At 38.9% G+C, this 288358-nt stretch overlaps 5 protein-coding genes and 1 long non-coding RNA gene across 14 annotated transcripts in view; 4 read left to right on the top strand and 2 right to left on the bottom strand.

Annotated features, from left to right (window-relative positions):
- cdh13 (cadherin 13, H-cadherin (heart)) overlaps positions 1–79343 on the top strand; it is a 419656-nt gene extending 340313 nt beyond the window's left edge. The window contains exons 10-15 of the mRNA XM_053677941.1: positions 17864–18046; positions 18447–18700; positions 41432–41574; positions 61874–62107; positions 63385–63603; positions 78210–79343. Of these exons, the coding sequence (XP_053533916.1) occupies positions 17864–18046; positions 18447–18700; positions 41432–41574; positions 61874–62107; positions 63385–63603; positions 78210–78217 (1041 nt within the window). The 3' untranslated portion in view covers positions 78218–79343. The remainder of the gene's footprint in view (positions 1–17863; positions 18047–18446; positions 18701–41431; positions 41575–61873; positions 62108–63384; positions 63604–78209) is intronic.
- Positions 79344–112762: 33419 nt separating this feature from the next.
- Positions 112763–120755, top strand: LOC108264192 (uncharacterized). The gene is made up of 3 exons (XR_008393873.1): positions 112763–114172; positions 118362–118438; positions 119858–120755. It is a non-coding gene; the product is annotated as an uncharacterized LOC108264192 (long non-coding RNA).
- Positions 120756–129945: 9190 nt separating this feature from the next.
- Positions 129946–150340, bottom strand: mlycd (malonyl-CoA decarboxylase). Its single transcript, XM_017465636.3, has 5 exons — positions 149694–150340; positions 142212–142324; positions 141919–142075; positions 141651–141803; positions 129946–132580 (listed from the first exon to the last, which is right to left on the bottom strand). The coding sequence occupies exons 1-5, from the start codon at positions 150258–150260 to the stop codon at positions 132035–132037; spliced, it is 1536 nt and encodes a 511-aa protein (XP_017321125.1). The 5' UTR covers positions 150261–150340; the 3' UTR covers positions 129946–132034.
- Positions 150341–150753: 413 nt separating this feature from the next.
- On the top strand, positions 150754–208199 carry zgc:173742 (DNA topoisomerase I, mitochondrial). Of its 3 annotated transcripts, none has more exons than XM_047152805.2 (20): positions 150754–150942; positions 151901–152007; positions 155223–155295; positions 167232–167284; positions 168214–168324; positions 171653–171740; positions 174572–174699; positions 174775–174890; positions 178874–178995; positions 186142–186264; positions 186824–187011; positions 188711–188855; positions 190223–190366; positions 191608–191793; positions 192818–192886; positions 202573–202687; positions 206054–206181; positions 206485–206579; positions 206879–207028; positions 207878–208199. In XM_047152805.2, exons 2-20 carry the CDS (start codon positions 151916–151918, stop codon positions 207978–207980), a joined length of 2229 nt encoding a protein of 742 aa, XP_047008761.2. In that variant the 5' UTR covers positions 150754–150942; positions 151901–151915; the 3' UTR covers positions 207981–208199. The 3 variants fall into 3 exon arrangements, with proteins under 3 accessions (XP_047008761.2, XP_047008759.2, XP_047008760.2); XM_047152803.2 differs by having other exon boundaries at positions 151863–152007; XM_047152804.2 differs by having other exon boundaries at positions 151860–152007.
- A 1515-nt stretch (positions 208200–209714) lies between these two features.
- On the bottom strand, positions 209715–213625 carry hsbp1b (heat shock factor binding protein 1b). Of its 3 annotated transcripts, NM_001200938.1 has the most exon segments (6): positions 209717–210038; positions 210162–210285; positions 212236–212302; positions 212479–212532; positions 213058–213119; positions 213221–213307. In NM_001200938.1, coding segments are annotated over 5 exon segments (327 nt in total). In that variant the 5' UTR covers positions 213246–213307; the 3' UTR covers positions 209717–210038; positions 210162–210166.
- Positions 212482–274005, top strand: si:dkey-246g23.2 (solute carrier family 66 member 2). Of its 5 annotated transcripts, none has more exons than XM_017465639.3 (5): positions 212482–212967; positions 217569–217880; positions 218034–218167; positions 247630–247846; positions 269456–274005. In XM_017465639.3, the coding sequence occupies exons 2-5, from the start codon at positions 217576–217578 to the stop codon at positions 269628–269630; spliced, it is 831 nt and encodes a 276-aa protein (XP_017321128.1). In that variant the 5' UTR covers positions 212482–212967; positions 217569–217575; the 3' UTR covers positions 269631–274005. The 5 variants fall into 5 exon arrangements, with proteins under 5 accessions (XP_017321128.1, XP_017321127.1, XP_017321126.1 ...); XM_017465638.3 differs by having other exon boundaries at positions 212482–213128; positions 217573–217880; XM_017465637.3 differs by having other exon boundaries at positions 212482–213128.
- Positions 274006–288358: the final 14353 nt, after the last annotated feature.

Below are 288358 nucleotides of genomic sequence, written 5' to 3'. Positions count from 1 at the left end.
TAAAATAAAGTGTAATAAAAATTGTAAAACTTTAATTGAAGATTTCCTACAATGAGCTTTAGACCTTGATAAATATTGAATTAAAATTCTTTTCACTGGGCATAAAGAATAGATGTAATTGTATGTTTTCTTTCTTTCTTTCTTTCTTTCTTTCTTTCTTTCTTTTAAAATAATTTCTGTAATGCTGATAAATGTTTTATGAAAACACAAAGTAAATACCCTTGAAATAAAAATATTGCCAAAAACAATAAGATATAAAGCTTTCGGTGTGTTTTATGGGAATTTAAAACCACTTTTTGTTGAATTCCTATAATTAGCCCCAAGCACATTCAGGGATAGATGGATTTCCAACTCCCAGACTGAACTGAAACACAGCCTAGTGCTTATTGTGCTTATTGTACTCACATGCAGGAATGCTCTCTGGAGTACCCTTAATAATTTATCAAAACAGAGCTACTGGATGTAAGGTGTATATTACGGGTGTATGTATTGGGACCCACTGTTTTTGCATGGATTAAATGAGTGGCTGATAATTTATTGAAATCAAGCAAAAGGGACTATTTCTACTTCCTCGTGAGTACAAGTCGTCTCTTTCTTGCACCCTTAAAGAGAGATGGAGTGAGATACAGCCTGTATCTCACTCCACTTAAAAAGACTTATAAAGCCTGAAAATAAAATAAATAAATCTCAGAATTAGAAATCTTCCATAGCACATTCTGTTCAAAGAGAAAAGTTGTGTTTAATTTTTTATATTTTGTTATTTCTTTGCTCAAGTTTATTGGATTATATTTGAAAAGATTGTATCATATAGTATTGTGGCTGAGCTATAACTCACAACTCACACCAACTTCACTCCAACTATTTCCATGTAATATATATTGCTATTTTGCTCATGTCGTGATACTATGATAAGAATTGTGTACAAAAGCTCCACAGAAATCATAGCATTATTTTTGTAACATTATTCTGCGTCTATATTATTGATTTGAGGTGAACATAATGTTTATTTTATGACAGTTCTTCCCCATTATCTTTCCTGCTCCACTACTTCATTTTTCTTCATTACCCAAACCTGTCTCCAAGTTGCATCATGATGATCTCATCCAGACAGAAATCACCCTAACAGCATCTCGCCTTACTTTTTTTTTCTGAAACTTTCTCATACCCAGAATAGCTTGTTCTACAATGCTATGAAAATCAACTTTGGGGAACTGCCACAATAATTAAGCATAATCTCATTTTTATGAGGTTGTCAGAGGAGAAAAGCTGACTCAGAATCTCTTGACATGTTATTCATTTTCACTGCTGCTTAATATTAGAAGTTTAATGGCAGCATTGATGTGATCCAGCATCTCCTCACTATTGATTCTGAGTTGTATAATGTTGTTTCGTATTGTATATATTTTGTCCATTATTTTTTAACTATCAGTGTTGGTGTAAAAGGCATATTCTAAATTTGAAAAAAAAAAAATTAATTCTTTACTATATTTAACATATAACTGCTTTACATAGGTAACATTGTCATCTCACAGCTCCAGGGTCCCTGGTTTGATCTTGAATTTGCAGAACTGTCTGAGCACACAGTGTCTTTTACGTGTTATTCTTGTGTCTGTATGTTTTTATTCTATAAATATAAATATAAATTCTATTAAAATTTGGTTGTTGGATCGAGAACACAAGTGTGTAAACTCAGTGTTCCAATAATCAGTGTTCCGATAATATTAGCTTCATCCAGTAATACTCGGGTGATTCCAATAATCATAATCAATATCTATGGCTATGGACAACACACAGGCAGATAATATAACACAATGATAATATGTAATCAAAATACAAAAACAGTTAAGGGACAAAATCAGGAAACATGGAAACAAGAAACAGAATGGAACGAGATGAATAGCATGATAAGACAAAACCAGGGTAGATATAACCCTGTTTACTAATCAATGTCAGACACAGTACAGGTGAACACATTAGGGTAATCAATCAGTCACAGGACCGGGGCAGAGACAGTACTAGAACATAAACAAAGGTTTATGACATGAACCCAAAGCAAAATGACATGAAAGCAGTGCTTGTCATGGTCAGAATTGTTTCACGCACTGAGAGGGGGGAATTTGTGACAGGTTTGCTCCGGGTCCCAGACTGGTGACTCGAAATTACCACTAGGTGTGAATGAGTGTGTGTGTGTGTGTTTGTGTGTGTGTGTGTTTGTGTGCATGCGTGCGTGCTTGTGCGCATGATGCCCCCCTGCAATGGAATAGCATAACATCCAGGGTGTATTCCTACCTCACACCCAGTGCTCATAGGATAAGCTCCAGATTCACCATTACCCTGACCAAGATAAAGTCCTTACTAGAGATGAATGAATGAAAAATTAAAAAGTGCCAAAATAAGGCGTTCTATTTAAACATAAACATGCTTTTGGACACCTATCATCAACTCATTATCACAAATAGCCTGCTCATAAATAAAGCAAATCATGTGGCTGCAACTGTCAAGAATGAAGACATCAAAAGGTCAAGCTGTTTGATTAAACAGCAGAAGGCTCATGAAGAAAATCTGTGACTTTCATGGTGGAAGTATAGTTGGTGCCAGACATTGTGGTTACAGTATCTCAGAAATAGATGCTAAACTGTTTTCATGCAATGTCATGTTTACAGTTTAAAGGAAATAGTATAATAAACTAAAAGAGAATTAAGAAGGTAGCAGTTCTGTGGGTGAGAACATTTTGTTAATGATAGAGGTCGTACGAAAATGGTTGGATCTTTTCAAGCTATGAGAAAGGCCAAAAATACTCAAATACATAATGGTGTACAGAAGTACAGAAATTCATGTGAATGGGATACAGAGGTAGAAGATGATACCAAATTCCTCTCATGCGAACGTAAAATATGAGACTATAATGTGCACATGGTCTGATGAATCTAAATTTCTCATGTGAAAGTTGTGAGGGGTCGAAATGTATCCTTATATTCATTAAGTCATCCATTAAATCTGTCTTATGTTAACAGTACTTGTGTAAAGATATGTGGAATGTTTTTGGCACATAAATGGGCGGCTGTGGATCAGGTGGTAGAGTGGGTTGTCCACTAATCGTAGGGTTGGCGGTTCGATTCCTGGCCCACATGACTCTACATGCCAAAGTATCCTTGGGCAAGACACTGAACCCCAAGTTGCTCCCGGATGGCAAGTTAGTGCCTTGCATGGCAGCTCTGCTACCATTGGTGTGTGAGTGTGTGTATTAATGGGTGAATGAGACACAGTGTAGAGCGCTTTGGATAAAAGCGCTATATAAGTGCAGACCATAATAAGATCCTTAAAAATATTTAAATGAGTAAGCATTATGGAATATCATTGGTGCATTTTATGGCTACAGTGTATTCGTTATTAAACAGATACTCTTGCAGTCCCTCCAGGATTTTGTGATTGCAGAAATTACGGCAAAATCAAGCACACTCCACAATATTCCAAGGTGTTTGCAATTTTTTTAAATTACCTCAGATTTTCCGCAGATCTGGGCCAAGATGTGTCATGTGACATATCTCTTAAACAATTTATGTATATATTTGGATCTCACTTTAAGAATGTTATAGGAGGTGAAGTTGTCAGATGAGACTGAAAATCTGTAAAAACTGTGACAGTACAATTTTTTAAAACTTTGACTTTTCTTGAAGTGGAAGTGGATCCAATTACCAGTTAAATGTAACACTGTAAAGTGACATTTGAGTGTATTTAAATACTTTTACATAGCGTTTGATTTCCATTACCGAGCAAATAAAAGCTAATTGTAGAACTAAATACAGGTTAGAAGGCCAGGGTTAAGTCATTTATTTCCTATGGGCACCATTCGGAATATGTCAATTACCTATGTGTTGTTTGCACCTCTGAGTTTTTTTCCTGCGTAGAAGCAACGAGACGGGTTTTCAATAGTGTCTAGACTACTGCTTTTAACACAAACACTTGCCTTTAAACCTGAGAAAAATCAGGTATAGACAATGCAGACTGAAAAAGCCAGATGGTGTTTTACATTAAAGTACTTTATAATGTAAACTTCCCATGAACTCCTAGGAACTGTCTTCACCAATACTTTTACTCAAGTGAATTATTATCACTCAAGTCAGAATGATTCTTTCTACCAGTCAATATATCTTCCATGAAAAGGAGTTACAATTTTGAGAAATGCTCAGAATGTTCCTCAAATCCATCTCTGTAGTCTAATCCTGACTACAATGCTTGTGCTAATCATCAGAACAAGGCCCTCAGAGCTGTCTTTGTTTTCACCTGACATTTTCACAGAGTAATTCTTTCCACTGTGCCCTGTCTGTGCATTGATGCTCGACATTTCTCTTCCCAGATAAAAGATATGTACAGTGTGTGACAAGAAAACGAGTCTCTACATAGTGATAATTCCAACTGGGGGCAGTTTAGCAGAGTCCCTGAGCGATAATAATATTATTAGGATAATGTCAGACCTATCTATCCTTCCTTCATTATCACTCCTTCCTGTGGTCACCCCACAGACTGGTGTTCAGGGTTTGGTTTGATGTAGTAGGGAGTCCTGGGGATCTGATCTTTTCTGCTCTGAGTATGTAGGCTCCCACCCCTGGCACCTCATGATAAACGCTGATTTATTTCTGATGAGCCAGTTCAATATGTGGGAGCAGGCACTGATCCTGCTTATCATGCCTGTCACTCTGGGAGAGTGACAGTTAATCCGAGCTCGCCCTCTCTCCTACAGTAACAACATGAATTTTGCTCCATCAAAATGCTAATGGCATTAACAATGATAACTACAACCCATAGCCTAAGTGAATTCCTGGCAACCATCAGTAAGACGTATTGATCAGATATGCTTGTTTAGGAATTGTTTATTAGTCAGTGTGCTGAAGTTTGCCACCAGGGGAGTAGTATGTGGTGAAAATTAATTTATTCATGTTGCTAAGGTGATTTATGTTTGTTTGATTGTTCATTATTCTAATGAATAGCAGATATGAAGTTGGTTACTTGTAATGAAGTGACTGACAGAGCTGGCCATGCATGGCCATACAAACTCATGTCAACATCAATGACTTGTGTCATTCAAGCCTTTCCCTCTATCCTGAGAGCTGTAGCTCTTCTCTCTTAGGTGCTTAAAAGAGACTGCTTTATTCAGCAGTCTTTCATTAGCCAGTCAATGGATCAAGTGCTACTTTAAAGGCCTGTAAATGGCTGCTATCACATTTGACCTTCTCATAGAATAAGTTCTGCCATGGAAATAAGTTCAATAAAAGGTTATAATCCCAAATGTGCCTTGTGCCATGGCATGGCTGGTGAAAAAGAAAGAAAGAAAAAAAAACAAGCTCTTTCTCAATACTAGGATGCAGAGGACAGATTTTTGGCAAGGGTGCTGATGATAGAAACCCACAAGGCAACATTGTCTCACCTTTGCAAATTTGTAACAATTCACATGACATATGCAAAGGTGTAAATGTTAAGGCTGTGATAAGCTGCCCCTAGGTGAAAATTAATGTGTGTGTGTGTGTGTGTGTGTGTGTGTGTGTGTGTGTGTGTGTGTGTGTGTGTGTGTGTGTGCGTCTGTGAGTGAGTGTAAGCATTTTGACTTAAATTCATCAGATGATGATGACAAGGAAGAATGGATGGCAATTTTACCGGCGAAACTTCAACAGGAATGTACAAATCAATGAGCTAAATTAAACATTTGTCCATAATGTGTCCAAAATGTCACTCACTCGATACTTTGTACGGTTTATAGAACTGTTGTATAAAATCAATATCGCACTCGCAATCATGGAGTTATACTGAATATTGGCTCAGCTGTAATTCAGCTTTAGGTAATAGTAGTAGTAATAGTTGTAACCGTACTCTTGCTCGTAGAAAGTTCACAGTAAAATCCCTAGTGTTGAATTAACACCCAGACTGTTCATTTGCGTCCAATGGACTTATATAATCATTGTAAGGTGTAAATTCAACACTCTGGGTGTTAAATCAACACTGGCGATTTTGCTGTGTACGTGTATTACATTCTAGCTGCTGTATTTAAAGCGCGACACTGCGGGTGAGTAGGTGAAAATTTAAACTGTGATGATTTTATCATGAAACAATAAACTATTTTTTGTATTACAAGTTTTCTGAAAAAAATATGTTTAGATATGCAAATAAGATACAATCTGATTAAATGTGCTTTAAAACAAAAAATCTAGAAACCCAAAGTCTAGAAAACAGTTATATTTTAACAACATATCAGATTTAAAAGCTTTTACAGAACAGATTTCTCATTTTTCATTTATAAAATCTCAATATACTAGGCACATGTTTTAAAACTTGATCAGCGCTATGTTTTTAATACAAAAGGGTGTGTAAATCAGGCAGTAAACATTGTGTGAACAAATCCTAATAATCTTCAGAATATAATTAAGAATGAACATGGAAGGTATAGCTTATGTAAGTGCTATACAAGTTGAGATTTTTGGTTCAGTGTGTTGAAAAAAAATCATTTTGAGAATAAGATATGGATTGCAGAATTTCATGTTCACTGATTAGAAATAACACTGTTTATTTTGTAACAGTAATTCATTTTATCATTTCCACCAAAAAAATCTCTTCTACACAATTGACTGTATATAGAGAGGAGAGCACATAGAGGAGATATTCCTATCATTATTCATCACGTATTTTATGCCTTGATGAACTTGATGTTTTGGCAAACAGTCTTTTTTTACATGTGCTTTCCTTACATATTCGAGTTTTGGATTGCTGCTTAAATCCATTTTTTATGCTTTTGCATGAAATCTCGGTGTTTTCCTCATCTCTTTTTACAGTATTGATGTCTCTGATGTAAGCTAATGGAGCACATCATGTGACACATTTTGGCAAATCACATAAAAGAAACAAATGTTTAAAATAAACATTTTAATGTGAAGATCTGTCTTTTTTTATGGTATCAGTGTTAAATAAGACATGTTCTAGGAGCAAAATATACCAATATATGAAAATTGACCAGTATGCACAAAAATGCCTTTTTTGACTGCTGTGTCTCTCCCTAATAGCCAGTGGACCTTGGTTTAAGATTCAGCCGGACAAAATCGTACTCTAAGTGAATAACTTAGTCTTGCTCTCACTGTTAAAGTGAGTTGCATCCTGATTCTGTGAAAGAGCAGCTGTATAGAAATATGGACATGGAAGAGCTGATCTGTAATAAAACTAAAACAATCACATAATATGCACTCAAAAATGCCACACAGTATATTTGTAATCAGCCATGGATCAGGTAATTGACTTCCGCAGTGAAACAGGAACATGGTTTTAATACATTTTAGCAGTGATTACACAAAATGAAACGCATTTAAAAAAGAACATGGCTAATGTGGCGTAAAAGGCATATTAAGAAGGGAAACATTGTGAATAATATTATGTAACCCCCCCCCCCCCCACACACACACATTAAATCTGTGAGAAAAATTATATCAGAATAATGTCTGTGCATGTATAGGCAGGATTTATAAGCTGTGGATATAATGAATATGCACCGTGACAGGATGTGTATTAAATGTATTTCTTAAAGACTACATGCACTATATTCCTGTGTATTATGCTGCAATTCCTATAGCGCTAAATTGATTATCAAACAACTGTACATTTATCATCCCTATTTTCGTTTTGTTTTTGTCTTTTTTTCCTCCTGTTGAATATTTTGTATTCAATTTGAAAGTAATATCCACTAGTGTCTGAATTAAATCTGTGCCAAACATTTCTGTTTCTGTGTCCCAAACACGTATTAAAACAGGAAATAGCACTTTGCCTTCCTGTAGAATACCAGTTGTGTTTGATATTGCAAAAACTAACAGTTACATTGTTGTTGAAGTGTTTTAAAATACACAGAAGGTATGTTAAATAGCAGACATTTTGCTTGGATGTCAAAATCATACGTTCCTAATCTGTTTTGGGTTTCCCAGAAGTATTAAAAGACCTATATTTACCAAGTTAAAGAGAGCTGCTCAACTCAACAATTTATGCCAATATAGGCAAATAAGTAGTATATAAAAGTACCAGACTAGTTCCACAAGACTGCAGTACTTATTAAGATGTAAATATAATTGCAATGACTAAAATAATTTAGGTAAGATAGATTGAAAACATAAGGTTGTAAACTAGCAGTTAGCTAGTTATCACAGTGCTCAAGCTAGTCCACAAAACAAGCAGAATAGTATCTGAAGTTAGCAGCTAGCAAAATTTCTTAGCTTATGCTGGCTAGCAATAGCTATTGGCACACATTCCAGTTTACATCAGAATTCACTAAAACAGATAATGTAAAGATTAATATATATTTATATTTTGTCAGTAAAAATAAGATTTAGCATTCACTCAATTAAGTTTTGGTGCTAGTCACTGGCTGGCATGCTTGAGTAGCAAACACAAGAAAACGGATTGAACCATTCAACTATATATATATATATATGACTAAAATTGTGACTAAACATAACATCTTAATGTCAACATCAACATAACATCAGTTAATGTCTTTAAAAGTGATGATCGTGTTATTTTTTTTAAATGTAGAAATTGCTAAAAGTTTAAAAAATTAGGAAGGGGCTTTCTAGCTAAATATGTAGTTGTGCATGACCATCTTTTACTAGAGCGCAGAGCATGGCTAAAAAGAACATTTTGAAAAGAAAGTTATAATTAAATATAACCCAATATAAAGAAACCCAGCAAAATGAAATATTTTGTCTTTTGTCTACAAGTGAAAGCTGAAAAATATATTCTGAATTGAGCATTCAAATAATACCAGTGCTTATGTTAGTGTTGGTGGCTGTTTTTGTAAGGTTTAATTAATATCTCTGTATTTAAATTTGCAGTATTGTTGTAATATAGCACTCACAGTAAAATATTTCTTATATTGTAAATGGCTGAGAATACTAAAATAAAACCTAAAGCAATAGAAACCCTAATAGAATTTATCATTTTTAATGCTTATAATGGGAATTGTACTGGTTTTTAATGGAATGTGTAATGGTCCTTGCGGTTCTCTACTAGTCGTTTGTTGCCTTCAACTGGTGGGATGGGATGTCTAGTGGATTCCATTAATGATGAATAATGGTAATGGTAATAATTTTAATGGTTATTTAATGGTTTGTAATGATATTTGTAGAGGAAACCATTAGAATTTCTGTAATGGTTTCTATTGTGTTGTTGTTGTTTATCAGCAGGGCTGTAATAGTATATTGTTAAATGTGTTACACATACGATGGAATTGAATTGAGTATGACCTGAATGGATCATTATGTAATGTTATGGAAATGTTCTTTATAGTGATACTGTTTACTAATACATTTCTCCTGCTGTGCCCAAACCCTACCGGCACAACAACGAAATACAAGTGTTATTCTTTGAGGAAGAAAAAATGACTAATCTAATCATATTTTATCCCCATCTTTCAGCCTGAAGTGCCTCTAATGACTCATTTGTTCGTAACATTCTCTGCGGTCTGTTATAAACTCCCAATTATAGAGTGCAAGTGATAACTTGGAGACACTTTTTTTTTTACAAAGACCATCTGTCCTATGTACTCATTACCCACTATGGAGACATCTTCCAAGTCTGCCTGATGTCATCGTAAATAGAAATAGTTTAGTGTATGTTTAGCACTTATAAGCCATTGAAATGTTTTAGGGCACAAGTGAAATTTTAATGATGTTTTTTTCCCTGGTGTCTTTAAGTTTTACTGAAAGTTACATCAAGTATTTTTGCAAAACTTTTGCAAGGTCACTGTATGTAGTCTCTGTATTATCTAGGGAAGTGTTGAGAGGTCATCTGGTTTGTTTCCCTTCCAACTCATAAGCGGATCTCTCTGCATACACTCACTCGGCTTTAGGGTTTGGGTGAATGTCCTCGTCTGTTTAATGTACATCCTCTTGAGCCAGTGCTTCTTATTATCTCTCAGCTTCCCACAGTGCTTTTAAAGCTTTTCTGAGTAGGGATGCAAGCCGGGAGGTACATGATCCTTTCTGAAATAAGTACAAGTAAGGTCTGATGTGGCAGTGTAGTCCTGGTGGGGTTTCTCAGTGTTGATGGAGAGTCCTCAGTCAGAGGGATGCCTCACACTGGGAGAGAGGAGAGAGATAAATAGATAGATAGAGAGAGAGAGAGAGAGAGAGAGAGAGAGAGTTCCTCATGAGTTCCTCCTGCTGCACAAAACTTAGCCTGTGTTGTGTTTCTTGTCTTTGTCTTGGTATATATTATATCAGATATTTTTGACAGTTATTTCTATAATTATGGTCCCTGCCAAGACATAAAACATGTGCTCTTTTACACTCTGAAGGTAAGGTAAGAAGGGCTACTTTGTTTTCTTCTGATGCTGTGTCCACAGATAATAATTTGATGTCACTAAGTGAACTTAGAGGAACTCATAGATAAAAACACTACCTCCAGTTACCAAGTAGGAATTATGAGTTAAGGGGGCTTTTTTTTTTTTTTTTTTTTGGCTTTTTCTGGTCATTGTTCAAGAATGACAAGTTATACCGTCTTGTCAAAGGCGACATAAGTCTCTACGCCAACAGGCCTCAAGTAAAGCTTATTAAACACTCCCCACACTATGTTTGGAGGCAGTGGTGGCCCAACAGTTAAGTTAAGGCTTTGGGTTACTGATCAGAATGTTGGGGGTTCAAGCCTCAGCACCACCAACAATGCTCTTAACCGTATTTGCTCCAGTGGCACCATATCATGGTCAACCCTGCCATCTGACCCCAGCTCCATAACAAGCTGGGATATACAAAAAAACCCAAAACAAAAAGGGATTATATATACAAATAATGGATTCTTCTGAGAGCATTTAAAACTCTTTTTTTTTTAAATAATTATTTCAATTAAATTTTACTTGTATTTGTACTTTTAACAATAGACATTGTCACTAAGCAGCTTTACAGAATTCCAGATGTAGGTTTATATCCCTAATGAGCAAGTCAGAGGCAACAGTGGAAAGGAAAAACTCTCTGAACGACATGAGGAAGAAACCTTAAGTGGAACCAGACTACAAAAACTATCCTCTTCTGGTTGACACCAGATAGTGGGATTATAAATCATTATTCTTGTATACTGTCAAACAGTACTAAAGGATGAAAGGATGGCTTTCATTTGAAATGGTCAGAATGCTTGGAAGTACTTTGGTGACTTGCACTAGAAAGAAAAATAAGTTCAATATGCAGTGTCACTTTGTAGTTTTGTTTTGTCTTCGCAAATATGATGAAACAAAATGAAGACAGTTCTGTGAAGTGTTTAAACGTCTCTGATTCTCGGATCTCTGAGTTCTTCATCACCATCATCATCTTTGATTCTTATGTTAGTTTAACCTTATTTGGCTCGTCACAATGAAGTGTAGTATCATATTCTGGAGGTTGTTTTTTCTGTCCAGGAGGTCACACTGTGTTTTTTTTTTCACAGTACAGGGAGTTATAAACCTGGTCATTTCCATCCATATCTCACACCACTGGTTACTTTGTGCACGCCAAGGAATTGGGGTTTTATCAGTGATATGGCAGCGGATTGGTATCAACAGCCTACAAAGATTGAATACATCCATCTGACCGCTTCAGTGCCCTGGATGATTAAATGGAATGTGACTGTGTACTAGTCTGCAGAAATATGTGTCTTGTTCTTTTAAAACCTCCTCTCTGTTTTTGTTCACTTCATGGTTTCATGTTCACTTTGCCCAGCTCATAGAAATCAAATTGTAAAGTAAATTATTCATGTGATTTAGTGAAATTGGGACATGTTTTGTATCCCAGCCATCACTTTTAACCCCTAGTTCCTATTTTGTTGCAGACACGGTACACATGTTCTGTGTACAAAATAGTGTACATGTTATTACATGGTAATATGCATGTTATTACACAGTATTATACCACAATGCTGTTGAAGTCTCAAATCTGATTGGTCCGAAGGTGTTGATTAATTTTCTATAACGGCAGCTCTGACAACATTGGCTGCTGTAATTCAAATCATAGGTTTATATTAAATATGCATGTTCTACTATATAATGATAATGAGTCTTTATTAATCACATATACATTACAGCACAGTGAAATTCTTTTCTTCGCATACCCCAGCATGTCAGGAAACTGGGGTCAGAGCGCAGGGTCCGCCATGATACGGCGCCCCTGGAGCAGAGAGGGTTAAGGGCCTTGCTCAAGGAACCATCAGTGGCAGCTTGGCAGTACTGGGGCTTGAACCCCCAACCTTCCGATCAGTAACCCTTAACCGCCAAGCCAACACTTCCCCATTATATTACTGTTTCTATAGTAACGGCTCATGTAAAGCAGACGCTTCACTTCAACCTAAGACTAGTAATAAACATGTTTAGAAACATATATCACACGTATAAGTGTTGACATGGTGACGTTTTCTGTATAGTTACTATTTATGGAAGAAGCTCAGTAATACTTTGTAATACTCAGTAGGTTTTCCACCATGGGAGAGTCTTCAGGACAGACAACTTTGCGCTTTCCAGTGTCTCAGAGACTGAAGAGGGAATAGCTGCTGTAATGTAAATAATAACAAGAACTTTTAGAACATTAAGTGTAACTTTAAATGGATTTAATTATAATGTGTTGTTCCTTAATTCATGAAAATTGAATACATGAAAAATTGGTAAAATGAATAAAACGCATCAGGATGTGCTACTATAGGAAAATCATCCATTTTCATGTGATAACAGTAACAAAGTATATGCATCAGGCCTCATCACATCACCCTGTCCTGTCTTTGATTATTTTCATTAGATTTTGATTATAACAACATTCTCCATTGTGTTTTTTTTGTCTGTTTGTTTGTTTTATATATATATATATATATATATATATATATATATATATATATATATATATATATATATACTCTGCTGCTGGTATGCTACTGCTGGAAGGATTACTGGTCCAAGTGCAGCACAATAGTGTGTGTGATAGTAAGTGCTAGATCATAAGAATTAAGTACAGGATACTACATACCTCTTTGGAGTAGCTGATCGCTAAATAGAGCAAAAGTCCTCCTATTGATGTAGAAGGCACTCAGCTTTGTTTTGTTGTGCTCAAGGCATTTTTTACAGCAACATTTATATGTCAAAAAAATATTTCTTATCTGGGAAGGTTCTTTGCTCAATTAAAATACCCCCACATAATAAAAGGACCCAGTTATAGTAGACCCATTTAGTTTTATAGCAGATTATGGGACTACGGTGCTGCCTTGTAGTACTGGTTGACAGTGACAGCCAGTAGCCAGTGGTCAGCATAATAGATACAATTGCTTTCTGTCATTGCCTTCTTCCTTTAGAGTAGTACATGACACTGTATAATATAAAACTGCATGTGATGGCTGAGGGATAGAATTGGTAGCCTTAGCTCTGGTAATACCCCTCCGGCTGTTCACAATGCTCCTTACTGCTCAGAACACTGCATAGCTGATATGAATCTAATTGAAAAAATGATAGAATAAAAGGCCAGAGAAATTGGAAATGAGAAAATAAATTGTTTTTTTGGAGCAAGGCACGAAAGCAGGGGTGGGTGGAGGAAAAATAAAATAATAAAAACAAGTAGGATTTTTTTTTTTTTTAAATGAATTTTCCGGATTGTAGTCTGCCATAATCTCAAATGTACATTTCCTGAGGCTCTAGAGTCACAGTATAGGATGTGCTGAGGGTAAAGAAACAGCAGAAATGGCCACATTCCCTCAAGGCCTGGAGCTGCTAAGCTTTCCAAACTACAGCCCACTGTAATGCAGCTCCCTTTCTGACCCCACACTTTTCTCCCTACATTAATGTGATCCACACTGCACCCACCCAAGCGAGCAAGCAAGCACCCCTGGGACCTTGGGCCAGTGATCACTTCACACACTGTTGAGCTGAAATGATGTGGGGCTGATGGGGAACAGAACTCATCTGGTCTTACTAAAACATTTCTGCTCCTCAACCAGGCCTGTGACATTGAGGTGGATTGAGGAATGGCTCCAGAGCGTACTGTCTCTGAAAAGAAAGAGTTTTTTGCACTAGAGGAAAAAAATAGAGAAAGAATTGCTTCACACAAACTCCCTCAGCAGGGACACAGAAAGAGAGACAGCCTTGAGTAGATTTGCTTAATGTTTTATTATTTTATTTATTTATTTATTTCGTTTGCAATATTAAAACCAGTGCAAATTTAAACTATGTTCACACTAGCAGGTGATGAAGTTTCAGGCCACTATTCAACACAGTGACAGTTAACAAAGCAACATGAACTGGGATTTTCTCAATTATATTCCCATTAGGTATCATGCAGTAATGCAACAAATGAAAACAATTGTTTTAAATGATTCCTTTGATTCAATTTCTTCAGTTTCCTTCTGCACTGAGTTCTAATTAACTATCTGGTGCTCAAAAATGGAAGAAAAATGGATAATCATGTTTTCATCTTATGCTGCTATAAATGTGTTTAAAGACCATAATAAAAGAACAAAAGCTTGGAAGGAAGTAACTAGTACAATTAGCTTGCTTTGCTTACTAATTTTCCAGCAGACCTAATACAAAGCCTAGCATGTAACTGTAACTGTAAATCAAACAACAAGTTTTTACACTGATTTGTGTGATTGAATTTGTGTTGAAAGCTTTGTTGAAAAATTTTTAGTACACCTGGGTGACCAGGAACAGGAAAATTTTCAACCATGACTTCCTGTTTCATAGGGGTATGAATATGAGGTAACATATGGACCAAATTCACTTAGTTATTCATAAAAATGGGTAAGGTGTGGCAAAAGGTTGTTAAGCTTCACAAAATAGGAAGTGGCTATAAGAATATAGCACAAGCATTGAAAATGCCCATTTCCACCATCAGGGCAATAATTAAGATGTTCTGGTCAACTGTATATGTTATGAATCAACCTGGAATTGGACATGTGTCTATATTGTCTCAACGCACTGTGAAGAGGATGGTTCGAGTGGCCAAAAAAATCTCCAAGGATCACAGTTGGAGAATTTCGGAAGTTAATTGTGGCTTGGGGTCAGAAAGTCTCCAAAACTACAATCCGAATTCACCTACATCACCACAAGTTGTTTGGAAGTGTTTGAAGAAAAAGCCTCTACTCTTAGAGCTTTTTGGCTTGACATAGAGCTTTTTGAATATATGAGGTGACAGCACACTAAGACCCAGATTAACAAGGCCAGAGGAGCTGACAACCCAAGGTTGCTTAAACTGTGTGCAGAGCAGCTGGCAGGAGTGTTCGGGCATCTTTTTAAGCTCTCCCTGAGGCTGAAGAAGGTACCTAAGCTCTGGAAGACATCTTGCATTGTCCCTGTGTCCAAGAAAAGACATCCCAGTACTCTTAACGACTTCAGACCTTAACGTCAAATGTAATGAAAACCCTTGGTTCTGCAGAACCTCAGGCCCATGGTACGTATCTGCCTGGATCCGCTGCAGTTTGCATACCAGGCTGATATTGGTGTGGAGGATGCAATCATCTACCTGCTTCAAAGAGCTTACACACACCTGGAGAGGCCAGAAAGCACTGTGAGGATCATGTTCTTTGATTTCTCTTGTGCTTTTAACATGGTTCAGCCCCTCTGGCTGGCTGTGAAGCTTTCTGTGATGCAGCTGGACCAGGACCTTGTGGCCTGTATTACAGACTACCTCACTGATATGGCACAGTATATCAGGCTGTAAGGTTGCTTGTCAGATGTGGTGACTAGCAACACTGGAGCACCCCAGGGGAACTGTACTGTCTCAATTTTTGTTCACCCTCTACCCTGACTTCTGCTTCAACTCGTGAACGTGCTACATACAGAAGTTTTTGGATGACTCCTCCATTGTTGGCTGTGTCACAGATAATAAGCAGGAGGAGTATAGAAATGTTATCAAAAGCTTTATAAGATGGTGCGACGACTACATCCAGCTGAACACTGGGAAAACCAAGGAGCTGGTGGTGGACTTCTGGCACAGCAAGCCCCCCCCAACCCTTTTGGTATAAGGATGGAGGGAGTGGAGATAATGGACACCTACAATTTCATTGGGGTACAACTCAATAACAAACTGGACTGATCAGAGAAAACTGAGGTCCCCTATAAGAAAGGACAGAGCAGGATGTTCTTTCTGAGGAGGCTCAGGTCCTTTAATGTGTGCACTAGGCTGTTTTACCAGTCTGTGGTGGTAGTGTTATCTTCTTTTCTATGGTGTTCTGGGGAGGTGGCATTGGGACTTGTGGTGCCAACAAACTGAACACGTTGGTGAATAAGGTCAACTCTGTGGTAGGGATGAAACTGGACAGGGTGGAGGAAGTGACTGAGAAGAGGATGAGAGGAAAGCTGAAAGCTATCATGGACAATCCTTCTCATCCTCTCTCCTCAGGAGGAGCTGAGGTGGCTCAGGAGCATATTCAGCCACAGATTCATCCAGCCACATGCCTCAAAATGTCTGGGGGGCTCTTACTTGAATGATTCTCACAGAAACACACGCTCAACAGTTAATTGTCATTTCACAGATCTTGCACATATATATAAATACTGAGGATATTGCACATGTACATATACAAATAGAACTCTAGCATATGTACATAAACACAGATGTGTTTTATTTTTTCTATTATTTCTATTGTATAAGTATTTGTGGAAATAATTTTCTTTATATCTTTGATGTTACTCATCCTACTTGTGCTGCTGTATCAATTTGAATTTCCCCTACGGGGATCAATAAAGGTACATCTTACCTTATCTTAAACCTTTGGTGCACACAGAGAGGTAGCCATATGGAAAAGTACCTCATGCCCACGGTTCAATATGGTGATGGCTCATTAATGTTTTGGGGCTGTTTTTCTGCCAGAGGACCTGGACATTTTGTTAGGATAAATAGCATCATGGACTTGATCAAATATCAACAGATATTAAATGAAAACCTGACTGCCTCTGCCAGAAAGCTTAAAATGGGCTGTGGTTGGATCTTCCAGCAGGACAATGATCCAAAACATACATCAAAATCAACACAAAAATGGTTTACTGATCACAAAATCAGGGTCCTGCTATGACCATCCCAGTCCCCTGACTTGAACCCAAATAGGAAAACTTATGGGGTGAACTGAAGAGGAGAGTCCACCAGTGTGGACCTCGAAATTTGAAGGATCTGGAGAGATTCTGTATGGAGGAATGGTCTCAGATCCCTTGCCATGTATTCTCCAACCTCATCAGGCATTATAGGAGAAGACTCAGAGCTGTTATCTTGGGAGCACAAAAGGACAAAGTATTGACTAAAAGGGTGCCAATAATTGTGGCACACATACATTTAACAAAGTTTTTTTTTTTTTTTCGATAAACCTGTGTTTTGTTTACAATTGTTTGATATCCATGAGAACACAGTATTTTTATGATTTTTTAAACAAAATATCAAAAGGTTAAACAATAAAGACAATTTATCACAGCCTTCTTCAGTCATATTTACCAAGGGTGCCAATATTAATGGATGACACTGTGTGTGATTATATATGTGCGTGTGTGTGTGTGTGTGTGTGTGTGTGTGTGTGTGTGTGTGTGTTTGTGTGTGTGTGTGTGAGTGAGTAAATGTTGTACTCATATAAAGCTCAATAATGTCTCGGATGTTTCTGACACACCACACTGCACTTAACGCTTTCTGAGAATCAAATATTTAAAGCCTCACAGTCCTCTCTAAGCGGAGATGACCTTGAGAACTGAAGATTTCTTTTTAATTGGCATAATTGCCTTGATTGCGACTAACACTTATCTATTTGAACTTTCTTACTACTTGACTTTAATTTCTGGAAGAATTCCTGAACTAATCAAGTATGTGCTAAGAGTAACTGTTGATTGGTCCTTTTGCTGAGCTCTGTCTGTGTGTTGTAGTTCCAGGCATCAGTGGATGAAGGCTCTAAAGGCATCGTGGTGAACCTGACAGTGGATGATCGAGATGACCCTGCCACAGGAGCTTGGAGAGCCATCTACTCTATCATTAACGGAGATCCCAACCACAACTTTGCGATCCACACCAACCCAGACAATAACGAAGGCATGCTGTCCGTGGTTAAGGTACAAGCTCCTTCCTGTCATTGTCTTGCAGAACAGTAGTGTTATACAGTATGTGGTTGTCATATCTGTTTGTGCTTTCTGCCACTGCATATCTTATTTTGCCAATTAGAACTACCTGCTGGAATTTACTAAACTATGTTGAAATGGTGTTTTTTGGCTGTAAAAGTGTGTTGTGATGCCTTTTGGAGCAGCATAAGCAATAGTTTCTATATTTATTTTATGTCACGGATATGATGTCAAATGTGCAAAATATCTTCATTTGCATGCACATTCTTAGCAGCTCACCTGCTAATCTTGCCAAGTCTACCAGCACAAATGGTATCTTGAATGGTTCTAATTTGCACTTTGTTTAGTAAATGGTGCATTAACTTGATTCTTCATCTTTTTTTCTCTCCTCCAGCCTCTAGACTATGAAAGCAATGTGTTTCATACTCTGCTGATAAAAGTGGAGAATGAGGACCCTCTGGTTCCTGATGTCATGTATGGCCCCAGCTCTACAGCCACTGTCTATATCACAGTTGAAGATGTGAACGAGGGGCCGGTCTTTTTCCCTGATCCTCTGGTGGTCACTAAGTGGGAGAACATTCCTGTAGGCAGCTTTGTGGCTATGCTCAATGCCACTGACCCAGACTACCCTCAGGTCCAGAGCATAAGGTAAGCTATAGAAAGAAATCTACTACGCACAAGAAATAACTTAAATTAACTTCACGATAGACAACAGTGAAACAAATACAGATTTGTTTTTACTTCATTTTCAAACATGTCATGCCTTTTTCATTCAGAAGCTCTGCGTTGAGCAAGTAAATGGTCTGCATGGTTAAGCTCAGTGGATTACAATGACACTACAAATAAATCAAAGCTGGAGCTGAGCATGAAAGCACAGCTTCTGCTTCTCAGACATCTCTCCATCTGTCACTCCTCACCTCTTCATTTTTCACTCTTCTCCTGACAGTCTTACTGTTTTCTCCAGGTAAACATTAGCCCATTGCTCTGCATCAAAGGTTTCGACCATCTGCTTGATCTGTCATTTATTTGCCTGCCTATACAATATCTTTTAGAGCTTTAATCACTCAAATAGTTTCTGAAGTCCTGGAATGATTGTGGCATTTACTGTGAAGTTGGGGAGACCATTATTTAACTATGATGGATGTAGGACAGGCAGGGAGAGATTATTGACTGGGTGTACTGGGAACATGACCAGGGGCCACTAGGGGCCCTCGACAAGCATAGATTTGAAGTGACTGATTAGGTCATTACTCTGTCACATATAACATGTAACCCCTTCCTGGCACTGGAAGTGTAATATTAGATAAGGTTACTACTGTAAAAGGTTTTAATTAACAGGATCCTGAGTACTTAGCAGTTGATGGTGAATTGGCTAACCTCTATTTACCAGTAGATGATGTTATCACATTCATAAATGTATATACATGATTTGATCAAGAAAATAACAGTGCGGTGCCTCCACTGAAGAATTACCTCACTCACACACTATGAGATATATGGGTATTCCACAGAAACAAATATCAAATTTAACTATGTCAAATATTTACAAACCTTATTAAATGAAAAAAGACAAGTTCAATGCAGCCAAGTAATATGTATAACAAAAAAATGATAATTTCCCTATATCCTTTAACTAAAAAAACCCCTCAAACTGTATGAATGTATACTAGACAAATTTAGATCAGAAAACTCAAATACTCATTTCCTCCACACAAAATGACATACCAGAGATAACCAATGCCTCAGATGGTTTTAGCTTAACAAACATTAAACACCACAAACCATATAGTTTGGATTTAACAACTTAAACCCTTTTTTGTTAAATGTTCAAAACCTTTACCAAGCACTTGGGTTTTCTGTTGGGGCCCATGAGTTGGTGCACATACAAAAAAAAACTCCTTGGTTCATTTAATGATCAGCTACTAAAAACTCTCCATTACTCACGCTTCTGAAGAGAAGAATTAGCTGACTTGGAAACGAGCTGAGTGAATGAATCTGCTGCAAGTGATGTTCCAGCAGGCAATAGTCGATTCAGCGATGCAGGTTTGGCAGTAGATTCCCTCCTTAAACAGGCGTAGTTACCATGCTACTTAGCACAGTTCTCCACAGTCCTTGTCCCTTCAGCTTCACAGTGAAAACTGCGGCTGGCGGTTACAGCTGTCCGTCTCTCACGACAACATTAGCTTAACGTTTACGACCTACAGTTTGTACTTAGCTTTTTTTTCAAGCTGTGCAAAACAGCAAACGTAGATAACCTAGCTGCACTTCACTTAAACCTATGGTTCACAAAGTTACCAAACTGCTAGTTGCACACGACTATGATATTTGTGTCACTACTGTAACAGTACTTTAGTCTACAAACATCGTCACCTCGGCGTTAAAACTACATTTTCTTTTCCCGCTCTGCTCCCGCGTGTCATTCCTTCCAAGTCCGCTTCACCTGTCCTCCCACTCTTTTTGCCACTCCCCAACAAAGGTGATCTCTGATTGGCTACGAGTGTAATTAAACAGGAAACGTATTGGCGTAGTCTACTTCACTGAAAACTAATTACAACTCACCCTAAAACAAAGGATTATGTGAAATGTAGTTTTCCACTGAATTTACCCAAATATGTAGCAAGCACGCCATTTATTCAGTTGCAGTCTTGGGAGGTACCTACAAACATAATACATAGAACCATACTGAATGAACATATTGAATGTAAACTCAAAGAATGAGCAGTCTGTTAGGTCCTACACTATAAAAAATGCTGTAAATTTGACAGTTTACAGTAAAGTACTGTAATGGTTGGGCAAGGCTCTTAACCTTCAGCTCAGATGTATCCTGCATTAGCCAAATGAGCAAATGTACTGGGTTATGTGTTATTTTATACCTTGTAAGATATTACAGGACTTTATTGTAAATATGTTTTACAGTTGTTTACTGTAAATTTTACAGAACCCAGGTTGCCTGTAAAATCTACAGTAAATCTTTTACAGTGTAACCCTTTTTTTTTTTTTTTTTTTAAATCTGGAGCTATATTAAGAAGAAAAAACATGATAGATAACCATAACTCATAATAAGGAGAAGCCAGAGAACGTTAAAACGTTAATTAAAATGAATTGTAAACTAAAATGGGCCAAAGAAGATAAAACATCCTGGTCACTGAGTTGGAGCTTGTTAAAGAACAGGACTTGGATGATTGTTGGATAGGTGTGCAAGCAGAAAAGCAAGAAATAAGATAGTTATCTATCTCTTTTTTTTCTTTTTTTTTAATCACAGAGGCTTCTCAAATATTCATAACGCTTGTGTAATGTAGTTATATATGCTTTTTTTCTTCATGTGTTGTGGGACATTGCAGTCAGGGTTCACTGTGTGCTGTGAGGTGGGGAGGAGTGGCGGGGTTGCAGTGGGGGTTGAGGCTTGCAGTGGTTTCTGCCTAGGCCCCTGGGATTTACTAATCTGTCTCTGAGCACAGGGAGAGCTTTTCAAATCATCCATGTAGATCATTTATTTATTATAGCTCAATAAAGGGGCTGTTATTTTGTCCCAACACAGCTGTATGATAGCTGTTATTGGTACAGACTTTTATCAACATTAATATTAAAATATTCACAAGCTACTTAAGGAAGTTTTGATTATATCATGTTTTGTTCTTTCACCTTTTAAGTCTTTAAGATACACATAAATGTGTATAAGAATGACTGTTAGTGATATTAATCATGCCATAAATCCAAAGTATTTCAGTTATAATAGCTACAAATGATCGGTAACTACTTTAAAACTGAATGAATGAATGATCTATTTAGTTATGTATAACACCCTCAAGTAGAGGAAACACTGTGTGTACAGGAATGGCACTGATTACTAATGGCTCACCCAGTATACAGTGGTGTTTGAAAGTTTGTTTAGAATTTTCTATATATCTGCATAAATATGATCTAAAACATCATCAGATTTTCATACAAGTCCTAAAAGTAGATACAAAAAAAGAACCCAATTAAACAAATGAGACACAAATATTATACTTATTCATTTATTTATTGAGGAAATTGATCCAATATTACATATCTGTGAGTGGCAAAGTTTGTGAACCTTTGCTTTCAGTATCTGGTGTGACCCCCATTTCCGGTAACTGTTGATCAGTCCTACACATCGGCTTGGAAGAATTTTAGCCTGTTCCTCAGTACAGAACATGTTGTTTATGATGATGTTGTCTGATGTTGTTTTAGGTCATATTTATATAGAGATGTATTCAATTCGAAAGGGTTCACAAACTTTCAAAGACCACTGTACGTGTAAATATTCTTGATTTTAAGTTTGCAATTTGCTTTTTAACGTAAAAGACACTTTGTCATTCCTAATCTCATGTGTAAATACAGAGGCAGTAAAACAAAATGATAACATTTCCTGATTATTTAATAATTGCTGTGTATTACAGGTTGAAGTTCAGATAATTAAGCAGTTCTAGTAATAATTTATCCAGTGAAAGCCAGTGCAGAAATATTGCATAAGAATTCTGATCCCTTAAAATGATGTCACTGGACAAAAAAGGTTGAGAACCCCTGTGTTACTTATTAACCTGTTCATTTTTCGTCAGTCCAGCTAAACCTTCAGCAGGAGTGACACTATAAGAAGGGTGATACAAATGTTTTACACCTAAATCCTAACTCATTGTCATTTCCCTAGCATGTGTTTTTGAGCTCAGTGGAAGTGGTTCTGTGCTTTATGGAGTCAAAGAGTTTTGCAATATTAACAGAGCAGTGGATGAACCCTGGTGTGATCCTGATCATATGTTTCAGATGATTCTAGTGGATCTGTGCCCTTTGTCAGGGACAGTGCTCTACATGTGTACACCATGTGCACTAGCTCCCCACTTGTGTAAATTTGTCCTGTGCCTGTGGCAGCGTCACCTCTTTTCATCTACTTTTGCCAGTGCAAGTGTCTTTGAAGTGGCCTATGTTATACCTGAGGCTAGGGACTGTGAGAGATCAGAAAGAAGAGGGACATCGAGAAAAGGGAGAGAGGGGAGGATTTGAGTTCCTTCAGGCAGTCTTCTTAATTCTGGTTATGAATATGTTTACTAAATCATGGCTCACAGAAATGTTCTGTAGCATGATCATGGCTGAACATTTGTCAGGTTCCTTTACAGGTGTTAAATACACTCATTGTCTTTAATAGGAACACCTGTAGACCTGTTCATTTATGCAGTTATCCAATCAGCCAATTATGTAGCAGCAGCACAATGCATAAATTCATGCATATACAGGTCAATGGCTTCAGTTAATGTTCACATCAAACATCAGAATGGGGAAAAAATCAGGTTCAGGTTCCACTATCAGCTAAGAACAAGAATCATGAGCACAGACTCATCAAAAGTGGACAGTTGAACATTAGAATAAAAATCTTTTTCCAGTCTTCAACTGTCCAGTTTTGGTGAGCCAGTGCCCATGACAGCCAGCCTCAGATTCATGTTCTTGGCTGACAGGAATGAAACCTGATGTGGTCCACCCACTGCAATGTTTGATGTTTTGTGCATGCTGAGATGCTTTTCTGCTCACCTCAGTTATTACAAACCCCTAATTTAAAAACTCGTCTGAAAGGGGTAAGCAACATAAGAAGGACACAGGAAGCGAGGTGCAAGATAACTGACTACATTTATTATAGACCAACATAACAAATGCACACAAACTCACATATCTTGAACAAAAAAAAGAAAAGACTAGTTGAATAAAGATTCAGATGAACCAAAACAAACCAAGACTCTCAATAACTCACAATAAGCTTACCTAAAAATGTTTGAACCATTAAAGTCCAAATGGTTCAACCATTAAAGTCCAACGCATCAATCATTGATTATGATTATTCATTTCACTAAGGAAAACCAACGGATTATGATCTGTATAGACAATAACAGGAGAAGAGATAGACCCCACCTAAAAATCAAAACGTTGCAACGCCAGCAACATAGCTAAGGTTTCCTTTTCAATTGTTGAATAATGCAACTGATGACAGTTAAGCTTAGCAGAAAAGTACGATACTGGGTGATAAATTCCATTAGCGCCATCCTGTAGCAGGACAGCTCCAACTCCAACCATACTGGCATCCACCTCAAGCTGGCGCACTACAGAGGAGAGACTTTGCAGACAAAAATGCCTGTTGGCACACATTAGTCCAACTAAAACAAACTTTATGGCTATATAGTCGAGTTAACAGAGCAACCACACTAGAAAATTTTTTGCAGAAGCACAGATAGTAGTCGACCATCCCTAAAAATCTGCGCAACTCCCGCCTCGTAGTAGGTACAGGATATGAGAGAACAGCGGTCACTTTTACATCCAAGGGATGTACCTGACCAAAATATGTGACAGAAGCCTAAGCAAATTCACACTTTGTGAGATTTAAAGTTAGAGATGCAGAAGATAAACTACGAAACACCTCGTGTAGGGTCAACATATGTTCAGCCCATGTAGACGAATGAATGACTACATCATCCAAGTAAATAGTGCAGTTAGGAACCTCATCTAAAATGATTGACATTAGTTGCTGGTGCGTTTTGCAGGAGTTACGAACAGAATTAACTTTTCTAAAGTTAGTACAAAAATGAAATGACCCACCGGCCTTCAGTAGTAAAACACATGGTGAGCTCCAGGGACTATTAATTTGTTTAGCAAAACCATTCTGCATGAACGTGTCGTTTTATTGGTAATGCACTACCTACCTCGATGTCATGCTGGATGACAGAAGTACCAACAGGAATGTCATTAAATAGGTTGGGAAAACTGTCTACCAACATAATTACATCTTGTAAGTGGTAATTCAGTAGATAAGACAGTTGAGAAGAAAGCATTGTCAAAACTTCTGGATTTTTTAAACAACCCCCATTGAACACTTCCATAGATACTTTTAATCCATCATCCCCATCATCAGTAGGCAAGGTATGTGTTAGCAAAGAAACTTTCTCCGGCTTTAACTCAGTTGCTGGGTCACAAACGGAAACATTAGTAATCTAATTTTTTAGTTCAGCACAGCATAAGTATGGTTTCATCATAATCACATGATATAAACAAGTCTTTTGTCTTCTCTCTGGAGTATGAATTATATAATCAGTCTCACTCAACTTATCCTTGACCACATAAGATCCCAAAAAATGTGTAGTAAGAGCAGATACAGGTGTAGGAAACAACACCAAAACTTTTTTCCCCCGGCAGGAAAGTATGCAGAACTGCCTTCTTATCAAAACAGCTTTTCATCTTCTTCCGCGAAAGAGAAAGCGTTTCAACAAGTAGAGGAGACAAAATCAAGAACATTTGTCTTCTCAGACAGACCTGTAACGAGAAATTCATCTTCCAGCATTTCCACGTACATTATGCCCGAACACCAATTCTGACGGACTAAACCCAAGCGAGTCTGTCGTGCTTCATGAACAGCAAATAAGACTAATGGAACTCCATCGTCCCAATCATTCCCTGTCTCTATACAATACTTACGCAATGCAGATTTTAACATCTAAGGCCTTCATTGCCTTATTTTGTGCTTCATAATGCGCCACACATTCTCAAAGGGAGACAGGTCAGAACTGCATGCAGGCCATGCTAGCACCCACACTCTCTGCTTATGCAACCATGCACATGCAATTCTGGGCAGAATGTGGTTTGGTGTTGTCCTGCTCTGGATGGCAGCATATGTTGCTCCAAAATGTGTATATATTTTTCTGTATTAATGATGCCCAAACAGATGTGCAAGTTACCCATACCATGGGCACTGACACACCCCATACCATGACAGACGCTGACTTTTGGACCTGACGCTGATAACAGCTCGGATGGTCCTGCTCTTCTTTGGCCCAGAGAACACAATGCCTATTTTGCCCAAAAACTATTTGAAATGTTGACTCGTTGGACCACAAAACACAATTCTACTGAGCTACTGTCCATTTCAGATGAGACCGAGCCCAGAGAAGTCGGCGGTGCTTCTGGACAGTGTTGATGTGTGGCTTCTGCTTTGCATAGTAAATCCTTTACTTGCATCTGTGGAAGCAGCGGCAAATGTTGTTGACTGACAAAGTATTCCCAAGCCCATGTCAAGATATTCATTACAGACTCATGACGGTTTTTAAGACAGTGAGGGATCAGAGATCACGTGCATTCAGGAAGTGGTTCTTGGCTTTGTCCTTTACTCTCCGAGATTTGACCGGATTCCTTGAATCTTTTCATTATATTGTGCACTGTAGAAGGTGAAATGCCCAAAATCCTACCGATTTGTCTTTGGGGAATGTTGTTCACAAAGTGCTGGATTATTCACTGACCCATTTGTTAGAAGATTGGTGAGCCTCGACCCATCCTTGCTCTTGAAGGACTAGGCCATTTTTTGGAGGCTCCTTATATACTATGATTAGACGATTACCTCACCTGTTTCACATCACCTTCTTATTTCAACTCGTCACATCACTATTAGTCCTAAATTGCCCCTGTCCCAACATTTTTGGAACGTGTTGTATGCATCAATTTCAAAATAAGCATTTATCTTTAAAAGAAAAAAAGGCCCCTCTTACTAAGACTGTTAGGGTTACTCAATGGTGTCCTTTGTTTATCCATAACCCAAACTAGCTGGTACCAATCTTGACAGAGTCTTTGACTTATGGTTTGAATGGTCTGAGGGTGTACGTTTGGGTCCCCTAAGTGGGATATGTCTCATTGTTTTATCTCTTCCTGTTACATCATTACTGCCTGGTTCGCCCTGAGATCCTACACTTCAAACAACACTGAGCTGTGAATGTGAGATTCTTCTTTCTCTCATTTCTTTAATCACATTTTTAAAAGCAAGGTGGTTTCACATATTTTAAGTAGCAAGGATGAACACATGGCCACATTGATCCGTCTGAGTCGCTTTTTGTTGTGCCCTTTGATAATTCTCCAGGAGAATGGTTTTACAAGATATGTAGAGATAATTAACAGTAGCGCAGATAAATCTCCAGGTATTCGCAACTGGATATGATGACAGAATGAATATGTTCCACATGAACAGAATAGCACTGACTATGTAATGAGAAAAACTATATGAATCCTCGTTCACTGACATATAATATAATTTTTTTCCCCTAATGTGAGAGAGGATTGTGAAAGGATTAAATATAATAACTCAATAGGATTTTTTGAGTGATATTTCAGGATGAAACCGTGATTTGTGTTGCATTCATGTAGGCAGCTGTCTAATTAGACGTACCATGTTGTATCAGGCAGCAATTAAAAAAAAGAAATTAGCCACAGATCACATTTGGGACACCATCGGTGTCATAACTGGACAAATTCAGCACACTGGACATATTTGTTAAGCACTAGTGCTTGCTAGTTTAACGGTTTACCTCAAATTAGTAGAAAATGAGACATCAAATGGGTTGCAGCCACCAATAAGAGTGCCTTATAGTGCAAAATAAATAGGTTGCACGCTTCAATGAATGTAACAGAGCATAAAACCAGATCGTCAGTTCTTGGCCAGACTCTGAGGTTGCCTTTTCTGCTTTATTCAATGACTGTAGATACAAAACCTTTTTCATTTTCCATTTTATTTGAGTCAACCATAAATAGCTTTTATTTATGGACACACTTTACACAGATAATAAAAGAAAGACTAACATATGTACACTAGTTGATTTCTATTGGCTTTCTGCCTTGTCTTTGTGCTTTCTTTAATTTACTTTATCCACTGAATTCTGTTAATGATGTGTGTCATGTACAGTATGTCTGCTGTACAGCTGCTTTGTTTAATAGAGACAGTTTACAAGTAAAGTACCTTGCTATATTATGCTGATAAGATGGTTCCAGATAAAGATGGCTGTATGACAGTGATATTTTATGGAAATATTCCATCATATGTCACTTTATGAGTTTATTGGAAGGTCTTGGCATGCATGTGCACTCAAGGAAGAAGGCAACTAGGTGGGTCTCACTGCTTCTGCTGGTTATTCTAGTCTTCATAGAGCCACAGTTATGTAACAAACATTTTAAAGTTCCTGTTAATAAGGCTTGCTAAAGATTTTTTATTAGTACCATATTGCAGCTCAAATCATGTCTGTTCAAGCAGTTGGGGTCGAGCAGTTCAGATGCCAAGGCATTGAAAAACTCTGCCATGCAGTCTGTTATGGATTATGGCATAAAGGCAAAACCAACCCCACTTGAAAGCCAGGTCTGAGATAGACTCCATTGTTCCTAATTAATAACATATTTCATTATCTGGCCATGTGGAAGTCAAACGCTTTTAAAGAAAGACGGAGAGGAAGAAAAACAAGAAAAGAAGAGATAAAAGAGTTTGAGGAAAATAATTTTAGTTTGGAGATCACAGTGTGGTGTGAATGACTTTGCAAAGGTATGATATCATGAAGGCTGGATCATATATAAAATTGGGATATGGGACATCCTGAGTCCTTTGACTTCAGAACATCAGTCATCTTTACTGTGGTCAGCCGTAACAAACTCAACAGAGAACAGATGATATTTAAACAGCTAAGAGAATAAAAGTTCTTCACTGATTTTACATTGTCTAAAAATGTTATACACTCCTCTGTGCACATCTCTGTTAATGGTGCTATCAAAGTAATGAAATGCAGAACATGCTGAAATCATGTTCGATATTAAAATCTCACTCCTTTCACTCCTTTCCATTGACCTTTATTATGACTCACTTAGCTCTGTACAAGATCCGCTTTTTCCATCTTATCTCATGTTCATTATCTCCTGCTGAGAGCTCCATCACATTTCATTTGTAGAAGTTCAGCACTCATGAATTGAAATGATCGCACAAATGATTTTGGATGCTTGTCAATGTACAAGCATTTAAGTAGCTTTAATAGGGATATTTTTCTTGTTTGTTTTCTAACCGTACCGCCTGCAATATTGCAACATGTGTTTTTAATGAACTTTGCACACATTGCATGGTATCCTGATGGTATATGCATTCATACATATTTAAATGCATTCATATCTTCAGGACGCATTGACCTCTTTAATAATGCACCACTGTATTAGTTCAGCAATTTTGCTCAACTCTGGCCAGCAACACACTTCTCAGCGACATCAATGTCATGACCAAAGCAGTCCTTAGTAGTTCTTGAAAGTGAAAAATATCACACTTTTCTCCAGCTGTGGAGGAAGAAAAGAGAAAGAGAACATAAAAACACCAAGTAGGGCTCAGATCAGCCATTCTGCTATGAAGCAATTTGAAAGACAGGATTAGCCAGAACATTTAAAACAGAGACATTCTCTGTAGTCCTCTGTTCATGCCATTAACAGTGTGGAGGCAGACACTAGATTTGTATTCTCACATTTGGGAACTGAATTACCAGGCTTTCATCACGATTCATTGAAGTATATCTAAAGACTCGGTTACACGGGTCAAACTTTGAACTCCATTGCTGTGAGTCCATTACCATGTTTCACATTCCAAGAAAAAGTCTCAAAATGCCAAAGTCTGAAAAAATATCTGGTTTATTAATATGAAGTTTTAGCTTCAGGCATTCAGTGTAAAAAGCTGTTGAAAAACGTCGAAGTAAATTTTGTAGTTTAGACTTGTGTAGTTGTCTCATTGCCACATATAGTTTGTGTACACATATATACAGTATACATTGTGTCAGTAGAACAGGAAAACATCATTGCAGCTCTCCATCTCTCCACATGATACATGCCTTGAGTCAGATGATGTGAAAAACAAATTTGCCGACTTCAGACTTAAATTAAACAGATAAAATTGCCTGACAGATTGGCTGAAAGATTTGACGGAAGTGAAGTAATTTCTTCTTGTTAGGCTCCCTCTGCAGAAGCCTTACTTTACTCCTGAAATATGATTAGTTCACATATACAGTCATCAGCCATGTTAATATGAACACTTGTAGCCCTACACATGACAGCAGCACAATACATACACATATTCATATTTTATGGTTTATCAAAAAATATATATATCTTTGTTAAATATAGGTTATTTAACAACAATTATTGGCACCCCTAAGAATTCACATGAGAAAAACATATTTGAAGTATATTCACACTGATATTTGACATTTTTTAGTACACCTGGGTGACTTGGACAATGACTTCCTGTTTCACAGGGGTATAAGTATCAGGACACATATAGGCTAAATTCCTTATAGGTCATTCATAACAATGGGTAAAACCAAGGAATATAGCTGTGATGTGCAGCAAAAAGTTGTTGAGCTTCACAAAATTGGAAGTGGATATAAGAAAATAGCACAAGCATTGAAAATGCCAATTTCCACCATCAGGGCAATAATTAAGAAGTTCCAGTCAACTGGAAATGTTATGAATCAACCTGGAAGTGGACATTTGTCTATATTGTCTCGATGCACTGTGAAAAGGATGGTTCAAGTGGCCAAAGATCTCCAAGGATCATAGCTGGAGAATTGCAGAAGTTAGTTGCATCTGGGGTCAGACAGTCTCCAAAACTACAATCCGAAGTCGCCTACATCACCACAAGTTGTTTGGAAGGGTTTCAAGAAAAAAAGCTTCCATTAAAAACCTCTCATCCAAAAACAAATTCAAGCGTCTTCAGTTTGCCAGACGCTACTATAACTTCAAAAGGGATCGGGTTCTAGGGTCATATGAAATCAAAATAGAGCTTTTTGGCAATAAACACCAGAGGTGGTTTTGGTGCACACAGAGAGGTAGCCAAAATGAAAAGTACCTCATGCCTATAGTTAAATATGATGTTTTGGTGCTGTTTTTCTGCCAGAGGACCTGGACAATTTGTTAGGATACATGGCATCATGGACTCGATCAAATATCAACAGATATTAAATGACAACCTGACAGAAAGCTTAAAATGGACCTTGGTTGGATCTTCCAGCAGGACAATGATCCAAAACATACATCAAAATCAACACAAAAATGGTTTACTGATCACAAAATCAAGGTCCTGCCATGGGCATCCCAGTCCCCTGACTTGAACCCCATAGAAAACCTGTGGGGTGAACTGAAGAGGAGAGTCCACCAGCATGGACCTCGAAATTTGAAGGATCTGGAGAGATTCTGTATGGAGGAATGGTCTCAGATCCCTTGCCATGTATTCTCCAACCTCATCAAGCATTATAGAAGACTCAGAGCTGTTATCTTGGCAAAGGGAGGTAGCACAAAGTATTTATTAAATTAACTATATTTAACAAAAAAAATATATATATATAGACACCTGTGTTTTGTTTTCAATTGTTTGATATTTTGATAATTGTTTGAGAGCAGAGCATTTCTGTGAATTATTTGAACAAAAGATTAAAAGGTTAAACAATAAAGACAATTTTTCACAGCCTTCTTTGCTCATATTTACCAAGGGTGCCAATATTAGTGGAGGGCACTGTATGTTTAGTGGTTTATCTGTGGCTTTAGCTGAATTCTGGAAAATTGGCAAACATGCCTATAACATACAGTATCTTGACAGCTTACCTTTAAGAGACTGTGAATATATGTTGACAAAATGATGACAACATGAAATAATGACTTTTTAATCTTGTCTTTATCTTTCTGCAGAGGTCAGGTTGGGGGAGAAGCCAGTTTAACAAATGCCGTACATTGTAAATACAATCTGCCTAAATATGTTTAAAACTTTACTAAGTGTAATTTACTCACACAGTGAATGACAAACTTTTATTTGGAAACTTTTTTTATTATTATTATTTTAAGTTTTTGGACAGCTTGTAATCAGATATCTGCTGTGAAAAATGCCAGCAATGCTCTCTGGATTTTCTTCCTTTTCAATTTTGGAAGACAATAAAAATGCTAGAACTTTAATTCCAGTTGAGATACATATACAATAGAACTATATTTAACTTCAGGAAGGTCTGTAGTATTCAGTACTATATATAGAAGAAAATGTCACAATTTGGCTGTGTGGAGGGTTTTCCCAGGCCATCACATGTTATTGTAAATGCTAGAAGTGTTGCCCTTCAATGTATTTGACTTATGCTTATCTGAAAGCTTATACCCTTCACAACAGGATTTTGATCCATGAAGGGGTAATGGAAATGCCTCATGTTGATAAATCAGGTGAGATGGTTTCTAGTTCCCTAGTAAATGGAGTTTGTGTTTTTTGACTGGGTGATATCATTAGGAAGGTGATATCAGTAGAAAGGTCCGGTTTGTTGGCATTTGGACAGCTTAAAGTTTTAGTCTTAAAAAACTCTCAAGTGAGACCATCAAGGCAGTGAGGCAGCAATTTTTCTATTCAATCTTTTTATACAAACTATGGAGGTCTGTCCTCCGAATTGTGCATGTTGTCAAATTTCCAATGTTTTTTTTTTCCCCCAATGTCTTGTAATGTACATCAGAGAGCCAACATTCTAAATGGATCTAGTAGTAGATGTATGATGTTAGCATGTGAAAAATGCAAGCCAATATATGTTAAAGTTGGAAGCAAGGTAAACAGCTAGGCTATGAGAAACCAAAAAAGACGTATGTTGTACGAACTTGACCAAACTCAAAAGGTTCCAACTGGCATCTCACATTCTTCCTGCAATTTCATCGCTTCCTGTTTCAGTGAAATCCCAACATTTCAGTACATGATGGCTGAATTACAATACATTTAGTCAAATAAGTTCTTGCCCTGCGGTGTCAAGTAGCTATTTTTGGCTTCGGATTATAAATTAGTTAGTGGGCTTTATAGTCTGGAATGCCAGTGTGTGATGAGGAGGGGAGGAGACGCTGGCAGCCATGATGGGTTTTGATAATTAAAACAATTCAAAAGGTGCCAAGAGGAAGAGCGCTAGAGTGGCATGGCCCCAGTGAAGCAGTGATAAATTGCTTTTCTCTGTGTTAATTACAGGGTTATAATTTTCAACTGATGCAAAGAACAGCTTTTTTGTGCCTTATTATGATAATAAATTTGATTTTATGTGATTGCTTTGCTGAGGCATGATAATTTATGGAAATTATCTGCATACTGTGATTTCTGTTAGCGCCATTCTACAGTTAAACTGGTGAGCTTACACACAAAGCAGAGTGCTGAAAGAATGTGTTTGCGTGTGATTGGTGTTACTGTGTTTGTATGTCCGAGTGCCTGAATGTTTATGTATTTACATTAATGCTGATACCCCACTTGGCTGGTTTAAATAACTCGAGGCTTTGACTCTGCTCAGCTTACTGTAATTGGTAAAACAATGATTTGGCAGACTTTGCTCAGCTTGTCACATCTTTTGCTTTAGAGAGTATCTAGTCGATATACCACTAATTTTTCTTAAGGGCCCTGGCACCGGACCATGTGCAGCTTAATTGCCCCTGTCGAAAAGGCCATAGTTTCTTGCTGAGGACCAGGTGATGAAAGCAGTTCCCTGGAATTCATTAATGAAACACTTGGGGAACACTATCTCAGTGCAATTTTTACAATTTTTAAATTTACACAATTTTCCTGTGATCCTAAGAATCTACATTGTTTTCCTCTTTGTTGTGGTTTGTTTAGGCAGGTGAGAATTACATTCAGGTACAGAGACAGGTGGTCTCGGTTTGATTCCTTGTGAACTCTCACGTGGTTTGATCACAGTGAGAAATCGATTTGTTTCTGAATTGACTGCAGGAAGTGAACCAAACCTGACATACTGTATATTTAGGCTTGCAGGCAATTTTTTTTTCTGCTAAACTGACCCATGAGGCTCAAACTGAGTAAAAATGCTGCATAAATGTGTTCTGGATATTTGGACAGATAAACAAAATGAGAGTATAAATGTTGAATGTGATACACAATGTTTTAAGCAAGTAATTTTTATAATTATCTAGTAACATACTGAACACATACTGTCTCCATGGGGGGCACAGTGGCTTAGTGGTCAGCACATTTGCCTCGCAGCTTCGGGGGTTAGGGACTTGAATCCTGCCTCCTCCTGCACGGACCCCTTGCTTCGGGGGTTTCCTCCAGGTACTCCGGATTCCTTCCCCAGTCCAAATACGTGTGTTGTAGTCTGATCGGCATTTCCAAATTGTCCATAGTCTATGAATGTGGTTGTCTGTTGGCACCCATCACAGGGCCCCAAGTTCCCTGTGACCCTGTGTAGGATAAGCAGTATGGAAAATGGATAGATGTACTGTCTCCATGTTCTTCACGCTTGGCTTGCCTTATTTCTAACCAATGAGTAGATTTTTAGACCTACACACCCCACAGACAATGTTTTTGTTTATGTTGTTGTTTTTTTATTTTGTTCCCAGTAGTAATCAAACCAAAAGTGTTAATTTCGCTCTGATTCATACTCGGCAAAATGACTAAGCTTGGTGTCTGACATTTGTGCCTTCAGTTTTGTCCTTGTTAGTAATAAGTAAGCAAAAGTTTGTAGCTGTCTAAATGATCACGTACTTGACTGAAAATCCTTGTTCAGTTGTTAAGCTGATTAGCACTGTATGACACATTATTGTAAACTAAAAGATGTTGCAAAGCTAAAAACAGTTGTATCAGCCAGCTCAAAGCCCGAATTATTTTCTTCATAAGCACATCACGCCATGCACTTTAGTGTTTAAAGGCAGAACTGGTCGTTAAAGTGATTTGGATGATAATATACTTCTGGCCTAAATAATGTAAGTCTGTTTAAGTTGTAAACCTAGTATAAGCACACGTCTTTCTGAATGAATGCAATTTTCTTAAAAGAGATGCTCATGCTTAAAAAACATATCCACTTTCCCTGCGAGCTTTCAGAATCAGATCCTGTATGATCGTGTGAACACTGACAGATGCTTGTATGAAGCCTGTCAGAAAGCTGCAGATCAATGGGAGACAGTTGGACAGCACATAATAGTGCGAACTTTAACAATGAGGTAATAGACAGACGGTCCTTCTTTCCACAAATCCCTCCAGAAGTCACATCAGACGCTGATGGATGGGCTGTCTTGGAATGTTTACATTATACTGCCTGACTGCTGCTTATGCTTTCAACACACAGCTTTTCGCTGCTCGTACCAAAGGTGTAAGTGTAACAGTGAAATTTTATCTGACATTAAAGGAATACCGCACCGTTTGTCATCTATCAACAGCATCTGTATTGCATGTGCAATTACCATGGGCAAGGATTTCCTGTACTAGAAAAATATCAGAAAACCTGTTGATTCAAAACTTGTTCATAATGGAAGTCTAAGGGTAATTGTTAAATAAATGTTTAAAATACATGAGTATACATTTACCTCTGTGATGGGTTGGCACCCTATCCAGGGTGTCCCCTGCCTTGTGCTCTGAGTTCCCTGGGATAGGCTTCAGGCTCCCCTGCAACCCTATGTAGGATAAGCAGTATGGAACATGGATAGATAGATACATTTACCTGCCACTTTAATAGGAGCATTATCAGCCAATCATGTAGCATTAGCACGATGCATAAACTCATCAAGTCAAGAGTTTCATTTAATGTTCACATCAAATGTATTAAAAAAAAGAACGGGGAAAAACGTGATCTCAAGGACTTTAAGCATGGAAGACAGGTTGGTTTGAGTATTTCAGAAACTACACTGGTTCTGAAGCTGGAAACACCTTGTTGGTGAGATGAAAATGGCTAGACTGGTTCAAGCTGACAGAATGGCTATGGTAACTCAAATAAAAACAACCATGGCGAGCAGAAAAGCCTCTCAGTAGCCAAAACACATCGAACCTTCAGGTATATGGGCTACAACAGCAGAAGACCACATCAGGTTCCACTCCTGTCAGCACAGAAGAGGAATCTGAGGCTACAGTGGGCACAGGTTCATCGAAACTGGATAGCTGAAGATTGGAAGAACGTTGTCTGATCTTTTGTAGAGACAATCCCCAGAGATCAACAGTTTCTGAAATACTCAAACCAGCCCAAAACTACAACCAATGCAATCTAGCGAACAATAAAGGTCTTGGGATGAATTCTGTTACTTACATTGAATTCTGATGAATTCAATGCTGTTACTATGTAGCTTTGTTTTATTATTAGCAGTGGAGCGATTTAAATTTGTGAAATCATTGTGCAAACACATAACCACAAATACATATTCAGAGCTTATTTAGCGCCTATGTTCAAATACCTTCGACTGGAGAAGCCATGAAAACATTCTACCAATATATACCTTACTGATAGACATCATACCTTAGTCTTCCATTATAAGTAAGTTTAGAATCAACATGTTTCTCCATTTATTCCTCAATAGTCTGTGATAATTGGCACATACATGAAAATGCATGATACCTATAGATTAGGTTGAAGAACTCTAGTGTATTTCTTTAAATGGTTGGTGCTATCCAAAGAACACATCTTGGATTTATTTATCTCCAATCTCATTTCTTAAATGTATCATTCTCAACACATCAACCTTTGAACCTGTCCTAAACATTTATATTGCATTCTTACATAGGCACAAGGACAAAATGAGTGATAGGGATGTTGGCAAAGATGAATGCCAGTGTAAAGAAGAAAGTCAATGTACCTCAGTTATTTTTAGTCTTAGAGGATATTGCCACCACCTTTTCATCTTTATGTGTCTTCAGTCGAAGCCATTTACAGCTTTGACAGCCGAAGTGAAGCGTGCAGAATTTCAATGGCTGAGGCAAATATCCTAACGTCTGCCCTCGAGCGCTTGCGTCTCCTGCATGAGGTGCTCTGGTGGAGAAAGTGGTTAGCTCTCTGATGGGAGAACTGAACGTGCTCTTGATCATCCTGTGAGCTCGTTCCGCTGATTTTTGAGGAGGGTCACAATAATCTGCACACTTGTTTACAAGTACACATCTGGATTTGGGATGGTGCAGTGTGCCGCAGAAGCCCTGTGGCCTCCACAGTAACGCTCTAAGGTATTTCATTAGTCGCTTTAGCTCTCTGTAGCTGTGAGGATTGGAAGTCATTTGAAAAGCAGCGAGATGCCATGCTACAGCTGCTTCTCCTTATAGAGGAAAGCATATGCGTTTCATCCTCTCTGTCGGAACCACAGCAGCATAAATACACAGCACACTCCTACGCCTTCTTTGTGTCTAACACAAGAAGACATAAGAAGAACGAAAAGGCTTAATAAAAGGTGCATGTGTGAGAAGAGATCCTCGTCCCTCGTGTCTGATTGGGATGAATTGGGGTGAATGAGCAAGCTGTTCAGAGGTGTATTGTTTGTTTCGCTTTTCTTGATTGTATTTGAGTGCGTGAATATGCTGTCGAGTGTACACCCAGTGCTTTCAGGTTCAGTTCAGTGCCTCGGTTCAACAGCCAAGGCGATGTTATTACACAACATAAGTAACTGTATAACAAAATAAGTAGCTGACATATGTAGCTTCGCTGTGTACTTGAGATACTTCATTGTAGCATTGCATATGTATAGATTGTCACATCTTACAGAATGCAGTCTCACAATACAGGAATCCAAAAGTATTACTACAGAAATAATAATAGATTCATGTTCATAGGAGTGGAAACACAGACATGCGTAGAAACAATCGTGAACAGACTCGTCTGTAACTGAGCTCTTTTTTATTTGTTCAAGATGGATTTTTTTTTTCCCTGCAGAGGAGATCTATCATAGCTAATGTCAGATGGAAAAAGAACTGTGTGCAGCTCTGGGGTTCTCAGGGTCAGATCCGGACTTGTCTTGCGGCGCAGGCAGAAATTGCACCACTCAAGCAGAAATGTTGGCAAATCACCTTTCTGCTGCATCTTTCCCTAAGCCAGCAAAACGTGCAGACGACTTTTTGCTACAAGGTCTTTGTGTGTGTGTGTGTGTGTGTGTGTGTGTGTGTGTGTGTGTGTGTGTGTGTGAGAGAAAAAAACGAAAGTGTGAACCCACACGTGTTACATATCCGAATATGAACAAATGTCTTTGCTTATTTAGTGATAGTCCTAATTATCAAGTATCCCATATAGATACAATATCAATTTGCATAATGTGGATTTAACGAGGCACTAATGACCTTGACAGGAGGCTAATGGACCAGAGCAGTGTGTGTGTACAGAGGGAGGTGGCTTTCTTTGGTGTGTATATCCACATAGCCACTGTGAACCAGTATGTGAGCCAGTATGTGAGTCCGTGTGTGAGCCAGACTCCTTCCATTACACCACACTTTGATGAGCTAAACTCTGCATGCTGCAAGCTTTCCTTGTAATTGTAGCTCGATACAGTATAACGAGACAATGAGGATATGTGTGTGTGTGTGTGTGTGTGTGTGTCTGTGTGTCCCCAGAAGAAGAGTTTACGTCAACTTCTCTCTGAATTCAAATTAAAGTCACACTCAGCTGGATTCTGGTATCATCTGTATAAATCATTTTGTTTTGTTGTTGCCACCTACTTCAGCCATATAAAAAAGAAACCCACTGTAGCGGGCTACATAGCGTGAATTTTATAGCTTTGCTACCGCTCATGCTGGAACGGAAAAGATTTCATCAGTGAATAACAAATGAATTTGCAAACAACTCAGCAGCAAGAGAGAGAGTTATTTGTGCCCAGAGCAGCGTGATGATAATCTCACGCTAGCTTGTTTCTCAAAGACGAGCTTGTCCTCGTGTATATGACCATATTTCCTCAGGAAGTGTTGGAATAAAATGTTGATAGGTAGAGACGCATTGCAGGAGATGTGGTTTTGTTGTGGAAAGAGAGAGGAAATGGCAAGGTTAATCGCCTGTGAGGGGAGTACAGCTGTAATATCCTGCATTTAGGATTGGAATCTGAGTAAGTGTCCTAAATGACATGTTTGGGTAATAAACCTTACACAAAATGTAAACATTTCACCTATGTTTCATAAATTTTTATGCTGGACATGTGTAGTGAAGGTGGTTTTATATGCCCATGTTATTGGTTTTTTTTTTTTTTTTCCATGATTCATTTGTTTTTTGCATTATTTTTCTCACATTTAGGTCATGTGCTTTTTTCCCCATGTGATCGCATGCTATTAACATGATTTTACATATATATTGCATTATCATATGCAATTTCAGGGCATAGCATGATGAAATGTACCTTCATGTATATTTCACGAGGTCACATTATTCACAGAATTACAACATGTCACATGTTTTGGTTCTGGTCCTGTACCTGTGCTGTCATTGGTCTGTTACCCATTGTGTTCACCTATATGCGGTTATCCCTTATTAAGGCTATGTCAAATATAAATCCGGATCGATCTGAAAACTGTATTTTTGTATTAAAACCTTCTCCGTCTACAATGGCATTTTCAAACGTTTTCCAGAAATTGCATGTCTGAAACATCTGAAAAAAATGTATATAGTGTATAGTACACTTATATAGTATATAGTACTAAAAATATGTCATCCTTGTTGAATATCTCCATTTTCTCAGTCCATACTACAGTGTGAAAATGGCATTTTCAAATTGATTCAATTCAATTTTTATGTATAGCACTTTTAATAATGGACATCGTCACAAAGCAGCTTTACAGAAATAAATACATTCAGGATATAAATTTTAAATGTATGAATTTTTTACTTGGGAAAGAATTTTCGACTGCGTTTTTCACTGGACAAAAACACCATCTAAGTGTGGACGGAAGGCCAAAACGTAGCGAAAAAGATGGGTTTTCAAATGATTAATGGGTACGTAGCCTTCATTTGTCTATTTAAACCCTGTTGTTTCTGTATTTGTTGTGAAGTCTTCTCATTTATTAGTGTAGTATTAGGCTACGTCCACATTAATCCGGATATATATGTAAACTGCATTTTCATTTTAAAATGCTTTCCATCTACACTGGCTTTTTAAAAAAAATGTTTTTCAAAAATTGCTTGTCCACACTGAAACGTCTGAAAACACTTCATCTCTACACTGCGTTTATTTAAAAATGCAATCTGAAGGTTGTACAAAATGACTAATCTTTAACAACTATGAAACTGGACAGCAGGCACAACAACTGCAGTGCAACATCATCCAGCAGCATGTTTGTTTTCAGTTGAATTGGTCACGTGACTGTGTCACATGACTCAAAATACATCAGCGTTTTGGACTATCTCAGTTTTCTCAGTCCACACTACAAAGCAAAAATGCTGTTTTCAAATGAATCCATGTTTCCATGTTTTGTGTTTCCTGTGACCTTTTTTCCCTCATTAATGGATCATCCCAGTTTATTGCAGCCTACCTGTAGTTTGACCTATGCGATGGACTACAGTTATTGATTTGTAGATTTGCCCAAATAAAGCAGCCTCACACTCTTTACACACACGTAAAAAACAAATGATCACATCTATGTGATTTTTCTATAGGAAAAGAATAAGTTGTCTTCTAATCTGTGGTAATATTCTAATGTTGTTGTTGTTGTTGTTGTTGTTGTTGTTTATTTTCAATATTTCTTTTTCCTCACAATAAAACTGTGTGTGTGTAATTGTAAGGGAAAAAAATCCTCTTTTGGGAAAACAAGAATATGGTCACCCTAATAGATATAGAATTTCAACTCTAAAATATTCCCTAAATGCTCAAATTGGTGCGAAAGTGTGATAGATTTCCATAGCATAAGGTGTGTTAAAATAAAAGGGGAAATATCAGTGAGTTTAGTGAGCTGTTCTATATAACTTATGAAAGTATAAACTGTATGCTCTTCCGGTTGTCATGATGTAATGGTATCAACAACACACACATGCACACACGCACACACACACACACACACACACACACACAGTCCTCCTGCAGTCGTCCTCCAAGTTTGCACTTTGATACGCTAGCCCTCAAGGGTGCATGTCTATAAAAAATGAACCTTAGGGACACAATGTCTTCACAAACCCGCTGTGTCATTACTCACTAAAATGCTTGCGCTGTGCAGATGCATGACGATGACCAGTCAAACGTTTATCATTTTTCATTTGAAGATAAACGAGGTTCAGCCACAGTTCATCCATTCTTATACCAAAACAGAAACACAAGATCACACTGACAAATACAAATGATGCACTGTTTTGAAATCAGCTTCTCATAGCCTACACAATAACGCCATATCAAATGGTGTTGATTGTAGATGAAATGATCATGCCTAGTTTGATCGCATAGTTGATCTTTTTCATTCCACATCAACTGAGAACTTTTTGAGGCTCAATGAATGAGTTGAATGAATGAAAACACACATTTGAATATATTTTTTTCTTGTCAGTTTTGCATATTGTGGATTGCTGTCAGCATAGCCATCTGCTGTGATTGGTCCTAGCCAGTATTGCAAGGGGTTCTGGGTAAGGGACCAGTGAGGAATAAATTAGTGTTTCATAATTAAAAATATATATAGTCAGAGTTGGAAAATTGCTGTGGTATAAAAGCGATAAAACACTTCAGGATGTGCTTTTACTGGAAAATAATCAGCTTGGTGGTGGTAATGGCATCACACCACCCAGTCACTGATTATTTTATATAGCAGCTATAGCAGCACTCTACATTGTGTTGTATTCCTTACACGGTAATTGTAATTGTGTGTAATTTGTATGTGCTTTCTTGAATTCTTCTCAGGTTTGCAGTGCTGAGAGACCCAGCAGGTTGGCTCAGTGTAAACCCGGTGAAAGGCACAGTGAACACTACAGGCACGCTGGACCGTGAGTCTCCCCATGTCCACAACAACCGGTACAGTGCAGTCTTCATGGCCACAGACAATGGTAAGCGTGTCATCTCACGCTACACAATTACTCAGCTCTTTGTGCTTTCTGAACTCTCGGCATCGACAGTGGTGCTTAAAAGTTTGTGAACCCTTTAGAATGTTCTATATTTCTGCATAAATATGACCTAAAATATCATCATGTTTTAGGTCCTATTTATGCAGAAATATAGAAAATTCACAAACTTTCAAGCACCACTGTAAATAACATCCCTCTATTGGCCTCCTAATGATAGTGTGTGATTGCTCTTCTAACAGGTTTGGCAGATATTAATAAATCACAACAGCATGCTTATTATTTGATACAGGATAAATTCTAGTACAACCCCAATTCCGAAAAAGTTGGGACAGTATGGAAAATGCAAAAAACAAAACAAACAAAAAAAACAGTCATTTGAAAATTCAGTTCACCCTGTACTATATTAAAAACACATTATTAACACATTATTTGATATTTTAGTTTGTGAATTTAATTTATTTTTGAAAATATACACTCATTTCAAAACTGATGACTGCAACACACTCCAAAAAAGATGGGACAGTCGACTGTTTACCACTGTGTAACATCACCTTTTCTTTTAATAACACATTAAGCGCTTGGGCACTGTAGACACCAGTTGGTTACATTTAGCAAGCGGAATTTTCCCCCATTTATCCATTATGCATTTCTTCAGCTGCACAACTGTACAGGGCCTTCTTGCCTTATTTTGTGCTTCATAATGCACCACACATTCTCAATTGGAGACAGGTCAGGACTGCAGGCAGGCCATGCTAGCACCCAGACTCTCTGCTTACGCAACCATACGCTTGTAATCCAGGCAGAATGTGGTTTGGCGTGGTCCTGCTCTGGATGGCAGCATATGTTGCTCCAAAATGTGTAAAAAACATATCTTTCTGCATTAATGATGCCCTCACAGATGTGCTTATCCATACCATGGGCACTGACACACCCCCCATACCATGACAGATGCTGGCTTTTGGACCTGACGCTGATAACAGCTTGGATGGTCCTTTTCCTCTTTGACCCAGAGAACACGACGGCTATTTTGTCCAAAAACTATTTAAAACGTTAACCACAAAACACAATTCCACTGTGCTACTGTCCATCTGTGCTACTGTCCAAATCCTACCGATTTGTCTTTGGGGACTGTTATTCTCAAAGTGTTAGAATATTCAACGACACATCTGTTAGCAGAATAATGAGCCACGACCCATCCTTGCTCTTGGATGACTAGGCCTTTTTTGGAGGCTCCTTATATACTATGATTAGACGATTACCTCACCTGTTTCACATCGACGTCTTATTTCAACTTGTCACATCACTATTAGTCCTAAATTGCCCCTGTATCCAACTTTTTTGGAATGTGTTGCATGCATCAATTTCAAAATAAATGTTTATCTTAAAAAAAAAAAAAAACTATACAGTTGATTATGTGAAACAACAAATACCATGTCTTTATACATTTTTTGATTAAAAACAAGTCAACGTATATTTACAAAACACTCCTCTTTGTTTTTATTTATTTATTTATTTATTTATTTTCGGAATTTCGGTTGTATATAGGGTGACCAGACATCCTGCTTTGTGTCGTAATGCACAGCATTTTAGTCCTTTGTCCCTCATCCATTAACTTGAGGTGACGTCTTGCATTTTGATTGGAAATAAAGAGTTAATAAAGAGTTAACTCAAAATATCTGTGGAAGCAGTGGCGTGTTCGAGTGCCGGTTTATGAATGAAGGGCAGAGCCAGAGAAGGTAACCGGTAAGGATTGTACACCTGCAGGGAATTATACTATTAAATGTTCTGTGTTGCAGTGAGCCGAAGCGAGAATAAAAACAGGGGCACCTCAAAAGACAGAGAGAGCCAACCAGCACGGTGTGTGCACATGTGTCTATAAATAAAAGCACTGAAAAGCGAAAGTGAAAGATAAAGAATATAGCACCTTTCGAGTTGTTCCTAGCCTGCCTCCAGCTTCCTCCCTACCCGAATCTGGGAAAGTGTTGCACTAAGGTTTTATTTATTTTTTCCCCTCATGTTTCTATGATAAAATTTCAATAAGTTATATACTGCAGTATATGGAAAACATTGTCCCCAGGGGGCAGGAACAAAATCTGACATTCATACAATGGCTGTGAAGAAAGTATTGAAGCCTGTCATCAAAGGACTGTCATCTTTCACTCAAACTGGGCACACATGACGTCAAGCCATAGAAATCCTTTTTTTTTTCCACTTAATATTTTTATGCAGTAATGTTTTTCTTTGTTGTATTGTTTGATACAAACGACATAAATATAAATAAATATAAATGGGTAGACTGTACATTGTGCCCTGCGATGGACTGGCACCCTGTCCAGGGTGTACCCCGCCTTGTGCCCGATGCTCCCTGGGATAGGCTCCAGGTTCCCCATGACCCTGAAAAGGAGTAAGCGGTAGAAGATGGATGGATGGATGGATGGATGGGTAGACTGTACATGTACATTCTTATTCAATAAGATAGGCATCAAAATGGTAGGCCTTTGGGTGTCAGAAATATGTCCACATTGTCCCACACAAACGTACTACTTGTCCCACATTTGGCCTGTTTGCAGCTAGTCACCTTAGTTGCATAAGTGCTTGGTGAGTATTTTTGAAGGCATTTTTGGTGCATCGTCTTGCTACAAACACATAATTTCAGTGCTGTAATTGGCACAATATGTGTTTAACTCGGACTTACTAGTGGAATGAATTGGCACCCGTGTCATAATTGGCCCTGAACGTTTGAAAATGGCAGAGAAGAATGTCATGAATACTAAGTGGTGACTGCTTTGTCTTTTAAATTGCAATCAAAACCATTGCCAGTATCACATTGGAACCCTTTGGAGAGTTATTTGTACAAGTCATCAGTGTAGTTTAGAGCTCAGTCAGGGTCGTGTATTATCCTCTCAGCGCAGAAAATTGCACCATCCAATGCACAGAACGCAAAGCCTCAGTGCATTCTCAGTGATCGCTGGGTAGTGTAGTTATTCCTTTTGCTTGGCATTTGTGGAGATTAAATTAAACTGTCGATGAGGCTTCCCTAATTGTTTCGGTGGGTTATTCCAGATGAGAGCAAGGAGAGCTAATGTTTGGGAAGAGGGTTGAGCTGAGTTGTCATGTGTGTCAGTCATTCGGGCCTTGCTCAGTTTCTTCACCTTGGAATCTTGCTACATCTCCCACCCTTTTTGTGAGTGAATGTAGAGGAAAGATGACTCTTTGCAAGTGCTCCATTAACAGACGTGTGATATTGCTTTAGCAGCAGGAGTCTGCCAGTGGCATGGCTTGGTACACGTCTGAGACAATGAAGCAGGAAAGAATCATCTTTCTCACCTCATCTCTTCCTATCACTCCTTCTGCCACTCTTCCCTCTCCTACATGAATGCATAGATGACATGAGAAGTGATCTTTTTACAGGTTCTCAGGTGTTTCCAATGTCATTAACCCCCCTTCTCTGTACATGTCTCTTATGTCGAATAGTGGGACTAGACAGGACTCTCATGAGACATGCTTTTAATGTCCTCATATTAGAAGACAGAGAGCAGCCTGAAAATCCAGAGGCAGAGAAATGAAGTATTGTATGCAAGGGCCGTAAATGATAAGCGGGCCTTGTCAGTTTTGGAAAATAGCCTTTCATGTCCAGCATATTGCTCATTATTTACCACGTATTATTTGAAAGTTATCAATTTATATGTTTAATAAAGTTCTAGCTGTGCCATTTTATTTCTCTTGTGAAAGCACCTGAGTAAATTGGCTCTGAAGATGAGGGACTTTCCTTGCTTAAATATTGATGTAATTTTCAGTCTTAAGTGGCCAACTCTAAATCTAACCATGGGGACAGGTGTTAGTGACAGGAGTGTATATGTAGTAGTGTTCCATCCATTATCCATCCATCCATCCATTTTCTAAACAGCTTATCCTACACAGGGTTGCGGGGAGCCTGGAGCCTATCCCAGGGAAGGCGGGGGACACCCTGGAAAGGGTAAAAACTCATCACAGGGCACAATCACACACACAGGACAGTTTGGAAAATGCCAATCAGCCTACAATGCAAGTTTTTGAACTGGGGGAGGAAACCGGAGTACCCAGAGAAAACCAGAGGAGAACATGCAAACTCCATGTACATAGGGCAGAGGCAGGAATCAAACCCCAACCCTGGAGATATGAGGCATGCGTGCTAACCACTAAGCCACCATACCCCTATATTGTTGTTATTGTTGTTGTTGTTGTTTTTTATGACGATGATGGAAAAATGACCACTTTGCAGAGAAATACTGTGTTCTGTTTGCCATCCAGACATTGAGAGTGGCATGGCTAAATATTGTGTTTATGGGCCTTCCAGCCCAATATTTGTGTTCATTCTCAAAGGTCATTACTGTGTCCTCTGAAACAGAGCAGGGATTTCAGGCTGGGATCTGAACACTGCATTCACCTTTAATCTGTGTGAGGTCTATGTGGTTTTGGTGGGTGTTAGCGCTTGTACTGGCTGATTCTTTTTTTCTGTGGTCATCCCCCCCCAATAACGCATAGTCTATAACAGATGCCCTGGTCTGCTTTGAGCTGTCAGATGATTGCATGACACGAGAGTCCTTCTGATCACTAACAGGTTATCGATCGAGTACAGTCTGTCATGTCTTTATTTGGAGAGCTCTGATGATGAATGCTGCTGCTCCCCCGGTGACCACAGAGGGGGACAGTGCTGACGGCTGACAGAAGCTGGGTAAATACAGCAAAGAACAAAGCAGGACAACATAGATTAAACCAAAAAAGAGAAAGGAAAGATTAGGGTGAACGAATATGTGAAGCTGTGAAGGTGTGTATGTATATGTGTGCATGTGTGTGCAGCCCTACAGTTCCCAAAGGTCTGTATGACACACACATGACCTTTTTCTAAACGCAGAAACAAATGGCTCCATTTTGCACACATTGTGTGTGAAGCTGCGGCTTTGTGTCAGAAAGTCAGAGCCGATTCTGTAACTTCACCAACACTTGCTCATATCTCATCCACAGAGGCATCTTGTTGGTTCAACATCGGCACAGATTTCATCGTGTAAGTGCATAATTCTGGTCTGAAGCTCAGACGCATTTTTCTCTAGCTCCTTTATTCCCCACTGAACCAGCAGATGTTCATTCAGACCATTCCTCATTGAGCGTGAGTGAGTGCATGAGTATGTGTACATATGCTCATGCGCTCATATTCGTCTTATGCGATTATGTGCTCGAAAATGTAGTCGTTATTTGCCTCTTCAGTTTTTTAACTCGAACCTATTTTTACTTGATTTGTCTTATCTTTAAGATGTCTTGTTTGTGACAGAGATGAAAAGTCAAATCTATTGCACATTTCCACATTATTAGATGTGCTTCATGGTCACTGAAATTACTCTGAGACATATATCAGAGTGTCTCACTCGTTGAGAAATGGTATCTGCACATCTTGTCTTCTCCTGCCACATTGCTAGTCAGTGGCTTCTTAATATAATAATAAACGAATCCCCAGTAGACTGTGTTTGTCATATAGAGCAGTGATGTTAGCTTACAGAGCCAGCAAAGATTCCAGGATATGGTGTCACTCTGCAATTCATTCATCGTTTACTTTTAATAAATGCTTTATCTTGGGAGCACTGGGAGTGAGGCAGGAACACATGCTGGATGGGACACCATATGCAAACACTCACACCTAGGGGCAATTTTTGTTTACACCTAGGTGCAATTTAGCTTAGCCATTACACCTACTGGTATGTTTCTGGGAGGTGGGATGAAACCGGGGAACATGGAGGAAACCCACTCAAGCATGGAAGAACATGCATAGAAACTCTATAGAGACAGTAACATGAGCTCAAATTATTCATTATTATTATATTATAAATTATATTATTCAAATTATTAAATTATTCATTCAAATGACTCTTCTCAATTCAGAGGAGCAGCAGCTCTAGTCTAAGGCTCATCCAGGTTGTCAAGCCCCTCACTAACTAAACAAAGTGATCCTTTATTGCATTGAAGTGCCTTGCTTTTTCTATCTATAGTATATAGAGCATGCTAATGCTAACTCAAACGGTGCTAGGCAAAAAACGGATATGGAACATGTTGATATGAATATCCAGCAAAGGAATTTGTTGGAATATAGATTGTACAAGGAATAATGTGATGCTTTTTTATTATATAGTTTTGCTATGGCTAGTAATCATCTGTGAGCAGGAAATGACAGTTTATGTGTAGGAGTTAGTTGTGTGTACATGAGTTCGGGCACTGGTAAAGACCCTGGTCACTACACATTGGGATACTGATAACTCCAATTTCCAGTGATATGACTACATACCCATGTTGTAAAACTTCAAAAATGTCAAATATTTAAGTTTTACACATCATAGAAATTTGTTAGCTTAATTGTACACATTTCTGTCATGCATAGCATTGACATGCAAAGCAGGATTGTAGACTAGATAGTGGATTTTTTTCTTTTAAAAAACACTTAAAACAAACCATCAGATAGAATGTCAAATAAAGTTACAAATCGCTAACGTAAGTAATCATTTGAGAGCTACAACACAATAACAAGCTACTTACATTTGTAGATGGAAGTTGGCTGAGAGTTCGTCCCCCATTTCTTTCAAGCTGAAAGGCTTCAGAAAACATGACATCATTTCCCGTAAAGGAACATAGTGAGCATCGATGCACTCTGGTTTTTGCAGTGCATTGTGGGATTTTTTTAAGGAGTGAATGTTCCAGTGAACTGGAAGGATTTTGTGATTGAGACAGCCCTTAAAATGGCCGAGCCCCTGATCAGTGCGCCGACTACTGAACTACTGTAGGGAGACGGCTCAGTGATACACACTGACACAAAACAAAGACACACTCAGAAATAAGAGGGTATAATTAGACCAAGTAATTAGGGAACTAAGCAGGATATAGGTGAAAATGATTGAAATGAAAAAACAAAGAGGTGGAAAAAGGAACAGGAAGTAAAAATGAGCAAATGTCATAATAAATGCATTGGTAAAAGCACCGTGCTCTGAGGGGATTTGTAACACCTAGCTTTTGTAGAAACCCTATATTCACATGTATTTCCTTTTCCGTAGTACCCACCAATATCTGCTTATTTCCATCTATGTTCATTAGAGCCTACATGCTGGAAAGTGTCTGCACCCACTGTTTAGCTCGGCCCATAATTAGCTTCTCTTCAGTCAACAAGCCACAGGTGATTACAGTAGCCATGTTTTTCTGCTGGCAACTACACCTCGAACCAATGGCTTTTGGGCAGTAAGTGAGCAGGAAAAAGAGGTGTATGGGAGCTATAATTATTCTTCTGATTGTAATAATGGTACAGTATTATGGCTACATCCATACCCCTGTACTCAGGTTTTGTGTTTTTGCTCCCAGATTTGTATTATTATCTCACCTGGGATCCACCCCTGGCCAAAATATGCTTCTGTATCTGGAACTCTAAAGCCAGGATATTACAGGACCTGTCAAAAAAAGATGGTGTGCTTTTACAATGAAGGAAAATGTGAAATGGGTTTAGTTGACTGTTTTATTCTGTCAGGGATGTCAGGAGGAAAACCCCATGTTATCTATACTAGTGGAACATTTGATGCTTCTTTCACCTGGACCAATGACAGACAAGACAATTAAAAAACAGTGGAAATCAGTGTGAGCTTGTGGAATATGATTCAGCTCCCATCAGGCTAAATAAATGGTGACCATCTTTCAAAAATGCATTATTTGGCTGTTTATTTGACTGTACCTTGATGTTAGAAGGCCTGTCATAAGAGCATCACTGTCCCCAATAGCATACAGACTGTCACGTTTCTGTTCCAAAGCTTTCAGGAAGAAATGGAGTTTAATCATGGTTTCTCTCTATGCATTTAAGAAAACTATTACTGCCAGCTCAAAGTCAGATCTAGCGGATGGGCTGATGAAAGTCACAGCTTGGTGTTATTGGAGCACAAGAGAGAGCGAGAGAGAGAGAGAGAGATGCTCTTCAGCAGTGCCAGTCTGTCTTTAAAGGGGACACAGGAGGCTAATCAGTCAGTTTTGTTCTGCAGGGAGTTGCAGGTTTAATTGGGTACTTGTGCAAGTTCCAGCCAATTCTCTAGAGAAAAAGCAGGACCTGAGTTTAATTGCAGATCAGTTTTCTTTGTTGCTTTGAAGCTGTTGTCTGCTGTGAGGTGGAGTCATGTTTATTCGAGATATGCATGAAGCCCAACAGTGAGCGCTGATTGAGGAGCATGTGAATAGTTTTTTGTTTGTTTGTTTGTTTGTTTGTTTGTTTCTTTTTTTAAATCAGCATGCTAGACCAGGCATTTTGCTCCATAGCTTGTTAAGCATTAAGGCTCCATTTTCTCAATACATCCCATTTTAGTGTCCAGGCTCAGAAAGCAAATCATCAGTACATTAACAACAGCAGCAATATGAGTTTTAGTTTTGGTTCGGCCATCATGAAATGAAAAATCTGCTCGGATTGTAAAGTCTTGTGTAGATTAATGGATGAAGACAGGAGGAGGGAAATTTCCCTATGTTGTCATCTTAAGCATCTTAAGCAGTACTGCATTTTTTCCCCCTAAGTTTTTATGCTTGTTGTGTGTGATACGCTCAAACTTTATGACTTGACTTGAAGGTTTTGTAAATGCCTTAGCCACTATAGCACAGAACAGTTTTTTACATTTAGATTATAACCTTTACTGTCTAGCTGCCAACATTTTATAGCAAGTTAAACATTTTGGTACAGTTATCTCATTCTGTACTAGCTCTGTCACGTCATCTGTCTTTTTAGTTCCTAATAAATGAATCACTTTTGCCGAACATCATTATGAAAGACTGATGTACAATGTGAACATTCATTGATTCTCAGGAAGGCAACACGATAAATTAAGAGACAGGGGTGGGTGCAATTTTGAACAGCATAATTGGTGTAAATTGATATTATTTTGTCTTCTGAAAGGCAGTACTAAATAAAAAAAACAAGATCTTTAAACAAAATAATAACAATTTATACCAATCATCTTGTTCAAAAGTTTACATCCCCCTGACTCTCAAAGCAGTGTGTAGGGCTGCACAATTAATCGAATATTGATCTCGATTACGATTTTGATCCCCCATGATTACATGAACATGATTGACTGCGATATTGACGTTTAAAGTTCGTCCTCCGCTCATAGAAAACTCAGCTGCATATCAAATCAAGCGCCTCCTAAACTTAAAGCCAGTCACCATAAATTGGCGCAGGGATGACGTCATTTTGTACACCAAAACCCGGAAACGAGTTAGTTTTTTAGTGCTCGCACTGCGAGCTGAGCTGTGTTACTTGCGTTACAAATTTATTGTTAAGACAACAATATTAAGTAAATTGCATTTGCACCAAAGATTTTTTGTTTAGCCCCGAATAATTCTCCACTTGGAGTGGTTTGTCACTACATAACTGAGCATCAGTAAAAGAAGACTGCCTGTAATTTTATATCTTCAGTGAACAGAGGTGAGAACAATCAGACAGGGTTTACAGGAAAATACATGGAAACACTCGTGTCTTATTGGCTGACAGATCTCATTTCTCCCAAACGCTAGCTCACACAGTCAGTGTGTGAGCCGTTTTTTTTTTTGTTTGTTTTTTGTTTTTAAATCCAGTAAAGGGATTGAAACTGAAACACTAACATCCTCTGATGCTGAGCAGGAAAACAAGGTGTGTGAGTGTCTATATGAGTTCCAGTTTACGTGACCATGATACTATATGAGCAGAGCATAAGGTCAGATAATGCACTCTGCATGGCACTGTAACAGCTAATACCATACAGTGATAGCTTAGCTGTACGTCCCCTTGGCTAGCGACACCAAACTAGCCTAGTTAGAAAAGATTTATATTTTATCGGTCTGGTATTCCTACAGTGACAACACCCGAGGCAAGTGTTATGATAAATCCAACTTTTTCTGATCATGTCATACATTGACGCGTGCTAAAATTAATGAAAGAACTATGAGTTTCACTTTGTAGTGTATTTTTGTAGGTTTGATAGGTTTTGAAAGTACCGTGAAAGTAAAGTAATTAGTAATCTGATGACTTTTTGCATGCAGTAATCAGTAGTGTATTCAAATTACAATTTTAAAGTAGTAATTAGTAATCTGTAGTGGATTACTGTTTTTTGAGTAATTTACCCAACACTGATAGTTATGTACGAGTCCCTCAGTTTTCCTCAGTGTGTCCTCAGAGATGGATCTCAAAATCATATAGTCACTGTTGGAAAGGGGTCAAATATGCAGAATATACTGGAAAAGTGAAAAATGTGCAGGACCTGGAGAACAGTGGGAAGTTTAACTGCTCAGGACAAATAAGGGACTCATGAACAACTATCGCTAAACATAAAAACAGTCGTTTATCATCCAGGTACAGCACACAGTATTAAGAATCAAGCGTATGTAAACTTTTGAACTGGTTCATTTGTGTAAATTCAGTTATTATTGTATCTTGTGGACTATATGTAAACATCTGTTATTTGAAATTATTCAGGGCAGGACTAAATAAAAACACAATGCCTTTTTTATGATGCCCCTTATTATTATTTTATAAATTATTAAAATTTTGCAGATTCTACAAGGTGTATCTAAACCTATGACCTCAACTGTAACTGGAAATTTTCATTTAGAATGTGCAATAAAATGTGCAGTATTCCTAACAACTTCATGAAGCAAATGTAGGAGGGGGAATAGCTAATAGTTTAAACAGCTCACAATCATGCACCTTTTAATGACTCTTAGAAAGGTTTCTCACGTCACACAAACCATTTCCTGGAATAGTTTCACAGCATGTCAGCGCAAAATAGCTCTGAAGAAAAGCCAGGCAAGGCGCTATCGGCTAAATAACAGTGTAAACCTCCCTGGTTGAGTTTCTCAGAGTTTTGATGATAATTTAGTTTTGAAGCAGTCAGTTTTCCCAGCAGTCACCCATAGAGCCAGAACAGAAGCAAAGCTGCCAGGGTGTATGTGTGAGAGATATGGCCATGTACTGTCGCAGTGAACCATTATGGATAGGCTGTAAATGCCATCACAGTTAGAAAATTGGGAGGATGTGGTGTATTTTTCATTATTTTAATGGTTACCCTGCAGCCAAATACCATTGGCCTGTCAGTGGGACCTTTCAGTTATTTATGTATATATCTAGCATTTTATACCCTTATAAATGATCCATACAATAAAAGCATATGGTCTCATTTCAAACAGACTGTTCTTTCGCGGACATATGGGAAAAGCAATTTCTTTGTTGTCGAGAAACAACTGAAGAGGCAACTAGGCATTTCAACTAGTGTTAATGATGCAGCGGGCTATTGTATAGCTTTACGGTCAGTTTTATAAAATCAATGACCTGAGTGAAACACTGCCTCGGGTTTTAGTGTGGACAGAGATTAATCTAGATTAATCGCTTTAGTGGTGAAATAAAGAGCTGGCTGGGAGACATGTGAATCCATTTGGAGGTTTTTTTTTTCATGATGATTGGCACATTAATAAACATAAATCACAGGAAGGAAATGTGTGTTGCTTTCTTAAAGTATCATAAGTCAGCCATGAAAGACATACAACAGACATTTACTGTATGTATGCAAATTCAAAGCCTCGTTTTTGCTTCATGTCAATGCTATATGGAAAGAAAAAAAAAAACATATACAGTACCATGCAAATGTTTTAGGCACATGCAAAGAAATGCTGTAGAGCAAAGATGCCTTCAAAATAATGAAATTAAGTTTCTAAAAAAAAAAATTTTTAAATACCATAATGAGCACTAAACAGTAGTAAATGAAACAAAGTGAATATTTGGTGTGACAAAAAAAATAGTAGTCTCTGGTACAATTAGTGCAGTTTTATAAGGAAATGAGCTGTAAGTTTTATTGAGAATCTTGCAGAACCAGCCACGGTTCTTCTGGAGACTTTGACCCTCACACTTTCTTCTTAGTTTTGCAGCAAAACCCAGCAGCCTTCATTTGGTTTTTTTTTGTCTGAAAAGTGTTCTATTACCTAATATGCTACTGTTTTTAATGACATACAAACATTTTTCTGTACCATTTAATTTTGTGCTGGAAAATTAATGTTTGGGAATCTATAAGGTTTTTGTACTGACTCGATAATGTAGACGTCATAAAACGTTTGTTCTAAAAAAAAATAAGGTGCCTAAAACTTTTGCACAGTAAAGTATATGGTGGCTTTTCCCTTCATTTTACATGTACATTTATATTAAAGTTTTTTTCACGATGCTACATTCTAGGATAAATGGTATGAGCTGATATTGGAAGTCTTTAGTTCAGGTGCATATTTAAGCGTCTTTCTATACCTTAATACCATTTCCAGACATTTTTGGACTATATCTGATTGTTCATGAAACACATACAGTTGTAAACAGTAAACAGTTGTATACAGTAAACAGCTGTAGAATGTTTTTGTCTCCCTCTCCAAGGCTGTTTGCAATGAGACCACTAATATTATTATTATTATTATTATTAAATCTGCTAGTCTTCTTCTCAGCAAAGGAAGAATGAAAATCATGAAACATGTGTTTTGTAATCAGTCTTTTATAATATGTTGCAATTTCAAATGCTCTTTTATGATTTAACTCCATTAACCCATGAGATGAATCAGTGTGTGTTTTCAGTGTTGTCCTAAGAGGCATGAGCGGTTCGCATGCAGAGTGTGTATGAAGAGTTGCGAGGAAAAACGTTTACTCCGAGAATATTTCGAGTTTTGCATCTAAGGAACAGTGATTTATTTACTGCTTTGTAGCAGGAATGGTACATTTCTCTAGGCTCTTTTCACTTGCCTTTTTTTGAGTTAATGTAATTGCTAGCGGGTGGCACGGCAGCACAGCGGGTAGCTTTGCTGCTCTAAAGCTTACCGGTTTCTGAGCTCGGGTTAATCTCTGTGCAGTGTTTTTGTGCATGCTCACTGCGTGTCCCAGTATTGTTCCGGTTTCTTCTCACCTAGGTGTATTGGCTATAATGCATAGTCACTAGATGTGAGTTAGTGTATGAATGTGTGTGTTCATAGTGCACTGTGATGGACTGGCATCCAGGATGTATTCCTCCTGTCTCACTCCCGGTGTTTCCGGGATAGACTCTGAACCCACTTAAATGAGATAAATATTAGTTAGATATTGCTAGCACTAACTAGAAACCTGTAGACTAAAATGTTTAGTAGCATACTACACAGCATGTGAAAATAATCTGTCACCAGCTGTTACTTCATGTAATTACTATTTAGAATGATGATGTTTGGTTTTTCACGTTCACTGTGAGAGTTTTTGTGGCCACTAAACTGAATAATCATACGAAGAACAGATTTCACATTTTCTCTTTACACTTTACATTCTAAGAACCACTAAGAAACAGGAAAAAAGATACACTATAGGCCCTTTGATGTCTGTCTAAACTTCTACGCAACACCCGAGATGTGAGTTAAAAGGGTATTGATGAAACCTAGGTGATTAGGCAACCAAGTGTGCCTTATGGAGCCCATGCAAGAATGAATAACACCATTTCCCTCGAGCTAAATCTAAGTGGCTATTGGTGTGTGAAGAAACAGGAGAGATTTGCCTTGTCCTTCACACATCTATCTTCTGAATCTGCTGAACATGCAGAAGGAGAAGAAACAAGCAAAAAGGTTCCATACCTGTTTTTTTTTATATATATATAGTTCTGAATATCAATATGCCGTATAGAAGAGCAAAACAGTCTTTTCTCCACACATTTAATACTACCTGCACTCCATTTTATCTTTCGTTTTTTTGTCCTGATTTGTCCTGACTTCCTCTTACTTACTCAGCACTTAGGAGCATGATAGGGTTTGAGGTTTTATTGGTTTGAAGGTGAAAACCATCTAAAGTTGAAACAAAACAAAACAGGCTAAAACAAAGAGGAGAGAGCTATAAGAGGTGATCATTAGTTTTAGTTGATATTGTAGTAGGTACATGGATACACGATACAAAAATGATACAGGTAAACATGTTTATTCAATTATTCAATACACTTGGATTGGCTCTCTGATCTTATCTGATATGATTGAGTCCCAGGATGATTCGATTCAGCTCAGATCTGAGTCAGTATGACTCACTTGAGTTCAATTCAACGCTCATTGTTTTGACTCATGTAAGCGAGAAGAAATTAACATCTTTCATACGCTGTGTTGATTTTGTCGAAACAAAACAGCTGTTACTCACACGGTCTTGGTATGAAAAATATAACAGTAAATTACAAATTAGAACTCACACTGCTTTTTGTTTTGTCATGCAGCACTGGGATGATGCATCTGACATGCAGAGATTGGTGATTTCTCACACTCCTTAGCTTTCGCTCTTCTGCACGCCCATGTAAACGTGTCTGGTATATTGATTTGAGACACATTTAAGTTTGTGTATTTTTCATTTCAAACTGGATCTAGGCACGTAATCAATGCCACAGTATCAAAGACTGTTGGACCAATTGTTTAATGCAAATCAGCTTTTCATTACACCTCTATTCTGTATTCAGTTTACTTTTATTATAATAATAATAATAATAATAATAATAATAATAATAATAATAATAATAACAATAATAATAATAATAATAATAATAATTGCCCTGCGATGGATTGGCACCCTGTCCAGGGTGTGCCACGCCTTGTGCCCAATGCTCCCTGGGATAGGCTCCAGGTTCCCCCGCGACCCTGAAAAGGAGTAAGCGGTTGAGGATGGATGGATGGATGGATGGATGAATAATAATAATAATAATAATAATAATAATAATGATGATGATGATGATGATGATGATGATGATGATGATGATGATGATGATGATGATGATGATGATGATGATAAGACTAAGGGGGCACGATGGCTTAGTGGATAGCATGTTTGCCTCACACCTCCGGGGTTGGGGGTTTGAATCCCATCTCCGCCCTTTGTGGGCGGAGTTTGCATGTGCTTCCTCTTTGTACCCCGGTTTCCTCCCCCAGTCCAAAGATATGCATTATAGGCTGATTGGCATTTCCAAATTGTCTGTAGTGTGTGATTGTATTGTACCCTGCGATGGGTTGGCACCCTGTCCACCTTGTGTGCTGAGTTTCCTGGGATAGGCTTCAGGCTCCCTTGTGACTCTGTGTAGGATGAGCAGTATGGAAAATGGATGGATAATAATCATTTTACTGTCGTCGTTGTTGTTGTTATTGTTGCTTCTATATAATATTGTTGCTTTGATATAATAAAATGATATCCATAGTAACTACCACCTTTATGTTTTGGAGCCAAGATACAAACCCCAACGGGTAAATCCCAATAGAAAATTGTTTTCCTGTTTGTTTTGCTTCATTGTGTATGTCAAGTTCATATTTAACATGCGCTACGATTCCTTCTGTGGATCAGAGGATAAATATATTTAAGATACATAAATGATTACTGTAAAAAGTCTTGAGGGTCAGACACAATTCATGCAAATCCACATCAGGCGTGTGTCTGTCTGATGGCAGCACGAATCAAAAGCATCATGCATGTGAATGTATGTGTTTGCATCTCAGCCTCATCTTTACTTTCCATCTGTTGCTTGTTTTTGTGGAGACACAATCAGCAGCTGTTGGTCCTGCTGCTCATCTAATGAACTAGTGTTGCATCTGAACATCATAACGATTCCTATTTTAGTGCATCAAATTTTATTAACTTGTGAAGCAGATATACGGTGCATCTGGAAAGTATTCACAGCGCTTTACTTTTTCCACATTTTGTTATGTTACAGCCTTATTCCAAAATGGATTAAATTCATTATTTTCCTCAAAATTCTACAAACTATACCCCATAATGACAACTTGAAAGAAGTTTGTTTGAAATCTTTGCACATTTATTAAAAATAAAAAACAAAAAAAGCACATGTACATAAGTATTCACAGCCTTTGCCATTACTCTCAAAATTGAGCTCAGGTGCATCCTGTTTCCACTGATCATCCTTGAGATGTTTCTACAACTTGATTGGAGTCCACCTGTGGTAAATTCAGTTGATTGGACATGATTTAGAAAGGCACACACCTGTCTATATAAGGTCCCACAGTTAACAATGCATGTCAGAGCACAAACCAAGCCATGAAGTCCAAGGAACTGTCTGTAGACCGCCGAGACAGGATTGTATTGAGGCACAGATCTGGGGAAGGGTACAGAAACATTTCTGCAGCATTGAAGGTCCCAATGAGCACAGTGGCCTCCATTATCTGTAAATGGAAGAAGTTTGGAACCACCAGGACTCTTCCTAGAGCTGGCTGCCCAGCCAAACTGAGAGATCGGGGGAGAAGGGCCTTAGTCAGGGAGGTGACCAAAAACCTGATGGTCACTCTGACGGATCTCAAGCGTGTCTCTGTGGAGAGAGGAGAACCTTCCAGAAGAACAACCATCTCTGCAGCACTCCATCAATCAGGCCTGTATGGTAGAGTGGCCAGAAGGAAGCCACAACACCACTCCTCAGTAAAAGGCACATGACAGCCTGCCTGGAGTTTGCCACAAGGCACCTGAAGGACTCTCAGACCATGACCAAGACAAAGATTGAACTCTTTGGCCTGAATGGCAAGCGTCATGTTTGGAGGAAACCAGGCACCACTCATCTGGCCAATACCATCCCTACAGTGAAGCATGGTGGTGGCAGCATCATGCTGTGGCAATGTTTTTCAGTGGCAGAAACTGGGAGACTAGTCAGGATCGAGGAAAAAATGAATGCAGCAATGAACAGAGACATCCTTGATGAAAACCTGCTTCAGAGTGCTCTGGACCTCAGACTGTGGCGATGGTTCATCTTCCAACAGGACAACGACCCTAAGCACACAGCCAAGATAACAAAGGAGTGGCTACAGAACAACTCTGTGAATGTCCTTGAGTGGCCCAGCCAGATCCCAGACTTGAACCCGATTGAACATCTCTGGAGAGATCTGAAAATGTCTGTGCACCGACACTCCCCATCCAACATGATGGAGCTTGAGAGGTCCTGCAAAGAAGAATGGGAGAAACTGCCCAAAAATAGGTGTGCCAAGCTTGTAGCATCATTCTCAAAAAGACTTGAGGCTGTAATTGGTGCCAAAGGCGCTTCAACAAAGTATTGAGCAAAGGCTGTGAATACTTATGTACATGTGCTTTTTTGTTTTTTATTTTTAATAAATTTGCAAAGATTTCAAACTTCTTTCATGTTGTCATTATGGGGTATTGTTTGTAGAATTTTGAGGAAAATAATGAATTTAATCCATCTTGGAATAAGGATGTAACATAACAAAATGTGGAAAAAGTGAAGCGCTGTGAGTACTTTCCAGATGCACTGTATAAACATATAGTCTGAAGTTTATATTTGTAACACTCAGTTTGTGGATTTTATTTTAATAAAAGAAAAAATAGTACAGTATTTTGCCCCCCCTATCCCATCCGATCAATCAACAAAATATTCAGCCTATTAATCAATTATGAAAATAATCATTAGTTGCAGCTCTAGTGGAATGGGAGAGGACATTTCTTTTTTTGCTGAGTATATGTGCAATTGGGGATGCATATATAACTGCTACTTATATATTGATAAGATGAGCAATGTGGTGTTAATGGATTCATGCTCAACACCTTAGATCATCCTTTATGGAATGATGTTGTATAACAGATGGTTATAACCGTTCTCCTTTTCAACATTATTCATTATTATATTTGCTGTTTAGAAATTTGAGGTCATGTGTTAGTCAATACTCAGAACTAGAGGTGTGTATCAGGACTGGGAACCCAAAAAAAGAAAACAAAAGGTCATGGTCATGTTGCCATTGGTACAGATTGGTTGCCAGATTGTACTCATACAGTGTTGCGCAATGCACTTACCATGTTAGTGTAAATTGTGCTTTACTCATTTATTCATTTAATTATTCATCCTTTATAACTTTGCTATCCTCTTCAGTGTGTGCTATGGTTTACTTAATTTTATATTTTGGGATATTGACCTAACTAAGTTCATTAGAAAATATTTTTGGCAGGTGCAAGCAAAAATAAGCTGTTCCGTGAGCAAGGCCTTTAACCATATCTTCCCCAAGGGTACTGTATCATGGCTGACCCTGCACTCTGACCCCAGCTTCCTACCAAGCTGAGATATGTAAACAAAAATTTGTGCTGTAATGTATGTGACAAATAAATGCTTCTTCTTCTTATATTGCCTTTGAGATTGGTTAAAATTCCTTCTGGAGTGGGCAAGAGTGGAATAAAAAAAAAAACTGTCCGCTGCACACCTCAACTCAGATTAAAAACCTCAATTCACTTTAAAAAACTGTAATATAATACTCCCCCAAAAAAGAGGATTTTTAGACAGTTTTATATTCTCAGCATGTGACTCGAGAATTTTGGGGGAGGACGGGTGCTTGTTTTTAAATACAATGCATTTTGAATATTGATTTTATTACATACACACAACTTTATCAGTCATTTTGGACTCATCTTCAGCATTGGTTTGTACAGGAGGGTTTTGTGCCCGGGACAGTTTTCATAAGAAAGCGTAAGTGCATCTGATACTATCACTAAGTAATAACACCACAAAAAAGGCTTCAGATTTCTGGGATTTCGCTACGCTTTAATGAGAACATGTAATGAGAACATGTCAGCCTTTAAAATGTCATATGAGAAGAAAATTAATGAAACATGCCAACAAAGCCTCTATCACTTCTGCCTGGAGCATTAGTAGTAATGCTTTAATAGTGCCATTGAAATTAATCTGATTTCTGTTTCAGATTTCTAAAGTGACATTCGTGGCTTCAGCATTTTGACAAACTGTCCTCCCTCTCATGGCAAAACAAGGCTCTTCAACAGCACTGACTTTTCAATAGTGACTAATCTCAAAGATGCAGCGTATCTTGCTAAAGTGGATGTTTCCTGTTTTGATTGCTAGCAGTATTCAGTAGAGATGTCAGGAGACAGGAGAATGCAGATGAAGGTTTGGGTCTTAAAGTACTCAAACCAGACAAAGCAGAAGGAACAGGTGGTAATTGTAAAGCATAAACAGACTGAAGGTCAAGGCGATCAGCATACAGACATACACTAGGCAAGACATGATGGGGAATTAATTAAACAGGTCGAAACCAGAGAAAAAGGAAGTAAAGCATCAGTAACATCACAGAATTAAATCTGGAGCACTATTTCATGGAGAGTGCTTGTGATTAGAAGTCTGGTGATCAGAAGTCTGGCTGGCAACTGACATGGAGTTTGATGGAGGATCTTTTGTATTGCTGTAGCTTGTTAGTATCTTCAAGAGCAGGTAGAGATGCTGACAAAACCTCACATGAACTGCACAACCACTCTCAGGCATGTCCCACATGATTCATGATTGCCTGTGGTTGAAACGACACAAGGCTTGTTTTCTGCTGTTTTCTATTAAGCGGAATCAAGATGAATGTTAGGGGAGGGGGTGATGAAATGAGTTTTTCAGATTTGCTCAGGAAAAAGAGATATTTGATTTTTTTCAGCTGGTTCACTGCAGTGGTGTGTTCGGGTTGTTTTTTATTCAGTAAAAAAAAAAAAAATGAAAATACAATTGTTTTCTCGTATGCTGTACTCTATATGAGAATTTGAAATATCAGCAATTTGTACACCAGAAAGTTATGAAAAGAAATTTGCAACAACAGCAAAAATTGGCACAAAAGCAGACCGTTTTTTTAAACGTTTACTCCTTGTGGTTTTATACGTTGTTTTGATTGTTTTAGCCTTGCCCTTTTAACCTCTGTCTCTGGCCAAACTAACTTCTTAACCTTATTTGTTTTAGATGGCATGGGAAGCCAGTACACCGAGTAGAGCTGTAAATATTAAGCACCATTCTCTTGTGTATTTTAAAGCTGAGCGATTGATTTAGAAAAAAAAAAAAAAGTTACTAGATGGGCCGAGTTTATTCAAACAAATGTGTTGAACAGCAGGCAGGAAATACAGATTATAATAGACCCAGAAAGATAAAGAGAGAATTATTTGCTAAAACGTTTTTAAACATTACACTTTGAGTAGCTTCATTACCTTGGTCCGTTTGACTTGTTGGTATATTAAAGACACATTTAAAGCTGCATGGTCAGCTTTACTCTGAGTTTTTTCAATGCCTCATAGATTTACAGTATAAAAAAATAGGTTCAATTTTCCCTGTCACAGTGTATTCACAATTGCGTTTCAAGACATGCTTTGAAATATTCTATTGTAAAACTATTGTAGTAAGTTCCTGGAGTTTTTATGACTACAGTTATTTGTCATCTTCAGCCATTCTACTATAAACTTGTACAAAATTGTTCATTTCGAATCTCTTTTTTGTAACAGGTAACCCTCCTGCTACAGGCACCGGCACTCTGATCATCACTCTGGAGGACGAAAACGACAACGCACCCTACGTGGTGCCCTCAGTAGTACGGGTATGTGAAGATGCCAAGGAGGTGAACGTGGCAGTGATAGGAGCACGCGATAAAGATATCCACCCAAACACAGACCCCTTCAAGATAGAGCTCGGTAAACAGCTGGGTCTGGAGAAGACGTGGAGGATGTCTAAGATTAACAGTGAGTCACAGTTCGGATCCACACGCTAACACTGAACCTCCAGTTAGATCTGTGATACGAACATCACCATCAAATTGAATAAAGCAAGCCAGAGTTGATAAGGCCTTTAGTAGTAAAAAAAAGAAAGATTTTAGTCTTCTGCATGCTTGAGAATTGACAGTGAAGGCATTTTTTTGTCAGGAAATAAGGAACGTGTTAAAGGCAGGAGCAAAGTAAGAGAACACTCAGAATAATTCCAGGGACAGTGCTATTAATCCCTGCCAGTTATCTGTTGCATTAAATCATGATTTTGTGTCTTGAGGCTAGGAAAGAAACAAAATGTGTTAGATATTAAAAAAAAAAAAAAAAATGCCAGCTGAACCTCTCAGCAGAAGAAACAAAAAAAAGAGAACGGAAGAGAACGGAATAGAAGAGAAGAGAATCGAAAAAAGAGAAGAGAATGAAACAGAATGAATGAACAGAAAAGAACAGAACAGATGAATAGAAAAAGAGAACAGAATAAAATAGAGCAAAAAAGAAAAGAACAGAAGAGAACGAACAGAATATAATAGAACCAAAGAGTACAGAACAGAGGAAAGGGAACAGAACAGAGGAAAAGAGAACACAACACAACAATGGAGAAGAGAACAGAACACAAGAGAACAGAACACAATAGGGGAGAAGAGAACAGAGGAGAAGAGAATAGAACAGAACAAAAGAGAACAGAGGTGAACAGAGTAGAAGAGAAAATGAACAGAATAGAAAAGAAGAGAACAGAGGAGAAGAGAACAGAGGAGAGGAGAATAGATGAGAGAAGAGGAGAAGAGAACAGAGGAGAATAGATGAGAGAAGAGGAGAAGAGAACAGAGGAGAGGAGAAAGGAACAGAAAAGAGGAGAAGAGAACATAACAGAGGAGAAGGGAAAAGAATAGAGAACATAACACGACAGAGGAGAAGAGAATAGAACAGAGGAAAGAAAAAGAGAACAGAACAGAGAAGAGCAGAAGAGAGGAGAAGAGAACAGAAGGCAGTAGAACAGAAGAGAAGTGAAGAGGACAGCGCAAAAGAGAACAGAGGTGAACAGAACAGAACAGAGGAGAAATTGAAGAGAAGAGAACAGGAACACAGGAGAACAGAAGCAGTGCTTCAGGCTTCTGCTTTGACAGACTGAGAGTAAATCCTGACCTAAAAAACTGTGTGTGATTGACAGGAAGGAAATAAGTCAGGGAAGTGTTTCAGGATACAGGTATTCCTGCGTGTGCATGTGTGTTTTCATAAACTATCGTCTTTGCCCACAGACACACATTCACAGATCATGCTGCTGCACAGTCTGAAGCGAGCCAACTACAACCTGCCCCTGGTCCTGACTGACTCTGGCTTCCCTCCACTCACAAACAACACAGAGCTCAAAGTGCAGGTGTGCACCTGTAAGAAGAACAGAATGGACTGCAATGGAGTCGGCTCTCTTCGAACAAATCTACTGCTGCTGCTCGGCCTGCTCCTGTTCTCCGTGTTCTGTGAGTACCATGCTATAGAGCACGATGGGTGGAAATTTCTAGAACAGTTTACAATACGGCGCTCTGAGAGCATTTTAGGAGCAAATGGTAAACCGATGTGCAGCTGACTTGTACCACACTCTTCATCACTGCCTGTGTAAAAGATGAGTTATTTTGAAAATGGAATTAAAAGCAATATTTATGTTTGCAGATTTAAATTCGGTTCCACTTTATATTATTTCTAATCACTGCACCATTATGTACTAGTGTAATAGTACAGTAACATCTTGTGTATATACATGTGTCAGCCTCAATTTTGACATTTTGAAGTCTAAGGTTTATATAATTTCTCTATCGTGTGCGAATGTTCCTCTTTATCCCACAGTGCTCTTCAATTCTCAAATGCGATTATTGATTCATTTTCTGAAACAGCAGTTCTGACAGTTGTTCCAGCTGTAATTCAAATCTCAAGTTCATATTAAAGCACCCGTTCTAATAGATTAGCATTTCTTTAGTACTGTAATTGTTCATACGCAGGGACTTGTGTGCTGGACCTTCCACAATAATCTAAGACTAATAATAACCGAAAAGAGACTTTATTGAAGACCTATCAGTCTGTAAAGGATTTCGCAGAGGTTTTTTTTTGTGTGATTTTTGAAAATGCCAAAAAATGATTTTTGAAAAAGCCAAAAATGCTTGATTTTCCTGCTTTTGTGCTTTTGTTATTTTTGTGCTTTTGTTCCTTTTTGTGCTTTTTGTGTGGAAAACCTCTTGAATTGGTGAAATTGCAGTTACATAAAGGGGTTTTGCAAGGTCTTTTGCAGTGATGTTTGTTAGTAAGTGAGACCTTTTAGCTGTAGTCATGTTCGACACACGTGAATCAAAGAGGGCTGTGGCTGAATGAATGCTGTGATGAGGTCACGTGTCACGTGATGTGTCTTGGCCAAAATCTGCACGAAGTCAGTGGTAAATATAAAACTTTGCAAGTTCCTCTGAATGATTTTGATTTTGAGTTCATTTCTGCAATCGCAAAATCACAAAATCCTGGAGAGACTGACTTATGAAAGGGGTCTCCATTGTCAGAGCTTGGTAACAGTCAGTATGAATGTTTAGGTTTCTTGTTTAACATAGCTGTGAGTTTTTTGTTTTCTTGAAGAGAGAGAGAGAGAGAGAGAGAGAGAGAGAGAGAGAGAGAGAGAGGTTGGTGAGGGGACGACTGTTTATAGCTGCTATAACATAAGTGATAACAGGAACGAACTTGTTTTTGGCAGTCTTAACATTAAACAGTATTATATGTAACTATAAATTGTTTAAAATGTGCTGTTTTTGGTTAATAAATTAAAGATTGTAATTGTTTGTGGCGTAAGGGGAATAAAACACTTCAGGATGTGATGTAATTGGAAAATAATCCACTTCTGGGTGGTAACAGTAACTTCACACCGCATCACATGACTGTTAACTATTTTCGCTGTAGTTTATTCCATATGTAATCCACCTCTAACAAGGCACACATACTCAGTAGTTACATTATAATTGCTTGTATAGTTGATGTGTAACTCCACAGTTATTAAAGACATTTAGCTATTCTCAAAAGCTAACCTTTCATAGAACACTATAACCCATACTGACTTTATTTCTCCAAAGGCTCCAATTACTTACCTCACTGTTTTGGCTTTACATTTATAAGCAGTATGAAAGTACAGTGTGCCTGGTTCTGGTCTTTAGCTGATTACGGCCCCTCTCGGACCCTTTGCTTGTTTACTGGCAGCAAGCCAGGTCTTCAGGGCCAGAGACACTACTGTTTATTGAGGCCCATTGGGTTAAATTCTGAATAAATCTGCATTTTTTTTAAACATGCTCCCTGTGTATTATAAATCAGACAACTAGGAAGCTGTCTCTTGCCCAAAGGTAAATTTTATGGTAATGATATGATTACAAAAGGTTTTGGCTGATATATGGGCTTGCATACAGTATATACAATGTCTTTTGTAGCTGTATAGTTATATCTATCCATCTATCTATCTATCTATCTATCTATCTATAAATATATATATATATATATATATATATATATATATATATATATATATATATAAAATAGCCTACGAACAAAAGAGATTGCGTTATGCGGCAGAGAAACGACTTCTTCGCAAGTCCAAGGCTGGTATCTCCTCTTCACCATGTCAGCAGTCTGATCTTCTATGTCCCCACTGCAACTGTCAATTCTGGGCTCGGACTGGACTAATCAGCCATCTCCAAACCCACTCCCGCTTAGACTTATGATACTGTGTGGTCCTCATCGACCACGATGGACAAACAAGAGAATAGATATATATTTATAATATATATATATATATATATATATATATATATATATATATATATATATATATATATATATATATATATATATATAAGTCAAAAGGGTATTGACAAATATAATGTGTCTAAAATAATAACACAAAAAAATTCCGATCTTTCATGTCTTTATTGAGAACAACCAAAAAAAACCTCATAGTGCTTGTGGAAAAAGTATGTGAACCCTTGCGTTAATGACCTGAAAAAAGCTAATTAGAGTCTCGTGAAGAAAATGAGTTTGGAGGTGTGGACTACAGCTACTTTGACTGATAAAAACCCCTCAAACTTTTGGAGTTTGCTCTGCACAAGAAGCACACGCTTATGTGAGCCATGCCTCGCCAAAAAGAGCTTTCAGAAGATCTATGGTCAAGAATTGTTGATTTACATAAAGCTGGCAAGGGTTACAAAGTGATTGCAAAGACTTTAGAAATTCACCAGTCTACAGTTTAGCAAACATTCTACAAATGGAGACACGTTGGGACTGTTGCTTTTCTACCAAGAAGTGGGCACCCAGTCAAAATGACGCCAAGAGCACAACGAGGACTCATCAATGAGGTAAAGAAACAACCCTGAATGACAGCTGAAGATTTGAAGGCATCATTGGAACTGGCTAACGTCTCTGTTCATGAGTCTACAATACGTAAAACATTGAACAAGCAGGGTATCTACGGCAGGACACCACGAAGGAAGCCACTGCTTACTAAAAAGACCATTGCTGCACGCCTGAAGTTTGCAAAAGAGCACATTGACACTCCACAGCGGTATTGGCAAAATGTTTTGTGGACTGATGAAACTAAGATTGAACTATTTGGAAAAACCACACAGCACTACATCTGGCATAGAAAGGGCACGGCATACCATCATGAAAACATCATCCCAACCGTACAGTATGGTGGAGGAAACATCATGATTTGGGCTTTGATGCATCAGGGCCTGGCCAGCTTCAATCATTGAGCTGAAGATGAATTCCCAAGTATATCAGACAATTCTTCAATGTAAGAATGTCTGGACGTCAGCTGAAATTGTGTAGAAGTTGGGTGATGCAACAGAACAATGACCCAAAACACCGGAGAAAGTCCACAACAGAATGGCTTCAGAAAAACAAAATCCGCCTTTTGGAGGGGCCAAGTCAGAGCCCAGACCTCAACCCAATAGAGATGCTATGGAATGACTTGAAGAAAGCCATACACATGAGACGTCCAAAGAATTTGACAGAGCTAAAGCAGTTCTGCCAGGAAGAATGGGCTAAAATTCCTCCTGAACGATGTGCAGGTCTGATCTACAGCTACAGGAAGCGCCTGGTTGAGGTTATTGCTGCCAAGGGTGGGGTCAACCAGTTATTAATTCTAAGGGTTCACTTACTTTTTCCACTGCCATTTTGAATGTTGAATGAGTGTGTTCAATAAAGACATGTGGGATCAGAATATATTTTTTCCTGTTTTTATTTTAGGCACATTATATTTGTCAATACCCTTGACCTAGATGAAGATTACATTTTATGACAAATTCATGCAGAAAACCATGAAATTCCAAAAGGTTCACATATTTTTTCTTGCTACTGTATATATATATATATATATATATATATATATATATATATATATATATATATATATATATATACATATATATACACACACACACATCGTGCAGGTCTTTTTTCTGCAGCTTAAAGCCCATTTGTTAATGCTGTCAGGACATAGTGTTAGCTGGGTTTTTAGTCTTTATAGTTTTACAGTAAATTACTTTCTATTCATTCTTGTGGAGTGACTTTGTGTATAATAAGCACCCATAAAAGCTGCAACATTTTTATGACAGAATTTAAAATTCCCCCATTTCCTTGCTACATTCCATTAATAATACCCTCTGTGTGTGTGTGTGTGTGTGTGTGTGTGTGTGTGTGTGTGTGTGTGTGTGTGTGTGTGTGTATTGGTTTTTTGCCCAGCCTACCCATTCCCTTGTTTATATCTCATTGCATAAGCAGTATATCTCATTTACACCGTTTGCAATAGCATACATAATTTACTCCACTCATGAGAGAGGGGCCATAATGGACCTGTTTCTCAAGCAGTTTAGTAGAGAAATAGATTTCTGAGTTTTTAAGATTTGTGTTCTGCTGGGGTTTTATGTCTGCCTTTGGTCTGTGTGCTTCTCTATGTTTGGGTATGTGTGTGCATGCATTTCACTGATTCTTAAGATAAGGGACAAAACATGTTTTAGAAGTTAGTTTATGTATTTTTAATACTACATTAATTAGAATATTGATATATTTGTAAACAAAGGTCTCAACTACTGAACCATGTAAGGGAACAGGTTTTTATGAAAATGCTTTTTTCTAAAAAAAAAAAATAAAAATAAATTACATTTATTCACTTCATAACTTAATTTCTGTCAACTCTATCAGACACACTGAAAAGCATTTTAATTTCATCCATCCAACAAGAATGTAAAGTTCTCAATTTATCTAATAATGGTGTTCAGTAAAGGAGTTAAGTGATAAAATACATTCTCTACAGTTTTTTTTTCTGTTTTCACACCATCATGAAAAATCCAATTCCTAAAATCCTTCATTCTCTACCCTCCTTTTTAATATTAAGCATCATATCATATCATGTAGTTCAGTTAGTGTTTTAATTATTACCACAATAAGCTGAAACAAAGAATAAAATATTTCTTTCAAAATGAACAAAAACCTTCATCTGACGGTGATGACAAATAAGTGACGGAGTTGACAAAGAACCAACTGAACTTACAACAGATTAAGTACTAGCAATTATTTTTTTCAAATAACTTATTGACAAGACAACAAATTTAGAGATCTAAGTATTTTTTTAAATAGATTTAATTGAATTCAACAGTTTAATTTTGTAATTGTATTATATAATTGGATTCCAGAATCCTTCCAGTGATTTTCTCTTTGTAGCAGTACATCTCATTCTGCGTCTCTGGTGGCTCACTGGGCAAACAGAAGAAGCTTATGTTAGGTTCAGTGTAATAATAAGCATTATTATGTGACATCTTGTAGTAGCAACAGAAATCTTCTCAATTCTATAGGAATACAAGGCATCTGTAGCCTTTTTATCAATTGTCTAGCTGAATGACTGCTTCCTGATACATCTTTGATACCGCTGCTCCTTACAGTCCAATTCAACGATTTGTCTCGCTTTTTTGTCTTGAACCCTTTTCTTCTACCTTTGACTTTCCTTTTCTAGAATTTCCCTTCTGCTTTCTTTCTTTTTAAAAAAATGTTTTCGCCCTTCTGTTTCTTTTATGCTCCCAACAACATTAGAATAATTCCCCATAATCAAAAATACTATTATATCACCATATAAAGAGTTTTTGTGAGCACTTGTCAACTCTATCAGCTTGCAAGCCGACTCCCTCAGACATAAAACCTGACAGAGTGGACAAAATTGAATATTTTTCCATCTTAAACATGTGTTCTACAGTGGAATAATTTTGTTATTTTTCTCAGTTGGAGCTGAATCAATACGCATAACTAAAATGCCAAAGTTATAGTTATAGACAGAGATTATCACAATGGGAAGACGGTGTTGACATGTTAAAGCTGTGACCGCAGAGACTTAAGCATTCTTTGTCTAAAGTATACTAAATTATCAAACTTACCAGACCGTGCATCCTACTGTTGCATCCACCATGAGCAGGAAGTGAGAAAAGGGTCCTCAAAGTTATAGCTGATCGTGCATGATTTTTCAGGATTCTAAAAAAAATATGACTAAGTTGACGTAAAGTGAGGACACAACTTTGATCATAAGTTTTTTTTTTATGGAAAATACAATTTATGTTTCTGCCTTTCATTTTAAATTAAGATTTATGAATTTATTGCATCTTTAAGCACTGTTTGGCAGTTTGATATTGTGACCTCTTGCTGAGGACAGGTTAAATGAATTGTAATGAAATTATTTATATATATATATATATATATATATATATATATATATATATATATATATATATATATATATATATATATACATACATACATGTAACAGTCATAAATGCCCAGAGTAAACAGATTATCTTTAGATTGAACTTTTTAAGTTAACTTTTTATTTTTATGAATTTCTTAATTTTTAACATAAAGAGGACTTTTGTATGTAGGACATGTTTTGTCCCTTTTCTCAAGAATCAGTGATTTACATGAGTCCCTATACTATAACTTCTGTAGCTATACATCACATCTTTTATACCGCCGAGAGCTACTTTTTGTGTGTGCGTGTGTGCCTGCATGTGTGTGTGTGTGTGTGTGTGTGTGTGTGTGTCTGGATATGCTCTGTGGCTGACTTCCATGCCCAAGGCTTGGTTCGGGTAGAAGAGGGCTCCATCTGTATTTCATGGCACAATGGAGCCATTGATAGGCCTGAGCCCAACATGACCTACAGGCATCACTCTCTCTCTCACTCTCTCACTCTCTCTCTCTCATTACACGCTATATTTGTCTCTGTCAGTCTCAAGTCTTCAAGTCTTGTTGTATCACTATTTCATTATCCGTCCTCCAATCAGTCTCTCACATCTTATCTACACCATCTTATGTCTCCTTACTAACACAAATACAAACTTCATTTAGTTCATTTAGTACCTGATATTCATAACCATTCTCACAATTTACTTTAAAATCTTTCTGGTTTTTATCACTATCAGCTGTCGCTGCACTGTTGGTGTGTAAATGTTAATTGCCAGGCATTCAGGGATCCTTTTTTTTTGCTTTTGCATTATGCTTTGGAGGACAGTGTTATTCATTATGTCCGGCAGCCTGCAAGCCTACACCACTACATTGATGACTAATACTCTGCATATGACACTGAAAATATTGCCTGAGGAATCGTTCCCATATCCTTGTGTCTTTTCACTGTTCATATCACAGTACTGTAAAAATGCCTCATTAATACTGTCTCTGTAATAGGATTTGTGTCACCTCATAATTCATCAAGTGCAGCTCTGTGTGGACAGACGAACTTCTTGTGTCCGATGTTCCCACACTCGAAACATCTCAGATGTTCCGTGGTACCAAAAACGATGTAGTCACTATCCCCATGTTTGCATTTAAAATTTACATTGAGCGTATTGTCTTGGCTACTCAGAGACATAAAAACTTGTCTACGAAAAGACAAGACATGCTTCACTGCCGAGTTTTTGCAGCCGAGTGGAAACAGTCTCACTGGGCTGGCAAACTTCCTGAAGCAGGCCAGCTCCTTCATTACCACCTCGTCTTGGATGAATAGGGGCACATTAGATATGACAACTCGTGTTGCAGGGACAGACGGGGGGAAACTTGTACGGGGCTCCTTTCACTCGTATTCCAGTTTGGATCAGTCTATTGACAAGGTTTTGTTGTCTCAGGAACACCACCCCTGCTTTGTTCATCTGGGAGGCAGAGTAGATGTTCTCACACCAACCTCCTCCAGAACCTCCTCCATCTATGTGCCATTCTCCAGCACACACCTGACGCCATGCCGGAGAGACAGCATCTCCACACCGGCCTCAGAGGCCAAAGTGTCCCGCTCACTCTCTCATACTTTCAGCTTTCTACAGCTTGTGTATTTTACCTAACACGTTAATGCTTTCACTATTTAGTCCAGTAGGAAAAGAAACAAATGAAAATAAGTTGAAAAAAAAGAAAAAACTTGGCAAGATGCCAGAGAGCTCTGCACACAAGAGAGAGTGAGGAAGTGGGCGAATATCCCCACAGTAGAGAGAAAATCCATTTTTTCTGTTTTCCCTTGACTTCTTTCAGATAAAGCACTCTAATACGCTTGCTTTTTGCGGAGCCATAAATAATGAATGTAAACATGGGGGGCAGCACACACATGTTCCGTAGGAAGGTACCTAAGTATCTTTGTATTGAGGTGCTCTTTCAGTGCTGATAAATCCTGCACCAAATCCTGCAGCTTACCCACTTCTGCCTCCCTCTAATTACACACAGCAGCACACCGTGAGTACCATGCAACATGACCGATTATTTCTGGATTCACTACCACACACACGCGCTATCATTCTTGCTCCCCAGTGTGCAGGTTTGTCGCTTTTTGAATACATCCACTTGATTTTATAAAAACAAACATGTACAGTATCTGTTTCATTCATTTATTCTCAGAAATTAGAGGGCTTGAGATCTATCTCAGTTGACGACGCCAAATCTTGGCATGCTGAGGTTTGATAGACAGTAAGAAAAGGCAGGCAGCTAGTCATCACTATCGTCACAGCACCAGTTACGGGCTGATCAGATACAGTAGTGAGGCTGGATGAACAGTCAGTGAATGCAAACACTTTTATCTTACATGCAAACAAATGAAGCTGTGTTGCTTCTCCCTACTGTGAGTCTAGATTTCCTATGGTGCACATGGCCACAAATACTGAAAGGAGGTCTGTGCTCTGGAATTCACGCACTACAGAGATAGCAACAGTGCCCTCTGTAGGTATGCTTGGAGTCTGCACTGAGGGAACAGTCATCAGGTATCGTTATCACACCAAAGCAGGGAAGGATTTCATGTAAGGCCAATATAGTTATATGGTATAGTTAGAACTTAAGCAGTGAAAGGGTGTATATATATATATAAGACGTGGTTGCAGAAGAAGTCTCAGAAGATTCTATAGAGCCCTCACAGTCACCTGACTTGATGCCCATAGAAAATCTCTGGTGGGATTTGAAGAAGACGTTTGCAGCACGCAAACCCAAGAATATTACTGAACTTGCGGCCATTGCTTATGAGGAATGGGCTAGGATTCCTCAGGAACGCTGCCAGAAGCTATGCATCTCATTTGCAGCAGGTCATAACAGCAAAAGGGTGCTCTACTAAGTACTAAAGATGCTTACCATGAAGGGTTTGAAAAATTTTGAAATTTGAGAAGTTATTATAAGTTGCATTTTCAGTTGAATTTGGGGAAACCACTTGAAGCATTCGTCGTGTTGAACTATTTCAGTTGAATTTGTTTGATTTGTTCATTGCAAATAGCTGAAAGTCTGTCAATTTTGACAATAAACCTGATTTGCAATGAGGGGTTGAATAATTTTGATTGAAAATGTATATACATATTGACCAATGCAAATTTATCTTAAATCAGCATCTCTACATGTACGGCAGCCATTCCAATCCAGTGTCTGCTGAATTCCAACACAGGCACACCTCATTAGGTGATCACCTGAACCAAATATTATTTAATGAGGAAAAGTATAAAAATCAGTGCTGTGGTCATCACCACTGGATGGCAAAGACAGTAGTAATAGTACCTCAAAAGTAAATGCAATCAAAAAAATACCTATTGACCATGCCAAAATAGTTGAAAAGGAAAGTTTTGAGTGAGGAAAGGAAGGGTTCAATTCTGGCTTTACTGGTACAGGGATACAGTGAGCACCAGGTTGCTTCCATCCTTAAAATTTCAAGGAGGGCACTTCATAAGAACAAGGTCAAGCGGCAGACATTGGGGACAACAAAGCTACAGACTGGCAGAGGGTATAAATGACTTTCCACCGAATGTGATGACCGCTAATTCATTCGAATGTCACTCAAAAACCGTAGGATGACATCAAGTGACCTACAAAAAGAAATGCAAACGTCAGCTGGGGTGAAGTGCATGGCGAGGAACTGGCTCCAGGGGCAGGGCTGAAGTCGTGCAAAGCTCGAAAAAAGCCTTTCATCAATGAGAAGCAAAGAAGAGCCATGCTGAGGTTTGCAAAAGACCATAAGGATTGGATTGTAGAGGACTGGAGGAAGGTCATCTTCTCTGATAAGTCCAAAGGATATCTGGAGAGGCCTACAAGCTACAGTGTATTTGTGTGTATGTATATTACATTCACCAACCACTTTAATAGGAACACCTGTACACTTGTTCAGTTATCTAATCTGCCGACTGTTTGGCAGCAGAACAATGCATAAAATCATACAGGTTAAGAGCTTCAGTTAATGTTCACATCAAACATCAGAATGGGGGGGGGGGGGGGGGGCGATCTCTGTGATTTTAACCATGGCATGGATGTTGGTGCCAGATGGGCTGTTATTTCAGAAACTTCTGATGTCCTAGGGCTTTCGCACACAGCAATGTCTAGAGTTTACACAGAATGGTGTGAAAAACAAATGTCCTTTTTGCGAAGAGCCTGCAGGCTGAAACATCTTGTTGATGAGAGAGCACAGAGGGGAATGAACAGACTGGTTTGAGCTGACAGGTAGTCTAAAGTAATTCAAATAAGCACTCTTTAAAACCGTGGTGAGTAGAAAATTATCTCAGAATGCACAAAACATTAAACTTTGAGGTTGATGGTCAACAACATCAGAAGGTCGCATTGGGTTCCACTTCTGTCAGTCAAGAACAGGAATCTGAGGCTATCTGAGGCAGCTCGAACCATTTTCCTATGACCTCTCTTATCAACAAGGTGTTATCACCCAGAGAACTGTCACTCAATCTGTGTTTTTTTTTTTTGTTTTTCGCACCATTCTGTGTAAACTCTAGAGAGTGTTGTGTGTGAAAATCCCAGGAGATCAGCAGTTTCTGAAATGCTCAAACCAGTCCATCTGCCACCAGTAACCATGCCACAGCTAAAGTCACAGAAATCACGATTTTTACCCATTCTGATATTTGATGTGAAAATAACCTGAAGGTCTTGAAATGTATCTGCATGATTTTATGCATTGTGCTGCTGTCACATCCTGCTCTGAAAAACTCAAATGGTGTATATGCATAGAAGTACAGAGAGCCAGTAAGATAGCAACCTTCAGTTTTCTAAAGCTTCTGGCCAGAAAAGTGTACAAAAAAATATCAGACACTCAGTGGCCCATGGCTGGAGGTTGAGACTCGCTCTGTCATGCTCCAGCAACTCGCATCCAAAGGGGGATTTCTGCTTTTACAAAAATCTATATAAGCAAAACAAATTCAACCAAGCCTTTAACTCCTCTATAATTTACTATAACATATTTCCACTTATTATGATCTATTATGAGCTGATAAAATGACCCCCAGTAACTATAACGTTAGTTCTAGTATAACGAGCGTATAGCCAGTATACCAAAAGGGCAGTATGTGGAGAATGAGAAGCAGTAGATCTAAACTGAGCAAGACTTTGAAAGCCACTGCTAATCTGATAAAAGATTCTTGGAGGGCTGAAATGTAATTAATCCACAAACAGGGAAATAAGTCCAAGCTCCATCCATCACACAACTGAGCCACCAGCACACCACTGAAGTTTTAAATCCCCTTTTCCTACCAAGACAACCACTTTTACGCTTTTAATCTACTTTCACTAGAGGAACCATATCTTGAAGGAAAGAAATAAAATCCATCCGAATGACATTTAGCAGCATTTCTGTTTTTAATGCCGCTGTGATACACATTGTGAACCTCATTGTGACCCTTTTTTCCACTTGATTAATATCAGGTTAAAATTTAAGGGAATTATTGTGGTTTCATTGTAAAGCCTGTTATTTGGTAAAATGGAAAACAGTGCATTTGCTGTGGATTAGCGAAGAGGAATTGTTCACATTTCAAGTGGTTTTAATGTGGTGCAGACGGATCTATCTAGAGTTTCTAAGTGGCTAAGTGTAAAGTTTTAAAGATGAAACTTAGCCAAGGTCCCTCAACGCCAACTTTGACAGCCATCTGCTGTTACATTTTATTTTGAGAACGACGGAGAGCCAGCCTGAGAAAAGGAAGAAAGATTGTGTATTATGCGAGCGGGCTGCTGCGCTGGACCACAGAGGTCACATGTTATCATGTTTGCTTCAACTCCAGCTGACTGCTGCCACAACCACTTTCTTCCAATCAGGATGATCCTAATTAGATCAAACACTCTTTCGTCCTGCTCCCTCAATCGTTCATTTTCTTCACGTTTCAGATCTGCAGCAGTTGCCAGGTCTGCAGATCCCTCTTCTGTTCTTCTCCTGGTAGAGGAGGTGTGTGTGTGTGTGTGTGTGTGTGTGTGTGTGTGTGTGTGTGTGTGTGTGTGTGTGTGTGTGTGTGTGTGTGTGTGTGTGTGTGTGTTGGATCTCAAAGAAGTGAGGTGAATTGATTTGGTTATGTATTTTTATGTTTCTCACTCTTTTTGCCTAAGGAGAAAGAATTACCTGGTGTGTCTCTGGGCCTCCGTGCATGAATAAAGGGTGCAGGAGTCTCATTACATTTGCAAAAGGCATTTCTGAAACAGAGGAGATTTTATCTGTGCTTCTAAGCAATGTTCAATTTTTATTTCCCTTTCAGATTCACTTAGGACCAAAATACAAAAGTGGCTAGATGGAAACAAAAAACATATTAAAAAAAAAAGAGGGGGAAATCAATAGTTCTTGCTATTAAATATTCCCCCCATCAGATCTGGCATGCTTCGATCGGTCTAGCATTTCTCAGGCCTACAGGCCAATTCATTTCAGAACGTCTTGCAAAATTACAGCTTGCATTTTTCAAAACTGGTCCTTAATCTCATTTTGTGAATGCAGCCCAGGAGAAAAACACGAACGGGAGACAGAGAGTGGAAGACAGAGAGAGAAATAATAATAATAATGGAGCTAGTGAAAGATCCGGGAAGTCTACCCTCAATATTACTTTTGTACATGAGCGGATTCATTTGTCAGCTCAGTATCCAATACCGAAGTTCTGTTTTATTTGTTGTAGCATTATCTCAGTATTAGAGGAAATGGAGTGTGATGTCCCTATGGGATGGGACTTCACACTCCATATATATATAATATATATATGATTTCACAATATAAATAAGCTCAAGTTTTCTATACGATAGAGAATTGTATGTAAAGGTCACATTGGACATTTAACTTGCCACTGATACTTTTGACCTTAATATATACCTTTGTTATCCATTTACATTACTTATAAAACTCCTTTTTCTGGCAAATAGTTAATTTGTCTGCTTCAATTTTATGCATACCATATGCAGTGAGATCAAAATGCTAGCCAGTCTGCAGGAATATGGCACCTTTTCACCCACACACAGACACACACACACGCGCACACACACAAGCACATAGAGCAGATTTGGGTGTACTTTGTAACACGTTATTGTAATCTAATTACTTTTTTCTGATGATGCAGTGGTGTAACGAATTACATTTTAAATGTATGTAATTTGATTACAGTTACTGATGTCAATAAAATTACGTTACTTGCGTTATAAAACAATATTAAGTAAAATATTTTTTTTTAATAAATCACGTTTTGCCCTGAAGATTTATTTCTTTAGCCCCGGATAATTCTCCACTTGGAGCGATTTGTCACTATGTAACAGAATGTCAGTAAAAGAAGACGGCGGTGTTGTAATTTTATATCTTCAGTGAACGGAGGCAAGACCAATCAGACAGGGTTTACAGGAAAATACGTGGAAACACTCGTGTCTTATTGGCTGACAGATCTCAATTCTGCCAAACGCTAGCTCACACAGTCAGTGTGAGGAAAAATAGATATATGCTGATTTTTTCTTTTTTAACTAGTAAATGGGTTGAAACAGAAACACTAACATCCTCTCATTCTGAGCAGGAAAACAAGTTGTGTGAGTGTCTATATGAGTTCCAGTTTATGTGAACATGATACTGTATGAGCACAACATAAGGAAATATAATGTACTCTGCATGGCACTGTAGCAGCTAAACCCATACAGTGATAGCTTAGCTGTGCCGCCACTTGGCTAGCGACACCAGACTAGCCTAGTTAGAAAAGTTTTATATTTTATCGGTCTAGTATTCCTACAGTGACAACACCCGAGGCAAGTGTTATGATAAATCCAACCTTTTCTGATCATGTCAGACATTTAATGTCATACATACATGTAAAATTACAGAAAGAACTATGAGTTTCACTTTGAAGTGTATTTTTGTAGGTTTGATAGGTTTGGAAAGCAACGTGAATGTAAAGTAATTAGTAATCTGATGACTTTTTACATGCAGTAATCAGTAATGTGATCAGATTGCAATTTTAAAGTATTAATTAGTAATCTGTAGTGGATTACTGTTTTTGAGTAACTTACCCAACACTGAGGTGCAGAAAAAAATCCTAGCAGAACACTCACTCACTTTCAGTAACTGCTTTATCCTGGTCAGGGTCATAGTGGATCCAAAGCCTATCCCAAGAACACTGGGCATGAGGCATTAATACACCCTGGACAGGACACAAGACCATTGCAGGGCATTTGCCTTTTTATCTTTGATAAACTCAGACCTGCTTAAAATGTCCACTGATTCTTCTTTATTTACTGTCTCTCTCTCTCTCTCTCTCTCTCTCTCTCTCTCTCTCTCTCTCTCTCTCACTATCTCTCTTAGGCTTGTAAAGCTCAATCTGTCTCTTGCCCTCTTACAACACTGATGAGCATCTCCCAGTCCGTGCCCCCATCAAACCAAGACTGAGGCAACTGACAAGGACCTTTCGCCACATTTCAGAAGACACCTTTAACTCCAGGACCTCAGTTTATTTTGCCCAGCACCATCATAATTTACCCATCTCTGCCCCATCCACCCCCTCTCCCCCCCCCCCCCCCCCTTCCTCTTTCTCTCTCGCTTTCCCTTCTTACTCTTTTCCTGCTCTGTCTTTCTGTCTTATATCACTGGACACTGTCATGGATGCTACTGCCTGAATGAACTCTCACTGGATAAGGATGTACCGGATGGGGGAAAAGCAATTAGACTTTCCAATGTATTTTATTTGTCTCTGGTTAAAGAGTACTGTACGACTTTGTTTACTAATGTAAGGCGAGGATGTAAGGCGTGTTTAGTCTGACGTGACTGTGGTTTCTTAGGGCAAGGTGGTAGCCAAAAGCCTTCAAAGTTTAAAGTCAAATCTCTGGAGTCTTTATTTTTTGTTTTGGTTTTTATTGCGTTAGTTGTTATGAAGTGAAATATATCTTTATAGTAACGGTGTGAAATGGTGGGGGGTACACTATATATATATTTTATTTTTTACCATTGTACAAATTTATTGATTAACTTATGTAATTTGACTGCAGTCAATCCCCTCCCAAATAAAAGACAAAAAACTGTATCTTTTTGCATATTTTAGACACTGTTTCAGTGCTGTTGATGTATTTCTTCTTTTTCATGTATTAACTCCAATTTTTTTTTTCTTCCAAGAATGTTTAGTTGAATCTGGAGTCCTAAACTGGTTTGCAGACTGGTTGTCTGTCTAACCTGTGTTTTCACGGCTCTGTTGGTATGACACTTGTCTCGGCATCCCCTCGTCTTCTGCAGAGAGCCAAACAAGGCTGTCGGTTTGTCGGTTCGTATTTTGCGCTTGTGAGAAGTGGATCAAAAAAAAAAAAAGAAAGAAAAAAATAACAAAATGTTTGTGGATTTGTGGGAAAGACCCCTTAAGTCCCTATAAAGCAAAGTAAACAATGACGTTATGAATGAGTTATGTGTGTCTTTTGCACTAATTTAATAAAGCCGTTACTGTACTTCCCACCACTTTGTTTTTATTTTATTTTATTTATTTATTCAAGGTCAGATTGAGGTATCTTAGTGCAGAGCAGGTACTTCGTCTCCGAACCAGCAGCATGAAATATGAGTGCACTCACATTGTAACGCTGAAAAGCAAATGGATCCTAATGGTGAGGTAATGGGTTGAAAATGAATAGATTCCACGGGGAGAACCATCACAGCTTTGTTGAACAGTTGCAATTTTATGTTAACGTGCCAGGCCTCCGAATAAAGCTCAGCTCTCTGATTAGTCCTTATCATGCTGAAAGAGTCACCAGGAAGCAGTTGAACTACACACATAGACACAGAACTGCAACATCAATGCACCACACATGGAACACAATGAAAAAAACATGTCCAGGATGCATGTATTGCCATTTATTATGATGTTTCTGAAGCTTATGATTTTCTTCATGTTGTACATTGATTGTTTACACTGTTGATAAAGGACTCCTGGTATTTCAGAACAATTGAATTTGTATATTTTCTTTTGCTCGTAGTTACACTGCAATGAAATTATAGTTCTTTATAGCTAGTTTTCAGAGCCACTGTGGTGTTTGAGGGACAGTTTTGCCAAACCTGAATGATATCAGAAACAAGAAAAAAAAAAAAGCCCACCGTGATTTGGTCCCTTAACCTACCAAGCTACTATTAAAATATGCGGCATACTCCCAATCTGTATCACATTATTGCGTTTTACTTTTTCACAGTTCTCTCCTCTTTACAATAGCAGGCTCATTTTGAATTCCCCCTCATTTTGTGCTCCATCAATTCTTAATCACACTGTGTAAATAATAGAGCTAGAGACTTTTTCAGCTAAAGTTATACAGTCTCCGGCCTGTCTCGGAAAATAATTCTCCATGGGAGAACAAAACACACATCATTTCTGTATGGGAACAGTGGCAAGCTGACTTTAAATCAATAAATGATCATGGTACATCATTAGAATCAGAGTAATGAAACATAATTGGGACATGGCTTTGATTCTGATCACGGCAAGCAATGAAAGAGAGCCAGCTTTATGAAATGTTCATGCTCAGATCTGCTCAGAGGCTACAGGGATGGCTGAAGCATAATTCCTTCTAAGATCTGCCCCTGGCTGATGCACAGAAATTTAGGACTTTTCACTGGTGGTGACAGTCTCGTGTGGTTAACTATTTATGATTCCTTATGGGATTGTTATTTGTATTTTATCATATGCTTAGTTACAATGTGTTACATGTAGTATACATATATGTATACCACTAAATATAGCTCTATTCCATTCTGGAGGCAACCTTAGTGGCCACATTCTTCAACGGTGCCTGTCTCATTTGACATCACATTGAACAAAAGTTTAGCTTAGAAGGTATTGTGGTCACCTACCCTACATCATACGTTTAAAGCACTAAATGCATACAGTGCTGTGAAAAAGTTTTGTGTGTGTGTGTGTAGCTTTCATATTAAATAGTACAACATAAAACAACCTGAGTAAACACACAGTACAGTTTTTATTTATTCATTTATTTTATTAAAGCAAAAGAAAGTGATCCTACACCAGTCACCAACGTGAAACACTAATTGCCCCCTTAAACTTAAAATATGGTTGTGCCACCTTTAGCAGCAATAACTGCAACCAAAAGCTTCCGATAACTGGAGATCAGTCTTTCTCTTACTTCTAGGATTAGAACTTACTTTCAATTTACGGACTGAAGACCGGACATCTCCTTTAGGATTTTCTGGTAGAGAGCAGAAGTCATGTTTCCCTCAATTGTTGCAAGTTGCCCAAGCCCTGAAGCAGTAAAGCATCCCCACACCATCACACTTCCACCACCATGCTTGACCATAGGAATGATGTTCTTTTTGTGGAATTCGGTGTTTGGTTTACGCCAGATGTAACAGGACCTTTGTCTTTCAAACAGTTCTGCTTTCGACTTTTCAATCCACAGAACATTCTCCCAAAAGATTTGAGGATCATAAAAGTGTGTTTGGGCAAAATTCAGATGAGCCTTAATGTTCTTCTGGGCTAGCAGTTGTTTTTGCCTCACCACTTTTCCATGGATGCCATTTTGCCGTGTCTTTCTGATAGTTGATTCATGAACAGTGACCTTTATTGATGCAAAAGAGGCCTGTATGTTTTTCATATTGTCCTTGGTTCTTTTGTGACTTCCTGGATGAGTCATCGCTGTGCTCTTACGTTTTCACACAGGCCCTTTTTTGCTTCAATCAGTAACATTATCATTTTTAAATATACTTTGTGTTTACTCAGGTTGCCTTTGTTTTATCTTAGATTACACAAAAACAGAAGAAATCAGAAGAAATACTTTTTCACAGGACTGTACCAGTTGCTTATTCACTACTTGTTAGTTTATTTGTTTACCTGAAGATAGTTAAGATAAAATTTAAATTAAAACAGAATGCAATGATTTGCAAATCTCATAAACCCATATGTTATTCACAATAGGACATAGAAAACATATCAAATGTTTAAACTGAGTAAATGTACCATTTTAAGGAAAAAATAAGGTCATTTTTATTTTGATGATTGCAACATGTCTCAAAAAAGTTGGGAAGGGGCAAAAAAAGCTGGAGAAGTAAGTGTTGCTAAAAAGCAACAGCTGGAGGTTAATTGGCAACAGGTCAGTAACATGATTGGGTATAAAAAGAGTAACTTAGAGAGGCAGAGTCTTTCAGAAGTAAAGATGGGCAGAGGTTCACCAATCTGCCAATCTACAGTTTGTGGAACAATTTCAGAATAATGTTCCGCAACCTAATATTGTGAAGACTATGAACATCTCATCATCTACAGTACATAATATCATCAAAAGATTAAGAGAATCTGGAGAAATCTCTGTGTGCAAGGGACAAGGGTGAAAATCAATATTGCATGCCCGTGGTCTTCGGGCCCTCAGGCAGCACTGCAGTAAAAACAGGCATGACTCTGTAATGGAAATCACTGCATGGGCTCAGGAACACCTCCAGAACTCACTGTCTGTGAACACAGCTCGCCATGCCATCCACAAATGCTGCTAAAGCTTTATCATGCAAAGAAGAAGCCATATGTGAACATGATCCAGAAACACTGCCGTCTTCTCTCGGCCAAAGCTCATTTAAAATGGACAGAGGCAAAGTGGAAAACTGTTCTGTGGTCAGACGAATTGAAATTTTTTATTCTTTTTGTAAACCATGGAGGCTACATCCTCTAAACTAAAGAGGACTAAAGAGGAGCGGGACTGTCTGGCTTTTTATCAGTGGTCAGTTCAAAAGCTTGCATCTCTGATGGTATGGGGATGCATTATGGCCTATGGCATGGGCAACTTTTACATCTGGAAAGGCACCATCAATGCTGAAAGGTATATACAGGTTTTAGAGCAACATCTGCTTCTATCCAGATTCCAAAGCAAAGCAAAGCAGCTTTACACAAATCTAGCCCTGCAGCCCAATTGGCATAAATATACTATGTACTAAAAGTATGTACTCTTTTTGTGAAGAAAATGTACATACTTTTGAGTGTGCATTAAAATAGTATGCAAGTATTGAGTCGGGTTCCTCTCAAGGTTTCTTCCTCTTAAAACATCTTAGGGAGTTTTTCCTTGCCACCGTCGCCACTCAGTGGCTTGCTCAGTTGGGATAAATTCGCACCTTTAATATCTGTATACCATGTTGATATTTCTGTAAAGCTGCTTTGAGACAATGTCTATTGTAAAAAGCGCTATACAAATAAAATTGAATTGAATTGAATTGAAAGTATCGGGACATACAGTACTAGCACATCATGTGAGGGGAACCCGGAAGAGAACACTGTCACCTTGAGAACACTCCTTGTCAGCTGTACATTCATTATTCCTTATATAATTTATACTATACTGTTTAATTTATCGTTCCCTTGATTTATTTTTCCAAACTTCATTTACGCCTCTCTAAAATGCATCCTTGAGTTTGGCAAAGCAAATCATCACAAAACTCCTCCTCTCTCATGCAAGGACTTGTGGGCAATATTTGCTGAAAAAGTGTCCCAGGATCCACACTTCAGAAATCCACTGGAAATAGTAGACCATCCGGGTACCTTTGGGATACTCATTTCAACATACTATGATTTGGGACACACTAATTCTAATCTCGGATATTATTTAGTATGGATAGTATGCCAGTTGGGATGCAGGGTAGGTCTAGATCTAGAGCTCTAATGAATACGTCAGGGGTGATATTGGGAAGGAAAAATGGATTATCGTCTGGTTTGGTAGATAGCAACATGTATAAAACAATAAAAGTAGCCCTATAGCAGAGCCTTGTGGAACACCTACAACCACATTACTTTTCTATGCACGGAGAAGTCACCATACTGTATAAGAGCATTACATTAGTTAGTTCAGTTCAACTGGAATCTATTTTATCTATATTGCACTTTTAATCTTACAAAGCAGAACTTACAGAACTCCAAGTGTAGAAATAATAAAGTGACAGTGGCAAAGGAAAACTCCCCGAGACAAAATGAAGAGAGGACCAAGAGTCATAACAGGAATCTATCATTTTCTGTGTGACCCTGAATAGTTGGATTATACATCATTACAGTATAGTCATATAGAGAAAATGCAAATAGTTATTTCACATGTTAAATACTTACTTGTCAGAAGGTCCAGACTCCCAAACCTCACTCTTGTAACTGCTCACTTATATTTCATAGTATAATATCCTTAATCATGATTAACCGAAGAATCAGATGGGATTTTAGGGGGTTCATTTTCACAATGAAAGCCTTCTGATAATCTCTTATCTCAAATATGCCTGTTAGTTACAAAATAAGCAATTCACTTTCATTATTTTATCAACAGTTTGGTCCACCATGTTTGTCAAATCTTCTGATTCAGGGAACTGATTTATGGGATCATGCAATGATGTCTTTGAAACTAGTTGACACGCAGGGCTTCATATACCAGCAACCTTCCAAATAGGACAGCTTTTATCTAAGGTGTCTGCAAATGCTGCCCTAAAATACTATCTACCTAGGGGCCAACCTTCTGATTGGAATGCAGTGCACATGGTATTGACCCACTTCTGTACAGTAGTTTTATATTGTGTGGTATATACTCCAAGGGTTTTATATGCTTAGTTCCAGAATGTAACTGGGAAGTGACAGTCCACTTCTCTGTCATCAAGGACACTGTCACTTTTCAGTCCACTGATTTGTAGCATGGAGGAATCTCCCTCCCTCTATCCCTCTTTCATAGGTGACTTAGTGCGGATTTGTCTCCCCTGGCCTGTGAAATCCTTTGTGAGCACCCACCCTTAAGATGATAGAGAAAGTCAAGCCTCTCTCATTACTGACCGATCTACTCTGTGTTTTACAGGCACACGTACACCTGAAACATCCACTGCCGACCGACATTCCCTGACTGTTCTTTTCTATATATTCAGATCATTGTGAATATATGTATTTGTTGTCTATTGTGAAATATGTGATGTAAGCAAAATGTAGTGTAGGGGAATTTACAGTTAAAGACTCAAGGACCAGATATGATGCATGTAGACCAGGAGTCAAGAGATGCAATCAATTGAAGAAAATTTTACTGAAGAATAGTTTGTAGTTTCATCAGCAGAAGTCAGCTTCACACTCACGAAGGATTTTGTAGGCTGCTCTGTGTACACACTCACTGGATGGATCAACAATTAGACTTTCACACAATCACTATGCTAAACATTACATCAGGTTGAATGACTCTGATTGGTTAAGGCATAGATAACTGTAGAAAATATCCATATATGGCTGTGAGAAGAATATCTCCATCGATGATCTGGACATCAGTCACATCCTGGTTTAGGCACACCGTGAATCACTGAGGTCATCAATCTGAGTTTTTAGGCTATGACCAGGAAACTGTTCCCCAAATATTCTGATTAGATATACTTTCTCTCAATAAGAGAACAATATCAATATTCATCATTATTCTCTAGTGATGTAAAGTACATGCTTTAACTAAGAAAAGTAGACCTTGAAGAAGCAATTCAAATCATTTGATATTTTGAAAAAGAAATGATTAATAACTCATCAAATCATTACAAATGGTCAAAGTCTGCATTTATATAGCACTTTTTTATCCTTACAAAGTGCTTTTCACTGTCTCATTCATTAATTCTCACACACCAATATTAGCAGAGCTGCCATGCAAGGCGCTAGCTTGCCATCAGGAGCAACTTGGGGTTCACTATCTTGCACAAGGTCACTTCGGTATGTGGAGTCATGTGGGCCGGGAATCAAACCGCCAACCCTGCGATTAGTGGACAACCCGCTCTACCACCTGAGCCACAGCCGTCAACGGATATATAACGATTTTATTTTTTAAGACTCCCGGGATTTCAGAATCCACCCTTCAGTGGGAATTTTTATTTTACCTGTGTCACCATGTGTTTTTGTTATCACTAGGTGAGACATTAGAAAGGTGATGCCACCAAGTGCTACAGCTCTCTGTGTGTGTGTGTGTGTGTGTGTGTGTGTGTGTGTGTGTGTGTGTGTGTGTGTGTGTGTGTGTGTGTGTGTGTGTGTGTGTGTGTGTGTGTGTGTGTGTGTGTGTGTGTGTCTCTAGCGTGACTAACTGAGTACACACACTGTTCACATCTGTCTCACTTTGCTGGCAACAAGTTAATAAAAAGCAGTTCATCTCCGGACATTAAAAAATGGACATAGGAATCATGATTGCTCATCCTCCTAACATCCTGACAGTTCCTCCTTCTGTTTTTCTCCATTTTTTTTTCTTCTCCTAGCTCTTTCTTTCCCTGACTTCTGCTGTTTTATTATATATATATATATATATATATATATATATATATATATATATATATATATATATATATATATATATATAATTTTTTTTTTTTTTTTTTTTTTTTTTACAGTAGTTGCACGTGAGTATTTGTAGACTATGCATACACTCTCTAAAAAGAGGTTAAATATAGAATGGGGTTCTTATGCTTGTCCACATTTCAAAGTTCTATGTAAATCCTTGCAACAAAGGTTTCTAATTTTAGAGAGGGTTCCAAGTACTCATTGACCACATTATTAGGAACACCAGTATGAAACATGTATCAGAGATATGATTCTAGTGTGGTTGTTGGTGCCACAAATGGGGATTTCAGGTACTGTTGATCTCCTGGGATTTTCACTCACAACAGTCCGTAGATTTTACACAGATTGGTGCAAAATAATAATAATAATAATAATAAAATAATCATCCTGCGAGTAAGAGTTCTGCCAATGTGAGCGTGAGAGAGGTTAGAGGAGAATAGCCAAATTGGTTCGAGCTGACAAGAATGCTATAGACAGTCAAATAACCACTCTGTACTACTGAGATAAGTTAAAAAGCATTTCAGAATACACAACACATCAAACTTGGTAGATAGGCTACAACAGCAGAAGACCACATTGGGTTCCAGGGTTCTAGTCTTATCAGCAAAGAACAGGAATCTGAGGTCACTGGATAGTTTCAAAAAGAAAAAAGAAAAGAAAATCTTTAACTGTCCTGTTTAAAGGTGATCAACCAGAATATTTTGATGTTAAAACAGACATAACTTCTCAAATACACACACACTCACACACACACACACACACACACACACATTTAAGCTACAGGTTCCCAACCATGGCCACAAAGTACCCCCTGTTCTGAACATTTCAGTGTTTTCTCTGTTCCCAACATACCTGATTGAACTAATCAACTAATTAACAGCAGGGAAAACATGCAGGACAAGAGGTACTCCAGTACTTGGATTAGGAACCTGTGCATGTTGAGGTATAAATCTTCATACGTACGTTCATTGTAGGGATGTAACCCAATACAAATACTGTACATCATTCAGAAATGAACAGATAGATACGAATAGGACATGCACTATTTTATAGAAAGCTTGCCAGAAATGTGTACAGGGCAGCTGGTTGAGACAATAAGTCATGCAAGAAAAGGAGGTTTATACTTTTATAAGACTGTGAGCAAGAGATCAAATATAAAGCTCGAGGAACAAAAAATGCATTAATTAACATGAATGTGCCCATTCATTCAGTGTTCCTTCATTCATCCTTAGTAACTGCCCAGTCGAGGTTGCGGTGGATTAATTTTGGCTACTAGGGTTGTTGTTTTTTTTCATATTTTGGGACTAGAACCAACTCAATTAATATATTAAGTTACAAATGTGAGGTGGCTGTGGCTCAGGTGGTAGAGCAGGTTGTCCACTAATCGTAGGGTTGGCGGTTTGATTCGCGGCCCACATGACTCCACATACAGAAATGTCCTTGGGCAAGACACTGAACCCCAAGTTGCTCCCGATGGCAAGTTATAGTTAAGCTCTGCTACCATTGTTGTGTGAGTGTATGTGTGAAGGGGTGAATGAGACACAGTGTAAAGCACTTTGGATAAATGCGCTATAGAAGTGCAGACCATTTACCATTTAAAAAATACCGCAAGCAGGTATAAAACAAAACAAAGCAAACCAAGAAAAAAAAAAGTTTGATCAACAATGTTGAAAATATGTGTGTATGCGCAGCTGTCTGAGAATAATTATTTCTGCAGCGTTCCTGAGGAAATAGGAAGTAAGAATATCACACACCTGTGTGTTTTTTCATTTAGTTGACAACCCAGAACCCACAGAGCTCTTTACTATGGGTGTGAGTTTGTGATGCAGATATCTCTTTCCCTCTGTCCCCATTTACACTTTATCTATCACTAGTGGCAACGAGCATGTGTCTGCAGGGTTTAAGCTTTTATCTGTCTCTGCACTCACATTTATATGATCCTGCCCTCTATCTGGACCTCTGAATCACCACATCTCGATCTGAAAATGCAGAAACACTATTCTCTAGCATGAATGAGCACTACCTGCACCTGAGCTTGGTCTCCAAAAGGACATTTCATCGAGTCGAAGACAGGCAAGAACAAGAAAGAGAGAGATGACTCCACACCTGTTAGAATATTGTTCTAGTGGGCAGAATTCCATTCTCACCGAGAATGTGTTAGCTGGGACTTTCTTTCGTACAATGTTTTTTGTTGTTGTTTTTTTTAAGTGTGCTTGCGTAGGCACCCTGTTCCGTAGCTCTGCCTCGGTGTTTCTTCTATCTCAGACAAGTGTAGACATGGTCTTCCATCTCTCTGTGTCAGCCACCACCCACATACACACATGAGCTGGAGGTAATTATGGAGAAGGGAAGTGCGTCAACACTTTTGTGTTATGTGGAGTGCAGGATCCTGTGGTGGAATGGCGCAGCCTCATGAATAATTGATGACAGGCATCTCATTATATACTTGCCTGGGAAGAGCAAGCCAGCCAATCAGCAAACCCCCAGGATAGTGACTACCACTTTTCCACAACAAATACCAACACAATGACATGCCAATGCACAATTTCATGTACTCATATAGTGTTACTATATTTTGTTGTGAGTAACTTTAACCAGATCACACGCTGACCAACAGTCAGACCAGCAAGAAAAAAGACTGTGGCATACATGATTGCAGCATCAATAACTAGCAACACACACAATCCATCACTGAGACACACTTCATCAAGCGGCTTTGCACTATCACCTTATCAGTAGCAAAGAGGAGATTAAACCAACTGCAAGGATTTAATTAGATGTCCAGGTAAGTCTGATTCCTGGCAACTAATAACGGATAAAGGTATATCGTGCCTCTCTACACTAAGAAACTGTCAGCACACTGGCTTACCCATATTATTACACACATACACAGAAACACACATAAAACTACTCTGACACATAGGTGACTGGCAGTGAGTAAAAAAAAAGTCTAACTGACTACTTGGCAGAGAAAATTATTTCCTGTCAGTTTATGCCCAAGACCCAAGCTTTCTTCAGTGGATAATCTCACTTGGTTATTACAGAGTTACTATAGAGTTCTGCTGCTGTAATCCTAAACACTGTCCTATGTTCATCCCAGTACTCATATTAATAATATGCTTATACTGAACATCCCTTCAACACATTTAGAACTCTTTTAATTTGTAGCATACTGTTGTTCATAATCCCACTATCCGGTGTTACCCAGACTACAATGGGTTCCCTTTTCGTTCTGGTTTCTCTCAAGTTTTCTTCCTCATGAGAGTTTTTTTCAGGGAGTTTTTCCTTGTTACTTTCACTACTGGCTTGCTCATTAGGTATCTAAATATACATCTACATATACCCAGATTTATGTAAAGATGCTTTGTGACAATGTCTAATGAATAGTGGATTAAAACAAGGATCTAAAGAAAAAAGTAAAGACTATGATACTGCCACTATTTTATAGATTATGTTTAGGTATTGAGACAGGCATTATTAGATGGACATAAACATCATTAGACCTAGGGTTAGACTATTTTTACTTGTCTCCATTAATTTGGCAACATCTACTGTTAGATGATTGAGAACACCTGCAATACAATTGCTCATTCATTTACTTGTAGAAAGTGAAACATAGCATTATATTCTGGAAAATGTTAATTAAATAATGGCTTTATTATACTTGTAGCTATTATTATAGTAGCACTTGTAATCAGCCTGTACAATTATGCTTTTCTGATTTTGTGATTTGTGAAGTGATATAAATTGGGAATGTGCATGCTAAGAGCTATATAGCGTAAGGGAAATTGGTCAAAAAATAAATATTTTCCTAACAGCATGAGGCAACATCTGCATGCAAATCACAGAGGTATCTAGAGTAAAAACACCAAACCACAATACAATAGGTAAAAAAAAAAAATATGTAGAAAAACACTTGATTATCCAGACAGAAGATAAAATCACAGTAGAGCACCTCCAAATGGTGGAATTATCCCAGGTCCCTATGCCATTTGAATAGGGCTATTGTTGGAATCTGACCAAAAAAAAGGAACAAATCCTTTGTGGTCTCACAAATTATGTCATAGTATGTCAACTTTCTTTGGCTACAATTCATGCACATGTTTTTACAAGGATGTACAACAATGGACCACACCTATTCATAGCTGTGTCCATGGTAACAATGATCATCAGACTAGAGGTTTTTACATAGAAATGGAAGACATGATTTCATGCTCACAATACCATTTGTGGTCTATGTAAGCTGCAACATAAAAAAGGCTGTCTCCTCCAACCTCGTGCCCCCCTACCAACCACCAAAACATGAGACTCAATCAGAAATATTAGCCAATAGTTTAGGATAGAATTTTTTTCAGGGGATGATCACAGCTCAAAACATCTATAAACAAAACAATGAACTCTTAACTTACCTGTTAAATTACTACTTCCTGGCTAATGTCAGTTTCATGTGATATGTACAAATACAAAGGTATTTGACTTGGTAATAGAAATGATAAGATAGACTTTAAAACATACAGATGCAAAGAATAGGGGTTCTGGTTGGCAGTGGAGCAAAAAACAGTAGGAGCCACAAATCACTTCTATGCTGGTCCAGTTGGCTACATGCTCTTCATCAGCACACCTATAATTGATTTGATAACTGATAATAGCTGTTTCTATGTAACAATGATAATCAGACTAGAAGTTTACACATACAATATCCTTAAGTGGTTATAGTTGTGATTACATTGTTGCTAGGCAACTGGGAATCATGGCTCCTAAACATTGGACTAGCTAAAAATCGAGGTCAGAAATTTAGCTAGCTAGCTTTAATGTGGATGGTGTAAAAGGCATACTATCTGTGGAAACAAAAATGTCAGAAAACATTTCCGACAGACGTATAGATAAACTACTAAGAAAAAGCTCCACACAGATAAAATTACACTCAGCAGCAACCACTGATCAAACCTTCAATGACACATCAACATTGCAGCACAACATTGCAGCACAACTCATGAACCAAAAAAAAAAGTATGCCCAGCTCATATGGAATATTCTTTTTTATTAATATTAATTTGAACTTGGCTGATAAGAAGTTTTCTAGCTATAGATTTAGATAATTTCCATGAAGTTTAGAATTTTATATTATTCAGATATTTGTGTGTGTGTGTGTATATATATATATATATATATATATATATATATATATATATATATATATATATATATATATATATATATATATATATGTGTATATATATATATATATGTATATGTATATATACACACACACACAAATATCTATATATACACATACACCGGGGTGCACCATGGTTAGCACGTTTGCCTTACACCACCAGGGTTGAGGGTTTGATTCCCATTGCTGTCCTCTGTGTGCATGTTCTCCCCGTGCTTTGGGGGTTTCCACGGACATGCATTGTAGGCTGATTGGCATGTCCAAAAGTGTTCGTAGTGTATGAATTGGTGTGTGAATGTTTGTGTGATTGCGCCCTGCAATGGATTGGCACCCCATCCAGGGTGTCCCCCACCTTGTGCCCCATGCCCCCTGGGATAGGCTCCAGATTCCCCACAACCCAGTAAGGATAAGCGGTACAGAAAATTGATGGATGGATGGGCGGATGGATGGATACATACACCCCATATAAGTAGTAAAATAAAAGAAAAAGCTTGTGACAAGAGTAGAACAGTGTGAAATAGTGTAATTTGGGTACAAAATCGACTAAAATCACCTCCATGATAGATCTGTTGAAATTCTGAGTGGGAACCTTTTCTCTCAGCAGGGATGAGTGTCAATGGAATAACTTCTCTAGCCATTAGTCTCATTTATAAGAGTGAGTTAATCAAGGTTATCTGCTGAAATGTGCTGCAGGCTGCAGTCTCACAAATCCACACTTGCTTTAAATGGTTGTATTAACAGACCTTTATCTGCATAAAATTTTAATTGAAAATTCTCATTATTGATCTCTTTTCTTTGTATAATTCATATCTCTTGCTCTCACTCAAGTTTGTTTTGCAGGTTTGATTACAGCATACTTACCATGCTTTAAGTGTGTTCAAATTAAAACACTCACAGTTATACTTATGTAAGAACTAATGCTTATAGTGGGCCGGTAGTCGCTGACACGCACTACCGGAACTTCCATGTTAGCTCTTTTAGAGCACTGTAAGTTTTCTTTACTACTTCTACCACCACTACTACTACTGTAAGAACTACTTTTACTACTACCACCACTGCTACCACCATGCCTACTACTACCAATACTTTAACTACTATTACTAATACCACCACCACTAAGAGCACTACACCACTACTAACACCACCACCACTACTGCTACTACTACTAATACCACCACCACCACTACTACTAATACAACTACTATTACTACTACTATTATTATTATTATCACCACCACTACAACTACTACTACTACCATTACCACCTCCACCACCACCACTACTACTACTACTACTACTACTACTACTATTATCACCACTACAACTACTACTACTACTACCATTACCACCACTACTACTACTACTACTGCTACTATGATTACTAACACCACCACCACAACTACTATTACTACTATTACTACCATTACCACCAACAGCACTACTACTACTTCAACTATGATTGCTAAAACCACACCACCACAACTACTACTACTAATACCACCACCACTACAACAACTACTACTACTACTACTACCATTATCACCACTACTACTACCACAACAACAACTATTACTACTATTACCACTACTAGCATTACCACCACCACCACTACTTTTACTACTACTACTACTACTACTACTACTACTACTACTATTATTATTATCACCACTACAACTACTACTACTACCATTACCACCACCAACACTACTACTACTACTACTACTACTACTATGATTACTAACACCACCACCACAACTACAACTACTACTACTACTACTAATACATTACTACTACTATGATTACTAACACCACACCACCACAACTACTACTACTAATACCACCACCACTACAACTACTACTACTAATACCACCACCACTACAACTACAACTACTAGCATTACCACCACCACCACTACTACTACTACTACTACTACTGTACTACTACTACTACTATGATTACTAACACCACCACCACAACTACAACTATTACTACTACTAATACCACCACCACTACAATTACTACAGCTACTACTGCCACTACTACAAACCACATAGATGTTAACGTTAACTAACTAACTAACCAATGAATGGGATTAGCCTAGTTCAATAGCTAGTGTGACATCGGACCGAAGGTACATGCCCAAAAGAGGAAGAACACTCCTCGTGCAATTGCTGCTGGGGTGCTGAAAGGACCTAGTGTTTCGGACAGTATCAAAGTGTGGCTGAAAAGCGGGGCGGTCCAAACCACACACGGCTGGTGATCGCTGAATGCAGCGGTGGTTTTCACCCATCCAGGAGACAGCGGCAGAGTATAAAAGGGCACGCCAGGAGCAGCAAGGTGAGCGGTCTCCTCATAACAAAAATGGCTTATTCTGAGTTTCTTTGTGAACTCTTTCAGAAGACTCTGCTGATAAGGACGACAATGCTCCCTGGCTGCCCACCATCGCTGCCCCCTTCATGGGTGTTTTCCGCCACATGGGAACCCTGCCGCGACGCTGTACAGCTTCCTCTCTCACAAGGATATCAACTGGGAAGAGGGATCATCAGACCACGATCAACACAGCCCTCACTCCCTTCACCCCTTTCCTTCATGCTGCCTTTCTATTTTTTTGGTTTTGTAAATAAAACGTGTCTATCCATAATTGCCAAGAACTTTATTGTACTTTTGACAGACATTTAAAAGAAAAAAAAGATTTAATCATAAAAAGATAAGGGTTTAAGTATCTCCTGGAGGTTTAACTGTCACTGTAATATTTATTGCATTCTGCAACATCTGAGCAGTCACCTGCCTGAAAGATAATGATAATTGTCAAAACCGAATGTCATGCACCTGAGGGAAACCACGCTTCGGCGGAAAGGAGTCAGAATAATCTGTTTGTGATGGCAGAAGACGTGAATTATGGGTAATGTGCATGGTGGCGTGCTAGCTAATCCATGGGCTGCAAACCATTACATTCATTTAGGCAGAGTGAACAAACAGCCCTAATCCCCACCCCTTCCTTCTTCCTGAAATCCTGTGCTGTTTATATGCTTGTTCTGGCAAATAGCACTGAGGAGATTAGCATTTTTAATGCACTCGCTGAGAATAAAACTGAGTGAGAAAATCAAACAATGAGCTTTTCCATAAGCTCCATCCAAACCCTGGAGAATAGAGAGTTCTCCTTGCTAATATAGTGGTTCCTTTTGGATGGATATAACTATTTCTGCAATACTTGTTTTCCTTTAAGCCTGAGCCACAAATAAACTTGATGAAAGGAGTTCACCTAATTGTATGCCATTCTTTCAGTGAATACATACAGTCAACTCCAGAATTACTGGCACAATAAACAAGTATATAAACAGAATAGTGTGTCATTATTGTATTTTTAGCTTTAACATATGGGAACAATGTTTTTTTTTTTTAGTTTGTTAAAGGTAGCAATACAGCATATAATTGTTTATTAGGGGACACAATAATTGAGACACATAGCATGGTTTAGACATAAAATGCTACTTTTTTTTTTCTTAAAGAAGAAGAAGAAGACAAAATAAATTTTTGTGACAGACCAGGAGGCATTGAACCCTCACAGTTCCAATGTCCCTTGTGATCAGTTTACTGTCTGTGAGGCGGGGCACTGATGTCAGGTGAGAAGTCTTAGTTGGTGTACAGTCTGCATTCCAATTCTTCCCAAAGGTGTTGACTGCAGTTGAGGTAAGGACTATATGCAGGTCACTAAAGATCTTCCACTTTAACCTTGGCAAACCATGTCTTTATGGGGCTCTCTTTGTGCACAAGATCATTGTCATGCTGGGACAGGTTTGGGCCCCTTACTATGGTGAAGGAAATGTGTAATACTACAGCAAAGACATTCTAGTCCCTTGTGTGCTTTCAACTTTGTGGTAATAGTTTGACGGGAAACCCCCATATGGATGTGATGGTCAGTTTTCCACAAACGTTTGGCCATGTAACATAGTTTCACTGTTGTAATATTGCTACATATTAGATTTTAACCAGCCATCATTGTGAATGAATGATTTTTTTGTTAGAGAAAAGTGGTTTCTCTGTTTGGCCTTTGAGAATGTTCACAGTCTAATGTTTAACGAAGCAATTAAGTGGAAATTATCCACCAGTTGTTCTATTACTTGGTATTTTACTTTTGTCTCTGCAATTGTTTTTCTTTCTTTCTTTTTTTCTTCTTTTCCATTCTGGTTTATCTTCTGGGCTGTGAAACATACACATGCTATACTATTAAATAAACTATGCTGCATATAAATCAGATTTATGCTATAATGCTCTACAATGCATATTAAGTTAATAATCGCATATATAATGGCCATCTTAAGCCATTTGTTTTGACAGAGTCACTTCAGAGGTAAATTACCTGTGATCACTCTTTCCACATCACTGGTGATTTGTTAAAGTCCATCTGCACATCACAGACATAATTTCCTCGTAAAATGTTCCAAACTACACTATCTGGCACTATAATGCATCTCTTAGCTAAGCACAACAGGAGGTCATTAAATAAATTTCCATTCTGCAATTGTTGCTCTTTCACTTGGCTTGGTGTGATAGCACTGCAATATGGATTGTTTTCTACTAACAGGCGGTGAAAATAGCTGGCTCATTATTTTTAATGGGTATTTCAAATCGCTCCATTTCAGCAGCATGCAGTATTTGGCTGGCCAGCTGCACCGTGGGACTAAAGTGTGACTGTGAAAGAGTGTGTGGTGCTGAGGGAGTGCCACAGTTCTTGCTACTGGACTTCTCATTGTGCTGCAGGGCCTAATCGGGGAAAATTTTAATTTGTTTACTTTGATAAGTGACAGTGGCCCTTGATGTGAAGGAGAAGTGGGGAAACAAGCTGGTTGAAACTTAATAGAGTTTGTGTCCGACCTTGGCCCTAGTGGCCATAGCAGACAAATTGTTATCATTTTTCAATTTAGATCAGGCAGTTAGTTAGAGAGGGTTTTTCCCCCCTTTGGTTTCCCTTGATTGCCAGATTCTCAGCTGCACTGCACCTCCTAACAAATGATATTTTCCTGTGCATTTTCCATCAAGATGATTTTTAATTAAGTCTCCTCTCTGTAGTCCCCACTGAGGGTTCTAATCAAATCATATGAGCATTCTTTCTTCCTTTGCTGGTTTGAGAAGAATCACCAGCATCTGTTTCACTCCCATGCTATGATGCCATCCTGTCACACTGACTGTTAAAATGGTGTCTGTGTTGAAGCCACATATATAGTATACCCCAAACACTAAAGCAGATCAGTGCAATTAAACTCCTATCTTTGTCTATACAATAATAAACAGAATAGATTCATGCAGCTTTAAATGACACATCAACTAATTTGATGCAAAATAATAATAAGCTGGAAGTATAAGGGGATATAATGAAGATCAGTGGCAAATCTACACAAGAGCTCTTGTTTTGATTTTTTTTTTTTAAACATGAAACTCTTTCTTAGTTTCTCTCTCTGTCTGTCTATCTGTCTGTCTCTCTCTTTCTCTGTCTTTGTCTCGCTCTACCTCTATAAAAATATAGAGGGAAATAGAGAGAAAAATAAAAATAGAGAGATGGAGACAGAGAGAAAAATCTCTCAATTCATTTCAATTCAGTTCAGATCAGTTCAATTCATCCATACCGCTTATCCTAAACAGGGTCGCAGGGGAGCCTTGAGCCTATCCCAGGGAACTCGGGGCACAAGGGTGGGGGATACCCTGGACACACATTCACACACAGTCGCACACTACGGACAATTTGGAAATGCCAGTCAGCTTACAGCGCATGTCTTTGGACCGGGGGAGCAAACCAGAGTACCCGGAGGAAACCGCGGAAGCACACGGAAAACATGCAGACTCCACGCACTCAGGGCAGAGGTGGAATTCGAACCCCCAACCCCCTGTGCCACCCTTAGTTCGATTCACTTTACTTATTCACAGTATTGCCAACACATAATAGAAAGAAGAAAAAAAGAAAGAACTGTTATTTTTAAATACCCTGTAATAAACTGTCGATCTTTGTCTCTCTGTGCCTCTCATCTCTCCCTTTGTTTCTGTCTACATCTCTCTCACGTTGTCTCTGATTCTCTCTCTCAATAGATAGATAGATAGATAGATAGACTATCTACCTTAGTTAACCTTAATCTGCTGAGGGTCATATTGTGCATGCATGAATACTGTACATGTTGTTCACACATTAGCATTGGACTCTCCAACTGATGCGTCCTCACCAGCTTTTGCTTCAGTATCACACTTTTATGTAAAAATAAATTCCTTTGCATAACCAAAAGATGCAGTCTGAGACACTGACAGCTGCATATTAGGAACTTTGTGAGTGAATAAAGAGCCTTTTTAAAGGAGAATAAGTCTACTTAATATCATAAGAGCTGAAAGCATGGGAAAGTGAATATAATGGTCCATAATAATCTAAAATAGTACTGAGGGTTTAAAGAAGCAAATGGACAGAGAAAATGTGAGCAATTTGCTGCCCTACTTGAAACTTTTGCAGGTAATAAATGACTCCACCTGAGATGACATTAATTTCAGCATACTTTTATTTCATACATTCTTCAGAATATCTAGTGCCGGAATACTTTCATAAATTTTAATATACTAATAGCAAGTACTGAAAACATTGATTCAGAACTTTTGCTTTATGACGATAAAAACGAATTGGCCAAGTATATGCACCATCAAACTTGACTGTGAATTTTCAAAGTTTATAATTATATATTTTATCATAGGCACTTTTAAGCCTGCAATAAAGAACATTCAATTACATCTTATGAAAACTATTTCACAGAACTTGCTGGATTTAGAACTTTTAACTGCACTAGCTGCACTAAGAGCATTCAAAGCTGTTATACTGACTTAAATGATCCAAGCTGAATAGCAGGGTTACACCATGCCATAAAACTCTCTGAAATGTTCACTTTTGACAGTTTTGATAACACAAATCTGAAACCTCCATTTTTCATAAACTCATCTGATGTACCTGTATGTACAGCGGCCCGTAACTTCAAAACACATTATTAATTTCTAAAATGCAAGAACAAACCAGAAGACATGATAGCAAATCTAAAAAAAAAAAAAAAAAACTACAACAAATCTGAAAACACAACAGCAAAATCTGCAACAAATCAAGGGTAGGGCCTTATTGAACATCGAATGCCTGTGGCTGAAAATGGAGAGCTGGAGAATGTTTACAGTAATAGGAAATATGAGCCACATTGAATCTACTGATGCTTTTATTCATGGATATTTTTATCAAAGGCATTCATAGGATGATATTTTATGCAGTCAACTTCACATGGCTTTGATACGTGTATAAGAATGATGAAACCCACCTAAAGGAAACTGGGGTATTCAGAAAAGATAATTACTCCGTCCATTCATTTTCTGTACCACTTATCCTACACAGGATTCAATTCAATATCTTTCATAATCTCATCTGATACCGCTTGGATATACACCAAAGTAAAACAACACATCAAAGTCTGTTTATCGATGATCTGATGAGTGCAGAATTTTCCCACAGATTTTTCTGACCAAGCTTGGTGGACTGCTCATTAAGTCAATTTGTGCATCGGTATAGAAAATTACAGCCTGGATTTTATTTTAAGAATATAGTTGTCACATGGGGCGGATAATGTTCTGTAGGCAGTGAGTTGGCATCGCTATCAGTGAAAACCTTTCTCGGTAAGCGTGACATAAATTAAACATAAATATACCCACACCTGCTAGTGTTATGTAACATTAAATGTGATGTTGCCAAGGCTCTTCACAAATTACTAAGATATTCAATTCCTTTATCTATTTAAGCTGGTTCCACAGAGCTATATTTTTATAATAAGAACGCCCCTGGAACGGTAGTCTTATTGCCTTATTTTTGATAGTGGTTACACTTCATGATGCTCATGAGGGACCTTCTTAAAATGCTAAAAGACAGGTATTCGGGACCAAGATCTCAGAGGTTTATGTTAAATACAGAGCTCGTGACCACAAATGCAAAGTAGGCATGTTAGGAGTATTTTTTTTTTTTTTTTTAGTGCATTAGAGGAATTGAGATTTTGTTTATACCAGTCTTCAAGAGAGACCCTGGGTGTTTCGAATGAGAATTGGTGCAATCATAAAAAGAGTGGTGGAATAAGCTTTGTAATGCATTTGTTATGTTCTGGGGAATGGAATGTCTTGGGAAACATTTCAAAAAGTACACATAAGTGCTTCCAAACATATTTGCCTGATCGATAGTTCCAAGTGGCCCTGTGCAGTGAGCCATAGGAAACACAGGTAAGCTCACTGACAGCACATTTTTTTGATGTTTCATCGCTGGCAGTGACAAATTTGCTTTAGGACGGTGCACAGGCCGTGTCTGATGTCAGGATTTGGCCTCCAGTGATGGTGAAAGTGCAATCCTGCATGAATACACTCAGATATACTAGGGATTTGTCTGTTTGACAAGGGTTGAAGTGACAAACAGATAGAAAAATGTGAAAGTACAAAGTTGCACTGAAGTGAGAGTGTGTTAGTGCATGTGTAATCAGTTTTATGGTATTGGTGGGCAATCACAAACTGGAAAGGAGGATGTCATTGAATATCTAGATGTTATGGTGGTGCACTCTTAAAAATAAAAGTGACCATAGAAGCACTGTAAAAGAACTATTTTTATTCATTCATCTGCAGTAAGCACTTGTGTGCTTAAGTCGCTGTGTAACTAGGCGTCTATCGCAGTAACACTGGGCGCAAATTGGGAGAATTTACCCTGGATGGGATGCAAGTTCATTGCAGTACACCGTTCATACACTCATTCAGAGTTACTTAATCTGTCTACGCTTATGTTTTTGGACTGTGAGAGGAAACCAGAGAACCCACATATGTTGTTCTCAAAGAACCATTTTAGGTTTCCCATAGAACCTTTTGATCCATGATTCTGGAATTATTTTTTGCCATTGCCTCAATCACAAAAAAAAGTTTTGAGCATGTGCAGTAGGCACATGTGTCATTTGTGGCACATGTGCAGTTCTAAATAATATTTCTATTTTTATTTAATTACTAGTATGTTTCTATCTATATTTTTACTTTTATTGTTTTGTATTGTCTTGGTGGGGCATAGTGGCTTAGTGGTTAGCATGTTTGCCTCGCACCAACAAGGCTCAGGGCTCAAATGGAAAAGAGAATGTGTTAGTGCACCCTGCCTGTGTGCCTGGATGTTCTCACCATGTTCCGGGAGTTTCCTCCAGGTACTCTGGATTCCTCCCACAGTCCAAAGACATGCATTGTAGGCTGATTGGCATTTCCAAATTATTTTGGCGTTTGTGCCCTGTGATGAGTTGGCACATCTTCCAGGATGTTCCCTGCCTAGTGCCCTGACCTCCCTGGGATAGGCTATAGGCTCCCCTGTGACCCTATGTAGGATAAGCTGTACAGAAAATGGATGGATGGATCTTAATTTATCTTATCTTAATAAACTTATTAAAGTGAATAATCAATCAGAAAGATCCTTCCACAAAATGGTAACAATAGCACTGTAGTGCAGCATAGCATTGTCGGATCACAGCTACTGGGTTCCTGGTTCAATCACATATGGAATCATTTCTAGCACCTTTATTTTTAAGAGTGTGAAGAAACACTGAGGAACTCTTAGCACACCACTCAATCTGTTCCCATTCACTTCCTACACTCCTCTTCAGTGATTATGTAGTGTTGCATTCAGGTCATGATCTGAAGTTGGTAAGACCTTTGAGAATGAGAGTGAAACAACACTTCGCTTCCTGCTCCCAGGTTTCTTGCTACTGGAGGAATTTTGATGTAATTGTGGCTAGGCAGTGCTATTTTAATGCCAATTAATTGCTGTGGAAGTGGATGATAAGTGAAGCGCTGCACTTTGCTACCCAGGACATTACACACCCCAGCCTGTACAGTAATGGGAAAGTGTGATCCTATCAAAGGCATCAGGAGGAGAATTCACACCACTGAGCACAAGCACACTTTTTTTGCAGGAACATTTCTGTATTCGCTGTTCTGCTGTTTGCTGCTAAATTGTACCAGGAATTGATTGTGTGGTGCTATTTGGGATCGTCAAGGACATCTCAAATACACATCAGAAATGTAGAGTTAGACTCAAGTAGACAGAACAATCTCGAGAACAACAATTTGTAGAGGTTTAGTGATAGTAATGTTTGGGAGGTTTTCCTTAAAGACGGGTTTTTACAGAGATAGAAGCAGTTTTGTAATGGGCAGGAGTGGCTGACTGAGGCCTACTGATAAGTTGCAAGACCTTCAAACTTAATGTAAATGGTAGACATAAAATACCTACCTCTTGCTATTTATTACGATAAGAACAATAAAGTAATGTCAGTCACTTTAATGTTAAGCATAATGGAGGATAAAATAATCATCCTCATATCAACATCTGTACAATTGAACTCTCCAAAGCACTCTCAGTTCACTACAGCCTCAGTAGATACAGTTCCTTCCCAGTTGAAAATTTGATTTATGTGAAAAATTGGAATATCACATAAAATATTCGCGAATAAAATACTGTTTCCATCCCATGTGTTCAAGACAATAAAAGCATCATTTCCAGGGAAACTGGTGCAAAGTATCAATACAAATATAAGTTGTTGCAACTGGGGAAGCCACTGTGGCTCTTTTTTTCCCCAATATAATAAATTATTTGCGCTTCAGAGTAACAAACCTCAAGTTATCTTTCAATCAGAGGTGGATGCCTGATATTTGGGGATGGAATCGTGTCAGAAAGGTCTGGGAGGTAGTCATACCAAATCATTTTGATGACAGGCTTTGGCTCAGGCATTTAAGAATAACAAAAAAACCCACATTTGAGATGCTGTGCAATGAGATTTATCCACTGGTTGGACCAGTTATGCAATCCACCGTGCCCCAGTTCCGACAGAATAACACGTTGCCATTGCACTGTTTAAGTTGGCCGCATGTGTTGAATATCCAATCACATCAGCCAATTATCCAATCACATTATTTGTTGAAGCATCGAGGAATTTATTCAGTAAACATATTTACATCGTAGTTCATGCGCATGTCTTCTTATTGAATAAACATATTTTCCACCTCAATTGAGCACATACGTTGTTTAGGCGCATTTTGGATATTTTATTCATATCTGGTGTTTCTGTCCAGCATTTTTGAATGTGATATTCAAAATTCACATAAAAATACGTGGATGGAAACATGGCTAGTGTTTCAAATCCACCGTCAATCCAGAAGCCACCTTGAATCCTCAATCTAATCCAGTCCAAACATTATCTTACTCTCACTCATCTTCGTATTGATCTCACCTGTTTCCTATTAACCCTCATTCACAACAGTTCATTCACCTCCTATCTTTGAGAGGTTTTCCTTTCCAGTGTGCATGTTTATTGGTTTTACTAGTTCTGTGGGGTTTTTGTTGGTTTGATTTGGTTTGGTTTGGTTTGGTTTGGTTTGGTTTTGCTGTGCTTTGCTTTGCTTTGCTTTTGTCCTTCAATTTGATTTTGAGTGCCCTGCATTGATCAGTTTGCCATGGGATCAGTTTGCCACTGATCATGTTCAACCCCTTGAGGTTTTTAATCATGACCTTGTCTACTGGTTTGGACTGTTAATAAAGGCTCACGCTTGGATCCATCTGCCTCTGCTTCAGGATATACTGTGTTCACAGGAATTCACATTTATTTACCATAAGAAGGCAGAAGTCAGGCTAGCTTTAAAAACATGATCTAGCTGTTATGAAATGCTACATATCATCTTGCTAAAATGACATTAAAGCATATTAGTCTCTGATGCAATTTTGCTGAAATAATGTTTTGCTGGTAATAACATGTTTGTTTTTGTCTTTATTTTTGCTTTTTTCTGTACACCCCAGTAATTTGATATGAAATTAATATTAAGAGCTATAAGATAAACTGGCCCTTTTTGCTTCTGGATATTTTTATACATGTCATGCCAACTTGAACAGCATGCTCTGTTTATAATTCTCATATTGAATATACAACAAAAACCTTTATCTTTGCCAGAAAATAAAAAAAAGAAAATACATAGACAACAAACCAGCAATGCATATCAATGAGTATTCTTACAGATGCCAAAAATTATCTTGTGAAAGCAGCCTTAGTGACTGTGGTCTGTAGTGATTTGCGTGAGAATATTATAAAGAGTTCAAGGCATTATTCGTTAATATGGTTCAGCTTTATTTTGATCAAACTCATCTTTATTCCTTTTATTGCTGGTCTTACTTGGTAATTATACACAAAATGCCTCTTTTGTTTTAGTAAGGTGTGAATGTGATTTTTGCTTTTTCCACATTTGTGTACTGTGAATGTGTGAGGGTGCAAGAGATTCTCTCTCTCACACACACACGTTCATGCATGTTTATCTAGGTGGGATGGGTGTCTGTGAGCATGTGGTGTGGGATTTAGAGAGAAAAACACAGATCGATAAGCGGAACAGGACTGTTTCGCATCGACTCCCACCATGCCAACGTGAGCTTGACAGAATTCTACTAGGACATGCAATCCATCATGCCCTTGCCACAGAATACCCAAAACGCGCATTTTCAAACACATAAAGAAAGAGTAAGTGTTTTCATGGACACTGTGTTAGAATAAAAGTGTTAAAAGGCTAGAAGTGGCTGCTCTTGGGCTCAGTCCTGTCACACTGGAAGATAAATGAGACTGTCAGGGGGCCGGCCTTAACTCTAATCCATATATTACACATCTTTCTGGGCTTAAGCCCTGCCATGCCTGCATACACACATCATAGCAGCGATCGATCCCACCCCGGTCTGACAGACCACAGCAAATGAGATATTTCATCCTGATGAGGACTGGTAGAACTGTACAGTATCAACACCCTAACAAGAACCACACTGCGTCATCAAGTGAAGAGTAATACTGACTTTAAAACCACCTGTGGATTGAAGCATGTGCATAAAAATGGTTGTGTAGTCACAGGTCAATATTGTAATGTTCTGAGCAGACAATGCAGAAAAGACTTAGTAACAGTCATAGTAAAATCATTCAGTGTGACAGTGAGCTGAGTGGAGTAATGTTTTATGACTTGCTGTAGCTCTGCTTGAGTTTATGGACGATAACATGGCAGAAGGCAGATGAAGAACAAACTGCCTGGGATTCATTCATTCATCCATTTCAATCTAATAGGAAGCAATGCATGACTTGCAGACTACATTTCAATTATGTCTATGTCTATTGTTGATTTAGTGACATAAGGGAGTTTACCAAGTCACATAATTATGTAGAAAACTGTATTCTGGTTATTCCATAGATGCTAGAATGGGAGGGCTAAAATATCAAATCTATTGACTAAATATAAATGTAGGTCTCATTGATGGCACAATAAGAATGACGTGAGGTAACATTTTACCCACACAAGTTTAAAGCCAGATAAGCAACATTCATGATTTCTAAATGTATTAAGCGTTTCAGGTCTGTACTTCTCTACCGGGTCCATGGCATGTTTCCTCAGAATACCAAACATAGAAAAGTTGTACCGCTTTTGTTACTTCTGTTCAAACCAAAAGGAAAAAATGTCTAAAATAACAAGGGTTATTTTAACAATCCTTTTGTGTAATGTGTTTCTTTTATGATGGTGTGTTTCTTTTCCAAAGGCATTTTGAAAGAAAAAAAAAAGGATGACAGAGTAAATAATCATTGTATTAATTATAACAGTGACTGCTTTTCACATGGGCCTTTTCAATTAATGCTCATGACGTGTTATGGATGGGTAGGAGATGCAGGATGAAAAATATCCACCCTCATGAAGATCAAATCTAGCAGATGTTTGAATCTGTGTAATCACATGACATGGCTGTCACTTATGATCTGCATGAATCTACAGTCTGGGGCGGATAGAAATCAGCCCCAGCCTCATTTCTTCATACAACTCTGTCAATGGTTCTTATGACCATTAGAGGTGCTGTTTTACTTGGTTCCACAAAGATATATCTGTATTTTATAGAACTGTATTGGAAAAATGTAGATTAAAGAATCAGCATGGATCAAATATCTTTTATTTGTCATTCCTGGTACTCAAATCTGCACTCAGGCTCTGGATGGAATCTCTGAAGCATGGTAAAACATTATGATTGACTCTTCATAAATTATTATGAACTACTCATTGTTTTGGGGTTTCATGAATTCCTAATGTACAATTTACCATCTGGATATGTTAAATTGCCCCTACATGTGAATGTGTTTGTGCATGGTATCCTGTGATGTACTTGCTTCCCAAGTGTTTCTGGGATGAGCATCCCTGACCAGGATAAATCAGTTATTGAAGATGAATGAAGCTGAACCATGTTCTACTGTCCTATATTTGCCTTCCCTTCAACCTCTAAAACTCCCACAATCAATGAGCAGGTCCAGATGTACATTTCTGACTCTTGTGAAACCAGATGTTTAGGTGGCTAAAGGAACATTTTATAGTCTGCTGTGGGCAAGGGGGCAAAGTGCAATTGAAATTAAAACACTGACACATCTTCATCCAACTGAACTCACCATCTCTGATAAACTATATATGCTTTGTAGTTTTACAGACACAATTTCAGTGCCAGGAAAATGCACACTATAAATAGACTACACAATTTGGCCAAAAGTTTGTCAACACTTGACCATCACATTCATGTGTGCTTTTTGAATATCTCATTCCAGATTTAGTCCTCCCTTTTCTGTTATAATAACCTCCACTCTTCTGGAAAGGATAGATTTTGGAGCTTGGGGATTTGTGACCATTCAGCCACAAGAGTATTAGTGAGGTCAGGCATTGATTTCGGGCGAGAAGATCTGGGGTGCAGCCAGCGTTCCAGTTCATCCCAAAGGTGTTTAGTGGGTTTGAGGTCAGGGCTCTGTGCAGACCACTCAACTTCTTCCACACCAACCTTGTCAAACCATGTCTTCGTGAACCTCACTTTGCGCACAGGGGTATTGTCATGCTGGAACATGTTTGCTCATCTAAGTTCCAGTGAAGGGAAATTGTAATACTACACCATACAAAGACATTCTATACAATTGTGTGCTTCTTTGATGCAACTGTTTGAGGAAGAAACACATATGACTGTGATGGTCAGGTTTCCACAAACGTTTGGCATATAGTGTATCCAGATTCACAGCGAATGTTGTGTTCACAATTTTTTGTAAGGGATTTACAGTCCCCTCTGAAACTATTGGCACAGCAAAGCCAATTCAATTGTTTTTGCTGTAGACTGAAGACATTGTGGTTTTGGTCTGCCAAATTCTGTAAAAAAAGAAAAAGAAAAAAAGAAAGTATCAGACCACTCAATTTGTAGGTGAGCAAAAATATTTGAATGTGACTGACAGGTATTCCGTGTAACCCACGTGTTTCCTGATAGACTGATTGTTTTTTGTTTTTTGTTTTATTAAATCACGCTGAAAATCTACTCTTCGTTTTAGAATTCAGTTTCACGTCTTTGCACTCGGGGGAGGGGGGGGGTGCCTGGAGTACCAGGAGGAAACCCCCTGCATTTGTTTTAAAAAGGATAAGCCAACATGAACATCAGAGAGCTGTCTATAGGAGAAAAGCAAGCCGTTTTGAAGCTGAGAAAAGAGGGAAAATCAGTCAGAGGCATTGCACAAACATTGGGCATAGCCAATACAACAATTTGGAATGTTCTGAAAAAGAAAGAAACCACCGGTGTACTGAGCAATGGCTTGGGCTTGCATGGCTGCTTCTGGATCAGACTTACTAAACTTTATTGATGATGTAAACCATGATGATAGCAGCAGAATGAATTCAGGCGTTTACAGGAACATTTTGTCTGCCAATTTACACAGAAATGCACCAAATAAATCAGAAGCAACTTTATCATGCAGCAACACAGTGAACTAAAACGCACTGCCAACTCAACAAAGGACTTTATCAGGGGGAAAGGTTTTAGACTGGCCAAGTCACTTACCAAGTCACTTACCAGACGTTAACCCAATTGAGCAGCATTCCACCTCCTGAAGAGGAGACTGAGGGGAGAAACCCCGTGAAGTGAACAACATCTGAAAGAGGTTGTGGTAAAAGCCTGGAAAAGCACCACAAAAGAAAGAAACCGACAATTTGATGATGTCAGTGAGTCACAAGCTTGATGCAGTTATTGCAAGCAAGGTATTTGCAATCAAATATTAAATGTTATTTACTTTAATTTACTTCAAGACTTATCTGTTCCTATACTTTTGCTCACTTAAAAATTGGGTGTTCTATGTTTTATGTTGTTTAACCCATCTAGATGTAAATACCAGGAAATAAAAGCTGAAATCCTAAAATCTCATCTCATGTCCATCTTTTGATCTCAAGCCCATTTCTTTGGTGTGTCGCACATACAAATGAATTGGTCTTGCCGGTTGAATAGTTTCAGAGGGGATTGAATGAAATTATATTATTAAAGCACTTTCAAACATTCCAGACTGCTCCTTTAAGAGGATTTTTTAAGGTAGAAAGAATGTAGAGATCATGTGGTGCAGGGAGGCAAATATATTGTCTAGACCTAAAGTAACTAGTTACAAATTAAAGCTGAATTTCTGCATGTTAATCTCCTAGTCATTATGACATTTTGAATAATTTCACTGGCATGTTATTTATAGACTGTACTGTATGCCATTCGTGAGCAATTATATCATACTTGCTTTCTTTTAGGACTGAAACCTGGTTGTGTACAGGTTACTACTGGAAGTCTGGAGGGCATCTAGATAATCGCACCTCTTGAGGAATGTCTTCATTTATTGAACTGCTCTAGTCTTAGCTTGTATAAAAACATTGGATTTCTCTCAGTAAGAGTGCAAGTGTGTGTGTGTGTGTGTGTGTGTGTGTGTGTGTGTGTGTGTGTGTTTGTGTGTGTGCATATGTCCATTTGGCCCTCTGAAAATGTGCACTAGAAGTATCTGGCGCCATTGTGATAAACACAATTTCAGGGAGGGCTTCGGCTATCTTTAAAGACCAGACATAGCAAAAGACACAAGAAAGGAGAAAAAAAATAATTCTCATTATCCCCTCCACTAAATTATTCACCCTGTTTACTCACACTATCTCGCAGTCACACTATTCGTCTGTAAACTGCCCTTTAGCTATAATCAAAAAGTTAAAGACTTTGCCACACTCGTTGCACTCTCTGTCTCCATCTCTGCCTTTTGTCACTCTCTTCTTTTTTTCTTTTTGTTTTCCTGCCAATGATCTTCACAGTGGTGGAGGTGTTTGGCTCAGCACTACCGTGTGATTGTTTGTTAGAACTGGTGGGTAATGGGAGTGCTAGAGAAACGATTGTATCCCACTATTAGTGCTGAATGGGAGGAAGCAGGCATAGATGCAGTTTTCTTTAATAGAGGCCAACCATCAGCTAACCGCATGTCAACACCTCATATCAGTCAGACACCAGGACAAAATGAGTCATGTGTACAACAGCGCTCTTCTCTCACCTCTGGATGTGTGTGAATCTGTGTGTAGGTCATCTGTCTGTCAGTTTGCACCTGCCTATGTTGATTGCTTCTTGTTCATTTTTACTTATTAACGATAATCATTGGGTGATTGGATGAAATTGGGTGTCATTTATTACCCAGCTGATGGTTTAGTTCATTTCATATTTCGGAAACATTGTCATGGAGCAGACAATCAGATGCAAGTGCAGGTTTTCTGGCTTTAGTAAGACCAATGTAGCAGACAAACAATACTCTGAAATGTGAAGTCATGAGAGTAGGAAGAATAGTGTATATAGGTGGCATTGCATATTAGATCAACTGTAACTTTAAAAAGTAAAAATGCAACAAAAAACAAACAAAAAAAATGAGGTTAAAATAATGGGTAAAGTGTATTAAAATAGTAGTGTAGGTTTTGTTGAATATTCATTCATTTATTCATTCATTGATTCATCGTCAGTAAGCACTTTATCCTGGTTAGAGCTGTGGTAGATCCGGACCCTGTCCTGGGAACACTGGGTGCAAGGCAGGTATACTCCCTGGGTGAGATGACAGTCAGTTGGAGAGCACTATGTCCACACACATTCACATCTGGGAGCAATTTAATGTAGCCAGTTCACCTATCAGCATGGTTATTTGAGAACCATAGAGTCCAAAGAACCTGGAGGAAGCCTATATGAACACTGGGAGAACATGTGTCATGCGGCATGTCATGGAGACAGTTGCAGTGAATGCTTTTATTTAAAATAGTGGCAAAAAGAAAAGAAAAAAAAATTGTGCTCAAGGTTGGATAGACAGAAATAAGGTCAAGTGATGAACAATCAGGATGTCAGATCAAGATCTGAAAAAAAAATCACAATTGCAGTAAACAATTCAGAATCAAAACCTTAAACAGCAATCAGAATAATTGCTTGGTACATCAAGCTATTAGGCTTATTACCTATACAATAAAATCAGTGAAAACCTTGGATGAGTTTCATTGAGCCTTACAGCCAATAGGAAATAATTCAATTGATTATCATGGTTAAAAATTGATGTTGAAAGACGTGACTGATAAGTTACATGCTCACAAGCCATATATTCATTATTCTCCATTATCAAACCAATTACATCATACATTTACATTCACTACTTAAACTTCTTCCCCCACAGGTGACAGGCACAAACCAATCAAGACTACATTAGAAAACATGAAGCAGGTTATGATCAAAACAGACAAATAACAATGGCTTGGAAGTGTCATGTGCGTAATGCTGGCGCGAGACTTCGCAAAGTAAGACTGAGTCCAGGTTATTGCCAACATCAGTTATCAGGTGATAGGGTATGAGCTGAAGATCATGGAAGCTGTATTCTTCATTTTTTGGTGTTGGCAGGTAAATAAAATCAGCTGGAGATGTGAGCAGAATAGCTCTCAAATGCCTCTCTTAGATTTTACAAAGAAAACAAAACTAAAGGTTTAGTGAGAAAATGTAGATCTACACATACACAAGCACACACAGATGCCACAGATCCAGTACATCTCATTTTGGTGATGGAGCAGGTCATGGTCCATGTGTCTGGGCCAGTGCCTAATGATTCTCATGTCATGTCTGGAGGTAAGCCACCGAAAGCTCCAGCTAATCCACAGTTAATTAAGCTTGAATGGATCTTGGCGCTACCTATTTCTGAAAGAGTGTAATCCAGTCGTTGCTACTCTCCTCTGGAAGCTTGTAATAGTGGGTTGTGTCTTTCTACACTTCTTTTCTGGTGAATGTTAAAATTCTGTTCAACTGGGTTTTTTTTTTTTTTTTTTTTGTCTTTTCTGTTCTCTGACAGACTTTAAGAAGCTTATCCTAATGCTCATATTACACCAGTCTGAGGCATTTGCATAGAAGAGGCATTTTCACTCACTGACTGACTGACTGACTGATTCTCACTACTGAAGCATTCATATGCAGCAATTGCTCGGTACATCCGTATTCTAGGTGGTATTATACACCTAAAAAACAGATATTTCATTTATTACACCTAAAAATGTTTTTGGATTATGACAAAACATATGTTAGGTGTTGAAAAAAGTCATGGGCCTTTTCATTAGACCCACTTTTATCATCATACAGCAATTTAAAGTAGCTAATTTTGGTTTAATTGTGGAAAAATATATATAGTCTTTAAAACTTTGTTTAGAGGTAGGGAAAGTCAAGGAATGAATCTGATACATATGGTGTTAATTATGCAAGCATCTTATATTTTGATCCATCCATCCATTTTCCATACAACTTATCCTACAGATAGCCTGGAGACTATCCCAGGGAACTCAGGGCACAAGGTGGGGGGACACCCTGGATGGGGTGCCAACCCATCGCAGGGCATCCAATTACACACACACACATTCACACACTACAGACAATTTGGAAATCCCCCAACAATGCATCAGCCTACAACCCATATCTTTGGACTGGGGGGAGGACGGGAATCAAACCCCCAACCCTAAAGGTGTGAGGCAAACATGCTAACCACTAAACCACTGTGCCCCCCACCTGGCTCAGAGTCAAGGGAGCAAAATTGTTCATGCTTTCTGGGTACAAGGGTATTACTTTCTCCCCTGTCAATCACAGCAATACTAACCAATCACAACCATCTTTGAGCTGATGTATGCGGAAGAGGGAAGATAGCGCTTTCCTTCAAGTGAAACCTGTGATGCAGCATGAGCAGCAGTTGTGACTGGCTGCATGTGTAAGTGTACACCCTCCTCAGTTTGTGACTGTCATGCGATAGAGGGTGAGCTGGCCAGTGGGTGGTGATTAGCAGGTGACTATATTACAAAGAAAAATGGAGAGGAATTCTGCTGAACTTGTAGAGCAAAAAAAGAACAATGAACAAAGATATTTCTGAAAACCTTTTTGTCACTTATTTTGTGTTGTACCCATTGAAAGACACACTATCACCTTTTATACACTGTGAACTTCATTTAAAGTCATTGTCTAGTTCAGTCTTATTGTGTGAACTGTAAGTCTATGTCGAGCATAGTGTTTAGGAAAAGTACTACACAGACTAAGTACAAATATATGTCTCTTTTTAAAGTTAACTGAATTATAAGTATAGTTGAATCAGATTCAGCTGCCTTATACCATATATTCTGTAGACACTGTTGTGCAAAAGGGAGTAAGTTTTTTTGCTGAAAAAAAGAAGTCCACTGTTGTCATAAATAACGCATTCTCATGAAGATTGGTTTTCCAGGATGCCTTGAAAGAACGAACCTGGAAGGACAGGAGGACATAGAACACGTCTTTGCGAGAATTGAGATGTGCTGCAATCTTCCTGTTGCGCAATGGACCGTCCCAGCACATTTCTAGTATTGGGACAGGGTCCTCATCTCTTCAGTGCTACATAGGTAATATGTTTCAGCTGGTTAATAGATTTACTGTTAACTGTCTGAATAACCAAAAGTTACTTAAGCATGTTTTAATGCAGTAAGCTCTCTGCAAACACAACCTCACATAAACTAAGCTAATGAATTTACCGTTACCTCAGGATGGAAGCTAGCATAGTAAAATACTTCTGATGGATAAATTCAACTTTGAATTTTTGATTATATACAGTTGCAATCAAAATTATTCAACCCTCATTGCAAATCAGGTTTATTGTCAAAATTGACAGACTTTCAGCTGTTTGCAATGAACAAATCAACCAAAAGCAATTGAAATAGTTCAACACAACGAATGCTTCAAGTGGTTTCCCCAAATTCAACTGAAAATGCAACTTCTAATGATTTCTCCAGTTTCAAAATTATTCAACCTCTTCATGGCAAGCATATTTAGTACTTAGTAGAGCACTCTTTTGCTGTGATGACCTGTTGCAAACAAGATGCATAGCTTCTGGCAGCGTTCCTGAGGAATCTTATCACATTCCTCATGAGCAATGTCCGCAAGTTCAGTAATGTAATAAGGATTTATAATTTGAGCCGTCGGGTTGGAATTGCACTTATTTTCTGCTAGCTATGCGAGAGAGCAACTCGCCTCTACTCCAAGAAAACTGTCTCCTCCACTACCTCTTTTGTCAAGAATCGAAACTAATATATAACCGATACGAAGACCTCAAACCATCAGATTCATCTGCGCAGAGGAGCACTGCCGAAGCACAACCCATGTAAAAAACAACAAAAAACTCTGCAAGTAACTTGCAATTTTATATTTCAAACAGTGAGGCTATAGAGAGGCAAAAGTTCAGTACTGCAGCTTTAAGTGCAGAGACAAAATGACTAATGTCAGGTACTTTACATTAAACATTAGCATTTATATGTGGGATTGAGCTCATCATTGTACTGCTGCTGCTTATTATCACATTGCACAGTTGTCCTAACTCAACAGGCAGATGGCATTCCTTTATAGAAAAATGCACTAATGCAGCTTGAAAAGCTTATATTGAACAGAGAGCTTGTGGGACTTTGCTGTTCCATTATTTATCTAAATGAATTTCCGTTCTTCCTTCCACCAGAGAAAATCATTCATTAAGATGTGACCATATATGAGAAAATCTGAATGAAATGTTGAGTATAATCAAATTGTTTTATTGCTTTTTGTATTGTCCATCCATCCATCCATCCATCTTCTACCGCTTACTTCTTCATCAGGGTCATGGGGGAACCTGGAGCCAATCCCAGGGAGCATCGGGCACAAGGCGGGGTACACCCTGGATAGGGTGCCAGTCCATCGCAGGGCGCAATCACATACACACTCACACACCCATTCATATACTATGGACACTTTAGACACACCAATCAGCCTGCCATGCATATCTTTGGACTGGGGGAGGAAACTGGAGTACCCGGAGGAAAACCCCGCAACATGGGGAGAACATGCAAACTCCGCACACACATGGCCCTGGCGGGAATCGAACCCCAGACCATGGGGGCGAACGTGCTAACCACTAAGCCACCATGCGTCCGCTTTTTGTATTGTGTTGATCATATTTAATAGACATTCTACATCAAATACTATTTGGATATATTACTAATTAGATCTCTTTTTATCTGAAACTCAACACTAGCGTGACCAAGAGCACAAAGGAATCGGTGATCATTTAGTAACACGCTTTTGTCTCTCTGAGGACTGAGATTCAGAAGCATTCGTATTTTTTCTCTTTCAGTTGCTCCCATTTGAAGTCATCCCAGTGGATAACCCGTCCACATATTTTGATTCTGGCACAAGTTTTACACCAGATGCCCTTCCTGATGCAACCTGCCCCATTTACCAGGCTTAGGCCCAGCACTGAGAGTCCACTGGCTCACGCAATCTTCCAGTAGCTGAGGTTGGTTCCCTGACCGAGAATCAAACCTGGGCCACGGCGGATGCTAGTCACTAGTCCACCAGGGAACCTCCAGAAGCACCTCATTACAGAAGGATAAAAGAACCACAGGTTCGAAGACTTTGCTGTGTTAATCGACTGCAAACGGTGGTTAATAAGGTAAAAGTGAGAAACAGGCAGCAGTAATGAAAGTTTGAAATTGGAAAAAAAAAAAATACTCTGTACAAAAGTTATTTCAGGTTCTGACCCATGCTGAGTTAATTAGGCCTCTGTAATGGACTGGAGCGAAAGAAACTGTCCTGAGCACTGAGGTTACCATGTTGATCTGGAGGCACTCTGCTGCCAATTATTATGATATATTTTAATCTACCACTTGAAATCCCATCAGTCATTTATCTAATGCTATGTAAATTGACTAAATATTATTGGACAGACCCCCTCCTTTCTTATTCATGAGTGACCCTATTCAGTTAGGAGCTATTTAATCCTATAGCAAATTGACCCAATTCCTATTGGAAATTACACTAAATCGTCTGTCTAATACGCTGCATATGCGCTCAAGGCTGTTTTTCATAAGTTTGAGGGGGCGAAAATGAAGATGAATATGCAACAAAAGAGATTTATCAGAATGTTGCCAGGGGAAAAAATGTATGTGTCTCAGCTGCCATTTAAGTTCTACCATCTCACTATGATTACTATGTGATGTAAACTAGAGTCAAATTATAGGAATGCACAATACGAGAAGACGACAAAGCTTGTGTATTTCTGAATCTATTTAAAAAGTCTTTTTATCCACGGTGAGCATCTTTCAGGTGATGTGTAATTTAATAAAGAATGGCTCAGCATGGGATAATCTAACAGGGTGCATATAACAACGCGAGCAACCTTAGCGAGCGCACACACACACACACACACACACACACACACACTCACACACGTGAGGGGGCAGAAGGCCATTGAGTGGCCATTGAGCTTGACTTTGCAACAGTTGAGCCCAGTGGCTCTGAACTCCTCGGTGAAGATGTTAATAGCTACGCATCTAAACTTCATTGACGTCTAAGAACTTTGAGCCTAACATTTGCTGTTTTCTCTATTTCTCATTAATAAGTCATTGCTGGGGAAGGGGGGGTGGCACAGTGGCTTAACGGTTACTACATTTGCCTCACACCTCAGGAAAAGAAGTCCTTGCACTCTTGTTATTAGTAGCTAACAGCAAAACCTGACTGTTATACTTTATGTTTATATATGTTTATATAATGAAAATACAGCACCGACAATTAAACACCAGAATCACTAAGCACATCACACATAATTCAGTATAAATATATTTTATGTAAATAAATAAATAAATAAATAATTGCTCCTCCCCTCTCTCTGCATCTACTTGTCCCAGAATAAAACTCTAAATGAGTTGGGATGTAGGATATTCCAATGGGAATTTATTAAGTCTAATGCCACTGAGTCTCAGATGCTCAGGAAGGTTTTTTAATGTAATCTGTTAATCACTGTGCATGGTGTAGCTACTAATCTAACCTCCAGTGGCTTAGTGGTTAACATGTTTGCCTCGCACCTCTGGGGTTGGGGGTTTGAATCTTCTCTTTTTGCATGTTCTTCTCATGCTTTGGGGGCTTCCTGAGCCTTCCTGAGATTCAGTGGAGTTAGAGCTAATAAATTCCCATTGGAATATCCTCCATCCTAACTCATTTAGAGTTTTATTTTATTTATATATAAGTCAATGCAGAGAGAGGGGAGGAGCATGCAATTATTTTTTAAATAATTTTATTTTTAAATTTGTGTGGAGTTTGCATGTTTTCTCCATGATTTGGGGGATTTCCTCCAGGTACTCCAGTTTCTTCCCCCAGTCCAAAGACATGCACTGTAGGCAGATTCCAAATTTTCTACAGTGTGTGAATGGGTGTGTGAGTGTGTGTATGTGAGTGTGTGTTTGTGTGTGAGTGACTGTGCCCTGTGATGGGTTGGCATCCTGTCCAGGATGTATCTCACCTTGCACCCCTAGTCCCTTGGGATAGGCTCTAGGCTCCCTCACGACCTTGTTCAGGATAAGCGGTACAGAAAATGGATGGATGCAACTAACCAAGCTCATTTGCTTGCTGCTGGAGCATCACCCTCACACTACACTAACATGTGGGTGGTGGATTAGACCACAAGAGCATTTCTGGGCATTTGAAAAAGCTTTTGTATCTCACATTTCTTAAGTATGTGTGCGTTTTGTGTCTGTGTGTGTGTGTGTGTGTGTGTTCACATGCATTTGAGTTTGAAGGTCTCGTTGGCAAAAGGAAGAAGTAGTGAGTGCTCTGCGATGCCATTTCAAAGAAAGAAAGAGAAAGGGAAGATAAGGGCGTGTGGAAATAACACGAAAAATGGATAATGCTCTTTTGCAGACAGCTCAGCTCTGCTGTGGAGGACAGTGTGGATGAATCAATTCATGTCTCCTTCAAAAGATTCTAAGTGATCACGTAGCTCTGCTTTCAGCGCGGTGCGATTGAGCACTGAGCTCCAAAAGCCACAATGTATCTGCTGTCTGCTGTGTAGATAAGAAGCAGTGCAAGGATATTTTACTGTATGGAATAGCATTACCAAAGCTTCAGTGTAAAATGGACAAAAATGAAAAGGCTCATCTTAGTAATGCCATCTGTTTGCATCTTTCTTTCTTTCCTTCTTTTGTATATGTTGTGAATATACTGTTTCATATCTGTTAGTACAAAATTAATTTTGGTTACACCATGAAAATTTTTCTGGTCCTGTGGAACATGTGGTTAAATACAAGTGATTGCATCTGTAAGTTTTTGAATGGGGAAAATATACAGCACATCTGTTTAATAAAAAAATAAATAAGAATTTTTTTAAAAAAATAGCTAAATATATATATCAGGAAGGATACATGTGATGCATATATAGATATATAGAGACACATCCTTCCTGATATATAGAGACACATGCATCGCATGAAGACAAGGAAATGCAAATATTTGGTTATTCATGTTACTAGTAATAAGGGGGGAAAAAATTATACTAAATTAAATTTAAATTAAATTAATAATAATAAATAAAAATAATTAATAAATAAACCAAATAAAAATGTTATATTTTACTATAAACTTGATGTCTTTATGTTTTTCATTTTGTCCCAAAGGTATGCAATTTTTTTTTGCACTCAGATGTGTACAGTATGTGCAGTGACATACCATTAATTGCCAACCAGTTATCACTATTCTCAATAAATGCGTCCCGCTAGTTAGCTGCCAAAAAACTTTTCCAATAGAAGGCTAGTTGATTGGTAAGTGAAAAAGAAAAGAAACATACGCTTTAGCAGGGTTAATAGCCTTCTATTGAGATCAGTTATAGCCCCATCTAATGTTCATTCTGAGTTTTGAGTGCTATTGACCTTGGTGAGGCTATGGAGTCCAATATTGAAGATGTAAATCAAATAGTCATTATGGACGGTTTTCTTCTGCTAATTGGAATCAGATGTTTTATGGACCATTTTTCCTGTAATGGACAGGACGCTCCAGGCGGCCAGTGGTATTTGTGGTCCAGACGCATTTACAGAGGCTCTTAAAGGAGGAGATACTGCAATGCTGTACATGATGATACATTACGGTTATGTCTGTTCTCCAGTTCTGACCTTTAGCTCAATGATTTTCCTCCAGAATGAAAGCCTAGATTAAGTCTATTGCAGGTACAGGACACAATAAAGAGGAGATGATGGGTAAGCAGTTGAAGGAGGTTTTTTAATTTAAATTTCTTTTAGTTTTCCTGACGAAAAAGAACACCGTAAAAAAAAAAAAAATAGATTGTATCCCAGCCAACTTAAAACAGAGTCTCAATGGATAACATGCAAATAATTGAAGTCTTGGGGTTAGTCCCAGGGTATCTGTTGTAGTGGATTCGTGAATGTGAATCAGTGGGGAAGTAGAACAGCACATGGAATTGTTTCATTGGAACAGGAAAAAAAGCTTCCCCTTTGTGAGAAAAAAAAACCTCCAGATATTGTGGGATGTAAGAGGCTTGCAGGTTTTGATATGCAATGATCAGAGTCTCAGTTCATGATGTTTTCAGCTGTGCAAAATGATAGAATATTTTTAAGCAGTGTGATAACAAAAGCACTTCACAAAACAAAAGCGGGAAGCAGTTTTCTACAGGCGGCTATCACGTTCGTGCTTCCTGTAGGTGCTATTGTGTTTTTTAGACATTACACTTCAAACACTTTTTTATTAGAAGCTTTCAGTATTCCTGTGATTCAGCAGATGATAAGGTACATTTTTGTATATTTTATCAGAGCCTTGAAAGGGATGCGGTCTGGAAATTTCGCACATCCTGAGTGAAACTGGGGAGAATATTTTCATGACTTCTTTGGTAAGACATAAAAACAAGAGAAAAAAAGAGACCACTTTCTTCACTGTTTTATTCATTCTATTAAGCTGTCATTTTTTTTTTTCTTGAGCTCTGGAAATTCATTCCTGATGTATTATTATACATCCATCTGGCTCAGTTTGTTTTTCCTTCAACCCTTCAGTGTGTCCCATCTTTAACAAATAGGCACTTTTGATATTTCACACAGCGTGTCTAACATCCTACCCATCTCTTGGTGTCTAGTTAATTGCAATCTTAAGGTCACACTAACCTTGAATGCTAAGGATAAAACTAATTAAATCCACTTATTCCATGTGTCTGTCTACAGACTATATGTCATTTAAAAGGAGCAGAAGGTGGTCACGCCTCAAACAGCACCTCCTTTTTCTCCAGCCAGATGGAGGAAGACGCAGATGAGCGCATTAGACATCTTTAAATGCTTTTAATTTATCTGGCAGGTCGGCGTGGCAATGCTGGCATTTAAAGAAAGCCAGCGTGAAAACGCTAGTAATAGAATCCTACGTGATTTTTTTATTTATTTATCTCAGATAGAGAAGTGGGTACGGCCATGAAACAGGATTTCATATCCTGCCCCTGGAAATCATGAGCTTCATCTCCTGACACTAATAGTGTCACTTGCTCACTGGCAAATGAATGTCTGCGCTATCTCAATTCCTTCCCGAATCTCTGCTTTAATGAGACTTAATGAGGACAGACAGGAAGAATAGCGGATGCTTAGTCTTGTAATTCTCTAGACCACCCAGGATCTGATCTGCTCTGTTTCAAAGACCAGTCTTGTTCTTTCGGTAAGCAAGACCAAGGCCTGACAAATAAATAGCTAACAGTTTGTTTAGTAGATAATTGTCTCGCATTGTTTTGTTTGACTCCTGAAAAATAAAGAGACAACTCACTCAAAGTGTTTCCCTTGAAATAATTGATTGTGGAAATAGATGTCCGAAGGCCGGAGAGAAATCTAACTCACATGCAAAAGTGCCAGCTTTAAACTGTGGTTGTTAAAAAGTTCCGTGTCAGATAATTACTACTCATCAGTGGTTCTCAAATGTCTTGCACACAGGGACTCCTTTAACTATAAAAAGAAATTCCACTGACCCTTCGGTACAAATTTATTTTATGAGCTATTCAAATATTAGACTCATTATTCAAACATTCTGCCTATTTATTGGATCCATAGGGGGTTTTATTCTTGAATTTTCCATCAACAGTACATGTTCTCGGCTAGTATTTATAGGCCTACTTGTTTTTTCATTTTAAGGTTTTGATTAAACCAATTTGATTCAAGAGACCAGTCAAAAAAAAAAAAAAAAAAAAGATCAATAAAAAAATACAACTTTGATAATGGTGGGTTGTAATTTCCACTGATGTAACTAAATTAAATTAATTTTTTTTTTTTTTAAATCACAGACTTACTGACTAAGCTTCATGGACCCATGGGGTTCCCCAGCCTTCACTCTGAGAAAGACTGAGCTACACTTTCAGTTAATCAGGAGCAGAAAAGCAACCAGTTGCAGAGGTGAACTACCTCTTCACATACTGTACATTTCATGTTTTTTTTGTTTTGTTTTGGTTTTTTTTACATATGATGATGTGAATAATATGTGATCTCACATGTCAAAATATGTGAAGGTGCATTTCACTATATTATTGCCATGAAATTGCACATATGAATTTGCATGAATTTATACTGTATGTTAATAATGTGGGAATATAAAACCATATGTGGGAAACCTAATGTGCAAATGAATAAATCATATGAAAAATCACATGTGGAAAAATAAAATCATATGCCCTATGTAAGGAAAAATTTACGTGAAAAAATCATGCATTGCGCAGTGTAAAACATGATAGCCCCATTATGTGAACTTATTTCTTCTCTTTAACTCCAATTGTCATGAGCATTTTTAGATATTGAACTCAAGTTTATGCGTTTTCAAAAATTAAAATTAAAGTAATCCGTTGTTTTGACTTGGAAAAATTGTAAAATGTAACTTTTTGAGTTGAAACATAGGTTATCTTCAGGTTGAGTTTACTCACATTTTTAAAGCAGCAGGACTTGAACTTTCATTTCTAAGTTTAACCACTTGAAATGTTTTACAGTGTGGAGAAAAAAGAATCACGTGGAATAAAACCCTATGCATTACATAACATGTTTTGTAAACAAAACAAATAAATAAAAACATGAAAAAATACAAAAATAAAAATGAATGCTTTGTGCAAAAATGTGTGAAACTAAACACTGAAGTGTCTAAAAAAATGCATATGTGAATTATGAGATTATTGATTGGCATCATTAAATAAATACAAAGACAACAATTATCTTCCCATATGAGGAATGATCATTCTTAAGATAACATAAAGTTATTATAACCTGGTTATGTCTAGTCTCTCACTCTGATTCCCTAATTGTGACTTTCTTTAGAGAGCTGCTTGTGCGCTCTGGGAATCGGTGCACTAATTGGCCCAGAACACAGTGCTTAATCCCCATCTAACTCATTAGGCACAGAAACAAACAGGGCTGCTCTCAGAATGCCTGTAATTAAGACAGATCTGTGACACCAGGCCCTGTGAGGCACGCGCATGATCCAGCACACGTTTGTCAAAACAAATTCTTCTGTCCTTTCTTTATCGCTCTTTCATTTCATTGTCTTACACTCTGTGGAAATCAGAGAATGATTGCTATGTCTACATCTCTACAACACCTTAGTCCCTCTTGATGATGTGTTGAGGAATGTATTCCCCTCATCAACAGTATCCTGGATGAGTAATTTCACAATAAAACACATCCTCTGTCATGTGTCTGGCATCTGTGGCGTCTATAAGCCTAAGCATTAATCAGGGGTGGATAAAATGCAGAGAAACTGTATGTGTATTTGAGTTAAAATCCAAAAGTATCTACAGTTAAATGTACTCAAGTATTCAAGAGTAAAGATTTGTAAGTGGTTCAAAGAGCTGACCACAAGTTCATCGTGCCTGATCCTACATGACTGGTTAATTCACTAAGCAATCGGTCTGAAGGAAAATGTTCTGCTAACTCAGACAAACCTAGAATCCGGCTTGCAGGTTAGCTAATGTTTTATAATACTTTTGGAATGAATGCTAAGCCACAAAACAAAACTTAACCAACTAGCTCATTTAAAAAAAATATTTTACTAAATGGTACGTGCTAGCTAATTTATAAATTATTAAATTTTTCCAAAACCTAACTAGTGAGTTAATTAACTAGCTAAATAAGAAAACGTAACTAGCTAACTGACCTATTAGTAGTAAAAACAAATCTTAACTAGCTATATAATTTAACAAGCTAATTTACAAACTTTAACTAGTGATCCCATCAAACTTAACCCTTGTGCATCAATTAAAAAAGTTACATATAGGTCCATAGAGAACTATGGACCTATGTCTAAACTAACTAAACTAACTAACTAATGTTCAAAAACTGTCATAAAAATATTATATATTAATATTGTTTTCCATATTCACTGGCGTCCTTTTTTTTTTTTTTTTTTTTTTTTTTTTTTACCAGCATCAGATCTGATCATAATTACCAAACATTCGTTCATTTTCAGAATTTTAAACCTTTAAACAGTGGTTTCTTTACATAATGCAAAAATAATTTCCAAGCTCAGTAACCTTCTTTGACTCATACATGGGGTGGGATTTGTGCTTTTCAGTACAATATAATTTCTTTAATTTCTAGTTTAAAATAGATTCATGAAAGCAAATGATAAGATAAGGCGTGGGTGGCTGTGGCTCAGGTGGGAGAGCAGGTTGTCCACTAATTGTAGGGTTGGCAGTTCGATTCCCAGCCCACATGACTCCACATGCTGAAGTGTCCTTGGGCGAGACACTGAACCCCAAGTTGCTCCGATCTCGTAGGGTTTGAGATTTGAAACAAGTACTTTGAAGGTCAAGATGAAAATGTAAGGAATGCAAAGTTGGTTTATCTTCTCATGGAAATTTACTTGAGTAAGAGTACAAGTGTTAAATTTCAATAAATATTTGAATAAAGTAGAAATATTCCAAACTAGCACTAAAGTATTTAACAACTTACGTAACTTTGTTACTGTATGTAACTATTTTCCACCAAAAGGAATACAAGTAGTACCAATCCCCAAATTGATCTATTCCTCATTCAAGCCTGCAGTGCTGACACATAACAATCATGCTCAGAAGATGAAGGTCCAGACACAAACCTGTGCAAAAACATACACACACACTGTGAATAAAACTCAGAAAAGGTTCCAATCTCATTCCACTCAGTACAACAGTAAAAAATTACGGAGGCAAAAGACAAACATCAAGGTACGACTTTAATACTTGTTATAAAGTAGTTAGCACAGAACAAAATAAAATCAATGACAGAAAAACCAAGAGAGGTGGAAGAGAGGTCGAATAGATTAGCTTTTTGGTTTGTGTGTGTATGTGTATGTTTTGGAGAAATCGTGAACATGGTGTAAATTTCAGTTTATAGCTGGTGTAAGCCTTCGAGGCAGGACAGATAGATTGAATCAATGTCCTTGCTGTGAGCAGAGCTTTCGCCATTGCAATACAGGGCCAGAGAGCAACTCAAAGCAGAGAGATCTGTAACATCTGACACACCTGCAGGCCTACAGCCCAATTATTTATCTAGCAGAGCTGAGGCACAAGTTGCACTTTCACCTTACTAACACATGCATGTAGCAATATTTGTACTAATGATTCTTATATCTCGTGTATTTTATGTTATAGCCTAAAGGCACTTTTTTTGGAACAGGAAAAGAGACAAACATTTAGCCCTTTGAGTGCATATCTGCATATGTATGTGCTATTATGGAGTGTCTAAGGCAAATGACTTAATACGGAAAAAGTGTAATGTACTTAAGTACCAAGATCAGCTATTACTATATGAAGCTACAATTGCTACCGTGCAACTTTGCCATGCTGTACAGATGAATAACATTGGCAAGATTGCACTGTAACTATTTGCAAATGAGAGACATGGGAGCTGATGCCTGGTTTTGGAAAGACATTCTTCTCAGTTATAGGGAATAATACTGAAGTTTCAATATATTAGGTAATTATTGTGAAATAATCCATCCATCCATCTTTCATACTGCTTAGCCTGGAGCCTATCCCATGGAACTCCGGGCACAAAGCAGGGGACACCCTGGACAGGGTCCCAACCCATCGAAGGGCACAATCACACACACATTTGTACACTACAGACAATTTTGAAATGCCAATCAACTTACAATGCACTTCTTTGAACTGGTGGAGGAGACCAGAGAACTTGGAGGAAACCCCTAACCCCAGTGGTGCGAAGCAAATGTGCTAACCTCTAAGCCACCATGCCACCAAAATCTAATCAAATATCATTATTCAATCAAATCAAGGACAATCAAATAAAGGACTTTGGTGTTAAGGGAAATAAGAGGGGCTGATTGATTGAATTTTTTCCTAATCACACTTCTTCATAATGGGCCTCATTTATACATTTTTGTCAATGTACATTTTAGTTGCGTGTAAATGTTTCATAGGCCAAATTGAAAGAAACACATTGGCCAGGTTTACAGAAGTTTGCGACCGCTGATTTCTTTCATACTCACGTGCATAGAATTGATGAATGGCAGCCATCTTTAAAGCTCAAAGTGTGTTCAGGTAACAGCTCCTTTGCGCTTAGTAACGCCCACAAAACTCCATAAAAGGTAAAGTTAACAAAGAGCTGAAAGCCAAAATGAGGACAACACGGTCTACACCAATTTTTATATATATATATATATATATATATATATATATATATATATATATATATATATATATATATATATATATATATATATATATATATATATAGGGAGTTAGGTGTGAGGTGAAAAGAAAAATGGTTTGACATGGAAACAGAGAACAAATATAACTACACTGTACCCAGGTAATCATGAACACCAAGCACATCACACAGGGATGCTTGCTATGTTTAACTGTTTTAAGTGTTTAGGTAACTGTTGGCCGGAAGTCTTTTACACCTACATGCTGTTCCGGCTCTCACATACTTCAAAACTCTCTGGGGACTGGATTTTCATGAATGCCAAATTTCTTGTGTAAATGTTCCTGCTCCTGCATATTTCTGAATAAATTGAGTCTCAGTGTTTTTATTCAAACCCTACCTGCTTTTACACTTAATGTCATTCTTCGCCATTTTACTGCCTGCACTTACGTTCACAGAAAATAAAACATTTCTGCCAACGACGGCAACTCCAGGATCTTTTGCTTGCGTTTTGATCATGAAAATAGAGTCATAAATATTAATTAAACTGGGGACTGGAATTCACTTTAGTTTCAAGCTACCATGTTTGCAGATCTGGATTTCATATATCCCAGGAATAATTCAAATTTATGAGTTAGAGGTGAGTGTAATATGCAGGTTAAAATGGAATTTTGCATAAATCACATTCCATGACCCCTGGAATACATCACATATACGATTTCAGTCAAACATCTTATCCTGTAAATGAAAGAAAAGCCTCTATTTTTTTTTTGCTTTTCTTTTTTTCCTTTCTCTCATTTCATTTCATCCTTACTCATGAGCAACCGCCAAGGCTTATTAAACAGCATAAAAATCATTTTCTTTTCCCACATTTATTTCCATGAGCTTTCATTTCGTGGTAACATTTTCAGTTAAATCTTCAACCTCAGTGACTTATTGTGTGAACCCGCAAAGGTATTAAACTTATCTCTCGCATGGTTTTCCATAATGTTCAAATGTTGTAATGTAAACTTATCTCTTGCATGGTTTTCCATAATCTTCTAATGTTCTAATGTACACTTATCTCTCGCATGGTTTTCCATAATGTTCTAATGTAAACTTATCTCTCGCATGGTTTTCCATAATGTTCAAATGTTGTAATGTAAACTTATCTCTCACATGGTTTTCCATAATGTTCTAATGTAAACTTATCTCTCACATGGTTTTCCATAATGTTCTAATGTAAACTTATCTCTCGCATGGTTTTCCATAATGTTCTAATGTAAACTTATCTCTCACATGGTTTTCCATAATGTTCTAATGTTCTAATGTAAACTTACCTCTCGCATGGTTTTCCATTATGTTCTAATGTTCTAATGTAAACTTACCTCTCGCATGGTTTTCCATAATGTTCAAATGTTCTAATGTAAACTTACCTCTCGCATGGTTTTCCAAAATGTTCTAATGTAAACTTACCTCTCGCATGGTTTTCCAAAATGTTCTAATGTAAACTTACCTCTCGCATGGTTTTCCATAATGTTCTAATGTTCTAATGTAAACTTATCTTTCGCATGGTTGTCCACAATGTTCCCTAATGGTCAGAATACATCTTTCTTAAACATGATTAAACTGTACAATCTGGAAAACCGCAAGTGACATTAATACATAGCTCTCAGAGCCAATAATAATGTCCATTTGTGTTGAAAGCAGCCTCTAATATGGGGAGTGATAAGAGGGAAAAAAGAGTTGATTTATGTGTTGTTAGGAGACATTGTGATGAGGCAATCAAACAGTCTTCAGCGCACGGTTAACTTGACTGCAATTGCAGAGCCATTAAAATGGGTGTAAAACGCCACCTAATCAATCCAGACGGTAATTACTTATTAACAAATGAGCTCTAAAATGTAATGTGCAGTTGGCTGGCCACAGTAGCTATGCTGATGAACTTGTTGAAGTCCCATCTTGTAAGGTTTTATTCTACAGTTGCTCTTTCTGGCACCACATTCTGCTCAAGCATCTTTTGGTGCTGGACATCAACTGAAATGAGGTCCTAACTAAATATTAATGTTTTAAAGCAGAACACTCATTTAATTTCTTGCCAGTTTGATAATATTGCTGTTAATTTGTGTTGGAAATAGACATTTCATGGCATGAAATAATGTAATAATATTTTTAATGTCCTAAAATAGACACACACACACACACAAAAACCCAGTTCACCAGAAATTGCACAGTAACGTTTGATTATTACATTTTGCTAGAACTTAGATTATTAAAGAATAGTTTAATACTTTCTGAGAAATATACCCTTTTTTGTCAGAGGAATAACACAGTGCTTAGCTTAGGTGTGGACTCGGACTTTTTTAATTTCTTCTTTATGAGTAGTTTTAAGAGGAGTGGGAATGCATTAGTATTGTAATATAGAATGAAGTTTGTATATTATTAATATTTTTTGTTGATGTTGAGGCTGAACTGGTGGTTGATGAGAGCTTTTTGTCCTCCCCATGTCCAGGATGAAGTGCCTTATGAATTTTGTAAGGTACAGTATGTGGTTTTACAGCATTATTAGGCTACTTTTCACTTGCCTGTATGTTTTTTTTTCTCCGTATGTGTATTTAATAATGAATTATTCAAATTACAGATCCAAACTGGATACTTGAAGACTGAAAAAAAACAGGTGATATATATTTATATATATATATATATTTCTAATCTTCACCTGTACAGTTTCGCATATCCTATGCCCATGATCACATCAGATTCTTGTTCTTGGCTGACAGGCGTGAAACCCGATGTGGTCTTCTGCTGTTGTAGCTCATGAACCTCAAGGTTTGATGTTTTGTGCATGCTGAGATTATTTTATGCTCACCACAGTTGTAAAGAGGAATTAAATGAGTTACTACAGTACTAAAAAATGCACACAGTACTACACTTCCAGGCAGCTCGAACCAATCTGCCCATTTTCCTCTGACCTCTCTTATCAACAAGGCATTTCCACCCACAGAACTGTTGCTCAGATGGGGTTTTTTTCTTTTTTTTTTCACCATTCTCTTTATACCCTGTGTGTGAAAATCCCAAGGGATTAGTAGTTTCTGAAATATTCAAACCAGCCCATCTGGTACCAACATCCATGCCACAGTAAAAGTCAAACAGAACGCATTTTCCCCCATTCTGATGTTTGATGTGAACATTAACTGAAGCGCTTGACCTGTGACTGCATGATTTTATGCATTGTGCTGCTGCCACGTGATTGGCTGACTGGATTATATGAATGATCATGGGTACCATTAAAGTGGAGGGTGAGTGTATGTGATAATACAATACTATTTTATTATTTACTGATTTATTGTTTTACTGATAAGATTCTTTAAAAATGGTTTTATGGTCTTTTGCATTTGTGTGCTAAAGCCATCAACCCTGTCCCATGGGATACCAGGGGTGGGTTTATGGGGGTGCCAGAACTTCTGCAGACCCCTAATTACTACATTGTAATAACATCTGACATGGACATGTGAACATAACAAGCAGAAGACAACTTCTGCTGCATTTATGTTCCTGTGCTATTACTGGAAGTTTGTGAAGTTTAAAAAAAAAAAAAAAACAATTACTGGAGATTGAATTCTGTAATATAAAAATAACAATAGGGGGCACGGTGGTTTAGTGGTTCACGCATTTGCTTCACACCTCCAGGGTTGAGGGTTCGATTCCCACCGCAGCCCTGTGTGTGCAGAGTTTGCATGTTCTCCCCGTGCTTCGAGGGTTTCCCCCAGTCCAAAGACATGCATTGCAGGCTGATTGGCATGTCCAAAAAGTGTCCGTAGTGCGTGAATGTATGTGTGATTCTGCCCTGCGATGGATTGGCACCCTGTCAAGGGTGTCCTCTGCCTAGTGCCCCATGCCCACTGGGATAGGCTCCAGGTTCCCCATGACCCAGTAAAGATAAGCGGTACAGAAAATGGATGGATGCATGGATGGAAAAATAACAATACATGTACAGTCTCGTTCTGAAATAGTAGACGCCTCAAGATGGTCTCGCTAACGTATTAGCAAGTTAAATGAATAACAGTAAGCTATATGTCCAAATGTTCATGGACACCTGACTATCATGTAGGCCTTCCCCAAACAAACAGCAAAAGAGGGACTAAATCTGGAACACAAATTGGCTTGATGGTCAGAAACTGTTGGCTGTATAGTGTTGCTTTAATGGTGTTTCATTTGTATATCAGTTAGAGCTTACTTGTTTTGAACTAACGCTAAATGAATCAAAGGCAGACGAATTAATGTACAGTGCATTATAGTGTTGTAGAGAATGTACAGACAGCCATGTTGGTTTGTTGTGTTTAGTGTTTATTTGATTTTATGGATAAAAGGAATGGACATATAGAAATTGTTCTTCAGACATGCAGCTGTTTGCACATACACACAAAAGCATACAGTTTAATAAATATGGAAAATCCCCATTATCCCACACACATAGATGTGCCATCCTACTAAAACCACCGTTACTCCATTGGCATCTGGTGTAAAAACTTTCTAGACCCTGCAGAAGACGCAGTAACTCATTAGCGAAGCGCTTCAGAACACAAAGGCTAGAATCAGCATTGAACTTGTGTAGTTTGTTTGAGCTATGACTTGAAAAAAACACATTCATCACAAATTCAACAGTAAGCAGCTTTCATTACTAAATCTCAGCAGGACGTTGCGTGTGAAAAAGAGACGGTTCGCCGCTAAATGACAGCCTCGGTAATCCTTGAGGGGAGAGCAAAGGCGAACATCTCCTTTTCTTCAGCACTCTACTTCAAATAAGCCAATTCCCTCTCAAGTGCTGCTGTCTGGATCCTCAAAGCTACAATACAGCTACAGTCTCTGATGTACACCAAGCTGCCATGGATTTACCCAAATACAGATCTGTTCATGCAGCAGTAACACAGACGAGATCCATTGGCATTTCTAGCTCTTCCCGAACAGAGCTATGTAATAACTGAAAATTCTCATCCGTTGGAGAATGCGAGAGCATTGATATCGCTCGCTCAAGCTCCAGAATGTCAGAGAAATTGTCACGAAACGACTCAGGACGTACGAAGCCTCATCAGCATACATAAAATTGGCCTCAGATTAAGACAAATTGATATAAAAAGAGGAATGAAGGATACGAGATGGAGCATCTGGGCAGTTACCATAGTAACTCCGCCTCCATTTACCTCTTAGTGAAGCCCTTGATGTGTTCAAGTGTACTGTAACAGCACTGGGCCTGCAACTCTACATTCGTCTCTAACATTCACTCTCCGCTTTCTCACTCTCTTCTGGAGAGGCTCCCTAAAGGCATCCTTTAAACATCGACATTGTTCCTCCAACTTGTGTGCCGTTTAAGTGAATATCATAATTGTATCAATCGATTTCAACATTATTCCGAACTCCATTCATTTCAAGGGCAGTGCAGCTCAAAGGATACGAGCAAAAATTAAATTTCACAGTCAACCGATAGGTTTTTTATTCTTCAGGACAATAGAGTGAAAACAGATGGCGAGTGTCGCCGTCTCGTCAGGCTCTATAAGAGACAGAGGAATAAAGACGGCTGGAGAGTGTTAAATCTTTCCAAACGCAGACAGAAAAGCTGTCATGGTTGCCATGTCACGCTGATACAAATGTGTTTGCTTACTCGGACGGTTTACTTAAGATACATTACAATCCATCTCCCAAATCTAATATTCATCAAGCACTGAGAGCACTTACTGTTAGCTGGGTGAGAAAAATGGCCGAATAAATGAGGTGATTGCAGACCATGGTTTATTACAGATGAATCAATATATACATAAATCTGTGTTGAAGCAAAAAAAAAAAAACATTCTTATGAATTGTTCACTTATCCACAGTACTTTGCTTGCTATATGAGGACAAGACAAAAAACAACAACAACAAAAAAGGGCCGGCATGACATGCGCAGTGAGCATTTCACACTAATGGACATCACGCTAATAAAGAAATCAAAGTCTCATTTATTCATGCAGTCTCCGCCCACTCGCGCTGCCTCATTCTCTCTAATGCACATTGTGAAGTGGGGACATGACAGGGTCTGATAGATTCTTCTCACTTCATTACTCCTCGTCTTTCAAAACCGCAAAACAGGTCTGCAGCAAAATAATACTCGTGTGTGCATTGAAAAGAAGAGCACAAGCAAAATCTCAAACGAGTGAATGAACTGAAAAGCATTTTACATATGGGCTGTAAGTAAATCATTTTCTAAACATTAACTAGTGTTTACAACTGAAGCGCAAACCATTTACAAGCCTAAATAACACCGGATATGAAACATGCACGCTATATACATTAGGACTTTTTAAAGTGCGCATATCTGATCCTGATATCCTCACAACTCACTCTCTGCAAGCTTCTGTTGCCAGGTTATGGCGAACCATCAGTGGTGTGTTGGTCGAATGCATGTACACAAACTCTTCGTGGGGTTGGGGTTGCTTTCAGAGCAACTTTTTATTTAGCCTACTGTGTTAACTCACTTATAGGAAAAAAATCCACCCTGAACCCACTCTTCTCAACATGTCGGCTTCTACATTACCCACAATGGCGTACAACTACGAGATAATAGTGGACCCAGTAGGAACTCATTTCTACCTAAAGACAGCAATGCGGCAGGGCTTTAATCCTTTTAGTCTGCCCAGCTCTCAACCCTCCTCATCTGTACACTTTACTCAGACAGAGAAGATTCCAAAGTGCCAACTTACATGCTAATACCGCCATCACTGCCATTGTGCTTGTCATCTTGTACATGGCGAACTGTCTCTGTCGTAACTGTATTGAATAGCCGCATTGCATTCTGGAACTATGAATCCCATTGTTTGCTGTCTACACTAATTCCACAGTGGATTTCTCATTAATATGACCGTAATCGTCACTGGAAAATGGTTAGTGAGAGAAGCAGTGCTTGCTCTTTTCTTTTTAAGACCTAACAGCAATTTTTCTTTCTTTATTTATTTATTTAAGTTTGTGATAGTGCTCACAGTGTCTGCCTGCAATGTCACAGCAATAGACAACCACTAGTTCTCATGGGAATAATTAAAATACAGTATGATAATCGCTAAACACGTGACAAATACTTCAATAGAAATATTTAATGTGTTTTAGGGTGGAGTTTTCCTTTAATGACAGCAAGACTTCGGCTGATAGATGTGTCTGGCTTGTGTCTTCGTTCAAAAAGACTCAATTGCACTCTAGACTAGTAGTACGGTTAAAAATGTAACAACGTTGTTTGCAATATGCTCCTATGTTACTGTACCGTTTTATACCTTTTATACACACTCTGTTAGGCTAACTTGTTGGGGTGCTTCAGGCCAGAAAATGGTCCTGATACCAATACTCACTGTCTGAATATCCCTACTTGCTTGATGAAGTGTGATTCACAATACCCCCATGCAATACAGTGTTTCCCATGAGTCTCCATACAAAGGGTACTTTTGCACATTATATATATACATAAATAAATAAATAAATAAATAAATAAAAGTATGAAAAATTGTGGAAGACATTTTGCTAAAAAGTCTATGGAGACCTTTGGGAGACCCTGTGTGTTTATTCATTTCAAGTTGCTCTTCATGTTTTATCAGTCTGTTACTTAGCTCTTCCCCTTTTTCTTAAAAGGCATCTCATGTGGCATACATAGCATTGATCAGAGTCAGCAGGCTCAGCTGGGAGAAGCTGGACCATTTTTACTGCAACTGCAGTTGAAATTCCCCTCCCAAACAACAGAGGACTTCGAAATTATAACCTGTTCCTTTAAGTATATTTTTAAACAGATATCATTTTTAAACTCTTCAGTATGCAAACCTGTACTGTTCTGATTAATAGGTTCAGAGTTTGCTATTCTTCTGGAACTGTGCGACAAGGCTGAGCACTTGCTCCGACGCTGTGATGACTTTGTTGTGCAAGTAGGCTTTGCTGTTGACGCCAGTCTCCTGCAGGAAGTAACGATAGTTGACCATGATGCCGCACGAGTTGGCGATGCCTCTGGGGCTAGTGTCGGCGTTCCAGTTGAGCCTCCATAAGGTCGCGCCGTTCTGGAGGTGGAAGTTGGCGACGGGGTTGAGGGCATAACCGCGCCGCTTCTCTCCATACAGATACCAGGCACACAGACGCATCAGGAATGGCTCCAGAGCGCGCACCAAGCGTTCAGAGTGATGCCAGTCTCCAGAGGCGAGGAGGGTACGTAGGGCATCGAGGGCAGCAGCACCGGAAACTGCTCCTGTCGCCTCCTCCACTTCTGACCACTCGTGCTCAGAGAGCAGCTCGGTGGCACGGCCGTCCTTCCTGTACTGAACCAGGAAACCCTGCAGCCATGATGTAAAACCAGGGATAGGAGAGAGGCTGGAGAACTGAGCCATGTGAGGAAATTCACTCTGTAGAAACAGATAAAAGGACAAATCAATCCTAATATCATGCTTTTCACTAGATCACAAACAACATTATTTGATGTGAAAGTCTGATTATTTGATTAGGGAAAATACTGGAATGTTTTTAAAATGACTTGCTTTACTACCTTGCACCTTGGTTTTTGTCTGCATTATTATTATTATTATTATTATTATTATTATTAGTTTCAGATTAGGTTACACTGATATGCCATACCTGATTGTATTATCTATTTTATATAATCATATCACTTTATATACAACTTGCAAACTGTTTTCAACTGCAAAGTAAATACCTCCATTCCAGTAATAGTCAGCGCCGTGCCAGGCATCAGCATTTGCTGAAACTGACTCATGCTATTATACTTCTGAAGTAAAATGAGTACCTTTAACACACTTATTTTGGCAATTGAAAGAAAGGAACAAAACTTTTACTTCGCATTTGATCGTGTACTTTATGCCGAGTAGCACAGCACCTAAAAATGATTTATGTCCTGATGTGCAGGAAATATGCTGTACCAAATGTCACACCAGGAAGCTCTGATGATTGGCATACAAATTATTATGCTTAATAAAACATTTTATTCTGCTCCATTAATGTCAGTGATGCAAAATGTTCCAAGTTGCTAGTTGTTTTTTCCCTACACTCCTTGCTTATTTATTCTGATGTACATTGTATAAAATTTTTTGTAGGAGCCGCTACTGTATATACGGTTATCTATGCTATATACCTTGTATAGCAGCTGAGGAAATAAAAACAAATGGTTGCCGCAGTACAGAAGAAGCAGCAGCCGCCTTTATTTGTCACATATAAACTTGGCAAAAAAAAAGAAAATGTCCCTTTTTCAGGAGACTGTATTTTAAAGATCATTTTGTAAAATCCAAATAAGCTTTACAGATCTCTATTGGAAAGGGTTTAAACAATGTTATTCATGCTTGTTCAGTGAACCATGAACAATTGTTGCACATGTGGAACAGTCCTAAAGACACAAACAGTTTACAGGCGGTAGGTAATTAAGGTCACAGTTACAATAACTTATTACACTAACGAGACCTTTCTACTGACTCTGAAAAACACTAGAAGAAAGATGTCTAGGGTTCCTGCTCACCTGCGTGAACATGCCATAGGCCTGCTGCAGGGAGGCATGAGGACTGCAGATGTGGCCAGAGCAATAACCTGCAATGTCCGTAATGTAAGACGCCTGAGACAGTGCTACAGGGAGACAGGAAGGACAGCTGATCGTCCTTGCAGTGGAAAATTACATGTAAACATGTGTCCCAGCCAGACATGATCGAGAACTTTTAAATGTCTTGGTGGAAGAGTGGAGTAACATCTCACAGCAAGAACTGACAAATCTGGTGCAGTCCATGAGGATGAGATGCACTGTAGTAATGAAAGCAGCTGCTGGCCACCAGATACTCACTGTTACTTTTGATATCAACCCCCTTTATTCAGGGACTCATTATTCCATTTTTGTTCGTAAAATGTCTGTGAAACTTGTCCAGTGTAAGTCTCAGTTGTTGAATCTTTTTATGTTAATACAAATATTTATACATGTTAAGAAATTTGCTGGAAATAAAAGCAGTTCAATGTGAGAGGACATTTCTTTTCTTTTTGAGTATATATTATAGTATAGTGAAAGTTTCTTCATATATCGCAGTTTGTCAAGAAGCTGTGGTCAGAGCGCAGGGTCAGCTATGATACGGCTGAAGCAGAGAGGGTTAAAGGCCCAACATCTTGGCAGTGCTGAGACTCAAACCTCTGATCAGTTACTTTAGCCACTGAGCCACCAGTGCCAACACTGCATGTGCCATCATGTGCCCTTTTGCTTAAGAGACCGTTCTCAGAACAACAGTGACCCTGACATGACGATTTGCTAGTCTGTATAAAGCCAGATGGAGGAATTTCAGCCATTTTTATTCTCAGACAAAATCTGCACGGAACAGAATTATTTGGTTGCCAATTGAGATTGCATAATTAGAATGCACAATGTATTAAAATTTAGTGTCACTGCAACCGAAGATATCTGACAACAAAATTCTGGCAGTGACAGAAATCTCACAGTGTGACTGCTGCTACAATGCTCGTCTAAAATCCACCAACAGGAGGATGGCATAGGACTACACGAAACCCACATATAACTGTACAGGAGTGGCAGTGGCAAAACATCAATTAAAAGTGTGGGCTTTAAAAGAAAAGAAGAGTGAATTGTGGAAGCAGGAAGAATGTCATCACGGTTCTATCATAACAGGTTATAAAGTGATGCAGCATGGAAAGTAGAAGAGAGCTGTAGCTAGCAGGTGTGTGACTAGCCAATTGGCAAGCACATGCTCTGTTAAACACATCAATTTTATCTTTACCCCAGCATGAAACCATTTCACGCAGTCTCAACCTCGAATGTGCCGATTCATGATTTAAACAGAATGTAATACGTGAGCTACAACAGCAGAAGACCACATCAGGTTCTGCTTCTTTCAGCCAAGAACAGAAAGCGGAGGCTCACCAGAACTGGACAGTTAAAGACTGGGAAAAAATGTAACCTGGTCTGATGAATCTTGATTTCGGCTGAGGCACACAGATATTAGGGTAAGAACTTGGCGCCAACAGCATGAATGCATGGACCCAATCTGCCTTGTGTAAAAAGTCCAGGCTGGTGGAGGTAGTGTAATGGTGTGGGGAATGTTTTCTTGGTACACTTTGGGCCCATTGATACCAAATCAGTCTTCGCTTGAATGCCACAGCCTATTTGAATATTGTTGCTGAACATGTACCACAATTCATGGCCACAATTTTCCATCTTCTAATAGCTACTTCCAGCATGATAATGCACCACGTCACAAATCAAAAGTCTCAGACTGGATTCATGAACATAACAATGAGTTCAGTGTTCTTCAGTGGCCTTTTCAGTCATCGGATCTGAATCCTGTAGAACACCTTTTCGATGTGGTAGAACTGGAGATTCACAGCATGCAAGTGCACCTGAAAAAACTGCAGGAACTGTGTGATGCAATCATATCAACATGGACCAGAATCTCAAAGGAATGTTTCCAACATCTTGTGGAATGCATGACATGAAGAATTTAAGTTGTTTTGAGAGCAAAAGGAGAGCCTTCCCAGTATTAGAATACTGTTCCTAATAAAAGTGCATATCATAGTGTATATCATATAATCTGACAAGCAGAACACATTCTCACACAGTCTGCTATATAATAGCAACCGCTCCTGTGGCTGCAATCTTACCAGTGATGTAGAGCAGAGGACGATTAACACAAACTGTGCACAGAAAAATTGACGTAGTGTCCAAGTGTTCATACAAAAAGGACCAACAATGTAAGTGTGTCTAATAAAGTGGACATTAAGTGGAAGCATAATAATAATACATGTGACAACCTGAAGGCTAATCAAAAGCTAATGGTACATTACACATTTAGAAAGCTAATGTTTAAGTGCAAGTGACATGACTATTTTTTGTGCGACTATTACAGCAGTGTGTGAGCCTTTTGTACAATCAAAACACACATCATGGTCTTTTCACAGAGCAGCTTCCTCTTTGCTACCATGACTATCACACAGCTCTGATTCTGCCCTCTGACAAATATGCTTAGCCATATCAAGACCTCTGCTTTTTCCTCACTTCACCTGGACTAATATCACACACAGAATGTTTATATAAAGTCAACACACCCCTGTTAAAAAGGCAGGTTTTTGTGATGTAAAAAAACAACAAAAAAAACAACACAACAACAAAAACAAAAAACAAAACACCAATTGAAACAAAGATAAATCATGTCAGAGTCTTTTCCAGATTCAAGATTCAAGAGTTTATTGTCTTATGTACAGGAAAAGACAATACAATTCTTACTTTGTGAATCCTCCCAGCAACCTCTGATATAGAGGACATAGGAAAACACAAAAAAATATATTAAGAATAGTGCAAAGACAAAATGTGCAAGAGAAAAAGTGGATATGTGCAATGTAAACATGGGACAAAAAAGTGGGATAAAAAAAGTGATCATTTCTACCTTTACTGTGAAATTGCACCCTATAAATTAAAGTGAAAAACAGTAAGAATCATTTATTGGGGGGAAAAACAAACAAACAAATAAAATTTTACACACACACACACACACACACACACACACATATACATATATATATATATATATATATATATATATATATATATATATATATATATATATATATATATATATATATATATATTTAACAATAACCTGGTTGCATAAGAGTGCACACCCCTAAACTAATGCTTTGTTGAAGCACCTTTAGATTTTATGAAGGCATCTTTTGGGTAAGAGTCAATCAGTTTGGCACATCTTATCTTAGCAATATTTAACCATTCTTACTTGTAAATGCATTCTAACTCTGTCAAATTGGCTGGGCATCTCCTGTGCACAGGCCTCTTCAGGTCATCCCACAGATCCTCAATTGGATTTAGGTCTGGACTCTCTGAACTATTCCACAACCATGATGTTGTTTTGGTGAAGCCATTCCTTTGTTGATTTGGAGGTGTGCTTTGAGTCACTGTCATGCTGAAAGGTGAAATTCCTTTTCATCGTAAGTGCACGGCAGAAGCCTTAAAGTTTTGTGACAAAATTGACTGGTATTTGGAGTTCATGATTCCTCCACCCAGATTAAAGGCCCAGTTTCAGTTGAAGAAAAGCAGCCCTAAAGCACAATGCTGCCACCACCATGTACATGTTCTTTTGTTGATGTGCTTTTTTTTTTTGGGGGGGGGGGGGGGGGGGGGGGTTAGGCACATGCAGAGAGAAATCAGTACGTGTCAGATATTCCTGCAGCTCCTTTGTTGCTGTTGGTCTCTTGGCAGTGTCCCTGGTAAGTTATAGTCTTCTCCTTTGGTAAATTTTGGATGGACACACTTCTTGTGTGCACACTTATGCAACAAGGTTATTGTAAGTTGTTTATTTTTCCCTAAAATGTTTGATTGTTTTGCCACATAAATTTTTATACATTGTAATTTCACATTGAGGGTTGGAAAAGTTCTGGCATTATTTATGTTGGTTTCATTTTTTTTTTCCATCACAAAAACTTGCCATTTTAACAGGGGTGTATAGACTTTTTTTTTTTTTTACATCCACTGTACCCACCCTCGTTCACTCATTCTCTCTCTGGTCTATATTTGAGTCTGAGAAAGCAGACAACAAAATAAGGCAGACTGTCAGCCTGGTCCCTGAAGGGAAAGACTAAATCTGCCCCCCCCCCTCCTTCTGCCTTTTCATCATTTATCAGCATGCTCTCTATCAAGCTTGTGGAGGAAGTGAGGATAAGTGTGTCTGGGGGTCATTTTCTATTCATCAGCTAAATTTACTGCAAATCCTCAGTCAGCAGGCCTACGCGAGAGAGAGAGAGAGAGAGAGATGTAAAGAAAGTGAGAGAAAGTAAGGGTAGAAATGCCTCATGAGTACAACACTGTAAGACAGACTAGACCCGTCTCTCCTCCCCCTAAATCACAGCATGACCTTTTATTTATTGTTATTATTTTTTGCTTTTTTCCTTGCCCTCCTTCTTGCATCCATCACTGTAGCTGTTCCCCACTGGCAGAATGAGTCACCTTCACCCCTCCGAAACACTCCACAATTCAAACTAACATTGTCTCTGAGCATACTAATCCCCCCCCCCCAAAAGCCTTAAAAGACAAATTGTGGAAAAGGTTGATACTCTAGATCTCATTATTTCAACTTAACTCCATATTTCAATATCAGTATTTTGAGTTATTAACTATATACGTAAGGACTAACACTAAAACCATGCTGTTATACAAAAATAATCCATGGCAGGGGTGTGATACGACCTGAAACGTAGCGGAGTGGAAGAATTTGTGTTTACACCACAGTGATTTACCAATGATTCAAATCACACTTTTTAACTGTGTTTTAGCTAGAAGGAGGTGAAGTTGGGAAAGGAATGTTTGGCTCTCTTCAGCCTTCACAGGAAGTGGACGCACTGCTGGGCCTTCTTGACTAGGCAGATGGTGTTGAGAGTCCTGGAGAGGTCCTCGGTCATGTGAACACCAAGAAACTTGGAGCTTTTGACTGTATACACAGTTGTTCCATGGATGTGTAGTGGTGAGTGGTCCACTTGGGTTCTCCTGAAGTTCTCCCGATAGATTGTTGTCTCTACACCATTCTGTGAGCTGGTTCACCTCCTGCTTGTATGCCGACTCACCATTGTTACTGATGAAATCCACAGCTGTCTTCAGCAATATTGATTGATTAGAACTGAACTTGGCAGCACAGTCATGAGTCAGCAGGGTAAAAAGCAATGGACTGAGCACACAGCCCTGGGGGGCATCGGTGTTCAGTGTGGTGGTGCTGGAGGTAGGAACACCGTTTCCATGAAGGGGTGTTCTTGGTCTGCAACAATGTTTAGGTAGGTGGTACTTGACAAAGTAACATCCACATGAATGCCAGGACCTAAAGGTTTCCCAGCAGAACATTACCCAGAGCATCACACTTCCTCCATAGTTTCGCCTTCTTCCCATAGTGCATCCTGGTACCATCTCTTCCACAGGAAAGCGATGCAAACGCACCCGGCCATCCACATGATGTAAAAGAAAACATGATTCATCAGACCAGGCCACTTTCTTCCATTGCTTCATGGTCCAGTTCTGATGCTCACATGGACCACTTCTAGTAGGTGCTAACCACTGCATCTAGCCACACAATTTGGCCTTTGTCAGAGTTGCTCAGATCCTTACGCTTGCTAATATATCCCACCCCTTGACAGGTGCCACTGCCAGAAGATAAACAATGTTATTCTCTTTACGGTCAGTGGATTTAATATTATGGCTAATTGGCTAATCTTTCATTAATGTTACAGCCAAAACTACTGTCAGCGCCGTGGTGTTTTACAAAATCAATGCACACCCACTGATTCGAGAATTCAATAGTGTTGTGGTGTAAATATAAAGAAAAAAAAATTATAGATGTTAATTTAATGAGAAATTAAGTCAAAATAACTTACAGTGCAAGATGTCTACCCAATTAATATGAACATGGGTATGAAAACATCATGCATGTTCATCATTCTGCGAAACACAGTGAGACAACCGGCTCACTCACTGCAGCACAAGAGTTAATCATAACGGTGTGGATCATCTGCATGAAATTATACCCATCAGCCCTGTGTTTGCCCCTATCCCATTTCCCCTGCTCCTTCATTCAGCTGTTCGATAGTGAGTGGCAACCCTACAGCTCTCGCCTAAGAGCTCTTAACCTCCATTACACAAGCAGCCACTCTGCTCTTTATTTCATCAGCATTTTCCATGAAGCAAAAAAAAAAAAAAAAAAAAAAAAAAAAAAAAAAAAAAAATCATTTGAATCTATAAACCAGAATGCCTCTTGTTTTTCAACCTTCTGGCACAATTCTGTTTTCAGTCAGAAAAGCATGTGTACGTCTCCAACATGGAAGAGCTTCCGTATCTTTCCATCTGGTTCCTGTTAAGATTCAGTAAAGCTGCTTTGTGACAATGTCTATTGATAAATGTGCTATACAAATAAAATTGAATTGAATTGTTTTGTTTTATAAATGTGTGCTAGTTCTGGGCAGCCATACACCAATGGACTTGTACTATCCTGGAGAATTTTGGGCAATTTAGTAACAGTATAGTCAATAGCTGCGTTTGAAATCACATACTGTCACAGTACCTGTTGCTCGGATGTTGATACAGTACATACTGATCATTATAAGTCTGTAGCATGAATACAATCTGGACAAACTACATCCGACATGTTGGCATTGTCATGTCACCTACAGCTTAAAAAGAGCCGACGCTCTGCCTTCCGTCATTTTGATTGCCTTATGTGATAATACAGTGTCCATTGGTTCCCTACTGCAGAATCTCTGTGGAAGCAGCAGGTCATTTATACATCATATATGGTTTTTCTCACCTAATGTTTTAGGAGTACTGAACATTTGGACATACTACTCCTTTGGCATATTGCTTTATGCCTACTATAGTAGGGTCATAGGGACTTTCGGATGCAGCCAATGATTTTGGTAGAGATTAGTTGAAGTTAGCTGTTTTAAAACTCAAAACAGCCTCTATATAACTCTGCCTCCAAAACATGCACATGCTTCAGCCTATTAAAAAACAAAAAACAAAAAAACTCTTGAATTCTAGAGTAAGAAGGAGAGCTTTGAAAGAGATTTGAAAGGCAACATGATTGATGGTTAGGTAGGGACATGATGAGAGATCGTTAATTTTATTCTGGGGTGCCACAGAGACCAGAGTTTCTCCACCAAGCTGATATTTCATCCGCAGCTACAAAATGTGAGGAAAACTTTACTAAATATTCTGAAAAATTGTTTAAACTTTTTATTAAAAAAAAGAAAAAAGAGCAAAAAAAATCTAGCCCAACTTTAAATCTCTGCTACACGATGCACAGATTCATTTCGGGTCATCTTCACAAGGTGAACTTCCCTCCTGTGTGTAAATATTAATATTTATTTTGACTGTCTATAAAAAGAAACAAAAAAAGTAATAAAAGTACTTAATAAACTTGCAACTGAGTGTATGTACTGTATGTGGCCACCTTGGAAAACATATTGGATGGTGCTGTGGCTGAATTGTGGCAAACGGTCAAAAGTTATAATAAAATAAGAATTAAATAAAATTGGGGGGGGGGGGGGGGGGGGCTGCCAAAAAATTACTTTGACAACTCTACTTTCAGAAAACATAAGCTATATTTAATATAAACAACTTTCTAAACTTCGAGCCAGTTAAGAAACAACTGAAGATTGACAATCTCAACGGTCATATTTATTGGTCATACATTTGATCAGGAGGTTGGATTTGAAATGGTATATTTAAATGTAATTGAATCTCCCATTTCTCTTTTGGATTTGAAACTTCACTTCATGCTAAAGTGAAAGGTTCTAAAGAACTATACTTGAGGAAAGCCTGTAGTTTCCAAAACTAAACATAGTAGAAAATGCCACAAGTCACCATGTGAAAAGTTTGCCCAGACCACCACACATACAGTATGTGCTACATGTCTACATCATCACACCAACCTGCAGCTCTCGCACCACCCTCTTGATGAGGTAATTGCCGAGATCCACCCCTTGCAGACCGGCCTGGGTGGAGGAGATGGAGTAGAAAATGGCAGTATTGATCTTCTCCACTTCCTCTACTGCATCCAGTGTGGTGAACTCTCTCACAATGCTCTAAACAACGAACAACACTGATGACCATCAGCAAAGTGATATCAAGTGTGAATAAACAGTATGAAGAATGTGAGTGAAAAGTCTGGCAGGTGATTGTGAGATAGTGTTGCCTAACCTGGATGTTATCTGATATGTCCTGTGTGAGGGCTACATGTAAGACCACCAGAGGTTCTCCAGGCATAGAGGCATGTGTGAAGGAGTAGCAGCGTCTGTAAGGCCCGACTCTGCGCTTTATGTCTGTCCAGTTACGCACTGGGTGCACCGCTTCATACCTGTAAACACACATCCTGATCAACATTCACTAGTCGCTTTCATGAGTGATTCCTATTTGATGACAATTTAGTTAAAGAATTATGTCAAGGCATTGGATGTCTTTTTCAGCATTCTGTAGAGGTGACTGAATCTTACTGGCTGATCTTCTGAAGGAGCTCACAAGGGGACTGCCATGTGATTCTCTCTAACCGGAGAAGCCCGACAGAGAACCACTCGGACAGGAGGCTCTTCAAAGTGCTGTTAAGATCCTAAAACACACACACGCACACACACAATTACATTTAATTAAATCCAACAAGAGCTTGTTTCTATAACTTTCCAAATCAGCTAATGAACTCTTCATTAGTTGACAGTTTGTGTATGTTAGCTAATGAAATCCCTCTCTAGTATGGAAATCAAAGAATTTATTCAAGTAAGTTAATTCAACACTAATTTCATTTGCATCCGGATTACATTACGTCTGATGCATATGTAAAACCTCGTGGCTCCTCGGCACATTAATATTTCACAGCCGGTTTCTGATCTTCTGCAGTCTGGCATGTTGAGTTTCGGATTTAGACAAATCAGATTTCTCTCTGCAGGCTGCTGCACTCTAGGCCTGTTTGTTTGCCCTTCAGCTAATGTTATTAGATGTGCTCCGAGAGACAGTGGAGAAGATCTGTGGTAAACAGAACGCAATTTCAGCGTGGAGGCACGCTACTCCAGTGGGTCAGCTTTCATATCTGAAGAGGTTCAGAGATCTGCACTCTTGTGCACAATCACATAGAGGCACAGATGTGTGATCACCCTTCAGTGAAATCTGTGTATTTGCACCATCACAAATGTGCAAAAACACATACACACTTGTGTGACTCACAAAGCTCCAAACCTACAAAGTAAAAAATGACCTAATCCTACACAAATTATCAAGTATTTTAACATTCCCTCCTTAATTTGCCCTTACCCATGCATGTCATCTTAAGTTCTCCATTACTATATTACCGCAAGTTTGTCAGATGACCCCTTGGATGGTCAAGGGATAGAGTCAATGTAGACTTTACGAGCAGAAGATCTCCAGAAAACACAGCTATATAGTGTAATTTTATTTCAGAATCTGAAAAAAATATGGAAAAAGTCAGAATCCTGATGATCTCATACTCTTTCTCCCCTGTCAATCATAGCCACTGTGCAGTCCCTCCCTATTGGTCCTCTGTTGTTTTCCCCTTCCCCTGGGTTCTATTTTTCGGAAATATGATATTTCCTTTCACTGCTATGCTGATGATATTTACCAGTTAAGTCAAATGGCAAGTCCTTTTGGGTTCCTTTTAAAATGTCTTGAGGACATTAATGTTGGATGGCTAACGATCATCTGCAGTTAAATGAAAGCAAATCTGAAGTCATTATTTTAGGCTCCCCTACTGTCTCTTCTGCTCTTGAGGCCCAGTTAGGTCCTCTCTCTGTTAACAAATATGTCAAAAATCTTAGAGCTAATTTTGACCCAAACTTGCACTTTGATAAACAAATCAGTGCTGCTGTTAAGAGAAGCTTCTTTCATTGAAGATCTATTGCAAAGTTAGAACAGTTTCTCTCTAGAAAAGACCCAGAAACCGAGATTCATGCTCTTGTTCCATCACGGGTGGACTACTGTAATTCTTTGTATGTTGGCCTTCCTCAATCTGCCTTATCTCAGCTGCAGCTTGTGCAAAATGCAGCAGCTAGATTTTCAACAGGGACCAAAAAGAGGGATCATATTTCCCCTGCTCTGACATCTCTTCACTGGCTTCCTGTCAAGTTTAGAATTGATTTTACAATTATAATTTATGTATACAAAGCTCTTTCTGGTTCTGCTCCACAGTGCATCATTGACCTTCTTCACCTTTCTCTTCCACTAAAGCATTCAGATCATGTAATCAACTTCTTCCATCTGTCCCCGGTTGTCGTACAAAGACAAAAAGTGATCGAGTCCTTTCTGTGATTGATCCCAAACTTTGGAACAGTCTCCCTTTTCACGTGAGGTCTGCTCCATCTCCAGCCATTTTTAAAATCTTAAATCTGGAAGTTGTAAAGATCATCTGAAAAAAACAGTATGGGGCTTCAATATAAGATGGGTGCATAACTATTAATAAGACACCCATTATCTTCAAAACAATATGGAGGTGCTAGAGCCCAAAGAATGAAATTTCCCATCAGCTGCACCCAGAGGAGCCGGAGATAATTAGAGAAGACCATGACCAAGAAGAGATACACAGCATTTATAGTCTGCAACTTGCTTCATTTTTCTGTCTCACAAGTCTAGTTTGTGTTTTGTCCCTGGCTCAGAGCCTTCACTAAGCACATTTCCATTCAACTTAAAAGTTTTTTTTTTTTTTTTTTTTTAAATCAATCAATCAATCAATCAATCAATCAACCCCAATATGGACAGAGAAATTACTTCTAAGCACTTACAGGATATTATTCTACTTTAAACGTCAGAGCAACTGACAGCAATTTAAAAAAAATCTGCAGCTACCACTGCTTTGCATTTGCTTATGTAGCTTTTTACCCCCCCAGAAACTGAGGATTGATCATTGGATCATGACATCACACTGCAGATATACAGCACCATGCTCGCCAAACTTTTCTAAACTGCAGAGCCCTCAGAAATTGTTTGCAACCCTAAGTGAAATAGACATATATAAAGTACACTGGAGTCAAAGTAAGTAATAAATAAGTCATGTATCTAATACTGTACATGCCCAATTTACCTCTGGTAATTGTGTCTTAATTCATTTGTTGCCAATATTTTTTAAGTGCTTTTGCCATGTCATGCTTTAAAATTGACTACAGAGAGCGAGAGACTCACGTCCCCTTTCCAGGGCCTGATATTATTCTTGCCTTCAAAAATCTGTCCATTATGATATAAACACTGTTGTCATATGGCCCTGTAGGCTATTGATGATGACATCCACCAACCAGTGTGCCAGTCTCTGTTTATACATGGGCGCTTCAAGTATCTTCTATCTGGCAGATAAACGGTTCATTTGATGGCCATGAGGCAAAGACTCAAAAGACACCACAATCCATCATCAAGTTCTGGAAAAAAAAAAGAGCCCATTTCAAGGAACACTGCAATGTCAACCAAGTGATTGGTTACCAAAGTAAGTAAACCCCAGATTCAAGCACAAGGTCAATCCAGGCTCATATGGCCGCCAACACATACAAGGCGAGCTCATAATCAATGCATGTAGTCCTCTCACTCTTTTTGCTGAAGTGACTGCGAGCAAAAAGGCAGTCCTTAGAGAAACCCATTTCAGTTCAGCATACTAGAAGGGCTCATAAGGGGTGATATTTTGGTACTCCAGTACAAGGGTGAGATCCCACTTCAAGCTCTTGGGGAATTGTGGCAGACGAAAGCTCCCTAGCTGTTGAGCTCCCAGAGACACACAATCAACGGTGCTATGAAATGGTGCAATGGGCACCACTTCAATATGGGGACTTTCTGCTGTCTAGCAGTCCCAGTAGGAAGGCTAGTACTCTAGGAACTGAGCAGTGCATTAAATTCAGATGCACACCATTTGCTGAACAGTTTCCACCTGCGAGCTGACATTGTATTAGTTCTTTCGTTCAGGAATAATCCTCAACCTACACTTCACTCTGGAGGGCCAGACCCACAGGTCCGGGTAACCTGGCCAAGGCTACTAAATCATTTTCTTTCATTTAGGACAATAGAGATATTCGAGGAGGAAGCTGCTAAGGCATTCTGTTAACTACTAAAAGCGGCAGGTCTAAGGGAACTCTGTGGTCTGCTCACTAAATATTCTGTACAATGTGGGCAGAAACAGTGGTAGAGTTGTAAATGCATAGAATAGACAGTGAGGCCAGTGGGAGGCCAGTGCAGCCTGACCTAGGGGACTATCCAGCTCCACCAGGGAGAATGGAGGGATGGCACATCCCACAATAGACTGAGAAGCTAGCTTGCTCACTGACAGCATGGGAGTGAGATAACGAATGGGAATGAGTTCTAAATGTCTCAAAGATATTAAATATATTCAATACGGCAGTGTAGAGATTAAAGAAGTTGACAGTAGTCTAATAAACAGGTTATCTATAGCTTTGACCTTAAGAGCTTTACACAGCTCCAACATACGTATTAGTATTAGGCGAGGAGAAGGATGGTCATATGGCGATGGTAATTGTGTCGAATACTATGTCATGTGGTCATGTGTCATGACATTGCTGTACATCTTGGCATGCATGTATTGCACAAGTGTTCAAAAATACGTTAGTCATTCATACTAAAGGTGGGTGACGATTCCTGTGCATGCTGCACAATAACAAACAATGACTAATATAAATGAAAAGTTACATACAAGGGAGCTTCATAATTTACAAAGCCTAGAATAATAATCTGCGAGAAGGCTTGGTGTAAGACACTGTCTATATAGAAGCCTACTGTAATATACCTCGGTATTTGATATTGGATTTAATATGCAATGGCAAGCAGGTCAAAATGTTTCCCCAACAAAGTTTTCTCAAATTTTATACATAGTCAAAACATCAAACAGTTTTACTCTTGCCTCAGTGCACAAATTTGAACATCTCAGAAAGACACCATGTGATGCACGACACACTGTCTGGTATGAAGTGCCTTTAAATCATTTCACGCTTGCTTTGAAGAGTTTTCCTGCCTGTCAATTATAAGTTTAAACCCCTCTACTGACCATGCACATCTTAATCGTCCTTCAATCAAGTTTCTAATGGAGCTTTTAAGCATATTATTAAGTGTAATTCAGTTTGAATGTCAGACTATGGTTAAGGCATTGAAATTAAATCACACTGTAATCATGGAAAAATACCGAGCGGCTCATTCTCTTATGAAATGAGAACTGATGTTTAAAAACCATAACAAATGACATTCTGCTCATCTCTTCAAAACTTAAAATGGAAATTGTGGAGCGCATTGACATTTGTGAGTGCTAAACCAGTCCTAACTAATAAAACAGTGTAGATTTTGGAGAAACATGTTGACACAGCATGTTATATACTAATAAATCTCAGCCCTATTCCTCAGCAATCTGCAAAGAGGCTGAATAACATCTGGAGGCAAGACAAAAATACGGGCCATGCTGAGCAAGGAATCCTTAACTGATCATCCACAGATTTTTAATGCTGGGGCAAACTTCACACTCTGAAATTGTTCGATCTCCTCAGTTCCACGGTGAGCAGCTATTAGATCTTCGTATTTGGTTGTGAGGCTCAGTAGCATGCAGATCACTTTTAGGCATTGAACGGTTCCCCAGAGACTTAGGATTTAAAAGTTAACGTGTGCTGAGGTTAGCAGTTTTGAAACTCTAAATGCAATGAAATACAGCTCTTTGCTTCAATGTTCATTTCAGAGCAATGCACTTGGCACACGTTTAGGCTAGAATGAAAATGATTTATCCTATTTGCAGAACTTGAACTCCTACAAAGACCAGAGTTTATGCTCAACCAAAAACATGGAGCTTTTACTTAACTGATGCACTAGCTAATAAACTGATTATTTGTTCACTCCGGTCTTAGGGTGATCTGATCATAAGGGGACAACGCTGAGTACAGGGTGTGAATGGGGTCTAATGTGTCTCGTAGGCACATTGTGGTCCAATCAATCAAACCACTTTCAGAGGTGATCTGGGACACATATAGCTACATAACATTTGTAGTGTGAACACAAAAGCAATGAAGGAGTGCCTAATGAACTACGTTATTGCCCTAGCCAATCCAAACAAGACTTTTGGGAAATCACTCAGAACGGTAAGGTTCTCCACCACTAGGTTAATGGATAATGGCGATGCCCATGGCTCGAACACTAGCAAAACAAAATGCCTTATCTCCATTTGGACTGAGGACTCATTTCATAAATAAACGGAAGATACGTTTCATTTAGTTTGAATGACAGGTGTAAATAAGATATTAGACTGTGATTATGGAGGTCTGTTAAGATCATTAGCTGTGACACTGTACATGATGAACCCGATAAATTCTACAACAGACTATGCAGAAATGCGTTCTTCATGTCAGATTATAAGATGAAGATCATCTAATGACAAAAACCTGTGATTAAAGAAAATAAGTATATTCTGTTTACACCTTCAATCACCGCAATGCCAGCTTGGCAGAAAATGGAGTTGCGTGAACAGAAAAAGATTTTAGAGTAAACTTGAGCTTGTAAGGATTTTTCTTCTCTCCATTAGCACATTTCGTTTTGCCATTGGCACTACAGTATCTTCAGCCGTCCTGTGTTTCGCATAGTTCTGTGCTGTCCTAATATTGGTGACTTTTAGACCATAGCATCGGTCACACTCAGAGATCTAAATAAAAAATTTTTTTGACACTGCTAGAACATTCTCGCCAACTGTATTTGTTTGTACAAAACCAGCATTCGGTGAAAATCGTCACGTGTTCTAAGATGGCTGAACTCATGACTCACGACGAAAGGATTCTTTTGCGATGTGTGATTGCTTTCTAAGGAAGCTCTGCGCCTCCACGCATGAAATAAAAAAATCTCATCGGTATCTCGTTATAACGATAAAAAGATCATGCGATTATGTGAAAACCTCACGTTAGATCGATAACAGTATTCCATTATTATGTGAAAAGATCTTGTTATTATGAGAAATACATGGCATTATTGCAATAAAAACATTAGTAATGGGTGTAAAGTTAGGAGCTTGGTTCCTGTACAGCCTGCGTCAAAGGAGATTCCTGCATCTCAGCTCAATTCCTCAAGGAGATAAAGCTTTTAATAGAAGCCAGATTGCACTTTTGCATAACAGCATACCCAGCCTGTAGACACTTAATGGTTTCCCATGTCGTTCAAGTGGCTCAGCTAAGAATAAAGCAACGTCTAAAAAGGTCTGACCAATTTTTATTTTTATTTTTTTTGGGGGGGGGGGGGGGGGGGGGGGGGGGGGGTTGGGGGTTGGGGTCTGGATAATTGCTGTGAATTGAGAAGCCTTTGTGTACAGTCTGTACACTAAAGACAATCCCATTAATACTATTGTTAAATAGTGTAAAAACAAGATCAGTTAAGTTGCTTTTTCGATATTTATCTCGTACACGACGTGTCCTGTAATAACGTGACATTTCATCCTAGTATCGTGATAGTTGGTGAAATAACGCAACGGGATTTTATTTTTTACTGATAATATTTTTCTTATAATAATGCGATTTATTATTTTTTTCTCATGCATGGCAGCGCAGAGCTTCCAGAGCTTTCTGTGACAACAAAAAAAAGTGTCGAAAATCACAGTGTAAACTCAGTCACCAATGAGAGAAATGTGAAATGTAAATGAATTTCTATTAGTAAACTAAAGTCTTTATCACTAGCCAAACACAATATGCCACAATGCATGTCTTGTTATGGAGTAATGCCACTGAAAAGGAAAGAGCTGAACTTTCACTGCTGAAGTAGGGTAAAAGTCAGGCAGTGTCTGAGGTCATGCTCATGAAACAGGACACCAGAGGCTGAAGTGGGTGAAGGGGCACTGGTGCTGTTATGTAAACACTCTCAGGCACTTCAGAACTTTTCCACACACCACCCAGAGTCATTTCTGTGTAAAAGACTTCGACTGTTAGTGTTGTGTTAAATGTTAAGTCAGTGCAAAGACTAGAATTTACCCTCAAGTGCGGGCTGTCTGTAACTTTAGAGGTAAAGTCAAGAACTTCAGCTCGGAGGTCCACCAGAAACTTCACCCCTCCTTCCACCTTGCTAACATGGCTCAGTAAATGTTTGTATCTTGGGGTTAAACTGTAACGCAGTCTATCTTCAGCCTGCAATATAGTAGCCAAGTCCCGTGACTGTATATCGACCAGTTTCCGCGCCATCTCTGAAGCTCCTCTGTGATCCACTCCATACTCCCTGGACAGTATTTCAAGGAACACCAGTCTCTGCTCCTTTCCCAGGTTTCTGTAGAAGTGCATGAAGTCCAGGCTGTTGGAGTCAGGGGGTGGAGGGGATTTGTCTCTCGTCTCGTAATTCGGTAACGGAACCACAGTCCTCCGAAGCATCTCCTCCATGATCCTCATGTCTTTATGCTGATTATTATTATTGTTATTATTAATATGTCCTGCGACGGAGGAACACGAACGACAGGTCCACAGTCTGAAGCTCTGGACAGACTCAGAAACACATCTATGTCGCCAGGTCCTTGAGAAAGTACACACGATTAATCTGACGGCTATCATGGCACACGCAGTATATAAACCTGTGCTCAGTACCAAAATAAACCCCGTTCACCTCATGCTGTAGTAAAGCATTTCCGGGTTTTTAAAGAGGAAGCGTTCCTAACAGTGTTGCCAGGTCCGCGGATTTCAAACACCTTTTCAGGATTAGATTGCAAATATATGTTAAACACGTGAAATAAAAGTGGAGAAAAATACTTCATCTCGCGATAAAATAATTATAAACAGACAACAAAACTAACCTGTTCACAATTTTTCCACACTTCTCTTGATCACCCCCACGGGAAGGTTTTGTGAGAACCTGGCAACCCTGGCACTTGTGATTTAGACCAAAGTGCACATTACATAAAGGATCACATGAACGCGCTAGAACTGTTTTGTCAAAGCATATAAGGGTTTGGCCTTTTTCTATCTATCTATCGCTCACTCAAAGTTGCTTTACAAAGTATAGAAATAAACATCCATAAATACCTTAACAACAACAACAAAATAATACAACAATAATATTGTGTGAAGAAGGAAAGAAAAAAAAACCCGAATCTCTTCACATAAATTGTGTCTAATAAACCGTGTGTCAGTGAACTGTCTATTTACAAAACGCTCCAATCCCACAGTGCATTTCAGTCGTGCTGCTCTGCTCTGAGCCAGCCGTGAGGAGAAGTCTGAGTGGCAGCTAATCAGCCAGGTATAACTTGTACATGCCCCTTAGCGTCTTTCGCGTTTTACATATAATATATTTTCAGCCATATATATATATGTCACAATAATTTTCATCATAATTTAAACTGCATTTGAATATAAGATTTTCTGTTAGTAGCTTAGCTAACCTTAGCGTGCGCGTCAGCCACGCTAAGTGCCGATGACACCTGGCTACATAGCGTTACTTGAGCTAGCTTCAATGCCGGATATACTAGTGTTTTATCGCTAACAAAATAATTATTAAGGCGTCCTAAAATGCATACTTAGTCAGGAGTGAGTATGTGGAGTTAAATTTTAAATGCGAATAAAAATGCAACAACAACAAACAAAGAATTTCTTTTAAGGAGAAGAATTGGATAAGGGACGCACGTAGAATCCTAAACCCCTCTGTGTGCCCTAGATAGGCGCACTACACAGAGTGTGAAACAGTGGCTTTTACATGTATCCTATGTAGAGGCATTTAAGTCTTCGCTATAGGTTGTTAGGAAACTACTACAATGATCCTATACTAACTAGCTAGTTAAAAAAAAAAAAGGCAATTGGTACTTGGACCGAATTGTGTGTTTTTGTTTTAACCAGAGTTTCATTTAATCTGAATTTGGAAATAACTAATAAAATGTATACATATATGTTAAATAAATGGGATAACCAGAGAATAGTGCACTTAGTGTGATTAGCCTACTAGCATTATGTTTCATGATTATTGTGTCTGATGAATTTTTGATGTATTTTTATCAGATAGAATAATTGAAAAAAAAAAAAATATATATATATATATATATATATATATATATATATATATATATATATATATATATATATACTTTGCCTATTGCTGTTTAATTAATATGTTTAAATTAAAAGTAACACACAGCTTGTGTGTCTGTATGTGTGTGTTTTAAGCAGTTTTAGTTCTACACATTTTATTGATCACCTGTCTCCAGCGTGGCATCTGAACCATGCCTCAAGAGGACAAAGTGAAGAAGGTTAAGGTGAAGAAAACCAAAGCGGCAGTGCTGAGTGATGACCTTTCCAGCGGAGACACGCACCTGTAAGTACTAATGCTGGTTTAAATTTCCTGTACGCTTTGTTCAGCCACAGCACTATTACTGAACATCAGTACAATTCCATATATCAGAGAATCTCTGAAATCTTGGATCTGATCGATCAGAAGGTGTTGATTTAATCATCTAGTACAGCAGCTCTGACAGTACTTATGGCTGTAATGCAAATCATAGATTCACAGTTGAAGTAATAAGTTTACATACGCCTTGCAGAATCTTGAATCTTGAATGTTAATAATTAAAAAAAAGAAAGAAATAAGAGGGGTAATAAAAAATTACATACGCGTTATTCTTAATACTGCATGTTCAAATACCTGTTTAAAATTTTACGCCCTCTTCCTCTTAATGTAGTGTTATGCCTTCTGGAGCATCAGTGAATGTTTGCACCGTTTGTAATAGTCGTGTACGAGTCCCTCAGTTGTCCTCAGTGGGGAAAGATGGATCTCATCATCATACAGCCGCTGCTGGAAAGGGGTCAAATATGCAGAAGATGCTGGAAAAGCAAAGAATATGTAGGACCTGGAGAACAGTGGGAAGTTTAACTGCTCGGGACAAACAAGGGACTCATGTACAACTATCACAAAACATAAAAAGAGTCGTTGATCATCCAGGTAACGACACACAGTATTAAGAATCAAGCTTTTGAACTGGTTTATTTGTGTAAATTCAGTTATTATTGTGTCTTGTGGACTATATGTAAACATCTGTTATGCAAAATAGCTTATTCAGGGCAGGACTAAATATAGTAAATGCCATTTTTATTGTCTCTCTTATTGGAATTTTTTCTAATTATTACATTTTACAGATTCTGTAAGAGGTATGTAAACTTACGATCTACGATCTCTCAAAAAAAAAAAAAAAAAAAAAAAAAAAAATATATATATATATATATATATATATATATATATATATATATATATATATATATATATATTTATTAGTGTGCTCGTTCTATTGGGTTACCATTTCTATAGCAAGTCTTTCACACGGATTTAGATGGCAGATGCTTGATATAATCTAAACCTAATAATAAATGAATGATGATGTGATGTTATTTAACAAAGATATGCTGTTACTGGGGGGGGGGGAAATCAAGTTCAAGGTGATAAGTGACTTATATCAAGCCACATCTCCATGTCATTGATTATTTTCCCATAAAAGCATGCTCTGAAGTGTTTTACTGGATAAATACTGTACCCTCCATTAATATTGGCACCCTTGGTAAATATGAGCAAAGAAGGCTGTGAAAATTTCATTTTTTACCCTTTTGATATTTTGTTAAAAATGCACAAAAATATTCTGCTCTCATGGATATCAAACAATTACAAACAAAACACAGCTCAACAACCTTTTGCTGCACATCACCGCTATATTCTTTGATCTTACCCAATGTTATGAATGACTAAGAGAATTTGGCTTATGTGTTACCTGATATTTATACCCCTGTGAAACAGGAAGGCATGGTTGAACAATTTCCTGTTCCTAGTCACCCAGGTGTCCTAAAAAAAAAAAAAGTAAAGTATCAATGAGAATATACTTCAAATATATTTTTCTCACATGAATTCATAGGGGTGCCAACAATTATTGCACACCTATATTTAACAAAGATCATTTTTTCGTGAAACCTGTGTTTTGTTTGCAATTGTCTGATATCCATTTGATATTTTTGTGAATTATTTGAACAAAAGATCAAAAGGTTAAACAATAAAGACAATAATTCACAGCCTTCTTCGCTTATACTTACCAATGGTGCCAATATTAGAGGAGGGCACTGTAACTAATGGACTAAGTGGATTAGAGGTTGACCGATTGATCAGTTTTATTAGCACCTATAACCGATTGCTGGGACTGTCGGTTATCGGCAAAATCCACATCGATAGTTTTCCCTGTTGCGTCTGTTGCGGAGCGGCTGAGAAGAGTTGGCTGCCATTATACAGTACGAGAGCAGCCTCTAGAGGTGAAATAAAAACTATCATTGTCAAAGTTTGTGTTATTTGAAGTGTTTATTAATTTTGGATGTCTCTATTTCTAGTTGTTATTTGGAGTGTTACTTTGTGTTTCAGTTTGAATGCATATCTTTCATTTACTTTAATATTTATTTTAAATATTTATATATGTCTTTCATTAAAATAAAGTAGAGTACATGTTCATGGTGCAGTCAGTACTGTATATATTTTTGTAATAAAATTCAGCAATAGTTTACTTTGAGTGTTATATTTTCATTCAGTATATTTTTTTAAAAACTGTTGGTTGATTAATCGGTTATCGGCAGGTACTTGGTTATCGATCTCGGTAAAAGCCACTATCGGTCGACCTCCAATATGCATATCATTCCTATAGCAAGAAACAGTGAAACAAATGAACATGCACTCCTACACAATAGCCAGAGAAGCTCAGACTTTGGTTACAGATGTCATCTCTAGATGATTCACAACTGAACCAGATTGGTTATGCATTATTGTGTGGGGAATTTAAAAAAAAACCCAAAATACATTTAAAACAAAAAATGTCTTCTCAACCTCTAACCGTTTAATTGTTAGCGGTTTGATGTTTAATGTTTCATTTTCTCTGACAGACTTGTCTGACTGTGACATTTTTAGAATCATTTTTCCACTCAGCCTCTGTCAGTAACATGCACTTTGTACTGATGGTGTAATATTTGTTATTTAACTGAACATAACATGGAGTTAATAGCCTCACATGCAACAGCTGAAAGTGAGCATAGACAGCAGGATGTTTTGCAGTGGGAAACGCCTTCCATGTCACAGCCAAAGACAGGGACAGATTGCTCTCCCAAATAAACGATTTGCACGAGCAACCGTTAATCTAACTGAGTGTGAAGCGAGTGGGCGGGAGATTGCATTCATTAAACGCTGCATCGTACTCCGTCTTTTTATGAATAAATTAATTTAGCACAATATCCGAGGCATTATATGGATGGGGAAAAAAGTACAGGCAGAGAAATCCGTTTGTAATTAATTAATCAGAAAGGCAGAAGAATCGACACCGTCATTAATGCCAGCGTTTCGTGTAACTGTCATTAACGCCACCATTTCGTGTTGAGCTCAGATGGCATGTTGTCATTTTGCCACACATGCCACTGAAAGAAAATACAGTGCATCATATCACCTCTGCTTTTTTTTTCCCCTCTCATCTTTTTTATATCCAAAGTTGTGTGTTTCTCTCTTTATCTGCATTGTAGCGAATTCAAGAAGGTGAAGGCCGAAACCAGTGAGAAAGCCCAGCAGAAACAGAAGGGCACAAAGCAGCACAAGGTACCTGTTCCAGTCACAGATCTGACCTCTGGGAGGTTTACCCTGAGTTACCCAGCTCAATTAAATGTTTTTCATACAGCTTGTAAGAGGAATCCGTGTTTAATGAATAGATCCACATTAGGCTTGTTTCTTTGGTGTTCGAGTCCCAAACGCTTACAGACCACTATACAGGAATGTAATTAGTTAAACACAGATAGGGTGGCCTTGATCTATACAGGCAATTAAAGAGCTGTCAGTAAAAGCAATGCAGCTTTGCCATTATGCAGCAGTCCTTATGTAGTTGTGTCCTGCCAGCTAGTTATTTTTTGACATTGGAACATGACGCTGTTTGGCAAACAGCGTGGCCGCGTGATGGCAGTGACGCAGTCTGCGCGCTCCAGCGTTGGGTTTCTGCTTAATGAGTCCGAGTCAGCTGTCTCTCAGTGGTCTACTTGTAAGCTGTCCTTTCAAGTTAGATTAATGTACCATCCAGCGTCTTATCTGTGCAGCAGGGTTTGGTTTTCTTTGCTCGCCCCACTTTTTCATGCTTGATTTAAACTGGCCCCTGCTGAGTTAAGACTCGGGCTTCAGTTGATATAAGGTTACCGAGGAAACCCTGGGGTTTTTAGATTTCAGGTTTCGTCTAGGTTTGGTTGATAAATAAGAAAGTGGAGATATTTGAGGAGCGTGAATATAATTGACAATCTTTCCGCTGTAAAGCACTAGAAAACAGGTGGTGTCAGAACAAATCTAATGGAAGGGGAATTGGGCATCCTGCAGGGGGCAAAGCATATTCTTTAACACCTCAGTCAGTCAAGCAAGAGGAACAGTTTCAGCTTATTTGAGCTCTACAATTCTTTCAGTATTTCCAGAGCTAGCTGTTAGTTTGAAACTTGTGCACGTGCTGGTCAGCCGTAGCAGTATTAGTAAACATCCAGACAATCTCTCGGTTAACTGATAAACTGTATGCGTTCATTGTTCAGCAAGAAACATGTAAAAAAAAAAGATTAAATAAATAATAAAAAAAAAACCTTTGCATGCATTTTGCAGTGAGATCTGAGTGACATCCACAGAAGTGCTTTAAAAGATGCCATCTTTTAAAGCACACCTATTATGGATTTGAAACGTGCCTAATTTTGTTTTAGTGGTCTCGTACTATAGATTTGGATGCATCCAAGGTCAAAAACCACTTTAATGTGCTCATAATTTAAACTGCAGCATTACCTTTACCTCACAAATGATTCATTCAGTGATTCATTCTAAACTCCTCCTTTCAGAGAGCATATTCTGCTCTGATTGGTCAGATGTCCCAGTCTGTTGTGATTGGTCTACCGCTGTCAGTGAACAGCTGATGAAGACCAGAGGTGGGCTTTTTGTTACAAACCTACGTAGTTTAGTTCAGGAAGTAAGTCTGGAATTACTGACGACTCGTTTCAGCTGTTCAGAATCGGTTCCTTCTTTTGGGAGTTAATAACTCTGTTTGTCATGCGCTTTGGTTTTGAAACTTTGCAGACTTTTTACATTCACAAACAGCTCTATAACACACTACATGAAAGGTAATATTTGAAAATCCATAATAGGTGCACTTTAAAAGAAAAAGAAGAAATACGAACTGTACCAGATGGATAGCAGTTTGCATGGGAATTTTCTACGTAAATAAACTAGTGGTTTTTAGATTTTCTCTTTCCTAACCCCGATTTGGACAGGATTCATTTTCAGGACGTATCTCTCCAGATCTCTCTGTGATATTTATCGCCAATTTGATGGGATAAGATTTCTGTAGAAAACGCTGGGATGGGCGTGTGTTTGTCGTTTGTGTGCTGACGGCCCATCACAGCAGCCCCGTGCGTCATACGTAACATGGTGCTGCACCTCAGTGTTTGAAAATACAACATGACATTGATGAAACGAAAGAAAAGCCGCAACTGGATGAGAGCTGAAGCTTCGTTTAGTTTCAGTTTGAGGAGAACGACGTTATCAAACGCTGTTTGAACAAACGGTACATAATCATTCAGTTTGGGGAGGAGATTTTTCCATAAGTTTGCGATTAAATGTCCTTATGTCATAGTGGCGTTTGGCGACTGGACTAAATGTTGAGAACTAATCAACTACCTAAAAAAAAAAAATAAGTGTGCACATTCACACAGGATTACTTTACCCTGGGGTTATTTTTTTTTACAGTTTTATAGGAGGTAAAAGAAGCTGTAATCTTCACTAGCGCAGGAACACGCAGTCTGGAAAAATAACTGATATGACCAGTTCACACAGGATTAAATCACAGAGAAGCTCTGGTAATTATTACATTGCCCCCACTTCTCCATATAAAATTGTCCAAATAGCCCTATCCTGTCCGAATAGCTCTATATGCTGTAGGTTTTGTTGGAAATTAGAAAATGGGAACACGTTGTTGTTGCTGTTTTGATGGACAATCTTTCAGGTGTAAAACATAGTGGTGGCATCAGAACAAATCTAATGGAATCTGCTTTAGGCTTCCTGCCGTGGGTGAAGAATGATGCTTAACACAGCAGTAAGTCAAATAAAAACTGAAAATGAAAACCTGCACCCACACCGGCCCTTTCCTGATCAGATTGGATACCCCTGGTCTAAAGCAATCACTGGGATATACTGTATAACTCCTTTAAAGATGAGAAGTGCTACTTTGTTTACTGTTCCTGCTGTGAGCAGCCATGTTGAGTTGATGTCACTTCCGGAACTCGGAGTCAAGCAGAGTTCCAGTGTATGAATTCCTAATTGAGAAGCGTTTTCTTTGGTTTTTGGAAATGACAAATTATGACCTCTAGTCGAATGCATCATTATTTCATCAAGTAGCACTGGTGCTCCCATTTTTGGAAAGGTAACCGCTTTAACCAGGACTAGCTAGTCATTTCATGCAAGCCAACATTTCCCTTTCTCTTTTTTGAAACTTTACTTTGGACATTCTCAGCTATCTAGCTTGGGCTCATCTACACACATGGAAAATCTAGTCATAAGACTCTGAGTGGTATTGTCCTAGTGTCCATGGGGTGTACGAACGCATGCGTGAGAGGAAAATGGAATGACCCACCAGGAAAATTGTGGGAAGTTTCCGATGGCCAATTTGCTTCTGGCTGTATGACAACACTTTATTTATTTATTTATTTATTTATTTATTTATTTATTACTGATATTAGAGTAGCCTGCCAAGAACAGATTTATTCAAACTTTCATACAATATGTTGGACCTAAATCACTTTTGAATATAATACACACATTTGTCATCCAAGTGACACTGATTTACTGCCATCATTAACTAAACTGCCTACAGCTAGGGAAGTTTCTTGCATCATAGATCTAGAGTTGTCAATCATCTATAAATAATAATAGAAGCTCTTATAAATTATCACTCTTAATTGTTTTCCTTGTATTGCAAATTATAGTTATAAGCAGAACAACTTTTCCAAAGAATGCTCTCATTATCTCAAAAAGAAAGAGAGAAAAGGAGCACAAAATTTAAGAACGCACATTATTAGAAGCATACAGTTACTGGCCATTTAATTAGGAACACTTGTACACCCAGACAGCATTTAGGTAAAATACCACTTATATTTTTATTGTGTAAGGTGTAATGAAAATAACCTGCTTGAGTCACACCAGCAGCGGCGCTGGTTGATCTCTTGGGACTTTCACGCACAGCGTCTCTACAGCTCCATCAAACCCCTTCAGATGATTCAGAACGCAGCAGCACGCCTCGTCTTCAACCAGCTTAAGAAAACCCATGTCACACCCCACTTCATCTGCCTCCACTGGCTTCCTGTAGCCGCCCGCATCAAATTCAAGGCCTTGATGCTCACCTACAAGACCTTGTCTGGAACAGCACCCCCCTACCTCAACTCTCTCCTGAAGGCCTACGTTCCCTCACGCAATCTGCGATCGATTAGCGACCGACATTTAGTAGTCCCCACTCAGCATTGCTCAAGGTCCCTTACAAGAACCCTCAAACTAACTGGTCCTCAGTGGTGGAATGAACTTCCAACCTCAATCCGGACCGCAGAATCTCTCACCATCTTCAAAAAACAGCTAAAGACCCACCGCTTCCGTGAACACCTAACCAACTCATAAAAAAAATAAAATAATAAATTGCACTTACACCTCTACTCTGCGCACTTTGCTTCTTCTGGAACTCAATTAATGGATCTTGTATGGTAGCACTACTTGTATTGTTTTCTGCTTGATATATCGCTTTGCTTGTATTTCTTCATTTGTAAGTCGCTTTAGATAAAAATGTCTGCTAAATGAATGAATGTAAATGTACAGTTGACCCAGAATTGTGTGGACAACACAATACAATCAGTGAGTAGCAGTTCTGCATAAGGAAACGCCTTGTTTTGGAGAGAGATTAGAGGAGAATGGTGAAACCGTGGTGAACAGAAAATCTCACAAAGTACAGCACATGGAAACTTGATGCCAGTGGGTTGAAATCACGGAAGACCACATTGAGTTCCCTTGCTCAGCCAGTAACAGGAATCTGAGGCTACAGTGGACACAGGCTCACCAAAACTGGACAGATGAAAATCGGAAAAAAAAAACTTGGCCTGGTCTGAAATTTTTTTGCTGCACCACATAGATGGTAGAGTTAGAATTTGGCAGTAACAGCACAAATCCATGGACCCAAGATGCCTTGTGTGAATAGTTCAGAGTGGTGGTATAATGGTGTGGGGAATGTTTTCCTGGTAAACATTTAGGCCATTAATACCAATATAGCATTGTTGCAATGCTACTGCCTATCTGAGTATTGTTGCTGATCATCCCTTTATGGCCACAATTTGCCCATCTTTAATGGCTATGTCCAGCATGATGAAGCACCATGTTACAAAGCAAAAGTCAAACTGTTTCACTATAATGAGTTCAGTGAACTTTAGTGGTCTCTAGAATCAAATATGTGATTTGTGCAGTCATTTCAACATGGACCAGAATCTCAAAGGAATGTTTCCAAAATCTGTGTTACAAAGAATTGAGGCTGTTCTGAGAGCAAAGGGGGGTTACACCCATTATTATGATGTTCCTAACACAGTGGCCGGTGTGTGTGTGTGTGTGTGTGTGTGTGTGTGTGTGTGTGTGTCATCTTCCGGGTTGATTCACAACATTGACTGGAACTTCTTAATTACTGGCTTGATGGTGGAAGTGGGCATTTTCAATGCTTGTGCTATATTCTTATAGCCACTTCCCATTTTGTGAAGCTGAACAAGCTTTTGCCGCACATCACATCACATCACATTCCTTGGTCTAACCCATTGTTATGAATGACTAAGGGAATTTGACCCATGTGTTACCTCATACTTATACTCCTGTGAAACAGGAAGTCATAGTTGAAGAATTTCCTGTTCCTAGTCACCCAGGTGTACTAAAAAATGTCAAATATCAATGGGAATATATTTCAAATATATTTTTTTCATGTGAATTCATAGGGGTGCCAATAATTGCTGTTCATTGTTTGATATCCATGAGAAGAGAGTATTTTTGTGATGTATATATTTAAAAAAAAAAAAAAAAAGGTTAAACAATATTTCACAGCCTTCTTTGCGCTCATATTTACCGAGAGTGCCAATATAAATGGAGTGCACGCCATTAATTTTATGTATGTATATATATATATATAATTTGAGCGGGCGAGAGCGATGTATAGATAGAAAGTAGAGCAGTCTGCCATTTTGAAGGAGCACTGCCCTCAAGAGTTTTAAGTTTTCGCTCCTCCAAACACACTTGATCCAGTTCATGAGCTAATAATCAAGCCCTCCATATGGTTGCTCAGGTGTTTTTGGAGCAGTGAAGCTGAGAAAGCCTGCAGCCAGTAATCTCAGTTTCATCTATCACATTGTGCACAAGCCATGGAAAGAGACTATTATAAAAATATCCTATTTTTTTTGTTGTTCATCTTATGACCCTTCCATTTCATATTTACAGTTGCACGTAGCACATTTCAGTGATTATAAACTACACACACAAATATATTTCCTACTTGTAGAGATGCTTTAAATTGCTGGTTTTTATTTGGTTTTTGCATGCTTAAACATTACAGTGGACATTGATAAAGTTGTGTCCAATTTTCATGGGGAAAAAAATTTAGCTTTACAAAAAAGAAAGAAAAATGAAACTAAAAGCAAGCAGGAGTAAGAAAGAATAATCATGTAGTCAGTTATTACTTGATAACTTGATTAAAGAGCAGCAGGAAACTTAATATCCCTAGTTATATAGTCCAAAAAAGTGTCTTGCAATTTATGAAAGGTCTTGGTAGGGCCCCTGATTTAATTTTATTTTATTTTTTTCTAATTTAAAAAAAGTCAGTCTTCAATCCAGTGGGCAAAGGTGTGCATCCTTCCATTTCTGTAAAATTAAAGTCATTGCAAGCACTGCTATCCCGTCGCTTTCTGTCCCTGACTACATTTGGAAGAAATCATTTTCCTTCTCTCGTAATAAAACGGAAACAAATATGTTAGTGTAGTTGGTGCAAATGCTCATTTAAGGCTTCGAATCTGAAGCATTGAATTAAATTACATTCACAATACATTACATTTAAGGCATTTGGCAGACGCCCTTATTCAGAGCGACTTACATTTCTCTAATTTATATGACTGAGAATTTGAGGGTTAAGGGCCTTGCTCAAGGGCCCAGCAGTGGCAGCTTGGAAGTGCTGGGATTTGAACTCATGACCTAGCGATCAGTAGTCCAACGTCTCAACCACTGATCTACCACAATTCAAGCGTTGTGTACAAGTCAATATCCCCAAACTAGCCAAGTTGTTCTTTTTAGTCACATTGCTCCATTGTAACATATCATTAAGTCTTTTGTGCATCTGCAGTAACTGCACAATCCTAGTCGGGGTTGCAGTGGATCCAGAGCCTATTCCGGGAACACTGGATTCAAGGATGGGATGTTTGTCCGTTTCAGGGCACCATGAGCGCACACATTCATACCTAGGAGCAATTTAGTATAGCTAATTCACGAACAAAATGTGTTTGGGAGGTGGAAGGAAACCGGAGACCATAGAGGAAACCCAGGTGTGCATGGGGAGAACATGTACAGAAACTCCTTACAGACAGTAACCCAAGCTCAGGACCAAACTTTGGAGACTCTTATGTTCATAAATCTCCTTATATTTGCTCACAAACAAGACTTTTGAAGATTTTTTTTTTTTGCTTCCCCCAAAATCCCCCCTCTTCCATGTTTTGTTATTCACTTTTGTCTCCTGACTTGTGACCTTATAGGATTAAAAAGTGCTTGTTGTCAGTCTGTGCTTTTCTGAAAAACTTTTTTTCATGCATTCCACTGTGACCAAATTCTGCCGTTTCCCCCATAACATTACATATAAAATGTTAGAGGAAAACATGCCACGTGTTAACACCCTCACTGTGTATACTGTAAACCAGTGCACTTCTCGTGAACAGAAATCCTGAATAGTTTTGTTCATAGTGGATGTTTGCACAGACTGGGGTTACAGTTGAAGCCCAAAGCTTACATGCGTCTACACTAAAGACATTCAATCTTGATTTTTCACTCCACATTACCATAGATTTCCTGTGTTAGATCAGTTGGGGGATCTACTTTTTTTCGATAATATCTAGGTAATATTTTTTCAGCATTTATTTACTGCGTCAGATTTTCAGCGGGCTGAAAGTTTACATAGACTTTGCTAGTATTTGGCTTTTAATCACTTAACTAGAATCTTCTTGAAGCTTTCCACAAGCTTCTCATAATATGCTGCTGGTATTTTTGCCCATTCCTCCTGACAGAACTGGTGTCAGGTTATGTTTCTTGCACGGACATGCTTTTTCAGTGTAGTCCACAAATGTTCTGTTCCGCACAAATGTGCGGTTTAGGTCAGGGATTTGTGATGGCCACTCTAGTGGTCTTTAAACCATTTTGTTACCATGATTTGCAACCTAGATGTAACCTATCCCGTCTGATGTCTTGAGGTTTTATTTCAGTATTTTTGGATAATCCTTCTTCGTGATGCCATCTATTTTGTGATCCGTTTCAGCAAAACACCTCCATAACATGATGCTGCCACCCCATGCTTCAGAGTTGGGACGATGGTGTTTTGAGTTAAAAGCCAGTTCAGTTTTTGTTTCATTAGACCGGAGAACTCTCCTCCAAAATGCTCAGTCTTCATCTTGGTGATCACTTGCAAACTTCAGTCTGGCTTTTTAAATGCTTTGTAATACTTGACTTTGTAAAGAAGTTATTCACCAGTGAGAAGAATGGCACACTAAAGGCATCTAAGTTTGAGCTGGAGAGAGATTTGGCGGAAACGCATACAGATTCTAAAAGGCAGGAGCCTATGTCAATTCCTTCAGATATTCCACCTATCAATCCACCAGGATACCAAATGGAGGACCGTGTACCTAAGTGGAAAGCTGTGAAAAAAGCAAAGGCTTCATCATCTCCAGGGCCTAATGGAGTTCTGTACAGAGTGCACATGAGTGCTTCGGGAGTTTTACGAATCTTGTGGAATCTGATGAAAGTAGCATGGAAAAAGCAGGTTGTACCAAGAGCATGGCGCGGAGCAGGTGGAGTCTTTATACCCAAAGAAAAAGATTCTAGCAGCATCAGTCAGTTTCACCCTAGCTCCCTATTAAATGTAGAAGGCAAGATTTTCCTCAGCATTATTGCCCAGAGAAATAACTTGCCTATTAGAGAACTGCTTCATTGACACTTCAATACAAAAAGCGGGCATTCCAGGTTTCCCAGGATGCTTAGAACACATCGATGTGATCTGGCAACAAATTCAATCAGCTAAAAAGGAGAGGAAGGAGCTTCATGTGACATTCCTGTATTTGGCTAATGCATATGGTTCAGTGCCACATGAACTTCTTCGGGCAGCATTTGTTTTTTTTTAGGTGTACCAATGACAATAACAAATCTACTGAAAGCCTACTTTGGAGATTTGCAATTTAGTTTTTCAATTTCAGAATTCAGCACTACATGGCAATGCCTAGAAGTTGGAATAATGGCAGGATGCACCATTTCTCCACTGGCTTTTACCATGGCAATGGAAATAATTATTAGGGCACCAAAATGGGTAGTGGGAGGAGAGCGCTTGGCTTCTGGAATACGACTACCACCAATTCGAGCATACATGGATGACATGACAACCATGACTACAACAGTAGCCTGCACTAATCGGTTATTGGGCAAATTAACCAATAACATTGAATGGGCATGAATGAAATTTAATTTAAGCCCACTATATCAGGGAGTATCTCTATAATTAAAGGTAAAGTAGTAGATAAAACGTTCTTCATTAATGGTGAGGCAATACCAACCGTGTCTGAGAAGCCAGTGAAGAGCCTTGGGAGATGGTACGACGGAGATCTAAAAAACACAGTTCGTGTGGGAGAAGTTGGACAACAAGCTGTTTAAGGGTTGAAGAGCATAGACAGTAGCGCTTTACCAGACAAATTAAAACTTTGGTGCTTTCAGTTTGGCCTACTGCCAAGGTTGCTGTGGCTACTGACTGTGTACGAGGTTTCTTTGACAACAGTAGAGAAGCTGGAAGCTTTAATCAGTTCATACATCAGGAAATGGTTGGGAGTCCCACGCTGCCTCAGCAGAGTGGAACTTTATGGTAAAGGAATACTGCAGCTACCTGTCTCCGCTCTAACCGAGGAGTTTAAGTGTGCCACGGTCCGACTGGAAATGACATTAGTAGAGTCACGCGACAAATGCGTAAGGGAGGCAACACCTGTGTTGAAAACTGGAAGAAAGTGGGTGGCAAAGAAAGCTGTGGAGGATGCAAAGGCTGCCCTTCAAGTTGGTGATATTATGGGGCAAGTTCAGCATGGAAGAGGGGGTCTTGGTTTCAGTTCAGCTCCTCCTATATGGCACAAGGCAGCCCCAGCGCAACGGAGGAAGCTTGTGGTCAACGAGGTGCAAAAGCAGGAGGAGAGGTTGAGGTGTATAAAAGCCATTTCCCAGGGCAAGCAGGGAGAGTGGATGAGATAGGAGAGTGTGGAACAAAGCAAGATTGGCTGGCAAGACCTATGATCAATGGAACAGGGCAGGATCAGTTTCCTTATGAGGTTAACATATGATGTTCTCCCATCACCACAGAACCTAAACCTTTGGGTAGGAGAGGATCCCTCATGTCCTTTGTGTTCATCACCTGCAACATTAAGGCACATTTTGACAGGATGCAAGGTGGCTCTTAGCCAAGGACGGTTTACTTGGCACCCTGTCCAGGTGCTGCGATGTTTGGCCTTAGCATTGGAACACAAGTGTAACATGACCAATAAGTTGCCGCCTGTTCTATCAAAACATTACACACAAAAGACAATATTCCTCCGCTCAGGAGAGCAACCACCAAGAAAAGGTGTTAAAACCAATCCTCGCCCAGGACAACTGGAAGCTGCTAGAGACTGGAAAATGCTGGCAGATGTAGGTCAACGGCTTATTTTTCCACCTGAGAGTGCCAGCACAAACCTTCTACCAGATATTGTCATGTGGTCTGGGTCAGCACGCCTTGTTCACCTGGTAGAGTTAACAGTGCCATGGGAACAAGGCGTGCTGACCCAGACCACAGGACAATATCTGGTAGGAGGTTTTTGGTGGCACTCTCAGGTGGAAAAATAAGCCAAGAGTTGCGTCGCACAGTGAAGAACTTATCTGAAGCAGCAGAGAGGAGCAGCACCTGGCTGTGGTTGAGACGGAAAGATTTTGGCTGAGGAGCTCAAGCACAATAAAAAGAAAGAAAGGCTGAGGTACAAGTAAGTAAGCTGGGCTGAGTTGAGTGGGGGACGGAGGGGGTGATGCTGGGACGCCAGAATCACCGTCGAGCCCTCTTGAGGTGTCGTGGGCTAGTCGACGAAACACCGAGGATGGAAGGTGCCCACTTGAAGACCCCAGAGATGTACCCTACTTAGCTCAATCCAGACGGTTGTCATGCTGATGCGCTGGGGAGACTATGGTTGATCCCTGGAGCCAGCATCGCAGCCGTTGTGTGTGCTGATGCGCTAGAGAGGCAAATAAGCTGATCCCTGGAGCCAGCATTACACTTCAGCCATCAACACCAGACAGAAGGATATATGGAATGAAGCGTAAATGGATGGAGACACATATGGATCACATTAGTTTACTGTGAAGCTATGTCTTAGTTGGTGATTATCTTGGTGAGAGCCAAGTTCGCCGGCCTAAAATCAGCATGAAGTTAACATCTACTCTCATGTAATGGAAATCATAATAATTTTGTGGATGTCCACAATTTTTTGTCTCCTGAGGTTTTCGTTCAGTTTCCCATGGTATCAAGGGCAAAAAGGCACTGACTCTAAAGGTAAGCCCTTTTACAGCCATAGACGCACTCCCAGTTAACTCCTAATTGGCCGTTCAGAAGCTTCAAATGCCATTACATCAATTTCTGGAATCTTCCAGGCTGTTTATACAAAGATATTATATGTAAACTTTTGATCAGCTGGAATTCTGACGTAGCTGAAAAAGCGGAAATAAATCTGTCCCTAATCTGTGTGTAAAGTTTTGGCTCAAGACTAAAACATGTTACTTGCAGCTGTTTTTACATTTTATTTGTAGCTCCAAAGCTTAAACATAGAGGCCATTTACATTCAAACAACAGTACAGCTTAAATTCAACTGTTGTAGCCACCAGCTTTGCCACCTCACAGCTCCAGGGTTGCAGGTTTGATTCAGGTTCCTGTCTATTCAGATGTTGTCCATGTGGGCTTACTCTGGGTTCTTCGGTGTCCTCCTACCTCACAAAAACATGCATGTAGGTGGATTGGCTATGCTAAGTGTGAGCGAGTGCGTAACCGTCTGTTGATTTTCCTCTATTAAACAGAACTAAAGCTTTGAAAGACGTGTATTGTTTTAGAAGAATGTTCTCCGAGCTTGTTTTTTTTCCCAAGCATTTTAATTTTAGTTTTTGCTTGTTGCATGTTATTTTAAATTGTCTGTGCTTCCTTCGATCCATTTCAGGTCAAGAGTCCTAAAAAGGAGCGTACAGACTTTGAAATAGCTGATGATAAAAGGTAATGGATTTTTTTTTTAACTCGCTCTTCATATTTTTTTATTGTGTATGAGTGGCATTTCATTTTATCTCCCCCAACCAACACACTCATTTTTGTTCGTACTGAACTAGTCGCGTCTTGCTCCAGGCCTAATCCACAGCATGCGCGCTTAGAATCCGTTCCTGATTAAAATGCAGTCACGCTTTCTGCCCTTGAGCTTGATGCAAATTAATTCTGGTGATTTAGACGTCCATGGTTGTGGACAGTCTCCATACTTTTTTCTTTCTCTCTCCCCCCCCCCCCCCCCCCCAGATACATTAACTGTCTTTCAGGAAATTAATTTCTTCATCGTTCTGCAGCGTGGAAGAAATAACTATACATGATAATACTCTATTTTTAGGAGGTGAGGGTTGTGGGTGGTGACATGCATCACAGAAAGAAGTTGCTCTTTCGCTCACTGGTTGTCTGCTGTGACAGTGATGGAATGTTTCTTTAATCACAGAATGACACAATCAGAGCAGACTTTGCGTAACTCAGACCCTGCTGGTAATTGGTAGAGGGAGGCCGATTTTTCAGGGATGAGGTCAAGTATTAAGATGATGAGGCACACTGAGTAGTTCTCAGTAGAAAGAGATCTGGAATAAAGTAGCACAGGTCACTGTTATGGTAAATATAATTCATTTATTTGATTCAGTCAGCTCCCCCTTTCATCAGACCATGCTACATGGCAATAACAGCTTGCGATCCTACGACTATTCTAGCATTTAATTGCTGTAATTATATAATTATCAGTGCCAATTAAGCAATATTGTCTAATTGTGCTCATTATGTTCTTCCCATTAGACAGTGATTGGTTGTCTTCTAGATTTTTCCAAACGTAATGAACCCCTAATGAGCATTTTCTGCTTAATCTTTCAGCACTCCTTTTTGTCTGTCTCTCTTTTTGGCAGACTTAAACAGGAGGCAAGCGATGGTGACTTTATGCCAGAAAAGAAAGGGAAAAAAAGGAAAAGAAAGCTGGAGTCAGTCGAAGGTCCTTCCAGCTCCAGCGCACCTTCTTTGTAAGTGATAAATCCTTTGAATATCTAAAACGAGCCTAACGCACACAGCATGACAGTAGCTGTTTAAAAATCATGGAACAACGAAGTGTATACCATGACAAAAATAAAACCTTGCTCGTACATTACCATTTTAATTGTATGAGTAGGACAGATTTAACATCAGAGTGATCTATTCCCAAGTTATTTGTCACATGCACAGAAGCAGGTTCACTGTGAAATTCATACTTTGCATGTTTCTCCCTTGGCACCATGCTTAAAAATGAGGAAAAGAAGTATTTTGGATGTGCAAAATTTTCCCCTCGTGTTAAAACGGCTTCTAACAGCCATTCCAAATGAAAATGAGTGAATCTGAAGTTTTGAATTTAACACAGAACTTTATTCGAGCTGCAATTTGGCAAACTTAAATAGGACCTAAAGAAATCTGCCTAATTTATGAACAAGTCAAGATATTAGGGATTTAATGCAATGCCTGTATCTGTTTAATGCTCTGTGTATCTGTGTTTGGATTTAAACATGGCTTAAACCCAAAGTCTTTTAAATGAAAAATGACCCCTACTAAAAACACTGACGGTTCTTCAAACCTGATCCCGCTCATGCAGTTGTTATTGTTGTTATTGTTGGTACTGGTCTGAGATTGTTTTTTTTTTTGTTTTGTTTTTTAACAAATTTAGTTTGTTCTATTTCCCTAAATACATACATACTTGTATTACTTTGTTCAAAGCAACAGAAGCAACATTGTTTTCCCAAAGACAAAATAATAACAGATTACACCGTTCAAAAGTTTACATCCCGCTGACTCTTAATATATCGTGTTGTTTTCTTGAGCATCAGTGAACGTTTGCACCTTTTGTAATAGTCGTGTACGAGTCCCTCAGTTGCCCTCAGTGTGGAAAGATGGATCTCAACATCATATAGGCACTGCTGGAAAGGAGTCAAATATGCAGAAGATGCTGGAAAAGCAAAGAATGTGCAGGACTTTCTGAAGAACAGTGGACAGTTTAACTGCTCAGGACAAACAAGAGACTCATGAACAACTATCACAAAACATAAACACAGTCGTTGATCATCCAGGTAACGACACACGGTATTAAGAATCAAGCGTGTGTAAACTTTTGAACTGGTTCATTTGTGTAAATTCGGTTGTTACTGTGTCTTATGAACTATATGTGAATGTCTGTTATGTGAAATAGTTTATTCAGGGCAGGACTAAATAAAATACTAAATGCAATTTATTTATGATGCCTCTTATTTTTTTTTAATTATTATCAATTTGCAGATTCTGCAAGGCGTGTGTAGATTTATCACCTCAACCCTAAAAAAATATTTTTAACTAACCATTTTCCCCCTCTTTTTATTTTTGATTTGATTTTTAAATAAAAAAAAAAATTACAAACCAATATTATGTATTCCATCAATATCAAGTGTCTTGACATTATCGCCATATTGTCCACCTCTACAGTGGATATTTACTAAGCATTTCTTCCCAACAGTATGGTTGAGAGCTAGCTTTGCTTGTTTTATTTAGTTTTTCTGCATCAGAAGTTAATGTTCTGCATTCCGCTAGTCTGCAGTTAATCCTGTTTACCTCCTGGGGCTCATGTAGCGACAGTGTCGCAGAGTTCAATCAGCCTGTTCGGTACACAGGAGGTCTCGCTTAACCTGCTGGTTTCCACTGGGTTGCATCTGAATGCGTGAGCGTGAGCAAGCAGTCATCCGGTGCAGTGAATCTGCTTAGAAATACAGTTGTTGCGCCTTGTTTAGAAAAGTCACTCAGCCTGACATCAGATTGTAGCGGCGCTTTGTGTTCTGCTTGACGTGGACTCGCTGACGTACTGAAAAGCGCATTGTTTAGAAAAAGTGTCGTTCTATTCACATCAAATTGCGAGTTGTCAGCGGAGAATAACCTCATTAGTAGGTGGATGATTACAGAGAGCTGGGCTCAGAAATCGAGTACTGAACATCTCGTGTAACAGTCTTCTGGGCTTCTTGTTGTCGTGTAATGGCAGGAGTGGACAAATAGGTGGCACTTGGGACAAACACATTTTGTGCCCGGGTGATTAGTTTTTTATTCATAGCCCAGAGGACAAGTAGGCTCAATGAACAGAAAGGGGGGGACCCTGCTTCATGCAAAACAATAACCTACTTGCAAAAATATGACCGTAATAATCGGCCGCTTGAAAACACAAGCTGCTGGTGAAAATGAAAGGGAATACTTATTATGAAACATTGTAGGAGAATCTCTTGTCACATCCGTGTGTGTATATATATGTGTGTGTGTGTATATGTGTGTGTATATGTGTGTGTATATGTGTGTGTATATGTGTGTGTGTGTGTGTGTATATATATATATATATATATATATATATATATATATATATATATATATATATATATATATATATATATATATATATATATACATATAATCTCACAAAAGATCAGTCCACTGTTTGTTCTTATTAACAAGATTTTCGGACATATATTTGAGTAAGGTTGCTGGATGAAGTTTGTAGTAATTGTGATAAATGCTCACAAGAAGATCAATCTCTGCGAGGAGAAGCGGTGTGCTGAATAAACAGAAAATAGGCAGAAATGCATTTTATGCATTTTATTTATTTTGAAAATGTCAGCGGTGAGGTAACTGTCTGATTATGCGCCGTGACTAACTGTGACACTATAACAAGCCTAGCTGTATCTGTAACGTGCACTACTGAACCCCTGTCAGCCAAGGTGCCATCTGGATGACGGTGGAGCGATTTAAAAAAAAAAACTTTTACTAACGCGTATTATTTGGCATGTACGGATGACAGTCTTTTCAGAATCAGGAACAGTTATGTGATGAAACCACGCAAAAATAAAGTGCAGCGCAAAGCTGTCATATAAGTCAACTGCTGGAACAACGTGATCTCATGGTTTAACCTATCCAGAGAAAGTCAAGGCACCAGACAGGCTTGAGTAATATCTTTCATATGCGATGCGACACACCACAGCAGATAGCGAAAACCTTCGGCAATGACTTGCTTGACGATGATGCGTCTACACAGAGCTCCCAAATCCTCTCTTTAGGAATTGAATTTGTTTGTTTGTTTGTTAAGTCTGTATTAATGGTGTTAATGCGTTTATCTTACTGTGTCATTCAGTTATGTTAGCTAGCACTTTATAGTCTAGTCAACCAAAACATAGGACAGGGCAAGTACACTGGTTCTTCCATTTGTTCAATAGACTAGCTAAAGAATGTAGGATTTGTCCACACTTGAATATACTTTGACTTTATATTATCTATATATTGTATTGTGTTAAATGGGTTGCCTTTCTTACTGTCTTGAAGGCCTAAAAAGAAGAAAAAATCCCCGCAGGAGGCAGAGGGATGCTCGGGTCTGGAGAAAAAGAAGAGAAAGTCCGAAGCAAAAAATAAGGTACTTCAACAGGATAGCAGTGAACTAGACATAGAGACATAGCCTCGAAATACTGAGCTGCTGGTAATGGACTTAAAAAAACAATCCATAAAGATTATACCGTCTCGAGTCTCTTGCCATGGAGCCCCCACAGTGCGTAAGTGATTTAGTCCGTCCGCTAATGAGTGTCTAGAATTGATTTGTGCAAGGGTTTTGTCCAGTTCTTTTCCAAATGACTCGGTTGACGGATATTCTGCCGACCGTTTTACAGGAAGGGCCAATTTGATGAACAAATTAAACGGTCATTAAGCATTTGATTGAAGCTGGAGCACAATGTATAGTCTATTTAACAAAAAAAAAAAAGAAATGCTCCCCCCACAGCTTGACTTTAATAAAGACCTGCATTGACCTTGACTCTTTAAAAAGACTAATACAAATCTCTGATTTCCTGTGCTGAAGTAGGGTCATATACCAGCACCTGCCAGCACACTCTCTTCATCTGTCCTTGCAGGCTTTAGTTTGAACACATTCAAAAATGATTCAGAGAAGTGGATGATTAGTGAAGGATTATAAATAGCAGAATGGCACTTCACATGTGATGCGCGCAGCGAGGGGGGGAGGGAGTATTCAGACACTTTTGATTTTGTTATTTAATATGCTTACAGTGCATGACTTTGTACTTATAAACATAAACAAAAAGTACGTATTTATAAGCATAAACGAAGATACAGTTGTGCCCAAAGGTTTGCCTACCCCTTGCAGAATATGCTAAATCTTAATACTGTTAACAAAATAAGGATCATAAAAGGGATCATAAAAATCCCTTGTTGTTTATTTAGTACTGTCCTGAATTAGCTATTCAGAACAGTAAGCGATTTAACTTCTGCTTTAACGCTTGTGGACAATGTTGTTGTGTGTGTATAGCATAGTCCACTATTACATTGACTGCCTTTTGCATAATTTGCTCAGTGTTTGCAGGATAACAGTGGGCAGAACACCGTTTTTTCTGAAAAAATACAGAAAATTTAACCTTGGTAAATGGTCTGCACTTATATAGCGCTTTTATCCAAAGCGCTTTAAACTGTGTCTCATTCACCCATTCACACACACAATGGTAGCAGAGCTGCCATGCAAGGCACTAACTTGCTATCAGGAGCTAACTCAGGGTTCGGTGTCTTGCCCAAGGACACTTCGGCATGTGGAGTCATGTGGGCCGGGAATCGAACCACCAACCCTACGATTAGTGGACAACCCGCTCTACCACCTGAGCCACAGCCGCCCTGTTAACCGAACTAATCGAGTAATCAAAGAAATGATCTACAGATTAATCAATTATGAAAATAATTGTTCGTTGCAGCCCTAATATTATGGAAGCATTGTACTTGCAGTGATGAAGGTTTTTGCTATGGCTATGTAGCTTTTCCCCTTTTGTATTTCAATATAGTATCTGAATCCTTCTTCCTATCAGTTTTGTATTTCAAATATTTGTTTATGTTCATGTATACATACGTTTTTGTTCATATTTATATGTACAAAGTAAATTTGAAGCGAGTACATGTACTGGAAGTGTATTAAATAACAAAAACACTAGTGTGTGTGTGGTACTGGTTTGAAGCACCAGAACAGTGCAGAAGGAGCACGTTTCCTGCTTCCTGTCTGAGACGGGGGAAATGAACTGTTCTCATCTCCTCCTCGGTCCAGCTGTATCACTCTGCTTCTGTCCTCTTTTTCCTTTTGGTTTGTTGTATGAGAAATGCATCTTGTGACACTAAATGCAAATGATTCCTCCTTTCCATTATAGTTGGCAAATAATTCAATATTCGAAGTTGTACAGATGTCTGTCATGTTTTACAGATAACTGCCGTTTCCTTACATCACTTCATCAGCAAACATATATTTTGCATAAAATCATTCAGATGGAAATCTGCGGATGGCATTCCTGCATGTCCTGATGAAGCTTCAGTACAAAACATATTTACCCTTAGAGTGAAAAAATGAAATCCATGCACCCTGTATTCTTAAAGATGTAGCACTTCAGTACCTACATTCGATCTTTATTCATCAAGTCGTGTCAATCAAGCTGTCAGGTGTCAGCCTTAAAAAAAAATGCGTGTGATATTTTAGCATCCTTTTCCTTATACAGTTACTGCACATTTTTGCCATTTTGTTTGAGGTTCCTTCCTGTGTTTATTTCTTCCGAATGGAAACCTTGCAAATCTATATTGATCATTTATAGAAGCTTTGATTAAATTTTTTATTAAATCTGATTTAATTAATCTCCATAATCTGACCTATTGACTCTTGAATGAATAAAAATCAACCCATAAATAGAGGTCACATATCCAAAGGTGGAAAACAGTTATGTGGGTTTTTTTCTTCTCTTTCCTATAGCTCTTCAGGCATATTTTCCATATTTTCTTATTTACTTAATTAAATTATTTAAAGCCTCACTTTTTGCCTGCTCAATTTACTTTTTTTTTTTTTAGATTCTGGATAACTGTAGCTTGCTGAATACTTTTCTTTTATTTTCGGTCGACACACCTGTGTAAGTTAGGGCATGTTTTGTGTAAATGAGATGTTTACAAGGACTAATTGGGCTGTGCTGTATGCGTATGATGTAACTAGGGCCTAGAGAGCAGTGGGAATTGCTCTCAAATCACTGCTAGTTTTGATGTTCTGTGAGCTCAGATCTACCTATCTTGTTCCTACACAGCTTTGATGAATAAGGGCTGCGCTCAGGTTGTGGCCCGTTTGTGTCTCTTTCCCTCCCCATGTGTCACAGTTAAAAGTTTTGAACTTTGCGATCACTCGTTTTAAGACACTGTGGGCCATGGATGTCTTCAATCTTTCAGAAGGTGAAGAAGGAGGAGAAAGAGGAGCGTCCTGTCACAGCGAAGAAGAAGACGAAGGAGGAGATCGAGGCAGCCAGGGCCCTCAAGATCAAGAAGAAGGAGGAAGAGGAGCAGCAGCGTTGGCGTTGGTAACGTGTCTGTGTGTAACGTGTGTCAGATTTTGTTTCTGATCTCGGCAATTAAAACACTTTCTGTTATTCGAGGTGGGAGGAGGAGAAATATGAAGACGGTGTCAAGTGGAGGTTTCTAGAGCACAAGGGCCCGTATTTCCCTCCTGAGTACCAGCCGCTCCCAGACAACGTGAAGTTCTACTATGATGGTACATTTTGTTTTTGTTCATTTTTTTTCCTTCTTCGTTTATTTTCTTTCACACCAAGATCGCACAGGTTTGGAAGGACTTTCACCCTGCACTATTGCCAAGGTGGCCAGGAGAACTAGAATATCCGGTGAAGATGCAGGGCTTCGTATTTTAGTATCCGAGTACTCCAAAAATACTCCAAACGAGCAGCAAATGAGCCAGTCGACATATGAATCTGGAATGATTGACAGTTACGTAGGTGTTTTGAGTTCTGTGATATTAACTGACACTCTCTGGAAGCATTCTTTAGAAGTAACGTTCTTGTCTCAACATGATTTTCTCAGCTGTTTCCTCACTTTCTGTCAAGGTGACTGGAGAATGTTTCGAGTCCATTCATGTGAAAGAAAATCTTTGAATATATCAGTTCACATTAGACTAGTATATAGTTAAGTAAGGAATAATACAAGACATGTCATGTGGTTATAAGAAAACAATCCACCCAAAAGTGAATTATTTTCGTATAACAGCATGGACTGGAGTGTGTTATTCCTCTTAGATCACAGCAGTTTGCCATTGATTACAGTGTTTAATTTATTAATTATCCATGTCTCTCTCTCTCTCCCTCTCTCTCTCTCTCTCTCTCTCTCTCTCTCTCTCTCTCTCTCTCAAAAGAAACCCCCCAAAAAAACCTGTAGCTGGGCATTTTACCTAGAAAACTTTGCAAAGCACTGTGACCGTTACAAAGCGATGATACCCAAGACTCCTTCCCGTACTTGTGAAATAAATGCCTCCTAACAAAACCCTCACCACAGCAGCAATGATGCATGTTCTTTAATCCATTTATTAATTTACTAACATTATAATAAACCTATGTTTATCATGTTACATCTGGAACTACTGTCCAAGAAATAATGCACATCTTCTGACCAATCAGCCTCCGATATTCAAATGCCCTGTGATATAATATCAGTTTACTGTATCTATTTTGGATACACTGACATTTCTTCCTTAGAAAATGACTTAATAAAACAGCTGACTGATAAAAAGCAAAGGATTTTGACCCAAAAGAAAGGTCTACAACAAGGTGTCAAATTGAACAGCTTATTTATTTATTTATTTAATTTTTAACATGTTCAATTTGAGCAGAAGCAGTTCACCAGCATAAATGTCGGTCATGTGAAAACATTTCATGGTTTCTATGCACAACGTTAGAAAATAGATGTTTAAAAAGACTGACGTATTGTTATGTTTGTTTAAGAGAAGTAAACAAGTGATCAGTAATGAGTAATACTGTATATTGCATAGTATGCATAGTAATATATTGAAAATGTAATCTTTTTGTAAAAAAAATAGTTTTTACTTTGTTACACCATTTTTGACTTTTATCTGAAGATGTGTCATGAGGAAGTGCAATTTTTGTTAGATTTGTCATTTCCTTCCATCTGTTGCTGAGCATAGAGCCCATTCTGAGGTTTGCCCTGTCCATCATCTGGGTCAGCTGGTCTCTGAAGACTTGCTCCCTCTGTTAATATCCACTCTGTCATGGACAATAAAAAGCTCCCTTTAAAGCATATGGTCAGTCCGGAGGGCAAAGCATCTGGTCTGTGCTGTAACTGAGAACGTGCTGCGTTTTTTTGTTTGTTTGTTTTTTTGAGGGGGTTTTTTTAGGTGGTGTTTTGCTTATTCTTGTCACAGGAGCAGCTCCCAAGAATGCATTTAAACACGTGTGTTTGGTTTGTCAACATATTACCCTTTCTCCTTGTCTTTTACCCCTGAGGGCAATGCAACTTGGGGCTGTGCGATATGGACAAAAAAAATGCTATCATGATTTTTTTTTTTTGATGATTTTAATCATGATTTTGGCCAAATATTTCCTTGCTTAAACATTTTACATTCATAAACGCATGTCATGTCTGGAATACTCTATGCTGATTGGTCGATAGCACCATCTATTTCTTAACCACTGCACATCTGAGGTATTCTATGCTACTTCAATCGCTATTGTCTACTATATCAATGTCCCTTTATTTATTTATTTATTTTTTAAAAAAAGATTAATTCAATTCTAGGTCACCTTAATACGCAGGATAATATACAGTCATTGCAAAATAAATCATTCGGCATGAGAAAAGACACGATCTGGGTTCATTTTGCAATATTTTTAAGGAAACTGGAATTAAAAGAATAAAATGGGAATAAATTATTGCTACAATACGCACTTATAAATTTCTAATGTACTTCTAAATGTAGATTTAAAAAAAACAACTTACCAATTGCAAGCTGCACTCCATGCCCAAAGCATTGTAATCTTGTCCATTTGTTCAAAGTGGCAGCCTTCACTATATTTGAGTAATTATCTGTGATGATTGACACTTGCTGCCCAGGAAGCCAAAGCATCTCTCAAACCCTGAGACCGATTTTCTCCCATGTGGTCTTCTGGAAAGTATGCCATTTGCAAGCATCGACTTTTTTCATTTCAAAATCCTCACTGATAAAGTGCACCGTTAAACTTGTATAAGGCTCCGATGTTCTGTTTGACCACATATATTTGAAGTGGTTGCACAGTATTTCACGTGTTTTGTTCACTCACTGATTCAACACCGGCCTTGCATTCGGTACACGTTTCAGAGATGGCAGCTCGTGAAAAATAACGTTGCTACGGCAGTTGGTATCTCTCAAGTGTCTATCATTTCTTGGAAGCCGTATTTACTGACTGTGCACAGGCACCATGTCGTTGCATAAATGATACGTGATGGCATCGGTTATTTCTTTGTGCCTTTTTGAGCTCCTCTCATATGGTGTGCACGTCGTAAAAGCCTGTGGTTTTGTTAGATTTTCGTTCACCTGGTCTGGAGTGCTTTGGGACGTGCTTTTGTTTATGTCGAGGGACTTTCGTCGCCATGCATTGCTCGTATAGTTCTTTATGGCATTGTCTCAGGTGTTGGAACAGAGTTGTGGTGTTACCCTGTTTTGTCGCAACAATAGTTAAACAGGTCTTGCAAATTACCTGGGTCTGTAACCCATCATCTCTCCTGTATCCAAAATATGTATATTTTTTCAGCACCAAGTCATTATTCTGTCCTGAATTCACCCTCCCTGTTTCTGTGCTTTCCTGCATAGTCGTTAACCCTAGGCACGCTGCATTTTGATTGGTGAACACCTTTTGCACACTGAGCGGGAGGTAAATGATAAATAGTCTGCACTTGTATAGTGCTTTTATTCAAAGCGCATTACACTGTGTCTCATTCACACACTCACACACACACACACACACACACACACACACACACACACACACACACACACACCAAGGGTAGCGGAGCTGCCATGCAAGGCACTATCTTGCCATCAGGAGCAACTTGGGGTTCAGTGTCTTGCCCAAGGACACTTCGGTATGTGGAGTCATGTGGGCCAGGAATCGAACCACCAACCCTGCGATTAGTGGACAACCCACTCTACCACCTGAGCCACAGCCACCCATGATGGAAGCAGAGGGTGGTTGGAATAGAATCGGCGTTTTCCGCAGTTTCAAAATCGTGATTTTATTTCGATGCCGATTAATCGCGCAGCACTAATGCAAATAACAACAAATAGCATATTACTCACAAGATAGTGTTACTTCAGAATGCAAGATGCATAACATAGATAACTCTACACTCCCTGTGTTTGTGCCAGACTACTACAAAATAAATGAGCGCGAATGTAATGGAGATTGCTTTTTACTGCTGTGAAAATATTGTGCATTTCACTTAAAGGAACATAAAACTTAATATGTTGTTCTGATGCTTTTGAATTCAGAAGTGCATTAGGTATATAAGTAAGAACCATTTTGCTGGCCTTGCTTCCACTCTAGAATTATTTTTTATATATCAAATGGAGACCCACTTAAACGCCTAATCACTTGCACTTAGTAAAGCTTCAGCAATGATTTTGAATGATTTCACCTCATCGTATTTGTTGTTCCATCTTGTTAAGCTTGACGTCTTCGTGTATTTGTTCTCTAGGCAAGCCTGTAAAGCTGAGCTTGGCTGCTGAGGAAGCGGCGTTGTTCTTTGCACAGATGCTGGATCACGAGTACACCACTAAAGATGTGTTTCGTGACAACTTCTTCAAAGACTGGAGGAAGGTATGTGGAGATGATGCGCTCCTGTTCATATGGACTCCTCGATGTGTACTGTGATCGTGAGGCACACGCGAGTGCTGAGCTTTAGAGCATTCCTAAACACCCTGGAAAACGTACACACGTATAAGCTAGGTATGTTTAACCTGGAAAATGTACACATGAACAAAATGGCTTGGAGTTATTAGCGCATTAGTTTGGGCCTTGTCCTTTTGCATACTGTATGTTTTGTACAAATATAAAATTAAAGGTTAGTGAGGGTCACGGTCTAGATCAGTGGTCACCAACCCTCTTCCTTGAGATCTGCCTTCCTGCAGGTTTCATCTCCAGCCAAATTCTAACACACCTGTTTTAGTTGATCGGGAGCTTCTTAAGGCGATGATTGGATGGTCAGGTGGGCACGATTATGGTTGGAGCTAAAGTCTTCAGGAAGGTAGATCTCCAGGAACAGGGTTGGTGAATTCTAGTCTACCCAGGTTTGAACAAGTCATTCAATGTTGTAATTCTACAGCATGCAAAGACATCATATACAGCTGTATGCTTCCAACTTTTTTGGCAACAATTTGGGGAAGAAACGCACACTGTGTTGTGGTGGTCAGACGTCCACATATTTTTGGCCACAGTGTGTATTTCTCTTTTAGATAAGTTGAGCGTATATTGATAGGTTGTAATTCATATCAATGAACTCAAAACATTGTCCATTATCCTTGACAAAAAGTGAGGGCACCCACACAAGTCATCTACTCGAGAGCATAAGGGGTGGGGATTTATTTTGGGGGGGGGGGGGGGGGGGGGACTTTTCTTTTGGCATCTTTTTAAGTGATAATATGTAAAAGTGCATCATACAAGCTTACTACTCTATTCATCTTTTTTATTCATAGTTTATTTTCAAATAGACTCAGTAGGCTAGCAGTCACCAGTGCTTTTCTTCTCTCAGTCCAGAATCAGAGAAAGAAAGAGCACTACTGCTTATTGACTTTCTCAGAATAAAATTTTTTTTTTTTTTTTTGGTATGTATATTTAAACAAATTGCACTTGACGATGACTCTTGACCTTGACGCTGTAACTTTAGTGCTCGCTGCTCATTAAGTCGCACTGCCTGCTGCAACACGTATCGCCTTTTATTTGGATTAATTACTGATGACATGTGACCTTTTCAGGATCTGAACATGTAGGTGTGTGGAAAAGCTTACAAGACTAAATAAAGAGCAGTGCAAACCTGACCTATAACACTCAGTAACCCTACTGTTACACATGTCATGAAAAACTAAAGGTGATAGCCAGACTATATATATCCACACTGGTGGACTCTCCTCTTCGGTTCACCCCACAGGTTTCAAGTCAGGGGACTGGGATGACCCTGGCAGGACCTTGATTTTGTGGTCAGAAACCCCATTTTTGTGTTGATATTGATGTATGTTTTGGATCATTGTTGATCATTCCTACTGGATGATCCAAACACAGCCCATTTTAAGCTTTTTTTTTCTCTTACTCATGGGTGGACAAGGTTTTCATTGAGTATATGTTGATATTTGATAAAATCCATGATGCCATGTGTCTTAACAAAATATCCAGGTCCTCTGTCAGAAAAACAGCCCAGGACATTAGAGCCACCACCATATTTAACTGTGGGCATGAGGTACTTTTCCACCAAAACCACCTCTGGTGTTTATTGCCAAAAAGCTCTATTTTGGTTTCATCTGACGATAGAACCCGATCCCATTTGATGTTCCAGTAGTGTCTGGCAAACTGAAGATGCTCGAGTTTATTTTTGAATGAGAGTAGAGACTTTTTTCTTGAAACTCATCCAAACACCTTGTGGTGATGTAGGTGGCTTCGGATTGTAGTTTTGGAGACTTTCTGACCCCAAAACACAACTAACTTCTGCAATTCTCCAGCCACTCGAACCATCCACTTCAGTGTGTTGAGACAACATAGACACACGTCCTCTTCCAGGTTGATTCATAACATTTCCAGTTGACTGGAACTTCTTAATTATTGCCCTGATGGTGGAAATGGGCATTTTCAATGCTTTTGCTATTTTCTTATAGACACTTACCATTTTGTGAAGCTCAACAACCTTTTGCCGCACATCACAACTATATTCCTTGGTCTTACCCATTGTTATGAATGACTAAGGGAATCTGTCCTATGTGTCACCTTATATTTATATCCCTGTGAAACAGGAAGTCATGGTTGAACAATTTCCTGTTTGTAGTCACCCAGGTGTACTAAAAAATGTAAAATAATCAATGGGAATATATTTCAAATATTTTTCTCATATGAATTCATAGGGGTGCCAATAATTATTGCACAAATATATTTAAGATATATATATATATATATATATATATATATATATATATATATATATATATATTTTTTTTTTTTTTATATATATATTTTTTGGATAGACCTGTGTTGTGTTTTCAGTTGTTTAATATCCCTGAGAGTAGGTGAGATCAAAAGGTGTGTGTGTGTGTAAAATATATAATATAAAATAATTGTCTCACCATACTTTTATTACATTGCTAGTTATCGTTCTTAGCCTGCTTAATTAGGTTTTTGGATAACCAAAACATGAGTCTGTGCGGTACATTGGACCTGTGGACTAGCTGATGACTTGTCCACCATCGTTACCAATTTTGTATTTATTTATTGCTTTACCGGTTGATTCCTTATGAGAATAATTTTCTGTAAATCTTTGCCTTTTCTACATAGTTTGAAAATCTGACCAGATTACATACTTTTGGTCTTTATATAATTTCCAAACTATCCTTTAAATCAGGGCTTTGGTCATATTAAAACTGAGTAGTTTTCAAAGAAAACCGTATCAGGCGGGTTTCAGAATTGGCCGACACTCAAGGTTTCAGAACTGGTATCGGTGCTGTTGTGCAATCTCTATTCATAATCATTCCTTTTCAAATGAAATGCTAAATGCAACAGTTTGTGAGCAAACCTATATAATCATGATACATATTTGTCTATCATAGAAATGCATTAGAGGATGGTGATATGATATTTTTGTCATATCGCACACTTCTAATGTGTATAATATTCTTCATATAGGGGTGTAGTAGCGAGCATGCTTTATCATGGCTACCGTCCAGCAGTTTACTTGATTTTTAAATAAAACCTAGTTAAAGAGTGATGATGCCAAACTTCTGTCCTAAAAAAGGTGTTTTTCAAGAGACGGACCTTCCCAGGGAAGTTAAAGCTGCTTATACCTTTGTGCACTTTAGCTAAATGAAATCAATCTGGTTCCAGCAGCAGACAAACATTAAACAGGATCAAGAAGAAAGTCAATTCATTCGCGTTAAGCTGCAGATACAATAGAGATTCGGGATTGGAACAAGCTGCAGTATCGCATTTGAAGTAGTACAGCGTTAATGATTACACATTTTTCCATTAATCTCTTTATATATATGGCCAACCAAGAAAGATTATTGAACTTCACTTTTATTTCCTTCGTTCTGCAGTTTTTTTTTTTTTATCATCACTTCAGATAGATTCTTTTGCAGTTCAAAGCCGTCTTCGGAAGTTTTTTTTTTTCCCTCTTCTTTTTTCTCTTTCCCTGGTCAGATACGCGCGGCTGAGCGAGAAGAGATGGATGATAGATCGTTCACTTGGAGGGGGACCCGAGCAGGGCCTGGAGCCTATCATGCAGAATTAATTTCGTGCTGCTTAGCGCTCAATGCTCTTGAAAATGCGATTTGTATAAAGGCATTGATATGCTAATCCAGACAACTCACACACACCCCCCCACCCCCCCCCCCATAGGAACAAATCCAATTTAACTTTTTTTATTATAACATCGAAGTCTTTCCTCGCCTCAGTGAGCACAGTCTCCGCCCACTGCCCGTTGCCATTCGAAGAGAGTGAGCGAGGAATTGAAGGATTGAAAGGGAAGAGATTGATATACATGCACCTGATATCATTGCGTAACCTGACCTGAAGAATGATGTAAGAACCATGAAGAACCACTCGGCACCACAGGCTTGTGATGTTCACTGTTTAAACATTACTTATTAGCACCTACAGTTTTACCAATGGACATGCTGTTTTTTTTTTGTTTTTTTTATTTATTTTTATTTATTTATTTATTTTTTTTAATAAATGAGTGCTATTTTGTTCAATAATTCTTGATTAAAAATAATTCCATGCCATGACTTGGGTGCAACTGCTGATGAGTTTAATCTCTCTCAACACGCGTGCGGTTCACCACGGTAGCTTTTTGAACACTGCGGCTTCTGCAGTGCTGAGCAAACAGTAATGAGGAAGCAGAAGGTTAAGTGGAAGTGTACACTAGAGAGTGTGCACAGATAGGGGTGATGTGTCGATGTGTTTTAGTGCTCTCGCTAATTAGCTCACATTAACAGCCCATTTGCACTAATGGGCTGCACAAGAACTCGGCTTACGCAGCTTAGATATTCTGTGTACTCTATACGCCAGGGTTATTTGAGTCAGATTTGTTGAGTTGCAAGAAATTCCTGCCTACAAATGCACAGATAAGCAATCATCATGACTGAATGGTGACAAATGATATCTCTTACTCATGGGTGGACAAATCAGTAGCCAGGGACAAGATGATTTTTATTTTTTTTCTCCCTCTGAGACACGTGAAAGCAGTCAACATCATCTTTTCAAACTGCTGCTCATACTGCACCAAAGGGCAGTCTGATGCACTTGGAGGGAAGCACTTATACACCCCATTCCACATGCATGAACCCACAGATGCGCATTATTGGCTAGTGTCGCTGTGATTGACAGGTGAGAGAGAGTATGCCACCCCCCATACCCTGAGAGCACGGACTCTCTTGGTCTCCCGGTATTATTGGGATGCGACCTGGCGCTAGTCCCAATGCTTTTCTGTTGCACCACTCGGGAGAGGGCTATATACACTGTTTTGACATATTTGGTCAATCAAACAATTGATCCTCTTGATACACGCTATCAAATGACACATTATGTTGTGGTAATGTTCACAATTTAAATGGAAAAAAAAAACTCCCAGATCCATCACATGGAAAAAGTAAGTACACCCCTACATTTATCACACCTTCAAATCCATAAAATTAGAATCACGTGTTCAAGATTGAGTATCAGTGAATAGAACCTGTTTAGGGAGTGCAGGTGGAACCTGCAGGTCTTATTTATACCCCTCTCATAGCCAGTGTGTGGTGTTCCCTTTGCTATTGAGGTGTGTGGTGTCATCATGCCAAGATCTAAAGAGTTCTGTAAGGCCTTCACAAACGAGGTTGTGGATGTCTATGAGTCTGGCAAGGCATTTAAAAAGATCTCCAAATTATTTGAAAATTATTTTACAGTTGTGCCCAAAAGTTTGCATACCACTTGCAGAATCTGCTAAATCTTAATACTGCTAACAAAATAAGAGGGATCATAAAAATCCCATGTTGTTATTATTTAGTCCTGTCCTGATTAAGCTATTTCACATAACAGATGTTTACATATAGTCCACAAGACAAGATAATAGCTCAATTTATAAAAATTACCCAATTCAAAAGTTTACATACGCTTGATTCTTAATACTGTGTGTCGTTACCTGGATGATCAACGACTGTGTTTAAATTTTGTGATAGTTATTCATGAGTCCCTTGTTTGTCCTGAACAGTTCAACTGCCCACTGTCCTTCATAAAAATTCTCCAGGTCCTGCACATTCTTTGCTTTTCCAGCATCTTCTGCATATTTGACCCCTTTCCAGCAGCGGCTATATGATGTTGAGATCCGCCTTTTCACACTGAGGATAACTGAGGGACTCGTACACGGCTATTACAAAAGGTGCAAATATTCACTGATGCTCAAGAAGGTAACACGAACCATTAAGAACCGGGGGGTAAACTTTTGGACAGGATGATCGGTGTAAATAGGTAGTATTTTGTCTTCTGGGAAATGTGTAACTATCTTATTTAGCATCTGAAAGGCAGTGCTAAATGAAAAAAAAAAGATCTTTGTACAAAATAACAATTTATTTATATATATATGTATGTGTGTGTGTGTGTGTGTGTGTATACACACATCATCAGTCTGGAAAATAAGAGGTTGAGATTTATTACACTTCGGTCCATTCATCTTTTAATCATTCTATTTTGTATTTTTTTCCTGAATCACCAGAGAGAGTGAATGAATAAATTATTTTGCCGTTAGCAAAATAATTGCGGTAAAACGCATGTGATTGGATGAACCGCAACAGATGACCTGCTACAGAAGCTGAGCTTGTTTATGGTTAATAAAATATTCACTTTTATTTTATGTTTTTTTTCCCCCTTCATATATTGATGACCCCCTGCTCTATACACGCATGCACTTTATTTTCTAATCGAATGATTTATTCAAATTGCTCAATACATCGCCACTGAGGTCACGCTGTGATTATGTCGAAGCCAATCATTTGTTGTAACGGCTCTTTGAGCTGCTGCATGTGTCAAAAAGGCCAAACTCTTTGCAGTCCATTTCACTCCTCGTCCTCTGCGCCTCCATCACTCTCCGGCTTATGTATGAGCTGCCCCAGGGGTGCCATCGGGGTGTGCGTGCGTGTGTTTGTGTGTGACCAAGTGTGTACACGAGCGAAATGGACAGAATGAGGTGGTGGTAGAGAGGAATGGGGTCATTCTTTTGAGAGAATAAAATTGAAATTGCATGTACGCGGCCCCCTGGCGCCTGCCCCAGGCAGGGAGATTACAGTGATTCACTGTTAGGGTGACATTTAACAACGTGGAAAACGAAACATTGGTATATATAATACAACCAGCATGACGTTAAATTGTCCCCAGAGCCATGACCTTCCCCGCTGTTCAAACATTTCTGCCCTTCTTTTTCCCCTGCCCTCCAATGCTCTAGAACTTGAGTGCTCATTAATGATGAGGCAGGTCAGTGCACTCATTTTCTCAGGTGGTTCAGCTTTGCATGAGATGTGCGTTCCATTGACCTCGTATTACTTTACACTGGACCATGTACATATTGAAGTCCTCTTTGATTTGATATAGACAATGTTTTGCCTATGATGCAGTTCACTTTTCTATGATACCCTTTGTTTCTTTTAGGTGTTAGATCTGAGGCTGTATCTCATTGTCGGAGTCATTGAATGGTCGGTGTGCGTGTGTGTGTGTGTGTGCGTGTGTGTGTGTGTGCAGGAGATGACTCTGGAGGAAAGGATGCTGATCACTGACCTCAATAAGTGTGACTTTGGAGAGTTGCATGCCATGCACAAGGAGAAAGTGGAGGCAAGGAAGAACATGAGCAAAGAAGACAAGCTGGTGTGTACTCCAGCATCCAGAACCATCGGAACGTTTTGTAAACGGACCGAATTGTCAGACGAGACAAATGTCAGTTGTTTATTCTTAACGTTGTCAAACAATGAGCATTGCTAGTTTTAAAGTTGTTCGCTACAGTGGTGCTTGAAAGTTTGTGAACCCTTTAGAATTTTGTAGATTTCTGCATAAATATAACCTAAAACATCATCAGATTTTCACACAAGTCCTAAAAGTAGACAAAGAGAACCCAATGAAACAAACAGTCCTGGCCTAGATGCAGCAAAACGGTACGTTTTCAAAATATCTCTTAAAAAGGACGGGTAGACACAAAAGAAGAATTTTAATAACTCGATGCAGTTCCTTCTCCAGGGGGACGGTGTGAACTTCACGGTAATCCTGTAGTGCTGTAAACACGTCACATTTCAAACCGTGCTGGTGCTCCAAGCATGTTTAAATACACAGAACTACATAGCTTTGCTGACCAGAATTAAACTAAACCACATTCTTTCAAAACTGTCAAAATTTCAAGTTACTCTAAGACTCTTATTCTTTTACACATCAGGTTATTAAACAGGCCAATCAGAAGATTCTGGAGGAGTATGGCTACTGTATGTTGGACCACCATCGGGAACGCATTGGCAACTTTAAGATTGAGCCTCCAGCGCTGTTCCGAGGCAGAGGAGAACATCCTAAACAGGGCATGCTGAAAAAGAGGATTCAGCCGGAGGACGTTATCATCAACTGCAGCCGGTAACAGCACACAGGCTCAGAGGAATCAGCTGCACGGTGATGGAAGATCTTGTGCTAATCTCTGCTTGTGCTGAAAAACCTTGGCCTTGTATATTCTGGCACAAGTTTCTTGAGAACAGTAATGTGTGCTTACTCTGGCATGTTTTTAAGGATGCTTCTTAATATTATTTTGAGCGTATATGTGTGGTAGCCTGGGAAAAACCCTTGAAATGATGAATCTTTTGACATTTTCTACTATATAGTTAGGAAAACCTGAGGCTCTGAACTGAAGTGTGTTAATCTTTTACATGTTTCTCAATCACAAGTGGAGTTGCAGAATTTTTAAATCTGGAGACCCCGCCTACATCTACGTTTATGCTGCCTTCTCATGCTATGGGAACTATCCTGCCTCCCACGTTTGAAGTGGTAATTACGAGTATCTTGTGTTCGCATGCTTTGTTGTCAGAGAGAACATGAAACAAGGACGATGTCAGGTTCCTTCATACATATTTCTTTTTTCTTTCATTTTTATTTTGACAGCATAACACATTACTCAGTTAGCTAGCTTGCTGACGATAATGGAATTTTGGTCAAATACAAGCTTTTTTCACTACAGCATGTATACAATGGTTGCTGTGTGTGTATATATGTATGTGTGTGTGTGTGTGTGTATATGTGTATATATATATATATATATATATATATATATATATATATATATATATATATATATATATATATATATATATATATGTGTGTGTATATATGTATGTATGTATGTATATGTAATGCATTTAGAAAAATGAACAAAACCTGTCATTCATTACAGACAATGTACCTCTCCTCCACCATGTTGAACGTTTAGGACTCCTCCCACCATAATTACGACTTGAGCGGCCATTCATGTACAACTTCCTAGTGGGAAACTCGTAATTCCGATAGCATCTGAAGGCAGCATTATAACCTAATCTGTTTAAGGAAAAACACTTGGTTTTCACTTAGATCAACAGCATCAGTCTGTGTCTTGTATCACTCATGGCTTTTAAACACAAGCTTTATCATCTTCATCGTTATCTCTGTCCACGCTAACGTCAGTGGTAAGATACTCACTGATTTAATCCAGTCAGCTCTGTTCTGTTGGCTAGATTTATTTTTATTAATCACTTTTTATTAGGTACTTTTCAAGTTTTTGGTGTTCAGTGTACAGCTCACGTCACAGGCACGTAACTATCCAATAATCTGATGAAATCGTAATAAATCACACTTAGCTGGCAAAAGTTTACACATCTTTAGGCATGATAACTGTTCTTACCACTGCGTTTGTTAAACTGGGTGTTTACACATGTTTGCAGGCAGACAGCCATGGAAGTAGTCCGTATAACCTGTGTAAACTAATTTCCATGTCATTTTGGTGAAATATATTTGTGTGTTCTTAAAAATAGACATTAGAGAGAGTATTATTACTGGCAGAAGAACTCTGTTTTGGTCAAAACCTGTATTTCACCCCAGTGACCACCAGTGTGACATGAGGTTCTAGTTTGGATGCAAACCTCATAGATGGCCATGTTATCTTTTCTTGTAGTTCATGATGAAGATGTAAAGTTCAGCCAAGTTTGTTAACGAAGGAGATCTGCATATGCAGGTTTCTTCACACTAATCCTCAAAAAAAAATGTGAACTTGTCGAGGTATATTTATTGTGATTTCTGAACTGCCCTACAGTGATTCACGGATCCCAGAGCCCCCTGCTGGTCACAGCTGGAAAGAGGTCCGACATGACAACACTGTGACCTGGTTGGCCAGCTGGACTGAGAACGTCCAGGGTTCCTGCAAATACATCATGCTCAACGCAAACTCCAAACTCAAGGTCTAATCTCCCCCGCTTCCTCTTGATGATTTTCTTTCTCCATCCGCCACCTCTCGCTTGTTATTTCCCTAAGCATGTCAATCTGTATTTGCCTCCCTTGGTTAATAGATTAGTTGTGATGACATTTAGCTGTAGTGCCGGGCGCTGGTTAATCAAAATAGAGCAGTGAGCGAAGTGTTTTCTGCGGCACTGTGCGTTTCATCCCGTCCCCCACGCCACATGCTTCATCTTGTCATTTGTCTCGCTCCATTCGCTGCCTTTCTCACACACAATCAAATCAGGATGCAAAAGCAATCAATTCCATCATTACTCAATTACCCACATGTCACAATAAGCGAGGTTATTCCCACAGGAATGCAGATTTAGAATGAGTTACGAGCTACACCTTCTCCTCTCCTTTCTTCCATTACTGCAGCTCTGCCTCACTGACTACGACGACTTTATTTTTCCCTCTTGCTTTTTTTTGTGTCTCTTTTGCACATACATAGATGTAAGTTTATCAGTATTACTGTGGCAACAGGTAATGTGTAGAGGGCAGCAGGGTTGTCAGACAATTCAATTCCTGCAGGTCACAGGCTTAAAGCACAAGCTGAACTCTGACGCAGTCGTGGTCAACCGACAAAGACATAAAACTGAAGTAAACACAAGCGGAAACCGTACAAATGTCACGGTGTGGAGCATGTGTAGAAACTTCTATAACTGTAGGAAGGTCTAGCTCTGATTAAATGTAGTCACTGCAGCGCTTTATGAAGGCTGTGTGAAAGCAGCAATTTGACTAAAATATCATATCCTGATTTCTCCGATACGTGATGCATCATGAAATTTACGTTTGCTAACAAAGTGCCAGCAAAACAGCAGTGCGCTGTTTTTTTTTTTTTTTTTTTTTTTTTTTGTGTATAAATTAGTTAAAAGAAATCTTTAATAATTATTTATTCAAAAATGTTCAACGATCAGTCAATAATAATATTTTACAAATGTAAAGATTCAGTACAAAATTTTAATTGCATTTTTTGTGATATTTCTATCCTGATATCAATATTTTTTTTATTGCATTTTACAAATGTAAAAATTTTGTGAAAACAATTTAATTATAATTGTCATTTTGTGGAGGAAAAAAACCCCAGATATGACCATGCCTGCGATATTTAAAAGGGTATTGTGAAATTTATTTTATTTTTCAATGTACATTTTACAAATTTAAAGATTCAGTACAAAATTTTAACATAAAATCAGCTGAATTTGTCATTTTTATTTATATATATATATATATATATATATATATATATATATATATATATATATATATATATATATATATATCACTCAATCTATGATATCTTAAAAAATAATGTTGCATGGTGTTTCAGGGAGAGAAGGACTGGGAGAAATACGAAGTGGCTCGCAAGCTGAAGACGTGTGTGAATGCGATCCGAGCCCAGTACCAGGAAGATCTGAAGTCCAAACATATGGGCACACGGCAGAGAGCTGTAGCCCTCTATTTCATCGACAAGGTCAGTGCGCGCACATGTGTGTGTGTGTGTGTGTGTGTGTGTGTGTGTGTGTGGATATCGGAGTGTATTGTGCAATATTCACATACAGTTGATCCACAGTTCATTTAATCACCAACTCTTGTTCAATATGAATGTCACTTTCCTGAGCTTATTGAACATTTCAGGTCCAACCAATTAGGAATTCAATCTTTTGTTGTTTTTTGCAATCAGGGAACACACAAACCACACAGTTGGCAGCACAGTTTTGAATTCAAGTATTTATAACTGAATTTGCTGAGAACTTTATTTGGAACACTATACTAATACTGGGTAAGGCCTACCTTTGCTTTCAAAGCAGCTTCAGATCTCCATGGCATGGATTCCACAAGATGTTGGAAACATTCCTTTGAGGTTCTGGTCCATGTTGATATGATTGCATTACGCAATTCCTGCAGATTTTTCAGGTGCACTTTCATGCAGCGAATCTCCCATTCTACCACATCCTAAAGGGAAGGCCACTCAAGAACATTGAACTCATTGTCATGTTCATGAATCCAGTCTGAGACTTTGTGACGTGGTGCATTATCATGCAGGAATTAGCTATTAGGAGATGGGAAATTGTGCCCATGAAAGGATGTACATGTTCAGCAACAATACTCAAAATAGTCTGTCCAAGTCAAGCAAATTAAGTTTGATTAGGCAGCATACAACTGCAGTGCCTAAAGTATACTATATGGCCAAAAGTATGTGGACACCGGACCGTTGCACTCGTTGAGCATCCCAGTCCAGATTTTTGCTGTTCTAATAGCCCGAACTATTCTTGGAAGGCTTTATGATCGATTTTGGAGCATGACTGGATTTGGATTTGTGCTCATTCAGCCACGAGAGCATTAATGAGGTAGGTCAGTCACTGATGTCAGGCGAGGAGGTGTGACACAGGTGTGACTTTCCAGTTCTTCCAGTCCAACCGTGATGAAACATGCCTTCGTGGAGCTCACTTTGCGCACAGGGTTCTTGTCATGTTGGAACACGTTTGGATCCCTTAGACCTCTCCAGTAAAGAAAATTTGTAATGCTGCAACATACAAAGACGTCCTTTACAGTCGTGTGCTTGCCACTTTGTGGCAACAGTTTAGGGAAGTGTATGATGATCGAGTGTCCACAAACTTTTGGCCACATTGTGTATCTAGCATTCTGGAACTTGTCTTGTAGAAGCTACTGTTTCAAGTGTGTGTGTGTTTTTGTCTGTGTGTGCACATACAGCTGGCTCTGAGAGCAGGTAATGAAAAGGAAGAGGGGGAGACGGCGGATACAGTGGGTTGCTGCTCCCTGCGTGTCGAGCACATTACCTTACACGACACACTCGATGGAGAGAAATGTGTGGTGGAGTTCGACTTCCTGGGTAAAGATTGCATCCGTTACTACAACAAGGTTCCTGTCTCGAAAAGGGTAAGAGGTCTCGTGCATAATCATTTTGCTGAGAGAGCACAATCAATAGTTGTTTAGCTACTCTGGTACATACCGCCTCTCACTGCGAGTCAGCTGGAGGTCCAGTGTAGAAAGCATATTAAAATATTGCTATATAAAGCAGCTTGAGACAAGGCTCTTTTGCTGTAATAATATATATGGTAATTATTATTTTGCTTCTTATATGGTAATGCAAGAAGCCACACTAATGGGGGGAATGATGGGGGGAATGTTTGCTTCTGCTGAGCACTGTTTGAGAACAGTAACTTTCATTATTTAAATGAGAACATTTAAACGAAAAGTCATCAGGTGAGAAATAATTAGTACCCTGCATATTTAGCAGGTTTATTCAGAGCGAACAAGAGTTGTTGAAAATGTCAGATATAATTGAGAGGAGACGTAATTTGCAGCCGCCCCGTATTTCCTCGATCACGATGAATAAGAATCGGCGCTCCTGACCGTGGCATCTGGCGCCAGCGGATTCTACGACGGTGTCGTATTAGTTTATTCCGTCTATCAGCGTGTGTAATGATACGCTGGCGGATGAACTCTGTCATCAGGAAAGCTGTGTGCGCGTGTATGTGTGGCTGCTGTGGCATGGCCCGATTGTGTATGGAGTGTATGGTAAGTGTCATAATGATGTGTGAAGCTGGCTGAGAGATACACCACCCACTATTAGGAGACTGACAGGTCCATGAACCAGTCAATCACCGCTGCACTACGTTCCATCAGCGAGCGAAGTAGATCCTGCCAAAAGTCCCTCACTGCCTGACAGCTCTGTCTGCTAGATGGCATTTTTATTTTTTACTTTTTCCCTGCACATGGCTGATTAATTAGTATTGTACATATTTTACCCGTTAGCGAGAATGGAAAAGGAGGAGTTCTCAATTACATTTGACATTTCCTTAAGGTTCTGTTTTCTTCAACTCTTCCTGAATAAACTGTCTTTGTGAGCGGTGAAGCCCCAGGTTTGATAAACATATTTATTTTCATCTGTGTCACTCAGGTTTTCAAAAACCTCAAGCTTTTTATGCAAAACAAGCAAGACGGAGACGACCTGTTTGATCGGTTAAACGTGAGTATAAAGCCCCCCCCCCCCCCCCCCCCCCCTTCTTAATTCTTCTGCCTTTTCTGCAGTGCCAAGGCGCTTTAGGTGTCAGATCTGAAGCGGATTCTGTGTTAAACCAGACGAAAGTGCGTATTAGCATATTATCTTTTGAAGTCCGGTCTGAATATATGCTCTGAGACCTGTAGAGAAGGAAACTGAACAAAGGAGAGAACGGTGGAGAAGCAAGCCAGCTTGATAATTGTAAGTGTGAGTACAGGGACATGGTAATTTTGCTCTGTGCTGCTCTTCGGCACTGGAAAGCACAGCCTCAATTCTCTGCCCTCTGCCATGTAGCTCTGCAGAGATTAGTGCAAATCATATTACACGCTATTTGTGTGGGATCGGGCAAATACCTGAATCTAACATAGTTTGTGACCAAGATATGTAACACTCTGCTCTTCTTGTGCTACCATGCCACAAGTGTGTATGGAGTTTATTTTGTTTGTTTGTTTTTTTCCCCCTCATACTACAGTGCAGTTTCGATTCTCTATTTCTGCAAATTTCAAATGAATATCACCCAAGGGTGCATAAGAGTGCTTTCACACTAAGCGTATTCCAATGGGAAGTGGATTGAAAGCTGGCTGCTTTTTTTTTTTCTCTTTTAAAAAAAGGTGTGGGGGGGGGGGGGGGGGGGGCTTTCTTTCTTTCTTTCTTTTGTCACTGAGCCACTCTGGTCACGGCTCAAAGGGCAAGCGAGTAAAACCAACATGGAGGAATGAGTGCTGGTAGAAAAATGAGCCGTGTTAGTAAATGCATACACCAATCAACCATAACATTAAAAGCACTGACAAGTGAAGTGAAGAACATTTTGATTATCTCGTTACAATGGCACCTGTCAAGGGGTGGGATATGTTAGTCTGCAAGTGAACAGTCAGTTCTTGAAGTTAATGTGTTGGAAGCAGGAAAGCTGTGCAAGTGTATGGATCAGAGCTACTTTGATAAGGGTTGTGAAATTTTGTGATGGCTAGACGACTGGTTCAGAGCATCTCCAAAACAGCAGGTCTTGAAGGGTGTTCCCAGTATGCAGTGGTTCAGAACACTGAACAAAGGTGTCAGAACACACAGTGCATCGCAGCTTGCTGCATATGGGACTATATAGCTGCAGACTTGTCAGTGCGCCCATACTGACCCCTGTCCACTGCTGAAAGCACCTGCAATGGGTATGTGAGCATCAGAACTGGACCATGGAGCAATGGAAGATGGTGGCCTGGTCTGATGAATCACGTTTTCTTTTACATCATAGTGCAAAGAAAGTGTGTGAGTCACTTACCTGGGGAACACTAGGATGCACTGTGGGAAGAAAGCAAGCCAACAGAGGCAGTGTGATGCTCTGGGCAATGTTCTACTGGGAAACCTTGGGTCCTGGCATTCATGCGGATGTTACTTCATGGCAACAGTATTCCTTCATGGCAGTGGCCTCTTTCAGCAGGATAATGCACCCTGTCACACTGCAAAAAGTGTTCAGGAATTGTTTGAGGACCATGACAACCAGTTCTAGGTGTTGAGTTGGCCTTCAAATTCCCCAGATCTCAATCCGATCAAGCATCTGTGGGATGTGGTGGAAAAACCAAGTCCCATCCATGGAGGCCCCACCTCGCAACTTACAGGACTTAAAGGATCCTCTGTGAACATATTGGTGCCAGATACTACAGCACATCTTCAGAGGTCTTGTGGAGTCTATGCCTCGACGGGTCACAGCTCTTTTGTTGCCACAAGGGGGACCTACACGGTATTAAGCATATCTCCATTAATTGCTAGTCTCTCCAGGATTTAGCGCTCGCAGAAATGAAAACTCCACAATATTTACAGGTTTGGGCCAAGACACGTCATGTGGCGTCATCACAATGCGCATTCAGCGAAAGACAATTTCATGCAATTGCGATTTCGCCAACGCAAGTAGTTTTCCGGCAAAAAGCGCAAAAAGTCAGCAAATTGCATCACAAATTTTGTGAAAAAGCCCCAGGAAAATCGAGCATTTTTGGCCGCAACAATCACAAAAAAACCTCTGCAAAGACCTGTACAGACTGTATAGACTTGCGTTGAATGAAGTAGGGTTGTAGTGGAAAAGAGCAGGTTTGGCTTCACGTCTGTAGAGCTGTAAGTAATATTCATTTCATTGCGCAAATCCATCGTTGTCAAACTGATGTATACTAATACAAATATCATATCAATAAGATCAATACTTGTACCAGGTCACTTGTATCGTAGAAATATGCTGTAGTATCACATCTTGGTAGCACAGCTTGTAGTCTGTTTTGCTTTGATTGCCATTATTAAGCATGAAATACGTCCAGCAGGATTTCCGATAAAAAATTTTGGTGCGGGGATGATGAAGTTTACCAGACAAACTGGAAAAAATTTGGTCATCTCATTCGGGTGTTTATTTTGCACTGTAACATTTTGGACTAGGCATAATATATAATAATAATGACAAATATAATTATATAACGTAATATATTTGATATAATAATAATAATAATAATAATAATAATAATAATAATAACAAAGTAATCAAGTCACGTGAAAGGTTTATTTATTACATTTTCTTTTCCACACTATTCAAAATAATAAACGGCAGTTGTGGAATTTATCTAATAAGACAAACCTTCAGAACAACCTCGGGGCACAGCAAAACATGAAACTGCAGTTTGCGACATATGTTTTCGTTTACAAAGAAATATTTAAGTAACACTTTGTATAATTTCGAACGCTAATTTATTTCTCTTCATTTTAAGGACCATTTTTGGTGATTTTTTTTTTTTTCATGGCACAGAAGCGTTCTGCTGCCGATTTGAAATCGAATGTGTCCAGTGTTTTTCTCCAGCTTGAGATGCGCATCAGCCTGTTGACCTTCTCCTGAAGGCGGCTACGCAAGGCTGTTTTAATGCGATTCTGCAGTGAGAAGCCTCTCCCTACAGGCACGCTAGAGACGTGAATGACGCAGGTTAGGTTTGCCAATGTGGCCCACTCGGGATACGACTCACTGTAGTCCAAAGAGTTCAGCCTCCATTGCAGTGAAGTTTGTCTAACGTAGGTCTGCTTCGTGTTCATATTTTTACCAGACATTGTGTCTACCAATTTTTGATTAGGAATTTTTAATGGTTAAAAACTGGTATTTATGTACGAGTAAATAAGCATGGTAGCCGACTGATACCTGATACCATCATCATATCAGTGTATCCTTAAATAATATAAATCACAATTAAATTGCAAACACGTTGTTGTTATTCTGCCATTCTTTCCGCCCAGCAAAACGGAGAATACAAGATTAAAATAGAAAAATTCCTTTCTCAAGGGCATTTTGGAAAAGCTTCCTTTTTAGTAATCCGAAATAGCTGTAGTGAAAAAGGTTGAAAGAGAATGATCATGGTGCAGGCGTGTGGGTCAAAAGCTTCCGGCAGTCATCTAGTGCAAAAGATTTACAACCAACCATTAACATGACAAGTTTATTTAAGATGGTTAATTTGTCCGGTTACTGATGGCACGGTGTGAGCTGTGATTCTTGTGTGACTCAGCCAGCACAGATGTAAACAGCCTTAAATTAAATCTGACACACTGCGCTAATTTGTTGTTTTGGCTCAGAACTCCAGCACATTTTAAAGCACAGTGCGTTGCAGTACAGAACCAGAACAATGACAGCAAAGAAAAGTCACTATCCAATTCTTATGGAGTGCACTGTATCTCTGAGTAAGTGTGTGTGTGTGTGTGTGTGTGTGTGTGTGAGAGAGCAAGAGAGAGATGAGCTGTGCTGCAGTATCTCTTGGGTCCAGATGTGTCCGTGATGATTCTGGCTTGCCTCTATGTTCTGTCAGGAGTTCCAGCCAGGGTCATTAACACAGATAAACACACTCCAGCTAGCCGGTCCTGCGGATGCCAAAATGCACTCTCCGTTCACATCCTCCGCTTTGCCTTCATCGTCATTCGAGTGAATATATGCTATTATAGATTTGACATACTGCATACACACACATACGCTCCATCTGGGAGCTACTTGACTGCACATAGAGTATGTGTGTGAGCAGCCTCTTGTGACTGCTGTGTGATCAGGTGTGAGGTGATCACTCGAGAGCGTTTGTGTTGGACTGTTCAGTTAACCTGCAAGTACACAGCTGGTATCGTTATGCTTTAGTGTCCTCCCGAGCATCACAACTGTTTTTCATTTTAAATTCAGACAGTGTGATGGCACACACTGCGCTCTTAAGATGATCCCCAAAGTGACCGTTCAGCCACAGCATGAACAATTTCCTGTTCTCCTGATAGATGCAGAATTCTATTCTATTTGCAGCATGTAAACAGTCTTACACAAGCACGCACGCACGCGCACACACACACACACACACACACACACACAGTGTAGCCCCCAGCCTGTTAGACTTCTGTTGACTTCAGCATTTTTTCCCTTCCCAGAAAATCCTCAGCTGCTTTTACCCTCACACTCCAGGGGTCTTGTTTATGAAAACTTGCATAGTTCGAAATCCGTTCACAATAACTTCCACAATAACGCACAAGAAAATTGATGGTTACATTTAAATATGGACAGCTGTATGCAATGGCCATTCATAAATCCCATACTGTGGCTCAGGTGGTAGAGCGGGATGTATACTACTCGCAGGGTTGGCGGTTCGAACCCCGCCCCACGTGCCTCTACGTGACTAAGTGTCCTTGAGCAAGACATTGAACACTGTGTGAAAGGGTGAATGAGAAACAGTGTAAAGCGCTTTGAACCGCTAAAGTTAAAAGGCGCTATACCATTTCATTTACATACAGAAACGGCCCTAAATCGCCATATATGGTAAGCAACTTGGCTTTAAGAAGCCTGGTAATCCGCTTGTTGCGGAGACATGGAGCATTACAAAAGGTCTAAGAAGATGAATTGGACCCACAGTTAAATAGAGATACTGTTGCATGAAGTAGAATTAAACAAAAATCGTTTATTTGGCACTTTTACAAGTGCATTTCCTAATACATGCAGTTGTGCCCAAAAGTTTGCATACCCCTTGCAGAATCTGCTAAATCTTAATACTGCTAACAAAATAAGAGGGATCATAAAAATCCCATGTTGTGTTGGTTTTTTAAAATTTTTTTATTTAGTACTGTCCTGAATAAGTTATTTACTATAACAGATGTTTACATATAGTCCACAAGACAAGATAATATCCGGGGGTATTTAGACCACAAGACATGATAATAGCCATTTTGGCATCTGCAGGACCTGCATTTAGTCCAAAAGACAAGATAATAGCCGGGGGCGGCTGTCGCTCAGGTGGTAGAGCGGGTTGTCCACTAATCATAGAGTTGGTGGTTCGATTCCCAGCCCACGTGACTCCACATGCCGAAGTGTCCTTGGGCAAGACACTGAATCCCAGGTTGCTCCTGATAGCAAGTTAGTGCCTTGCATGGCAGCTCTGCTACCATTGTGTGTGTGTGAATGGGTGAATGAGACGCAGTGTAAAGCGCTTTGGAAAAAAACACTGTATAAGTGCAGACCATTTAACATTTATAAAAAGTACCCCGTTCAAAAGTTTACATTGATTACCTTGATTCTTAATACTGTGTGTCGTTACCTCTATGATCAACGACCGTTTTTTATGCTGTGTAGATGTTCATTAGTCCTTTGTTTGTCCTGAGCAGTTAAACTTCAGAAAAATTCTCCAGGTCCTGCACATTCTTTGGTTTTCCAGCATCTTCTGCATATTTGACCCCTTTCCAGCAGCGGCTATATGATGTTTAGATCCATCTTTTCACACTGAGGAACTCGTACACAAGTATTACAAAAGGTGCAAATGTTCACTGATGCTCAAGAAGGTAACACGATACGTTAATAGCCAAGCTTCAGGATCTTGAAGGATTGGCTGTTTGTTATTTTCACACACACACACACACACACACACACACACACACACACACACACACACACACGTCTGTTCTCAGGTTTCCAGCACGAGTACTCGTGACACAATGTGCTAATCTGAGCAAGATATAGTCAGATAGAGTTTGACAGATTTATTAGTGTGTAAATGAGATGCATCTTTGCCAAAAGGCTACAGAACAAAGGTCTGGGGTTGGTTATCTTGAAAGTGAGTCACACAAGATGTTTGTATGAAAGTAGCTGGTTCTTGGGGAAAACTACCAGGCCCTCTAGTGAAAGTTAGAAGCCTGGATTGCAAGACCATTGTTAAAGTGTCAAAATGTTATATATATTTTTTCACACCACCCAGTTCTATTAGTTTTATTTATTTATTTATTTATGTACTTATTTATTTATTTATTTATTTATTTAAAGCTGTTCTTGTATGAATGTTGTGACAAATAAACTGCTGCCTGTTAAGAAGTATTAAAGTCCCCAGTGCTGTGACTTCCACATAAAATGTTACTGAAAACTGAATGCTTCCCTCATACAGTGGAACAGCATGAAGATTCATAAATGCGTTGGTCCCAGTATATTTTATGGGATATATTTTATTTATGTGTTTGAGCTGTCCTAATCAGTCATAAAGAAGCCAGATGTTAGAAATCATGAGTCAACAGTGTGTAAGGATGCAGATGTAGCCAGGCTTTGATGGAGCTGTTGGATTATTGGCATTCCAATTCAACCAATAAAATACGCTTGCCTAGGGCAGACAGAAAATCATGCTGGAGTTCTGATAGAACAGTACATCATAACATTGCTTAATAAGTACGGAATAAAACATGATGGTGTGTGCTGTTATGGAAAACTAATCAGTAGTGGGTGGTGTGATGTCTATACCACCTGAAAGCAGATTTTTTTTCCAATAACAGCACATTCCTATACCACAGCAATTTGTCAACAGTTACATTTTTTATATCTGTTTTATCTATTTTGAATGAATAAACAAAATGTCTGACTGAAACATAATGAGTAGAAATGGAGCTCCAAAGTCGGCTAAAATGCCGGATTTCCACAGCCTTTGCTGTTGTTTGAAAGCTACTCTTATGCCACAACAATTTGCCAACAGTTAATTTTTTTTTATCTGTTTACCTATTATATTTAACAGTTTGCCAATACTTACATTTTCTGTTATCTGTTAATAAATGAGTATATGATGTAATACTTTTGTTTTCCATTTATCCACCAGTCTCTCTTTTTCGCTCTTGAAGTTAATAAGAAAAAAATTGCAGCTTGTCGTGTTACTGAGAAATTTCTTTGTCCTGAAGAAGTCCTTTGTCCTGAAGACTTTAGTTTTAGTTCAGAAAACATAAAGGAACTTTACCACTTAGACTGGAGACTCCTTCCAAAAATACTTACAGAAAGAGTCACCATATCAACAATTATGTTTTCTTTGTTAAATAACAGCACTTTTTTTTAATCCACTGATGATTAGTTTCTGATTATGTGGCACATCCATCATACAACTCATACAAACATGTGAATGAGTGGTTACTATAGAAACGGTAAAGTATTCGAGCGAGCACATCAGTATACACCTGTTATTTGAATTGCAGGCAGAACTATTGTCTGAGCTGCTGTTGAAGAAAATTACCTTCTGACCTATCAGATCTGAGACGCTCTGTGGTGTAATGGTTCATAATCCACAATTTAAAAAATATTTACTGAAGAATTGTGTTCATTTTTATTCCAAAACTCCCAGATTTAATCTTGCAGTCAAGGCAATAGCTGGGAAAATACCTCAGTTTAAAAGTTTAATTGACTTTTAAAGTTTCAATGTGTCTTGTACATTTAAAAAAAAAAAAAAAAAAAAAAAAAGAAGGAAAGATATTTTGAGGTTTTTATGCCAAAACTGACAAAACAAGGAATGCTGAAGACTTGAAGTTTGGCAAATTGGAGAGATAGAGCTACTTCTGGTTTAACTGATTAATCTATAAATCTTTATGGACACATATACATTTTGTGTACTTTCTTTTTGTAGTATACTTTTATGATCCTGTACGTGGATAAATGAGTATTTTGCTAGTTGCTGCTTCCTGTTCTTGCTGACAAATCTTGTTTTTGAGTCTAGAGAACTTCATTGTGTGCACTTAATGATGCTCATTTATCTTTTATGGCTTGGTTTTTGAGTGGCTTATTATTTATGCAGTATAAACAGAGTCATTACGGAGGTGTACAATCTTACAAATCTCTTTAATTTTTAACGCCGTAATTGTTTACACATTGCTACAGATTTGTATGTGTATGTTTAGACAGAACCATACTTTATTTGCATTTTGTAATAAAAGGCTTCATCAGGAGCAATTACTGCATTTTGTTGCAGGAAGGCTTTAAAATATCATGTTTACATTCCTTAGAAAATGTATTTAACAAAGTCCTGTTGTGAATATCGCATGTATTGATTTCTATACACACTTGTAATTGAATAGCCAGGCCTGATTTATGTGTTCTTTTCATGCTGATTTTGCTTGAGTACTTTAAGTAAGCAGAAATATTTTCAGCATGCTTACTTAACGAGGCAGTGTGTTGAGATATACATACATACATACATACATACATACATACAGACATGCATACATACATACATACATATATACATACATACAGAGAGATTTTATGTCAATTAGGCCAAAGATGAAGTGTCGAGGACAGGATTCCCAGAGAAAAGTAGACCCTTTCAGAGTGTTTGGAGTGAAAAAAGGTTTTTTTTATGTTCTACGCAAATAACTAGTTTTCTATACTCAGGCCTACGTATATGGTCAGTGTAACTATGTGGATAATGTTCTAGCTAGGTCCTTATCTTCCCTTTTGAATCCACTTAACTCTGCTTCATGTCTCTCTACTTCACATCATGGATTAGCTGAATGCTGACTTTTCCTTGGAAATCTTGGATGCATCACTTTTGGCCTAATGTACATAAAATCTGTTCTCCACTAGGTGGTGGAGGAATTATATTTTTGGGTTCTCGGTCTTTCCGTGATTCTCATTAACACGGTATCTCAAAAAGGAGTGGTGGAACGTTTGTAGGATTTATATGGAATTACCATTGTAGTCAAAAGATGAACTGAGTAGATTTTAGAATTGATCCCAACAGGGTCGAGGTCACAGCAAGGTCAGATGTCTGAAATAATTGTTCTTCAATAGCTCCTTCCCTGTTTGAAGTATATTCCAAGGGGCGTGCTAAATAGTAAGAAGAAGGAGTAGCCCATCAACACCACACACAAAACTGTAAACTGTAATAACAAGTTGTGTTTTTAAAGGAAAATCTTACCTCTAGTATTTTCAAAAGAAAAGAAAAAATGACTGGAAAATGCACATTTATTGAATATACCACAGGGGGCTGTTTAGTGTCTTTTTAAAATAAAATCTTATCTCTAGAATTTTCAATAGAAAAGAATAAACATTGGCAAAATTCACATTTCTTAAATACACCACTGAAGAGAAAAAAAAACTATGTCAATTTAAAATAGAAGAAATTTATATTTTAAAATTTTTGGCAACTTCTAAGTTACACAAACTGCCTTTTAAAGTAAGTGTGTATTAGGAATCTTGGAGACTCTTGAAAACAATCTTTTCCCCTCTGTCGCATTGTACACAGAAGCTGAAGACCCAATTTTCAATCCCAGTGCGACAGTGCCATCTAGTGAAACTCTAATGAGGATTATTATGTATGGGAGGGGGAAGAAACTTTGTGTGTGTTTTGGGTGTATAGGTTAAGAAATGTCCTCTCTTTCTCTTTCTCCAGACTGCGATGTTGAATAAGCATCTGAGTTCTCTCATGCCAGGTCTTACAGCCAAGGTTTTTAGGACATACAACGCCTCCATGACACTGCAGCAGCAGCTCAAAGAGCTCAGCAATTGTAAGTCTCCCACTGACTGTAATTAACACTGCGCTGGATTTAGAACATCCATTTATACTTTGCTCAGCTTGAATCATTCATATGACAGACTTTTCCAGACATTATTCAAATGCGAATGCTAATTAGAAAATGCTATTCAAATGTCTTGTTTGCAATTGCATTTCTTTTATGAGCACGCCTAATTTGAGGCATATTTCAAATTCAGTTGTGTATAAAATGCGTATTTGCATTTGCGGGTTTGCGCACAGTAATGTACGATGGGTGCCAAAATTAAAATGCGAAAGTCAATTTGACATTTCATTTTCAGTTTCTAAACAGGTCTACCATATTGAAATCTATATTTTCATTGTCAGTGAGGCAGCCCTGTCGATCACATTCTGAGACTGCTTTTCAGAGATGACAAAATCATTTGTGGCGGCTGCAAATTCTTTTATAATGCAAAAAATATACAGAAAATAAGAGCGCTTGCCAAGAAGGACACTTGACGACTGATTTGTTCTTGTTTCGGGCGGAGTTGCAGTACTAGCAGAACTCCACTTCTAGGGTTCTTACTCCAACCAGACCATGGGAACACATCGCCCCCACGCTGGCTTTCTGTTCAATTCTATATCCAGTACAGAAAATTACTTCTGGTCTTTAAGGGTGTTTTCATACTCTGATCATTTCAGCCAGTGTTAGTAGACGCCGTGATTGTATTTATTTTCCCCCACTCAGTCTGGGCCACTGAGCACTTTCTTTAGAACAGTATTCTAATACTGGGAAGGCTCTCCCTTTGCTCTCAAAACAACCTCAGATCTTCATGTCATGGATTCCACAAGATGTTGGAAACATTCCTTTGAGATTCTGGTCCATGGCGCCTTTCCATAGCACAAGTACACTTTTCAATCAGAAACAAACAACAATTGAACATACAGACGAACAAACAAAAATTCCAGAAAGTCAAGTCATCAGACGTAGAGAGGTAGTGTTGGGAAAAGAAAAAGGATTTGAACTGCGATTTAAACAAGGAAATGACAGAAGGATATGTTCCAGAGATTTTGGGGGAGCGAGTTCCATAACTTAGGGGCAGCTACGCTGAAGGATCGGCGACCAGCAGTGGAGAGACGGAATTTAGAGACACAGTGAAGGGTCTAGGATTGATGAGCGAAGGCAACGTGTTGGTGTGTACATGTGCGGTATTGGGGTGCTAGACCATTTAAGGCATTAAAGGTGAGGAGCAGAAGTTTGAATTTAATGCGACAGGAGACAGGCAACCAGTGCAAACCAGCCAAAGTGGGAGTAATATGTTTGAAGCGTTTTGTATGGGTAATAACGAGTGCTGCAGAGATTTGAATGTATTGTAATTTGGTAATGATAATGAGTCATCATCATACATATACATTACAGTACAGTGAAATTCTTTTTTTCTTCGCATATCCCAGCATGTTAGGAGGTTGGGGCCAGAGCGCAGGGTCAGCCATGATACAGCACCCTGTGCCACTCAGATGTGTAATATTGGATCATTTTCATTAATAAATAAATGACCAAGTATAATATTTTGTCTAATTTGTTTAATTGGGTTCTCTTTATCTACTTTTAGGACTTGTGTATAAATGAAACATGTATACATAAAGTTATAGATTTATAGAAACTTCTTTTGAAAAACTTTCAAGCACCACTGTATAAGGGACCAGCTAGTTACAACTCATGCAGTGCAGCATTGTGATTCTCTACGCTTTCCCTTTCTCTACTTGCTTATGGAAGTGTTCTACATGGAGGATCTGGACACCTTTCATGTTTTCATTGTTGTGGAAAGAGTTTTTGTTGTAAATGTTGATCTAATACATAAAAAAAAGTAGGTGTACTCTAGTACTGACACCGGCTGCTGCTGCAGAAGGGATAATTGTCATTCGACTGTTGGATCAGTTACTGAAACAGTTATTGATTAACACAGCAGCCTTTAATACACAACAAAGTGGCTACAGGGGATTTAAAAACACTCCTCTCTCTCTCTCCCCCTCTCTCTCTCTCCCTCTCCATCTCCCCCTCTCCCTTTCTCTCTGTCTCTCCCCCTCTCTCTCCCTCTCTCTCTCTCTCTCTCTCTCTCCCCCTCTCTCTCTCTGCTGCTTTAAAACAGCATTTCCTGGCTGGATTAAAGGTCGGCCTGGATTAAAGAAATGATCATGGCGATAGGGAGGTTCATACTCTGAAAGTGAAGAACGCAGGATTTAAAAAACATATTTGCACTACAGAGAGCTGTGTGACTTTCACAGCACAATTAGCTCACAGCAGAATGTAGGCTTGGGACCATTGACGATAACATCAGGAATCACCAGTAGATTCGTATTGTGACGGCTATCAAGTCGGACGATTTACACATCTGTCTGAATATACGGTGTGTGCGGCTTTAAGATGGACAAAAATAAAACGTGTTGTAGTTCTTAATACGTCTTTCCCTTTCACCTTAATAACCTGCTGTCTGACACCTTTCTCTGATGTATAATAGCTTCCTGTGTCCAGGCTGCCAAACATTCAAAGTTGTGAGTGGCTTTGCTCACAGAACATGAATGGAGACTTGACTTAAGAAAAATGGAAGAACAAGTGTTGTTTATTATGGATACTTCATTGCACAAGAATTCAACCTATCACCGCTGCGGCCACAGAGCACACACATGCGTAGTTATCATCTTTTAAAAAATGTACATCTCGTTACATCTATTTGCAGCCCTGATTTCAGTTCACTTCACGTCCTGACCTTGTTAAGCCAAAATAAAACGTAAACTAACTAGTGATTGCAACTACAGGTATGTGAGATTTACTTTTGTTCTTCTTTTTAACAAAACCATAATTAAAATAACCCTTGTATGCGATAATGCTATTGTGCTGTGTGTGTGTGTGTGTGTGTGTGTGTGTGTGTGTGTGTGTGTGTGTGTGTGTGTGTGTGCAAACAATCAAGTCACTGACGGAAGACATGTAGTGTTACACACTGTCTCACATGTTCAAGCACTGATTTGTTTGTCAGGGTTTGTATGAAATTCCCTCACCCCTTCTAAGTAAGGAATAAAAACAAAATGGGGTGGTATTATGCAGTCCAACCAGAAGTTGATAACTTTCCTAAAATCCAATTAGTCAGCGTTTGCAATTTCCTATAAAGGAGCTTGTCTTCCTGAGTGAAATTTATAACGCTTCTTTCCTAGTATATGGAACTCATTTGTGTCCTAGTTCGCTTTATTTGTCTTGGTATAAATGTAGGACCAAACACAAAAATGCACGCCATAGAAATGAATTAATTCATCAAATGATTAATGCGTCAGAATTGAGAATTGTCCATGCAGAAAAGCTAAACGATGATTTATCATCCATAAACTCATCTCTCATCTCGTCCAGCTTCGGATAACCCGGCGGAGAAGCTGCTGTCCTATAACCGAGCGAACCGTGCGGTTGCAGTTCTCTGTAACCATCAGCGGGCGCCACCAAAGACCTTCGAGCAGTCCATGGCCAACCTGCAGGCTAAGGTGAGGAATCACAGAAATAGCTTGGGGGAAAAAAAAAAAAAAAAAGGAATTAAACTTATTAACTTATTAAACAATATCTAAAAAAACTTATTAAACAATATCTAATACACATTTTTACACATTATTTAGATAGTTTGCATGACGCTGCAGTTGTTTCAAGCTTACTCAAGCTTTATTAATGTCTCTTGCAGCACATTTATATGCTGTGTGTTTGTTATATGGGTTACTCTGCTTATATCCCGGTCTGATCTCTTGAGGCTTTGCTGCTGGATATATGACCTTATCGTGCTTCTCTCTTTTTAGATTGTGAGTAGGAAAGAGCAGCTAGCGCTTGCTAAAAAGGAGCTGAAGCAGGCTAAGAAGGAAGCCAAAAGGAGCTCAGACAGCAAACTGCTGGTGTAAGTTCCCTTTCATGAAGTGAACAGTACAGCTTTCATGAGGGTGCTTCTCATTTTAATGTGCTTCCTTATTTTGTCCATCCTTGTTGTTCCTATGAGGACACGAGAGGAATGAAACTCCGTTTATTAAAATCATCAATTGTACACATTTTAATTAACTGTAATCCAAATTTTTTTATTTATTATTACTTTTATTATTTTTTTGTTTTGTTTATTATTATTCAGTTTGAAGTACCTCATGACTTTCTCTGTGCTATAACTGTGTGTGTGTGTGTGTGTGTGTGTGTGTGTGTGTTTAGTGTGGTAGAGAAGAAGAAGAAGGCAGTGCAGCGCAGTGAAGAGCAGCTGCTCAGGATGGAGGTTCAGGCTACAGACCGAGAAGAGAACAAGCAGATCGCCCTGAGCACCTCCAAACTAAACTATCTGGACCCACGCATCAGTGTGGCCTGGTGAGGCTGTTATTCAGGGTGGAAAGCTCAGGCTTAAACACGATACGACTTGATGTCAATTTATAAGGCAAAGCTATTTGATGATACCACTGAATCTGCTACGATACAGTTACGTTTAGTAGCCACTGATGGGACTGAGTTCATTCAAAATCTGGACTAGGCATATCGTTCACTTCTCAATGACGATGACGAATATAATTGTTTACCTCTTTTGATTTGATTGATTTATGATTGTTGCATCAATTCAAATCTTCGGAATCATATCTACACAATTCAGCCTGTAGTCTGGAGATCACACAGGACAAATCCTGACAGCCATCCATTTCCGAAAGTCAAGAGAGAGCAAAATTGTTCACCGGCATACTCTCTCTCTCCCCCTCTCCCCTGTCGATCACAGCGACACTAGCTAGTTGTGGACATCAATGAGCTTGTGTATGCAGAAGGGGGTGGATAGCACCTTCCTCCAAGTGTGTTACGCTGCCCTGTGCTACTGCAAGAGCAACAAGTTTGAAAAATTGTGCATGGCTGGCTTGACGAGTCTTGAAGGAAGACTTGGAAATGGGCAAAATAAGTCTGAATATTTTTACCTCTGCTGAACAGTTTGTTACACAACAAAATAATGTTTTCTTAAAATAGAGATGTCTCAGTATGGTATATTACTGGCAGGAAAAACTCTGATTTATTGGGTTCCAGAATTTAGCTACAGCAACGTCTGACACGTATTACCAAGACCACCAAAGACACACACACAGTCATACCATTTCTTTGGTTTAAACTATTGTGCATCGAAAATGGTCAGAATATCCTCCAATTTATTTCGTTTTTCCCCCCCTGTGACCTGATTTGTAGGTGCAAGAACATGGAGGTGCCACTGGATAAAATTTATAACAAGACTCAGAGGGATAAGTTTGCCTGGGCCATTGATATGACTGAACGCAACTTTTTGTTTTAATCCCAAACCAAGCATCTACAGTTCCAGTTAAACTTTAACGTTCTATTTTTATCCAAGCTCTTATAGATGCATCTTTTAGCATAAATTGTTACTAGCTGTTTTAAAATGCTGTCAGTTTACTGTGTTCTTTTAATATAAATTCAGCAACTGGACTGTTTTGGTTTTGTTTTTGTTTTTTTACTGTAAATTTCAATAAATAGTTTGAATATGTTTCCTATACTCAGCATCGCGTAACTATTACTCAGAACCTGCATCCATGACCATTAATGCTGTTATTTGTAAGCCTCTTTTAATGTGCTCTTTTTTCCACCTGCATCAGGGTTTCTGGTGGTTGTGTAAATATTTACATTTACATGAACTTTTCCAGCATTCGGCAGAATGTTCTTATCCACAGCGACTTACAGGAGTGCTCTGTAGTATATATCTATATATAAACATGTCCTTACGTAGTACAAATAGGCCAGAGTCTGATTAAATCCTGTTAGATAAGAGTTAGTGTGGGAGTTTGTACAGCTACACAGAGAGAGAATGTGTAGATTTACTGCTCACTTCAGTGTTTATTGAAGAGGTGGGTCTTTGTTTGAAGACAGGCAGGACAAAAGAGTCTCGAAACCAGTTTTCCTTGTGTCTTGAGGGATTACAGGTCAAGACTTGTGTGATCGTGACTCGAAGGGATCGTGATGCAGAGCTGGGTTTAATCAGTGCCTTCGTGTAGGTGATTAGTTTTGGACTTTGCAAGTGAGTCGTCAGTGTTTTAAATTGGATGAAGGAAGCTACAGGAAGCTAGTGGCGAGAGCGTTGCAGTGTGGTGTTGTGGGGAAGACTTGTCTGTACAGGGCCCTACAGTTTAACTAATGCTGTTACGAGCAGAAGTGTATTGTATGGAAGTATCCTCTTTTGGTGGATGTGTGTATTTTCATTGATTACACAGGTAGATGTTGATCTGCTATGGCATTACTACCTCCTCCAGTGCCCAGAGGATTACTGCTCTTCCTTCAGCCTTGCCACCATGCCAAACGCATCCAGACCACACAGGACTCCCCAGTGACTAAGGCTGGCACCGTTAATGCATGCTCAGTGCTACTGGTTCGATATGGTTTCTCCTGTTGCAGCAGGTGATTTGCATCTGTTTGCGAGTCTCTGTGCAGTGATGTCTGCTGTAGCATTTATGATTTCTGGCCCCTTCATCTGCCAGTACAGTATGTGACATGCTTATTGCACTTTTCTGCCTTTCAAGTTGCACACTGGTCAGATGAAACACAAATAAAACGATGTGAAAGGGAATATTAACTGAAGGGGAAAGGGCCAGGATATCAAAGATACTTTCTCTTTGCACCAACTTTATCTAGAAGAAATCTGACCTGTCAATTCATGAATCTCAGTCTTGTGAGGAAACAAGTTTTTAGAAACGTAGAATATAGAAAACAACTTTTGCCTCGCTGTTTGCAAGGCACACATCTGAAACAGATTAGCTCTCTCAAGCATTGACCTTTGACAGGGTTTTTGTAGTAAAGTTCTGTTGCCCCCCCCCCCGACTGCTAAAAAGACAATCCTAACAATGTTGGCACCTCTGTACGATGTGATCAGGTGATACATGTAATGCTCCACATTCATGAATACTTAGATATGCTGTACTCAATGTCTTTGTTTGAAGTATAGGGATTCATTCATTAGCAAAGTCAGCAATAATGCAGTTGGTGATTTAAAAAGAGAAAGGAAAAATATCACAGGAACTGTTTTGTATGAAACCATTTTAATAGCACAAACTCAGTTGAAACTGGAATGGTGTTTGTTCGGCACATAGCTAGTGCTCATATTACAGTAAACAGGCCTCAGCCATGCCGCTGGCTGGTGTTAAAGAGGCCTAAAAAAATGATATGCACTATCCATAATGAAAACCCTAAATATTATAGAACACTATCAGGAATATCCATCGGTATTAGTTGAAGTCAGTATAAAAAGAACTATACAACAATACATCAAATCAAAGCAGGCAGCACTACGGGGGAAGGTTGCTGCTCTCGAAAAGTTTCCTTTACTCCATCGTTACTGGGCAACCTGTTCAAGAGAATAGCTGATTTTAGGTCTACTGTAACAGCTGTACACTAAATTCGAATCAAGTGATGACACCAAATTTCAAACAAAGCTTGGTCAGATATTTCAATTGAGTGTAAATGATACCTTCATTAAGAGGCCTCAGGTTCTTTGGCCTTGTTCTCTCCTTCCGCCTCCTCTACGCCAGCCTGGGTCATCAGGTCAGCGATGTTCTTCTCCAGGTCATCAATGCGCGTACTCATCTCATCAAGTGAGTCTTGTTAAGGAAGACAGATGGAGTACTATGCAGCTGTGGCTTTTGGTATGCAAATTCTTCCCTTGACGCTGCTAAATATGCACCGAAACAATGTAGCTCCTCCACTGCTAAATCTAAAAACATGCCTAAAGTAAGCTTAAGAGCTTGGCAGGTAGGGTGGAGTGTATTAGAGGACTAGGGTGTGTAGAAGCAACACAAAATGTAATACCTACTTGTGGCTCATTTTAATTGTGTCTGTGTAAACTGCATCTACAGAATAACATTTAAACACACCACTTGGTGCCAAGCATCGTTGGAATTACAACAGGATCACAGTCAGCTCAAACCAAAAATGACACTTTTTTATCCATGCACACTATCAATTTGTGGGTGATGGCTGGTCATCATGATGGAACTCTTGTGAAAATTAATTCATTAACCTTCTCCAGGAGAATATTTTAGCCCCAAACTTGATTTCAGATGATATTGAATCAGAATATGCATTGAGATCAACACATGACTGTGGGACACAAAAAACCCTGTGTTTGGGCACTGACCATCTCCTCAGTTGAAAACCTGTAGTCTGAATTAAAGAATACACAAACTTAATCTAAGAGCATTTACAAGGTTCTGCAAAGTGGAGTAGACCAAGACCGCTCTGCAAGTTTCTCCAACTTTGTTACATGTGCTAGGTTTGACTAGAGTTCGTAACCAAAGTCCTACTCTGGGAACTTGGGAAGGTCTCCTCAATTCCGTACTAGGAAAAAAACAAAAAAAAAAAAGCAATAGAAACTCTCATAGAATTTGTAATGGTTATAATGGGAATTGTATTGGTTTTAATAGAAACTGTAACAGATCCCTGGGGATCTCTACCGCTAATTTGTTGCCTTCTATTGGTGGATACCATCAAGAACCAATAATGGTAGTGGTTTTAAAGGTTAGCTGTGTGTATGTTTTGAATTTCTATGACTGCTTCTATTGTTTTGTTTCGTTTTGCAGCAGGTTCCCCAGAGTTCAGCATGTGACGTCAAATCAATATGGCTGCCACAGCATGAGCTGCACTTCTTACCTTTAAATCAGGTTTGCTGTATATACTTTAGAGTGTTGCGTCTAGAACACTGACTATACCATTCGCTGTTTTGAGGAGCGTTACCTGTTAGCAGGCTAGCTTGTTGCTTAGAAAAAAGAAAGAAAAAAGACGAGCATGGAGGTGTCCGTGTTACTCGTCATGTGAGAGTTTTCACCGCATTTTGCGACAGGACACGATCACACACGGCCGTTTTACGGCGAATAAGAGAGTTCGGCCGCGTCCCAAACCACATACTTTCCTACTATAGGCCTGTAGTGGGGAAAAATACATGTATCTCGGCTAGTATATAGCTGGTAAGTACGTGGTTTGGGACGCAGCCCACGGCTTCAAGCAGTTGTCTATTTGCACGTACAGCATGACAAATAATTAACTGCACTTAAAAAAAAACCCCAAACTTGTACACGGTACCATAACGAGGACGAGCTGTATGTTTGTGAAATTCTGGAGGGACGTCGGGGCGCGGTGACCCGATGACGCGGGCTGTTAATCTAATTATGTTCTATAACATGTAAAACGGGAACATGACAGGAGTATTCTAAAAGTGACTCATGTAAACACCTTAATCACATTATTATCTTAATCAGAGTAAGGTCAATAATTAAATTACTGCTGTCCATGTAAACGTTATCACTCTCTGAGACAACTCGCTGTTCTCGAGTCATATTAAAGATTCGTTCAAAATGAAGGAATCGACTCATCACTACTCTGGAGTGTAAATTCATACATAGCTTGGTGGTGTATCACTGACAAACATCTGCCTGATATTACTTGTTTCTTCAAGCGTAACACCTGAACTATTATAAGATCACTTCTAGATGTTGTGTGCGCGCCTACATTTTTCCATGCTTAGTGTTCAGTCATTAGAGGAAGGATATTTCTCCCGATGATTTGATCTGACATGGTCTGGAATTTGTCCTGCATCTGCTGCAGCAACGTCTGCACCTGTCACATAGCAAAACAACACCACCAACTTACATTATTATTATGATTATCTAATATAACTTCACAGAGCATCTACGCCCAGTATTTAACAGAAAGCCTGGCGTATCGGTTGTTATGCTAGCTAGCTTGACTAGCCCTGCTTCGCCTAGTTTAGCAACCCGATGTTTGAAACTCACCACTGCTGTAAGATCCTGTACTGATTTCGGATCAGTCTCTGCCATAATTAGTGTCTGTGCAGGGGCGAAAAAGCAAACAAACAATCAACCAAAATGCCGAAGCGATTCAAAGTAAGTATACACCTAAAAAATGTTACGTGTTCCAGAAATAAACATTCAGTTGTTGACTAAGCCACCGGCGAGATCGTGCGGAAGTCTCGCGAGACCGAAACGAAATCTCGTGTAGGGAGGAATTTCAGCTTCCTAACCTTACAATGGCATTCTCAAAGGAAAAAACAAAAAAAAACAACAACAAAAACACACCCTGACCATATTACATAAATATTTATATACATATTAAATAATCTGATGTAAAATAGGTTATTTGTTGTCCTAGGTATCATTTGTTTTCTTTTGGCTCTACATATGCTCCACTCCGCCCCACTATTCATCATTTGGGCTGTGCTGTATTTAGAAGATGCATTCATAGTTAACCCGGAGACTCCATCGGTAACTGTTTTTCTTCCTTATTATTTAACCCCTTTTTCTTTTTGAATGACCAGTGAAGCATTGGGTTTATACGCTGAATAAACACCGCACCAGTGTAGTGATAACTCTGCACCCCACAGGAGACAGGAACTCGGGCTGGCTGTAATCTTCGCCTAGTAGAGGTAAACGTTAGCTTATCTTCTAATATCAAGCTGGACAAAATACGTGTATATAATATATATAGTTTTATTTGATAGTGTCATAGTTCGCATACCGAAGCAGGAAATTCTTAACAGCATAGGTTGTAGAGCCTTAAAAGATTGTATCTGGTGTGTCTGCTGCAGTGTTGCTTGTGGCGTTTCCGTTCAGCTTTCACTACAGTGTTGAGACCGAGTTCTCTGATTTTCTAATCACTCAGTATTAGTGGATGTGAAACAGAAGACCTATGACTCATCAGTCAACGCAACAGAACGACACTACTGTGTGTTGTTTTTCTTTCTTTCTTTCTTCAGATTAACAGCATGAATAGCTGTCTCGTGCACTTTTGGAGTATTTAAGGGCGCGCGCGCTATTCTTAGACTACTAGGATTAGCCAAACGCGCGTCTGGTGTTTCTACAAGTGCTGTATCTCGGTGATAAACGAGAAAACACTGCAACATACTGGCTTTTATCCGTTTACACAATATCCTGTGTTTGTGTCGACAACCTAAACGAGTCGGGAAATTAAAAGGAAGTCGATATAAACTCTTGAGCTGAAGAACAAAGTGAGTAGTGTGAAGAAAATCCCAGCCCCCATGAAATGCTTAAGTGACTCGATGTTATTTAAAGGGAAACTCTTCGTTTGGTGAATATAGTGCTAATTTGTTGGTTTGTGCTGTTTTTATGTAATTCCAGTCAGAAGTTAGTGGTTGCGTACCGTGCTGACATCACGGTAGGGGGAGGGGGGGGCGTCAGACTGTACTTTTATATGGATAACAATAATCCGATATTAACCCGATTAAGACAATACTCTGATTAAGAAACTAGCACGTAAACAGCGATTATTTATCACCTTAATCTGGCTAAAGTCATACTCGTAGTAAACACAAATGGAATTAAGACGTGTGGAGTATTCCTGTTTTAGTCGTGTTATCGAAGTGTATTACAGACGTGTGCACACCTTAATCACACCATTAACGTCGTGTGGGAGATTTCACCGCATTTTGCGACAGGACACGTACACACACGGCAGTGCTCAACCGTTTGACGGCAAACAAGTGAGCACGGCTGCGTCTGAAACCGCGTACTTACCTACTATATAGTAGGAGATATACATGTATTTCGGCTACTATGTTATAGGTAATTACGCAGTTTTGGACACAGCCCACGGCTTCAAGCAGTCGTCTATTTGCACGTATAGCATGATAAATAATTAACTGCACTTGAAGCTTTCGTAAAATTAAAAATGAAAATTACCAAAACTGTATACGATACCATAACGAAGACGAACGGGATGTTGATGCGTGAAATTCTGGAGGGAATGTCAGACGGCGTGGCGTTGGGATGTAATGACGTGTGCCGTTAATCGATCTCTGTTCTATAACATGTAAAACTGGAACATGAAAGGAGTATTCTAAAACCGACTCAGATAAACACAGCATTGGACGGATGGAATAAACCTTGGACACCACCGAAGATCACATGTTAATTATAATGATTCCTATACCAGTGTCCAGGGTGGATTTTTCCTTTCAAGCGTTTCCTTTACTATTCATACAGCCTGGACGCTATAGACTTCACGTACACTGTGTGAATTTATCATATATTAAGGTCAAAACAAGAATCACACAAAAATCAACATTTTCTGCTAACAGCACACTGCTGAAGATTTTCTGTGTTCCTCTTGTTTCACCAAAGTCCTTGCTCATGCAAATATGCCACAAACAGCATGATTTGAATAGCAGTTCCTGGCAACCAATGGCTTTGTATAGCAGGTTAGCACTGTCAAGGAAGTGGTGTCGTAACAATGTAATTTTGTCAGTAGACTCACGATTGTCCTGATGAAGGGTTAACTGTAATTGTACACCTACACTAGACCAACAAGGTAGGTGTGTACCATAGCCTATACCAGAGGTTCTCAAGCATTTGTAAATAAAGTCCCACCCCAAGCCTCCCCTATCATGTGGCATGACACCCCCCCCCCCCCCCCTTATTGCAGGAGACCAGGTATAATGATTATATAATGATCTATAATCTGTTTTTGATTGATTGATTGATTGATAGACAGATACACCGAGTACCCAAATGATGCCTTGTCTGTGCTTTTTTTTTTGTTGTTGAAAACAATTTGCACCCCCTTCCGATCTCTCCATGTGCCCCCCCCCCCCCCCCCCCCCCCGGTTGAGAAGCACTGGCCTGTACACAAAAAAAACAAACAGCACTACTGTGCCTGATACACTCATATCAGTGCCACACCCACACACTACCATATCAGTGTCACCACTGCACTGAGTATGGTACACCACTCAATAATATCTGTTTAGTAGTGGTCTTATGGTGGTCCCTTTTTATTGGTGGATTGAGTAGAGAGTGAGTGTCTATGTGAATATGCACAGGAACAGATGAGCTACAGTGAATAATTGCACAACAATAATCACACCTATGTATATGCTAGTATGTACATATACTAGGTAGTATTTATTGCAGCATAAAGTTTCCAGAGGACATCAGCACTGCTGATGAATTACCACAGTGCATACATTACAGCAACACACTGACCCTATCACCGTGGATACTTTTTCATGTGCATGAGTGTGTTATACATTCAGTAGTATGTGCGTGCGTTGTGTGTAGTGATTAGAATTATGAGGAATGTTTGAAAGCCATTTATAACCGTTTGGGAACTGATGGACATTCAAGAACCTAATCCTGGCCCTGTGGTCTAAGAGGGGGAAAAATAAGAGAAGTGTTGTGGTGGTGTGGAAAAGAATCAGAAAATATGTTTTATATTTTCATATGACCTATTTTATATTGCATATGATCCGTGTTGTAATTTGATGACAGTACAAACGCAGGAGGTATGTGCGTCAAATATTGATAAGGAGGGACGATGACCTGGGACATCTCCCGGGTCAGCTTGATCAGGTGCGATTTAAACGGCCTTGGTTGCTTTAGATAACATAAAAGGCAAAGTGTTGATATAAAGGGATTGGGAGACATCTAGTGATGGTTAAGAGAGTTCAAGTGAGTAAGAGAAATTACAATTCGCCAGTTAGAGAAGGCAAATATGTCCCGCTCCTGGGGCTTTTTAGATCATGCACTATGGTCAACTCTTCAGTGTTGGCTCTCGAGACAGACCTCCTTTTTGCTGAGGTTTAGCTCATTATCGATTTTCAGAAGTTTTGTTTTCCTTGCTGATCCTCAAACCTACATGGGAGAAGGAAAGAATTCCTCAGGACAGTGGGTACAGACTTTCTGCGGGAGCAGTCTTATCTAGCTGAGAATAAAGGGCCAGGGGTTGAGGAGGCAAGTTTGGAGGAAGTTTTAATGGAGCTATTTCTAGAAAGTGGTGTTTAATCTGCAGCTTTCCACATGGAGAGGAAATGATGGAAAATCTTCTGTTGCATTTAGATGATGAAAGAGTTCCTAAAGCGGGAGGTGGTGGCACGAGGCTGAGCTGAAATTGGATTTTGACATTTTTAGTGCAACCCTGTGTGAGAATATAGTCACTTCTCTCATTGCTACAGACTACTTAGCGCTCATTCACACCCAGTTAAAAAAAGCTCACACCATCAGGTTCAGTTTGTGGTAAGGAAGGGCAGGAACACAATGGGAGTAATTAATCCTGTTTGAGGTGAGTAATTAATCCTGTTTGAGGTGAGTAATTAATCCTGTTTGAGGTGAGGCGGTGAATCAGTACAATTCTAATGTCAGCGTCTGCGTAGCTGCATTCAGGAGCATGCATAGACCCGTACAGGAAAATGTTTGAGTTCAGTCAGTCAAAAAAAAAATAAAAAATGAAGTCAGGACTACAGTCAAAAGGAAACTATTTTGTTTCCTCTCATTCCTTTTTCTTTTAATAAAAGTACATTTCCTGATATTTTAAGGGGATGCATGTTGTTATTATTTTTTATTTATTAAACGTTATTTTTCTTTTTCCTTTTTAAAGGTGTAGTTTGTACACGTTAAAGCTGGTTCCAAAATGATAATGATTATATAAATTTTCAAGTAAACATAGAAAAGGTGAGCTTTGTAATTTTCACATGCACTGGATCTGGATAGTTTCAGGCTTTTTTTGTTTGTTTGATTATTTGCTTTTTCTGGCCTGGATATAAGCCGTGCCTCCAGCTAGAGTGAATAGATTAAAACACAACTTATAATGTCTACAGAGGGGAGGTGGAAGGTTGGATGAATAGATTGTTCCTTGCAATTACAGTTCACCTTGCAGGCAGCAGGGGGCAGTTAAAATAACGAACTACCCCTTTAAAGCAATAGTGTGATCCTGTAAGGTGTTTAGGTCTGCAATTTATCCTTATCTTCTTTTGAAAGAGCACTGCAATATGCTTACTGTTTTTTACTGATATACTTTGTGCTTTTCCTTTATGTGTGAAATTAAACTTAAGCTGTTATGTGATTATTTCAAGACAGTGTATGAGTTTAGTAGCAGTATCAGCAGGAGTAGCAGCAGCAGCAGCGGCGGCAGAGGGTGTGGTGGAGGAGGAGGTGGTATTGGTGGGGCTTTTGGCCATGGACCCTGAACTGGAGGAGTCAATCGGGTTAATGGAGAGCTCGTGGACTCTTCTCTCATGGCTGGCCTCGTGTGTGATGGTGTTTGGGGGTGCAGTGCCATACATCCCCCAGTACCAGGAGATCCAGAAGACCAACAACACTGAGGGCTTCTCAACCCGTGTATGCCTGGTTCTGCTCATCGCTAATATACTGCGCATCTTCTTCTGGTGAGCGCAGGAGAAATAATTCTTTGCTTTTCACAGTACTGTTTCTCAGGATATACTTTGCTAGAAGTGATAAGGAAACAGGAACCCAAATTACAGTAGTATTGTCTTATAGACTGTATATTTGTGTGTGTGTCTGCGTGTGTGTGTTTGCAGGGTCGGGAAGCAGTTTGAGCTGACTCTGCTTGTGCAGAGTGTGGTGATGATTCTAACAATGATGGCTATGCTACACTTATGCTGCACTGTCCAGATTAGCAACCGTGTCAGCACCAAACAGCACCGCATCACGGGTAATGCCATTTTTATTCAGACTACCAACACATACATAACCTTCTACACTGAGATAGGAGATTATGGTGGCAGCATTTTAACCAAAGAGGAATTGTGCCACACATTGTGTTTCTGTTGAATATTTTCGATGTATTCAGTGATACCGGTGCTATTCTTCTCTTTCTTTTTTTTTGGTGGGTGCTGTATTTTCATTATTTGTGAGGAATTAGCGGTTGTCTGCTGCTCTGACGTCACAGAGGGACATTGCTAGAGCAGATACAGTGGTGCTTAAGGGCCATTTATATTTTTGTTGGCCCCTTTATCTTCTCTTGAGTTTATCTTCTCAATCCAATATAGAAGTAGTGAAGACAGCAAACTGAGGATGAATGAATAAACCCTATACGTTCATGTTAATGATCGAGGCGTTTCTTTGTCCTGTATGCTTCATATCTCGCTCGCTCTCACCTACATGAATGTAAAAACCACCCACTCGTTTAGAATGCATTATCTGTTCATTGAGAATTATGTATTTGTATGTGTTTACATTCCTATTCTACTCAGAGAAACATAAGTGCGACATTGCTCTTAAATATGCCCAAAATAAGCAAGCTTGGCAGGTAGCTGTATCCAGAATGGAAATGCTGCCTACTTAAGAAGCAGACCAGAACGCAATGAAACAATCAAACAGCACTGCAGCAGAGGTAATGCACTGGATTAATGGAGTTAACATCCATTTGAGCTGATTGTCAGAGCATAGCAGAGCCCTTAGGACTCCTGAGCGTACATGAATTGCCAGAAGAGGGTGCCATAGTCCTGAGAAAAGCATTAATGAAGCGTCACTCATTTCCCCCTCACTGTAGTGTCATTTTACCTCATCTTACCCTACAGCAGGGTTCGTAGAAGGTGCTTGAATTTGGCTTTTTTAAATTTAAGTTCTGGAAAAACCTTGAAAACAGCCATTTTTATCTAACGGTACTTAAAAAGTGCTTGTATTATTTTTTAAAAGTAAATATATAAATACGAAATCACAAAAAACTTTAGTGTTTACTTTCGATAGAACATGAATACAATTCTTGGTGACTGATTCCGATAATGAGAGAACCAATTACCCATGGCCTTTTTAGTCGAAGTTCATGTGCCTTAAAGAATCAAATAATAGATCTTACACCTTTTATATATAATCTTTGCAAACCAAAGGTTAAAATACCAGCACTTTGAATACTTCTAATACGACGTCCAGGAGTTCAAGCCCAAATATAAGGACGCATACAGAAATTAACACGTCATGTCATGTTAAATTGCCAAGTAGCCTAATGTGCACATTATAAATTCAAAATTGTTCCGAATTATTTTCAAATTGTGTTTAATTTCTTTATGCAGAATTATTCGCAAGCTGATTCACAATCATGACCTATTAAAAATGTTGCCCATTTAAGTAGCTTCAGTGTAGTTAGCTACTTTTTTGTAAGTAACTTCCTCATTTGTAAGTCGCTTTGGATAAAAGGGCTTGCTAAATGAATAAACGTAAATGTAAACTTGTAGTGTAGCTAACTACGTTTTTAAAAGGGTAGCTTGACTACGTGTAGCTTAACTACTTCAAATTAGGAGTAGTTTGTAGCTTGAAAAGCTACAATTTTGAAGTATCTTCCCCAACACTGCTGACATCACAGCACAGTTGTTGTCTTTAACTTGTGTGTATGGCGATTTTGTCAGACGATGCCGCGGTTATAAAATCAGGATTTTAGCAGTGAAAATCAGCTGCTGGTTAACATGTAGTCTTAATGGGCTGCGTTTCTGTCACTATTTCATACTCGTTTCATACATTGTCTGACAACAGAAACAGACAAATGTCAGTGACTACGTTTACATGGACAGCAGTAATCTAATTATTGACCTTACTCTGAGTAAGATAATAATGTGATTAAGGTGTTTACTTTTAGGAGTCGCGTTTAGAATACTCCTTTCATGTACCCGTTTTACATGTTCTAGAACATAATTAGATTAACAGCACACGTCATTACGTCACCGCGCCGCATACACATATCAACATACTGTTGGTCTTCGTTATGGTACCGTATACAGTTTTGGGTGTTTTATATTTTTTAAAAAAATTATTCGAATGCTTTAAGTGCAGTTAATTATTTTTCAGGCTGTACGTGCAAATAGACAACTGCTTGAAGCCGTGGGCTGCGTCCCAAACCACGTACTTACCGTCTATATACTAGCCGAGATACATGTATTTTTCCCCACTACAGGCCTATAGTAGGAAAGTATGCGGTTTGGGACACAGCCGTACTCTCTTGTTCGCCGTAAAATGTTGAGCGCTGCCGTGTGTGTATGTGTCCTGTCGCAAAATGCGGTGAAAACTCTCACACGACATTCATGATGTGATTTAGGTGTTTACATGTCTGTAATACACGTCCATAATGCGACTAAAACAGGAATACTCCACCTGTCTTAATTCAATTAGTGTTTACTTCAAGTATAACCTTAATCAGATTAAGGTAATTAAAAATTGCTGTTTACATGGTAGTTTCTTAATCACACTATTGTCTTAATCGGGTTAATAGTGGATTATTATTGTCCATGTAAACGCACTGAATGAGAACAGCTTTATTGGGAATTCGACTGTATTAAAATACAGTATGTGAGCACAAAGAGTACGAAAGAAGCAAGCACGTATAAATGGTTGACACTAAAAATTGGTTGTAGCTTTTTTTATTATTAATCATTTTTATTTTGGAATTTTTAAAAGAAGAAATAAACTATGTTTGAATGATGTCTCTTGTATAGTCCTTAAAAACAGAAAAATAGCGCTTAAAGTCCTTGAAAGTCCTGTAAATTTATTCTGAAGCATCTGTACGAACTGTGCTACAGTGAGACATTCATTTAGCTTTGTATTTGACTGTAGGCATTACAGTAGTACAATGACCTTTACACATCCTGTTTATAATATAGTGTCTAATTAGAACTGGTAAATGCCTGTGGTCTTGCGCCCGTATAACTGTTACTGTTGTGCTGGTTGGTTGAATGAGAGGAATGAGAAGCACTGTTAATATTTCAAGTGTTTGCTGTTAATGTTTATATTATAGCAGGTAATAGAATAAAAAAAAAAAGTCGTGCTTCAGTCCAGCTCCAGATATGTTCTGTCGTGTACACAGAGCTAGAGTCATAACCGGATTTGGCGAAAAACTCTGAGAAGACTTAAGAGACCATGTGACTTGTTGCTGGAAAGCTCTCAGGTGACATGCATGTTGTTTAGGTGTGAGGCTTCTGGTTGAACCTGCAGAAGTCATACAGTAGAAAGCGACACTGAGTTCACACAGGGTCAGTTTAGCATAACATTGATTTATGAACAATTCAAGTTCGAGTTGATTGGCTTTTTCCATGTCCAGGAGGACGTTCAATATAAGTCAGCCATTTATGGTCCTGCTGCCGGAGGGAGGAGATGGGATGATGAAAATGTGTAATATGGTAATAATTAGGGAGCCGAATGTGGAATCAGACAGCAGCCTAATTTACCTGTCATGCTGATCGATTGGAGTGGAGAAGTCTTAGTGTGAGCAGTAGTAGTACGATATCGCAGGCCTTACTTGGTAGCATGTGTGTACAAGGGCTGCTAAGTTCTTTTCAAAATTGCACTCAGTTGCACTTACTTCAAAGATTTCATACTCAAACGTATTTAAATATTAATGACCCGATAATTTTGTACTGCCATTGGCTGTGCTGCATTTGTATTGCATAAACCAAAGAAGGTGAAAAACACCTGGATTTTACATTTTATACGCCCTCTTCAGACAGGATTAAATTTACATTTGGTGTCAGATTCCTTGCCATGTATTCTCCAACCTCCTCAGGTATTATAGGAGAAGACTCAGAGTTGTTATCTTGGCAAAGGGAGGGAGCACAAAATATTGACTAAAAGGGTGCCAATAATTGTTGCACACTTATATTTAACACTATATATGTATGTGTGTGTGTGTGTGTGTGTGTGTATATATATATATATATATATATATATATATATATATATATATATATATATATATATATATATATATATATACACACACACACAGTATCTCACAAAAGTGAGTACACCCCTAACATTTTTGTAAATATTTGATTATATCTTTTCATGTATCAACACTGAAGAAATGAGACTTTGCTACAATGTAAAGTAGTGAGTGTACAGCTTGTATAACAGTGTAAATTTGCTGTCCCCTCAAAATAACTCAACACACAGCCATTAATGTCTAAACCGCTGCCAACAATAGTGAGTACACCCCTAAGTGAAAATGTCCAAATTGGGCTCAATTAGCCATTTCCCTCCCCGGTGTCATGACTTATTAGTGTTACAAGGTCTCAGGTGTGAATGTGGAGCAGGTGTGTTAAATTTGGTGTTATCGCTCTCACACTCCCTCATACTGGTCACTGGAAGTTCAACATGGCACCTCATGGCAAAGAACTCTCTGAGGATCTGAAAAAAAGAATTGTTGCTCTACATAAAGATGGCCTAGGCTATAGGAAGATTGCCAAGACCCTGACACTGAGCTGCAGCACGATGGCCAAGACCATACAGTGGTTTAACAGGACAGGTTCCACTCACAACATGCCTCGCCATGGTCGACCAAAGAAGTTGAGTGCACGTGCTCAGCGTCATATCCAGAGGTTGTGTTTGGGAAATAGACGTATGAGTGCTGCCAGCATTGCTGCAGAGGTTGAAGGGGTGGGGGGTCAGCCTGTCAGTGCACAGACCATACGCCACACACTGCATCAAATTGGTCTGCATGGCTGTCGTCCCAGAAGGAAGCCTCTTCTAAAGATGATGCGCAAGAAAGCCTGCAAACAGTTTGCTGAAGACAAGCAGACTAAGGACATGGATTACTGGAACCATATCCTGTGGTCTGATGAGACCAAGATAAACTTATTTGGTTCAGATGGTGTCAAGCATGTGTGGCTTCAACCAGGTGAGAAGTACAAAGACAAGTGTGTCTTGCCTACAGTCAAGCATAGTGGTGGGAGTGTCATGGTCAGGGGCTGCATGAGTGCTGCCGGCACTGGGGAGCTACAGTTGATTGAGGGAACCATGAATGCCAACATGTACTGTGACATACTGAAGCAGAGCATGATCAGTATGCAGTATTCCAGCATGATAACGACCCCAAACACACCTCCAAGACAACCACTGCCTTGCTAAAGAAGCTGAGAGTGAAGGTGATGGACTGGCCAAGCATGTCTCCAGACCTAAACCCTATTGAGCATCTGTGGGGCATCCTCAAACGGAAGGTTGAGGAGCACAAGGTCTCTAACATCCACCAGCTCCGTGATGTCGTCATGGAGGAGTGGAAGAGGACTCCAGAGGCAACCTGTGAAGCTCTGGTGAACTCCATGCCCAAGACGGTTAAGGCAGTGCTGGAAAATAATGGTGGCCACACAAAATATTGACACTTTGGCCCCAGTTTAGACATTTTCATATTATTATTATTATTATTATTATTATGTTTTATTTATATATATATATATATATATATATATATATATATATATATATATATATATATATATATATATATATATATAAAATATCTGTTTTATTTGCAATTGTTTGATATCAATGAGAGCAGAGTATTTTTGTGAATTTCTTTGAACAAAGATCATAAGGTTAAACAATAAAGACACATTTTCACAGACTTCTTTGCTCATATTTACCAAGGGTGCCAATATTAGTGGAGGGTGCTGTAGGTGACTAAAAGTAGAAAACAGGCTCTTAAACATTCAAATATGCTTTCCTAAATATCACAATAATAAAATTTCTGTTTGTGGATGTGGAGCAGGAGCACACTGTGTGTTAAGAGAGTGTGTGTGTGTGTTCATGCTACTGAGAGTATTGGCAAACTCGGTATTAGATTGAATCTTGCGTCTCATTTCCTGCCTGTGTTGCTCTGAGGAAGTACACAGCCTTGCTGAAATCCAGCTTGTTCCCCTTACAACCAAGCTTAGTGTGTCCTTATTGATCAGAAACCCCATTCTCACACGCATTCCATGGCTGTACCGTGACTGCCAAGCGGTTGTATAAGATTTCATATCCAGTGGAGCAGGGAAATGCAGGCCAGCCATGAAAGGCTCTCGGGGAGTTTCTATCAGGCAGTCATGGTGTCTGCTTACAGATAGAGACAGACGGACAGACAGACAGACATATGAAGAGTGGATTGGTTCAGAATAACCTAAGACATCAGTTTCCCTTAGGACACAGGACATCCGAGACTGGATTCTACAAGCAGCCACGTGTGTGATCACACCCTTACACACACTGACGACATTAAAAAAAAGTCTTAATCTTACACACACAGTCGTAGCTCAGTGGTTAAGACATCAGACTTTTTGCTCATGAGTTCAAAAGCCCTTGAGCAAGGCCCTTAACCCTCAACTGCCCAGTTCTATCAATGAGATAAATATAAGTCGCTCTGGATAAGAGACATCTGCCAAATGCTGTAAATAGTAAATGGAAACCCACCGAACGTAAAGCGTATCACACAAACAAGTTTGAGGCATTAGGGTTTTGTGTAATACCACGAGACACACTCGAGCGGTGACAGATGTAGTGTTATGTCACTTTTTAAATGTCAGCGTGCCCTATTAAGAAGCTTGGACTCCTTCAACAAGAACGTAAGAAAGCCCTCTTCTGGTCACCATCAGTAGTTCTATTTTGACTGAGAAGCATTATTTCAGTTAGTGCAGGCGCTGAGGGACGTCCTGGTTCTGTCCCTGTCAAAAGTAACTGTACGTCAAATCAGTGAGGAGATTGTAATTAATATGACCTGCAAATCAGTATTCAGATTCCTTAATCTGTGAATGTGTTTGTGGCCTAAATGTCGTAGCTACAATCCATATGTTAAAATGACATATTTGAAATGATACCGTTAGCATGTCCATGTTGGGATCTGTATCCTGTGTTTAAATGTTTCTGTAAAGCTGCTTAGAGACAAGGTCCATTGTTAAAAGAGCTTGACAAATAAAATCGAATTTAATTGAATTTACAGATCAAAATTTGCATCATAACAGCTTCGAAGTGACATTTACCGATCCATACAGGATTCCACTATGGGGGTTTTTGGGTTTTTTTGGTTTTTTTGGATTTGTTGCGGCCAAAAATGCTTGATTTTGCTGTGGATTTTGTCTAAATTTGCGATACAATTTACGGAGTCTTTTTTGTGCTTTTTTGCAGAAAACTACTTGAATTGGCGAAATTGCAATTGCAGCAAATTGTTTTCACGGTCTGTCGCAGTGATGTCCTCCAAATAGTGTGGCGATTGCTTGATTTTGCGTTCATTTCTGCTATCGCAAAATCCTGGAGGGACTGGTTTACATATCCTTACATAGCTGTCTAAAGCACAGAATGAACTTGTGCAATGAAATATCCTGCATGAAGTGTTCATGCAACATTGCAGCATAAGTCACAGATTTACAATTATGTCTTTGCTTCATGTACGATTTACAGGACATTTACTCCATTGGGAAACGAGATCATGCTGAATTAGTTTAGCGTGATGGCCTAGGAGTGGCAGTGTTGTCTGTCTCACAGCACTGCAGCATGTCCCAACAGATGACTCTCTCTCTCTCTCTCTCTCTCTCTCTCTCTCTCTCTCTCTCTTTCTCTCGTGCTCTCTCTCTCTCTCTCTCTCTGATTCTCTCTCTCTCACTCACTCTCTGAATCTCTCTTTCTCATTCTCTCTCTCTCTCTCTCTCTCTCTCTCTCTCTGACTCTCTCATTCTCTCGCGCTCTCTCGCTCTCTCTCATTCTCTCATGCTCTCTCTCTCTCTCTCTCTCTCTCATTCTCTCGTGCTCTCTCTCTCTCTCTCTCTGACTCACTCTCTCTGTCTCTCTCTTTTTTCACTCACATATGCACACACCTTGTGTGCCCATAAAAGGGCATTACATCTGATAAATAAGCAATAAAACACTTTGGGGCATGATGTTACTGTTACCACGCTAATGGATTATTTTCCAGTAGCACCATGTCCTGAAGTGTTTTTTTTGCTCTAAAGGACACGTCATACTTTCTATCTGTTTATTTTTGCGGGAACAGTCTTTCTCTGACCAGCCTCCTTTTTTATTTATTTATTTATTTTATTTTATTAATTAATTAAGTCATGTTACTGGGAAATCACAAACCAAAAACATCTCCATCCTGAAGACTTTCCTGTGTTTAAAAAAAAAACTAAACATTACATCTTTACCTTTTACAGTTTAAAGAGTTCAGTTCACTATAGACGCCTTCGAAAAATGCAAAAAATCTAACAATTTCAGTATATTAACAATGGCATGTTTTTCAATCTGTTTGTGAAGTATCGTCCATACAAGTGCCTGTATAAGTTGTTACTATAGACACAACAATCTTGAGTGTTAATATAAACCTGTGATTTGAATTACAGTCGTAACTATTGTCAGAGCTGCTGTTACAGAAAATTAATTTGAGAATTCAACAGCACTGTGGTATAGATTTGTTTAAAAGGTTACTATTTTGTAACTCATATTTGATAGTAATAGAAAACATAAGTACTTTTTTATATATATATAAAAAAGTATTTTTTGTTGTTTTTTGTATACAGGAATTATCTTGCATGATGACTTTATATAAACTGATTATAACAAACTTTTACAAAAAAGTCGGGCAAGGTGGAGGCAGGAACCTGCTGGTCATAAACAGAAGTTTAATAATAACCATAACTTAAACATAACATTAAACACACAATTAACCCAAACGTAATACAAACATAAAGTGCGCATGCGTGTGTCGTCCCCCCCACCCCCAATTAGCCAATCAGTGCCAGGTGTCCGTCCTCACAACCTGGCTTCTCCTCCTCTTCCTCCTCCTCGTCACACTGATGCTCACACCTCATGTGATTGCAGTGCATTTTAAATCAGACACGTGCCCCAGAGCAGCTCCACAACTAGATATTCACTTCATCCCCAAAAACTGATGCCAATTTCAAAGGCAGTGCTTTCTGTTTATCAACAGTATATCAGGTTTCACACGCCTGACTCGCTAATCAGGGTGGAATTGCAGGCGCCGCGTTGTGTCGATTGACTCGTTCCTATCCAACATAATGCAAAATAAAAGACCGTTACTGGAAGTGTAATAAGTGTGTAATTTCCTTAATTCTCTGTATACGTCCCACTAGCTAGCGAGCAGGATGTTAGCGAGCAAAGCTGATGTTGATAGCAGACATGGTGCATTAATACTAATATAAACCAAATAAATAGTAAAACTGAGTGATATACGGCTTAGTGCATTAACCATCAGTGTGATTTCTGAAGGACACTTAGTTAGCGTTGCCTATCGTCCACCACAATACTAACATTCCTTTTACATCTCTTTACTCTCAAGGTACAATTTTAAAGTTGTGATACACATTTGGCTGCAATATTTTTGTGGTTTGTATAGTAAACAGTATTGAACTACATTGTAGAACCCTGGTGTGTGGGAGGGAAGGAGGACTTTTTTCAAATGGTTTAATGTTGTTATTATTGTTTAGTTCATAATGAACTACCGTACCTTTACCTTTATGTGTGTCTCCTTTTCTGTGCTTCTTGCCTTATACACATGCATATATAGCACTGCTGCCTCAGCTGTCTGCAGGGTGACAACTTAAGTGTGTGTGTGTGTGTGTGTGCGTGTGCGTGCGTGTGTTGAAATCCTTCTACGGTCCAGATATGCATAAGGGCTGACAAGAAAAAAAGTAGCTGCTTTAACCTTCAGTCCTGATCGGACTGACAGATTGCTGATATGCAGCGCAGATGGATAGTTGATGAGAGCCTCCATGGTCCGGTGTCCTTAGGCAATAACATCTCATTGACGGGCTATAATATGGACTTCATTTAGCTAAACTCAAGCAGTGTGTGATTCTAATGCTGAAAGGTAAAGTCGATGCTGATCATGTAGCATGGGCTTGAGCTGTTGTGGGATAAGACACTTTACACCTTCGTCCATGAGTATAATATTGGCTTCCAAGTTAGTGAGGGTGTAATTTGCATGCCTGATTTAGCCTGCATCAGCACTCTTCACTCTTTCGCCGAGCTGAGCAGTGCGGAACAACAGCGCTTCTCTACCTCCGAGGAGAAAACGGCATCAGAATGCCAGCCGCGTCTTACTACTGCAGGAGCACACACTGAACTTGAGTTGTGACTGAACTTGTTTCTCTCTCCTCTGTCTTCTTATATTTAGGACTTGCGTTCTGTCTCTCTCGCTCTCTCCCCGGACCCATTAAAAGTAAGGTTGCAGCATCCATCAAAGGCCAACGAGCAGATTGGACGTATAGTATTTCATTATGTGGGAGTTGAAAGGCCAGAGCTGTGGTCCAGAGAACAACTGAGATTTGTCCAATAAAGCAGCTCTGACAGAAGAACTGCTAGGCGGAGGGGGCGTGGTGCGTCGTTTTCCGGGTCAAAACCAGCCGTGAGTCTTACAGACACAGTAATTAGAGAAATCTGTGTAACTGTGAGTCCTGCGGTTTGTGGAGCCAGATACGGGAATCGGAAAGCAAAGCAGGAAATGAATTTCTGTCACTTTCTTTCACCAGAATGTACAGACTGACCCTTGGCCTTATGTTGTCCTTGTGTTCAGGGGTGTAGGGTTAAAAACCAGCAAAGTGAGTAACCATGAACTTCAGTGGCTGCCCAGTTAGCAAGACTCTTAACAGGCGTTCCTTAGATAAAATAGAAAACACATTTATTTTATTTATCATTTTAATCACATGTAATAGAATGCAATGTCACCTCTTTATTAAAAAAGAAAAGATATCCCTAATTTATAATTTATCTAGGGGAAAAAAGAGAGGAAGCCCAGGATCTCAAAAACAAATGTGGGTGTATCCTGTGACATGACCCTATTAGTGCTCAGATCTGATTTGAAGAAAAGAGCAATGTTTAGTTTAGTTTCAGCAGTTTAAGGTGCATTTCCACCTCATGCAGAGTGTTCCTGGGATATGCTCTGGTTCCGCTGCAACCGTGACCAGGATAAAGCATCGACTGAAGATGGATGAATGTTTTGGTTTTTGTTCTATTTGGATTTCACTATAGTGCACTGACAATCTAGTGATTGACACCACTAGTGATGTGAAGTGGGTGGGGCTTGTAATAAAGTTGAGTGGGTGTAAATGGGGAAAGTGTAAATGAGAAACAGAGCGATGAGGTAATTGATATTTTGTAAAAATTCTTTTAAATCATCCATGAATACTGCTTATCCTTCTCAGGGGAGCATGGAGCATATTCCAGGGAACTCGGGCCACAAGGCAGGGGACACCCTGGACGGGATGTCAACCCATCACAGGGCACAATCACACACCCATTCACACACTACGGACAATTTCGAAATGACAATCAGCCTGCAATGCAAGTCTTTGGTCTAGGGGAGGAAACCGGAGTACCCGGAAGAAACCCCTGAAGCACAGTCCGTAAACATATTAAAAGGTTAATAAACACAATTTCCCTGATTAGATGCATAATGTTTATGCGTGCTTATACTCATCTAAAGTTACATTTATTCGTTTAATTCAATTCAATTTTATTTGTATAGCGTTTTTTATAATGGACATTGTTTCAAAGCAGCTTTACAGGAATATATAAACACAAACACAGGATGCAGATTTTAAATAGTAGACGCTTTTATCCAAAGCGACTTACAAATGAGGAAATACAAGCAAAGCGATATATCAAGCGGAGAACAATACAAGTAGTGCAACCATACAAGATTTATAATTGAGTTCTAGAAAAGTAAAGTGCGCAGAGTAGAGGTGTAAGAGCCAGAGTAGGGTTTTTTTTTTTTTTTTTTTTAATAATAAATAATGGATAATGTGGGGTTGGTGTTTTAGGGATTAGTTAGGTGTTCACGGAAGAGGTGGGTCTTTAGCTGTTTTTTGAAGATACGGATCGATTCTTCTGTCCAGATTGAGGTTGGAAGTTCATTCTACCATTGAGGGACAGTTAGTGTGAAGGTTCTGGAAATGGACCTTGAGCCATGCTGAGTAGGCACTACTAAGTGTCGGGCATTAATCAATCAGTTCTTCACTTTAAAGAAAGGAGGAAAAAGAGAATATTGTCATGAATTACTTTCTATATTTAGAGTATACTGGATGTACTGTGTGTGTGTGTGCGTGTGTTCTCAGGAGGGGTCTAATGGGAGTAAACAAGCAGACAGTGGGAGACGTCTGAGCTCCTACAGGCTCTACTACACACTGTACTAACTTCAAATAGGAAACAGTGCGAGAGAGGCATCAATCATTTTCCTGACCTCTACTGTAACCTTGCGAAAAACAACACTGCAGTAGATTCTTTTGTCACTTGTCTGTGTAAAGCATTAATTGGGTTAGTCAGTTTTCTGTGTGTTGCTTTGCCGTCGTGTAAAAAGTGGCTATAAACGTGAGAGACAAGATGAAGAATGAAAAAAGTGAACAAGAAAATTGTAATCCTGCTCTCTACAACCATTAATCGTTTTGCTAGTCAAAGGGATTCGGCATGTAAAAACATCCACTTTAATAGGAACACTCGTACACCTCATTGCTCATTCATGCAATTATTCAATCAGCACAATGCATAAACTGATGGAAATCTAGCTCGAGAGCTTCCGTTAACGTGGACTGAGAAAGAATTTGAGCTCAGTGACTTTGCCCGTGGCATGGTTGTCTCTGTCGGACAGGTTGGTTTGAGTATTTCCGAAACTGCTGATTCTCCTGGGATTTTCATTCACGTCAGTCTGTAGAGTTTACACAGAATGGTGCGGGAAGAAATAAATAAATAAATAACATCCAGTGAGCATCTGTTCTGTCGGCAGAAACACCTTATCAATGAGAGAGGTCAGAGGAAACCGGTTTGAGCTGACGGGAAGTCTTCAGTAGCTCAAATAAGCGCTCTTTACAACCACGGTGAACAAAGAAGCATCTCAGAACGCACGACAAATAAATCAAATCCTAAGGCGGATGGGTTACAATAACAGAAGGCTACATTCGGTTCCACTGCAGTAGTCCAAGAAATCTGAGGAATCTGAGGCTACTGTATCCACAGACTCGCCCAAACTGGACAGCCATGTAGTTAATAATCCATCTCAAATTTGAAATAGAGATGCTGGGTTTGTCCATCCTTTGACAGCAGTGCCTCTCTCCACCTCGGTCATGTGTTTGTTGTGACACAGGAGGATGGCTGATGGTCACACTTTTCTACCCATTCTGACAACAAAACAAATGGATGTGTAGCTCCTTCACCCCTAGCTCTCCTGTCTTTGTTTCTGTGATGAATGACTCGGGTCTGACTTCAGCACGCCGCCACCATCCTATCTCCGATTGTCACAATTTCAACGAACAATGTTCTTTCCTTTGCATCTTTATCTCTGCTTCCCTCTGTCTGGACGCTGTCCATTTTATGCCCTCTGTCTATATTTTTGCCTTTTTTACCTCAGACGGTCATTGGGTGAGTGTGTTGCCTCTGGCACAGAGGTTTGCTCAGGCATGACACACACAGTTCCATCTGGGTTTAAGGCTTTAAGAGCGTGTATGTGTGTGTTTCAGTTTCATGTTGCCTTTGTTACATCTGACCATTTTACCGTCATGTCTGGCGGCCTGGGAAAATCCTTTATGTGGCGAGATGTATTTTTTTTTTGGGGGGGGGGGGCGCAAAGTGGCTTAGTTAGTGGTTAGCACGCTTGCTTTAAACCTCCAGGGTTGGTGGTTCAGTGGTTCTCCCTGTGCTTCAGTGGTTTCCTCCGGATACTCTGCTTTTCTAGACATGAGTTACAGGCTGATTGGTATATCTAAATTGTCTGTAGTGTGTGAATGGGTGTGTCTGATCTAACACCACGTAGACCACCACATTTACAGCACATTTTATTTTTGTTGATTATTTTATATTTTGTTTATGATGTGTTTGGATGTACACCCTCCCTTCTTGTCTACATCTCTCTTCATCATCTGGTCTACAAATCTAATTGTGAGCAATCTGAAAATGTAGACTGGAGTATTTCCACTGTTATGAAAATATATTCAGGCGCGCTCCAGCACTTCAGATTGGATGTGCAAAAGTGCCAGCTAAGCACATACAAAATATATTAAGCTGTATACCGAACTAGCCCATCACCGTAGATTACCATTGGAACCATAGGTGCCAAGTTTTCATCAGGACTTACAATGAAGCATGCCTGAAGTGCTTGAATTCAACTTTTTGAAATGTAAATAATGAAAAATCCTGAAAGATCGATTTTATTTATTTTTTAAAAATTTATTTATGTTTTTAATGATGAGTTTAATAATGCATGGATATTTAATATGTAATATAAAATTAGCTTGAAAAATATTTATGTATTAAGTTTTAGTGGGAACATCGTGGCTTAAAGCGGTTAGCACGTTTGCCTCACACCTCCTAGGTCGGGGGTTCGAATCCCACATCTGCCCTGTCTGCGCGGAGCTTGCGTGTTCTCCCCGTGCTTCCTCCAGGTACTCTGGTTTCCTCCTTCAGTCCAAAGACATGCACTGTAAGCTGAGTGACCTTTCTAAATTGTCTGTAGTGTGTGAATGTGTGTGTGACTGTGCCCTGTGATGGGTTGGCAACCCGTCCAGGTTGTCCCCCGCCTTGTGCCCAAAGTTCCCTGGGATAGGCTTCAGGCTCCCCCGTGACCTTGTGTAGGATAAACGGTATGGAAAATGTATGGATAAATTTGTAGACATAAAGCTAAAAATATATAACATCCAACTAATTATAAAATAATTTGTGACACACGGGAAATGCAGACGCTGTCCAGTCTGGATAGAAAATGTAACCGCGGATAATAAGAACATTTATCATGAAGATAAACAGAACATTAATCATACCTTTTCGAAAATTATGAAGGTGTGATTAATGAATGAAGAACCCTTTAGTGGGGGGAAAAAAAAAGTCTAAAATCACCGAAAGCCATGGTATTTCATTTTGAGGTATCTGTATGAGCCCTTGGCTAGGAAATGCTTTTGAAAAATATTTTCTTGCCTTTTTTTTCTTTCTTTCTTTCTTTGTCATCTCATGTGCATATTAGAAACTCGCATAAACGGATAAAAATAAATTGGATATTCCTCTTCTTTCTAAAACAGACTCTGGAATCTCTTGTTTTTTCATTTCACTTCTCAGTCCATCACGTAGTCTTGGCCTGGTGTTTTTCTGTCAATCCCAGTGAACTGTGCCCTCTCTCTTTCTCTCTCTTTTTTTTTAAATCCGTCACTCAAATCTCAATCTCTCTCTCTCTCATTTTCTGTCTCTCTCTCTCGTTCTATCTCTCTCGATCTCATTCTCTCTTTCTCTCTCGTTCTCATTCTCTCTCTCTCGTTCTCTCTCGTTCTTGCTCTGTCTCGCTAGCTCACTTATTTACACTGGATACAAGACCGGCATCTTTTAAGCTGGATAAGAAAGCATTATGAGCTGATGTGGTGTGCTTTAATCCTTTGGTTATAAATTTTACAAGGGGAAAATATAGAGGTTTTTAAGAAGTATAATTATTGCATAGTGCTTATTTAGCTATTATTCTTCATCCCAGATGTTGAGGAGAAAATAGGGCTACTGTTCTCAACTCCACTTGTGCATCCTTTTAATCATGTTTAGTTCCCCCGCCGTGCAGATGTAACATGTCTGGATTTGTAGTGGAGCAGCTGAACGTTTGCAGCTGTTAAAGCACGACTGAAATAAAAACAACTCTTCAGTTGAACAGAAAAAATATACCTTCTCTTTTCCATCATCTTTTAACTTCGACAAAGATTCTGGTCAGTCAGTTAAGGGAATTTGCATGTCTATGAACACACACACACACACACACAGTGTGAAAGTAATATCGATAACATTTAGTAGCTGAATCCCTGGACAGAGAAGCAATGATGAGAGGAAGATGATATGATATAGGAGCGCTTGATCTGTATGCAGCAGGAGGTTTTCCTCAATGAGAGACATGGCATCAATAAGCACAATTACTGGTGGACCAAATGGAACACGATTTCGATTAACATCACACCCTGGAGTGTTTTATTTCTCTTATACAACAGCATTTTGCCAAAACTAACAGTATTTTTTATTAATGAAAGAATGACATACATTTTATCCATTCATAGTTTCATTTAAGCTCGTGTACCATCCATAAGGCAAGTTAGTTCCTGTTAGCACTTACATTACAGCAGCTACACAGTCATTCCATCACCAGCCTCTCTTTTTCCTCTCTCTTAATAAGACGCAAACCTACTTTGAAGACTTTCCCCATGTCTAAAACCTTCAGTCTTGGACTGTTGCAAAGCTCTGACACTGGAGACTCCTTCCAAAAAAGCTAAGTAAATGTTTCCTAACAGATAATGTCATCATATCAAAAACGAAACACGCTTTTTAAATCTGTTTACGTTGAGTCTCCACAATACAGTGCAAGTTCTTACGATAACATGTTAACATGGAACAAGCACATTAATGTAAACCTGTGATTTACTTTACAGCTGGAACGACTCTCAAAGCATGTTGTTGTTATAGAAAATTAAGCAACACCTACTGACCAATCAGAATCTAGAACGCAGCAACACTTTGGTGTATGTATATATACAATTATGCCATGGTCTGTCTGAATACTCGATTATGATTGGCGGGTTCAAACCGTTGAATGCACAGGTAGTTCCAGTCAGTTTAATCAGTGTTCTGAATTAACACTCTGCCTATAAACAATTGTAACCATAGTAACATACAGTTACAGTAGTTAAACTCACAGCTTCATTATTAGTAGAGACGCGGCACATGCGCAGGTAATTCACACACGCAATCTCTCTCTAATAACTATTTATTATAATTATAACTGCTTTATCTCTCTGTATGATTTAGAGCAGGCAGAATTCTAGATCTAACGTACCGTATAGAAAATAACTAATGAAAATTAAGCATTGTATTTATCTTTTCAGTCAAATTTTGCACTGCAAACATCAATGACCGCTTTAACTTGTCATCGCTGACAAGCGACCATGGTGTAAGCAGGATAATCCACAGCCTCCACATCACGCATTAAAATCATGTAATCACACCGAATCGTGGATTATCCCTTACATAAATTCATGTATAAAAGAAAGTAATGTTGCAGCAGAGGCTCAGTGTTTCTTGTGAGAAAGGCAGCTAATAGATCAGAAGTTCATAGTCTTGGTCCTGGAGTACCCCTAATTAGCAACTTAATCATCCGTTCTCAAGTCCTGGAGCACATTGGTTAGGAAATTTTCATTTAAACAGCCCTCGACCTTGTAATTTCCTCTCAGAAACTTTTTTCAAGAGCTCAGTGTTCGCCAAGTTGGACTGAGCACAAACAAAAATTGTAGTCTTTTAAGTATGTTAAGCATTTGACTTTCAGGTTGTTTTTTTTGTTTAGTTTTTTTATCATGAAGCATGGCAAAGTCAAAGTACTGAAGGGTAGTTAGATAATTGAAAGGTTTGGTCCTTTTTATGCAAGATATTTTGATCAAACAGCACCCTTTAATGCTTTTTTCCCCTACTTTTTTCAGTGCTCATAATACAGAATTTCCTATCATCTACACCCTACATCCTTTAAAAACAACTACTACTACTACTACCACTAATAATAATAATAATAATAATAATAATAATAATAATAATAATTAAGCACTAATCAGACAACTTTCCTGAGTGTTTTTCACTTCTGAGAGCTTGCCTACTGTGAACATCCTTTTTTTTCACTTGGGGAAATGGTGGGACGTAGTAGTATTTAGTGTTTTAATCCAAGTGCTTACTTTTATTTTTTTTATTCTTTTTAGCACTTAAAAATGAATTTCCATAGCTTTAAGATTCCACATACTACTTATTGATAATTTGAGCACTCCTGGAGATACTTTTTGAGATGTTTTATTTTAAGCACGCATAAATCTAACAAATTGCTAGCTTAGAGAAAGCATCCATTTTTTTTTCTGACTTGAAACAGTTGCGCTTGCAACTGCTGGGAAGTCAGAAGTTGAATTGGATTTGTGTACTTCACAGTATGCAAGTCATTCTGACTTGCTTTGTCTTTGTCTCAAATTAATAATATACTAATTATATACTGTCTATCCTGACTAACAGTTGCTCAGTGTGTCCCTCAGAAGGAGAATTACTTAATGAACAAACCCCCGGCTCTGTTTAATGAAGCTGATTGGGTTTAATTGTGAGTGATTATACGCGTCTGCAGTTTATTGACCCGTTTCCTAAACAGCCGACTGTTCAGCCAAGGGCAGACCTGCAGGCCAGCGATCAGCAGCATGTTGAAAATGCTCCACAATGATGTATTGCTGCAACGTTGCGTCAGTGACGTGCTGTCAGAGCTCACCAGGTTTCATGTGGAGACTCGGCGCAGGCTGTCCTGTGAGGATCCGTGATGTTGCCACACTTCATCTCCACGTTCCTGCTGTACCTCAGTTCTCCCAAATACTGTAAACCTCAAGAACTGTCCACACTTATTCAGAACACATCTTCATTTTGAAGGCTTATTATTTATAGCCTAATTTTCTGTGCATGACATTCTCTCTTGTGCCTCTTCCTTTCTAATATTCAGTGTTATTTAATGAAATCTAATGTAGATTTCACTGTGACCCGTGGCAAAAAAAAACAATGTGTGTCTAGAGTATGAATAATGAAATGGCACAATACGCAAAATACCACTCATCCCATGGCTGAATATATTCATTGAGGTGTAGCAGCAGAGGTCATGCCAATGAAAAAAGAAACTATTGCATATGTATTCAGAGTGCACAGTGCCTTAGAGGTATCTATGATTATACATATGTATGAGTTTTTAACCAGTTCCTAAAAAAGTAGATCCCCCAGCATCTTTTGGCATCTTGTGCTCCTGGTAATTGCATTATGCCAATCATTTAAAACTGTTGAGTGTTTATGCTTGCAGTCTTCACTGTCAGTCGAATTTTATGTGTATAGTGTATTTTAACAGTAGACATTGTCACGAAGCAGGTTCACAGAAATCCGGATGTAGATCTAGATCCCTAATGAGCAAGACGACAGCGGCAAGAAAAACTCCCTGAGACGACCTGAGACTCAAAAGAAAACCCATTCGTCGTCTTGGTGACAGTGGGATTATTATAGTATACTGTTGTTGAAACATAAAGGCAAATAGTGACTAGATGACCAGTATGAGAATGCTGGGTCATATGTAGATTTTGCGACTTGCATCCAAAAGTTGTCAATATTTACATGAGGAAATCTGTGCATATTCAAACTTGGTTTACGGAGTAACATTATTCAATTTTCTTGGCGCCATTTTTGAATTATGTACGTCACCTGAATGTAGTTCATGCTTCTAAGGTTGCCAGATTTTTCTTGTATAGAAGCATCTGAGACTCTGGCTTTCAGTAGTGTCTAGACCACTACTGAAACTTTAATAACCACTATTAAAACTTTCAACACAAGCACTCGCTTGCGTGTAAGCCAAGAGAAAAATCAGGGATAGAAAATGTGGCCTGAAGAAGGCAAATGCTTTTTTTTTTTTTTCTTTGCTTTCAAAAGTAATATGATACAATAAAATAAGTAAAAAAATTTAAATTCACGAACACTAATACAATGATAAGATGGCAAGCATTCAAATAAACATTTAATTGGCGTCTAGTATCCTATTAGATATTCGCAAATACATTATGTGATCAGAGATGCACAGACATGTATTGGACTTTTTCTTGGTGTGATTGCTGCCATGGACATATAACATACGTATAACGTATACAGCTGTGTTTCAAAGACAGAGACTGATTCAGACTTTACAAGTGCTTAGACTAACATTTAATAAATTCTGGGTGATAGACTATGAGGCTTGATAAGTATGAGACCAGAACCCAGAAAAACATCATTGGTCTTGGTTGATGAGGTTGATAGAGCACAGGATGAAGCTCTCTTGGTTCATATGGTTTGGTAACACCTGCTTTTGAAATGGCTCTGTGTCCTTGCTCTGGAGGTGTACAGTTCATTGATGGTAGTGAGTGGACATCTGATCTTCTCTGGAACACTCATTTACGCTTTGGAATAGTTTCTTGGACTGAGAAGTGGAGGAACCACACAGTGCTATATGATGGTTGGACTCTCTCAGTGGTGGTTCTGCAGAACTGAACCACTGCTTGTTGAGAAACATTGAGCATCCTCAGATGGAACATTCACTGTTGTACCTTCATGAATAGGCATGCGATGTTCTCCTTCCATTCAAGGGTGGTCGTAATAGTGGAGCCCAGAAATCTGAAGGACTCAGCAGTTGTTGGTTTTTTTTGATGCATGAATAGTCCTTATTATAATCATCTCATCAATCATTGCAAAACTATATTGCTTCCACCATTAATATTCTACGGCTTGGAATATTAGAATAATAGAATAAAATGGCACTTGATCCAGCGCATCCTATTTTTTCCCCCTAATATATACTATACTTCATGCTTTGACAGTTACTTGTGTGTAGATAAGATAATGAAATCATGATGTGAGTGCAGAATGTTTTGTAAATTTGATGTACCATCCTGCAAAGAAACCTTGCCCATGTTTTCCAGGATAAGCTGACCAAGCCCTCATCTGCTAAGGTTACAGCTCACTTTAAGTGTTTTATCCATAAAACATTCAGTTTTCAACAAACGCAATGTCTCTGATTGAGATGTTGTCTCTGATTTCCTTCATCTGAAAAGGGATGATGATGTTAATGAATTACTACTTTTCATATTTATGTATGAATGGCTTTCATTAGTTTATTCAGTGTATTTTCAGTGCTCGAAACACTTCAGCTTGTCATATCATGGCTACATGAAACTGTCAGACAGTGGTGTAAACTTAAAACTGTTCCATGCTTGAAGAAAATGCGCTTCGGTACAAGGTCACAATCGCACAAAACTGCCATGTTTTAGGCAAGCTCCAGCCTATATGTGTAACTTTCTTCTGAATAGCTTTTAAGTTTGTGGTTACATTTGTGTTCTGAATACTGTGTTGTGTGCAATTTTATTATTAAATCCTCACTGTGCGCTTAACTCAAGTCCCATTGTGGCCTATTGTGAATAAGAGCCCTTATGAGAACAGGACGATCTTTATGATTACAGCAGCCAGTACAAATCTACAGTATGCAGGTGAGATTATTGATTGAAGAATGGATGAGACTTTGGTATAAATTGTTGAGGAAAATGCAGATCTTTGGGGTATCCATGTAGGAACATCTACCACAGCCAAAGATGGAAGTGCAGTTGTTTCAAGCAGAAGTCAAGCATCAGGATGAATCAGGCAGGTCCAGGGGGGCATCAGCAGACACTGCTTCATCTATATGCTAACATCAAATCCAAAGCGGAATTTACTGAATGGAAACTCCAAAATACTTCATCATAAGCTGGAAGTGTCTAGTTATAAATTATAATCACTACAGCACAAGAGAATATTGGAGACATGACCTTGATTATTGGGTAACATTGTGTCTGTGAGTCAGGGATCTCGGCATATGTGACACGGTTTGTCATTTTGAGTTGCAAGTCATGGTGACTTTTGGTATAAAGTCCAAACAAAATAAAAAAGACTGATTCCCAGCTGTTTGGGGATTATTTTTATTGGTTTCTGATTAAATCAAGTCTCAGCTTTCATACTGTGTCAATATGATTATGAAATGTAGACAATAAATAGAATGATAGGGTTTCCCCACCATGTTCCCCTCTCATCCCACTTTCTCATTTATTACTATCTGTAGCAAAAAAGAATTGAATGAATCCTATGAGTTTGCAAAATACAGTACAACTGGCTCAACAGTATCATCTCTCTAATTGACAAGACCTTCACTGTTGTGTTTGATCAAGTTTGTGTTTAATATTAGTGTGTGCCATCAGTCTTGACTGAAAAGTGTTAATGCTACCCTGTGTCTAAATATAAGTGTTCTAATTTATGTGAATACTATCCAAAAATCCTTTTTCTTGGATGACGGTCAATATTTAAATGAGCACATCTTGGCTCAGAGATCACACTGGTATCAAAAGGAATTTGAGTCTTCACACTTTATATAGCAGTGTAAAACTCAAAATGTGGTTTTGGTTTGAAGTGACTCATGATTGAAGAGGTCACGCGTATGAATAGAGCTTTGTGAATTTTTATGTACGTACGTTAGAGTGGACTAAACATAGTTACATATTCTGAATGGGCAGCGCTATTTCTGGACCTGCGGCTTAATGCATTATTTATTACAGACTCTGCCACTGGCCTGGTGTGTGCCCTCCTTAATTATATCATAATGCCCCAACCTAGAAATCTAGTGCACAAATGTTGGGCTGTAAATGTTAAAAAGTAATAATAATACTAATGTTAAAACACGTATGTAGGGATCGGACACCACTGGTAAGTAAAAGTACACTTGAAAAATGCTAGGTTATTTTTTAAGTTGTTGGATCAGGTAGTTAGGTTCAGGTGACCCGACCCAAACATACCCAAACACAACACAGCATGCTGAATTTCTGGAGATGAGAAGGAACAAGTACCTGTTGGCAAGATTCGTTTTCTGGAATTTTCCACTGTGCCTGCAACTGCAAGAAATGATTTTGTTCAAATTTAACTTAATTTATAATCTTGTTAAACCTTTTGAAAATGATGCAGGCCGTAATTTTTTTCATGTGTAGTTTAGCTTGATATGGCAGAATATATGGCCAACATTTGCGACCATAAACACTATTACTAAGACACACTAATATGTGCTTGTTGAACATTTCATTCCAGATTTAGTCCCTCTTTGCTGGTATAATAACTTCCACTCTTCTGGGAAGGCTTTCCACTAGATTTTGGATGTGGGGTGGCTGTGGGGATTTGTGCTCATTGAGCCACAAGAGCATTAGTGAGTTCAGGCACTGATGTCAGACGAGAAGGTCTGGGATGCAGTCAGTGTTCCAGTTCATTCAAAAGGTGTTCAGTGGGGTTGAGGTCAGGGCTCGGTGAAGACCGCTCAAGTTCTTCCACACCAACCTTGGCAAATCTTGTCTTTCTGGAGCTCACTTTATGCACTTTTAGACTTGTCATGATGGAACATGTCTGGACTCCTTAGTTCCCATGAAGGAAATTCAATAAATTATAAAAAAAATATGTTCATAAATATTTTACAGTTAACATTAAGTTACTTAATACGGGGATGCTGCATAACTATTAATGTTACTTCTAACTAGTTAAAAAAGTATCTTACATTTTCACTTTGTCCTTATTTCAAATGATTGACTAGCACTAGAGTTAAGTTAATTCTAATCCTGCAATGTCCATCACTCATGATTTAAAAATGTACACATTATATTGAGTTACCATGTTTTAGTTGATTAAGGCTTCTTTCACACTTGCATATCTACAGCCAAGTAATGTAGTAATTTTTATGTTGTTGTGGTGTTTTTTTTTTTTTTTTTTTATAATGTTTTCTTGTGCGGTCGTTTGTGTGCTTGTCCGAGATTCTCGTTAGTGTGATATTTTAAGAACAAGTGGTTGACTTTTTGTAGGATTAGCATACAGTTGTCATTGTAACCATCCAATTAACCCATTCGATTTTTAAACTGATCCAAACAAGGTCAAAGTCACAGCAAGGTGAAATGTCTGAAATAGTTTTTCTTTAATAGTATTAGAATAGTAGAATTCCTGGTAAAGTATATTTTTAGACGATTTAAGGCATAGAAATTTGTAACAAGAAGGACTAGACTTGTTGGCTGTGGAGTAATCCCCGTCCAGCCCATTGTCATCAAGTTCTTCTTGTTTAAAAAATCTGGGTCAATTTCCTAACCTAGCCTCACTGGGTTAGTCCATATTGGATCCAGCACTGGGTGTCCAAATTGACCCGAATTGAATTATTTTTAGACAGCTATTTGGGAGTGTATTAAATTTAATAATAAGAAGAACCTTAGAAATCCATCAATAGTGTCCTGATTGGCTGAAAGCTCCAGGGCTCAGATTCTCATGGTGCAGTCAGAGCTTGTAGGATGGTGGATGAGGGTAACAAAGCTTGATGGCTTTTCTCATGCTTGCCACACTCAAATGTCTGTCTGCCCTGTACCTTTCCAGCTGAAACTGACATGCCCTACGGAGCAGTGTGAACAGCAAACCCGGGCTTCTATGAGCTCTCAAAGCTAGTAGATGAATGACAGAGCTATTGGCTCTGACAGTTTTGCTGATGATTGAAAAAAAAAAGCTGTTATGTTGAGATATCGGAGCTTTTTGATCTGGAGAGAAGGTTCTCATAGCTTTGAGGTGGGAGCTCTGTCAGTAATTGAGCTATTTGATCTGTAGATGGCTGAGAGGAGAAGGCTTCGCTCACCTTTGTGCTCTTTGTGTCTTTGACGTGCTTCTTGTGCACAGTAGAGCTCTGAGCTCACAAGCCAGACTAAAGTGCCTACAAAAAGCCTTCAGGCTCTAAGGAAATTGGGGGCACAGTTAGAAAAGGCCATTGAGAGAAAGGGCAAAGAGGACCAGAGAGCAAAAGATAGGAGAAAGGATAGTTATAATTTGCTTTAACTGAGCCAGTGAAATTAAAAAGAAATTTTTAACAGGCCGAACTAGAGATCACTCACTGACCAGAGAAAAGTAGCTGTCCATGGTAGCTTATGATTAATTGGTCACCTTTGCCTGTCTTAAGTTGACCCATGAAATTTTTTTTTTGCTATTTTAAGTAGCTCATTGTTCACCCTGATTCGGCCCCTTAATACATGTCTCTTTTAGACGTATTGAGTTTTTATAGTCATATTGATTTTAACACGCCATGTCCATAAATGGCTTTCGGGGAGCATAAAGTAAATGCTTAAAAAGGCCATTGTGCAAAACCTATATAAAATTAATTACTAGGCACGGTCTGGCTGCATCTTTTCCAAAGAGTTATAAAAAGGCTTTAAATTCATATTCTGGTGTTTCTCTATTGTTCCAGAAGTTTTCATCTTTGACCAGATTCTTCTAATTTATGCTATACAATAATGGATAGGCTTTAAAATATGTAGATCTAATATTTTACAATAAACAAGACCATGTCCTAGGTACACTGCTCTCATTTATTATGCATAGCAATATGGAACTATTATAATGAAACCTCAAAAATGAATGAAACTCCATCAATAATAACTTCAAAAGGCAACATAATTTGCATATTAATCAAGATGATACTGTGATAGTCTGGGTATATAGTCTAGGTGTATCTGTTTAGTGTTCAAAATGTGTATCTGTATCTACTGTAAATTCGGATTAGACGTGGATGTGGCCTAAACCAGAAAAGTTTTCTGTTTGTTTGTTTGTTTTTCAAGTTTTGACTACTATGTGCCAGCATGTCCCCAGAAACACTAGAAAACATTGGGAGAAAAATCCCTGAGCTAGAAATGCCAGCACTGTCAGTACTTCCTCACACTTACTTATAAACCTTTTTTTATTTTATTTTTCTACCTAGCTGGGATATTTTCAAATTAATTGTTCTATTTCCCCAAATATAAACAAATCTACTAAATTAAGTAAAACCATCGCGACCATAACCAGGAAGTTACAGCACCACATATTCAGGGACATTGTCTTTTTTTCGTCCTACAAACTTCACATCTACCTGCTGGCTTGTACTTGCATGAAAATAAAAACCTCCCACTCACACCTCCCAAAGGACCCCTGTCCTGAATCTTTTTAGCAGGCTTTCTTAAAAAAAATGAATAAATAAATAAATAATTATATACATATAGTAGGGGAAATAACTATCCGATTCCATCAATATTTTTGGGAGACCTTTGCTTTTACCCATGATAAGATGTTTCTTGTGTAACACCTTGGTAATGAAAAGATTTTCATAGACCATCAATTTACTAATCCAGCTGATATTAATTTGCACAGATAAGGGGTATAATTACTTACGGATTTCAGCCGGTTCCTTGCGTTGGAGAACTGCTTTTTCTTAGCATGTTCAATACTTTTTTTTTCCTACTGTATTTGTATCCTTTTAGGGGACATTATCAGTTCATTTAAAGTAAATGTGTTCATATTCGACTAAGTACATTTCTGCATTTCCTTCCCTGGTGGACTAGTGCACTCGGCGCCACTCGGTTCAATTCCCGGGCAGGGAACCTACCATAGCCTCTGAAAGGTTGCACGAGCCAGTGCACTCTCCGTGCCAGTCCCAAGCCCAAAAAATGGGGAGGGTTGCGTCAGGAAGGTCATCCGGCATAACTTGTGCCAGAATGAAATACGTGGATGGGTGATCCGCTGTGGCGACCTCGAATGGGAGCAGCCGAAAGAGGGAAAAGCACATTTACACTTTTGATATCTTTTCATGGAGGTGCTTAGTGGCAGCTTAGGTAGTGCAGGTGTCTCAAAGCTCCAGGGTGTACAGTTCAGAGTTCTCCCTGTATCTGTCCCCATCTCAGAGATTCTCTGGATTCCTTCCACCTCCATGAAAACATGCCAGTTGGTGGATTGTATACTCAGAATACCTCAGTATTTTGTTTATAATGGTCTTTTGATACACCGCTGAAAAACTGACATGAGTTCTTCCAGAAGCAGAAGACACCATCATAAACATACATTTGTCTTAGCATCCTTGTGAGGACCTTTTAATTGACGTAGGTATTAATGCAGGTAATTAATGCTATCCCTATGCTTAAATCTAACTCTGACATTAACCAGAAGGAAACCTTTTGGCGCATTTATTTATTTTATTTATTTATTACAGTTTTCCTTGTGAGGACCAGCCAAACACGGCCCTTTTAGAAACACCTCAGTTCCTACTCTTGCCAAAGCATCTTTATGGCATGATCTTATAAACATCCTCACAAGTCATTTTTGAAGCATTTTGCTCTCAGGAAATGACTGATCCAGATGTATTTTCCACATCTTTTAAAATCTTTTTGCTCTCCAAGAGAGGAAGGAGAGCACAAGGTAAGTGCCTCCGGTCTCTAATCACAGCGTTTGCTGTCGTCAGCAAGTTTTATGTTTTGATGTAAAGTGAAATGGAGCTTTCATTTGCCATTGCCTTGCTGAGGTGGTATATTTGTGGAGATCAATGCAGTTATATGCACAGGTGAGAATTTAAGAGCGCGCAACGCTGCCAAAATTCCCATTCGATTTCCATTCAAATTCTATCATAAGCGGCATCAGTCGCTGCATATCGAATGAGTCAGTCTCACACTCAAAAACTGTGTGTGGTCCTACGTTGTGTGATCTTTCTGTCTATTGTGCAGATCTTTTCTTCTTTGTTTACGTCTCCTACTGTCTCTCCTCGCTCGCTTCAAGGTGACAGGGAGGAAGTCCGAGCTCCCTTTGTTTTCTTTTAAGCTACTCTGCTTTCCTGATTCCCAAGGCACAGATCATGTATCTCTTTTGTGTCTCATTTGCTTGTTTCTCACATACTATAGACAGTGAAGAGTGCAGGATCTCCATAACAGTCTCCATAGAACATCAGTCACCGGCTAGGGCCAAAATGGATTTGCTCTTATTTAACAATCAATTCTTCTCTAGTGCTGTCGGCACATTCTGGTTAGGCCCGCATAATCAGTGAATGAGAGAAGCAAGTAGGCACTGGTCATATCAGTATGCTGTACATGACTGTGATGAGTAGCGTGTAAACAACTCGTGAGTATCAGATCACAGCGTGGGCTAGTTATCCGTCCTCTGCTGCCTGCTCCGGCACAGGAACAGTATTTTATTTGCATTTACACATGATAAATCAGCGGTGTAATCACTAGAGAAAGCACAGCAATGCTGTGACTTCATTTGACATCCCTTTAATAAATCTTTTTGGTGTCAGCATTCCTGGTGTTGCGGGGTTGAGGAGTATGAGAGAATGAATGCAATTGTTTTTAAATATGTGGCGTTTTTTTCCTCAGAGAAAAGGGTGCCGCATTTCATTGTAGCTGCTAGTATTGTTTGTTTTCTTTATACCACTGTGCTGCTGAATTCTCAAATCTGATTGAACGCTTGGACGATTTCTCTACAACAACTTCCGCGACATTCTAATACGTTATCGTTTCTATAGTAACAGCTAATTCACTCGGACTTGGCTCTATATTATACGCCTAATAATAAACAAATAAGAATGGTGTTTTTATTTAACAAGCAAAACTTGATTATTGATTATGGTAAAGCTTTCTGTGAGGAGACGCTTATTTAACATTTATGGATGGAGTCTCCGTTGTCAAAGCTTCAGGGGTAAAGCTCTTTCTTTTTACGTTTTCCACCATAGGTAAGACTTCGCTATTTAAGGTTTCTTGGTAACATGAAAAAGTCAGTTTTGTTTGTATTAACTCAAAGACAGGCTAGTAAAGGAATTACTGTTTCTAGCTGCTATTACTCAAGTGATAACAGGATGTAACTTATTTGTGGACATTCCACAACATTAAACGTAATGAAAAACAACAATGGCAATGTTCCATATTTAAATTCTTTATTTAAATGTGCACTTGGGTATTGAAAATGTATCAATGAATAAACAAAGTCAAGCTGTACCAACATTTTGAAAATCACATGTAAAATACATTTAGATTTCGATGCCTTGTGTGCTTTAACCAAGCGTAGGAAAGTCATCAATACCTACTACAAATTTGACCCAAATCAAGAAATAAATAAGATAAAAGTGCCACGCCAAACCTCTTAGAACTACCTCAGTATCTTTTTCACTTAAATAATCACATCATTTTATCACTTTTGCAAGTGAGACTTAAGTATATTCAAGTTAGGTCAAATTTATTTATAAAGCACATTTAAAGACAACAGTTGATCCAAAGTGCTATACAAAACATTACAGTTCATCACATTAAATAACATTATAACACAAGGAATGAGAATAAGTTTTAAGAGAAGATTTAAAGATGGCGCGGACCTAACGTGAAAAGGGAGACTGTTCCAAAGATTGGGATCAACCACAGAAAGGACTCGATCACCTTTTGTCTTAGTACGACAACAGGGGACAGATAAAAGAAGTTGATTACATGATCTCAATGCTCTAGTAGGAGAGTAAATGTGAAGGTCAATGATGTACTGTGGAGCAGAACCAGAAAGAGGCCAACATACAAAGAATTACAGTAGTCCACCCGTGATGGAACAAGAGCATGAATCACAGTTTCTAGGTCTTTTCTAGAGAGAAACTGTTCTAACTTTGCAATAGATCTTCAATGAAAGAAGCTTCCCTTAACAGCAGCACTGATTTGTTTACCAAAGTGCAAGTTTGAGTCAAAAATGACAAGAAGATTTTTGTTAACAGAGAGAAAGGACTTAACTGGGCCTCAAGAGCAGAAGAGACAGTAGGGGAGCCCAAAATAATGACTTCAGATTTGCTTTCATTTAACTGCAGACGTTTGTTAGCCATCCAACATTAATGTCCTCAAGACATTAAAGGGACCCAAAATGCCACTTGACCTAACTGGCAAATATAATTGGGTATCAGTGAAAGGAAATATCATATTGCAGTTTGTTATTTTCACCTTTTGTTGTGAATATGAAAATGTATATAATGATATCTCTTTCTTTCTTTGACAGACCTAGACGTACGGTATTTTTGGAGATGGAGTGCTTTTGAGGACTATTTGCTGTTCTGTTTCGGCTTCACGCTGCTGTGTGCCTTCTTCACGGTCCTCTTCCTGGACTGGGTGGTGTTTGTGGAGTCTCTGGGCTCACTGGCCTTGCTGTTTGAGGCCATGCTAGGTCTGCCTCAGCTGTTGCAGAACTACAATAACGGCTCCACCCGAGGCATGAGGTGAGACAATCCCCAATGATCTGATCAGTTCTCTAAAAGCGTCTGTCTATATTCCTCTACTGTCTAGTAGACCGATTAAAATGCATCTGTCTGTTGCATTCTCAAAGCCGTGGCTGTCACTGCTAAATTCTTTTTTGCATTTATTGATCTGTAGAAGGCAATACTAAGAAAAGGGGAGGGCTGGGTTTAAGGTGTGTATCTGTACATACATAATACTGGATAGTCGTATTTATCTCACTCAAAAAAAATAACCAAGCCGTGAGAACCAGTTGGCACCCCGCCCAAGGTGTCCCTTGCCTTGTGCCCCAAGTCCCCTGGGATAGGCTCCAGGCTCCTCGCAACCCTGTGTAGAATAACACCCAATGGAATATGGGTGGATTCTGTGCTTGCAGCTTCATAAATTCAAGTACTATTCTGCAAGAAAAAGAAAAAAGAGAACAAATCACAAAAAACTCAAAATCCTGTATGGACTGTGTAATGTCTGACATGCCTAGAGACACTTGGAAAGGATCGTGAACATTTTCAAGATCCTTTATATTCTCAGATTTGCACTGCTTCAGTGATGTACCACCATATTTATCTGTGGGTATCAGGTGCCTCTTTCTTGTATGCGGTCACCTTTTTTTTGCCAAACCGGGAGGTGGTGTTCACGGACAAAAATGTACATTTTGGTCTCGACTGACCACGACATATGATGTCAGCCAGTGGTTGTTATGGATGTGGCGTCTAATGGCTGATTATGAAACTTGACGAAACTGCAGTTCTGAAGCTGTGGCTTACTTTGGGTTCTTCTTGTTTGATCTAGACCAAACTGTTCTAGACTCCTGCCCCCCCATCCCCCCCCCCCCCCCCCCCCCCCCCGCTATTAAGTATTGTGTGTACTGTGACCATTTCAAAGATGACAATATGGTGTGCCAATCATTTTCTTTCATGACTTTGAGAGAAAATACCGTTTTAAAATGTTCTTTTGAATAGTACCTTTTGTTAGAGAAGAACTAAGTAGTTTTCTCCTTTTGTTTGACTGGAGAATTTAAATCCATGGGTGTAATGTTTTGTCATTGATTGTTATACATCATCTCTGCATGTTCTTTAAAGTAATTTGTGAGTTCATTATAATTTAGGCTGAGAAGAAAATGAAATTATTTTTATTTATTTTATTTTTTTGCCATTCAGCCTGGAAAAGTGTCCTGTCATTAGTTGTAACAGCATTCATTGATTCATTTATGGTCCACTAAACATTTATCATTCTGTCCGGACTGAAGCATCATTTGCACACTTCATCTTGCACATCCTCTTCTGACACTTTGCATCACTCTATAAATTCAGGTTGATGCACATATACAGTATAAACATCACTAGCTGGTACATGGTCGTGGTCATTGATACCTCTGGCCATGCTGAAATTACATCAAGGGCAAAATTGTTACACTCCCTGCCAGTGACACATTGATTGCATTGGTTTAAAAAGATAAATTCCCGCTGGAAGCACATTTATATTAGCTTCGGTCCTTCCGTGCCTAAACGGCACTCGCAGACTTTAATTTGGCTCGTAAAGTGCAGCCTGGAGCGTCTGCCAGTGTCATCCCCATACAGCCGAGCAACGGATGAGAGGAGCGTGGGAGAGGCGGGCTGGTTTAAGCCCCACTGCTGCTGCCTTGGCTCTCTGTGCTTCTGATATACTCCTGAGACAGTAACTCAAATCACGAATACAAACTTTAACTCACAGGTCCTCAGTAAATTCCAGCGAGGCCAATTTTGTTTTCAGGAGACGCCTTGGGGAATGGCAGTGCTCACTTCAGCAATGCTTATAATGTACTCCGTTACTAATTAGGATCGTTGCTTGCCTATTATGCGTGATTTGTAACACTGTATAATTATTAGACTTTTTCGACTTTGCCGTTGTCATAAGCAGAATACTTGAAGTAGGCACTGCTGCTGAGCATGTGAAAGTTATAGATTGATTTACAGAAGAGACTATTTGTGGGTGGATAGCATATATGAGAATGTGATCTCTGTGTACCTGCAAAACATATGGAATAGGGGTTTCATGGGTGGTGGACATGGGTCAAGACACACACACGCCGTTTACAATGTAGTTAAGTCCACACTAAAATGAGATAATGAAATCCAGGCTGTGGTTTGAAAAACACAGTCTTTAGCCAATAGTGATCCAACTGACTGTTTAAAAAAGAAAAAAAAAACAGGGACCTGGGAGAAATATCATGATTTACATCGTAAATAAAGATTAGTGAGCCTCTTCCAGAAGCAGCCATGCAAGCCAAAGCCATGTCACTACCGCCACCATGTTTCGCAGATGAGCTTTTATGTTTTCATCATGAGCAGATCATTGTAGAACTTTTGTGGCTCATCTCTATATTTCTTTGCGAATTCCAGTCTGGCTTTCTGAGTCTTACTGCTGATGACTGGTTGCATCTTGTGGTATGGCCTCCTATATTTCGGCTCTCAAAGTCTTCTTCAAGCGATGGATTGTAATACCTTTACCCCTGCCCTGTGTAGGTTGTTGTTGATGTCACTGACTGTTGTTGTTTTGTGGGTTTTCCTCACAGCTCTCAAATGTTTGTCATCGGCTGTTGTTTTCCTTGGCCGACCCATTCGGTTTCTGTTGCTCAGTACACCGGTGGTTTCTTTCTTTTTCAGGACATTCCAATTTGTTGTATTGGCTATGTCCAATGTTTGTGCGATGGCTCTGATTGATTTTCCCTCTTTTCTCAGCTTCAGAACGGCTTGCTTTTCTCCCATAGCCAGCTCTCTGATCTTCATGTTGGCTTATCCTTTTTAACAACAAATGTAGTGCTTACAGGTGAAACTGAAGACCCAAAACCAAGAATAGATTTTCAGAGCTATTTATTGTTTAAACAATCAATCTAACAGAACACACCTGGGCAACAAGAAACACCTGTCATTGTTGCAGTTCCAGTATTTTTGCTTGCCTATAAACTGGGTGGTCTGAAACAAAATGTGCTATGTTCTATGTCGTTTAACACATATCATAGATCCTGCAGCCATTAAAAGCTGAAATTCTAAACTCTTTTGCTCTTTTGATTTAAAACCCAGATGTCTTCAGTCTAGAGCAAAACTGACTGCACAAAAAAACCCCAAAAAACAAACAAACAGGGACCCGGGAACTGTGAGGCTGCAGTGCTATTCACTGAAATTCTACCATACCACCCATCCCATCTCCTGTATTTCCAAATTTAGGTTTGCCCTTTACACTTGGTGTAATGAAGTCCCCCTTTCAGCATGCGTTGCAGTTCTCGGTATGATGGACACTGATTTCATGTCATGTGCTTTTCCTTTTGTTTTGCAACTTGCCTTTGTTTTGGTTCTAGTCCTGTCTCTGTGCCTGTCCTGTCACTGGTTAGTCATCCCATTATGTTCTTCTGTTCTATGTGAAGTCCTTGATTAGTTTGTCTATTTATACTCTGTCATGTCTTAGTATTTAGTAAAGTCCTGTCAATTGTCACATGTTTGTGTTTCCCAGGTCCTTTTTGCAGATATTTTAGTGTCTTCTAGTTTTGCCTGATTTAATAGTTTTTGATTATCGATTATCCTTGCTTGATGTTTCCTAAGTGTCTGTTAACGTCCTCCAAAATCATCTTCTCTAAAATCAGCTATAACCCTGGTGCACTGAGCTTGTAATCACACATGCAGAGCTGCGTTTCTATACTCCCAGCTCCATTCATACTCATATATTCAATTGTGGGACACTGGAGCGAGGATTGTCCACTGCTTCACTTTATGCCTTTGAGCCAGATGATTATTAGAGAAGCAGAATTTAAACAAGCCCCAGGAATCTCATAGTTCTCTAAAATTGCCTCTCTTTATTCCTTTATTATCTGATAGACAGATAGATAAGAATTGCACCCCCCCCCCCCTTCTCAAAGGCATTACCACTAAATAATATTTGTGTTTATTGACAGAGATGTAGCCATTCTAAGAAAAAAGACTGGATTGAGGTATGCGTCTGTATGCGTGTTTTTGTGACAGACCATGACGGTTAATGGTGCAGGCATCCGTTGACAAGCTGTCTCTTCTCTCCCTCAGGGACACACTCCATTCTCTAGGTCAGGAATGTCCTGGTAGTTTCTGACAGGGTCTTTCTGTGTGACTTTTTCTGAGAAAGATTGCTTTCTTGCAAGCCCTGTGGCGCTCATGCATTGGTTTGAATTAGCTTCCTGTCCTGACGTGCTTTTGACTTGTTCTGAGGTGGAGGTGTAAAGACACAGTGCGCAGACTCTTTCCCTTAAGGCTGCCCATTTTATCTTCTGTCTGGCTGACGTATTAGTCCACAGCAAAGCAACTTCGATTAATCATGGTGTAGGGGGGTAATATGCTGATTAATATACAAAAGGTTCCACCATGGACATTTTGCATATTACTCAACATGTTTTCACATTGGTTAACGGGTTCCTACATTACCCACAGTGCCATTTGATCTGTTGATGGTGGCACTGGTGCTACAGTCCCCTCCAAAACTATTGGAACTGCAAGGCCAATTCGTTTGTCTTTGCTGTAGACTGAAACCATTTGGGTTTGAGATCAAAAGATGGATATGAGTCGAGAGTTTGGGATTTCAGCTTTTATTTTCTGGTATTCACATCTGGACGTGTTAAACAACATAAAACATGTAACCTTTTGTTTCAGACCACCCAAATTTTTAGGTGAGCAAAAGTATAAGAAGAGATGAGTCTTGAAGTAAATGAAAGTAAATAACACTTAATATTTGGTTGCATATCCCATTGCTTGCAGTAACTGCATCAAGCCACTCCAATACTTTTGGAGGGGACAGCATTTCCTCTGTACCCAAAGAGAGTGATGCCACAGGGCTTGTGAACTTTAGTCTGTCCAGCTCTCTCACCTCCTCATCTGTACACTCTGCTCTGACAGATAAGGTTCCAAACCTTCACCTGACTTGCTAGTAAAATTTCCTTACAATGCTGAAAAACAATCTAAATAAACATATAGTAGAGGGTTATACTCTAGTTTAATGACAGAATTTCTATTTAAGTGGCTAAACTTTTTATGACATACACTGTGAGTCAGCATAAAGAGTTTTTGTTGGTTTTGTAGGGACTTGCTTTTCTTTTTTCTTTTTTTAGTCCGTAGTCATAGTTAGGCCCCTGCTGTGCCGATCAAGCTGACAGTGCTGTAATCGGTCTCTTAAGCAAGCAGAGACATGCAGCGAGCTCCTCCTCAGAGATGCTGCTTCTGTATGTGTCTCGCTGATTGCTCCTGATTACCCCTGGGAGTCCTGGTGAAGTTTCCCATATTTATTAAAAATAAGGATGTCACTCATGGTTGTGTGGTGAGAATTCGACGCCGGTGGGACCCAGGAAAGCACACACACACACAGATGCTTTATTGAGCTGTTGCTGTTATTACTATGGTGAATTGTGGGATCTATTTGTGTGTGTGTGTGTGTGTGTCTGCCCCATGGTCTCATCAAACAGTGTGCAGCTGAACAGCCAGTTTATTAAATCTCATAAGTCATCCATAAGGTATAATGACGCCCTGCTGAAATATGGACACCCATTCAGATCATTTCCACCAGCAGCGAGCAGCACGCATTTAATCACCATGAAAACTAATCAGCTGTGCCGTGGTCGTCTGTCACATACAGTATATGCTGTCTAACTCACATCCACTTACAGTCACACTGCAAGCCCAAGCAACGTCAGCACATCCCTCACATCAGCATTGAGCGTGATTGGTTTAGGGCCACCACAATTAAGGGCATGGCAAATTCATGTCTCCATGCTTTGGAGGTGTGTCCAGCCACATGGAAACTGGTTGCTGGTAAACACTTTAAAGTCCCAGATTGCTATTCAGTTCTTGATCTTAAAGCAGTAATTATTCTGAATTATTATTCGGTCATTGCAGTGAAACTAATAACTGACCTACCAACCTTTAAGCATTTTAATATTGGAGTTGTCAGAAATCAGAAATACACAAAAAGAACAGTACCCCCACACACACACACACACACAATAAAAAAAATAAAAACAATAGCTAAGCCAATCAACAAATTAATCTAAAATGATTACAACAATTATTGTATATGTGTTTTGAAATATTAATTCACCTCTTAGAAACCCCACCCCCTTCCTCCTCTGTCACATTTTTAAGTGCCTTTATTTATTTATTTATTCATTTATTTATTTATTTATTTATTCAGTTTTGAGTTCATTAATGTGAAATAAAATATATCAGTGTATGTTTGACTTGGCTAACAATAGGCAAGTGTAATTAGTTGTATGAAAATTAAATATAGTGTTGTGTTATACATAGAGAGAGATGCAACAACTAATTGATTATGAAAATCGTTGTCAGCGAATCTCATTATGGATCAGTTGGTCTGCGCGCAGCACGGGGGAGATTTACTCATTACGTTACTCCTGTTCCAAAAACACACCTCCGAGAGTAAATACTCAAGTTGTTTCCCAAATTAAGTACTATACACGTACACTATGCACTCTGCACTACCGTCTAGTGTGTGGATTTTAGAAAGGTAATATCATCCCAAATATATCACTAGCGGTTTTTTTTTTTTTTTTTTTTTTACTAACCGGAAGTATAAACCGCTTCCTAGGCGACGGCGCATGACGTCACATGCATGCAGACATGCAGAATATCATTAGCAGACACCTGAGTCAGCGACAATGACTTTCTTCAGTTTACTTTCTATCGGCATTACCTTTTATTCCCAACATGACCTCAGTCACCATGAAGGAGGACTGAGGAAGAAGGTCCTCTAAGGCTGCGGAGCATTTTATATTAAACACCACAGAGATCAAACAGTGCTGCACGAGCACAAACTTATGTTGATATCCAAAATGCTTCACTGTGTGTAAGGGGCAGTGGAAACTGGTACAAGTTGCTTAAAAGGTTTAAGTTTATTGTCATTATAAGCTGTATTTGCACGCTTGTAGTGTAAATTCTGTCGTTTGGTATAACGGAAGTGATGTGTTAGTAACGAGGCCGCGTTGCTGATCATGTGCTGTGTAGACGCTGATACAGAGTGTAGCACGAGTAAGATCTGTAACGTCTAATTAAAACACTATGATCAAAAGTAAACACAAAATAATATTCCTAAAGACAGTGAGTAACAAAAACCACAAGGTGCAGTGAAAGTGCGTTTTTATTATTAATTTAGGACTGTGGCTTAATTCGATGTTTTTAGTGCATCCATATAATTTATTTTATATTATTTATGCATTATTTTTATGGATGTGTGTGTGTGTGTGTGTGTGTGTGTGTGTGTGTGTGTGTGCGCGTGTGCCTGTATATATACAACACACACACACACACACACACACACACACACACACATATATATATATATGCCACTGTTTTAAAAGATATATATATATATATATATATATATATATATATATATATATATATATATATATATATATATATATATATATATATATATATGCCACTGTTTTAAAAGGCTGATACAGTTGTACTGCTTTTTCATGAGTTCCATGACGACACTATGAAACAGGGAAGCACGTTGGTGCAGCAGGTAGCCTTGCCACCTCATGGGTCATGGTTTTGAACCTGAGCTTGGTTCCTGTTTATCCATGTTTAGTAACTATGCTATCGGTAATTAAAAAATCATGTTATAAATCAAATTTAACATTATTGTTAAATTGTTATTATTATTTGGGTTGGTTTCCTCCAGGTTCTCTGGTTTCCCCCCACCTTCCAAAATCATGCCAGTGGGTGGCTTGTCTAAGATAATGTGTTTGTGCCTTGAGATGGACTGGTGACCCATCCAGGATGTATTCCCACTTTACGACACACTGATAGGCTCTGGATTGACCGTGGCCCTGAACAGGATAAAGTGGTTACTGGAAGTGAGTCAGTGACAACATGAAACAAATTATTTTAAAAAATAATGATAATTCTATAATATGAACATAGATGGTGGCATGGTGGATTAATGGTTAGCACGTTTGCCTCGCACCTCCAGGATGGGGGTTCAAATTCTGCCTCCACCCTGTGTGTGTCTCCTCCGAGTTCTCCGGTTTCTTCCCCCTGTGTGTGTGTGTGTGTGTGTGTGTGTGTGTGTGTGTGTGTGTGTGTGTACGATTGTGCCCTGCGATGGGTTGCCTCCCCATCCTGCCTTGTTCCCCAAGACCCCGTGTAGGGAAAGAGGTGCAGAAAATGGATGGATGAAGATGTAGGTGCGCAGGAATGGGAAGGTTAAAGATGACTTTATATTATTGGTTAATATTATTTTTCTCTGTGTGGCGATGTCAAAATGAGAATCTGTCTATAGTCAGGCAAAGATCATTGAAATTTGAAGGATAATTACAGAGTAAAAATACCTTTATAATTTAAAAGTGCAAACATTTTCAGTTTCTGTACTTTATGTGATACAAATGAATAGTGGTAGCACTACTACAGTCATTAATTTTTTTCTGTATTATTTTAATAATAATAATAATTGTTGTTATTATTATTGTTTTTATTATTTTACCATTCTTCTGGCTTTGCCTGTCTCCTTTCTGTATTTCAACTTTGTGCTTCTGACTCTCTTCCAATTAGCGGTCGGGGTCATTTTGTTATTTATTCCATATTTATGTGCTTTTTAGCCCAAGGCAGTCAAGTTTCAACCTAATATCATGGAAAACGAATAGGAATTTTAACAAGCAACTTGTATTGCATTTCATGAAGGAAGTCACAGAAAAGTCTACAACCCCTCCTCACTGCTCTAACCGAAAACCTTCGCTGATGTTCGGGACTTATTTTGTGCATATTCCTGCATGTTGTCAGCGCGTTAAGACTTTGCACCTCTGAAACATCATTAGCATGAATACCAGATACCCTTGAATATTTACAGGATGTCCCAGGCCACGATACATGTGTATTAGTGGTAGACCTACTACACGTCCGTCTCCTTTCTCCTGCATCTGTAATTAGTTGAGGAATGATGGAGCCTTACTGTGCTCCTAAAGTTGTAGAATTATTCATTACCACAGCAGGCTAAAGTTTGGCAGCACAGAGGAGAGCCAGAGGTTTGGAACAAGTGAGTGGGGTGGAGAAGAGCAAGAGAGAGATGGCACACCATCTTTTTTTTTCTTTCTTTTCCTGACATTGACACATTTGCATTAGTTCTCTCTTTAATGGGGTAGTGGAGTATACTAGCTGTTTACAGAAGTCGATATGCATCAATTATCACACATAGTCTGCAGTTCCATCAAATGGCGTGAATTAAAACTGTCTACATTTCACCTATCCATTTTCCATACTTCTTATCCTACAAAGACTCGCGGGGGAGCCTGGAAAATATCCCAGTGAACTCTGGGCTCAAGGCAGTGGACAACCTGGATGGGGTGCTAAATCATCACAGGGCATAATCGCACACACATTCACACAACCATTCACACACTACGGACCATTTTGAAATGCCACTCAACGTACAATGTATGTCTTTTGGACTGGGGGAGGAATCCGGAGTACCTGGGGGAAACCCAGGGCAAACCTCATCCACACATGGCGGACGTGGGATTCGACCCCCCCAACCCTGGAGGTGTGAGGCAAATGTGCTAACCAATAATAGACTGAGCCCCTCGGCTACATTTAAATGGTCTATTAATCACATTACGGTCATTTACAAATGTTTTAACAAATTCAATACGCAAATGAATTTCTGTTCCATACTGGCAGAATGATCACGGTTTGTCTTTATTATGTGTTGATCTATCTCTTTTACATGTCATCCTCTCTACCTCTCCTCTCTCTCTCTCTCTCTCTCGCTCTCCCTCTCTGTTTCTTTTGTTCAGTCTGCCTGTCTCGGACTGAAGGTCTTGTTTACTTTCTTCAAGAGAATTTTAAATAACACGTCTTTCTCTACCCTCTCTTTTGTTAGTAGAGAGCAGATCCATTTTTTTTTCTTGATGTGTGCAAACTCTCCTATGTTTGAGACAGATGGATCAATCCACATGCATATTTCATGTTTTGTCTTGAGCAAAGCCTTTTTTCTGTCACACCATTTTTGATTTATTGTTCCCTCTTGGCGCAAACTGAAAGTCTGTAGTAATTTATGGAACGTTGGATGAGTGGCAATAGTTTGTGATGGTCTCTTGATTCTTGTAAGACACTTTTCCTGGTGTTCTTTAGTTTTTAGGATCATCATGTTCAAATTCACATTGGTCTGACCCAGATTAAAATTTCCATAGAAAATTCCAAGTTTGTCTGGGAATGTTTCAGAGATGCAAAAGTCTACGGTTTAGTCGGAGCATTTACAATTTTTCCCCATTTTCTCCCATTTCGTTTTGCCAATTCCCAGTAGCTAACTCTCCCCCTATTTAACTAGCTCCCTAACTCTACCAGGAAGGGTGGGGCAAACATGTGCTTCATCTGAGACATGTGAACATCATTTCGAACTGCTGCTCCTTGCTGCATCATAGGGCAGTGCAAATATATGGAGAACAACTCATCCCTTCCACCCAGAGAGCACGGCCAATTTTGCTGTCTTTATATGGCATCATCAGGATTTGAATTTACAATCTCCCATTGATACAGCAAACACTTTTCTGTTGCGCCACTCAGGAGCCGCATTTACGAATTTCGGCCCATTGCTTCGTCGATACTGGAGACACCTAAAAAAAAAAATACACCTTTCTGCTTTCTTAAATAAAGCAGCAGTCAGACCAAATAAAAATTAAATGCACCTGGTGGATAAGCCAATTCACTGAAGGGGAAAGGACCTAGGATGTGAAAGAGATTTGTTTATGGTTGTATGATTTAAAAAAAACATGTCTTCTACTTATTAAGTAGCAGTCATACTGGACTTTTGCCTTGATCTCTTTTACTGCTGCTTGGTGCACACCTGGGAAAACAACTCAGGGGTAAATAACATTACCCCTACATTCTCTCCTAAATAACACATGCCAAAATTACACGTATACAAAGTGTATACTTTCAGTTTACAAATCCAAATATTTCTGCATATTACAGTTCAGTGTGAGTTTAAACAGTGGATGTGTTGTTAGCATGGAGTCATCCCATCCACCATTTTTTTTGTTTGTTTTTTTTTTGTTCTCATGCTCTTCCCGTCCCTGAGAGCGCAGTACATCTGCCCATGTAATTCTAACTTGCTGGCTAATCCATTCAAAAATCTCCCATCATGGCAAAACTTTAAGTTCACCTGCATATTAGAACAGCAAGATCCTAATTTTGGTGAGTCAGGTTTCTAGAGAAACTTAGCAAAAACTTAGCAAACTTCTATCAAACAGCCTTACTAAATGCTTGTAGAAGTTGTCTGGAATGAGCAGTCTAGTCTTACTCCTAGGGCAGACAGTCTTGTCCGGGGTGTCCACTCTTATCCAGAAAGGGCCGGTGTGGGTGTAGGTTTTCATTCCAAGCTAGCAGAAACCACACCTGAGTCTATTGAAAGCAAAGCTCAACTGATTAAACAGGTGGAATCAGGTGTGGCTCCTGCATGATTTGAATGAAAACCTGCACCTGTCCCGGCCATTTGCGGATAAGATTGGGCACCCGTGATCTAGTCTGTAGCCAGGACTGCGTTTTTTTTCTTTGCATGATGATTACCACTATGCTTGCTCAGTTTTCCTATGGATAGTCTGCATTATGAGGGCTCTGAGGCGTGTGCATTATGGCGCACACACAGGCAGTCCACTCTTACAAAAGACGTGTGAATTTTGTGAAAAAAATCCTTGTTATGCCAAGCTTGATCATGTGAACTCAGAAGGCAGCATGGAAGATGATTAGGATTATGGTGGAGCCGCCTGAGCTGAGCAGGTGAGGCATGTGCCTAATTTCCGTTTTCCCTTCAGGCCTCCTCTCAGGCAAATATCTGTACCTAATACTTAGAATGTTACATACGTTTACAAATCTCTGGTGGGTGCAGGAGCAAGATTCATCACTCCACAAGCAAACCTCCCTGCAGTTTTTATGAACACGCCCATGTAATGAGGAACGGACGGTATGCAGGTGGTGGTGATGAGGGGTACATAGCCGTCACCACACGTCATCTGATTTACAGGTTAAACATATACACAAAGGCGTGGTATTACATATTATTTGTGTCATTCCTTACTCCTTTCTTTCAAGGAACAGTGGTAATGTGCTTTTTTGCTTTTTCTCTGTACTGTAACTGTCTGTAACAACTGCAACAGTCATGTTTTTATTCTCATAACATGACTGTACCACTGAGAAAACAATGGTAGCAGCAGTATAACGGCAGCTTCTAATGTTCAATATGAAAGAAGCATTTGATTGGTTTTCAAATAGTAAAGAGTAGTTAAGCCAAAGTGGGCATAAATATATATGTCAGAATATATGTGATAAATGATAGCATAATCATGATACCAGTGCAGAGCCAAAATTATAAAATTATTCGTATTTACTATTATTGTGCAACCTTGTTATTGGTGGGTTTTTTTTAATTGGAATATTCAGGTATCAGAATGTTTGTATCCCAATTAAACTTAACATGTTGTAGTGTTACAAACTGAAAATGAAATGGTTCTCGTTATGTCTCGTTTTTTCATTTGTTGGTTGCACAAGTATTGCTAAATAAATGGGATTTGATATTGCTTTTTCAATCATGCTTCTTGCCGTTTTTTTTCTTCCTGCTACTATTTAATAAAACCCAGCTCTGTATAATGTTTAGGCTGTGGTTGTCCTGTTAACAGCTTCTCGCATCTGATCTGTGGATCTCTTCAGTTTCTTCAGCGTGACCCATGGCCTCTTGGTTGTTTCTCTGACTAACGCCTACCTTACCTGGTTACTAACTTTTGGTAGATGGCCTTGGTAGATTGGATCTGGTGCTCAGGGGGCATGGTGGATTAGTGGGTAGCATATTTGCCTTGCACCTTCAGGGTTGGGGGTTCGATTCCCACCTCCACCCTGTGTGCACAGAGCTTGCATGTTCTCCCAGTGCTTCAGGGGTTTCCTCCGGATACTCAGGATTCCTCCCCCAGTTTTAAGACGTGTAGTAGGCTGATTGCCATTTCCAAATTGTCCGTAGTGTGTGAAGTGGGAAGTAGTAGCTCAGTGGTTAAGAAGTTGGACGTCTGATCAAAAGGTTGTACGTTCAAATCCCAGCACCACCAAGCTGCCCTTGAGCAAAGCCCTTAACTGTCAGCTGCGCTGTTGTGTATATAGGAGTAAATTGTACGTCGCTTTGGATAAGGGCGTTTGTCAAATGTGTGAATGGGTGTGTGATTGTACCCTGCAATGGGCTGGCACCCCATCCAGGGTGTCCCCTGCCTCATGCCCCAAGTTCCCTGGGATAGGCTCCAGATTCCCCGTGACCCTGTGTCGGATAAGTGGTACAGAAAATGGATGGATGGATTTGGTGCTCGATGATATGTTTAAAAAATATTTTTATAACTAAACCCTGGTTGAAATTTTTCCAAAACTTTGTCCTGGACTTGTTTTCATAGCTTCCTGGTATTAATGATGCTGTTTGTTTAGGCATGTTCTCTAACAAACACTGGGTTCTTCCAGGAAATTACCATGAGGTCATGTGATATTTTAATTGCACCCAGGTGAACTCCATTTAACTGAATTTATAGCATTTAATGGGAACTAATGGTGACTTTTTTAGTTTAGTTTTGATGAGCCTATGCCCACTGTGGCCTCAGATTCCTGTTCTCAGCTGACCCGAGTGGAATCCAGTGTGGTCTACTGCTGTTGTAGCCCATCAGACTTAAGATTCAGCATGGTTTTCTGCCCACCATATCTTTAATACTCACCATGTAAAAAGTGAACCTCTGATCTTTCTTATTAACAAGGTCATAAGCCTGCATAACTGTCACTCACTGGTGGTTTTTGTTTTTGTTTTTTGCACCATTCTGTATAAACTCTAGAAAGTGTTGTGCATGAAAATCCCAGGAGATCAGGGGTTACTGAAATACTCAAACCATCCCATCTGGCACCAAAAACCATGGTAAAAGTCACTGAGATCACATTTTCCCCCCATTCTGGTTTTTATTCAGAACATAAACTGAAGCTCTTGACCAGTATCTGCATGGTTTTATGCACCTGTAACTGCCACATGATTGGCTGATTTCATGATTATGAAGGTGTTCCTATTAAAAGCTCCAGTGAGGATAAAATCCCAGTTAAAACCATTTCAGTTCCAGGTTGCAAAGCTCCAAAATATTGAAAAGTTCATTTCTTTTTCCTGGCATCTGGATGAGGGTGACCTTGAAGCCAGCACAATTTCTTCAGCACATCTGCGTAGCATCCTGCAAATCTGGGATGAACAGGGTGTAGTTTTCCATGCTTGGTGATCAAGGGCAGCATACTTGGCTTCTTTGCGGTTGAGTCTCTGATCCTTCAGATTGTTTTTAACTTGTTTTGGTCTTTCTTGGTAGCAATTGCCATACTTTCCACATTTTACCTCCAGAGAGGTAGCTGGCACGCATGGCTGAACCATCACAACCTTAATTTTTGGATTACCTTCTCAATCATGGCTTGCTGTACACATCTAATTCTGATGGTCAGGTTTCAAAGACTATCATGGAGGGGAAAATCCCAGGAGGAAAAGATCAATGGTGTAAAATTTATGCAAGACATGGTGGGTTCAGTAGATGGTTTAGGATAAGTATGTGAATATTAATGAACCAAGACTGTGGGGGCTTCAGCTTGGACCAGCAAGCAGCACAGACCATTTTTGATCTAGAGCAGGAGAGAACCATTGAACTGTATCTCTTAGCTTATATCACTTATATACCGAGAGAAGTGAAGTGAAAGGATATTAAAACATTTTTCCATTTCTTTCCTATTCATTTCTGTTCTTTTCTTTTCACTTCTCTTCTCTTTCCTTTTTTTCTTTTCTTTCCTCTCCTTCTCTTCTCATCTTGCCTCATAACTCTTCACTTCTCTTTCCTTTTTTTTTCTTTTGTTTCCTTCTCTTCCCTTCTTGCCGTAGGTATGCTTCTCCTCTTCTGCTCTCTTCTTTTTGCTTCTCTTCTCTTCTCTTCTGTTCCCTTCTCTTTTATCTTCTTCCCTTTTGCTCCTTATCTTTCCTTTCCTTTCTCTACTCTTTCACCCCCTTACATTTCTCTTCTCGTCATCCTTTCTTTCTCTTTCCTTTCCTTCCCATGTCTTCTTGCCCCATGCCTCTTCACTTCTCTTCTCTTTCCTTTTTTTCTTTTCTTTCCTTTCCTTTCCTTCTCTTCTATTCTTGAATGCTCGTTCTCTTCCCCTTTCTTTTATTTTCTTCTTCCCTTTCCCTTCGCTGCTTATATTCTCTTTCCTTTCTTCTCCTTTCTGTTCTTCTTTCATTCTCTTTCATTTCTCTTCTTTTCCCATCAGATCAGGGTCTTCATTGTGTAGGGAATGTGCGCTTGAACGCTTCTTTAATCACTGCTTTCAGAAATGATACTTCAGATGACATTCGTGCCATCTGTATTCCTTTTAAAGTAGGTTGTGCATGTGCTCACACTAAATCTGCTGTAAATTGGAGACAGCTTGACCACTGTTGTGTCCCTGCCCCGCGCTCCTGTTTCTTGGCACCTTGCCAAGTTCATCCTCAGTGCAGCTGCAGCTCTGGACGAGTTCTGTAGCTGCAGCTTATTAAGTGTGCTGCTGAGACTCTCACTGCGCATTAGCCTCCCTGATGCCGGTCACTTTTTCCCTGCAAAGTCACACCGTTTTTAAACGAATTCATGCATGAAAAATGGTGTGAAGAAATCCACAGATTAAAAAACTGCCATCACAATTCTCTGTACGCTTCCTGTTTGCTACCCACGTTATCATGTCGGAGTGTTTGAATCCCCTTCTCTCACAGTCACATCTCGCCTCTAGTGATCTCTGAAGCTCAGGATGATTTCGGGTGCTAATAGCGCTCCTGCCTTCCTGCTGTAATGAATGTTTAAAGAAATCTCACTCTGCCTGCCAGTCTCGTTCGCACTCATCCATAATGTGCCTACAGTAAAGATCTGACACTCTTTACAGGAATGTTCATTAGTTATAAATCTCTGTCTACAGCAAATATTTGATCTTGTTGCTGAAAGGTCAATAATGTCAATATTGTCAATAATGCTTTAATAGTGCTACTATTATTCACATCATGACTATCTAGCAGTGCATTACTGTGCTCTGTCAGAGTCTGTAATGAACATAATGGCATCTCGCGCGCTCTCTCTCTCTCTCTCTCTTTCACACACACACACACACGTTCCACAAACGCCATCAAACTTAGTACTAACAATTTTATCCGTTATTTCTCTGAGTAATTTTCTCTTTGAATCAGCTGCCAGTGAAGCAGTCATCTTTCTACTGAATTAACCTTCACAAGTTCTCCTCTTCTTTCCTTTCTTCTCTTCTCTTCTTCCCTTTACTATTGCTTCTTTCCTTACCTTTCTCTTCTCTTCTCTAATTCCCTTTTCTTTTCTTTTCTGTCTTCTCTTTCCTTTTTTCTTTTATCTTCTTTTTAGTTTCTCTCTCTTGTCTTTCATCCCCTTTCATTTCTCTTCTCTTCATCCTTCAAGAAATTCATAATTTCTTTGCTTATTGTCTTTCATTCACTTTCACGTCTCTTCTGTTCATCCTCTTCATTTCTCCTTTCTTTTCTCATATCATCTCATCTCTTGTCTTCTTGTCTCTTCCCTTTGTCCTTTTCTTTGCTTTGCTTTCTCTTGTCTTTATTTTTCCCATGTGATCAGATCAGGTCCTACTCTATTTTATTAACTAATCGTGTGTGTCTGGGTCTGTTGTGTCTGACTGTCTATCTGTGTGTCTGTTTATTTGGCTGTCTGGTCTCTCGGTGTGGCTGCGTTAGTGTGTGTGTCTCGGTGTGGCTGCGTTAGTGTGTGTGTCTCGGTGTGGCTGCGTTAGTGTGTGTGTCTCGGTGTGGCTGCGTTAGTGTGTGTGTCTCGGTGTGGCTGCGTTAGTGTGTGTGTCTCGGTGTGGCTGCGTTAGTGTGTGTGTCTCGGTGTGGCTGCGTTAGTGTGTGTGTCTCGGTGTGGCTGCGTTAGTGTGTCTCTCGGAGTGGCTGCGTTAGTGTCTCTCTCTCTCTCGGTGTGGCTGCTTTAGCATCTCTCTCTCGGTGTGGTTGTGTTAGCTCTGAGGGATCGATGTGGACATGTTGGGGGTTGAGTGTAGGCTGAAGTGTAAAACAGCCTGTGAGAGCTGAATCACGAGGCTCAGTTGCCTTAATCATTTCCAGTCTATTCTTCTCCCTCGAGCCCATCTCAAGTGTTTGCTGAACAGTTTTTTTTTGTCTCTTATCAATTCATCGCACACTTGAGGAGTGAGGCAGGAAGCGAGAGAGAGAGAGAATGAATAAAAGGGTGGTTTTGCATGTGTGGGAGAGTTAGAAAGTGAGGGTGAGGGAGACAGGGTGTGCCTTCCTGTAGAGAAGCGGTGGGCTCTCCGTCTCCATTGTGATGCGCTGCTGATGGATTTGCTCTTGTAGAGATGACCTACCTCTGCTAATTACCTTTTTAATGTTTCATCCTCTCTAATGATGTTTGCAGTCTCTGAGCTATAGCGATTCAGCAGGAAGAGAGAGGGACGAAGGGAAGAAGTGGGAAGAACAGGAAGGGATTAATGTAGTAGGGCCATGAGTTCAAGAAGGGATCTACAATGTGAATTAAAGGGCAGCACTTCTGTAGAAATCCCCCATGCTGAGTGATTTCTGGAGAAATGTATTAGCTCTTGAAAGGTTCAGTTTTCAGGTAAATTAGAATGTTAATTTGTAGCCTGCCACGGACAGAGCCGCTTTTGCAGTAGCTTTAGGCAATGTACACTCTTGGGCAAGAAATAAATAAATAAAAATAGGCCAAACCCAAAATGTGAAAATATTTTTCATTTAGCTTTTAATGGTCTTAACAACAAATCATTATTTTCTTAGAATACATTTGCTTCAGTTAAAGCTTAGATAAGACAGATATGTTTTAGCCCATTTTTTTACCCATCTTTATCAAGGGTGCCAATAATTCTGGCGCTTACATGAATTATTATTGCAAGGTTAATTTGCAAATCTCGCATTAAGTAACTAAGGGCATGACTACACTGGACATGTGGCAACAAGGTTAAGATATTAGAAGAACGTGTTTGGAGATATATATATATATATATATATATATATAATGTGTGTGTGTATGTATGTATATATATAATGTGTGTGTGTATGTATGTATGTATATATGTGTATGTATGTATGTATGTATGTATGTGTGTGTATGTATATGTATGTATGTATATATATATATATATATATATATATATATATATATATATATATATATATATATATATATATATATATACACACACACACACACAGGATTACAGGCTTAGCAAAAAATAATAATAATTCAGGAGCTGTCTGCTTGAATTTGTGATTTGCAACACGTCGGATGATCCAATACGGCATTTTTTTTTTCATGTTGATTACTCAGGAAATGGCTTAATGTTTATGTTTGTACAAATATGTTTACTCACTTTCGAACTTTGTCATGAGAAGAAATAAGACAGTGATTTATATTTTAGCAGACAAGTAGTTGGTAAGCAACCTTGTGAATATTGGCAAGCTAAAAAAAATTTGCCTGTAAGCCCTTCAGATCAAATCATAAAATATCTTATATGTTATGTGCAATAATATCACCAGCGTCAATGAGCTTTGAAGAGTTCCATTCAGATGGAGTTGATAATTTGGACTAAAGCAGCGATCACATGACTATTAACTACTACTATTAAGAATTGGTAGGGTGTGCTATTATAGAAAAATCATATGCAAAGTGGATAACCATTACCACCCCAACGTGGATTATTTTCCTATATCAGCAAGCCCCGATATAGTGTTTTATTCCTTGTGTTCTGGCAACGATTGCAGTTTTTAATTTATTAATGAACCACCACATATTTCACGTTTAATGTTGTGCCTCAGTAAGAGAAGTTAATTTCGTAGGTTATAGCTGCAATAAACAGACTTTCTTTCACCAGCCTCTGGTTTTTTTTCCTTCCTTCTCTCCCTCTTAAAGTCAGTATGACAAAAAAAATAGAAAAACCTCAATTTATCACATTATCAAGAAAACCACAAAGTCCTCTGTCCTGGTGGAAAACTTGCCCTCTGCAAAGCTGTGATGCTGGAGACTCCTTCCATAAATGGCAAATAAACTTTGCAGAAACTTTCACCACATCAACATTAAGAAACGATCTTTTTTTTTTTTTTTTTTTTTTTTTTTTTTTTTTTTTTTTTTTTTTTATTAAATCAGTTGATTATTAGTCTTTACCCACCATACAAACCCATGTGAATGAAAACTCAAATGCCTTCTGACCAATCAGATTTGAGAATTCAACAGTACTGTCACATAAGTAATTTTAATGTTTAATAATGTCTACTATTTTTACATACGTGCTACAGATTTACTTATCTGACAGAAATGAAACATTTCTAAGTAAACTGAAAAAAAAGCTCACTGTATTTACTTAATTCGGATGCGTTCATCGGTTCTGTATAAATGAATCGAGTTATGATCAAATCCTGCAGCTCCTGAATGGCGCAGTAGAAAAGCATTCAAGTTCGAATCCCAATGACCGCCATCCATGGCTAGGAGCCAAAGAGAGCAAAATTGGCCTTGCTGTCAGGGAGGGAGGGAGGGGTGGCATACTCTCTCTCCTCTATCAATCACCTATCCCCTATCATGCATGCGGAAGCGGGCGAATAGCACTCTGAGACACAGTTTGAAAAGATGCAGGCTTCCAGTGCCTCGGAAGAAGCATGTGATAGCCTTCACCCTCCCTGGTTGGTAGCCGTTATGTGATAGTGCTTGACGGGTGGGAATCAGCCACGGCTAAATTCAAATGTAGATTTAAAAAAATCTATTATTAATGAATTAATAAAATCTAACCCTGCACTGTTACCAATTACCGCTTCACCATCTTTCCTTACATGATTTCTTCCCATCAGAGCCTACATCCTCCAGAGATTTTCAAACACATTTGGATTACATTACTGCTACGTGAATTGATCACACTACATAATTCTACATAATTCAGACTAGTCATGACAATGAAACATGTTTAAATTCCATTTAGTATATAAGCAATGAAATCATGATTTGAGAACCCCTGCTCTAAATGATCGCTGTACAAACCGAAGCGAGGAAGAGAAAGTGAAATTCACTGCTACCAGACGTGATAAACTTTTTCACATACCACAGCCTGTTCCATTCTAGTGAACAGGATTTGTATGTGTACACCCATCCTACAAGTAGAGCATGATAGCTTGCATATTCCAATGCATGTTTTTTGCCTTTGAGTATGTAAATATGAAGGCATTTTGAATAGAATCCAACAGTGTCAGTATTAACGTGAAATATTATTCATGAACACGAATGCTATCTGTCTGTGCCCGTTTTTCTGTCTGTGTAAGAATTTCCCACAGCCTTTGAAAGCCAGGACGGATTTACATCTGTTACTACTGTAGTGCTAGACATTGACAGGGCCACAGGCGTCCAAGCTGAGCCACTCTTTGATGCCATTTTCCACGCGTTTTGCATCTGTCAGGTCTGACCTTAGAGCCGAGTTCATCGCAGGAGATGATATTAAAGCAGCTGTCAGTGAAACAGACAGGCATCATCTTTTACTCTGGCAGGACCACTCTTTTCATGATGAGTCCTCATCTCTGGAGAGATGGGCCATGAATGCACAGTCATGAAACAGTGCCAACAGTGGTTAAGAATGATATGAGATTTAAAGGTGAAGGTCAGAGGAGACTGGAGACTTGATGAGACCACACTAAAAGAGTGTGTGGAGGAATGGGCCAGTCCGCTACTTTACTGTTCGAGTCCATTTCCTGTAAGTTCTCTTGTTAAGACAATCCCCTGGTTGCTGAATCCACCGCAGTTCTCCGACAGCTGACGGATGGTCTGCGCTTCACGAATGCTGTGCTGCAGCATTTCTCTCCATGGCGATAAAAACGAATAAGCTTTCACTGTGTAAATACCAGAGAGAGCGGAGAGACAATTGACCTGCGGAAAAAAAGCACAGCCTTGACTACTTCCTCAAAAACACGATTCTGCCTAAAGTTTTTCTATCTAACTTTCCTCTGATAGTTCCACAGAGAGTTTGTCAGTACAATGTATTGGCACTCACAGCGAATGAAGGTGAGGAAGGATTTCCTCTCATCCCTCCTGAAGCCTCCTATAGGGTCTGAGATCATCCACTTTCAATAAAGATGGATTGCTCGCTCCTGCTGGGGGAAATTTTATCTTTAAAAGTTTTTTTTTTTCTTTTTTTTTTTTTTTCCTCCTCTGCTTCGTAATGATCCTGGAAAAAAAAAGCAGCACATTCTGTTCTAACATGTAATTTTGAGTCACTGGGCATTCAGCCGGCAACCAAGCTTTTGAAATATTGTCCTCTTCTGCTTTTAAAGTGGTTGTACAGAGAGGAAGCAGAATGAACGTGTGTTGCAGTTTGATAACTTTTAATCAAGTCCCCTGCCTCATGTCGAGCCCTGGGATTTCATTAAAGAGGAAATGGTTTGCAGTAGCTAAATGAGTCTATCTGCAATTTCTGAAGTACTTTTTTATTGTCACTTTATGGTTTAACTGTAGCAGTCTTATTTTCTCTTTTTTCCCCTCTCAGCATAAAGATGGTGTTCCTGTGGACTGCTGGTGACATTTTCAAGACTACGTACTTTGTAATTAACCAAAGCCCCGCTCAGTTCTGGGTGTGTGGGATGACCCAGATTTTGATTGACATCGCCATTCTGGTGCAAGTCGGCTACTACGGTCTGGACTCCAGAGCTAAAGTGGGATGAGGATGATCTTCTCCGGGAATCGGTCTTCACTCTCAAACAAGGGCTCCTTAACTATGTGCATGTTCATTTCTTTTATTTTCTTTAGTTTAAAGCTTACTTAAATGTTTGTGTTTCTTTTCTTTTTACACTATTTATATTTTTAGTTACATTGCTGATCACAGGAAAGAGAAGCTCCCATAATGTATCTTCTCAAAAGTTTGCCACAATTATGTCTTATTTGTTTCATGCATCCATTAAGTCTCTGCTGTGAGAAGTGTTCCTGAGCTTGGCAAACCACGAGAAGAGCCCCAAGCAGATTTAGTGAAATGTGAACTGGCAGGCGGCTCCAGAGAGAGCGTGCCAAATTCATCTGCAAATCTGCACCACTTGATCTACACTTTGGACTGTTCCACAGCCAGAACTGTCCCATCCACTCACCATCCTGAAATCATTTGCTAAATCTGCACCTGTCTCTATGTGGTCATAGAAAGAGACAGATTTCAAAAAATGGTCCAGTATCATTTTTATAGAGTTCAGGCTTTAGGATGATGCTGTTACAGTTGAACGAACAACCAGAGTGTTCACCAAATCTGTATGAATTAATTCATTTCTACCTGAAGAATCCTGTTTTTTTTAAAAAAAAAAAAAAAAAAAAAAAAAAACATTGCTGTAAATCTTTGCACCTCAGTATAGATCTTCAAGATGGTGCCCAAAGAGTTCCACAGTTGAATGAAGCCGTGACAGCTGAAATCCACTTATTTTAGAACATTAGGATTCTACACTCATTGGAAGAAAAGAAAGGATATTATAGAAGGGTTCTCTGGTTGTCCATCTGTGGAGAACCGATAAAGGTTCTATGTACATCCATACATCTGACTGTTTTTCTATCAGAGAGGAACCTTTTCAGGAAAAGTGTTTTTTGTTTGTTTGTATACAGAGGTGCCAACATTTAACATTTAGTTTTAGCATTTCTGAGTTTTGACCTCTTGTTACAACGATGCGCGAGACACCTGAAAACTGAAAAGCCAGTTCACTGAAGGGGAAAGGACGCGGGATGGGAAAATCATGCACTTGCTAGTCCATACAGGATTTTCGTGTTTTTTGTGATTGTTGCGGCCAAAAATTATTGCTTTTGCCATGTTTTTTGTTTTTTGTTTGTTTGTTTTTTTTGTTTGTTTGTTTTTTCTTCAAAGTTTGCGATACAGTTTACAGAAAACTACTTTTTGCAATTGCACAAAATTGTTTTGCACAGTCTTTCGCAGTGATGTTTGTTGGTGAATGAGAATTTTTAGCTGTACTTTATGTTCGACGCACGTGAATCGAACAGAGCTTTGGCTGAAGGCGCATTGTGATGATATCACATGATGTGTCTTGGCCCAAATCTGCAGAAATTCGGCGGTAATTTAGAAAAATTGCAAGCTCCTCCGAATATTGTGGAGTTTCCTTGATTTTGTGTTGATTTCTGCGATCGTAAAATCCTGGAGGGACTGATTATGCTTCTTATCTAGATGACCTGTGAATTCACAAACCAATCCACATAGGTGGGAATGTAGGCTCTTTAATCCATAGAAAAATTGGAGAACTGCTTATTATAAAGGAGCAGCCATGCCAGAGTGTTGTCTTGCTGTTTTCTTACTGTTGCTTGTCTCAAAGGGGGGGGGACCGCCGGGGGGAGGGGGGGGGGGACCGCCTCGTATACTGACATACGTTTGAGTTTCTGTTGTAAAATTCTGTTTTTTCTCCCTGCCTGCTAGGATTTTCTTATTAGCACTGTTGGCACCTCATGTGTTCATACCTCTCCAGAAGAACTTTTCATTTGATCAAAAAGATAGAATGCTTTTTGTTGTTGGTTTATACATAGAACCAAAGGAAAAAAACAAATGTACTACCCTTTAAGATATTTCCTGGAACCCTTTTTTCTTTCTTTCTGAGGAGTCACTGATTGTGATTTATTTATTGTTATTAGTCACTGATAGTGATTTACTGTTTAATTTTTAAGTGTATTTCAGGAAAAAAAAAAAAAGTGTGTTGGAAACCCATGCACACATTAGTTTTAGTTTTAGCTCTAATAGTGAAAATTAGACCAAAGGATAATTGTGAACCCTTTCCGGTACATTAGCGTCCGAATACTTTACTGGTTTAATGGCATAGATAATGGCATAAACACTGCATCCCTCTCACTGGACTGATGCTGTGCTCATGTGTTTATTGATGTTGGAAACAGTAAGAGTGAGACTATTATTTCTTGGTTAGCCAGGAAACTGCTGCAAATGGTGAAAGGCAGTGTGTGATGAGACTTCCATCAGGAAGCTGTTCCACAACATTAAGCATCACGCCAGTGCTGTGAGTGAGACACTATTGATCATTGACCCTATAACTCTGAATCCTGCCCCAGTGCCTAACAGCTGCAGGGTATGTCTATCTGGGTCCTATAAGCCCTGCGGCATCTCCTTCGTTTTCACTCTCACGTCTCACAGTTTGGAGAAGAGAATGCTTCCATTCTCGGCGTGTCTTACACACCACAGTGTGATTTCAGTGACCCGAGAGTGGATGTGTGTTGGACGAGGTTAGTCGCCACAAGGATAGGGCTGTCTGACAGTTTTGACCTTGTGGAGATATTTGCCTGGTCCCTAAAAGGATAACTAACTTTTTTTTTTCTTTTACAAAAATTGCTGTTACAATATAGCTGTAAAAAAAAAAAAAAAAAAAACATTTCTTTGTAGTTATTGAAGTTAAGGTCAGGGTTTGATGTAGGTATAGACATAGCATTGATTAGCTATGTTAATACACTATATGGCCAAAAGTATGTGGACACCTGACCATTACACTCTCCTTGTGTGTGATGGTCAGGTGTCCACAAATGTTTGGCCATATAGTGTAAATACATCAATGAAAGTTCCTCACAAGGATAGTAAGGTGTGTGTGTGTGTGTGTGTGTATTAGGTCTCACAATGATGGTATTCATACCTTCCTCAAATTTGTCTCAATCAGTAGTGACGTGTCGATGTTTAAAGCAGCTGTTCCCTCAATAATACAGATCCGATGCCGTTGCTCTGATCAAACACAGCTGAACATGTACGTTTTACCATGGTGCTATTTTAAGAGATGTTACCAGTGTTTTATTATTTTCCCATCAGATTTTCCAAAACCATCCAGCTATTCACTCATTTACTTCCAGGTTGCTTTGCATTTTGCTTTCTATATATGCAGTGCTCTTGTATGACGTACATACTCATGTAATACAAATATATCACAGTGCAAAGCTTTTAAGAGCTCTAGTAACCAAAGAGATTCTTTTCTCCAACATATAATGTCCTATACACACAGGTGTTGTAAATGTGTAATGTTTGCATGACTGGCGAATGGCTTGGCTTTTGATTTTATAGTGTGCTATTGTGAACTGTAGATGAGTTTCGGATGAGCATGGTCAATCGTGTATAACGCAGAACGATTATGGCTCTTTAATGATGCCTTAATATTTGATACTTTATTGGACTCTTGTTACACACAAGCTTTGGGAAAGACTGCACTCCAAAACACACACACACACAAAACTTCCTGAACTTTGGGTGAATGTTATTATGATATCTACATCAGTGAATTCATTGATTCAGCACAGACTGATGATCATATTATGTCACATTCTCAGCGAAATGTTACTGAAAGCCAATGAATAAAGTGTTTTTCAGGGAGGACATTTATTAAATAAATGAATCAATGCAATCTGTGTGGCCCTATCTGATTTGCACTCTCAAAATGGACCTCTGCGTTACATTGTGTAGAAATGTGTTTTTTTTTTTTTTACTTCAATTTTATTTATTTTTAACAAAAGATATTGCAAGTCATTACATCACTTTCCTCACAAAGTAAAAATATCAGCATTTAGCACCAGACTACACATCTCTTAAATTAGATCTGACCCCAGGCATATAAACATATTGTTACATTAAATGTGTCCCAAAAATTCCCCTCCAAAATACGTTCTTATTATCTTTCTTAGTATCCAGGGTTTATTTCCATACTATTTATAAAGTGACACAGCTATAGAGAAGTCGAGGAGATGGTGCTCTGCAGGCGGGCAGTGCTGTGGATATAAATCACTCCAAATATCCTCCTTCCTTTCTGGCATATGTAGCAAAAACGTTGTGAAATTATATCACTGTCTATCATGCGTCCCGACACCACGATGCTGGGTGTGAAGCAGAAGCCTGGAATAAAACAGAATGAAAACATTTCACCAAGAGTGCTGTTTACAGGCAACATTTCACACGTCAGGAAGAAAGATCAGCAGGTAGCAATTAGCATGGTCCTCAAATATGGTTTGCCAATATGATTGCATTCATTTGATAAAGGAATGCAGCTTTACACTGTAGAAGCTACTTTTATCATCAGGATGGGGTTTTCTAAAATTGGATGTCCTCTATATAACCCTCCTTAAAGATTCAGGCTATACCTTAATCAACCCTAAACATGTAAAGTGGACTTCAGATACTACGGTTGTTTGAAATAAAATCCCAAAGTTGACATTTATTAGGTTGTGAATTTGTGAATCTATGTTGTGAATGTCATGTGTTGTGACTGGTATGCTCTCCAGGGTACATTCCCTGCCTAACACCGAGTATTCCCGGGATAGACTCCGGATCCACTGCAACTCATCATAATAAACATGCATGAATGAACTGCATAGATTCATGCAGCTGAGGGTTCATTGAATTTTGATTTTTAGATGATGTTATAATTTAAATTTTCATTTTACTCTGAAGACACTCTTAAGACAAACACTTTACCGTAAAAAAAAAAAAAAAAAATTATTGTATGTTTTATTTCTGAAAGTAAGTGTAGTACGTAGTTCATGTAATGTAAGAGTTAAACATTTTAAAATTCCATGTTCAATCAGAGGCTGTTCCGTGCACTGTTATGGAAAATGTAGAAGTTTCATATAATTGTTTCAGTATAAAATCTAACGTAAACAGTTATGTATATTTTGGGGGGAATTCTTCTGTAATGGACTTCTAAATGTGGATAGGGTTGAACATGAGAAAAAACTTGTGAATTTTTTGGTCTTGAATTGAAAGAAAAGTGACAATGAGAAGGGGGGGAAAAAAAAGAAATATGATATGATTTCATGTCTAGTAAGTTCTGGTTTAAATGGTTTATAAAGGAAATTGACATATATGTCACATCGATGCATACACTGCATCCGGAAAGTATTCACAGCGCTTCACTTTTTCCACATTTTGTTATGTTACAGCCTTATTCCAAAATGGATTAAATTCATTATTTTCCTCAACATTCTACAAACTATACCCCATAATGACAACATGAATGAAGTTTGTTTGAAATCTTTGCACATTTATTAAAAATAAAACACAAAAAAGCACATGTACATAAGTATTCACAGCCTGACTTTCGCACAGTACTGTATACAGTACATAAGGTTTTCAGATATATGACATGACGTCATGATCATGCCAAGAGTGCAGAGCTTAATGCCTTCTTCAACGTTGCTAAGTAATAATAAAGTAATAATGACAACAAGATAATCACAACAGCGAAAAGAAACATATTCCTACTGAGTTTCGACATTTTTATTCCCACGTTGTAAGAGAAGACATGCTATAGATGCAGTGTATTCAGTAATGTGAGAAATGATTGACACAGCCAGAATCTACCTGTAGTGTCTTGCGAGGTGAATAAGGTCGTTTCTTTGGAAAATTTATTTTCAATATTTTTCAAATTGTGTCTGAGCACAGTTGGTCATGGCTTTTAAAGTAGATACACTATGTTGATCATCACATATCCTGGTCAGGGTCGTGATGGATCCAGAGCCTATCCCAGGAGCGTTGAGGACAAGATATGGATGCACCTTAGAAAGGGTCTATGACTTGAGGGTTAAAGCAGCTGTTAGGGAGCCATCCCTATATTCATCTTTTAGTTCAGAGATACAGTCCTGTAACTCATCGACAAGGTGCCAATAATGGATGTCGGCAATGTATGAAATATTTATTTGTGAAAAGGCCTGGAATATGCATGAGGGACCGGCATTGATGGATATAAGCTTCTAGACATTAATCAAAGGCCCATAGATTAATGATATAACATGAAGGGGTGTGCTGATGACTGCTGGGATTCTGGGATTTAACCTACAGTTGAGAAGAAAGAGGATAAGCGGTAAGTGTACAACTTGTTATACTCGTTTTTCTATAGATGTTACTTGTCTGTTATCTACTTACAGTGGCAAGAAAAAGTATTTTCATGGTTTTCTGAATAAATTTGTCATAAAATGTGATCTGATCATTGCCACCCTGTCCAGGGTGTACCCCGCCTTGTGCCCGATGCTCCCTGGGATAGGCTCCAAGTTTCCCCCTGACCCTGAAAAGGATAAAGCGGTATAGAAGATGGATGGATGTGACCTCATCTTCATCTAGGTCAAGGGTATTGACAAATATAATGTGTCTAAAATAAAAACACAATATAAATTCTGATCCCACATGTCTTTATTGAACACACTCATTCAACATTCAAAAAGGCAGTGGAAAAAGTAAGTGAACCCTTAGAATTAATAACTGGTTGACCCCACCCTTGGCAGCAATAACCTCAACCAGGCGCTTCCTGTAGCTGTAGATCAGACCTGCACATCGTTCAGGAGGAATTTTAGCCCATTCTTCCTGGCAGAACTGCTTTAGCTCTGTCAAATTCTTTGGACGTCTCATGTGTATGGCTTTCTTCAAGTCATTCCATAGCATCTCTATTGGGTTGAGGTCTGGGCTCTGACTTGGCCCCTCCAACAGGCGGATTTTGTTTTTCTGAAGCCATTCTGTTGTGGACTTTCTCCGGTGTTTTGGGTGATTGTTCTGTTGCATCACCCAACTTCTACACAGTTTCAGCTGACGTCCAGACATTCTCACATTGAAGAATTGTCTGATATACTTGGGAATTCATCTTCAGCTCAATGATTGAAGCTGGCCAGGCCCTGATGCATCAAAGTCCAAATCATGATGTTTCCTCCACCATACTTTACGGTTGGGATGATGTTTTCATGATGATATGCCGTGCCCTTTCTATGCCAGATGTAGTGCTGTGTGGTTTTTCCAAATAGTTCAATCTTAGTTTCATCAGTCCACAAAACATTTTGCCAATACCTCTGTGGAGTGTCAATGTGCTCTTTTGCAAACTTCAGGCGTGCAGCAATGGTCTTTTTAGTAAGCAGTGGCTTCCTTCGTGGTGTCCTGCCATAGATACCCTGCTTGTTCAATGTTTTACGTATTGTAGACTCATGAACAGAGACGTTAGCCAGTTCCAATGATGCCTTCAAATCTTCAGCTGTCATTCAGGGTTGTTTCTTTACCTCATTGATGAGTCCTCGTTGTGCTCTTGGCGTCATTTTGACTGGGTGCCCATTTCTTGGTAGAAAAGCAACAGTCCCAACGTGTCTCCATTTGTAGAATGTTTGCTAAACTGTAGACTGGTGAATTTCTAAAGTCTTTGCAATCACTTTGTAACCCTTGCCAGCTTTATGTAAATCAACAATTCTTGATCATAGATCTTCTGAAAGCTCTTTTTGGCGAAGCATGGCTCACATAAGCGTGTGCTTCTTGTGCAGAGCAAACTCCAAAGGTTTGAGGGGTTTTTATCAGTCAAAGTAGCTGTAGTCCACACCTCCAAACTCATTTTCTTAACGAGACTCTAATTAGCTTTTTTCAGGTCATTAACTCAAGGGTTCACATACTTTTTCCACAAGCACTATGAGGTTTTTTTGGTTGTTCTCAATAAAGACATGAAAGATCAGAATATTTTTGTGTTATTATTTTAGACACATTATATTTGTCAATACCCTTTTGACTTAGATGAAGATCAGATCACATTTTATGACAAATTTATTCAGAAAACCATGAAATTCCAAAACCTTTTCTTGCCACTGTATCTTTCCTTTGAGAGTGTTATATTTCAAATTGTATGTTCTTCCCTATCCTGTGTACTGTATTTTGATGTTAGTCACTTAATTAACAGACCCATCCTGATTCAGTGTATGTCTTAGAGCATGTGTAGGTCTACTTCATGATCAGGGTTAGGAAGTCCAGTAGGAACCTGCATAGCTACATTTACTAAAATTGCACATAAAAGCATGAAGGCCCAGAAACAATTTGGCAGTCCCAGACAGTAATAAGAGCACTATTACACTGCCTGAGTGCAGTCCCCTCTTTTGTATTATTTGAAGATCTTGTGAGAGCTGGCTTAGTCTGACGAACACTTTCAAGAAAAGATGCTTTGTACAGTGCCCTCCACTAATATTGGCACCCTTGGTAAATATGAAGAAGGCTATGAAAAACTGTTTGTATTGTTTAACCTTTTGATCTTTTGTTAAAAGAATTCGCAAAAATCCTCTGCTGTCATTGTTATCAAACAATTGCAAACACAACACAGGTTCATCCAAAGAGATCTTTGTTAAATATAGGTGTGCAACAATTATTACCACCCCTATGAATTTATGAGAATAATATATTTGAATTATATTCCCATTGATTTTTATTATTTTTTTTTTTTTTTAAATTAGTACACCTGGGTGACTAGGAACAGGAAATTGTTCAACCATGACTTCCTGTTTCACAGGGGTATAAATATGAGGTAACACATAGGCCAACTTCCCGTAGTCATTCAGAACAATGGGAATATAGTTGTGATGTGCGGCAAAAGGTTGTTGAGCTTCACAAAATGGTAAGTGGCTATAAGAAAATAGCACAAGTATTGAAAATGCCTTGGTTCAAGTGCCCAAAAAATCTCCAAGGATCACAGCTGGAGAATTGCAGAATTTAGTTGCGTTTTGGGGTCAGAAAGTCTCCAAAATTACAATCCGAAGTCACCTACATCACCACAAGTTGTTTGGAAGGGTTTCAAGAAAAAAGCCTCTACACTCATCCAAAAACAAACTCAAGTGTCTTCAGTTTGACAGACACTACTGGAACTTCAAATGGGATCGGGTTCTATTGTCAGATGAAACCTTTTTGCCAATAAACACCAGGGGTGGTTTTGGCACACACAGAGAGGTAGCCATATGGAAAAGTACCTCATGTTAAATATGGTGGTGGCTCTTTAATGTTTTGGGGCTGTTTGTCTGCCAGAGGACCTGGATATTTTGTTAGGATTCATGGCATCATGGACTATCAACTATCAACAGATATTAAATGAAAACCTGACTGCCTCTGCCAGAAAGCTTAAAATGGGCTGTGGCTGGATCTTCCAGCAGGACAATGATCCAAAACATACATCAAAATCAACACAAAAAATGGTTTACTGACCACAAAATCAAGGTACTGCCATGGTCATCCCAGTCCCCTGACTTGAAACCTATAGAAAACCTGTGGGGTGAACTGAAGAGGAGACCTCAAAATTTGAAGGATGTGGAGAGATTCTGTTCTCAGATCCCTTGCCATGTATTCTCCAACCTCATCAGGTATTGTAGGAGAAGAGCTGTTATACTGGCAATGGGAAGTAGCACAAAGTAAACTAAAAGAGTGCCAATAATTGTTTCACACCTATATTTAACAATTTTCTTTTATATAAACCTGTGTTGTGTTTGCAATTGTTTGATATCCACGAGAGCAGAGTATTTATTTACAAGGGTGCCAATATTAGTGGAGTTCACTGTATGTCATTTACAATTTGCAAAGCAGACTGCTACACACACACACACACACACACACACACACACACACATTCATTTAAGGCAATATAACATAGCCAGTCAACCTAATGTCATGTCTTTTGGGAGATGGGATAGTAACCTGAGCTCAGCAATGCTACCCACTGTACCACTGTACATCCAATGTACAAGCTGTGCAACCAGCTACAAAGTTTTAAAATTATTGATATACAGTATGTTTAAACCTTTCCTGAAGATAATAACAGCACTGTGTCTCTTCCTGTAATGTGTAACAAGGTTGATGACACTACAGGGATTATATTCTATTAGCACAGGTTCAAATCTGGCGAATGGGCTGGTCATTGAAAAAATACTCTACACGTTCCTTTCTTCCTGCAGCTATAACTGTGATGATTTAACTGGAAGTATGTTTCGTGTCATTCTCCGGTTGAAAGATTACAATCTCCTTTTTTTTTTTTTTTTTGCCAAACACGTTGCTACTGTGCATGACCAAAATGTTCAATTTTAGTCTTATATTGACACAAATCCAGTTGTATTTCCAGTGAAATTGAATGATGTATTTTTTGTGATGTATATTGTGGGTTGCTCTGAGGACAGACCAGTTGAATTTGAAGTCTGTGCAATTCTGAAAAACTGGATTTTGGGTTGTTTTTTTTTTTTTTTTTTTTTTTTTTTTTTTAGACCACCCTCACCATCCTCTGCACTGTGCTGAGAAACATGTCATTATAGCACTGATTGTGCTTAATGGTATTTTAACTGCTTGTGTTTTTTAATGTCCTTTCATTCATCTTCAGTAACTGCTTGAGGTGGAAAATGGGACCCTGGATAAAACGCCAGTCTTTTACTTGACTCACATCAAAACCATCTGTCTCTTATGTGTTCGAAGTTCTTTGGTGATAGATGGTAATGAGATTTCACATCTGTGTAATCCTTATAATTGGTCAACAAGAGAGTTTCTGGATAATAAGAGCGTATATATAATATATAGTAAAATGGTAAACTTATATAGCACTTTTATTCAAAGCGTTTTACACTATGTCTCATTCACCCATTCACACACACATTCACACAACCAATGGTAGCAGAGCTGCCATGCAAGGCACTAACTTGCCATTGGGAACAACCTGGGGTTCAGTGTCTTGCCCAAGGACACTTCGGCATGTGGAGTCATGTGGGCCGGGAATCAAACCGCCAACCCTGCGGTTAGTGGACAACCCGCTCTCCCACCTGAGCCACAGCCACCCCTTTATAATATATAATATTATTTGGGGTGTCAAAACTTTTTCATATTTAAAAAAAAAGTTCTTATGGGAATTACTTTTTATTAGTGGAACAAGTCGTCTGTAGTTGTTTGCATGTATCAATTGAATCACTCTGGACCTACTGCTGTCCTGACAGATGTTGCGCTTACAGATGAATGAAATAATGACTGTTTTATCAGTACTTTATGGGTGTCGATAATTTTGCCATGTGTTTTAAGGGAAAATACTATTATCCAAAAGTTATGGAATTTATGTTGAGTTAATGGAACAAAAAGTCTTTTCTGTTTCGTTTGAATGAAATATTTCAATCACTATGTGGGATGTAATACAGTATTCATTTGGAGAGAAAAAAAAGCCAATAATTCTGGAGCAATAGCAGAATTAGTTATAAATGTTGGGACATAGATAGTGTGTGTACACATTAATCAGTTCAGTCAAATACACATTGCGTAACTCTCTGCAGGAAAACCTCTGCTGTGCCTTCTAATTGACTAATCGCAAGTCCATGCACACCCAAAGATTCACTCAATACCCAAATGTAAATGCTAAAATGGTGTAGAGATAGTTGGATTCCTTACTTCTGCCCTAATTCTCCACATCTATCCACTCCTCCCGCCGTGCTCAGGCCGAGGGCACTCTGTGGCAGTGTGAGGGTCAATGGATGAAAGATTGGCACAAGGGTCGTATCTGTTTTAAACTCTAATATTCGATGCTCTCGGCATGCTCTGCCTAAATGACTCAATATGTTAGTGTAATGAGAGAGCCGGTGTGCCAGCAACAGCAGAAATATCTACCCTGCCACTGATCACGCGCTGCACAGCCCAACCTCAGGGAGAAACCTGCTTTTAATAACCGCAAACTGAGGGGAGGGGGAGCTTTTGCCATTCCACATTATTAGTTTTGCTTGCCTTGCTCTTATATTCCCTCCATTTGCATACAAGGTCATGCTGAGTTTGCACACCGGCTGTTTGTGCCCACTGAAGACAAACCACAGTCCTGGAAACAAGGTGCAATGCTTTCATATTTCTCAAATCCTGACTGACTCCATGTGTTCTTTAGGCTTTCTAACAGAGTTCTGTGGGAAGTGCGTCTTCTCATCTGGTACAGTACTTCCTCTGTTGCCCCTGTGACTGCATCCTCAAAGCAATTAGCCCCAAACTGAATGAGGTTATTCCCCAGCACACTCCTTACACAGAAAAACCAATGGGCTTGTTTCTTTCGGTGCCACAATTGAATCAATTCTGGTTTCCCGACAATTTCAGTGCTTTCCCATCCCTGGAGAAAATGATTCTGTTACTAATCGAGCATAATATGACAAGACTTTGAGTTTTGGTGCAGCCTATTAACCTCATGGTGCATCCAGTTCCAACTCACAAGTAATTTTGGGCCACGTTATGAACTGGACGTTTATGATCCTATCTTATGATCATCTTATGACCATGTCTTTTTAGCCACATTTCTTCATCCTTTAACACTCCTATTATGTTATGGGTCAATTTGACCCATTTCAACATTTGAGATGTCTGCTTAATCTCCTTGAAATGTTTTGACTTTCCTCATTTAGGGTCATGAGCTTATATGCAGATATTTTTTCTTATGGCTTATCTCAAACAAGCCATAATAAAGGTTTACTGTTTTAAGCTGTTCTTTGTTGTTTTTTGTGTGTATTTAAACTGTGGAAGTCATTTTGACCCATAATATAATGGATGTAACTTTTCGAGCATAGTGGGCATATTTACTGTGAGTGATATGGGCTATAACTGTCATTGTCTTGTCATGCATGCTAGACGCCTGGCTGGGGAATAGCACAGAGCGATGGGAAAGCAGTAATAATGTGACTGATCCCATCTGTGTGTTTAAGGCAAAGGAAAATCATTTTCAGTTATGATGAGGTGCTATTTATTTATTTATTTATTTGTTTATTTACTTACTTACTTATTTATGGTTATCGCTTTTATTTTCTATGTGATGCAGCATCACCGCTCCATGGTCCAAATCTACAGGATTTGTTTTTTGCTTCTTTCCCTTTATATATATATATATATATATATATATATATATATATATATATATATATATATATATATATATATATATATATATATATATATAAAGGTTTATCAAATTTAATATTTTGGAAAGAAGTACACCACATATCAAGTATACTTACAGTTTATTTTCATATTTTTACATGGCTAATTATACTTGGAGAGAAGTACACTGTGTCAAGTGTAATCACAACATTAGTGGAGGACGCTGTAGCTTCCCAGCCTCTTCTGGGAAGTCTTTCCATTAGATTTTAGAGCGTGGCTATTTGGATTTGTTCATTCAACCACAAGAGCATTAAAACAGTCATACAATGAAATTCTGCACTAAAAAAAAAAAGAATTTTATACTAATACTTACTAATGGAATCACATTCAATGGAATGTCACTGATTCCCCCCCCCTCTTCAGTTCACCCTTTAGATGAGGAGTTATGGAAATTGAAGTTTAAGGTAACAGCAGAAGGTCCTACTGACCCACAATGGACCAGTAGTATGCTTTTACTTTTACAGCTACAAGTTTAATGAAAACTATTCCAAGTGCTTGGATATGAAATATCAACCCCAAGTCCAAAAAAGTTGGGACAGTATGGAAATTGCAAAAAAAACAACAACCAAGAAATAAACAAAGAGTCGTTTGAAAATTCAATTCACCCTGTAGTATATTGAAAACACATTTTTAACACATTGTGATGTTTTACTTTGTGAATTTAATTTATTTTGGAAAATATACACTCATTTCAAATCTGATGACTGCAACACACTCCAAAAAAGTTGGGAGAGTCGACTGTTTACCACTGCGTAACATCACCTTTTCTTTTAATAACACTTATTAAGCTTTGTTGTCTTATTTTATGCTTCATAATGCACCACACATTCTCAATTGGAGAAAGGTCAGGACTGCAGGCAGGCCATGCTAGCACCCGCACTCTCTGCTTACGCAACCATACGCTTGTAATCTGGGCAGAATGTGGATTGACGTGGTCCTGTTGGAAAATGCAGGGTCGTCCCTGGAAAAATCGATGTCTGGATGGCTGCATATGTTGATCCAAAATGTGTACATATCTTTCTGCATTAATGATGCCCTCACAGATGTGCAAGTTACCCATGCCATGGGCACTGACACACCCCCATACGATCACAGACGCTGGCTTTTGGACCTGACGCTGATAACAGCTCGGATGATCCTGCTCCTCTTTGGCCTGGAGAACACGACGGCTGTTTTGTCCAAAAACTATTTAAAATGTTGACTCGCCAGACCACAAAACACAATTCCACTGTACTACTGTCCATCTCAGATGAGACCGATACCAGAGAAGTCAGCACCATCACGTGCATTCAGAAGTGGTTTTCGGCCTTGCCGTTTATGCACAGAGATTTCTTGAATCTTTTAATTATATTGTGCACTGTAGAAGGTGAACTGCCCAAAATCCTACCGATTTGTCTTTGGGGAATGTTGTTCTCAAAGTGTTGGATTATTCACTGATGCATCTGCTGGCAGATTGCTGAGCCTCGACCCATCTTGGTTCTTGGATGACTAGGCCTTTTTTGGAGGCTCCTTATATACTATGATTAGACGATTGCCTCACCTGTTTCACATCGACGTCTTATTTCAACTCGTCACATCACTATTAGTCCTAAATTGCCGCTGTCCCAACTTTTTTGGAACATGTTGAATGCATCAATTCAGCATTCACCTTGAATAAGACTATCAGACTAGACTTCTAGGAGTATCATCTTTTATTTATAAAAATAAAAGTAAAAAATACTACAACATAAAATATACTACATATCCTACACACAAAGTTGGAAACTTTAATATTTTAAAGCATAAATACTGGGACATGACTGTAATATTATACCTTCACAATGTCAAGAAAGAAAGTCAAAAATATATGTTTTGTCTGTTTACTAACTTTTGACATTTTAACTCAGTAACATGATGAATGAAGAGTAGCGTTGATGATATCAGTGTGTCCTCTTGTGATGAGTGGGGTTGAGGTCAGGGCTTTGTGCAGGCCACTCAAGTTCTTCCATTTCATAAATGTGTAGTGTACAATTAGTATTTATGAAACTTAACCCAAAACAGTAATATTTTTACATACACATATAAATTTCTGTCTCGATTACATACACTGATAGTATGTAAAGTAGGACACTTTATGTATGTTTTCAGTGTACTGTAAGTATATCTTGGTACTATAGTAGACTATAGTAAATATACTATATTTTTAATAAGCTTTGCCCTGAGAAAACTTCTGAGCTCTCACACTGGGAACACTGTGTCCTGTTTGTTCCAGCTATGCCTTCTTTTATAGGATTAGTTGAATTCTCACATTTAATATCACATCAAACCTTCAAAAAAAAAAAAGTGTAATATTTCTATCATGGAGTTTTATTTGCTCCAGTTGTCCACTCAAGAAACTCAGAACATTATCTCTCCCTAATTGACTTCTGAAGTTGTTTGCTTGTCTACACAAAATATGGCAGTATAAAGGCAGCCTAATCCATTTGAGCAGTTGTTTAGTCTTCCAGCAGCCTCAGGTAAGCTCTGCTTTAATCTGTCAGTAGCTAATTGCATAGCTGGGTATCTTCAACTGGATAACCATTTCTATGAAACAATGCATTGATGCCTTTGGAAAACCTGTTTGTGCATGTTTTTCTCATTAAACATAACCTTAATAGTATTTGCATGAGTAAATGACTTGTAAAATACAATTATATCTTGATGAAAGTAATCATTTCCTTTTATTTTTGCCTGCTTAACCATGCCTTGTGTAAGAACTGCACTTCCAATGTCAAACCAATTATTATTATTCCTGAGTCTGCTTCTCAATGTTCCTTCACATCCAGCAGCATGTTTGTCATTGTTCATGTCCTTTTACTAAAACCACTTACTTCTGAGTTCCCCAGGCGAGATTTCAAACCACCCATTGAATGGTAAACCCACAGTGACTAATTAACCGAGGCCAAACCTATTATGACAGTCCAACCTTCAACCTTGAAAGTCAAAATGGCTACTGAACTTATTACAGATTTATTTCTTTATTTTATGCCTCTTAACTGTTTCAACCATTAACCATTATCCGTTATGTTACAGGACATTAGAACAATGTTGCATACTGTAGTTCGCCTGGATGGCATTCGTACGCTGTAGCTGCCTTCGTTCTGTATTCAGACCGCCATTTTCTTTGGTCTAAACCAATAATATTGTTATCTATTATTCCCCATTCTTCCACTGTTATCTGCATATCTCTTCTCTCATATTACAGACAAAGGGAAATGGACCTAGAGTAGCTTATATGCTTCCCCTCAATCACAGCACAGCCTTCTCAGCTTACACAGAAATGGTTTTGCCTGAATTATTATTTTTTTTTAAACTATGAAAAGTAAATAACAGCTCAGTAAGACAGAGACACACCTGATCTAATCCTCTGGGCCTTCACTAATTATAAATTGAGCCATTCAGTGTGCAAATGGAGAGAAATTCGGTCACTAAGCATTTCAAATCTAGTTCATTCTACCAAAGTTTGATTAAATTCAATGAGTCTGTACTGAAAGTCACAACTGGGTCTCAGGCTGTAAATGTCAGTCTGTATGTCTGAGGATTTGTCTGTTCCAGAGGGTTATATAGTGGTGAGGTCACCTGCTTAAGGAAGAAGTGTCAGTCATAAACTCAGTTCACTGTCGATGGGTTTTGGTTGTGCACTAACTCCTATATTTTTTTTTCCAGAATAACAGTATGACCAACTTGAAAGCCATAACTGTCTAAACTAGGGGTGTAACAGAGTGTCACTATGTGTATTTGTATCAGTTCTGCGCTTCAAATATCTCCATCTGTATTTGTATTTACACCAAAAGTGGGCGTATCCTAAACTGGAAGGTTTGTTTGTTTGTTTGTTTGTTTGTTTGTTTCTTTCGCTCTATCACTGTCACTGTGCCTCCGGAAACATTGGAAAACAGTTTACAAATCTGAGGCAGAGGTACACAGTAGAGATAATGCCAGCACTGTCAGCACAGTCTGTGAATTCTGGCTCCGAGAGTTCTTCAGCTACATCAATACAGTTCATACTTAGTCTCAATTAGAGACATACATAGGTCATTTTCTATTAGTTTTTTTTTGTTGTTGTTGTTTGCTTGTTTTTTCAATTATTATTTCACTCACAGAGGTTCACAAAATGCAAACAAACGAGTACTCTAAATAGAAACCGTGACCCTGAGCAGGCAGTTATAAACTCTGAAAAAATATATATGTTTATATGTTTATATTAATGAACACGGTCTTTATGGGTCCCACGAGCTTCATATCTGACGGTCATGACTGCATGAAAGTAAAAAGAATTTTTGTTGCATCTGATGGGATCCCAGTTCTAATACACACTTCTAGTCTCAACCAGATGCTATGAGAACCTTTTTTGGCAAGCTTTCTTTAAATAAATAAAAAATACTGCACCTCTTATTTGTATCTGTATTTCTATATGTTTATCTGTTTAATCCAAATAATGCATTAATATTGAGTTATATCCCTCCCTTGTCAAAACTCATGACATCAATGTACGTATGTGGCGCTGTTGTTTAGCTAGTAATACATTTCGGCGGTGACAGAGTTCAGCTTTTTCATTTTATGGACAAACAGAGTAATCAAAATTGTCAACATTTTTTAGATTAATTTTGACGATGTACTGACTGCACAAAATGTACATACTGAAAACTGCATTTTCTCTAAATGCGCCTTAGGCTCAGAACTACCTAGAGACCGATTTCTTTGGCTTACCAAACATTTCCCCTTACTTTACTGACAAGTTGAGAGAGAGGGACTACCTGTACTTTCAAAAAGGTGTGAAACTTCTTGAACATCAAGAATAAACCCCTTGGAATTCTATTTTCTACATGTTTTCGAGTAGCTTCTCTAAAAAGATTTACATGACTGCTAGTGCTATCTCTGGGTGACTGCTCAATGGCTCTCATTCAGTGTTAAGTGCTCATATTCTGTTAAAATGCTGTTCAGTGCTCAAATACAGGAACAAGACAGGAAATGCTGATGGTCGAATCCATTTTTCTCCTCACTCTATTCCTCTCTACTGTTTTTATGAATAATAAATGGGCTGAGTGCAGAAACCTGATCACACAAAAGAATGAAATCAGTGTCAGTGATTCTGGGCTTGTTGTGGTAGTGTAGTAAGGCTCATGATACTGGTGACAGACCTCATGTCTCTTCTGGTTTCTTTTATGTGAAAGCATTGCACTGTAGAAAGTAATTATCATTTCAAGAAGCCTAATTTGATTTTACTGGACAAATACTACAGCAGAAGTCAACATTTTTTTCATCCATGTCCATGAAGCTGAGCTTAATGGATAATCAGTAGCGTAAAGGACTGAGACATGGAGATATTTTCTTCATGTTGACGTTTTATAGATAATTTTTTACATTTTATTGTTAGTGTGACATTTAATTTGTCATCAATGCAACACTTGAACATGTCCACCACTCATAGGTTTTTGCAAATTATCATTTCATTTGTAAATAAATTTCAAATAAATCCATCAATGAACGATCATCAGCTCAGCTAACGTGATATTTGAGAATAACCAAATTGATTAATTTTAAAACATCTCATTTAATTTGTTTACATATATATATATATATATATATATATATATATATATATATATATATATATATATATATATATATATATATATAAAATTTAAATTTCCTATGGACCGCCTGCAATTACACCACTGACCACTAGGGGTCCGCATCTAGAAACAGTGCACTAGA

This window comes from Ictalurus punctatus, chromosome 4 (assembly GCF_001660625.3).
Source record: "Ictalurus punctatus breed USDA103 chromosome 4, Coco_2.0, whole genome shotgun sequence".
Lineage (NCBI taxonomy): Eukaryota > Metazoa > Chordata > Actinopteri > Siluriformes > Ictaluridae > Ictalurus > Ictalurus punctatus.
This window is presented reverse-complemented; position numbering and strand designations above follow the sequence as displayed.

Bases quoted from the DNA above. Each gene is read 5' to 3' on its own strand.
- mlycd (XM_017465636.3), bottom strand. From the start codon at position 150,260: ATGATAGCCGTCAGATTAATCGTGTGTACTTTCTCAAGGACCTGGCGA. The intron at 142,325-149,693 runs GTAAATTCTAGT...TGTGTGTTTTAG, and splicing joins CAGACAGCCCGCACTTGAGG to GATCTTAACAGCACTTTGAA. The intron at 142,076-142,211 runs GTAAGATTCAGT...GTGTGTTTACAG, and splicing joins CTCCTTCAGAAGATCAGCCA to GTATGAAGCGGTGCACCCAG.
- zgc:173742 (XM_047152805.2), top strand. From the start codon at position 151,916: ATGCCTCAAGAGGACAAAGTGAAGAAGGTTAAGGTGAAGAAAACCAAA. The intron at 152,008-155,222 runs GTAAGTACTAAT...TCTGCATTGTAG, and splicing joins TCCAGCGGAGACACGCACCT to CGAATTCAAGAAGGTGAAGG. The intron at 187,012-188,710 runs GTAACAGCACAC...ACTGCCCTACAG, and splicing joins GTTATCATCAACTGCAGCCG to TGATTCACGGATCCCAGAGC.
- si:dkey-246g23.2 (XM_017465639.3), top strand. From the start codon at position 217,576: ATGAGTTTAGTAGCAGTATCAGCAGGAGTAGCAGCAGCAGCAGCGGCG. The intron at 217,881-218,033 runs GTGAGCGCAGGA...GTGTGTTTGCAG, and splicing joins ATACTGCGCATCTTCTTCTG to GGTCGGGAAGCAGTTTGAGC. The intron at 247,847-269,455 runs GTGAGACAATCC...TTCCCCTCTCAG, and splicing joins GGCTCCACCCGAGGCATGAG to CATAAAGATGGTGTTCCTGT.
- hsbp1b (XM_053677753.1), bottom strand. From the start codon at position 212,523: ATGGCAGAGACTGATCCGAAATCAGTACAGGATCTTACAGCAGTG. The intron at 212,303-212,478 runs GTGAGTTTCAAA...GCTATGTGACAG, and splicing joins TACAGGATCTTACAGCAGTG to GTGCAGACGTTGCTGCAGCA. The intron at 210,286-212,235 runs ATATCCTTCCTC...AACAAGACTCAC, and splicing joins AGATCAAATCATCGGGAGAA to TTGATGAGATGAGTACGCGC.